Here is a 243,812-nt window from a genome sequence, read left to right as displayed (position 1 = left end):
CGGTGGTGGCTTTGGGAAGGGCAGTGGTGGGTTGGGGGGAGGGCGGCGGCGATGGGGCTGGGGTGGCTGGGGTAGTTTTAGGTTTTTAATTTTTTAATTTTCTTTTTTTTTTAATTTTTTTATTTTTTGGCCAATAATAAAGCGACACGTGGCTTTATGGGCCCACTTAACGGATTTCTAAACGGAATCAATTAAGTGGTTGTAATACCCATTTTTTGGAAATTTGTGTGGTGTTAAAATAATTTTTTTTATGGAGGTGTTAAAAACCATTTTCGGGTTTTTGTGAGGTGTTAAAATCTAAAAAATCTTTAAATATTAATTAATAATATTGAAACAATTATAAATTTAAGACAACATAATATTTTAGTGGCGTACGAACTTTATATTAGAAAATATAAAATAAATCTCACTAGAATTGGGAGTAAGAATAATATAGAGTGTTTTTGTGATTTTTGAAATTATACCAAAATATGTCAAAATGGATCTCTATAGGTAGAAAAAAAAAATTATAACCGTTAATGATTTTTTTTTAAATTATAAATCGGCCAAAATAGCTATGTTAAATTAATTACTGTTTTAAAACGGTAATATTCGCTGATTGGGTGAAGAAGCTGACAGGGACGCGTGTCAGCTCCCCATTCGCTGGACTGACGCGCCCCTGTCAGCAGTTGCAATTATATTTTTTTTTGCTTTTCTCCCGTCAGAACGCAGCGTTTTGAGGAAAGCTCTTCACTCAGCTTCCCAAAACGCGTCGTTTTGATGGTGTGAGAAGCAAAAAAAAAGGCGCCACATTGGAGAGTTGCTGGGCCCCACGAAGTTACTGTTCATCCTCAAATTTGCTCATAGGATGAGCAAAATCAAAAGTGCTCATGAGCATTTTCATTATGCTCATTGATGGGGAACCATTTCTACCAAATTTGCTCACCATTTTTGCTCATGAGCAAAAAAATGCTCACTGATGTGAGTGCTCTTAGCCACCCTCCCCCTTCCCCATTGCCAGCGGTTGGTGTCGAAAGTTTCGCCCGGCGCCGGCGACCCCACCCCCCTCCCTTTCCCCCACCCACGACGCCCACCCCTCTCCTTTTTCCCCACCTAAGACGCCCACCCTCCTCCCCTTTCCCCCCTTTTTTTTTGCCACGGCCACCACCCCAAAGCCACTGAAAACGGCCCCCTCACCTTTCCCCTTACTTAAATTGCCCCCCCTCCCATTCCCCCTCCCTTAATTGACCACCCCTAATTCTAACCCTAACCCTAACTTTTAATTAGTTGATTAAGGGAGGGGGAATGAGAGGGGGGATAATTCAAGTAAGGGGAAGTTGAGGGGGTTGTTTCTGACGGCTTTGGGGTGGTGGCCGTGGCAAAAAAAAGGGGGGAAAGGGGATGAGGGTGGGTGTCTTGGGTGGGGGAAAGGGAGGCGGGTAGGCGTTGTGGGTGGGGGAAAGTGAAGGGGGTGGGGTCATCGGCGCCAGTCGAAGCTTCCGGCACCGGCCGCCGGCAGGGGGAGGGTGGCTAACGAGGAGGGGGTGGGATTTAACGGACACCCTAACGATTTTCGTTAAAAGGTAGTACTTTTAAAACAAAACTTAAAACTAAGGGTTTGTTTAACATCGTTGTGGTTTTCTATTTTTTGGTTTTCAAACTCATATGATATATGTCATATAATAAAACAAAAATTAGACAAACCCATTAAAATCATGATAATATTGAAAACTGACAACAGAAAAGTGAAAACACCTTTTTTTTGTTTCCTGTTTTTGGTTTTTTGTTTTAAAAAAAAAACAGAAAACTGAAAACAAAAAATAATGTCAAACAAGCCCTAAGGTAGTGTTTTTTTTAAAAAAAAAAATTAAGATAAAGGTAGTTGTTTGCAAAAAAAAAAAGAAAAAAGGTAGTTGTTTTAAAAAAAAGTGTAAGAAAATGGTAGTTGTTCGCAAATTTTCCAAACAAATATGATGAAAAAGTTATAAAAAAAGTGTTTCACATATTGTATTGTTGTAGACTCTTTTATCTGTTTTTACTTAACAAATTTACACCCTATTGATTGCACAATAATGTATATTATTCCGCATGCAAGCCAAATTATGTATGGGATAGTAAATTATATATACTTCCTCCGTTTTTCTTTTATTGCACCATAAGTAATTTTACACTATTCACTTAATTTTCTTTGACCGTCTTTTGTGATTTATCTATTAGAAAAAACATAGTCATTTGACATCTAGTTAGATTCGTCTTGAAATTTACTTTTCAAATATCAATTTTTTATAATTTTTACAAAAGTATAATTAATGATATTTATAGCCAAAGTAATGCATTGGCAAGCGTAAAACCCCTTATGGTGCAATAAAAAAGTAACAGAGGAAGTATATAATATATATATATATATATATATATATATATATATATATATATATATATATATATATATATATATATATATATATATATTTTTGAAACCAAGTTAGAATTATATTGATAAGTTATCCATCAATACATAAGGAGTAATTTCCGGGGGGCAAAAATTTTCCCACACTTGTTCAACCCCGAAAGGAACTAGCTTAGCAATATGATGCGCAACAAAATTGCCACCTCTTCTAACATGAGACCAACTACAAGAATTAAAAGCACAACAAAATCATAAAATTTCTCCCAACACAGTGTCTAACTCAGTCAAATAAAACGCTCCTCTGTCAAGACGATATATATATAAGAGTAAAATAAAATACTTGGATTTGTCATTTTTAAAAAGTATATTCCCTTTGTTTTATTATTTTTCCTACTTTGCAATGCATGAAGTTTTAGGATTATAATATAATAATGTGAATGTATGAATTATTTATTATGGTACTTTGAGACCATAAAAATGAAAGTATATGAGAGAGTAGTAGGGACCATGAGAGAAAAAGGGATAAATTAATGTCAGTGGGGTTTAAAGTAAGAGTCACAAATAATAAATAAAATAATAGAAAAAGAAATAAATAAGGAAATAATGCAAATAAAAAAATGGACGAATTCGAAAGTACGACAAATAAAAAAAATCGAGGGAATATTTTTTTTTTACATGCATGCAACAATTTTGTTAATTCATACTCCATATGTAGTATTGTTTAATGATAGATAATTGATGAGCTATGGCTTATGGGCATCTACTTTACTTGAACAAAACCAACCAAAGGATTACAAACTCGAAACTCAAGAAGTTGCACCGAATGCGTTTGGTTCGCAGAGTAGTATGAGTTTGGAATCAGGAATGAGGTTAAGGTGTGTGGTATAGGGTTAGGGTTGGAACTTGATACTTAATATCATGTGTTTGGTAAAACAATGGAATGCATATTTTTCCTTTTATTTGATACCTAAAGTATGAGAATGAGTCAAATTCACCTTCCGCCTAGGTTTCTAAACCCCATATCTTGAGGGTTTGAGGTAGAGGTTTGAAACCCTTAAAATTACTCCCTCCGTTTTTAAATACTTGCTCCACTTTCTATTTGCGGCCATTTTTAAATACTTACTCCATTTTGTTATTTAGAAAACTTTTACAATATTTAATTAATTTCTCTCACCTAGTGGACCCAACAAATATTCTCTCTCCTTTAATTCTCTCCACTACTTTTGCCTTTTACATTTTTTTATTCTTCAACCAACCCCACTACCTCCATATTTTATTACTTTTAACAATTTCTCATAAAACTCCGCGCATAGAGAAATGGAGCAAGTATTTAAAAATGGAGGAAATATAAAACAAATATAAGGTATGAGTTCAAACCATTCTAAATTTATACCTCATACTTAAGGGGGTGTTTGGTTCAAACAATTTAGGCATGAGGTATGGGTTTGTTTTAAACTCATACTTTAGGTTTGTTTTATCATTTTAGGGGTTTCAAACCTATACCTCAAACCCCAAAATTGGTCTCCGATAATTTTCTTCGGAATATTATCACGACAACTGAAGGTGATTTCAAGCGGAGTTATCTTCGATCGTGTTCCCTAAGATGTGGAAGATGGTCACAAAGCGGAAGAAGATCGTTTCAAGCAAAGCAGTCTTCGATAGTGTTCCCTAGCTTGCGGAAGATTATCACAGCAGAAATTGGAGGCAGTTACAAGCGTAGCAGTCTTCAGGCGGGATGATGTTCTCTAGCTTGTAGAAGGTTGTCACAACAACAATGCAACAACATAAATCGGTTACCTTCAAAGACGTGTGCTCGACAATGCAAGATACGCGTTTCTTAACTCTTTTATCTGTTTAACTAACGCTAGTTTGCAAGTATCGGCGTTACAAGAATGATTTAGGATCGCAGAACGTTCTGAATCATTCTCCGTCCCTATCGATACTTTGACTTTCGTTTTTGAAACATGCGCTTCTCCAAACTAAGTCAAAGTGGGGGCTTCTGTAGACACCCAAATGTGTCTCCCCAAAACCAAACCCAGTGATGAATACCTTTTGCGTCGAATGATAATCGAACGAAGTGAAAGTGTGAAAGGTCAGATGTTGCGGTTAGTTTTTATTAAAAATTCTTTATTTCTGTTTTCGAAAACAACTCTATTTTATGAAAATAGCTAATCCAGTTTAGTTTGGTCCACGACAAGGGTCCAATAATAGTGTAGTTGGATGGGGCTTGCAAAGAGCTTTCCAACGATATATTATAAGCCCAATTCTGATGAATAATGAGGAAGTTATGGCTAAAATACTAAACTGGACCCGATTTGATCTTTACATGCGGCCCAATGATCTAGGGGAGGGCCCAATGTTAATTATTATTCCTAAAGTTATTAGAATTAATTATAGTTTTCTAGAATTCTCTAGAAGGTTCTCTTTAATCCTAATAAGATTAGAATTAATAATTATATTTTGATAAGTTTTATTTGGAATAAAATATTATTTTATGAAAATACGATTTCAGTTTTCATACGGACTTTACAAGTCAATTTTAATTGATAAGCGGACTCCGTGTTTGAAAGCGCGTAGGAATCCAGGCTGTCGCCAAACGACAGGCCTGTCGCTACGCGACAAGCCATGTCGCCACGCGACAGAGCTTATCGCCAAGTGACAAAGTCGGTTTTGCGGCGGCAACGTGGAGTTTTATTCCTTATCACAAATTCTACCTATTTCCGGACTGTTTTCTTATAAATAGGGTCCTGAACCTCCGTTTTTATTCATTCACGATCTACAATCATCAACAACCAATTCCGCATACACGAGATCTAGAAACACCTAGCCAAGTTCGAAGTTGCCTTCGCCCTAGACGTAAAAGGTTATAATTTATGAGAGTTTGGTCCCAAATCTCTATTTCAATTATTTTATTTAATTGTTTGATTTTATATTTTCCTTGAAGTTACTAACGCGTGTATTTTGTTATTAGAGTGAGGCACGAGACATCAAAGTATGTAATCTTATTGCTCTATTTATGTAGAAAGCATGTTTATTATTTATTAATTCCTAGCATCATGTTAGGATTTATTTATTGCTTTCTAGTATCATGTTTAGGGTGCTTCCTATTCTTTCTAATGTCATGTTAGTATCATGTTAGGTTTAAATCTTTGATCTTTATTGTTTAGTGACATGCTAGGATTTGTTATTAATCTTGTTAGTATCATGCCTAGGATCTTGCTATTAATATTATGCTTTAACATGATTATTTTTATGATTGTTAATTATAATTATTATGATAATTATTATGTTGCTTGATATATTATATTATTGTTATTGGTTGATCACGCCTTTTATGCATGTTTAAAGGGAATTTGTACTTGTAATCACGCTTAATAAGATAATTAATAATCTTGTTTAGGGTTAATATGATTATAATTCAAGTGATCGTCAATAATAGATTTGCTTGTGCATTAAATTCAACCAACATAGATAAACAGGTTTAGGGTTAACCTATTGATTGCATGTTAGTCAGAAAGTGCACATGAATACAAGAAGAATAAAGTAGAGGCTTATTTAGGGCAGGTTCAATCTCATTTAGGTTGGATTTGTACCCTCATCCCCGAACCCTATTTGGTTCAAGACCTTTTGGAGTTGACGATCTCATGGATCGTTAAGGGGTGTAATCTTCACCTTGTGAACGGTTTACAAGTTCCTACAACTTGTTGGCAACTCTTTTGCTCTAGCTTCCTTCCCTTTGGACGCCACCATACTTAAGTGTATGATCACAGTGGGGTTCAAGTTTGGGGTAATGCTTGAAATATTCCCTACAGTTATCCTACTAATCACTGGTCTTTCTTGGTTTTCGGCCATTGTACATATATTTTTGTGTGAGGTCCTTAGGCGATAGAAGTGATCACTACCCCCTCCTTCTAACGCCAAATTGTTTTTGTCTGGATCCAACAACCCGAGAACCCGAGCTTGAGATCCTGATACTCCTATCGGCAAGCTGAGAACCTACACAATGAGCAAAGATTAGCTAACCCCGGGGTGATTCGGGGATAGCCACTCCGATGATAAAGTCAGAAAGTGTTTAAGAAAGAGAAGAGAAGTAAGAGAGAGAAAGTAGAGAGAGAGAGAGTAATCAGTGTCGCCTCCATTATGAGGTAGAACCCGATTATTTATAGCTTGGTTAAGTGACAGGTGGCTGCATGGCATGCAAACCGATTTACGCCAGGTGTCAAGTTGCAGATGACACGTGTTGGTTGCTGACAAGCCGATATGTCTACTTTTTGTGTAAATGCCGATATGTCTAATAGTTCATGAGAACCCGAACCTGCTTAAAATACCGGCCTTTCTTACATTATCGACTCCTATTCAGTATCTCCCCATACAACTACTATAAGAATTATTGCCATTATTGCCTTTGTTGGCTATTATTATTACTACTGATATGATCTAGTTGTTGTATACTTGTATGTCGTTGGATTTTTATTATTGGATATTTGTTTCTTAGCTTGATACTCAAGTATGGGTGTGACATTTAACATTGATTTCCCATTTTTATGAGAAACAAAACTAGCCAAATAGTTTTTATTTTTATTTTTATTTTTATTTTTTAATTTTTTTTAATTTTTTTATTTTTAAAAATAAAAATTATTTAATTAGTTAATCGAGGAATACTTATGGTTGATCTTAAGAAACTATGGGTATGATGTAAAAACATCCTTTTCTTATCATTCAACAAATAACACAAATCAATATGTTAGGTTTTTGGGGAACATATAATATATATACATAAAGATTGCCAAATAGAATTGATTGGTTGGGAGCTTTATTTGGGATATAAAATACCTGAATTTCACCAGATTTGATCTTTTGAAAGGAGCCTTGATCAATAATTGGGTATTTACCAAAAGCAACTTTTAAATAGAAGGGACCTTCTTGGGGCCTAGTGAGCCCATATTTGGTGACATCGCCATATATAAGTTTACTGATTAACACCAAGAAATTGTCCACCCATTTTAATGGCAAATGCTTTAGAAGAACCAGTCCCATGCTCACCATTCCTTTGGACAGTATGTGAACCTGCATACAATTTTAATTTGAAAGAGCCTTATTAGTACTAATACAACTACCTGTCGATGATCAACTACGTTCATTGCTAAAATACGTAATTTTTTTATACAACTTACTATATTTCTAGACTGTGGCGAATCTTGACCGAACATATATATTAGAGTGGCGGGATTTAAATCTTTCATCTCTCGCTTAATATTAATTTCATTAGCTAATTCATTACAACTATTCAATAAAAAAAACTAATTCATTACATGGTTTACTGGGGACTGGACCCCAGATTGTCCTGACCCAATGGAAGCTCCCCTTCTATATCTAAAATAGCTTAGTGCGTGCAGCGTTTTCATTTAAATCGACTTTTCAGATCCGAAATGGGCTTATTTGTTTCATAAAGTAAAATATCTATCATCATACAATTTATTAATTAAGCTAGGCAAGAACAAGGGGTATCCATAATAAGAATGTAATAACATTTGATCTATTATGCAATTAATTATTTACAAGGCTACAATTCGAGGTATACTTAGGATGAAAAAATAAAATTGGGACCATTTACTGATATATATGAAGCTCCTAAATGTGATTAAGTAGCCTCAATTGTGAATATATACCTAGAGTTCCTATAATTAAGTACTATACATGGAGAAGTATAATAGAAACTCTCATTTCTTACAATTAATATAATGATGGAAATTAATTAATGAAAAGATTAATGAAAAGCAAATTATTCCCTTCAAAACAATTAAAAAAATAATATGAAAACCTAATTATTCCCCAAATTTAGGAAAACAAACCTACCCTAAGGTCCATGCATAGACTTTTATATATTGGGTTAACAAAAATAACGTAACATATTGTACTACTACGTAATTTATCAATTTATGGAAGAGATATTATTTTGTGTGAGCTAAAAAAGTGGATCACTTCCACTACTTCAATATGATTAATCAATAATATTTTGATCTTTGCTTATAATCAATTACAGAACTTTATAATTGCTTGACTACTTCATTATTCAATGTAGCTAGAAATGATTAATCAACCAATAATAGCTATATTAGACTATTCCGCAACACTTTTTAACAGATTTTTCACTTAATCATTCAATTTTAACGTGAAGATTCACATGATCATACTTTCTATTCTTCATTTTTATAGCTTTTCACATTCAAATTGTCTTAGTAAGCCTTAAAATGTGTGTGCATAATGCATTGGACATACTTGGTTATTCATACTTTATAGGATGATGGAAATAGAATTGATTATTGGACATACTTGGTTATTCATAATTTATCGGATGATGGAAATAGAATTTGATTAAAAAGTGCGCGTATTTGACAAATTTGGTTCATATTGTTGCATACAATATTTATATTTTCCAAAAAAATGCAATTTTATGGAATAAATGTTACCCCTCTGTCAATTTTTTATTCTTCACATTTTAAATTTTGATAATGAATGACAAAATGTAAAGGATAAAAAGTGACGTAAAGACTACCGGTTGAAGTTAAATATGATCAAAGTTATTGTATATTATGGAGTAAATCTCTAAATAAGTAAATTTATATAGGACGGAGTAATCGTAATCATACTATGTCTAATTTTGATGACAAAAAGCAATTAATATTGTAATATTTAAAAAATATGTATATTAGGTTTCAATAAATTTTCATAGAGTATACATTTTTGTCCCTCATATTCTCACATTAAAATTTTATCCAAACATATTTTCTCTACAAGAAGTGTGAAATTAATACTAAACCGCGCTGCAAAACAAGGTACCATTGTACCAACTTGCATATTTTTCACTTTTTATTGGTCAACTTGTGTGATGAGATTTTTATTTTTATCATTGAATGTGTAATACATTAAATAATACTCCGTACTCCAAATTGAATCAGTTAGAGTGTACAGTTAACCCTTGTATTTCTGGACAATATGGATCACATGTTTCACCACTTGGCACCACCAAGTACCTCCCTACAAACTCCTCCTCTTCTACACCGTCATTATTGGCGACTTTCTTGGCCACGACACTCCATTTCTTCGTACCCTCATCCAACGTGGCACTCACCACGCGTCTTCTGTACAAAGGCTTGATCCCAAAATGATCGACGTAGTTGTCTAAATAGATTAAGAAATCTTTTTTGGGTATGTGGTGGGCATTTTCATGTGAGGGAGCTCACAATATTCCTTTGGTAAATGAAGGTAAAGGCGATCATACGCCTTTTCTTCCAAAGAGAAGCACAACAATCTTCTCTTTCGAGTAAGATGTATGGGATTGAGTGGTGGTTAGACAGGCCGCGGTGGCTAGCCCTGATGGCCCGGCTCCAACTACGATCACAGTTGATTCCGCCATCGCATTTGACTGTCGTTATTCTTGCTTGACGTAAAACGCTTTCATTTTTAAAATTTTATTTATTTATTTATGTTCACTCGTTGAATGTGGACTTTTATCAGTTTTATGTATGAAGTGTGTACCCATTATATAGTGTTCTTATTGAAGGAATTGTGTCTTCGATAAGTGCAATTACTAGATATATCAAGGATCACTATTATGGAGATAATAAGTTCATTCTATTGGGGCGTCATCCTCTGTTGCTAGACTATGAGAGATGATCTTTGGGCTAGTCAAATGGTCCAAAACCCTTTAGAATGGATCCTATATTGGTCACACACAAGGGTATTGGGTTAAGCAAGTAAGAGGCCCATTAATGGGCCTCATGAGCAATTAACTAATCATGAATTGGATTGGGCTAGCATAGTTAGATTGGAATTAGGTTTTGGGCTTTTGACATGGGCTCTTATTTAGAGATGAGATCTATAAATAAGATCCATGCCTAGGGTTTGCTGTAAGCAGCCATAATTCACACATAGTGAATTTTGACATCAAGGCAACCAATCCCAAAACCCTAATCCTCTCTCTAACTCACGGATATCTCTCTCCTCCCCTCGTCCGTACGTCCGGCCACCCTAGGTGGCGCGTGTGGTGTTCGTGGTGGTTCATGGTGGTTCGTTGCTCGCTCTTCTCCATAGAAGGTCAATTGAAGGTTTCAATTGCAACTAACTAGCATTAGTGGAGGTCTTAACTTGTGCCCGTGGACCAAGTAGAGGAATCACGCTTGAGGTTCTTTATCTCCCCTTGTTCTTGCTCGATCGCACGTGGAATCACGCTTCAAAGGTACAATTATGTGTTCTTTATGTGTTATGCAAAGATCCTTGGTTTAGGTGCTTTATGAATATGATTCATGTTATTTCCGCTGCGTAGTACTTATAAACCCTACAGTGGTATCAGTTAGCCTATTGCATTTACGCATATTGCCAATAATTCTTTGATAATCCACAATTTTAATTCAATTAGGAGGGAGAATAATTAATTATGGCTCAATCTTTATATTAAATGGAGATTTAATTTTTGGAATATGATTAAATATGATTTAATTGCTCAATTTTCTTTCTATGCCCTAGTCGAATTATTTAAACCCTAAAGCCCTAATTAATTTTTCGAAATTTTGGTGTTATGAACCCTAATTTTTCGAATTTAATTGTGTTATTTTCATATTATTTGATTTTATTTTTCATACTTAAAAAGTTTTGGTTTGATTAATTAATCATATAAAAATGTTTTATGTGATTTAAGAATTGAATTTTATGAAAACCCCAATTTAATTGAAATAAGGATTTTGATTAATTTTGAATTAAGCATGAAATGTTTATGTTTAATTTAATTAAGTCACCAAAATTAATTTTGCAAAAGTTGTATAATTAATTTAACTCAAAAAAAAATAAAGGTTGAGTGGGAACAACCACGGCTAGGTGGCAGAACCACCTGCTGGTGGGCCACGGTGGCTGCTCCGGTGGTCAGGTGGGCAGAGGGTAGCGGGGATGGCCGAGCTAAGGGAGGTGCAGCACGAAATTGCTGCTGAGGCTGGTGGCGTGGCTGGGCATTCTGCCTGGTTGTGCGACTGGCCGCGGCTGCGGCTGGGCTTCGGCCTGGCTGCGGCTGAAGCTGCGGGTGGCTGGGCGGATTGCTTAGTCACGGCGAGGCAGCTCAGGTACTTTAGGGCAGCTCGGATTTGCCACGGGTGGTGGCTGGACAGTGCAAGCGTTGCACGTCTAGCTGCTGTCCCGGTGGCTGCGTGGATGGGCTTAATGTCTGGCTGCGCTAGCTGGGTCTCCACGGTGGCTGGGCACTTTGCTTGGCTGCTGCGGCAGGGCTGCAGTGGTCGGACTTTGGTTTGGCTGCTGCAGTCACGGTTTTTCCAGCAGTTTTCAAAAAAAAAAAATTGTTTTTATTAAATTATTTTGTTTTAAAGATAATTTCAAAATAAAATATGATTTTATTTTGGATAAAATCAAATTTCAAAAGTTGGTTTTTGATAATTATCCTTAATTAAGGTTGTTAATTTTGGATAGGATTTGTTAGAATAATTTGAGCATATTCCAAAAAGATAAAGATTGATTTAAATAATGTGATTATCCCATAATTATTTTTGGATATAATTGATTTAAAATTTTGTTATTGGCTAGTAATTAGGATAGAATTTCCTAACTTTGTTAGGATAATCTTTGAGGATAAATATGATTTATTTTATAAGATTAAAATAAGATTTGATTCTATCTCATGACTAATTTAGAATATATGATATTTTATTGATGATCATGAATAATATATGATATTATCTAATAGCTTTAATTAAAATATGAGATATTGAGATGCCATGTTTCCTTAATTGTGAACATTCGATGTTGTAGTTTAGGAAAGCATGATGAGTGATTTATTATGTGGCAATTTTATAATATATGATGTTGTTTATTGCTATATAATGACTAGTATGGCCCAGTAGATTGCTAAATACGATCTGCGCATCATGATGTATTTTTGTAATCTTAGTACGGTCTACGTACCGATAAAGTATTTTGTAATTTTATTTTATTTTATTTAAGTAGTAGATAGAATAGAGTAGAATTACAGGTTGCAGTTAATCCAAGAAGCCCATGAAGTGAAGGCCCAAAGGAGCAAGGTGGATGCGATCCATGATGATTCAAGTGGGAGCATTTACTTCATTAGTTTTCTTAGGATTAGGGGCCATGCTATGTCTTATTTATGCATTCAGTATTTTATGCATGTTAGATTTTATTGATGTTTTGTGATGATGCGCTAGAGTTCACTATTTAATCACAACATAATAAATCTAGGTCCCGGTAATATTGAGGCAGCTTTTCCAATTAAAAACCCGGTGAAACCTTTGACATTTATGATGGGTCATGCCAAAGTTGGGCATCATATTTTTCATTGGGGAGTGGGGGTAGGACAAATTCTACACTTTTAATTGGTTATACTCAACAAGGTTACCTAAAGATAAAGTTTAGAACCTTGAAGCTAAGGGTAATAATTAAACATGTGATGGTTAATTATTCAACCAAGAGTTACAAGAGTTGTAATCAGTAAAGAGTTTACTCACCTTGAAAATGTAGTGGTTGATGGCAGGGCCAAAGTCCGGTCAATTATTGCACGAATAAAGGATCTTGGAATCATTTAATTCAATTGGGATCAATTAACATTGAATAAATGATTTAAAGTTACCAATTTAATTCGCTATTGGTACTTTAAATTTAATAAACATAATTGAATTTTGCGTTTACTTATAAGTAACATGTCGTTCTAATTTTATTGTTATATATAATCTCCTCGATTGAAAATAAAGTTGAAAAACGTTCTCAAAAGTTTAAAAGATAATCCATAAACCTATATTCCAATTTTGCTAAGATTGTTCTAAAAAACAAGTTTTAGAAATTCATGTCACATGTCTAAGGTTGGTTTTATTCAAAATGTTTGAGTAAAATGCCAACACATCTTCATTTTGAAAAATGTTTCAAGGGATATAATGAGATGAAGAGGTACAAACCCTCTAAAAGACAAGTATAAAAGACCAATAAAATCTCTTATCTTCAATATGATTGAATATAAGAAAGTGATTGGAAATCTCTATGATTAAAAATTGATCAAATGACAGTATTCTTCATCTACCTTATATAGAGTTTAATACATGATTAAACTCAAATATAAATAATGATAGAATAGACTTAGCAGAATCATGAAAAATGCTTAAAGTAGTTGAGCAAAGCATCATTTTGAACCTAAGAGAAGTGTTCTAAGTGGCTCAAATGGAAAAGGTTTAAGAAAGTATGAGGATTGCAATAAGAAGTTATAGGCTAAGAATTGCAAACAGGTTGCTACTTCTCAAACCTAGAACTACTTACATGCTAAAAGTTGTTATGAACAACAAATGTTTCAAATTAAATGGATCAATTCCAATTGATTAGAAACTACCTCATAACAGTTGGAAGGTAAAAGAATGGAAGTGTTCCAATTTAAGAAGTATACTATAGAAATTGATTTAGCATATTGCTACTTCTTGGACATATGATGTCTTGTTTAGATAACTCATTGCACAATGTGATTGAACTAAAGGAAGAAGTTATGGATAAAGGAGAAATAAATCTACAAGTTTAGAAGCAAATGTTGCTACTTCACAAGTAGAATCTACAAGTTTGGAAGCAAAAGTTGCAACTTTACAAGTAGAACCTACATTTCACCTTACCTTGTTAATGGCTAGAATTAAATAAATGTTATTCATTCTTGCCATTGTCAAAACACCATTCAATGTTAGTAATGACTAAGCATCGAAGATTCAAAAACGTGGAATAAATGTTATTCTATGCTTCATTGAGTCATAATGTGTTTTGAATTGCAAAATAGGTTTAAAATTCTATATGATAGAAATAATTAAACCATTTCTATATATATATAAATTGTCTCTAAAATGTCAATTAATTCGAATGAAAATTGCATGCGGAAGATCCAAAGGGATGGACTTTCAATATCATTGGATTATGAATCCATTGATATATGTAATTATCATTCTAATTTGAAATTATGACTAAGTCACCATTTAGAGAAATGATGATGTGAACTCGAGGTCGAATACATATTGATGTAAGAAAACCAAAGGTTCAAAGGCTAGAGACAGACAATGAAACTTCATTTGTGATACGATCACTATTTATGCTTAGTTAAAGCATGGAAGTGAAAATTTTGAAAAGTTCAAAATGTTCAATATGAAGTTTAGTATCAACTTGACAAGATAATGATTACACTACAATATGATTATAATTGTGAAAATTTAAGTCGAGACATGTATTGGCAACACATTCAAAGTATTGCGATATGATCGTAATAATGAGAATTTAAGCCAAGACATTGATAAACATCCAAGAGTTGTGAAATCGTTTCACAACAAACTCCGAAAGAAAACCTTGTGAAGTGTTTATGAAGGGAGCTATCAACCTATATGAGATATATTTTGATAATGGATTTAAATTACCTATCCTCCAACCATTGTTCAAGGGATATACTTTTAAGATAAGCTACAAAACTAAACAAAAATTACATAGTTCAAATCAGAATGTAGCAAAGGCTTCATATGTGATATGGATAAGAAAAGTTCTTATATAGTCTTTCTACAAAGTAAGGAATAAAAGTTGTATTAAAACGTTTAATGCACACTTGATTCCTATATACTGCAAGGGGTACTACTACACAAACCATACTTAGCACAAAATGTTTAATGCACAAAACGTTTAATGCACACTCGATTCCTATATACTGCAAGGGGTACTACTACACAAACCATACTTAGCACAAAATGTTTGTTGCTCAAGTAGGTGCCCTTATGGAAATTGTTCCAAAAGGTCAAGTGGGAGTAGTGTAAATCTCAAAAGAGTTTGAGAAAAGCAACAAACAAACGTGGTTCAAACCATGATTGGTTCACCCTATGCTAAATATGCCTCCTCAAAAGGCAAGTGGGAGTATAAGAATCTCGAAAAGTTCGAGAACCTTGAAAGAGTTCAAGAAAAGTAATTTCGAAAATCTCGAAGAAATTTGAGAAGTTATCGAATAAAAGCAACAATATGAGCATGATTCACCTCATGTTACAAATGACAACGCGTGGTCTCATTATGTGTAATCACAACAAGAAAAGGGCCGTTTTGCGACGGAAATAATTCGTCGCAAACTGGCAAAATTCCGTCGCAAAGTGACTTTGCGACGGATTTCCGTCACAGGCATGGCGTCGCTCGAACTTTCGTAGCAAACAGTCCTTTTGTGACGGAATATCCGTCGCAAAACGAATTGCGACGGATTTTGCGACGGAAAGGTAGTTGTAGCTGAAAACAACATTTGCGACGAAAATTCCGTAGCAAGAGGAATCATTTTGCGACGGAATATTCCGTCACAAATTTTGCGACGGAATGTATTTCCGTCGCAAAATGGATTCTTTTGCGACGGAATAGTCCGTCACAAATTTTGCGACGGAAAATAATCCGTCGCAAAATACTCCATTTTGCGACGGAATTACATTCCGTCGCATAGTTATTGTAATTTTAATTTTTTTTTTTTTGTATTTTGTTTTTTTTTCCTGGAACCTGTATTCCTGCAATCCTGTTTAATTTTTTTGTATTTTGTTTTGTTTTCCTGGAACCTGTATTCATGCAATCCTGTTTAATAAAATACGTGCATTTAAAATAATTTCAGTCAAAAAGTCCACGCCCTAACATAATTCAAATATATACAACACGTAGCCGTAACTACCAAGTACGGTACATGATATAATTTTTTAAACTACAATGTCATCCATATACAAAAATCGAAAAATGACACCTAACTAAACACAAGCTGGCTGTCCTTGGCCTGCACCACCACCACCACCACCACCCGGGTCGTTCCTGGGGTCTCGAATCTGAGGCTGAATCGTAGAACAAGTGAAAGGAGTGGTCAATCCTGTAAATCTACTGGCTAACTCCTCTAAGAACTCCTTGTTCTTCCTCTCGATTTCAGCCATCCGTTCTGCCACTCGAGCCTCCACTCGAGCATCGAGCTGTTCCGCCACACGGCTATCGATCTGGCTCTCAATTGCTTCCACCCTCTCATTCAACTCCTTGTGGAAGTTTTCCTGCATTTGAGTTATGACCGACGGTACGTATTGGCTGGAAGAACCCGATCCTCGTCCCCTAGATGTGCCGTAGTACAAGTCAGCACCAACACCAAGACCTCTAACACGACCCTTCTTATTACGACCACCAGCCGCCTCAAAGAAAATTTCATTTTCAGACAGTTGGGAACCCTGGGTTCTTGATTCCTCCTGTCTGTGTTGGTACGCCTCCTGTAACAAACAAAGGATATACAATGCAGAAATAAAAATAAAGAATGAGAACCAATAGTTTGAGGCTTGATATAGTTCATAAGTGGCAATATAGGTTCACTAGGTCCTAAAACTAGGAAAATTGGGTGAAAATGGGGCGTTTTTGGTTCTAACTTGTCTATTTCTCACATTTGTTATCTAATGAACCTATTTTTGACCTTAATACACCTAACTAACATAGTTACTTGAGTTTGAGGCTTGAAATTGTTTATAAGTGGCAATATAGGTTCACTAGGTCCTAAAACTAGAAAAAATGGGCGAAAATGGGGCGTTTTTGGTTCTAACTTGCCTATTTCTCACATTTGTTATCAAATGAGCTTATTTTTGACCATAATACACCTAAATAACATAGTTACTTGAGTTCGAGGCTTGAAATAGTTCATAAGTGGCAATATAGGTTCACTAGGTCCTAAAACTAGGAAAATTGGGTGAAAATGGGGCGTTTTTGGTTCTAACTTGCCTATTTCTCACATTTGTTATCTAATGAACCTATTTTTGACCTTAATACATCTAACCTACATGAGGTTTTAGATGACATATATCCAGGGGTCCTTACCACTCCAACCTAACCCATCCTTGGACATCTTATCTCACTAGTGAATGTATGCCTAGTTTTCAATTCTATAGAAAATCCGACAGCATATCCCTACAGTTCTCCAAGTACACGATGTAGGTAATTAAACACACCAACATATGTACCCAGAAAACATTGTAGAGAAATGAGACGCCAAGATATTCCATAGAATCAAAAACATTGCATACATTCACCACCTAAAGTGAGATTAAACGTCAAAGGACAGTCCCAACCGGGGACTATTCAAGACATACTCCTAATGTGTATGTCTGGAACGGGTATCTAGGAATAAGAAGATGCAAATGCTTTCAAATCTTAGTGAACATATATAATTAACATACATACCATAATTGTTTAATTTAAACAAGTTTAAAGCAAGTGATGAAACACATATAATTAACACACAATTACCCACATTCAAATAAACATACATACACTAACATGTATTTTTAAATTAACATATATTTTAAACTAATCTAACATATATTTTAAACTAATCTAACATATATTTTAAACTAAACTAACATACATTATAAACTAACTAACATATATTTTAAACTAAAATAACATACATTATAAACTAATCTAACATATATTTTAAACTAAACTAACATACATTAAACTAATTCTAACATTGCAATATATCTTAAAAATTAAACTAATTCTAACATTGCAATATAAATTAAACTACACTACACTAAACACAAGTAATTAAATAATAAAATTTAGTTACAAATTAAATTAAAAAACATAATTAGAAAAAGTTAGGGTTTACATTAAAATTAAATTGAAAACAAAAACAAAGGGGGATAGTGGAATACTCACCGGGATTTGAGGGTGTTGTGGCGGAAATCCGGCTGCCGGAAGGAGGGTGGTGTGGTGGCTGCACACCGCCGGCGAACGGAGGGGCGTGAGTGGGCTTGAACGGAGGGGGTGGCGTGGGTGGGCGTGAGTGCGCGTGAGTGGGAGTGAACGGAGGGGGTGGGCGTTAGTAGGTGTGAGTGGCCGGATTCCGGTCGTTCCGGTGGCGACAGCGGCGGTGAAGTGGCCGGATTTTCTTTCTCTCTCTACGCTTTCCTCTATCTCTCTCTACGCTTTCCTCTTTCTGTTCTTCGTTTTCTTTTTCTCTCTCCTTCAGCGAAACTTCAGTTTTTTTTAAAAAAATTTAAAAACTTTTTGCGACGGAATTTCCGTCGCAGCATCCGTCGCAAAATGTTTTTTTTTTATTTTTTTTTTAATATTGTTTTGCGACGATTATTTCCGTCGCAAACAAACTTTTGCGAGGGAATAAATTCCGTCGCAAACTTTGCGACGGAATTGCCGTCGCAAAAGTTTGTTTCCGTCGCAAAGTTGCGACGGAATTTATTCCCTCGCAAATTAACCCTTTTTGCGACGGAATTGTAGTCCGTTGCAAGGTTTCCGTCGCAAAATGACCTATTTCTTGTAGTGAATGGGATTAATAACCATGTGTCGAAGGTAGTACATTCCAAGTGCACATCCTCTATTGTCGTTTCTCATTGAAAACTAAACAAAGTTGTTGTATGAGTTTCAATTGTTGCATCAAACCCACAATGATGACTAGCATATGTAAAACTTAGCCAAAGAAATATGATTTCATATTGACTAAGAGTTCTAAAATATTTATTTTGGAACATTATGATTATGCAAGTAATAAAGATTATTTGACAAGTTATGACTCCAAGTGGTTTAAAACCATAAAATCTGAAATAGATTCTAGGTCTGTAAGCAAGCGTGTGACACTTGAATAATTTGCCTAAATTGGGTGAAACCCAATATAAGCAAAGCAGACAAGAAAGAAAAATGTTTTCTAACTAAAGCAAAGGCTTGTTAAAGGATTCAACTAATTCATAGTATGACTATGATTACGATGAAACCTTTACATGTTGTAAAGATCTATTAAAGATATTTAGTGATTTCTACCTTATAAGATTTGGTAGATGGATTTCAAAACACTTTCTTGAAATTGTTCATGAAATAAGATTTGTATATGATACAATCAAAAGTTTGGAGATCCAATAATCCTAGGGATGCATAAGAAGATCCATAATGGATTGAAGTTAGCATCAGGGAGTTAATGTTCTTAATTTTGTGAGATTAATCAAATCGTTTGATGTTTTTATAAAATGAAGAAAAGGTCTTGTATGTACAAGATGTTTAGTGGGAGCTATGAAGTCTTCTTGGTCTAGTATAAAGAGAAATTATTCATTGCTTGAAGGGTCAAGTGATGGCTAATGCATTTTGTATGAAAACCTTGAAGAAGAAGATGAGTACATTTGGGATTCAAGATCTATATAGATAGGTCTCGAAGGATGTTTGAGTTTTATTAAGAAGCTTATATTGATAAGATTCTTATTAGGTTCAACGTTATATTGAAAAGAGTTTCAATCCCATGTAACATGGCACATTGCTTAATGATTCAATACTTTGAGAAAAGGTTGATAAAATTAAGATTTTGAGTGATGATCCTTATGCAATTTGCAAAGGATGCGTCATGCATGTCATGGACTATACTCGTCTATTTGATTCACGTGTTCTTAAAACAAGTGATGATAGATTTCAATCGAAATCCAATGTAACGTTGGAATACAAATTAGAAATTCCTAAGTTCATTCCTTGCGAAAGGGCGAAGGAAAATTATTAGTGTATGGAGAAGAAAATGATTATAAGATTTAGAAATTGCAAAATTCATGTTTATGAGAATGTCTCATGAACTCTACTTACTGAACCCCTTCCATGACCAAGGTATGAGAGTCATACTAAGGTTTTTGGATTGAAGCAAGTTATGTAATTTTATTTGTGTATGTTTTGAGAAAGCATATTACAAAAGTAAACACATTAGCTTGCAGAATTATGTTTATCAATTGAAACAAAGTTTCAATATTATTTAATCGTGGTTTCAAGATTAAATAAAATGTCCAAAATAATTATGAATTGATGGGCTCACTAGGTTGATGACCTTTTGAATGAAACCCCACAGGTGAACAAAATTCATACATTATTTAAGTTCCTAGTTCGGAATCATTAAAGTGGACATAAATGATTTCAATTTGGACTAGCATGTTAAGATTGATTGGATAGCGCAGTTTCATGGGCTATAGGAGCGTAGTGATGCTCGGTCAATCACATGGATATGCATGAATGATGCATGATCGAACTATAGACCTACTTTGAAGTTCAAGTATAGAGCTTCCGGATATATTAGTGGATTCCTTTGACATGAGTGGAACACTGATCTTATTCAATGGATGTTATAACCGTGGTACATTCAAACGTCTGCCCGTAACTGGAGATTATAAAGGGTGTTTCCCGGTTATTTCAGAAGTTGAGTGGGAGCTTTGGTTGCCATAAGATTGGATTGAGTCTACCTATTTAATTAGGAATGTGTCTTGGCCCTTGAAGAGGGAGAATTCAGAAAATGCATGGACGTGCGTGCTCAAATGGATTACTTTGTAACCATTTGTTTTGCAATTCTAACTCAGATTTCAAGAAAAGATTTGTAGATTAATATGATTGTAGGGAATATTTCAAGCATCATGATAACCCCAAACTTGAACCCCACTGTGATCATACACTAAAGTACGGTGGCGTTCCAAAGGGAAAGAAAAAGAGCAAAAAGAGTCGCCAACAAGTTTTAGGAACTTGTAAACCCAAAAGACAATCCAAAAGGACCATCAACTCCATAAGGTCTTGAACCAAACAGGGTCCGGGGATGAGGGTACGAATCCAATCTACAAAAGAAAGGACCCACCCTATAAAATAGGCCTCTACTTTGTTCTGCTCGTATTCATGCGCGCTTTTCGAATAACATACAAACATTATATTAATCCTACCCTGTTTAATCTATGTTGGTTGAAATTAATGCACAAATAAACTATTATTGGCGATCACTTGAATTAAAATCACATTAGCCTAAACCAAATTATTAATTATCTTATTAAGTGTGATTTCAAGTACAAATTCCCTTTAACAATCATAAAAGGTGTGATCAAGCAATAACAATAAAATATAAATCAAGCAACATAATAATAAATCAACAAATAATAATAACGATGATAATAACATGATAAGGCATGATAAAGCTCAAATATAATAGCAAGATCCTAGGCATGATACTAACAAGATTAATAACAAACCCTAGCATGTTACTAAACAATAAAGATCAAAGCTTTAAACCTAACATGGTACTAACATGATAACATAATATTAGAAATAATAAGAGGCAACCTAAACATGATACTAGAAAGCATTAAATAACATCCTAACATGATACTAGGAATTAATCAATAATAAACATGCTTTCTACATTGAAAGAGAGTAATAAGATTACATACTTTGAAGCCTCGTACCTCTTTCTAATAACAAAATACACAAGTTAGTAAACTTCAATGAAAATAAAAAAAATAATAATTAAAGAATTAAAGAATTAAATTAAAACCAAATTAAATAAAGTTTAGACTAGTTTTGGACCAAACCCTCAAAAAATATCAAACCTTGCACGTCTAGGGCGAAGGCAACTTCGAACTTGGCTAAGAGACTCTAAGTCTTGTGAATGCGGAATATTGTATTTGTAAAAAGGTAGTTTAGAGAAAAAGAAAGAATTAAGGAAGAGTTGAATGAGAAAATAGAGAGAATTGATTGGGAGAATAGATGAGAGTTGAATGAAGTTTGAAGATGAATGATGATGGTAGATGATTTTTGAAAACAGGGATTCGGACGCTATTTATAATGAAAATAATCCGGAAAAACATAGAATTTGATAAGGAATAAAACTCCACGCTGTCGCCAGGAATTAGCTCTGTCGCGCGGCGACAGACTTGTCGTTTGGCGACAGCCTGTATTAGCGCGTTTTTCTTCACGCGGAATCCGATCTTTAATCAACTTGATCTACGGAATCCGTACAGAAGATAAAATATATTTTTAAGATAATAAAACCATATTTTATTCCAAATAAAAATCTTTTAAAAATAATTAATTATTAAATCTAACAATATTAGAATTAAAAGGAACTTTCTAGAAACTTCTAGAAAACTATAATTAATCCTAATAATTTTAGGAATAATAATTAATATTGGGCCCAGTTTAGTATTTTGGCCATAACTTCCTCATTATTCATTGGAATTGGGCTTATAATATATCGTTGGAAAGGTCTTTTAAAGCCCCATCCAACTACACCATTATTGGACCCTTATCATGGACCAAAATAAACTGAATTGGACGTTTTCATAAAATAGAGTGGGTTTTCGAAAACAGAAAGAAAGATTTTAATAAAAACTAACCGCAACACTTGACTTTTCACACTTTTACCTCATTCGATTATGGTTCGACGTGACAGGTATTCATCACTGGGTTTGGTTTTGGGAAGACACAAATGGGTGTCTACAGAAGCCCCCACTTTGACTGAGTTTGAAGAAACTTATGTTTCGAAAAACGAAAGTCAAAGTAGCGATAGGGACGGAGAATGATTCAAAACGTTCTGCGATTCCAAATCATTCTTATAACGCCGATACCTGCAAAACAATCATTAGTAAAACAGATAAAAGAGTTAAGAAACGCGTATCTTGCACCGTCGCGCACACGTCTCTGGAGTAACCGTTTTGTTGCATTTCATTTTGACGACCTTCTACAAGCTAGAGAACGCCATCTTGCTGTTGTTGATGTTCACTCGTCTCTGAACAATGGAGTCTTTTTTGAGGATTGTTCACTCGTCTCTGAACAATGGAGCTTGATGATATGTCCACGCGTCTCTGAACAAAAGAGCTTTGATGATATGTCCACGCGTCTCTGAACAAAAGAGCTTTGATAGAATGCCCACGCGTCTCTGAACAAAAGAGCTTTGTAATATGTCCACGCGTCTCTGAACAAAAGAGCTTTGTGATATGTCCACGCGTCTCTGAACAAAAGAGCTTTGTAATATGTCCACGCGTCTCTGAACAAAAGAGCTTTGATGATATGTCCACGCGTCTCTAAACAAAAGAGCTTTGATGATATGTCCACGCGTCTCTGAACAATAGAACTTTGATGATATGTCCACGCGTCTCTGAACAATAGAGCTTTGATAGAATGCTTGTTGCGATCGTTCGGTTGGCTGCGAACAGGAGCTTTGCTGAATGGTTGTATCCTGTAAAAATCAAAAGAATTGCCAAAAGACTTTGCTGGTGTTTTTTCTTAGGGTTGACCTAAGGCTTGATGTGTTTCTTAGGGCTGACCTAAGGTGAATGATTGACTTGAGGTTAACTCAATGTGACTGACAGACTTGAGGTTGACCCAAGGTGAATTGACACGACATGACTCAATGTACATGACTCGTGTGGTGTGCGACTCGAAAATGCAAAAAAGAAAAAATTTTCCGTCATTTTTGTGGAGGGTACCGACTTTCTCCCGAAAAAGAAAGACGCGAAAAAGAATCGAAGTGTTTGATGGTGCATGTTGAATGAGCTTAATCAAGTATATGCATTTGATACTATCCCTCAAGGTATAAGGATTAATTCATCCTAAACTATTTTAGTTGACTCAATTATGAAAGTATTTAGGTAACTTAGGCGCGGAGGCTAAGCATTTCATACTTTGATACAATGATGATTATAAGTGATGAGTGATGTGTGATTTTGATAAAGCTGCTTCAACGTTATGTTAAGAATTCATGACAAAGGGTTCCTAATTGGAAGTCTATTTGGTCATGTATCTGTGATGTGTGTGAAAGTGACACTAAAGTTAGGCTACAAAGGCTAAGTGTATGGAAAAGTATTATTTGATAAGAGTCAAATAATGATGACTCTTAGGCTAGGTAGGCTAATGATGTAAGGATCAAGCCCCCAAGTCTAGTTCTAAGTGAATAGGGATGAGCATTGGAGATCCCTTGATATGATCATGGTGTAAGTGTGTGAATGTGAAAATGAATTCATTTTTATTATGGCCGCACCTCAATGTGAGGTTGCCTACGTATCCGTTAGGAATCAGGCCAACGTAGCTCTAGCCGAACCTCGCACAAGTGTGTGTATACCTCAAAAAGGTCTTTTAAGGGTTGTAACGTGGTTAGGCTAAAGTTTAGAGAAGAAGGGGATAAAGGCTCAAGACCCTAGATAAGCCCCCAAGGTGTGCAACCTTGCTTTTGAATCTTTGTATTTTTATGCTTGAGGTTTTCTCTCTTTTATTTTTTTTATTTTTTGCTCTTTTCTTTTTTTTTGCTTTTGCATTTTTATTTTTATAAGTGTGGGCAATCCGATCATGCGGTCTATCACTCACTTGGCATTCATGTTTCTCAGGCACGGTACCGAGCACTCGATAAGAGACGCAATCTGAGACACATTCTTATCAAAGATATTTTCATATCAAAGATATTGGAACACTTGCCCTTTTGTACACTTTTATTTATTATTATTTTTTTTGTATCATTTTTTTTATTTTGAGATCACTCAAGCTTTCATATTTGGAACTTGCATAAGTTACACACCATCCCATCCCAAGGTTAGGTAAATGTAGGTTGAAAAAAGAAAGGTCTATCGTTAGACGAGGCTCAAAGTGGTTTATCAAGAAAAGGATTATATATTAAAGGGTGAAGATGTTATGACATGGCTACAAGGGGTGCCTCAAATCATTGGTATACCTTGTGCTTAATTCGACTTTGATTTTTTTATTTTTTTATTTTTTATTTATTTATTTTTTTTATTTTTTATTTTTGAATTATGCAATGCAATGATCATATGCAAGGGAAGAAATGCTCATTTTATTAAAGGGGAACAAAAATAAAAAACCTATGTAATAAATCTAAGGAAGACAAAAGGTGCCTATGCTAGACTTATGGGGGAAAGGTTTGAAAAAAGAAGAAGAAAGCATGAAATCTTAGTGAGAAGCTTGCCTTGTCTTTTATCTCATCATTACTTTTTTTTCTTATTGTCAATCACAAGACTCAAACTCGATTCAACATGCATAGATGGGAAAAGATCATGAAAGAATGAAGGAAATAATATGTATGGAGAAAGTATGTAGAGTGTAGGAAGAAGATGTAGATAAAGAAATATGGAAGAATTAGGAAAAGAATGGACCCCCCAATTCAAATGACGGAAAAACGACTCATGCATGAACCTAAGACATGGTCATGGTGACATGTACAAAGTGTGTGCTAAGACTAATGAGTTTAGGTGACATGTTAAGACTTGTGTCATGACCATGTGGCTAGACTATGTGACTAGACTTAAGCAAAGACTAAATTAAGACTTCACGTATGTGCATTAAACTGGACAGGCTGTGGTATTTTAGTCATAACTTTTAATCTGTGACTCTGATTGGGACGAAACCAACGCCTAATTAAATATAAAACTCGGGGCTACAGATACATAGGTTATAAGACTCGTGGTTCTTCCTAGAACTCCGGCTATGACCAAAATAAGTTGACGCATGTGCAGTATACGGGAATAAAAAACCGGGTTGACTTAAAGGAACTATGACTCGACTTTAGGCTTTTTTTTTTATTAGTTCAAATTAATTAATTAATTAATTAAACAAAGTCTTTGACTCTTAGTGTATGACCATTGGACTTTAAGTTCCTAAACTCAATTAAAGACTTAACATGGTTTGAACCATTAACAAACTGATTAATCCGATTAGTAGACTGTTAATTAGACTCGTCGTGATGACTCGATCAAAAGAACTGGACTGTCGCTAAAACAACAGGACTGTCGCTACAGTTTAGAGCCTGTCGCCAGACGACAAAATTGTCGCCAGGCGACAGACACTAGACTGCAGCGCCACATTCCAAATTCCTGCGCCATTGCTGGAACATTAATCTGGACTGTTTCCAGTAATTGTACTCTAAATGGACATGCCTAAAGTCGTACTAAGTCGAATTGATTAAATTATTAGCCTTTAATTATTTCAAAATTAATTAATTAGACAAAGTCCTTTTAGTCATTAGTCAATTTATTTAGTCTTAATCACAAGTCAAACAAACGGTTAACACATATATAATATATACAAGCAAGGGTGCACAAGTAGTTCACATAGTCACAAGATGAGTTTGCAACCTAACCATGGCTCTAGTTCTCTAAAGTTCGAGGATATGGGTTAAGTCAAAAAGGTCCATGGTTAAGAATCCATATGCATTGCACACAAGCCTACCAGGAGGGTTGGAGCGAATGGACAGGATTCCGCGAGTGCGAGATGAAATCGGACTCGACTCCATGGTTTGGTGGATTCACAAACATTACACGTACCCAAATCTGAACTTTGCACATGATCGTGGGATATTCCATTGGGCAGGTGAAGCAGGAACCCCCAGAGGGTTATTTCCATATGTAGAACACATATGGGGTTCAGAAAAGTGAGAAAATGACTCAATCAATAAGCAAAATCGAGCCAACAACACTAGAAATGGTCAAAGCAAGAAGGCAGACCCCTGGCTCGGTATTGGAAGAACTTGGCGCCAGACTACAGGGACTGTCGCCGCAAAAAAGCTTCTGTCGCCAGGCGACAGAAACTTTTTACGGGCGACAAGCCCTGTTTTCTAGACGCTAGTTCCTACATGCCTTGGCAAGTTTCTGTGTTCTTCGAATTTTCCAGATTTCGCATTATCTTTTCGATTCTAGTCATGAAAGATATTTCTCAAATTTCCTACGTGTAAAATTCCTATGGATTGACTCATGGGGTGCTCCCATGAGGACCTTTTAATGCATATGACAATAATGTTAATCAAATCACGCACATGAGATACTTAGAATTTTTCGAGTCTCATCCGCTCATTCTAAATAATTGCCAAAATTAAGTAAATTTCAGGAATATAAATAGAAATCCTCCCCAGCGGAGTCGCCAAAAACTGTAGGGAATATTTCAAGCATCATGATAACCCCAAACTTGAACCCCACTGTGATCATACACTAAAGTACGGTGGCGTTCCAAAGGGAAAGAAAAAGAGCAAAAAGAGTCGCCAACAAGTTTTAGGAACTTGTAAACCCAAAAGACAATCCAAAAGGACCATCAACTCCATAAGGTCTTGAACCAAACAGGGTCCGGGGATGAGGGTACGAATCCAATCTACAAAAGAAAGGACCCACCCTATAAAATAGGCCTCTACTTTGTTCTGCTCGTATTCATGCGCGCTTTTCGAATAACATACAAACATTATATTAATCCTACCCTGTTTAATCTATGTTGGTTGAAATTAATGCACAAATAAACTATTATTGGCGATCACTTGAATTAAAATCACATTAGCCTAAACCAAATTATTAATTATCTTATTAAGTGTGATTTCAAGTACAAATTCCCTTTAACAATCATAAAAGGTGTGATCAAGCAATAACAATAAAATATAAATCAAGCAACATAATAATAAATCAACAAATAATAATAACGATGATAATAACATGATAAGGCATGATAAAGCTCAAATATAATAGCAAGATCCTAGGCATGATACTAACAAGATTTATAACAAACCCTAGCATGTTACTAAACAATAAAGATCAAAGCTTTAAACCTAACATGGTACTAACATGATAACATAATATTAGAAATAATAAGAGGCAACCTAAACATGATACTAGAAAGCATTAAATAACATCCTAACATGATACTAGGAATTAATCAATAATAAACATGCTTTCTACATTGAAAGAGAGTAATAAGATTACATACTTTGAAGCCTCGTACCTCTTTCTAATAACAAAATACACAAGTTAGTAAACTTCAATGAAAATAAAAAAAATAATAATTAAAGAATTAAAGAATTAAATTAAAACCAAATTAAATAAAGTTTAGACTAGTTTTGGACCAAACCCTCAAAAAATATCAAACCTTGCACGTCTAGGGCGAAGGCAACTTCGAACTTGGCTAAGAGACTCTAAGTCTTGTGAATGCGGAATATTGTATTTGTAAAAAGGTAGTTTAGAGAAAAAGAAAGAATTAAGGAAGAGTTGAATGAGAAAATAGAGAGAATTGATTGGGAGAATAGATGAGAGTTGAATGAAGTTTGAAGATGAATGATGATGGTAGATGATTTTTGAAAACAGGGATTCGGACGCTATTTATAATGAAAATAATCCGGAAAAACATAGAATTTGATAAGGAATAAAACTCCACGCTGTCGCCAGGAATTAGCTCTGTCGCGCGGCGACAGACTTGTCGTTTGGCGACAGCCTGTATTAGCGCGTTTTTCTTCACGCGGAATCCGATCTTTAATCAACTTGATCTACGGAATCCGTACAGAAGATAAAATATATTTTTAAGATAATAAAACCATATTTTATTCCAAATAAAAATCTTTTAAAAATAATTAATTATTAAATCTAACAATATTAGAATTAAAAGGAACTTTCTAGAAACTTCTAGAAAACTATAATTAATCCTAATAATTTTAGGAATAATAATTAATATTGGGCCCAGTTTAGTATTTTGGCCATAACTTCCTCATTATTCATTGGAATTGGGCTTATAATATATCGTTGGAAAGGTCTTTTAAAGCCCCATCCAACTACACCATTATTGGACCCTTATCATGGACCAAAATAAACTGAATTGGACGTTTTCATAAAATAGAGTGGGTTTTCGAAAACAGAAAGAAAGATTTTAATAAAAACTAACCGCAACACTTGACTTTTCACACTTTTACCTCATTCGATTATGGTTCGACGTGACAGGTATTCATCACTGGGTTTGGTTTTGGGGAGACACAAATGGGTGTCTACAATGATCATGACATAAGATGCAATCATATTATCAAATCGACACACATTGACTTAAGGAATTTGAATATTGCGCACTTGTCTCAGACAAGTGGGAGATTGAAGGAATTGTGTCTTCGATAAGTGCAATTACTAGATATATCAAGGATCACTATTATGGAGATAATAAGTTCATTCTATTGGGGCGTCATCCTCTGTTGCTAGACTATGAGAGATGATCTTTGGGCTAGTCAAATGGTCCAAAGCCCTTTAGAATGGATCCTATATTGGTCACACACAAGGGTATTGGGTTAAGCAAGTAAGAGGCCCATTAATGGGCCTCATGAGCAATTAACTAATCATGAATTGGATTGGGCTAGCATAGTTAGATTGGAATTAGGTTTTGGGCTTTTAACATGGGCTCTTATTTAGAGATGAGATCTATAAATAAGATCCATGCCTAGGGTTTGCTGTAAGCAGCCATAATTCACACACAGTGAATTTTGACATCAAGGCAACCAATCCCAAAACCCTAATCCTCTCTCTAACTCACGGCTATCTCTCTCCTCCCCTCGTCCGTACGTCCGACCACCCTAGGTGGTGCGTGTGGTGTTCGTGGTGGTTCATGGTGGTTCGTTGCTCGCTCTTCTCCATAGAAGGTCAATTGAAGGTTTCAATTGCAACTAACTAGAATTAGTGGAGGTCTTAACTTGTGCCCGTGGACCAAGTAGAGGAATCACGCTTGAGGTTCTTTATCTCCCCTTGTTCTTGCTCGATCGCACGTGGAATCACGCTTCAAAAGTACAATTATGTGTTCTTTATGTGTTATGCAAAGATCCTTGGTTTAGGTGCTTTATGAATATGATTCATATTATTTCCGCTGCGTAGTACTTATAAACCCTACACTTATATGAACATAGGAAAGCAGGAGTAGGTTTGTTTAATGGTATTATTGCTTTTTTTTTTTTTTTGAGGGAATTTAATAATAGTAGTAATAATAATAATAATAATAATAATAATAATAATAATAATAATAAAGGAATAATTGACTTGACGTATACTCGAATATCATGAATCTTGATTCTTGATTTTTGAACAAATTAATGAGGCTGCGGCCAAGCCCTGTGTGATGAATAATAGTAAAATTCAGCTACCATCTAGTCCTTCCACTCCCAATTATTTGCCCCAATTAAGTCAGCTACCATCTGCCATCTAATTCTCTTTATATATGGCTGGTCGTACCGTACGACAGGGGTTACTTGTTAGTATTATAGGAGTTTCTCATTCAACTATATAAGGGTTACTCGTTTAGGGGTTGCTCAGTAGTGTTATAGGGGTTACTTAATAATATTATATGAGTTACTTATTTAGTATAATAAGGGTTACTTGTTGGTCATGGGTTACTTACTTGGTCAAGGGTTACTTGCTGTTGCAGGGGTTACAAGGTCAGGGGTTACTCGGCCAGGGTTACTTGGTCGGTCATTGTTTGTTAGGGGTTACTTGTTGTGGTGGCAGCCAGCCACAGTGCGGCTGGTTGCACATAAAAGTGGTTGTATGAACACTGTATTCCCTCCGTTTTTTTTATTTGCAACACTTTGCAATGCGTGGAGTTTTTAGGAGTATAATATAATAATGTGAGTGGAAAAATTATTTATTATGGTAAAAGTAATGTAAGGACCATGAAAATGAAAGTATGTGAGAAAAAATAGTGGGGACCATGAGAGTGAAAAATGATAAATTAATGTGAGTTGAGTTTAATTTAAGAGAGAAAAATAATAAAATATAGTATAAAGTTACTTTATATAGAAATAATGCAAATAAAAAAACGAACGAAAAAGGAAAGTGTTGTAAAAATAAAAAAAAAATTAAAAAAATAAAAAGGAGGGAGTACCATTTTTTGTTTTATTTTTTTTAATAACTTGAAAATTGTACATTTTTATTTTACTATTTTTTTAATAATTTAAACTCCAATTCATTCTTTTTTTTTTTTTTTTTTGCTATTTTTTAAATAATTATAATTAGAATTTTAATTTGAACTTTATGTAATAATCATCTATATGATATACTTATTATTATATTTTACTTTGAACTTTTTAAAAAAAAAAAAGAGTAGACGAACGAAAAAGGAAAGTGTTGTTAAAAAAAAAACGGAGGGAGTACCATTTTTTTTTAATAACTTGAAAATTGTACATTTTTATTTTACTATTTTTTTAATAATTTAAACTCCAATTCATTCTTTTTTTTTTTTGCTATTTTTTAAATAATTATAATTAGAATTTTAATTTGAACTTTATGTAATAATCATCTATATGATATACTTATTATTATATTTTACTTTGAACTTTAAAACAAAAAAGAGTAGATCTTTAAAAAAAAAAACAAACAAATACAATTTACTCCATCCGTTTCATATTAATTACAACACTCTCCTTTTACATCTGTTTTATATTAATTGCAACACTTCTATTTTTGGAAAAGGACCCCCTATTATTTTATAGTTTCTCTCTCCCACTAACCCCACTTTTACAAATATTTTATTATTTTTCTTTTCTACCAACCCCACTTACACTACTTTTTTTTATTATTTCTCTCTCCTACTAACAATACTTTATATTATAAAAAATACTTTTTTAGGCCGCACCCTATAAAATGTCTTAAATTTTGTAAACCCCCCTAGTGTTGCAATTAATATGAAACGGAGGGAGTATATTTTATTCAAACAAAATTAATAGATCATATAGATGATTTGGATTTTTTTTATTAATTATAATTAGAGTTACAAAATTATTATTATTTATACAACTTATTTTATTTTACATTTAGAAGATTATTCCTAATTATTGCTATTTATATGAAATCCAATCTATATTTGTTTACAAACTTTTATATGTGGCTGGCCGTACCGTGCGGCAGGGGTTACTTGTTACTATTATAACAGTTACTCATTCAACTTTATAAGGGTTACTCGTTTAGGGGTTACTCAATAGAGTTATAGGGGTTACTAGTAATATTATAGAGGTTACTTGTTCAGTATAATATGAGTTAATTGTTGGTCAGGAGTTACTTACGGGATTACTTTTTGGTTAGGGGTTACTTGTTGTTGCGGCAGGGGTTATTTAGTCAGGATTACTTGATCAGTCAAGAGTTACTTTTTTGTTAGGGGTTACTTGTTGTGGTGGCAGCCAACCGCACCGTGCGGTTGGTTGCACACAAAAGTGGTTGATATTTGTTTGATGTTAAAATAGTATTGTTTATTTATTATCAACATGTCTGTATATTAATTAGACTTTATTTGAACCATACGATATTTGATGATCTACTTTTTTACAGCTATATAATCTACTTATTTTTATATGTTAATATGTATTATTTATTTATATATGCTAACACATTATTTATGTAATTGCATTATTTTTATATTATTTGTTTACTTATATATGATTTATTTATATATCTATCTATATAATTATTTATATGTTGATATTGTTCACTATATATTATTGTCATGTATGTTATACTGTCATTATTTATATGGGTGCCAATCAATTATTCATCCAAAGAGCATCATATTTTATTTTAATTGTAATAAAATCCCTCGACATTAATTGCAAAATCTCTAAACTTTTTTGTTATTATATTAGTCACATATATGTACATGTAGGCAACAAAGTCCCTAAAGTTTGATCCAATCAGCATTAGATTTGACATTAGTTTGCACACTAAACCAAGGAAGTCCCCAAACTTTTCTGATTGTACTTTCCTCCACTAGATTGGTGAGTAAGTGGTCGTTGACAGACCATTTTGCATCAGTTGGAAGTCCAGGGACTAAATCAACACATTCATCAAAGTACAAGGACTGTATTTGCAATTAGTCTACTATGGACCCTGGTGCAGCAAAAATAGCTGGACCAGGCCCATAATACCCTATAACAAACAACCTGCTACCCACAAATATAATCCGACACTCCCTCCCAAACTGCCATATTAAGAGTTTTTTTTAATTTTTTTAAAAATAAAAGTATCCCAATGAAAATTGAACATATTGTTGCCCCAATCTCTACTTTTGCTCTCATATATTTTGTTTTCACCATTAAAATTTGATGTCTTTGTTTTTTACCTCTAAATTCTTTTGAAACTCTGATTTTCGAATTTTCTCTCTCCTCCTTATTATTGTTCTCTTCAGAAAATTATTTTTGTTTACTTCATTGACAATTTTTTCATCCCTTTTTCCTAATCTAAATTATACGTACGAAGCCTTACAATTTTCAACAAAAGGGGAAGTCTTTATTCTCACTCCTCTTTAATATAACATTTTCTTGTATTTTGTTAAAAATATTAGAGATTTTTTTATTTGTATGATGATTGAAAGAGCTTGTTGATTTTTTTATATATTTTTTGGAATTGTAAGACAAATTTAGATGAATATTGCAATAAAATGAACAGATCTGATGTTTGTCGCTCCACACCCATTATCTTCTTATTGTAATTAAAATGTTCACGAAAATTGAGCATATATTCATGAGAAAAAAGGATACATATTCATTTTAGGAAAAATGGAAACTAATAATCTCACCTTTGAGTTTTCTGCTCATAACAATCCCACCTTTTCGAAATTCCAAAACAATTCCACCTCTGATCATCATCCGCTCAAAATGAGCTTTTTACCAGTTTGGCAAATTAGTAACCTGTTCAAGAAGGTGACTTGACACGTGTCACCTTCTTATTGGTTTTTGTTTTTTTTTTAATAATTTTTTAAATTAAAAAAAAATAATAATAATAATCCTTGCCCACTTCCGTTGCTGGACCGACATCTCCCCCTACCGGACTGACCCACCTCCTCATGCCGGAGCTAATCCCTCCCTTATCGGAGCCAACTCCATTAATCAGCAAGCAACAACATCAACGACATTAGCACACAAGCAACAACATCAACGACACCTTCAGCCCGACCTCCGTCCACGAACCCGCAACATTTTTGCCGATCTCCTCCGACTATTAGTTAGATTGATAAGTTAGATTGTATTTGATTACTCCCTAAGTTCGAATTTGTATGGGATGATATCTGGGCATGACCGATATCTTGTGAAAACACACGACCAGGTTCTAATAATTATAAGAAGATGCTGATATGTTGCAGAAAGAAGACATGTCGACCTGCCGAAATTCAACATGTGGCAACAGAAGCTCAACACTTGGCACAAAAGGCTCTGCATGGATGAGAGCCACCTGTCGAGGTAAACTATTATAAATAGTAGGTAAGACCTCATTAATGAGGGCATTAATTACTCTCTCACTCTCTCACTCTCTCTTTCTCTACTTTCTCTCTCTTACTTATCTTCTTTTCTCAAACACTTTCTGACTTTATCATCGGAGTGGTTATCCCCGGATCACCCCGGGGTTAGCTAACTTCTTCTCATTGTGTAGGTTCTCAGCTTGCCGATAGGAGTATCAGAATCTCAAGTCCGAGTTCTTGGAGAAGTTAGGATCAGACAGAAACAATTTGGCGCTAGAAGGAGGGGGCAGTTGATCACTTCTGTCGCCTAAGAACCTCACACAAAATATATATACAGCAACAATAATCATGGCCGAAAACAATGGAATACCAGTAGGACAACCCCAGGTGGAGATAGTAGATGAAACCCATACCCTAGAGGGTAATCAGTTCCATATGCCGATAACCCCCCCTGCAGGAGGAGGAGAGGCAGAGGATCCTATGGCGGCATTCACTCCAGACGAGTTGGAAACAGCCGCAAGAGTGATGAGTGCAATGAGTAGGAAGAGGAAGGAGGCCGAGGCAGCACGGGCTGAAAGAGAAGCTGCTCAAGCAGATAGAGGAACATTGCACCGTAACTAGGAAGAACAGTATAATCAGTTTGAGAACTCGTCGAGAAGACCCCGACATGAGTCGTCAGTAAGGACGCATACAACATCACGGCAGGATGAGCAATCCTCGAGTCATGTTGCGAGTACCAGAACTCAGCAGCAAAGAAGCTCGCGAGTAGAGGGTCAAGCAGTACGCACGGTAGTGAAGCTAAGGGCATCCCCATTTGCCCAGCACATCTTAGATCAGCCAATGGAGAAGGTGAAAATGCCGACTTGTAGGTATGATGGAAGGGGGGATCCAGCAAGATTCATAACGTCTTATGAGGGACACATGATGCTGTACACTAACTCGGACGCAGTTTGGTGTAAAGTCTTTCCGACAACTCTGATTGGGGCTGCAGCCGATTGGTTTAACAACCTTGAAGTTGGATCAGTAGATAGCTTTGAAAGACTGACTGAGATGTTTGTAGGTCAGTATGTCAGTAACAGCGTAAGGCAGAGAACCTCTGGAGAATTAATGGCTGTGGAGCAGAAACCGGATGAATCATTGAGGGATTACATCAGGAGATTTAACAATGAAGCAAACACCATTCCGAAATTGCAACAGGAAATAGCTGTGATGGCTTTGATGAATGGGTTGGTTGATTCGGATTTTAAAAGATATCTTACAAGGAAGAGCCCGCCGACATTGGCAGCGGCGTTCGGTAAAGCTCATGATTACATAAAGAGCGAAGAGCTGATGAAGACGAGTAGCAGGCATGTGGTTGCCGGAAAGGGGCAAAGTCAGTATGGGGGGACCTCATCTGGAGGAAGCAGGCCGAGAGCTCCTGCCCCAGGAAGGGGAGGAGGAAGTCGGCAAGATACCAGACCGGCAAGGCTGCCGATGAGATACAGCACTTACACCCCCTTGAATACACCAAGGGCAGTAATCTACTCAGTAAACCAGAACAGAGAAGATTGGTCAAGACCGATTCCCATGAAGGCAAGGCCAAGGGATGTAAAGAAATATTGTATGTTCCATAGGGATGTGGGACATTATACGGAGGAGTGTACACAGTTGAAGGACAACATTGAAGAGTTGATCAGGAAAGGGCACCTAACACAATACCGGTTGAATGCTGGCAGAAACCAGCAACCGGCACAAGCAGTTGAGAGGCAACAGATAGAAGCAAGGCCCGAAAGGACACAAGGAAGGATAGTCCGACAAGGGGATGCAGGAATACCGCCGTTATCTACAGGAAGGGTAGATGTGATAACGGGGGGACCGATTCATGGAGGAACGATTAGTGGGGCAAGGAAGCATTTGGCGGAGCACCGTCATTTGGTTTGTGCTTTGGATGTGGATAACCGTCCTCGGCCGGCATCAATACCCCAAGTTGTGTTCACAGAAGAGGATGCACGAGGTGTGGTGTTCCCGCACGATGATCCATTAGTTCTGATAACCAAGATCAATGGGGCAGACATCAAAAGAGTGCTGGTGGATGGAGGCAGTTCAGCGAATGTGTTGTTTATGCAGGCATTTAGTGAAATGAATATAGGAAGGCAATACCTGAAGCCGGTATCGTACCCTGTGATTGGGTTTAATGGGTCAACAGCGAGGCCAGAAGGGAGTATTGTGTTGCCGTTAAGGATGGGTGATGGGCCACAGGCTAGAGATGTGATGGCAGAGTTTCTGGTGGTGGATGTCAAATCGGCCTACAACGCAATTATCGGCAGACCGATAATCCATGACATGCAGGCTGTTGTGTCAACTTACCACTTGGCAATAGCCTATGTGTCAAACCTGGGTGCTGTGGAGAAGGTGTATGGAGGGCAAGTTATGTCAAAAGCTTGTTATGTGACAGCTCTGAAAAATCCGGTTGGTAATGCCACGGTGCCGAGCAACCCAAAAAGAGAAAGTGAGCCAACAGCTCAGGATTTAACCATGAAAAACTTTGATGCAAGACCTGAGGAAACACCAAGGCCTTTACCGGGGGGAGAAACCGCCCAAGTTGAACTGCAACCAGGTGACCCGAGTAGGACAGTGAAGGTTGGGGCTGATATGGATGTGGACACTAGGTGTAATCTGATAAGCTTGCTGCGTGAAAATGTCGACGTCTTTGCGTTCTCGGCCAGTGAGATGCCGGGAATACATCCTGAAGTAATGGAGCATAAGTTGAACGTTGATAGAAAGTTCAGGCCGATAAGGCAGAAGAAGCGCAATTTCTCAACTGAGAAGATAGAAGCAATCCAGGCTGAGGTGAATAAGCTCTTAGCGGCAGGGTTCATTGAGCCTTGTACATACCCAGAGTGGTTGGCAAATGTGGTAATGGTGAGAAAGCCGACAGGGAAGTGGCGAATGTGTGTGGATTTCACAGATCTGAATAAGGCTTGCCCTAAGGATTGCTACCCACTACCCCGGATAGACAGATTAGTAGACTCAACCTCTGGTCATGCCATGCTTAGTTTTCTGGATGCATTTTCAGGATATCATCAAGTCAGCATGCATAAGGCTGACAGGAATAAAACGGCTTTTATAACAGATGGTGGTGTATATTGTTATAAGGCAATGCCGTTTGGGTTGAAAAATGCAGGGGCAACCTACCAGAAGTTGGTAGACAAGATTTTTGAGAAGCAGAAGGGACGGAATGTTGAGGTGTATGTGGATGATACAATAGTAAAGAGTAAGAACAAAGAAGACCATATAGCAGATCTGAGGGAAACATTCGAGACTTTGAGAAGATATCAAATGAAGCTGAATCCGGAAAAGTGCGTTTTTGGGGTGAGATCAGGGAAGTTTCTAGGCTTCATGGTCAGTGAACGGGGAATAGATGCGAATCCAGATAAGGTGAATGCGGTTCTTCAAATGAAACAACCAAAAACCATTCGTGATATACAGAGGTTAACAGGCAGGATGGCAGGGTTAACCAGATTTATCAGCAAATCGGCTGATAAGGCACTTCCGTTTTTTATGGTACTAAGAAAGAATAAGGCATTTAAGTGGGGAAAAGAACAAAGTGATGCCTTAGAAGTAGTGAGGAATCATCTTAGATCTCTTCCCACAATTGCCAGGCCTGAGAAGGGAGAAGTGTTGCAGTTATACATCTCGGCGTCGCCAAAAACAGTGGCAGCCGTTTTGTTAGTGGAAAGGAGGAAACAACAACAGCCGATTTACTTTGTCAGTCATGTTTTGAATGCGGCAGAGCGCAGATATCCAGTGATAGAAAAAATGGCGTTGGCAGTAATAGTGGCAGCCCGGAAGTTAAGGCCTTATTTTGATGCGCATTCGATAGAAGTTCTCACCAATCATCCCTTAGAGAAATCATTGCGCAAAATGGATACATCAGGTAGATTACTGGCATGGGCAGTTGAGTTGTCGGAGTATGAAATAAGTTACAAGCCTAGAACATCAATTAAGGCTCAAGCATTATCAGATTTTATTGTTGAAACCACATACACAGATGAAGAAGAGGAGTTGGGAACATGGCAGGTATCAGTTGATGGATCAGCCACAGCAACAGGGGCAGGGGCTGGAATTGTGTTAACGGCTCCAGATGGAAAAATGTTTGAATATGCCATGAAATTTAAGTTCAAGGCAACAAATAATGAGGCCGAATATGAAGCTGCGATAGCCGGAATGCAGTTGTCAATAGCAGCAAAAGCAAAACGGCTAGTTTTGACAACTGATTCCCAACTGGTATCAAGTCAATTTAGTGGGGAGTATGAGACTCGAGAGTCGGCAATGGTGAAGTATTTGGAGAAGGTGAAGCAGTTAGCGGCTCAATTGCAGTACTTTGAGATCAAATTGGTTCCGAGATTGAAAAATGCTCAAGCAGATGCACTGACAAGATTGGCAAGTTCAAGCTTCAATGACTTGGAAAGAACAGTTATGGTTGAGATTTTAAAGCAGAGAAGCATAGATGAGATGTCGGCGGATGTCTGTTGTGTTGAAGTGGGGGATCAATGGTATGATAAAATACTGGCATACATCGCTCATGGTGTAGGGCCAACAGATAAAGGGGAGCTGAAAAGGTTACGGAAGGATAGTGCGTGGTTCGTTATGTACCAGGGCCAATTATACAAAAGGGGTTTTTCACTGCCGTTGCAAAGGTGCATAACGGATTTTGAATCAGCAAGGTTGATAGAAGAATTACACGAGGGAAGCTGTGGTAACCACCTAGGAGTAAGAGCCTTGTCCAGGGAGGCAATGAGAAGGGGATACTACTGGCCGACAATGAACGCAGATGCAGTGGCTTATGTTAAAAAATGTGAGAAGTGTCAAAAGTTTGCCCCAGTTATCAACTTACCCCCAAATGATCTAACTCCGATATTGAACCCAATCCCTTTTGCCCAATGGGGGATGGATATAGTAGGCCCGTTCCCATCGGCCACAGGTGGAAGAAAATATCTGATAGTGGGAATTGATTACTTTACCAAGTGGATAGAGGCAGAACCAGTAACGAAGATAACGGCATCGGAGGTGAAAAAGTTTATATGGAAAAATATCTTCACGAGGTTTGGGTTGCCGAGGGCAATGGTTTTTGATCATGGAACCCAATTTGACTGTAAGCCAGTCAAAGATCTCTTAATGATGTATAAGGTGAAGTTTGCTTATGCAGCAGTATGCCATCCACAGTCTAACGGCCAGGCAGAAGCAGCAAATAAGCAAATCATAACAGCAATAAAGAAGAAGATCGAAGATGCAAAGGGTTTATGGGCAGATTTGATACCAGAGATATTGTGGGCAAACAGGACAACAATAAGGGAAGCCACAGGTGAATCACCTTATAACCTGGTTTTTGGGACAGAAGCAGTCATACCAGCAGAAGTCGGATTGCCGACATTTAGGGTTCAGCATTACTGTGAAGACCAAAATGATCTACTCTTACGACAACAATTAGATTTCCTGCCAGAGCTAAGAGAGAAAGCAGCAGTTAAGTCAGCTGCGTTTAAAGAAAGAATGTCCAGAGCATACAACAGAAGGGTATCTCATCGGCCGTTAAAGGTGGGAGATCTGGTACTACGAAGAACAGCGGCAACTGGTAAGGGCAACGAAGATGGGAAGCTGACTGCAAGTTGGGAGGGTCCTTATCGAATAAGAGATATCGTCATCCAAGGTTCGTTTTACCTAGAAACTCCGGATGGGACACCTCTAAAAAATGTATGGAACTCAGCTGTATTGAAGAAATACTACGTGTAATAAGCAATTTTTATTTGAAGCTGATATCAAGAACGATATCGGTGATGAATGAAGAAATATTCAGACAATGTGCATTGAAATAGGCATCCTCCATTTAACAGAACATCGTTAAATGGGACGGACAGCTCAAAACCGCTTCCATGAAGTTAACGGCTATACAACCTGATCAGTTGTATACATTAACTCATGAGGTTGCTGGTTCAAAGTATAATACCGGCCAAATCAATTCGGGTATACGCCGATATGAGGCGTAGCTCAGAATGTGATCGCCGAGAGGGTACCTAACTGGCTGAAACAACAAAGCAGTAGGTGACCGATGTTATAATCTGAACCACCAACAACCGGTTATGACTCAGTATACATAGATCTAGAACGAGCTATGTACACTGAGGGGAGCAGGGAGTGGTATGGTATTTATAGGTATCCATAGTACGTTGGTAATTTTAATACGTAATGATATCTGTCATACTTTGGTAAATTTTAATGCAAGTTTGGTAAAGATCTTATGTCTTCCAAAGCCGAGGTCTTGAAATCAGATATCTTCAAAAGCAGATGTTTTTTAAGAAGTTTCTAATGGGAAGTTGTCGGACTTCAGATAAACTATCAGGTAAACTTTTATTTCTTGCAAGTTCTTTTATATATGCTGAAATAGCAAGGCAATATAGTTATCATAACATTGTAAGTACGAGCAGATTATAAAATGATAAGCAGAGAACAACACAGTTATGATAAAAAGTGTAGAAATTTGTAGATAGTTGGCAGACAACGAAAACAAAAATAAGTTTACACAGCAGATAAAATTGACAATCGACAGGCATCACCACAAAAAAGGGGTATATGTCGATAAGACAGCATTGTCAAAAAACATGTTCATACATACAAAAGACAATAAAAGAGTTACAGCTGGTAAGGCCCAATGATACAAGACCCACAAGAGGATGTCGGTGATGACTGCCCGCCCCTTCAGGATTGTGCATTCTCAGGCACTGGGGAATCCAAAATGCTGGGGTTGCTGGGGCCGTCATCAGCAGTTGGCGCCAGGTTATACAAGTCCTCGTCAGAAAATTGCTGCGCCTCAAAGCCGGAAGGGATCTTGTAGGCTTCCTCGCCGAAAGCCTTTTCAACTTTTGCCCAATCGTCCTTTTTCCAACCGGCGGCGTGAGCAATACATCTCTGAGCAGCAGTCCAACCTCCATCAAAACGATCTTGGAGTTTGGAGCAGAACTCGTCGGAGGCTATGTAACGGCCAACCGCTCTCCGGCGGATACCAGGTTTGTCGGCTTCCATTTTTTGAACCTTTTCTTCAAGGCTCTTAATTTTAACTCTGGCATCCTGAAGATCTTTTTCGATTGAGGGAAGCCGCTCAATGGCCTTATTTTTCTCAGTGATCTGAGTCTTTAAACTCTGCACCTCTAGCTCGAGATTGGCGACCCTCCCCGCCTTGATCTTCAGCTCTGACATCTCTTTGTCGTCCTTCTCTTTTATTTTCTTCAAGTCATCCAAAGCTTTTTCAGCATTTTTGATGACTTCCTGCATGGCACTTTCGCTGGCGGAGGCTTGATGATGTTTCTCCTGATAGAAACGATACATCTCAACCAGCTCTGTGCCAGACATGACGGCCTACAAAAATAGATATATCGTAAAAATAGGGAAACCGAGAACGCAACATAAAAATAATATATATATATATATATATATATATATATATATATATATATATATATATATATATATATATATATATATATATATACCTTCATCATGTTATGCATATGAGCAGCAGCAAGGGGGCCGATTGGACCAGCAGGTCTGTCCATCGGCAGCGTCAGGTTGCTCAAGAGCCGATAACCGAGATTCCCACCTTGCATTGGGTCATCGGTTATCATAGATTCATTCCGGCCGACATCCATAACAGGTTGCCAACGGTCACCGGAATGGCCAGGAGGGACGGCGAACCCCTTCAAAACTTCATCTGGGAACCTTCCAGAGACACGTTCAATCCATTAATTGGACCGATAAGTCAGGGCTGGGATGCTGGAATCTGACCCAACCGTTGTAGGAGCAATTATGGTGGTTGCCTGAGGTTGACGAGGGGATTCAGCAGAAGTGAGATCTTCGATCTCAACACCCTGAATAATCTTCTTCACAACAGCCTCAGGGCTTTTAGCTTTGTTGGCAGTCGGGGTCTTTTCGGAAGCCGATTGATCTTTTTTCTTCTCGGCGCGCCCTTCAGGTTGCCTAGGGCTGGAGATCACAATTCCACCTCGCCGATTGGCTAAAGGTGTTAACTTTCTTTTCTTGGCGTTATCATCAGCCATGATCTCAGCTCTTCTTTTAGCACTGATAGCCGGAGCACGGCCGCAAATGGAAGCAAGGGTATCGTAGGGGCTAGAAGCTTTGGGGCAGCGCCTGATAACCCTTTTCCCGTCAGAAGATAGGCCGAGTTGTTTGTTGTCCAACTTGTCAATACCTGGGAACAAGGAATGTAAGTTCAATCAGTTAGATGTAGATAATCTTAAAAAAAAAAAAAAAAAAAAAAAAAAAAAAAAACACAACAAAGAGGAAAGAAAAAGAAGGAAGAGAAATTCGATAAGCAGTACCATAATCGTCAGTCCAACACAGACCGACACGAGATAACGGCGCGTTGCCCAGAATGTAACTTACATTCGGCACCCACACCGTAGGAACAATACGGACCTTGCCGTCACCTTCATCAAACTCAGAGACGTCAAAATGATTAACGGCTCTCTCTTCATGTTTCCCAAGATCCCTCTCAGGGATTGAGTCAAAACGGGGATGAGGTCGGAAAAAGGTTCTTCTTAGAGGATAATCCTCAGGAACCGACATGAAGAAGAACCTCACTTGCCATCCCTTACAACTTGTCAGTTTTGGGTGGACGGTGTATTTGCGAGGTTGAGTATACAAAGACCACCACCCATCCGACTGACCGTCTCTTTTCAAAGTAATCAGTCGCCTAAAAGTGTTAAGGGTTAGGGGATAGTTTCGATATAACATGACCCAGATGGTAGCAATAACGGCCCGGATAGTAGGAGGAGTAACCTGAACTAAACAGACGTTCCAGGCTTTTAAGATTTTTGCCACAAAGGGGTGTAGAGGAAAACGGAGGCCGAAGTCTAAATGCTTCATGTAAACGGCCACAGAACCTGCTGGGCAATCTAACACCGAGGCTCCAGATGGGGGAACCGACAGCTCATACTCGTCAGGTAAGTTGAAGAATTTCTTAGCACGGTGGCAGTAATCTTTCTCAATTGCCGTTTTCCTAAAGTCATCGCTTATCTTTGCCTTGGCCACTTTTCCATCTTTGGCAAGGGTAATAGGTTGACGGAATTCAGCTCCGTCGGTCTCGGAATTATAGCCCTCATCCACACTCTCTTCCTGAATAACTTCAGCCGTCAAGTCAACAATGTCGTCCCTACTCTCATTATTGACACTGTCTTCTTGAGTCTCGTCATCTCTTAAAACCGAGTTGACGGCTGAATCGTGCACTGGAGATGACGGACCTTCCATAGGGTTTGCAGGGATATCGTCCGTAGGTTCTTCTTCGGAAGAACTTACAACCTGACCTTGCCCAGGTCTTTTGCTGGATTCAGCTGCCTTAGCGGCCTCAGCTGCCTTAGCTGCTTTGGCGGCCTCAGCGGCTTCACGGGCAGCAGCTCGAGGCTGATAACTGGTACTCTTTACCCTTGGCATGGTGTTTATACCTATATTGCCAACGTTAGTGCCGTATTGATTAAAATAGCGTCTCCCAGTAAAGTTGCGTAAGTGATAACGGACAGTAACAGGCTCAACGTCAAGAATTTCAGTATCGGCAGGGATATCAGGGTTAGTAGGGTGAAAGGCACTTTCACGATGAGCAATAGTCCTATGTATCATAAAGGCGCGTTTCTCTTCTTCAGAAGATAACGTCTCAAATGGATAATCAATATTGTCAGAAAGGGATGATGAATTACCCTGGTTACTACCGGTTTCTTTGCCTAAAGATTGCCTAATTAAACGACGCCTAGCAGTACTAAGGTTAGGGAAATTCTCTTCAATACTATCTTCCGACATTTAATTTAAAAATGAGAAAATAAAACAAAACATGCAAAATCAAGGGGTTAAGGAACGGCAATACCTTCGACAAAAGTCGCTGATACGATGGACTTAAAGTGAGAAGTGACGAAGAAGGAAAGAAAACTGAAGAGTCAGTTGAAATGAAAGGCGGTTCAGAAATCCAACGGCCCTGAATCAACAATCAATTTCAAAAAGCAACGGCAGGATTTGTGACACGTGTGTTAATTTTCCCGCTTCAAAAAAAAAAACGGTTACACTTCAATTTTATAACAAGTAGACCTTGTCTGCTATCGGCACACAAGGTCACTTGGGGAGGAAAACGGAGTTTTTCGCTCCCAAGTATTTTACAGCAAGTAGACCTTGTCTGCTATCGGCACACAAGGTCACTTGGGGAGGAAAACGGAGTTTTTCGCTCCCAAGTATTTTACAGCAAGTAGACCTTGTCTGCTATCGGCACACAAGGTCACTTGGGGAGGAAAATGGAGTTTTTCGCTCCCAAGTATTTTATAACAAGTAGACCTTGTCTGCTATCGGCACACAAGGTCACTTGGGGAGGAAAACGGAGTTTTTCGCTCCCAAGTATTTTACAGCAAGTAGACCTTGTCTGCTATCGGCACACAAGGTCACTTGGGGAGGAAAACGGAGTTTTTCGCTCCCAAGTATTTTACGGCAAGTAGACCTTGTCTGCTATCGGCACACAAGGTCACTTGGGGAGGAAAACGGAGTTTTTCGCTCCCAAGTATTTTATAGCGAGTAGACCTTGTCTGCTATCGGCACACAAGGTCACTTGGGGAGGAAGACGGAGTTTATACAAATAATGCAATACACGGCGTTACGGCACAAAAATTGTCCTCTTACGTAGGTAATAATAAATAGTACTGAATATAGCAGGCAAATATAAAACTTCTCAGCAAAAGAATATAGGGCTTAAAAATATATATATATACAAGCTAATTTGTCTGGATACAAGTCAAGCAAGTAAAATGAATTGTGACAACGCCAAGATCGCAAGATCAGTAATAAAACTTTGTTAGTAAGCAGTACTTGACAGAGTACAAGAAACGTTGCTACAATAAAATTTATAGCATAAGGAAAAGTCTGGAGAATGAGATGTGGAACCCAAAGTTTGTTTCGTTAGGATCAGCTTGTTACTCACATAAACTGAGCACGATGATGAATGATCATACGTCCTCACTTGGGGGGCTAATTGTATGGGATGATATATGGGCATGACCGATATCTTGTGAAAACACACGACCAGGTTCTAATAATTATAAGAAGATGCTGATATGTTGCAGAAAGAAGACATGTCGGCCTGCCGAAATTCAACACGTGGCAACAGAAGCTCAACACTTGGCACAAAAGGCTCTGCATGGATGAGAGCCACCTGTCGAGGTAAACTATTATAAATAGTAGGTAAGACCTCATTAATGAGGGCATTAATTACTCTCTCACTCTCTCTTTCTCTACTTTCTCTCTCTTACTTATCTTCTTTTCTCAAACACTTTCTGACTTTATCATCGGAGTGGTTATCCCCGGATCACCCCGGGGTTAGCTAACTTCTTCTCATTGTGTAGGTTCTCAGCTTGCCGATAGGAGTATCAGAATCTCAAGTCCGAGTTCTTGGAGAAGTTAGGATCAGACAGAAACAGAATTTAATTGTTCAAGTTTTTGGAATGTTATTGTGATTGGGTTAATCTTACAATTTAGATCATCCTTACAATTTAGATCATCCCAATACCACCTCTTCATTTAGATCATCCTTACGACATCCAATTTCTCCAATTCGCCATATTAAGAATAAGGTTTCTAGGATGAAGGCGGTTGAGGGGTGGTGGTTGCGGTTCAGCGGTTGGGCCTGCTGGAGGGAAGGGCAGGGGTGAGCCGGTGAAGGTGGTTGCAGCTCGGCCGCTGTAGGGAAGGGCAGGGTGGTTGGTGTTAGGGGGTTTGTGGGTGGATGCGGGTGGTCGGGTTTCAGGGTTAACTGTGGTTGGGTGATCGAGGTTAGGAGAGAGAAAGAATGTGGTGATGCTTATGGAAGGGTGGTGGTGTTTATGGTGGGTGGCTATGGTAGAGTTAGGAGAGAGAATGAAGGTGGTGGGTGGAGTTAAGGTGGTGATGTAGTGGTGCTTATGGAAGGGTGGTGGTGTGCTAAGGTGGAGATGAGAGATGGAAAAAAAAATAAAAATAAAAATGTAAAAAATAAAAAATAAAAAAAAATTTAACTTGTTAAACAGGTTATAAGTTAAAAGGCTTATTTTGAGCAGATGAGGGTCAAAGGTGGGATTGTTTTGGGATTTCGAAGAGGTAAGATTATTTTGAGCAGAAAAGCTAAAGGTGGGATTATTAGTTTTCATTTTTCCTTCATTTTAACAAGCTTTATGTTCATTTTCAAATAATTTGTATTCACGTGGCTCAATATTTATTTTTTGAAAATAACATTATATTGTTATTTTATTAGTTGTTGATTTAAAGACAGAAGATTTACACTTCATATATTCAATGTAGTAATAAAAAACCTTATGTTCATTTAAATATATTTTATGTTCATTTCAAAATAATTTATTTTCATATTAGTTTCAAGTTATATTTCTCAAATTAGGTGCAGAATTTACTTTCAAATTTGACCTTGTTACTTATTCTACTTGAGTTCATCATGTGGCTCATAATTGATTTCAATCAATGCTTGCTACTCCCTTCGTTTTTATTTAAGTGTCCCGTGGGGTCGGGCACATAATTTTGGGTATTAGAATAAAATAATATTAAGTGAGTATGGTAAAGAATAAAAAATTTAGAAAAAGTAGGAGAGAGAAATGTAATGAGAACCACTAGGTATAATGTGAGAGGAAAAAGTATTGTAAAATAATAGTGGGGTCAAAAGGATGTGAGAGAAATAATATAAAATGTGAGTGGAGTTTCTAAATATGGAATGTGACACTAATTAAAAAACGGCCGCATTTAGTAACTGGGGCACTTAAAAAAATAGAGGGAGTATTTCTTATCATATGAGATCTTCAAGGATCCTTAAAAATTAAAACAAACTTATAAAAGTTATTTTTTAACTTTCATTTTCTTTTATGCATATAAATCAATATTCATATGGTCTATTCGTCTTAGACATTATGTATAATTTATACTATCGATATTCATATTCATTGTATTTGTGTTCATCTGCAATATACTTTTCTGATTTTTTGGATAGCAAAATAAAATAAAATTTTATTTGGGTAGCAAAAGTGAAAAGGTGGTGTTTTTTGTGTAGAAAAACTCAAATTTTCCTTCAGATTTCTAACTTAAATGTTCATAAAAAACATATGACATGTTCAGATAGCTAGCTTAATAGATTAAAATATGTTACATAAATTAGAAATATAATAAATATTCAAAAGCAAGTATCAAATGTTCAAATTTCTTCTAATTATCACATTTGTTTATAATGAAGAATTTATGTTGTGTTAATTAGTTTTAAACTACCTTATGCTCACTTATAAGGAGTATTATGTTCATTTAAAAATAATTTAATGTTTTGTAAACACGAATTTAAGTTCAAAACCACTGCATATAAATTCCTACATTTATAAATTCTTGCTAGCAAAATTGACACTATAATGCAAGTTTAAATTTGGAAAGAACATGAATAAGACTGATTGACAAATAATAATAATAATAATAATAATAATAATAATAATAATTAAAGTTTATTTCATAGTTTATATACCTCAAATTATATATACGAAAAGGGGTATAGATCGTTATTTAAACATTGAAGTATATGAACATGTAGTGCTATAATTTGAATATTAAAAATAAATTTCTGAACATGTATTCAATTAGGTTCAATTATTAATTGTTCGCATACATTATAATTATGTTCATTATTAATGTATTGTATGTTCAATCTTTTTTTGTTGTTCTTCAGATGTATTTGACCACACACACACACACACACACACACACACACACACACACACACACACACACACACACACACACACACACACACACACACACACACACACACACACACACACACACACACACACACACACACACACACACACACACACACACACACACATATATATATAATAGAATTGTTGATGAGGCAAATGACAAGCTAACAAGAATTTAAAATTCATCATAACATCCATAAAGTAAAATAATATAAACAATGCTATAGAATAATGAATAATGGACATTCTATACATGAATAAGGATCATTTTATACATGATTAATGAATGAACTTAATCGTTTAAACCACTCTTTACACTTTCACCTTCCTTATACTATAATCAAATTTAAAGGTACAATGATGTACATATCATATGTTCTTGCATCACTTCTAGCTTGTTTCCTCAATAAGTCAAGACTTTTTGTCATCTGCTAAAACAACTGCATCTGTACTCACTTAAATATAATAAATTAAAATGAATGTTATGAATGTTCATAATTATAGCAATACATGTTCATAATAAATGTTCAGAATGTTCAGAATATTCATTATAAATATATAAAATGATTAGATATTATGTACAAAAAATAAAGATGATATAAAACGTTAAAATATGTTCATTTTTTATGGAATAAATGTTCGTTTTTAGTGTATTAAATGTTCATTATTAGAGTAATGCGTGTTTTTTTTTTTTTTTTTTTTTTTTTTTTTTTTTTTTTTTTTTTTTTTTACAAAAATGAAATTGGATTCAAAGTACACATTTATCAAACAAATAATGAGCATAGAGTTCAGAAATAATTATGAATTCTACAATTATAATCAATTAGAAATTAAAAATAACATTCAAAAAATCATATTCATAATATTCAACACTCAGATTGATACAAATTAAAGTAATGAACTCAATCAAATTCATAAAATCAATGAAATCAATATAAAAACAATCAATGAATCGAATAGAAACAATCAATGAATCACAAATCATACTAAGTAATGAACACAATCAAATTAATACAAAAAAATTAGAAAATAGATCAATTGATCATAATTGAAATTAAAATTCGAACACTCAATTACAAATTTAAATTTAAATCGATTACAAAACTATTTCATCCACAAATTAATATCAAATTCAAAAAATAAATGAATATTAATGACAAAAAATTCATAGAAACTAATCTGGAGTAATATCTTTGGGAATTTCAATGATTTCCATCACAATGCTGGTGATGGCAAATGCAGAAAAATAAGGAAAAAATTAATGAAAAAAAATCAAAGAATAGAGCAGAATGTGATGTAGAAAGGAGAGAAAATAGTGATTGCATTGATGTAGTATGTAAGAAAAATTAAAGAAACAAAAATTATCTACGAATATCTCATTATCTTTCTTAAAATTGTATTGATTTGTGTTTGAATTTCAGAATGTACCACTTTAAATCAAGTGATAGGAAGATAATATCAATGACAATCATTTAAAGGATTCTTCTTGTAAAATCATGTCATATCCTTATAAGGGATTCGGACAATTTAGTATAATCTACAACCTAAGATTGGCCCAAACTAAGTGCTCAAAATGTTGTTCGCAATATGAACACTTTATACATATGGACGATAGTACGACACACATCGTGGGCATCACATAAGCATGACCATCAAAACATCAAATGTGGACTTTTAGAAGTTACTAATTTACTATTGACCATATTGCAAAATTGCAAGCATCTAATTCCCAATTTTGTAACTTTGACTTACAATAATTCCACTAGTATTTTGACTATATTACTCCGTATTACATCTATACTAATCTTTGGTTCTCACAAAGAGGATGCGATAGTACTTTTTTTTTTCTTTTTTGTAGTAACAAATGCACATCGAAATTTTTGGACCATTTTTCATAAGGCATGTGTATGGAAGGTTCTCAAAGTCCGCGTACTCTGTAACTCTTTATGAAGTGTTCATTCTATTCCTTTTTGTTCTTCTCATTTTCTTTGTAAGTTCTCGTTTTAATTTTTTTTAATTGTTTGTAACAAGATTTTAAGGAGTTAAGGGACCAATCGGCCCATTGCTTTGTGCATAGCTCCATCCTTTAAACCCTTATTACCGAATGTACCACGATACCCATAAAATCATGGTATAATGATATCAACAACACATATATACTTTGTCTCATGGACCCCATATTACAAAAGAAGTACCTTTTGTTAGGGAAAAAAAGACGATCTAGCATAGATATTTTGATTGAATGCCGCATATTTTTAATCAAATCATGCATCACTTTTGAATGCTATGGCTCGTTCAATAAACATAGGGAAGAATTCGATTCCATAAAAAGTTTACAGAGAATAATACATGCATATGATGTTAAGAAGATTATATGAATGATAATTACAAATTTACCGTGGAAGTAGAGATTGCTCTAAATCTCTAATACAGTTACCGCACCGGAAAGGATTTGGGGCGTGTTCGACACTAGCTTTTGAGCAGCTTTGAATGGTTTGACTTATTCAAACCACTCTATTTTTTTAGAATTTTACAGCTAACAGCTAGTTTACCAAACACTCATACTAAATTATTTATTTTCACAACTAACAGTTAGTTGACAGTTAACATCTACACATACAGCTAACAGCCACCATCACAGCTAACAACTACCTCTACAGCTACATTTTGCCGAACATGCCCTTAAGAAAAATCAAGAATCAATAAAAACTACTCCACTCTAACACTCTTTATTGATTAATTATCGGGTTTTGAAAACAAACTAGTTTTATGACCAGTGCAACCTATAGTTAAAGCAAATTAAAAGAAGGGAGTGAACATATTATGGGTAAGCATGGGACGGGTACTCGTACCGTTAGTATTAACGGTTCAGGTACCCGATAACCAAAATCCCTAAAAGTGATATCCATAACCCGAACCGATAAGTTCGGATACCCGGATTTTCGGATCGGTTATCGGGTACCCAATAAGATATCCAATAATGATAATTAAACTTAAGTATGTAGTTATTATGATATAATTTACCACTAATTAATTACAATATCATATGATTTTGACCAAATTATTAATAATATTACTAATCATTGATATTATAAAGTAATTATGGAGTAAAGTAAGAGTTTAGATTTTAAAATAATATATTTAAGTAGGGAAAAAAAACAAAATAATGCTTATCGGATCGGATCGGGTAACCGTTAATTTTAAAATGATACCCAATAACCATACCCAATAACAAATTATAGGGACGGGTACCCAAACCGTTATGGTTATCGGATTGGGTACCCTAATTTTCGGAACGGTTACGGATCGGTTTTTCGGGTATTTTTGCTCAACCCTTCAACATATGGTTAAAGTGAGAAAGAGAATGGAAAGGTGATGAAATAGGAAAAAGTGACTTAACAAAACAACAATCGACAATTAATGGAGAGTGATGGATAACTAAAGTGGTTAGGACTCCACTCCCAATTTCAAATGATCAAAGTTTAAGTAAAATAATTTCAGAGAAAATAAGTTATAATATGTTTTGATAAGGGTTAATAAGGGCTAATTTAGCTCAATGTACAATTAAAAAACTTCATTTCTAATTAAATTAAAAATAATTTATACAATATTACAAGTGTAAGATACGTTCTAAATTTGCTTCCTGTATCAAAAATTGGTGATATAGCATAGATATGCAACTATAATGCATAAGTGCAAATTAGGGCCTGTTCACATTTACTTAATTTCAGTTCAGTTCAGCTCCAATCAGTTCAGTTCAGTTCAGTTCCAATCAGTTCAGTTCAGTTCAGTTCAGCTCTTAATTTCCCTCTCACATAAAATATTCATTTCAGCTCAATTCAGTTCAGTTCAGTTCAGTTCAGTTCCAATCAGTTCAGTTCAGTTCAGTTCAGTTCAGTTCAGCTCATTTCAGTAAATATGAACAGACCCTTAGTTCACAAGTTTAAATGATTACTAGCTTCCCCGTATGTCATTGAAAATTAGCACGAAACTTGCAGATCCCAACTGCAAGTTCAATTAGATAACTTTGCGTGCGTGCAGATTTTACAAAAGGCGGAGATAGGTAAGGCCATCATAGGGGAGAGTGTGATCATGCAATCAACTTCTGCCATAACAAGCTAAGAGATGCTAGTTGGATGATCAAAGTTGCACATATCTATAAAGAGCGAATTCATGGAGTAGTCATTCAAGACACAAGATTTTTGAATCAGCTTCTTTAGAGCTTAGTAGGATTTTAGAGGAGGATACTAAGGGTGTAGTCTTACCTCCTTTTGTTTGTTTGTGTTTTATGTTGTATTTTTTTTTTTTCTCTTTTAAATTTTTTCATCATTAGAAAAATATATATATATTCACCTTGAATCATAGATATTCGAATCACCGAACACTATTATATAGACTAAAAACTTATGTAGGTTATAGTTTTAAACTTGTAATCAAAGTTACAAGTCCGATTGACATAAATTTGACCCATTCAACCATGACGAAGGTGTTGTTTAAATTTTAGAGATATTTGTATTTGATTTTTTTTAGGGACAATTGTATTTCATTTAAAATAAATATTTCATAACAAAATTTAAAATTGCATAAACTTGTTTGGTAATCGAGAGATATTTTCATAACATGAGAATTTTGACTCAGAAAATGAACTTAATATTTTTCCTTGTACTATGTTTTGGGCGTAAAAATTTCAATTGATTTACATAAATTCCAAATTCTTCAAAAACTGATCAGGGGTGGACCTACATGTGTGCCTGCTGGGTAACGTGACTCAGCAGGAAAAAAAAAAAGTTTATTAAAAAAAAAAAAAAAAACCATGAAAAGCGAAGAGCGACAACGGAGCAAAAACAAACGAAACGGAAAGTCTCAAGCGACACAACCCTAACTCCCTCTCTGTCTCTCTCACATCATTTCGATCGGCGACCACCAGGCATCGCACCACTACCGCAGTAAGCACCAGCCACCATCTACGACGACAACCAGGCACCAGCGCACCTTTTTGCTGTAGTCTGTAGATCTGTGACCACCAGTCCTCACTCTCCTGCCTGCCGCCACCGACCGCAGTGACCGACTGAGTGAGTCACCACCGATTGAAGCAGAGCAACTGACCTAGGTATTATTGTATTAAAATTTAAATTATGTACTATTTAATTTGTTATTTAGTTTTAATTTTAATTATGTATAATTTCAGTCATTTCATTGATTAAATTGAACTGAATTGTTGATTTGTTGTTCATTATTGTGTTATTACTTAATTAATTATAATTTTAGTCTTTTATACTTTCATAATCTTGACAGTACTTTGACAAGGTTGTTCAATATGTTCATTGTGGTGTTGAAATGTTGAATTGAATTGAACTTTATTTGGTAAAATTGGTACTTTGTAGTCTTGATTAGTTGGTTTTTGAACTTATTGTTTCATACTTTGATGTAATGGGTAGAGCTATCAAGTTTTGTGCTTTGTTGGAATCTGGTGATTTGGTTTATGCCCACCAACTGTTTGATAAAATGCCCCAACCAGATGCTTCTATATACAACACCTTAATCAGGGGTTATTTACTTGTTTGCAATGCTATTTGGATAGATTTTGCTTGATTTTGTACTTACGAATGTTGCAGGACTCTGTTTTGCCTAACAATTTCACGTTTCCTTCTCTTGTTAGAGCTTGTCGCATTGATAATTGGATTTTAGAAGGCAAGCAAATACATGCCCATGTTGTCAAATTTGGGTTTTTAAATGATGGGTTTTTTCATAACAATTTGCTTTACATGTATGTGAGTTTTGGGTTTTTAGAGAAAGCTCGTCGGGTTTTTGATAAGATGCCACGAAGCTCCGAAATGATGGATTCAAAATTTTTTTGGTACTTTTACAGGTCATCAAATTCAGGGTGACTCACTAGCTCCGAAATCCTGGATCCGCCACTGAAACTGATGCACAAAAAATACCCCCGCCCTCTTCAACTGCAATTTCTCCGGCAGCGGCGCAAGGCTTAACCACTTCAATTCACAAAGGTAATCAGAAGCTATTACATGTTTTAACTAATCTTAGTTCTGTGTTGTAATTCATTATTCAATTTCAGAACTTGAATTATAATTATTTTTTTGATTTGGGAAGATTAATTTGAGTGCTTCGTTGTTTAAGTTACGCTTTTATTCATGACACTGTTGAATGGGAAGTTTACTGTAACAAAGCTAAATTAAAAATTGAAATTTGCTGCAATTTTATAAGTTAATGTTCTTAAGTAATATTCAGTGACTTGCAATTTAACTGGAAATCGATTAAGTTGAATAAAATCAGTAGTATTATTATCAATTTGTGTTAACAGTACATGGGTTAAGTTTAATTTACATTACAGCCATTGATATGATTGTAAACTTTTGAATTGCTAACTTCTTTATTGTGTAGATTGAAGTATGTGTGGCTAACTTTTCAAGTTTTGTGACTAAATAATTGACTGTGTTTATCTTTGTCTGGGGTTTTGCTATATTTGTTATCGGTGTTGGGAAAAAAAAAAAAAAAAAAAATTAATTGGGCAATGAACTAACACTGTGATATTGATGAATAGTAAGGGTATGAATACTATATATTGTTTTCCTGTTATAAAATACTTCGTATTAGTATAGATGTTGATATGATGGTATCTATGTGATGTGATTTCTTTCTTGTTTTACTAAGGAGTTTATGTGAGTGTTATGTTTTTCACTCGTGAAGCACCCGATTCACCCTTGGATGGATCGGATGTAAATGAAGGAGAACTAGGGTGATTGATGGTGGATGGATAGTTGGGTTAACCACCATCCAATCTATCGCGGACCTTAGTTAGAATACTAGCCAAAGGGCATTTTCCTCTTTACTTGCTAGTTTCCCTCAAATTGAGATATTGGGGTTCGAATTGAAAGGAAAGGATTTGTGGTTATATTCAATTTTTTTTTTTTTTTTTTCTCTAAATCACTTACTAGGTAAATAATAGTCCTCTCATCTTCTTTCATTGCTTAACTCTTTTGAATTAAAATTTAATGAATTTCAGATTTGGGGATATTATTTTTGTTACGTTCAACTATGGCAAATGAGGAGGCCAATGATGCAGTGAAGAATCAGCAAATTGTTGATGCTAGAGCTCGAAACATTAGTCATAATGTCCGTTGTACTGAATGTGGAAGTCAGTCCATTGAAGATTCACAAGCTGACATTGCCATTCTTCTTCGAAGGGTATTTCCTATTTTCTCATTTTTGCTTCAATATAGATGCACACTTGCTTTTTTACAGTCTCTAATGCACTATGACCAAGAGTATCTTTGGTTATGCACTTGTGCATTAATAATAATCATAAAAACTAAAAAAGGGCCTTTTTTTTATGATACCATGATTATGAACAAAAGTATGTCATTTCCATGTTTAATATGATTCATTCTGGCTTGTAGTTTTTTGCTGAACTAATAGTGTATGAGCTATGAGCTGTGTTACCCTCTACACACATGATTTGGAAAAGAATGGTCAATTTGTTAAGGTTGCTTTGTTTTGAGATGGGTTGACAATAGTACAATTCTGACTGCATTGCTTTAGAACCCTCTGTATGTTAAAATCCTTCACCCCCTTAATACCTTGTGGTGCCTGAATTGAACTATGAATATGTCCCCCACCCTCCACCCCTTTCAAGAAAAGAGCGAGCTTGCAGTCAAATTGTCCTGCGTTTTTGTCCTCATGCGAGGTTGATAAGGTATTCTAAGATGAGGGTTGTGTTTACTGTTTATTGTGCGCTCTTTTGCTCAAGTATTATTATACATCTAAGTATTTGATTACTAGCTGTGTTCTGATGACTTAGTGGCCACATCCTTATGACTTGTATACCCTTTTATGCTTAGGTAAGTAAGTATTTATGATTGACAAGATTAAGGATTAGAAATAGGTTCAAAATCTACATTTGCATGCTTTATATGTATCACAAAAATATTATCAAAGGTGATGATTGGTGTTGGATACAGCCAATTTTCCTTGCATATTACTGATGCTTTGATTTGGTACAGTTGATTCGTGATGAAATTCGATCTGGAAAGTCTGACAAAGAGATCTATAAGAAGCTGGAGGATGAGTATGGAGAGACTGTGCTTTATGCCCCAAAGTTTGATATGCAAACTGCAGCTCTGTGGCTTACTCCAGTTAGTTTCGAATTCTATGATATGCAATTTTTTTTTATTCTTTATATGATTGTATTATTATAAGCATAAGGAAATGATTGTATCATTGTTAACATAAGGAATTGGACAAAGCTTGTTATTGCAGGCGTGGCTGCTGGAGGTTGGGCATACAAGAAGCACAGACAAAGGACAAATGTTCACATCATGGCTTTAAATCTTGTTAGAGGGGTTGCATTGACACCACAAGAGAAAGAAACAATGCTTGAAATTCTTACACCACCTCGTTCACAACGAGCAACACCCTCTTTCTGGTTGAGTAAACTTCGAGGCGGATAAAGGTGCATGCACAAGAGGAACGTCTTTGGGCTTTGCGAGGAAGGCAGATTTTTTGTTCGGATTGAGGAGCTAATGTGCTCATTGTTGGAACCTTGGAAGCTTGCATGGTGTATTTGATTTGCCTTGTGAAGATTTTGTGATGATATGATCATGTTTTGTACAAATACGTCTGACCTCTTTTCAAAGAGTTTGCAATTTGATCTTTTATTGACTATCATATCATGCATAAGATGTTAATCTGTGCGATTTAGTGTTGTCATTGTTATGATAGCTTATTTGGTTCAGAATCTCTATTATGGGGATTTTTATACACCTATTACTGCTGTTGTTTCTTTCTCTGATGTTACATTTCACTCATTGCCCCCCCCCCCCCCCCCCCCCCCTCCTTTTTTTTTTTCTTTCACTGTTCTTTTTTCAGGCTGTTTGCTTGTTGCTCAAAGCTTCAATTGAAAGTCCTCATTTCAAGCCTTTATAAATAAGATGATATTGTCTTCTAATTAATTGCTTTTGTAGTTGTGCATCTGGCTAGGGTGTCACAACCGATCTGTATACTTGCATGTAGTTTTTATTAATTTATTATACTAATATACTGATGTTATTTCTGTTTTAAAATATGGCACTTAGCTGGACTGTGTTTGCTATTATATTGTATTCACATTCCACCGTGATGCCTCAGGTGTTGTAATTTTTATATTATTATATATGGCAGTCTTTGGTAGGTTTAATTATTCTTTATAGACCAATCACAGATCCTCAGTCGGATCAATAATCTTAATTCCTTAATTCCTTATTTTACTGATTTAAATTAGATGTGACATGTATTAGCAAATAATAACGTAGCCTACATACTACATAGGTGCCTTGCATGTTATTCATTTACTTTGAATGCTGCTGACAGTTTCTCCACTCCCTATCCTCCTGGTCAACTATATATTGCTGTGAGAGGTACAATTCATATATTCAGGAAGCACATTGGTGGTTAGCATTTTTTCTGAATGTTTCTGGAAAAAATACAGTTGCAGGTCAGCTTTGGCTTTGGATGTTTGTGCCAGATACATTTTTCAGCACTCCTGCAATTGGTAAGACTTAAAATTGATGCATGTGACAGTAGACTTTAAAGATATTTCTTTTCTTCTGATTGCTCTACATTTGCTTATTGCCTTATCAGCTCAGTTGATAAGACAAGCTTGTGATTTATAAGATTTAGTCAGAAGCTTGGCTGCAGGTTACGAAAGAAGTGTCAGTAGCACACCAATATTGATAGATACTAGGAAAAATTATGCATTTTACAGTAGATACAGATCAGATGAGTACTTTCCCAGATCATATTGATTCGGAAATTCAGCCAGTTGTTGAGCCTGTTGAGTCTGATCCTTCAGAGTCTCTTGTAAAGAACAAAAAGACTGAAGCAGGTAAAAAGGATAAACAGAAAAAGAAGCTTAATTCTGATGTTGAGGCCGCCACAGGGAACCCTGGACCGCTGGATTGTTCAATTGTCATGAAGACCGGACAAATGGTACGTTTTAGCCATCAATCTCATTTTTTTTTTTTTTTTTTTTTTTAATTAAATACTTTTTACAACCCATTTCCTAGTCCACATATGAATTCACTGTGGAGAGTAGACTGATTAACTCTTTGAATATAGCTGTAAGAATCTGTATTATTTGATTAACTGAACTTTCTTAAAGAGTACACTGTATCTTTTTTTATTTTCTTTTTTTATTTTAAATTGCTGTTGATTATAGATTTTATATGTGAAGACAAGAATATGCTGAAAGCAAGAAATCATACACTGAAATTTATGTTTGCTCATTCTGCTGATTGTTCATTCATTCATCATAATCTGATTACATCGCCAGTCTTTTTATAAATAGGCGGGCTAAGACCACTAACAAAGAGACAGCACACCCTAGGGAAACTTCCTAGGAAATTTACAAAATAACAGCTACAAAATGACAGCTAGCAAAATAGAAACAGGACAAAACATACTAAAACAGCAGAAATAAGAAATGAGCAAACATGGTCATATGTGACAACCATCCTTCAACAGTATGCTTCTAAACATATATGACATACTTGTATCTTCTTACTGACATTATATGCAACTTGGTTACAACAGTGAATGTGTTTTATGCAGCGTTGGAACATCATTTTTACCTTGCATAACATTTGGACAAATAGCTGAAGTACTGGACGAAGGGGAATTATGTAATGCCAAAATCTTTCTCCTCTAGTTTAGTTAATTTTGATTTTTATCCTATTCCCAATTTCCCACTAAGGTGGTGGTGAGAACCGCTACTCGTTTCAGATTATATCATCACTACTATAGGCTGCAATGTTTAATGTCAGGCCATAGTATCCTACCTAGCCAAAAATTGTCTATATTGTCATGAGACATAATCCTATCTAGCCACCTGAGCAGTTGAGCTCATTGAAAACAGATTCAATCCTAATGTTTGTGTTAAATTACTACATATCATATCTTGCAATGTTATCAAACTGTAGTATTATTTTTTTGCACTCTGCTAAACTCTGTTGTGATGTATGATCTAGTCGCTTGTGATTGAGCTCATTGAAAACAGACATAACAAACTCCTTCTACGGCTGTAACTAATGAAAAGTCAGAATTTCCATTGATGTATATTCAAGCTGCAAAAGTGTCTGTTAGACATCCTTGTACAGGAGTGAAGTTATTGAGACTTTTTCTCTCTTCTTTCATCTTTCATGACTCTCAAACCTCTGTTACTAAATTCTCTAAAAACACAGAACAGAAGCACAATTGTTTCATTCAGGCATTGATCTCTTATGAAGTGCTTCTATTAAGTTATTTTTTACATGGTTGGTTATTGCAGCATCTCCGTGGGGAAGTTTCATTTACCTGTTGATGATGCCTGCTCTTTGCTCTCTATGGATCATGGGCTCCTAATACAGGAATAAGCTAAAGGAAGAAATATGATTTGGTTGAAGCTCCTTTGACTGACAAGGTCTCGCACATATTTTGCTTGAGCTGCTCCCTTTGTCAGGATTACCGAGAGTTAAAATTAGAGGACTTGATCCTTCTCTAGGCATTTTCTGTTCTACTCCTTGATCAAATTCGTTCATTTACAATGTAATTGTTCATATTTGAATGAGATGATTATTTTTTTTTTTTTTTTTTTTTTTTTTTTTTGTGCTGTATGTTGTAGGCTGGAAAGGTATCCTGGCTCAACAAAAGGGAAAACAAGCTGAAGATCAGCCAACAGAGACTCCTCCAGCAAATCAGGAAATGATCAATTAATATATATATATATATATATATATATATATATATATATATATATATATATATATATATATATATATATATATATATATATATATATAATCTTGCTTATTATTTCGACGTTATGTATAAATTTTTTAAGGTCTCAAATGAGGCCCTGCTGTCTATGCATACAATGCAAGCTACCTAAAACAGTGGTACTGTAATGTTCATCCTATTCTATATGAAGGCTGAAAGGTGAACTGAAGTAATTATGTGTTAACTCCAACTGCAGCAAATTATCATTTCCCATACTCCAAATATATAGTCCAAACTCTGAAGGTCTCAATATACATCAATGTATATGTAACTCGGAAAAGTTTCCACATACTTCAGCAACCTATTCCCTCAATTTCAAAATAAGTATTTTATTTTGACCGTCACATTTACTAATGCGGAACTTTAAACAATAACATCTTTAGCTATCAACAATGTAAGTAAAAATTATACAAAAAATTGATTTTCTTTAACACTAAGGCGATTCTAGTAAGTATCCATACGAGTCGTATTGATCTTATATAAGCATTTTATATAATAAAAAACAGAACATAATCTACATCATAACTTTATACGAAATAATATTTTTTTAAAGGTAAGAAGGAAATTCACTGAAGGAGCAAACAAGGGAAATTACGAGAAAATACAAGTTTATTTGTAACACCCTAGAAATCCCTTTCCTTTAAAATACCTGTTTTGCTCTTTTTAAAACACATAAAGGAAAATCTAAGACATTACCGCCACCATGAAAACTGTTAAGGCAATTATCAAAGACACACAGCGGAAAACTATCTTAAAACCATTCAAAACAAGTCAATTTAAAAGTCAACCAAACGAAAGTAAAGTCAAACGAAAACAACCTACGACTTGGAACCATTGTAGGCCGTTATTAAAACCAAATAAGACTTAAAAACCTTTGTGTTAGTCTCACAAGCATATTAATAATATAATCAATAAAACAATAAATCACATCATACTTTTATGGAAACTAAACATGATTCGCTATTCAATTATGCCCATCATGAATTGAATATGCTTTATCACCTGAAAAAGCTCCTCTCTACTTGTCCCTACTACTCGCCATTAGAAATGGGTCGTCGTAGGGCCAAAGTAAAGATATGGCCAAACAAACATACAAACACACAATCAGCAATGCTGAGTACATAAGCGATTAAGCGTAAATAAAACACACTAACATGCTTTCACCCTATCATCACACAACTTACCTTGTTATACCTGCTTACAAGCATACAACATACTCAATGACCAATTAATACATAACTAATTTATTTATTTAGTTTGATTACGCACTGAACGAGTTTCCCCCTAACCTACCCTAATAAAGGGGTACTAACACGGGAACTAACCGTGCCACTATAAAATAATCACTCTTAAGTGGCGGAATTCCTGCGCATAATAATAAAAAGGAAAATACAGCGTCCTGTACTCCCTATAAAAGTTATGGTCAAATATAAAGTCGCATAACTTCCCCCATATGTACACACTCAAGGTATATACGTTCCAAGAGTTTTTGTGCGTAATCTCTTTCACTTTACGTTATTAACATATTATTAGACTTGGTGATGACTCTCAAACCATAACACAATCAATTACAATTATTCAAATAATTAAACATTCCAATTTAATTCTTGAATAATTAGTGACCACATAATATTTAATGTTGAACCCTTTTTAATATACCTCGGTGTCAAAGACACCTTAAACGCATAATGCGCCAAAATTCCTATCCCTCGATGTTAGAAACACCTTAAGTGCACTAAGGCATAAAAAATATAATTTATTCCTCGTGTAGAAAGACACTTAAATACCTCCTTTTTCATGCTTATATCATCAATAAAATTTATATGAACCATAATAAAATTCCTTTTTAATATCCCAAACCAAATTAAACATTTAGTTTAATTAAACATGCTCCTTATCATGCCAATAATAAAAATGTGGTTCATATACAACATCCCAAATTAATTATTTCCAATCACCAATTGATATGTCTATTTTATATAGTGATTTACCCCGTCCCTTCGTCATAATTAGTAGTGTTTTTGGCTCTTTAGGACCACTTTTATTACTAATTTGTGTTTTTGGCTCTTTAGGACCACTTTTATTACTAATTTGTGTTTTCTAGTGTTTTCGTAGTTTTGGTTGAGTTTTGTAGGAAATTGCACATTTGGAGCATTTTTCCGGGATTATTTGGAGCAACTACGAGCATTGGAAGAGCACGACCATCTTTAGTAGCCCAAGGCTGGTTAGAGTCATCAAACCGATGATTAAGGGCTCGACTTTGAAGAAGCCCAGGCTATGGACCGAGTATTCAAGCCCCTTAGAGGAAATTTGTATTAGGTTAAGTATCACGACCCAATCATTAGTCCATTTGAAGCCCAATGCATTAGCCCGTCCAGATAGGGCCTCGCTCGAAGGCATGCCCGACCTGGCGGGGTAGAAGAGGAAGAAGGGCATGCTTCGCCTTGTCTCGTGCCCGACCTGGCGCGAGAGACGCACACTTGATGAAAAAGGCGGGCCCAGCCGGGCGAGCTGACGCCCGACCAAGCGCGTGTCTTGGAGGATTATTTCCGACGATTTTACTTAGTTTCTAATTAGGATTTTAGGAGCTTTGTATAAATACGTTTTGAGTTGTTTTGACACAATTATCTCTTCTCTTAGCTTTTCTCTCTCTAATTAGTTTCTAGCTTAAAGTTCTCTCTTGTTTCTCTCTCTACAACGTTGTTCTTTAATTCAATTTAATTTCCGTTAACTTTTGTAACGATTTCTTCTCTATTATTTTCAGTATTTTAATTTCTTTAATTCATCATGTCTTGTCTATTTGCTTTGATTAGTTTAGATTTAATTATGTGTGAGTAGTTTTCTTTTTAGGGTTTGCAGGGATCCATAAATAATATGAAGGGGTAATTTATTATTGTTGATTGTCGATGCTTGATTAATTTCCTATTGATTGATTTAATGCTATGCAATTAGATTTGGCTAGATTTAATTGTATGAGTTTTGCAATATTGATTCGAGATTCGAGAGATGAGAATTGATGTTTAGGCTTAGTTTTAATAGGCAGATTAATTTATAAATGGTTAAGTCAAGATTCGAGAGATACGATTTAATACCGGTAGATTAATTCTGTGATTGTACTACGTAACGAAAGCTCTTTATGATCCGGCTAATTGATACATTGATGATTGATTATTATGTTTTACCCTAGAATATTTTTTATTGGTGAACCTATACCCTAGGTCTTTAATTATTAATTGATTTCTCCTTACTTTAATCTCCTTAGTTTAATTCTTTTTACAACAATAATTTGGTTACTTAATAATTTTGATTATTTTAATTAATTAGGAATAAATTGACTTGTTTCCATGTGGTTCGACCCTACTTCCCTATCTACTTTAGTTAGAGGACTTAAGAAATTCTTTTGATTAGGAGATACAACTTTATCCTATCACCAATCCATCACAAATAATTCATGCTTCATAATTAAATCACCAACATCAACCAAATAGCAAATTCCAATCAAAACCTATCACGATACTATTTGGAATTAATTTTTCAAAGCCTAGCATGTTCCTACATCATCAAATAATTACCAAGTACGCGAACGTACCTCAATTCATCTTTCCAACTAGCCAAAATTCTAGAAATTACTCAACTTAAAGTCTCCTACAATACCAAATACATAAACTCAATTAATCCCTTGATTACATAAATTTCCAGCAACTTTAATTTTAAACATCTTAAAACCTCTCTAACAAGCTGAAATTTTGGTTTAAAACCTTTAAAACTCTTTCTTTAAGTGGGTAATTAAAACCACAAAGTAAAAACATAATTATAGTGCTTATATAAAAATTCCAGCACACTTTTTAAGGTCTAAACCCCTCAAATAAAATCTGAAAATTATATTAAAACCAAATAAAACCTTCTCTATTTATGGGTAATCAACCCCTTTTTATTAAAACACAAAAGTAGCACTTTATAATAAAATTCCAGCAATTTATTCTTAATGAAAACTCATTAAAACTCCATAAAGATACAATTTTTAGGTTTTATTAACACTTCCAATCAATGGGTATATAAAACCCCCAAATCAATTGCAAGTTAGAACCCTAAAAATCAACACTTTAATAATTAAAACCCTAACTTTTAATACTTTATAAAATAAAAATAAAATACTTTATAATCTAAAATTTACAATCTTTAATCATCAAAACATAAATACAAACATACTAGTAATAATTTAAAACCAAAATCAATACCCAATATATGTATAACTATGTAAATAATTAATTAAACAGGGAAGAAAGAGGAGATGGTGGCTCACGGTGTTGGGCGTGACTCGCCGGCAAGGGTGACGTGGAGGTGGGGTCGTCGGCCGGTGGTGGCTGGGCGTGAAGTGGCAGCGAGGGCGGCGTGAAGTGGCCGCCCAAAAATCTTATTTTCAAACCTCTTTGTGTGGGAAAATTTTGGGTTTAGGGTGATATTAGAGTAGAGAATAGGGTTTAAGTTTGGGCTCAATAAATAAGTGGGCTTAAGTTATGTAATATTTTACCCACTAGGGTTCAAATAAAGGGTTGGACTTATTTAAATGAAATGTGTTATTCTAATAAGAGTATGTAGGACTAGTTTACCTACGATATTTTAAATGAGTCCAAATAATTAATAAGCGTTTGGCCCAAAATATAATTTAACGCTTTAAAATATTTATTAAAATACTTGAACCCTTAAAAATATATTTTATAAATACTTAAATACTTTATAAAATACATAAAAATACGGAGTATTACATTATTACTTGATAAACAAATGATAAAATTATAAATAAATCAATAATTTTTTTTATTAAATTTGGACCCACAATTGTTAGTCAAATGATAAAACTATAATTAAATCAATAATTTTTTTTTTTATTAAATTTGTACCCACAATTGTTGATATAATAAAAATGTCATGTTGACTAGACATTTTTGTTTTCAAGTTTAACACTTGATAAACGAATTTTGTTTGCTCAAATCAAGATGATAAACTGACTCTCCTAGACAACTAAAACTCAAGTTTAACACTTGATAAACGAATTTTGTTTGCTCAAATCAAGGTAATAAACTGACTTCCCTAAATAACTAAAACTCAGGGATCTAAGGTAGAAAGCGATACCACTTCTCTATTCTCCACGACTCCACCACCTCAACCGACTTTTTTAATAGGGGATGTACGATACTTATGCAATAATACTCCACAGTCACTATTTATGGGGGTATAAAGACGAGACGGTGGTGACAAACTAACCATAATTGTATGCTTATTAAATCGCGAGGGAAAACCATCAACTACCCCCAAACAATAGTGACATTAATTTTAGACCCTTGTTTTTGACTGGTGAGGGTGGTGAGCTAATTTCATGACAACATTTAATAGGATTTTCAATCATTTTTTTCCCTTAAATAAATGTCGTGTTTATCTCAATTTCCCATGTTTCTTCTTTCCTTCTTCTCGAATCAACTCTTCTTTTTGCTTCTCTCATTCTTGTCTTTATTCAAGTAAGCCATTTTTCTCCATTTTCTTGTCTTTTATGGGTGTTTTTCAATCATGCAGATAACGTGTTCGATGAATTGCATGCCTTTTTATTTTCTGATTTAGTTGCTGTTTTCTGATTAGGGAATTGATCATTACCAAGTTTTAAAATTTGGGTTTTTTTTTTTCTTTTTATTTTTTTTGTGTGATTTGTATGTCAGCAGAATTCAGAATATATAGGATGTGATTGTGTAGGTTTCTATATATTTAATGAGGTTGAAATTGGTTGTTTTTCATTCTAGTCTTTTCTTGGGCATTTGGGTTGTAACCTGCTTTTTTTTTTTTTTTTTTTGAGGCAGGGTTGTAACCTGCTTGATTATGTCAAAAATTTGACTTGCAGGAAATTGGTAATTTTTTATATATATATATGCCTTCGACTGTGGTTTTCCTGGGATAGTTACACAAATGATCACAATTTGAAGTAAATGATGAATGAGATAAAACTGTATGTTTGTAGTGAATTGTGCCACTTCCATAACATGGATTGCAAGCTTGTTACAGTAAATCTTTTAAAAAAGTATTCCAATTTATCTTGGCTCTGTGGCAATGTTGTGACATTTGATGTGGTTCGTGCGTTTGCATTTTAGTTCGTATGCTAAGGATGATTACACTCTTCTTGTAGACATGATTCTGTCATCTAGCTGTGTAGAGTTTACTACATCTCTAAATCTCTAATGTACTCCCTTCTCTAATAATATATACTTGTAATAATTTAAAGGGGGAAAAGGAGGTTAAAATAAATACAATCTTACAAAGAGATTGTCAAAATTGGATTACTTAGACAAATGTTTTCTTCAATTAATTATTTTTTCATGTCTATGTGTATAGCATTGAGTTCAAGTTCTATCATGGAGGTGGTTAAAGCCGTTGCAACTCAGTGCTCGTCAGCTAGTAACAATGTCGCTATAAGAGCTGATAGAAAAAGTTACAGCTACAAGCAACTCATCTTGTCTGCAGAAAGGATATCTAGTATTCTGTGTACTAGTGGCTTTCAAAGTGTAAGCTGGATATACTTTCATACTATAATAAATATGAAAAAAATCTTTGTGAAACTGAAACTAATTGAATTACAGATAGTCCCATTTTGTTAGGTTTATGTATGTAAATGATCAGGATTTAATGAATGTGTGTTTGTGCTTGTCTCTACACCAGATTTGCTACTCATCCCTTGTTTTTCATGATGATTTTCACTTAAACAGAGTTCTGAAGCAAAGCAGCTTGATCATGCTTCTGTTTCCGTTGATGGCCTTAAAGCCAGTAAATCTCTTGATGGGACTCGAGTTGGAATTGTTGCAAAACCTTCAGCTGAGTTTGTTGCTAGTGTACTGGGGACATGGTTGAGTGGAGGAGTTGCTGTTCCACTTGCACTTAGCTACCCGGAGGCTGAGCTCCTGCATGTCATGAATGACTCGGTTAGCCTCTTAACATTTACCTTTAGATATGGGAAGATAGCAACATTTGTGTCCATCAATTCAATAAAATGCGCAGTAGATAACTAGAAATTAATTATACATGTTGGACTTCTGGGGCTGGCTCTTAGAATTTGTTATATATGCTGAAATGTCATCATACCTTATTTGTATGGGATCCATTGTTGTACACGTCCTTTATGGCTTAGCCTTTAATTTTCAAAGAAAAGGTACAGACCAAATGCTGTCTTTTTTGTTGATTTCTGAAACTAGTTTATCATACTACCATATACTCACTATCAATCCGCTCTCTGCACTCTGACTACAATAAAGACCTTTTAAGTATTCCATCTCTGCTAAAGTCGAGCATGTATTCTCTTTATCCTGACCTCAAATATACTTCCCTGTTGTCAATATGTTATTGGTGTATAGGTTCCCTTTGCAGTGAATATACTTTTCAAATGCATATTACTCTACCATGAAAGGCTTTTGAGCTTCAATTTTTTTTGAGATTTTTTGTTATGGAAGATACTACTACTTCATTCTTTCGTAGAATTACTACAACTTCATCCTGTCAAGTTTCATTGTGAAGGCTGAAGTAATCATAGATGTTTTGTCATATAGTCTATGTAAACAGTGAATATGTGTATGAATATTGGCTTACCTTCTTTCGTTTGCTTGTTTGTACTGGACTTCTGGCCTTAGCAAAAGCTCTCCCGAATTTATATTAAGCTATCAACTGAAATTGTCTAAACTTATTCTAAATTTTCTGAAATTTCCTGGTTTTTGCTTTAGCCTTTTCACTTTCTGAAGTCGCTGAAATTAAAATGAAATATATCAGAACTATTACAGTTGAAGTTTTATCAATATTATTGTTGTTATCACCACCATCGTCATAATATCACCACTTCTAACAAATACTTAAAATCAAATTAAACATTGACAGCGAAAATGAACAACTAACGGTAATGAAATAAAATCTATACCAACGAGAAGTTTCTTAAATTGAGAAAAATGAGATGATGTATACACATATTTTTCAAATTAAATGTGCATAATTTGTTTTTCATGGTGAAAATTTTAATTTTGATTTTTGGAAAAATATTAAATATACACATTTTGATCAAGTATATGCACATCATATTTGAGTTACAATAACAGTTGCACATTTTGTTTACAAAATATGCACATCAAATCTTTCTCATTTGACTTTAAATTATTTAGGGTATTGGATCTTCTAAAGTAACTGAACTTATGCTATACCAAACGTAGCTGATATGATGCAGAATGCAAGCTATGTCCATTTATGACTTAAGTTGGCCCTAGAGTTTGTCTTCATACAAATGTTTGAAGATGGGTATAGGTTTTTAGCGTGTCAATCTGATGCTGGAACATGTTGCTAACTGATTTCTTCAATTCTTGTGTTGATAATTTGATACCATTCCATGCAATTTCTACATCACTGTTTTTGTTAATGGATCAGGATGTCTCCATAGTGCTGAGTACTGAAGATCACCAGGAGCTTATGCAAACCGTTGCTTCTAAAAGTGCTGCTCATTTCTCTCTTATCCCTTCAGTTCCGAGTTCAACATCAAAAACTACTCCCAATGGTCATCCTGAAAATGAACAGTCGGATGCAAACACAAATTTGAAGGGATTTGAAATCCTGACTAAGATAGAAGGTGGTCTGCTTTTTGTCTGGTTTATGACTGGGTATTTCAACACCTAGGATATGATAGTTAACTTTGTATTTGCTTTCTCATTTGCAGAGGAAGATGCAGCATTAGTCATATACACAAGTGGAACGACTGGTAAGCCTAAAGGGGTTGTTCACACACACAGGAGCGTGTTGGCACAGGTACTCATCAAATGCTCTAAATTCTCATTAATGGGCTTGAGGTGATGCAGATCTTGAACGACATGCTTAGGACTTATTTTATACGTAGTACTTTTTAGTGATGCATAGTGAGATTATTTTGTCAATATTTACTATGAACTGTCGTCCAATATATTGTTTGGTTAAGTTTTTCAAAATGTACTTTTCTGTTTATCGTTCCCTTCAATTTTCAGGTCCAAATGTTGACAGAAGCTTGGGGATACTCTTCTTCAGATCATTTTTTGCATTGTCTACCATTGCACCATATCCATCAAATTTGCCTTTTATAAGGCTTGCTTCTTTTTTTTTTTTTTTCCCCAGAATCTTGGTTTGTATAGATATCCTTAACTGTTGCCTCACATGTCCACGGTCTTTTCAATGCTCTATTGGCTCCTATTTATGCAGGTGCCACAGTAAGTAGCATTACATCCATATCTAGATTTTGTAAGACATCTTCTATTTGTCAGGGGCCATGTCCTGTGCTACAGATACTCAGGCCTGGCATGACCTTTTGTCATCTCTCACGTTTAATTTTTGACAATTGAAGGTTGAGTTCATGCCAAAATTTAGTGTCAGTGGAATCTGGCAGAGATGGCGTGAATCATATCCAGTGGATGAGACAAAAGTTGATGGTGCTGTGACTGTCTTCACTGGAGTAGGTCTTTTTCTCTAGTCTTTAGTTTTGTTCAATCTAATGAAAATCGTCTCAGGATTATAAATCTAATGGTTTTACATATTAGGAAGACTTAAACCACTTGATGGTCTGGTTTTTTCAATAGCTATAACTGCTGTAAAAACCATCTGGTGATGGTACATTGATCTCCCATGAAAATGCTCTCCCACTTCCTAGTGTGAGGCTAGGGCTACCGTAGATTTGATTCTGTTGTGTGCATGTCAGCAGAGTGATTGTTTTATGTAAGGAGGTTCTAATATTATTAATTGTAATTATGTAGGTTCCAACAATGTATTCTAGATTGATACAAGGTTATGAAGCAATGGACCCTGATGTACAGGCTGTATCAGCCTCGGCTGCAAGCAAGTTGCGGCTCTTGGTAATTGGATCAACCTCTCATTCTGAAAGCTGTATGGATTAGGATTAATGATTTTAACCTTTGTGTTGAGATGAAATGTTGTCAGATTACACTGATTAGATCTGATTTTCTCGACTGTTCTCCGCTACTTATGTGCACGGGATAGTTTGTCAGAAGTAATAACGTTCATTTATCTTCCAGATGAGTGGATCTTCTGCCCTCCCATATCCTGTTATGCAGCAATGGGAAACAATTACAGGGCATCGCCTTTTGGAACGCTATGGCATGACCGAGGTTAGTTTCGCACCATATGTATCACTTCCCAGCTAGGGAAAGGGCATGTAGTGAATAGTATCTTTGATTGCAATTATTGTGGTTTGGCGTGTAGTTTGTCATGGCACTTTCTAATCCCTTGCGAGGCTTGAGAAAAGGAGGCACTGTTGGCAAACCACTTCCTGGCGTAGAGGTGAGTACTTTCTGGAGTCTAATTCTTTGATGGTGTGTTAGAACTTAGAAGCCATAGAACCATGCATTCCCCATCATTGGTGTTCAGGTTCCGATGTTGTTGCTGTGTTAGAATCATGCTGTCAATAAAACTGTTGTGTTTGTGCTATGACATATGTCCTTACCTATTTGGGTTAAAAACATTATGTATTATGTATTAAGTATTAAGAATCTCTCCAGTAGATGTCAGGATCTCTGCTCTACTAAACATCTCTAACTTCTTAAGCAATTAATTAAATGACAGGTCAAGATTCTTGAAGAAGAAGGCAGTGGAAATGAAACAGGTGTTGGTGAGCTTTGTGTCAGAAGTCCGTCATTGTTTAGGGAATACTGGAAATTGCCTGAGGCAAGTATTAGCTGTAAAATGACTATACTGATCTAATTTGCTGCACAATTTTTAAGTTCTTGCATATTTTTCAATCGTTATAAAATTTGCAATGTATCTGATAAAATAGTTATTGAATGCAAGAAAGGAGATCTATTAATGGTGCCTCTGGATCCTAGGATTTTTTTTGTTTATGCATAACATTTTAAGAAAGGTTAAACTATAAATAAAGATGATATCATTGTTTTTCTGCTCCCTTCTTTGTTCTTTCAATCTAATTTGTTGAACTTCTAGACCTTGCTGCACTACACTTATCCCTTCAGCTCCTCTGCGTTAATTTTTTTTTCCAGCTCTACTTCAGTGTTCGTCCTCTAGTAGCTGAAAATGACAGTAGAGTTTAACTTAAGGTTTGAGGGTGTTTTTATTGTTCTTTGGATTGCCCGAGCATATGCATTGACCAAGGGTTGTCATTGAAGCTCAAATGTACTCTCCATCCCAAAATAAAATTCCTGTATACTATTTAAATGCTTTACAAGAAGTTCTTTTTAGTCAAAGTCATGGTTTAAATGTTATTTTTCTTTTTCACTCTCCTTATCAGATGAACTCCTTTTTTTTTTTTTTCCTCCTCTTTATTATTGCTAACACATAAATTAAAAATAAAAAATCTCTATTTATCCACTTTTTATGATTTTATTATATTATAGAACTATTCTAAAATTTGAACCCATGTAATCAACTAACTTGATTTTGGTACAGAGTTAGATATACTGCTACTCAATGTGAGAGTGAGGAAGACATTATTTTTTGGAATGTTTCAAATCGCTTTGATTTTAAATTGTATATTTCTTAGATATTACAAAGTATATGGCATGGATTTGAGGCCTAAAGACTCTTTTTGGATTGGCTATTCATTTTTAGTCTATTTTTCATCACTTCATCTAGGTAACAAAACAATCGTTTACTACTGATGGGTTCTTCAAGACGGGTGATGCTGTCACTACAGATGAGGATGGCTACTTTAAAATTCTGGGAAGTAAGTCACTTGAACTTAATATCCAACAAAGACGTATGTTAATCCATTATAGTCTACTATTTTGTGCATTCTAAGGTTTTTTTTTATATATATATATAAAAAAAAAAAATTCAAATGCTCCCTTGACAAAAGTGACTATTGACTATGGGAGTGATCCCTTAGTCTTCTTGCAAATTATTATTGTGTGCTAGGAATTTTATATTTTCCTAATATAATTTCAATAGGGTAAAAATTCCGAGTTAGTTGATGTTCTATGTAGCTGATTGATAATTTTATTAAGTTCCTGAAGATTATAAATACCCAACTTTTGTGGTTCTGTCATGCAAGTGTATGAACAATTAGCCATCAAGATGGAAGCATCTTACTGCTTGATATTATCTAGTATCACTGGCGATGCTACTCTCCTTTTTAACACTTCATGAGTTGATATATCAGGTCAATCCCTTGGTGGCACCATACAAAATTATCTGATTACTCTCTTGGTTTTCTGCTTTTCTTGCATAAAAATTTGGAATCTTTGAAATAGGTTGAAGAACCAAATTTTCATCATCCAATGATGATTTTAAGCATGTTGTTTGATACTCTGTATATGTTGTGAGACTTGTGACCATTGTTTACAATGTTTGACACTTTCTTAGCTTTAGAGAGTCATATATTGTGCTGTGGACATCACTGATTAACTGCTAGTTTCTTTGATGGCCTTTGGACGGAAGAACATATTTTGCTGCATTTTACTTGAAAAACTGTCCTACTACTGAATCACATGCCAAATTGCAACATCGAGAACTGTTCATACTACTGAGTACTGAATCATGCACACAGAAATTTATATTCATTTTTACCATTATCATGTTGAATAATAATTATAAGCTGCTATCTTTTGTTAAAATTAGGAACAAGTGCTGACATCATGAAAGTTGGTGGCTACAAGTTATCCGCATTAGAAATCGAAGCAGTTCTTTTAGAGGTGAGTTTCATGTATACCTTTACAGCAGGGAAGAGAACGATATGATGTCAGATATATAAATCTATCTGCTGTTGAGGTGTTATAACCTTTTGGGTCATTTTTGTATATCCAGGTTAATGGGGCCTCACACTTGTTCTTCTTGTGAGACCCTGAAACTAAATTGAATAAGAAAGTTGGTGATTCAGTTTCATAAAAAAATTATATGTTATCCCTTAATTGGCTCTTTTTTTTCAGCATCCTGCAGTTTCAGAGTGCTGTGTATTAGGCTTGGCAGACCAAACCTATGGAGAAGCTGTATGTGCGATAATTGTGCCACCGGCTGAGATCAAGAAGAAACAACAGGAAGATTTGAAGCCCGCTTTAACTCTAGAAGAACTCTGCTCATGGGCAAAAGAGAGGCTTGCTCCTTATAAGGTATCGACTGTTCTTCCATATAGATTCCTATTGTTAATTTGCTACTGATATAGTCTGATTGCGTATTCATAGTTTATACTACACTTTTGATAGAAACCATATTTTCTGACACGATTGCGTTTGTGATTGTCACTTAAATTTGAAGCTACCAACAAAGCTATATCTTTGGGAAAGCCTTCCTCGTAATGCTATGGGAAAGGTAAATGACAAAGCCCAAAGCCTTTTGTTTCACCCTTCCCTCATGCTCTTCTATCTAGCTAACTTTTGTACAAGCGCAAAACATAGTATATAATTTGCGACTCGATTTCAGGTGAACAAGAAAGAATTAAAGAAAACACTATCTGCTGAAGGGCAATAATTTCACTTGTCTGTGCAATGAGCCAATGATAGCTAGCAGTTCTGGAAGCAGTCTCAGTAGGTTCCAGTTAAAGAGAAGCTCGCAAGTTATAGCTAAAATTATGTGATATTGAAGAAAATTATTTTCTCCAGACCATTGTGTGACGACCAGAGGCCGTCGACTGTGGCATCACACACCGGCAGGGAGTCCTATTTTTTATTGTTACAGGTGTATGGTATAAGAATTGATATCCGAAGGACATAAGAGTTATTCTTTTTCCCACTTACAGAAAATTTTGTATCAGCTTAATAATCTATTGAAGTAGGAAATTAATTTTACAAGTATCATTCATCTCGTTGCTTAGCATTTATGTTTTCACTTATCATGTTATACCTACAATCAGCCACAGGCCTAAAGTACATTTCTGCCAAATGAAAAATTACAGCACATGTAAAAATTGCAATATAGGATTATTATTTGAGAACAGCAATTCAACACGTGTCGAAAGCAATTATCCATGGAAACTACACTCTAATGGTGGAAGGTGGAACCACCCAAGAGAATGTCAAAAGTATAAGGAAAATCATTACCACGCATACTGGAAAGTGGAAACCCCATGCGAAAGCAATTTTTGAAGCTCCTTTCAATTTGGATTTTACATCACACCGTCCAATGTATCGGATTCACTATGTAGTACTCCGTATATGATTTCACTTATTCACTTGAATAAATTTTTTAACTTATTAACAATTTTCTTCTTCTCTGTTTCTATGACTACATCATTCCATTCATGTTTTGAAATCTATAATGCTCTCATAGAGTGATTACGACATTGTACAAACTCTCACAGTATTATATGATTGTACAAACTTTCATAGTAGAATTATGATAGGTAATACAGGCATAAGTGGAATTACTAACATGTGTTTTCGTCGGTAGAGAACGAGTGATAATGAAAAAAAAAAAAAAGAATAGCCCATCACAGAACCATCCAAACATTCCTAACATACACGCACATTATGGAGTACAGACTTCAGAGTACAGAGTATATGGTATCATGACCGAGATCACTTCCCCTGTAATTAAGTGGTCCTCAAGAGAGACGAGGTGATTTTCTGCATCAGCCTTCTGGAGAGGAAAGGAGAATACAGACATCAAACCCTAAAAATTCATGTAGTCCAGTATAATGACAGTAAATTCTGTCAAGAGAGATCATAATTCAACAATTTGTAGAGAGCAAAGAAGAAATGATTTAAGTTAACCAGTAATAATAAAACGGGTTTCTAGTAGTGTACATACGAGCCATTTCCCCCACAACTGATTCAGTTCCATTGAATCCACATCGACCAAAATGATCACAGATGAGGGTCATAAAGATAAACAACATTATTTTGCTAAAAGCACTACATAGTACAGTGCAAAGGGTAGAACTTAGAAGCAACAAACATCAGTTGAGCTTCTTCACAGCAATAGTACTACAATTTGCAAATTCACAAGGCTTTGAGAATTTCCTCAGCACTTGAGACAGAGAATTGCCCAGCCGATTCAATATTTGCAACCTTCACTTTCAGATCGTCGACAAGGAGAGCATACCTCTGAGAACGGATCCCGAGTCCATGTGCTGAAAGGTCGAGGTCAAGGCCAAGGGCATGAGTGTAAGTTGCACTACCATCAGCAAGAAACTTCACATGCTTGTTGTCCGGGTATTGCTTGGACCATTCTTTCATCACAAAGTGATCATTCACTAACAGCAGAAATAGAAACACATCACAGTCAGAATCCGAAATACGAACTAAATCCAAATAGTGTTTATAACAAGAGGATAGTTACATTACCACTGATACAGATGATTTCAGAGACACCCTTGGACTTCAATTCCTCAGCCTTTTCAATGAATCCAGGCACATGCTTCTGACTACAATGAAGAGATTTACAGAAAATTAGCCAACTTCTCCACTTAAAATCAACACATCAGAATACAACGATTAGAATCAAGAGAATCAAATTTTATTTAACAGCAGTGAAGCTTTAACAACAACAACAAGAATAATCCACTTGACTACTATGGAGTACTAGATTATAAATCAATCAAAATGAACTGTTTAGCGGCGAATAAGCCCCAGTCAAGCAAAATGAAATTGTCTCATAGTAAGTTTATTATTATGATTAATTCGACAAGGAAAAAAAGGATGAGCTTCCTCTAAACTAAGTCACCCCAATCACCTTAAATTAATGTGAGACTATCTCATTCTAGACTTCGTCGATCAAAATAGCTAATCCATATCTAATTTACATTAATATCTTATTTACATAAATAAGTCAGCCCAATCACCTTAAATTAAGGTGAGACCGTCTCATTCTAGACTCGGCAAGCAAAATAGCTACTCCATATATTATTTACATACTAAAATTAGCTACGAAGTATGTTATACAAATCAGCCACGAAATATTAACCGCATAAGCAGGAAGTATAAAATTCATACTAAGAGGAAGTTTAGCTCGGACATCTTGAGTCTTAACACTTATGTTTAAGAAGATATACAAAAACGTGGTAAAGACTAAAGATTTACTGCAAACAATTCTTTTATTTATTGTTCATTCATTTTTATGCAGATCTTTTGATATTACAAGCAGCTTATCAGTTATGTTACTCAATTTAACCTCATATAGTCAAGTCAAATCCTTAACACTCCGCATTCGGCCAAAATAGAGTAATTTTTTTTAACAAAATAGCCAATTTGGACACATACGCATCAGATTAACATCAACTTTGAAAACAAACAAAATCCAAATCAGCTTCCAATTCCAATAAAATAAACCCAAACTCGCTGATCCACATGTTTTTTTTTTTTTTTATTCATTAATCAAAATAAAAGTTTTTACATCTACACATTCACACTATATCATTTACTATTGTATTCATCCAGATCCAAAAATGCTCTTCATTTTTAACAAAATTAAGAAGAAAAAAAAAAATCAAAACCCACAATAAAAAAAACAGCAAAAAAAAAAACGATCAAATATCATAAATCATAAAAAAAGTAAAAACAGAACCGAAAGCGCCGAGAACAGCAAAAATAAAACGGTCAAATGAAAAAACAGAAAAGTCAAAGGAGAGAGAAGGAAATAAACCTGCAAGTAGGAGTAAAAGCGCCGGGAACAGCGAAAATAACGACGGTTTTACCGGCGGCGAGAGAGTGGACGGAAACTTCCTGCCTTTGATTGGTTTCGTCGAGGTAAAACAGCTTTCCGTCGGGAATACTGTCACCAACTGCAATGGGTGCCATTTTTTTTTGTGAATTTCGATGAATTTTTTTAGAGAGGTTGAGGTTTGTTTGGGGTTAAATGTAAATTATGGGGTTTTTATATATATTTATATTTATGTTTGATTATATTTATTGCAACTTCTAACCTTTTTTTTTTTTAGCTACTCCTTAATAAATGGGATAGTTAGCTATTTTTAAATGTTGTATCACGTCCGATTTTGTATTAGGTGGCATTGTGGTAATGTTGCTTCTGTACTTGGTGAGACGGTGTGACCAAATAGTCTATAATTAGGATCCTTTATCTCTCGAGCGTTACAATACTTTCTTCGTTTCAAATTAATTGTCGTTATTTTTTACTTTATCATTATCTAGATAATTAAATGTGTTTGAAAGAAATTATAAAAGTCGACATTTAGGATATTTACATTGAGTTGGATTTATTAGGGGTTAGGTCAAGATTTCAAATAGGTATATGTGACATAAGATCAATGACTATTTTTGGTGTTAGAGAGCCGTAAGGGCGGAGGTGAGAATCGATCTCAGAATCTCCTGATATCGGGAAAGAAGCTTTAACCACTTGAGTCATCCCTCACTCTCATAAGATCAATGACTATGAGTCTATGATAACTAATGGGAAGAGATTTACATGAGAATGATAAAATCAAATAAAATAAGGGATATGTGCGAGGGTTTTGGAAATTTAGGGAAGAATCACTTTATATAAGGAAACAAACCGCTTGATTGACAGAATGTTATCAATGCTCTCTATTGATTGTAAATAGCAACCTCAATTCAACAACTATTTACTGTATTTTATTTTAATTTAGTCCAACAACTTAAGCATTTGTGAGTTTGTTAACATCATATAGAGTTTACCAACACTATTTAGAAGTTTAGCAAAACTAGGATGAGCTTTCCCTTATCATATGAATCCAAAAAAAAAGGTTGAACCTGTCGATGATGTAACACACCCAAATCTCCCTCTACGTAAATACTATATTTATACATATACAAATACCGTAGAGATAGACTTGGGCATATTACCGCCACGTGAAAATTTAAGGCTTAATTAATTACTCAAATGGCAGCGGAAAATAACAAACTTTTATTAATAATAATAAATAACCATAATAACTGTTTCAATTACTTCAATAAAAACTTGTCTAGTCATAAAATAAAATTTAACTCCTAACTATGTGATCCCATCCCGACTCTAGCAAGCGCACGAACAACTCCACACCTGAAATCAAGATTGCTTACCAGTAATGGTAAACAGGGCGAACCAAAACAAAAAGGAAAACAGATTAGCAAAAACGCTAAATACGTATAAGTGCAAGGCATGTAAATATTTTTATTAGGCAAACATGCTTTCGAAATAACCAGTCACATTTAACTTGCCACAAGTCACTTTCAAAATTAGACTATCGAACATTAAATCTTCCAAGGGTAGTAATGTTCATCAATAAAAGCTTTCCAAACCAATAGGTTTCCAATTTATAAACTTTTCAATTTTAAAATATAATTCCAAACCAATTTTCCTCACCTAAGTGTGCACACCCCCCAAGCAAGTTAAACTATACTCGAGGGAAGACCAGATCATACAAATTAAAGCTCATGATCTTACTTAACCAGTCTCGGGTAGAGGGAGAATTAAAATATCAAATACTCAGGCTCATAATGAGCTGCAAATTTTTAAATTAACTCAATCAAGTGATTTATAAATATATAAAACAACTTTTATTAAATCAATCAACACTTTTCCAGATCAAATCTTTAGATCGTAAAATTATATATTTTAACTCATCACCATTAAATATTCATATGCAACATTTATTCAAACAACATTAAAACAAACATTTACCCAAAACATGCATTCAAAATTATATCAAGGACCTAGCCACCTATACGTACCTTGATCACGAGAACAATAAGGTACGACTATTAAACTTGACCACAATCGAGGGACTCCTCCTACACAATTAAAATAACCTTAATTAATATAAGGTTAACAAAACTAGCACAAAACTATAATAGTACTCTATTTGTGCATGAACTACCATTAACTTATAAAACCAAACCTTTTATGATAAATTATTAGTATTATCATAATAATAATAGTATTAGTCTAACATACTAGCTAGTAGGAGTCTAGTATGTAATATGGATATAACTCATACTTTACTTTTGGAGAAAATTATGTACAATAATATAGTTAATAGTAGTAGTGATAAAGTATACATAGCATTATTATGCATAGTATAAAACAATGCATGCAAAGATGTTGGGATTGTAGTAATGATAAAAGATCAGGGGTGCTGCGTAGCACGGCCTTACGGGTAGTGATGATGCTGGTGTCTAGTTGACGAGAGTCGGCAAAGGTTATACGGAGGAGGGTAGTAGGCGGCAAAGATATGAGTAGCAGCTAGGAAAAAGGTGGTCGGTTTGCGGTGTTTGTTTAAGCAAGCAAGCAAGAAAGAAAGAGAGGAAGGAGGAGGGCGTGAGTTAGAGAGTTCTCAAGAGGGTTTTCTGATTTTTGGTGTGAGGAATTTGTGAAGGGTCTATTTATAGTGTTTAAGGCGGTAGTAAGATAGAGTTAAAGGAGGAATGAGATTAGCATAGGAACGTGATAAATTTAAGTTTGTTAAATGAATATGAGTGAAATTTAGTCTAGGTTAATTTATGTGGAAATTAAATGAAAAGATAAGGAGTGAAATAGGATAAGTGTTGATTTGGTAGAAGTAAGGATCAAGATTATCAAGAATTAGCTACTTAAGAAAAGAAACTAATATCACCCAAACTTTAGGCCACATAATTGTACGTAGCATTTTTTTTTTTTAAAATATATGAATATATTAAGAAAGTAATTAATTTGATAGTTAAATCAGTTTATCATTAAAATACAACTATAGAATATTCTAGATAATATCAAAATCGAAATTAGTTGTGAATCATAAGATAATAACTAAGCTAAGGTTGTTAAATATTATTAATTCGGAAATAATATTGTTAAGTTTAAAAGGGCGTACAACGTAAATAAAATATGAACCGACTAAGATACTAAATTAATTTAGAAATATGAAAATAGTTAATTGTTCGAATAATTTGGCGTCAAAATAATTTTGGCTCCAAATTAAATTATATAAGAAATTACTAAAGTTTTTTTTTTTTTAATAAAAATTCGGGGTATTACAGATGACACGTGATATATTCTTGATTAGCAAGCGCAATTGTATGTCTTGATTATCATATGAAACAAAACTAAGATGAGTAACCTACTTGCATTTTTCAAACTTATTTAATAAATGGAATTGTCGGTCATTCGAAAGGATATAAAGGCCGTGTTTGGTAATTAGTAGTTGGCTGATTGGTAAGAGTTGGTTGCATTAGCTGTTTGGACTAGCTGGTTGCATTAGCTGTTTTGCCTAGTTGATTTATAAGAGCTTTTTATGTAGAGTTGTTTGGTAAAATTAGCTTATTATTTGTAATTGTTTGTTAGTTGAACATATGAAATGACAATTTAGGATATTGATTAATTTTTTTTACTTGACCAGGGAAAGAAATTGGGAGGGCAAGAATGTGAATTAGAGTAACTTTTAGGATAAAATTGTCTTTTGACATCCATTACTCAATAAGCTAATCTAAAAAGCTCTATTTTTTAGCTTTATAAATTAGCTTATTTGTCTCAATAAGCTCATTTAAAAAGCTCTTTTACCAAACAACCAAATTAGATGATTTATGTAGTCAAACCTCTAACTTTGTCAAATAAGCTCATTTTTGGTCAAAAATCTAATAACCAAACATGGCCAAAGGTTGAAATGGTGCAATTGTGTAGATAAGAAAATTATACAAGTACAAAAGGTCAAGTGAAGCAAAGAGAAGGTTAGAAATTGTTATATATACACCTGGGTGTATGGTTCACCCAAGAATATTATTTGTTCATTTTAATAATTATTACTCATTTTTTCATCAAATGAGAAAACAAATATTTTTAGATGTACCATACACCCGGATATATATAATAATATATACCATAGGTAATGTAATATAGGCTAGGTTAGTGAAATGTCAGAAGTAGTACTGTAGTAGAAATTGGGCCTTGCTTTCCGGTTTATGAGGGAATGAAACATGGCGAATAATCACATCCAACATTCCAACTCTCATAAAGGGGTTTCTGATTGTTGGGCCTTTTTCTTCCGGTTTTCGTGGAATATCCCACGTTCACAGCCCTTAACTATATGTCCTGTTCTGGGAAGAAACTTACCCCCATCATTCATTCGTTCAATTTTGTCTACTCTTTGTCTGTTTATATACTTCGCTCTATTTTATTATGGAAGGAAAGAAAGGCTATATATAAAGGTAGATGTTTAAAATTGACAAGGAGCTCAAATTCATAAGGTATGTGTTTGTATTTCGTATTTCTTTTTGCGATCTCGTAAGATCATCACATTTGATGTTTTACATAGTTAGGGCTTATTCTTTTCAGCTTATTTTTAGTTTAGTTCAATTCAGTTCCTAATTTCCTTCTGTCATAAAATATTCAGTTTAATTCAGCTCCAATCAGTTCAGTTCAGTTCAGTAAATCAGAACAGACCCTTATAAAAAAAAATAAGATAGTGAATAACAATGATTAGATGTTGTATATATCAAGTTTTAAGGGTAAGGCATTAAATACATTTTAAAATATAAATATTTACATTGGGAGTAAGTAAATACGGATTATTTTTTAAACGGGAACAGTTGCTAAGTAATCAACTATTTGTATTACATGGGAAAAATGTGTAAAACAACACAAACGTAACCTTCTTTCAGAAACGAAGGGAGTAGATATTTCGAGGAATAAAAGAATCAAAATTATACGAATTATAAACTTATTTCACTATAATTTACGTGTGTTAGAAATAAATTAAATTTAACGAATAAATGATCATTTACAAGAATAATACTTTAAAAGTGTGAAAGTATCTAAAACATTTTTTATACTAGTAATTTTATGTTACTCATACATCAGTACTACGAGCCAGTTGTATTAGTGTAGAGTCTGTTGACAAAAAAAATGCAAATGGCATCAGTACGATCGGAAAGTGAAGTGGAAAGAGACAAATACCTCAATTACATATACATACAGGATACAGCATTAAATTCCAATACAAGCAAAAAAAAAAACCACCAAAAAAACCTATAAAAATCATTTCTAAGAACAAAATACTTTGTCATAGGTCAAGCACAACAATCAGCTATATTCTAAATCATATTTTACTTATACTAAAGTACAGAAATCCACCATTGATTTTATGTAATCTTACCAAATATACATCAAGCTCTTAATTAATTTAATTTTAATACACCAAAGGCTTCTTTACTGTCTTCTTTCTGATGCTGACTTGTGCTCTTAAGCATAGCCAACTTTTCTTCATCATCAACCTTCTTTTGTCGCTCTTCAACGGGTCCGTAAGCCCAGCTACAAAACACAAAATACAGTATATTCAAGAAGCAAATTGTTGCTATAAGCCAGTAAAAGTAGTCGTAGTGACCCTTGTTGATGTTGCTCGAAACCCAACTGTCCTTTCCTCCATGCTTTGTAATATCGTTTACCAAATTCAATATTACACTACCTAACAAGCTTGCGATTGCCATCCCAACCCCAAACAGACATGTTGCTATGCTAGACATGCTCTTGGGCATTTCCGAGTAGTAGAACTCTGTTTGTCCGATACCATTGAAGGCCTCAGCTAAGCCGCTGAAGCAATGTTGCACTACTAGCCAAAAGGCGGACATGTGGAGCACTCCTTCAGGATTGTTGGCAAATCCTTGACTGATTGCACGTCGTCGTCTTATGTTTTCCACTGTTCCAGCAACAAACATGGACATGAACGCACAAAATAGCCCAATTCCCATCCTCATTTTCACACCAAGGCGAGCTGGCTTGCCACGGATCTTTGATGCTACTGGAAGGATTACACGATCATATAGAGGAATCCACAGTACTATAACAATGATCAAGAATGTACTGAATGAAGCAGCTGGTACTTCAAAATTAGGGCCTAGGTGTCGATCCATGGTTTTCGCCTGGAGCAGACCAAATGAGCCCAGGTTTGTATGTAAGGACATTATGACCCCAGTTGACCAAATCGGAAGGACTCTGATGAGAGACTTTAGCTCTTCAACTTCTTCCACTGTGCACAGTTTCCATGAGTTTTTGGCTAATCCGTCAGGGCCAATGTCTTGGCTGGGATCTTGAATGATACAAGCTTTGTTCAAGCACCTAATATCAAAAGATTAAAACAGGTAAGATTTAGGTAAAGAAATATAGACCACTCAACATAATATCCTAAAACTATGTAGAATACTATAATTTGGAAAGGTCTAAAACTCGACAAGATAAGAGAGCAAATTGAATATACAAACTTTAAACTAGTAGTAGACTTTTTGCAATTTGAAACAGACCTTAATCTATCACTTGGAACAGCTGTTGTGGAATCCTTCCTCTGATAATACTGCACGCTTGACCCTTGGGGTGGTAGCGTCATTTTTCTGTTTCTGAAAGAAGCAACAGCTGCTTGTACAAGACCGGTTAAAAGACTCTTTTTAACCTTACTGACCACATAGTAAGGAGAAGCGAGGAAGAAGGAAAGGCCCGATAAGAACATGAGAATTGCAGGCAGTCCAAAACCAATCCTCCAACCAAATTTATCTTGAATGTACACGATCACAGTCAAAGCAATCACAACTGAGAGGCATGCACAAGCATAGTACCAACTAAAGAAGGTCTCTAAAACTCTTTTATTCTTGGGATCGTCTCTTCGGTCCACTTGATCGGCACCAAATGCCTGAGAACAAGGCCTCACACCACCAGCACCTATTGACATTAAAAGAAAGGCAAACACTAAGAGGGCATACTGTCCTGCTGTAGGCGATTGGCAATCGTTGGCTAACGGATTGCATGGTGGAGGCTTAGCATGTGGTATTACTGTTGTCAACCATATAAGAATCATCCCCTGCATTAAGGAAATTTTACACACTTAGAATTCCTCAAACAATTTACGTAGCAAGTAGAATTTTCAGCTTTAGTCTCAAATGGATTAGCATAACCGACATCATTTACGGTCATTTGAACATATTTGCATGTATTCAATATTTCTAATACGGAGTACATTTTCATCTCTAATTAATCTCTCGTATCATTTACAGTTACTTTAGTCTGTAGTTCATATCATGTGAATGCAGTTATGCAGTCATGTTTTATTTGTGCAAGTAACTAAAAACCAAAAGTAGAAATTTCCTAATTATTGTTGGGTCCATGGCTCATAATCTCATATTCCCTGTGGTCCAAAATGTTAGTACAATAGTACTATTGATCAAATTTCACACAGCAATATTTGCTAATGCGTAGTTTTTAATTTTTCTATGACACACAAAAAAGTTAGTTTTAAAAAAATCCAAATAATATTTTGAATTTGTGAACACGACATCGATTGAAATAATTATAAAATGACCAATATTGTCTTTAGACCATGAAATAACATACTCCATTGTTCCAAAAAAAAATCATTTCTCCTACAACTCTAGTCCCATTTCAAAGATCAATTTTCATTTGGGTGGTGTCCATCATCTACTAGACACCCAAACTCCTCTAACTTCACCCTATTATCTCTATCTCAATTCCCCTAAAAGCATTAACTTATTTCCACTGATATTTTTTTAAAAAAATTTAATTTCAATAAGCAATACCCCATCACAATTCCTAAACCTTAAAACTGAGCCCACTACAATGTTTGATCACAAAATTCACAAGTAATCTCTTCGTTCATTCTTATCAGTTACGTTTGCTATCATGCACGGACAAAATAAAATGCCTAAAACAAGTTAAACAATCGATCAAATTAGCAAAACAAAATACGCGCATTCAAGTAATCGAGTCACCCTACAATAAAACCCAAAAAAACAATCCAAAAATGTCATAAACTCATAATATAAAATTTTGGCATCATGCATTTGGATGAGATAGCCAAGATCAAATGATTAATCATACAACCAAGCATGCACTAGCACAACCATAATTATGTTAAGAGAAGGGCAACCAAGCCAGGTCATCATGAAATGTGGTCCCAACCAAAAAACCACATCTCCTCATTTTCTTCCTGTTAAATTCTCGACTTGTGAGCCGGTGCAATTATGATACTAAATGGAATCCTACTTAAAGAATATTTCATCATCTTCTTATTAAGCTCTCTTTCCCGAGGTTTCTTCACTAAATACAACAACATTATATCATAATTTAACATAATTTGCACTTTCATTTCTAATTGAGTTCTTCCCATTAATTAATTTCCAGTGCTATTATTCACATTGTTAGCCTGGCATTGCCTTTTATTGTTTACATTACGCGATAATCTTTTTACTAGTTTTTTTTTTTGGATATTGCTATACAGAAGAAGTATATTTCATTAATATTTTTCTCTTTTAGCTTCTTATACATGGCCTTTAAGATTACATATGACATTTACCCTTTTTTAAAAATATTTTTACTTTCAGTTAAGATTATTATTGTACACTTTTTAATGACGAGTGAGCGGTATTGTTTAAAATACGGTATAAAATTCATTTTTATAAATATTCTTATTTTAAATACTCAAAAAGATACAAAGAGACCGTTTCTTCTGATTTTCTCAATTCCTAGGATTCTAATATTACTTTAAATAGAAAGAAGAAAAAGAATGAAGGGAGTGTTTAACTTTTGTGGTCGAAGCTTGTTCATTAGCTAGACTACAATTTTATTCAAATGCCCTTTGCAATACGTCATCCATTTTCAATAAATACTCCATATATCATTTTAAACTTTCACACTATTTATACATTCTCTCTATTACTCCCTAGAATATATGTTAGGCCTTACTTTGTACACTATTTACATGCCCAATTCCGACCACATTTTCAACTCACTTATTTACTTTCAATCACACTTTTTAAATGCCGTATTTAATTAGGACCTATTCTCTTCAACTTATTTTCAATTTAGTTCAGTTTCTAATTTCCTTCTCTCATAAAACATTCAGCTCAGTTCAGTCGAGGAGAACAGGCACTTATAGGATATTTAGGGGAAACCTAAAACTCGACATGTTGCAATAATTGTAATACTAAATTACATAATTGTAATACTAAATTACACTTATTGACATGAAATATACTCTAACTTCATTCATTTGATATGGACTTTTTTATTTACTTATATAGACAAGAACTTAATCATCAAAATTAACCAAAATACATGTCATTGAATATCTTCACCTACAAAGTTCACATCATTGAGTGTTTTTAGTTACCAATTTCATGTCAATTCATTTATACATGCAAGTTCTTTCAAATTCAATGAGCTTAATTTTGCCTGATTTAAAGAAAGAAAAATCGAATAATAAAGAAAAAAAAATTAAAAGAAAAGAAAATTGAACCCCAATAATAACATTCTTAGCTTTTAATATTTGGAGTTTTGCTAATTAATTGATTAGACCATCAAACAAAATAATTTTATGTAATATCCCACAAAGATAATGAAAGAAATTGAGGGGACAACTAGGTGGAAAAAGGTTCAAAAGGATGCAAAAAGATGTTAATTATTTAGGACAAAAACCACGGACCCCCTTAGGCGTACATACCATGTGAACATTAGCCATCAAATTTTTATTTTCATTTTATAAAAAATAAAATTTTAAAAAACAAAGTCAAATAATTGTGACTTATAGTAGTGTGGACCTTGCTGACTACAAAATGCATTAAACAAAACAATATCATGTGCTTTGACAACTATCAACGTTAATTACTTACTTCTTTAATTTTTCTCTTTTAACTCCCTTAATCCTTTCTTCATTTCTAGCAAATGTACAAGAGAAGGCCCCTCTAACGAACAACGTAAGCATTATTGACAATAATGACATTCCGTGCTCATTATTAGTTGCCTGACTGTTGGACAATTAGTCGGACTCTACAATTAAAAGAAAGGAGTAGGAGTAGGAGTAGAATGAATTACCAAGAGACTGATGATGGAACCAATACCAATGGTAAGAAAACGCCCAAGATAAGAATCGGCAACAAATGCACCAATTAGAGGAAAGAAATTTGTAGCAGCTGACCAAAAAAACAGCAAATTCTGGCCTTTTGCTAAACTCATCTTGTAATCCTTCATCAAATATAGTATCATATTTGGTGTCAACCCATAACTTGCTACCTTCTCAAATGACTCATTTGCTGCCATAATTAACCCAACATTATGTTAATTGATTAGTTAACTTTTCTTAATTGTTTTTGCTAATTAAAAGTAACCCAGTAAAATTAAAGAAAAACCCAGAAAATTGAGCTAATTTAATTGAGTTTACCTATGATAAATGGCATAGTAATGAAACCACCCTTTTTCCTTTTAGAAGGATCTTGTTCTTCATCTTCTTCATTTTGGTGATGACCATTAATCTTCCTTTCTTCATCACTTGATGACTCCATTTTTGGGAGGAGAGAGAAATTCTAGAGAGAGAAACTTGGAAGAGAAGAGTTGGAAAGTTGCTGGGTAGACCAACTGCTCTGCTCAAGTATTTAAATATGTTGGATTTTTATTTTTTTTGGAATGGGGGTATATTTATTTTTATTTTTTCAATTTTTGATTTTTGATATTAAATTAATTTGTTTTTTGAAAAATAAAAAAATAAATACCCATCATATATTAGAGTGGTGGGGGGAAGTCTGTTCTGGCAGATTTCACACTGACAAAAGGGGTGGCAGTGGAGAAGAAATTGGAAAATAAAAAAAGTAAGTTGATCAAAACATATGTTGCGTGTCCAATCTTATAAGTAATCACTCTGTCTATAATCATACATGCATGTTTGTACAGTATATATGCCCCTCTTGTTAAAGATTAAAGATGACATTGGATCGAGACCATTGCAATCCATATATAAACATGATTGATCGAGGTCAAATTAGTCATATATGGTTCTTGTTTGTGTTAATCCATGTCATGAATAGTGAGTCACTTGTTTATACTACGTACAAGCATCATGATAATTTAGATACGGCAAAAAAAAAAGGGTAATCTGTGGCACGAATGATCCAATACCTTAGATCACCATGTTAAAGGTTATATATAATATGACATAACACGTGACTAATAGGTCAGACATAGTTAATCACAAGACAAGCAAGTTTTAAACAAGGCACGACACGAAACGTTATAGAGCCATTTTGAGACTCTACCGGTCCACTCAAGGTGAGCGGGCTAATCTGAATGACAGATTATCTCATAGGATATGAAACCCGGCCAAGTTGAGGTTCATATTTGTCTCTGATAAAAAAAAAATTAAAAATTAAAATTAAAATTAAAATTAAAAATTGTCTATATACATGCATCATTCTTTTTCAATAAAAAGAAATTAAAAAATTAGAGTTTAGACTATATATACGTAATACATGAATCTAATATTGCATATACTATGATTTTAATTTTTATTAAATATAGGGTTTTGTGGTTTATTGGCAGATCTTCCCATGTGTTACGGTCTAAAGTTAGAATATATAATCATACTCATATTCGCTTTAGTAATAGAGTATAAAGTAAGAAACTAATTATTGACTTATTATAAAAATAAGTAGTTTCATATGCCAAAGAGTAGTGGCTTTGTAATGATTTTGAATGTTAGTTTATTGAGACCTTTACAGAACTATGCTACCATAAAAGCCCTAAGATTGTTCTATTTTAGTTATTTGATTATTCATTCAATTAATTAAGGTGGCTTAGTTGATATATTATAAAGTAAGACGAACTCATAAATTATTGGAAGATTGAGATTAATTAGTAGCTCTAAGCTACGGAGTAGCTTTTTGTTGAAAAAGACAGCTTATGATTTTTCTAAAGGGTGAGGACTGAGGACTCATTTCATACTTTGAAAACAAAAGGTCTTTATTTAGTTTGAACTTTGAAGCTAGTATTTACATTGATACGGTGATATCCAATTGAATGTTACAACTCTTACAAGTCCATCAATTTGCACTATTTGGGACCAAATAAAGATTATTAAATAACCAAATACTGGTATAAATTAAATTCTTGATTAAGACGAACTTTCATTAAATTTTGTAAAATGAGTTAAAGTTACCTTAAAAGTATTTAAAGTTACCCTTATATACTTCAAAAATTATCATTTTCCTAACATAAACTTTACCCTTAAAACACTTATAATCTGCTTTATTACATACTAATTTTGTGCCCCATGCGATGCTTGGATTGTTTATTCAATTTTAAGATAAATTTTTAATCTATATATCAAATTTTAAAATATAACATTGATACAACATTATTTAGGAATTGATGTGCTTTTGTGATGATTTGCTATGTAGTAGGCATGTAATGACATAATGTTGGTGCCTTAGTGAAAATGTTCGATTTAATTCATTAAAAAAAAATAACAAAAAAAAAATTAAATAAAATAAATGTTCAAAGCCTGTTGGATTGACCCGAAACCCAAAACTTTGGGCAAGGGTTAAACATTTCTTGACTCGTAATCTTAAGTGACCCGATCCGAGATGACTCATGACCCGACCCTAATTGACAGGTCTACATAGTAATAAAATTCTATTAGATTGTGAAGTATATTATTTTAACCGATTAGTAAATATTATAAATGGATGTTTTACGCTTTGAACTACTTACTTCGCTCCAAAAAATATTATGATATAAAAAATAATTTATAAGATAGTTTTTGAGAATTATAATCTAATAATTTTTTTGAATAAAATTATAATTCAATTAGTACATCTGAAATATTGGTATTTTATCGAAAATTAAACTCTAAACTAACAATTTTATCCTAAAATTTTATCCAAATAGAATTCTAAACTAACTTTTTTAATCTTATGAAGTCTATTTAAATCTATCCAACGTGGCGCAACACTTGGCGAAAAGTTGGAATGCCAAGTGTCGTAATGTCGTAACCTGGCTAAAAGTTTAGCTTTATATATTAGCTATATGATATGATATGATATGATATCCATTAGAAATTATATACATTAAAATATTAGATTAATCATATTAGCTTCATAACATATATCCATTAGAAATTACACATTAAAAAATTATCAAACTCATTACTCTTCCTTAAATAAAGAAATTAAAGTTACCATAAAAACTATTAATGTTACCCTCAAATTAACCGTCTTACAATAAAATTAATTGTAAATCTGCCTTACTATAGGTAGACTTTTTATATTGATGCATGTTTTCATCGGAAGTTGTTTGATTATATTCATCAAGCTCGATTATTAACTAAAAGCTTGATCAGCCAATTAGACGAATTAGCAACACTAGTATTAACCCTAAACTTGAAAATTTAAAACGGAGCAATTAATTACCAATTTGGTTAATTGGCCGATCTAGAGTTTGAAGGCCTAGTATAGGGTGCAACATTCCTTCTAGTACTCTCTAACAGTGCATGACATGGTGTGCATTTACACTGAAACATTTACCTACTGCTCGAATTTCTATATGACAATAAATACCAAGAAGAATCCCGTAATTTCATGCTTCATGCAAAGCAATTGCAAGTAACATCAAATCGACAAATCCTTTGCTACAAGCAAACAATTTTGGCTCAACCTTATGTGTGAACATCACCCATAAAATCATCCTTTTTCTAAGCCACAAACATTAAATTACTGATATAATTATTTAAGCCTTTTCTATATGACTTTATATAACAATAGTACGTAGTATGGCCATATTATTTATATCTAACATTTTGACCAACAAAATATAGAAACGAAAAGCATATTGTATAAAATAAATGGACAAGTGCAATGTCGACAAATGAATGTCTTTTTCATATTTTTGGCCTTAATGTCTACCTTCTCTTTTAACACTTTCATTTTCTTCTTCCTTTCTTTCTCATTTGATAAGACTGGTCACCAATTGTATACAAAAGCTATAACTGCATGATTAACAATTAGTAAGTTTGTGACTAGTCTAATTCAGTTAAATAATGTATATGCACCTTATTAGAGTGGGTTTAAGCTGATTATGTAATTTTGTTGATGAAACATAGCTTATTGCCCGATGTATAGTCATACAATCGAGCATGGACTCGCCTATTAAAACATCCAACACTACACGGTTATAATATGTCTAAACACTACACAATGATTTTTGTTAAATACATGTTCATTGTTTCTCAAAGATATATATGCAACTGATTAAGGGTCTGTTCACTTCAGCTTAATTTCAGTTCAGTTCAGTTCACTTCAGCTCCAATCAGTTCAGTTCAGCTCTTAATTCTTCTCTCATAAAATATTCATTTCAGCTCAGTTCAGCTCCAATCAGTTCAGTTCAGTTCAGTAAATGTGAACAAGCCCTAACTGAACATTATAGTTTTCACTAACTCTAATTAATTGGCTTAAAAGTTATAACAAATTTATTATAATGCTCTTAAAATGATAAAAATCAATATTACATTAAAAAGTACTCGTATCATATTAATTCATGTTAAATAAAACTAATCCCACGTTAATAATTTTTAATTTGCCACTAAATAGTGGACAAGCGGACCAAACATATATGGAATGTGACACTTAGCTTGCAACCTCTAGCTGATCACCTAAAGAAGGTAGTTCCTCACTTCCTACACGCAAATTCTCTCGTGGTTTATCCATCCAGTATGATAACCAATATAAATCATCGTTGTAAACTTGTAAAGCTGAAATATTTAAGTGTAAAGTTACGTCAAATAATCAAAACCAATATTTCAAACTTTATAGTTTTCAATGTGTTTAAAAATTAAAATATTCTTATAAAATGAGATTATATCAAATGAGATAGGTTTTTCTTAAATTTGTTTGATTAAAAAAATGATAATTACATTGTCAACACACAAATTTTAAGCATTAATATCAATAAAATAACAAAATTGGATTATTCATTCAGAACTTGTTTTCTTCTTCAGATTGTTGCCGTTGTATGATTTTAATAAATACTACTTTCATTAAATGTTATGTGCAACTTTGAAATATTTTATATCTCACAAATAATATCCCAAAATTGCACATAACATTTAACGAATGCAGTATAATATTTGTTTTGAATTTTTATTCACCCATTCAAATTTGATGAGTAGTATTTATTATCCAACCTATTCAGATTTGATGACTCTTCGCCCCCATTCTTCATTCCCTTGTGAAATTAGGGTACGCAGAAATGTCTTATAAATTATGGACAATGATTGTGTATAAGTTGGTTTTAAGTTGTCCCATTTTTATTTGCTTTATTTTGGTGAATGCACAACGAAATCAAATGATTGACAAAATGAGATACTAATAAGGCAACCTGATAACTTACACGAACACACTTATTCAGGTTGGTAGCGAATCGAAGAGGTAGAGATTGAAAAATATGAATTATAAGATAAATAAAGGCAAGATAATATTAACAAAGTGTGACACACCATATTTAGGAAAAATCCTTAATAGAGACCCGAAAAAAAAATTCCACAACGACAAGCACGTACTCAAAATAATCATGTACAAGATACCCTAAAATATTTGTGGATTATATACAAGGAGGTCGGGTTTCTCCACAAAAAAAAAAAAAAAAAAAAAAAAAAAAAAAAAAATCAAGGAGGTCGGGTAGAAAGGTAAAAAAGACTTGTGTATAGGTATGTATACCTTGATTGGATTCCCATGACGTATGGGCGGATGTTAAAAGAAATGACTTAAATATTTGGGCGTTTAACTTAATTTCAGTTCAGTTTATTCCTAATTTACTTCTCATAAACAATTCAGTTTAATTTAGCTCAATTCAGTAAATCAAAATAGGCCCTTCATAACACCCTTCATCATTCGTGTATCCATAATATTCTTATATTTTAATTGCTTCTCATGTCAAGAATCTATAGAGCATTCAAGACTTTCAAGTATATAATTCTAGAAAAATCATGAACTAGATTTTCCCGAAAGCTTCTAGAACATGCATAAATACTCCACCAAAATAATGGGTTTATAAATTTGGGCAACACTCCAACACCCCCACATTTTGTATTCTCTTTTGACCGACCGTCTTTTGTAACTTGTGAGTATTGTAAGGAAAAACTTAAGGGCATGTTCCGATTTACTGAAAACAATTGAAGTGAATTAAACTGAGTTGATTGAGATTGAACTGAACTGAGTTGAAATGAATTATTTATGAGAGAAGGAAATTAGAAACTGAAATGATTGGAGATGAACTAAAATGAACTGTAACTGAATTGAAATTAAGTTGAACAAAACAGACCCTTAATTTATTTTATTAAAATTCTAATTTAAAATCGATAATAATAATTGAATCATACTTAGTATAGTGACAAATATAATGAATAAATGAAACAGATCAACTAAAAGAACTGTGAAAATATTATTGTTTCACATCTCAATTATTGGAGTATAGACAGACCAAAAGTAATACGAGTAAATTATTGCATTCAAAGAAGATAAGGAGTGAATTCGTACGTAAAAAGTGGGCTAAAACCCAAGTGAGAAGAACAAACACATGCGGTAAGGTCATACGCTAGCCAAGTCCACAATAGCAGTGTTACGTGCTTTTCGTCAAACATTTGACTACAATCTTGCCTCGTTTTACTACAAACTCTACTATACTCTTAGACGATCATCATTCATGGTATAAATATTTATGCCATACCTCTCTCTCTACCACTTTCTCACTCCTACACATCATTTATACTACAATACAGTATACTTTCTCTAAAAATCATTCCATCTATAATATAAAAAAAGTTTACCACCACATTTTTCTCTATCCTATATGTATTAATAAAGCAATTAATTTAATTATAATTATATCATTTTATTATTGAAAATAACTAATTAATATTTGAAAGTTAATTTAAAATAAGCAATTCAGGTAATAAAAAGCGAATTCGAAAAAATTATAAAACTACTCCCTCCGTCCCCAATTACTCGCAACGGTTTGACTTTTTGCACTATTCACACATCTCCCTTTGACCATCTTTTTTAACTATTATATGAAAGTCAATGTAATCATGTAAGATATTGTTGGATCTATTCTAATATATAGTTTCTTAATATAAAATTTTTATAACTTATATAAATATATAATAAAAGTTATCAATGGTCAAACATGAACATCGACAAGCGTATCCAGTCAAAATGTTGCAAGTAAATTGGGATAGAGGGAGTATATCAATATAAGTGTTTTATATGTAGGTCTTGAAAAATTATGAACAATAGTAATTTTTTCATAATTTTTTACTTTATATTTTTTTCTTAAAATGCAATTGAAAATAAATAAATAAAAGATACATGATAACCAGGTCACATGGCGTGACCTGGTTGGTTCATGTTTCACCGGAACAAAAGCAAATGTTTATCATGGGATGGTATATACCATCATATGGTATAGTTTTATACCACCAATATTTTAAAAATTTACAGATTTTTGATGAGTTTTTACGCTGTGGTATAAAATTATAGTACGAGTGTTGATGCTCTTACAACATTTTTCTACAAAGGTTACACTTCTAATTATACTTTTTCTTTACAAAATTCGTTATACTTTATTCGTTTAGAAAAAATACTATACAAAAGTACAAAATTTATTACGAGTTAAGAAACCTATAAAGATGATACTTGTATATGTAATGCAAATATACAATGAAAGTAGGAAATTACATCAATAGTGTGATTTTAGTTTTGATGTCAATTAAACTAATACGTACTACGCTTGTCAAAAAAAAAAAAAAAAAAAAAAACTAATACATACTACGTAGTACTATTTACTATGATTTATTTTAGATAATTAACTTACTTTAAACAACATAAAATCAAACAAAATAATTTAGATAATATAATACAAAGTAATATAGTACTCCCTCAGTACGTCTTTTTATTATAGTCTAATTTCTAACATTTATTACTCACATAATAAAGAGAAATATGACTCTAATAAAAGGACGACGGAGGCAGTACATTTAAATATATATTCATACATCGTACGTTGTCACAGACTAGCTTAAGTTGTTAAACTGAAACATTTAGAATCGTTCAATTCAGGGCCGGCTCCGATAATTCGAAGGCCCTGTTATAATTAAAAAAATTAGGCCTCTAATAATTTTTAAAGAACCATTTTTAAATAAAGGTAAAAAGTATTATTATTTTTATTAATATACTTCAAAAAAAAAAAAAAAAAAAAGGCAAAGACCATAGCTCCAAGTCTATGAACTCTAATGAAAGAATTCTTGGCCAAAGAACTTGTGGATTGAACTGAATTACAATTGTAATTTATTTATTTTTGTGCAAAGATTCTAATTGACTAATTGTTTGTGGGTATGAAAGTACTTAATACTGGTATAATATGAAAATAAATTGGCAGTTAATGTGAATCGAAATCGGATATTTTAATTGAGGATAAATTGTTGCTTAAAGTTTGCCTAAAAAATAGTGGTAGTTGGGTACAATTAAGGGAATTAGACATTTAAAAGAGATAAAAAAAAAAAAAAATGAGTGTTTAATTTTAATTGGAAATTTAAAAACTAAAATAAAAGACTTAAATTTGGAGAAGAAATAATCTGAAGAGTTTGGATATGATTTTGGAAATGGTAACCTTATTTTACGGGAATATGATAAAGATGAGATATTTACCCTTTTTTTTTAATTTTTTTTTTTTAACTTGAACCAACGAAAATTTGGACCCTCAATTTTAGGGGTCCTGTTTTCTGTATCATAAAAAAAACATGCTCTAAGACGGGCCTGTTTCAATTCTTACAATTGGTGAGAAACATCTCTTTACTTTTTTTCTTCAATAAAGAAAGAAGCCTCTAACCCTTATTTAAACTTTTTAGAATTCCATTCCATGAGAACTAAGCATTTTAAGATACTCTGTAAATCATTTCCTTGATAAAGCGATATGACTTTATACCAAACCTGTTTACTAACGACCTAATAAGAATAATAAAACAAAAATAAAGAAATTTCAAAAACTTAATCAAAATATAAGGCCACTTTCTAGATTAGATTTTGACAGCAAAAGAAAAAGCAAATTAATCACACAATAAACAAAAAAAAGACAGAATTGATTGTAGACAAAAGCTGGTAAATTAGATGGATGTTTTTCAAAATATTCAACTGCCTAATCTTTATTGAAATTCACTGCAAAATTGTTAACCTTACAAATTGTCTGCTTTCAAATTCTCCAGGCTTAATAAGCCGGCAGTATGTTAACGTTGGGCCCTAAGTCCTTTTGTGGGTTTGTACATACGTGGGTGTGGATTTTTGTGTTTCTATGTGCCAATTGATGCCCACTTTCGTGAGGAGGATATTAACGTAGACATGTAATGATTTTTCAAAACGTCGTATCGATTGATATTATTAATATTTTGATTTACCCTTACCTCTTTTCTAATTTCTCTGTCTTATTGATTAACACATATTGATTTTTTAACTTTATGTTATATGATGGAAGAAAATGTGTTAACTAAAAAGAAATTAAGAAAATATAAGTTAAAATACCCTTTTAATTATCTACCATTAAATAACTACGAAGTATTTTATCCGTTTTTTTTATAGTTGTATTGTTTGGAGGCTCGGAGCATTACGTTTATCAATATACAACTTATTACATTTCCTTAAAAAAAGAAAAAAAAAAAAGAATTATACAACTTATTACATCAACCGTGTCAAAAATTAACTTTTATCAATAATAGTAAAAAGTTTAATCATATTTTTAGTATATAAATTGAGACGAATCTACTCCGTAACAATATTTCATGACACTAATTTTTTTTTTCTTACGTATAAATTTCAACATATGGTCAATGATAATGTGCCAAATAGTATTAAAATCAAGATGGCGAAATTATAGAAAGTTAATTTCTACAAATTTTAGTTAATTAACATTAAATTTGAAAATCAAGATGGCGAAATTATAGAAAGTTAATTTCTACAAATTTTAGTTAATTAACATTAAATTTGACCATGTTAAGTGTTTTAGTCGGACCATCTAACCCGACACCTACGAATCTACTTTTTTTTTTTTTTTTTTTTTTTTTTTTTTTTTTTTTTTTTTTTTTGAGAGGAGGGTAGTAAACTAGTTAGACTACCGCTTATCCTTGAAGTTCAACAAATTAGCGGTGCTAAGATAAGATTAAAAACAAATGTTAAATCAGAAAGTGATAAGGTAAGATCAATTTATTGGATTTGATGAAATAAACAAATTGAGAAGTATCTCTATAACCTATTGTATATGTAATTACATGATAATAATAAGTTTGATTGATTAGCAAATACTCCGAAGTTTTGTATGTTGTTCAACTTTCGAATAAAATAATGCAATCAAAATATCTCACTATTCATTGGAAAAGGAACACTTTTTTTTTTTTAGAAAAAAAATAAAAATTTATTGTACTTGGTAGATTGTTAAGTAGAATAACAAAGGAGATATCACAATCCTTGAAACACCCCCTTTAGTCATTAATATTCAAGTGCTCCAAAACATTCTTTATCTTATAATCCTTGAGTATCTTTGTAGACCCCTAATCATATCCTCCAAGCTGGCTCCAAAAGTTTTGCTTGGTGAAGATATAAACCCAATTGAAACGCGTTGAGTTTATATTGCTACTATTTACTAATTACAATGAAAGATGTATGTTAAAGGAATGTACAAAAATAGTTGAACATCTATTATTTTTATTACTCTTTAGTTTACTATAAAGTTCTTGTATGAGTTTTAGGCAAGATAGTCTTATTTTTGGTACTTTAATTGGTAGTAGATTTCTAGCATAAACATTTACTTCAAGTAGTAGTGTGTGTGGTTGTCACATACTCACAATAGCTAATATTAGCCTTTCATACCATATGTACTAGATCATCATTTCCCTACATAATCTCGTGTCAAGTGTAAGATACAAAAATCAGCAAAATATATAGTAATATAAAAATTCCAGACCTTTAGACTTTAGTCCATAATAGGTAAAGGTCTTTCCCACACAAACTCAACCAATTCTCACTGATTTTACAAAGCAAAAGAAAACAATAAATTATCCCTATTGTTTCTGGAACACAAATCTCTTAATAATATGGGGAGTATATTGGGGTAATCTTACCCTCGTTATCCTAATGAAAGCAATTGAAATGTGCCCTCCTAAGCGAGTTTGGGACTTAGAAGTCTCGAGTTGATCAGCCTAAATTCGTAATTAGTGATATATTATGAAGTTGTTTTGGAATAATGATCGACTTCCCTCCTAAGAAGGATATTTTCGTCATTTCATTAGACACTGGGCTAGAAATTGGACAAGGTCCAAACACAACTAATGATTAGGGCAATGGTTTCTAAGGATTCATTATATGAGCGAGATAGTATATACAACCCTTTAAATCTGTAATGAAGGGGGCTACCCTTCATCCAATTATTTCTAAATATAGCTAATATTACTTGTATACTCAAAGATTTATAAATAGAATTGAATAAATTAAATACAATACATGGGCAAAATCACTACTAAAAAGGGAAAATTGGAAGAGAAGCAGCATATGAATGATCCTCCAACTCCCTCCCTTTGCGGTAACATTACAAATGGTATAGCTCATGACTTTAGAACATCCCACATGCTTTGCATATGCTTCATAGCTGTTTATCACTTAACTTTGGTTGCAAATACTTTTTATGCTATTACAATCATCGATTAATTTTATCACTTTTCAGTCTTTTCCAAAGAGAGTTTGACATTACAAGAGCTTAGCCAGTGGAGCCCTTCCAATTCTTTTCCAACTACCAAGAAACATATACTAATAACTTGATTAGTACATGCAAAGATTGATCTTTTCTCATTTATTGCACTCCGACTCTTTATTTCACCTTAATTATGTGTGTCAGATACTTAATATGATCAGTGTGACACTTGTACACTTTATATTTGACTAAAACATGCAAAATGTTCATAAAATTACCATCATGTCTATATTAATTGTTGAACGCGTGCTTGGCACTTACATCAGAATCTGAGTATACGATAATCTATGTCCCTACACTTTTAGATACTCTGTATTTTTCATCATCATCATATCACCAACTAAGAAAGTGACATTCCACAAATAGTACCTTTAACCATCTTATCCAAAGACTCATCCAATTAAGTGACATTGTGGGTTTATGCTATGTACATATATTACTAGTATAATATACAATTTGCATGTTTGCTTCCTTTTCCTTCAAAAAAGTAAGAAAGAAAAAGAATTGAGTTGAAAAAAAGGGAATCAACAAAGATATGGGACCAAAATAACACTTTTTTGGTTGTCAGGGAATATACAAGATCTGCTGCATAATAAATCGTCAAATAAAATGAAATTTAACAAAATACAATGAACTCTTCGCTTGCTACATGCAATAATCTAAGATTATTGGATATTTGGATTGAAGATTAAGAGTTCAATAGTACAACTTCTACTTTCTAACGGACAAATAGATCGAAGGTGTTGATTCGATCTCACGACTCACCTCCTATAACATCGTGGTTGGATGTAATTGTGTCATAGATTTCGTTTCATATCTATGCCCTAATTCTTCTTATAACTATGAAGGTTATGCAGTCATTTTTAAATGTTTGTTAGTTATCTCCATATTTCTCAAATTAATCATTAAAATTATACTCTGTAAAACTGTAAGTAGTAGTGCTATGTCCTTTTTCTTTTACTTATAGCACAATCTTGAGATATGTACTTTTAATTTAAGAGGTCAGTAGAAAAGAGAGAGAGAGAGAGAGAGAGAGAGAGAGAGAGAGAGAGAGAGAGAGAGAGAGAGAAAACTTGATCAAAATAACATCAACAGAGGATATAGGTTCAATCAACTTATTTAGATTTTTTCTTCAAAAGAGCATGTTATGAGGCTGTGTTGAAGTAAAAGAAAATGAAGTATGAAACTAAAGTAGAAAGCTGCACGTACAATGATTCAAGTCATACATGGAATATTTCACTTAAAGTGGTTTTTTTTTATTTTTTAATTTAAAGCTTATTTATTCAATCATATTATTTAAAAAACAAAAATTAAAGTAAAATTCGGATGAGAAGAACATTACTCAATTCTAATTTTAACTTTTAAGTGAGTTTAGACATTCACCCCATTATAAATAGCACCTTAGTTGTAATGGGCCAAACATAAGCCTTTTGTAAGAAGTTCTTGAAATATTTGCATTGGGCCTTTTTTTAAAAAATTGAACTTGTTTTAAGAGAATATTATTATTTTAAGGTGTAAAGAACAAGATCTAATAGTAATTTACCCTTTGTCTCAAAATACTAGCCTAGTTTTCAATTTTGGATGTTTCAAACTAGTTGTTATCACTCTTCTATAAATCTGTACCATTTGCTCATGAAGCAAATAATTTTATAAGAGGATGTATCAATTAAAAAGAGGTATCATTAAATCTTGTAACGTGTTGTCCAATAAAAAAAAAAAGATAAGTGATGGCTCAATCCTAATACAAAAGGCACAAATTTTATTGAAGTACAATCAATTTAAAGGAACAAATTGATCACCATTACATGCTATTGCATGCATCATAAGACCATTTATTATCATGATATATAGCATACTAGTACAGCACCCAAGAATCCGTTGAGACGACAGATCATACAGATAGAAGTTTGGCAACAGCAAACATGTTTGTAGAGCCATATAAGATACCGTATGTTACTGCCAGAGAGAAACACTAGTCTTCATCAACCATCTGCCTTGCACCATTCCCCTAAGGTCGGAGTTGCTACCCCAATGTTTTTCATGTCGAAGATGTTGGCTGGTTGAAGGGTACAAGCAATTAGTCACAAGCCATAGTTAACAGAACATAATGATCCTTAGCTACAATCCACGATCCACCAAGGCTCTATTGCAAAAGATAACTAAACCAAAATCTGTCATCAGTATGGTTTCAGCACATAACACCAACCCCCCCCCCCCCCCCCCCCCTCCCCCAACAAAGGAAAATATCTAAAGCACTCATGAAAGCTATATCATTTCAGATCAAGGGTCTTACAGGAAGAACTTCACTGCTATTGGTGGGGTAAGGTAGCATAAAAGTACAACCAAACTGCTACCCTACATGGTTGTGAACGACAACTCTTGCCCTCGTTCTAGTTCTATAGAACCATATCACTAACAGATTTATACAATTGGACCCAAAAGAGAATAAAGAACTTCGCATAGAAAAAACAAGCAAACAACATACATGAATCACGATATCAACCTACATATTCTCTGATTAAAACAATGATTAGTGACTTAGTATTTGGTTTTATTTATTATTCTCACCATCGTGAACTTCAGGAGTTTTAGCAGCTGTGGCATCGACAATGACAGAGACAGAAGGGTAATCCAACGCTACTGCATCAAAGACTGTCTGTCTAATGCAATTAGGAGTTTGAATTCCTGTACAGATATACGGTCAAAAGCTTCAAAACTGTTTACTCAGAGAATTTGTTGAAAATCTAAATCAAAACATTATGTTCAATTTTCACTTACCAACAAATACCAAGCTATCAATTCCAGAAGTTAGCAGAAATGAATGAAGGTTCGTAGCAAAAAAACCACTCATTCGTGTCTTAACCAACTTATAATCCCCTTTGTGTATCTCAAGTCCTTCAACAAGCTCAGCACCTTCATGTCCTTTTACAGTGGGTCCCCCCTTATCACTATACAAGTGCCTTCTGAAGAGTTCAACATCTCTCCCCAATGCGTCATGCTCCCGAACAATCTGTAAGCCAACAATTTTCTAGTCAGGTGTTACAAATTACATCCTAGAAAATTGTTGCCTTGCAGATTGTACTTGTTCAACTCAATCTTTTACAATCTGCAAGCCAACAATTTTTTTTTTTAATTTTTTTGGAACCAATTACATCCTAAGTACTTGTTCAACTCAATCTTTTAGAAAAATTAGAAAAATTAAAAAAAAATAAATAAAAAAATGCTTTAAACAAGGTTGGCAATAGTGTAATCCTTTCTCATAAAGTGTAAGAATCAAAACAATTCATTGTTTTAACACTCGACATGCTTAAACTTATTGTGCCCGTCCTTAAAGTAAGACATATTGAGTGGGCAACTGATCAATAGAAACTAATTTCTCTTAAACAGCTCCAAGTTTTATCATAGTTCCTTTCCAGAGTTCCTTGAAACAAGTCATATCAAGGCATCATCATTCATTGATCCTCAGTCATCCACTCATTGCAATTCATCGCAAACACCAACTTTCAGCCAAACCCATATGGCCTATGGCCATAAGCTAACTAGCTGTTTGATTCACCGACATGTTACAAAGAGTAGTGCAGAAATTTACGACGCAAACAAGGTATAGCTTCTGACATGCTGATCTCTAACCCCTAGCCCTGAATGTCCTGTTCTGTCAGACTAGCATCAAAAGGGAAATACTACATTGTAGTGCTTCATCTGATGCATAATTTTATACGGAGTAAGAAACAAAAATTAATGAACTATGCCCAAAATTTACTTATCATCCGATCATCATTCTTCCACTTGGAATTATATTCATAGCAGTAGGCATCACTAGCTTAGAAATATACACAGCTTTAATTTCCTAAAGTTTGACTAACCATCAATTACAGCTTACAAACCAACTTTAAAAATCACAAGACTACATGAGATAACTATTCTCAAGTAAGTTTTCTTTAATTTACTCTTTAATCAGGCTATCCCGACTTTTCATTTCACCTCAAATACTCGAGTTTCTGATGCGGGAATGACATTTAGACACTATATTTTGGAACAAAATCAAGCAAATTTTGCATAAGATGGCCAAGTCTGAGTAACACAACCACTTTATTCCTACCTTCTCAAACAATTCCAAATCAACCACCATATCCCCAGACCCCAGCAAATAAAAAAAAATAAAATAAAAATCACATTATTCATGTATCCCTTTCTCTGACAATTTCATATCAACAACAATTGGTAAATCTCAGCAAATATCCAAAAAATTAGAAATTTCATAAAAGCAGAAGATTAATTGATACCCAAACTACAAGCATGCCACGTTCTCTAGCAACTTCAACAGCTTTTATCACATTCGGAACGATTGCAGCAGCACCATCAACCAGCAACGGCGCACCAGGCAATACGAAATCATTCTGTTCATAATAATTCAATCTCAAAATTCAATAACCATTTTTAAATTTGAGAGAAAACCCAGGTTGAATTCTAACAAAGAAGAAAAGGGTCGAGAAAAAAAATTGAAAATTGGTGGGAAAACTTACTTGCATATCGATGACAAGAAGAGCTGTTTTCTTCCATTTTTCAGCCATTTTTTGTTGCAATATCCTGCTGCGTTTTGTCTCTCAGACGAATTTACAAATAGATGGTGTGCAAGAGTTAGTCACCAAAGTGTTCACGACAGAGAGTACAAAAAAAAATTTTAGTGCATTTTTTTTTTTTATTTTATTTTTTTTATTATCGTGACCATGATTGCTAGCTGCCTCGTAGTAAAGTAGAAGTCATTTTTATTACTATTGGGAGGACATATAAAATTAATGAATTATTAATCGGATTGTTCGGATTAGGTTTAGGTCATGTTCAAGAATTGTTCGGATTAGTTTTGATTTTGAGTCAAATCATTTACAAATATAAGTATGGAGTATATTTATTATGATAAATTAATCCTTATAGGAGTATTGGTTGTCCGATCAATTTGGAGCATTCGAATTGACTAGCATCAAAATCGGGTTAAGTGATTTAAATAGGAGGCTTGGATGGAAGCATGGAAGTCACTTATTAGATGATATTGCAGCACGAAATAGGCCTAAACATCTTACATAAGTACAATACAGCAAATGTGGAGGTTTATACTTTTTTATATTGGAACAAGTATATTGTTCATGACTAATCATATTTGTAACAAAAATATGTTAAGTGCATTATTACCATATTATGTGCTGCTTTTGTCCCTTAAAAATTGCTCTTTATATTAAAAATAGACGTCCTTAAACAATTGCATCATACCATATATGTCCATATGCAAGAAATTCTTCATTTCATAAATTCAAATACAAAGGGGCCAGACCGTTATGAGCTTCATTGAAGATCCTTCTTGTTGATACTTGATACATGGCCTTCTTCAATGAAGCTTCATTGAAGATCCTTCTTGTTGATACTTGATACATGGCCTTCTTCAATGAATTATTAACAACACTAATCATCATTTGACAAAGTATAATGAAAATAACTGGTACAAACATCAACTTTTACAATGATAATAACTTGGGCACCAACAAGCAAGTTTATTTTATTTTAATTTGCACACGCCTTTTTTTTGGGGTTGTCTTCTCTCAAGGCTCACCCACCAGCAACTCAGCAAGCATGTATATAGACTATAGAGCCAGATAGAATGGTGTGTATCAGAGTGCAACATCACGTAATATTTATAAACTTCTTCAAGCTCCAAACTTACGCCATCGAATCATCAATTTGCCTTGCACCATTCGCTTATGGTTGGAGTGGCTACCCCAATATTTTTCATGTCAGAAATGTTGGCTGGTTCAAGAGTAAAATTTCTTGTCAGTCATAAGCTATTATATTTAACAGTATTCAAAAGAAATCATTATATGATTACACACTCTAATTGCCTAGCAAATTGAGGAGATACCGACTTACCGAGTATCAAAAATCAATCACAACAGAGATTTATTAATAAATATTTGCTAAATGCAAATTTTTTAAGTCACCCCAGATTCCATACAAAGTAACTCGTACCAATAAAGGTACCAAAATGTCACTCCTCATCTAAGATGCTCATAGTTCTGTTTAGTCTTACCCTATACTAATACCTTACATATAATACTAAGGTTCTCATAGCTAATATTCGAGCAATTGAACTCTCAGGAATTCAGGATGACAGAACAGGTAGGACTCATATATCTTGTTTTATTTTTTATTTATTTATTTTTTTTTTCTCCTGTCCTGAAGCTAACCAGAGCAGAAATTTTTCGCAGAGCTCCTCTTTTCATGTTCCCCTGAATCATATGTCCATTATGCTAGCAGACTAGCAGTAATAGACCATAGATAAAAGGAAACGAAACATACATGAAACACAATATCAAGCCGCTTATAAACTGAACTACATAATTACAACAAAGTTGGGATAAGATCCATCATAATGGTTGATTGCAGGCATTGAGGAATTATTTCATTTTCTTACCAGCATGAATCTCAGGAGTTTTGGCAGCTGTGGCATCAACAATGACGGAGACATAAGGGTAGTCCAATGCTACTGCATCATAGACTGTTTGCCGGATGCAATTAGGAGTTTGAATTCCTGAACACAGAGATAGATGGTCATAATCTTTGATATTATATCTTGTACAAAGAGATATTACTGTTGAAAATCGAAATCAAAACATCAGGCTTATTATTCATTTACCAACAATGACCAAGCTATCAATTTCAGAAGCTAGCAGGACTGAATGAAGGTGAGTATTAAAGAATGCACTCATTCGCGTCTTAACCAACTTATAATCTCCTTCGAGTATCTCAAATCCTTCAACGAGCTCAGCACCTTCACTTCCCTTTATAGCAGAACCCCCCTTCTCACTTCTGTACAAGTGCCTTTTGAAGAATTCGACATCCCTCCCTAATGCATCATGCTCCCGTTGAGCCTGTAAACCAGCAGTTTTCAACTCACAAATCACATTTTTCCTAGTAGGACTTGTTTCCACTAAATATCTTGATAAAAGATTGAGAGTATTGCAATGCTAAGTAACCCTACATCACAAAGCGTCAAGGATCAAAATCATTTCTTGTTTTCACATACAAATAAATTATTTTTGTTTTGTGTGTTTGAGTCTTGTTTTCCCTGTAAACGCGGACACTCCTATCTCTCAGCATAGCCAACCACAGCATGTATCCAATAATCCAACATATGATACTCGGACAAAGTACTTGGTTTACAGACTTTACACATATCTTACACAAAATTACTTGTTCATTCACTAAAATGAGTAACATCAATGTTAGTTTGTGTTGCTTAATCAAATCAATACATGTACAGTTTGTACACTAACTCAATTAGATTCCTTTTACTCAAAAAAATAAAACTTTGGAAGATTCATAAAAAGCATACCTATTCATATATGCAAATGTAACAATGTGTTTTCTCTTACCCTTGTCCTAATTCTTTTATTAACCATTCCTCGTGTCCATATTGTACTTATATTCGTGTAATCGTGTTTGTATTCGTTTCCATAGAACCTATTAGTCAACATATACATGTTATGAGTGTAATTTGAGTTTGTTTTTGTTAGCTAGTAAAAATTGAATTGTTGTCAAAGATTTATAGCAAATTAAATCAAACTAAAATCAACTATAGATTACAAAATTACAATAAATCAATAGATTCTAAGGTATGAAAACTTGTCGTATGACTTTTATTTAATAAATTATTAATCTCAGTCTGCTATCCGATCTAATTTCAAAATTCGATTCGATCGGGTTAGTTCTGTAAGATCCAACTAGCCCCTTGAATTTATTATCATAGAATAACAAAAATACAGAATATTAAGAAGGAAAAGAATACCCAAACTACAAGAATGCCACGCTCTCTTGCAACTTCAACAGCTTTTTTGACATTTGGAAGAATTGCTGGAGCTCCATCAATCAAAAACGGAGCCCCGGGTATTGCGAAATCTTTCTGCATTTAATACAATTAAACGATATTTATAATTCAATATTAATCGTATAAAATCAATACCCATTTTCAAATTTGGATTCTAAAAGGACAAAAATAATTGAAAATTGTTGGAAGGACGAACTCACTTGCATCCCTATGACAATGAGAGCTGTTTTCTTCCAATTTTCAGCCATTTTAATTTGTTGCTCAAAAACTTGATGGCTTGATGTCTCCCACACACAAACGGATATACAAGTACTAGTAATTAATTAGTGAGTGAGTAGTGACCAACTTGTAGTTAGCCAAGTGTCTTCGTACCTACTCACTATAAATTCTTCTTTTATTAGAGTTTTGATTTTTAGATAGAGCATAAATGACGATGACAATGATGATGTACCCGGGATTTGATCTCAAGTTTTGACGAGTTGATAAAAGGGTATTTTAATTATTAAATAATACGGTTACTTTTTCACTAGTTTGTGAGTATCAATAAGGGTTTTATTTCTTTTCAAAATTTTAATTGCATCAATTTTATTAACAAAATTATTGTTACATTATCTTCAAATTTCATTGATATTGTATGAACTCTATTACACTCATTTAAATTTTAAATTTATTTTCAATCTATTAAACTCTACTTCTTTTTCTTTTTTGTTTATTCACCTTTAATCTACCAAACTCTAATTTTTAAGGCACTATTTCCTCCAATCCAAAATGTTCTTCTCAGATAAACATTTGAGAGAGGAAAAGGAAATTTAAAATTTAGAGTTTTAGGGTTGAAAATGAGAGGAGGGGGGGGGTTGGGGGGGGGGGGGGGGGGAGGGTTACAATAAGTAAACTTAAGTTGCGTTTAGCAATCTCTAATAAAGGCTAAAGTTGTGCATTGACACATATGCTAGTTAAAGTGATGCATAAAATTTAGTGTTGGTGATTAATTTACGCTAGAGTTGAACAGAAATTCAAGGTAAATTTGAAACAGAATTAGAACCGAAATCTATTAAGAGTCACAAGTTCTGAAACTGGAACTTGGGCAAGAGGTTCTAAATTTGAGTAGTGTTGGCACAAGTTCCAGTCAGGTTTTCAATTTTTTAAAACCCAGTATCCAAAATCAAAACCAAAACCTAATAAAAGAATCACTTAAATCCATATCAATACATCATACCCAATTCAAGCCCATTACAAAGAAATAAAAATAAAAGAGTACAAACTATATATTAAATTGGGTGGACTACTACTTTTGATTTGTTATGTTTGCCTGTTCTAAGTGTGTGACTTTGTAACTAGGGTTGTTCACTGATCGATCCAAGATCAGGTTGGACTGAAGAGTGAATTTTTTTTTTGGTAAGGAGAACGGCCCTACCGGGTTGGAACCTCTCACAGGTCCTTTCGACCCGGATTAGCAGGCTAGGTACTTTGGAAATGGGGGGAAGGGTAAGGGAATCCCCATCCCAAAGTGTTTCTAGTGGGGATTAAACCCCCAACCTCAAGGTTGGAAGAAGGTTGGAAGGTAAAACCCTTTTCATTAGACCAAGCTTAGCTTGGTGTTCGAAGACTGGAATTAGTTAGACCCTATTATGCATTTATGCTCATCCCTAATTTATATACCATGAACGTGAGTTACTGAGTTTTAGAGGTCGATTCTGCATAAGGTCCTTTTCTTTTCTTTTCTTTTCCAAAATTTGCATGGAGCAACTCTTTTTCCTTTTTCTTTCTTCTTTCTTTTGGCAGTGAGATTATTTCTTAAAGTTTCCCATCCTACTCATAGTATATGTCAAATAAAAAAACGTCATCATTTTTACATTAAGGGTACGACACAATATAAAACATCTTGAAACTTATGAAAATAAATTTGTTTTCTTTCAAAAAGTAAGATCGAGGGGCACAAAATTCATAATGGATTCATTGTCAAGACCAGTGGCCACTACTAAAGGAAGGTGACGTAATCATTTGCCATGATTGAGAAGCTCTATAATATAGACAATAGCGGATTTTGAGCCAAAAAGTTTGGGAGGCCAAGGTTTGATCTTTCAATCTTTTACTCAAAAATAACAATATTAAACCACTATGTCATAACTTTTTAAGTGTAATTATTAGACATTATATTACTTAAAACCAATAGCTTAGAAAAATTAAGGGGGACCGGACCCCGACCCATCTCAACAAAGGTCCTATAGAGTTTATGAAATCGTAAGGACCATAACAAGAGAGGCCATGACGGGAGATCCCAGTCCCATCCTGTCGCAAATTAATTTGCAACGGGAAATCAGACTGGCCTCCCATCGTGATGAGTGAAATATCGTTTATTGCAATGGTAAGAGGAGGTATAATACCTTTCATACCCTAGTCTTGTTACTAGTACGTATTTTACATCATATGGTACACCCATGCACTTTTTAAAATGTTAATGCATATTATTGCATAACATCAAGAGCAATCAACCTTTTAATATTTAAGTAGAGTGAGTGCTCATGATGATATACCACTCCACTAATTAAATGCTATACATAATTTATAGCATATAGTTTTTATATATTATATAAAGTATATAATATTATAACTAATGAGCATTATTTTATGATTGGTTAAAATCCTCCACCAAGTGATTGTGCCCAATAATCAGCTCCATTGTCACTCCCAACAAGCTGGGTGCAAGATATGGGTACCAAGCATAATCCTCTACTTTTCAAGTCCTTTGATGCATCTTTGTTGTCCTAATAACATATGATTTAAAAAAATCATTAATAACAATAATACGTTGAGGAAATTTGCAAAAATGAAAAACGAAAATAGAAAAGGAAAGGAAGTACATATAATCAAGGCAAGAATAACAAAAATAATCTACCACTTAATTAATCACTTATGTTACATACAAGTAGGTACACGGTACACCTGCATGTTATTTTGTTCATTCGAACCATTTAAATGAACAAAAATATTATTTTTAGGCGTACTTAACTCTAGATATATACTCAAATGCATAGTAGAGAATCTTGTACTACTTTTTACGTTTTTATTTAAAGTGTAATATTGTATTGTGGATAGAAGAATGCAATGACCTCAACTATGACTTCTACACTTTATAAAGCACTTTCATGTATGAATACGCTGGGATTAGGAACAATAATGAGTATGTAGAAAGATAACTAGAATGTTGGAAAGTGAAATAAGTCAATTGTTTATAAAAATCAAAGGTGAAATGATGGTGTTGAAGAACCAAACTAATTGAGTGCTCAAGTTTGTTGATAACTTCAATAATGATGATGACAACGAAGACGATAATGATAACAACAATGATTATGTATTTGTTAATGAATGGATCATCATTTAAACTTAAGTTTAGCAGTAAGTTTATAAAAGGGAGTAATAATAATAATATTTACATGAATTAACATATAGTTTTAGAAGTACCTGATCTTGGTTTGCAGCTCCTCTTCTTTTTAGGCAGGAATCATTCAAAAGCTACAAAATAAAGAGTGAATGAAGAAAAATAAGATTTTTTATTAACAAGTTTCAAGTTTCAACCCACCCTTTTTTTGATTCCAAACTTAGGCCAAAGATGTCTCTATTTAATCACATTTTGTAATTCAAAAGGGAACCCTAAAAAGCTGAGGACATTATTCTTTAAGTACATGCCTTTTTTTTTGTTAATAGAATAGTTCCTTCAAGATGCTTTCAAAGAAAAGAAAAATTATTTACCTTGCTTTAATAAACGTTTATATTATGTACAGGATGTTATACAAATGTCAGATGCGTGATTCACAATAATTTATTGTAAGACAGGGGTGACATTCCTATTTTAAGGAGTGGCTCCTTACTTATAAGAATAAGTTTTAAGGTCTCACAATAAGTTATCGAGTCTATTGACTCACATGAGGGTTTTTAAAATCTACATCATGCAAATACAATGGATTAAATAAAACTTACTTGCCCAGGATGATCTGGAAATAGACAATTTCTTTCTCCATGAACCTGTTCAGAAATATAAGGTTAAAAAAACGGGCCATATGTGCTTTAATACATTATATTGGAGAAAATAAAGCTAATCTTTTAGCTTATGCTGATAATTAACATTATTTTAGTACGGAGTATTTAAATATTTGGTTATTATAATTTAAACAAACTTGTCCAAAGTCTTATGAAAGGAATAGTTGATGTCAACAAGAGTTTGAATTTAATATTTAAGAGAATCAATCCAAAGTAATAAAGAACATAATCTCAATATAGTTAACAAATACGGTTTAATATGAATCAAATGATACTCTATTGTTAGAACCATGTAATAACCACCCTAATCGAATTATTATAAAGAAACATATTTGCCACTAATTATCATTATTCTTGTTCCATTTTACTTCATATACTGTTTACTGCAACATATAATGTCACAATGTAGGTCGATAAACATAATTTTACTTTATTAATTAAAAATACGAGTTATGCATTCGTTCGTATTATTTACCATATAAGTCTAATCATGTATGTCTTTAGGAATACAACTATATTATACAAGCTTTGAATATATCCATTTATACATTATTTTGAAGACTTTGAATTAGAAAATTTTTAGGTCGAAAAATTAAATAAACTTACAGAATGTTGGTTCTTAGTGGACGCATTATTATTTCCCAAGTAAGGAGAACTAAGGGCCTGCATAAATCAATCATATAAAACAAGGTCAGTTACCAGTAATATGAAAATGAATTATAAAAATTTGATGATTTTGGAAAAAAGAAAAAGAATGTTTAGAAAGCAAGAATATAGCCCAAATGTGGGTCTTATTAAAGTACTGCTTACAACTGCATGCTTCACTGATATTTTAGTTCCTTAAAGGCTGAGTTACATTCATGCACACACATTTTTTTTTTTTTAATAAAAATATAAATAATTTATCTGTTTTTTAATTATTGCAACAAATAGAGTTTTATGTACTCCGTATTATTTATACCTTTAATTACGTCATTAATTATAAATTAAAATCATAAATTATCACATGATTATGTGTAAATAGTGTAAAAACTCAATTATAGCGATTTTTATAAAACGGAAGAAGTTAATTTAAATAAATAAATAAAATAAAATAAAAAGGAAAGGAATTAAACATCACCTCAATTTGACCTTGAAGGAATCTGATATACCCAATTGCTTCTAACAACACTGAAGCTGTGTCAGTCTGCAAAAAGAGATTAAACCCACACACCACAAATACCCCATTTCTCTTTTTCAGTACTTCCTCTTTTTTTTGTGAACACAATAACAGTAACTAAAAGTTCAAAAGAAATTTTAGATGATCATAATATAATCGATCATATGTTTGAACTGAAGTCAGTGATTACTAGTGGATAATAATATAAGTTTTAATTTTATAAAATTGAGTAATGTTTGTACATATAGTGTTACCTAATTTGCTAATCCTCCACGAATTATGATCCAAATTGTACGCGTGGATTAGTATAGTGTAGGAACATTTTTGAACAATTTTCACAAGGTTAGATAAAAAATTGTGTTTCCATACTCGTTCCATGTAACAGAGCGTACTGTATATTAGGTAACACTATATATATTGACTCAGTAAGTCTAAGATTATTAGCAAGTGAAACAAAACAAGTGTATCAAAATTATTGAGATTGTATGTTTAATATTTACAATCAAAAGTTATATATGCTTATTAGTTTATTTATTTTGAAAATAAAATAATAGAAAAAATGGTGTTTATATATAAATTATACATCTTGTGAAAATTACTGTAATAAAATAGGAGTGAGGTGGTCTTACCTTTCCAAAGGGAGAAACAAGCTGGTGAAGGGCTGTTATTCTATCTCCTAGCTTCTCTTTCCTCACCTACATATATATTGCAACCATATATATATGGAAGATAAATAATATGAAGCTATTGAATTTTTCTTAAATAAATATTACAGTGGTATTTTTGAGTGATGAAAAGTTAATAAAATAAATCTAAGGTAGAGATCAACACAACACACATCCATGAGAAGTTTGAATGGAAAATTTTAAATTATTGCACTAAAAAAAAGGGGGGAAGGAAACTCCTATTATAGTTTAAGAAGTTAAATTCTAAAGAAGAATCCTCCAAACAACATTAATCAAGCACATACTATAAGTAAAAACTAGCTAGGGTGTATGTACTCGTGCTTATACACAGGATATAAAAATAGCTTCATCATTCCAAATTAAATTTATTAGTTGTCACATATGCCTCTAAGTCAAGTCATACTGTGAACATGATAATTAACTCGGAAATTAAAGAAAGGAGTCTTAATGTCAAACTTTTGAAGAATTTGATGGGAGAGTACGGTGATGAAAGAAAATAAGAAGTGATGATCTACCTTGAGAGGTGGGGTGGAAGAGGATTGGACCCTAGGCTTCTTAGGTGGTACACCTCCAGTAGTAGCTGTGCTATTACACTGCCAACAACAAAATTCAAACATAACATCATAATTTAGTTTACTCAACAAAATTACACAAATAATAATTCTACCAGTAATAATTAAACAGCATAAAACTAATTAATAACAGTACATACCTCAGAATTAGTAGTATGATTATCTGCATGTTGATGACTTTCAGCTTGTTGTAATGACCTTTTATTATTATTAGTAGAAAAGTCCAACATATTACTACTATTACTATTGTTGTTGTTGTTATTGTTGTTACTACTACTTAAGCTGGTAATACAGGATTTAGGTGATAATGAAGCTGGCATGATCTGATGATGACTCCAACCTGCTGCTGCCTGGGCGGCCACGGCCGCGGCCGCCCTATTACTAACTCCTACTGATAGCTCTTGCTCTTCATGAAATTGATTTGCATACAACTGCAAGTTGTTGTTGTTGCTGTTATTGTTACTTTGACTACTAACTTCTTCCTTCACATCAACTTGTACTCCTCCATTATTAACTACCCTTGTTGCTTCAAACTCACTTTGACTAAACCTTTCCTCTTGTTCATTAGACAATCCTCCCCTACAACCAAAAAAAAAAAAAAAAAAAAAAAAAAAAGTTATTTTGATATTTTGCTAGTAAATAATATAGAATAATGAAATTCAATATACCGCTAGTAAATTTACTTATTCTTATATAGATTTCAGTTTTGAGAGAAGACTGTCTTAACTTTTATATACCTTTCATTATCAGCGGAGAAAAAAAAAAACATGCCCATACTAAAAAAGCTCACTTACAAAAGGAGTTGGCTCCAAGAATGAGGAAAGTCATGGGCATGAGGCTCATTCGAGGCGATAAAAGGAAGCAATGAAGAAGACGACGAAGAAGAAGTTCCAGCACCATGAAGAAATTGAAGAGGTAAAAGAGTGTTACTATTATTAGAAGGTTGATGATGATGTTGTGTTTGGGAGATGAGCAAATTGTCTTCATGTTGATGATCACTTGCTGAAGATGATGACCTTAAGTTACTATGCATGCTCCACCAATTACTAGGGTTTCCTGCCATCATAATTTATTCTTCCCACCTAACTTTCTCCAAAAACAAAATCACTAACTTCTTCAAATCTTCTTATATCCCTCAAAAAAACAAACCAATAATAATATAAACATAAAAATAAATGAAAAATATTTAATTTCTTTGTTTGGAAGTATTCCTTAATTGTAATCTCTCTTCCTAATTAATCTACTAATTACTTTAGGATATAGGCTCTTGCATAATTAGCTTAGATATAGCTTTCCTTGTTTATGCACAAAACCTTTGCTTTTATTTCAAATGTGATTGAATTGAAGAAACCCAAGTCATATAATCTTCTTTGAAAGAATTATTATTATTGTGTTTTTTTTTTGTTTTTTTTTTTTGGTGAAGGGAGTTGTTATTATTTGTTTTTGTGGGGCTAAGTAGAGGAAGCTTTTGTATTTTTTTGCTTTCTCTATCTTTTTCCATATATGTCTAACCTCTCCTTTTAATTTGTTTATTATCTAAGTCTTTTTATTCTTACTTTTACTTTATGGAAAAAAAAAGAAAGTGGGGGCAGGAAAAGGTGGTGGTCTTAGCTTTAAGACAAAAAACTAGTGGTGCTTTGGGACTACTCTTTCTCTTAATTATTTAATCCTTGGTTTGTGATTAATTAGTCAATAAAATTTTATTTAAATTTATTTTTTAATTATTTGGAGATTTACTAAGACCTGTTCTTTTGAGCTTTTGAGCAGAGAAGATTGAAGCAGAGCAAAGTAGAGCCGAGCCGAGCAGAGAAGAGCATATCAGATTTCATTATTAATATTATTATTATTATTATTACTATTATTACTACTACTACTACTATTACTACTACTGCTGCTGCTAATACTATAATAATAGTAATTATTACTACTACTACTACTACTACTACTGCTGCTGCTACTAATACTATAATAATAATAGTAATAATTATTATTATTATTACTACTACTACTACTACTACTACTACTGCTACTGCTACTACTACTGCTACTAATACTATAATAATAATAGTAATTATTATTATTATTATTATTATTATTATTATTACTACTACTACTACTACTACTACTACAATTATTCATATTATCGCATTATTATTATTATAATCATTAAATATTATTATTAAATATTAATTATTATTATAATAATAATTATTATTAAATATTATTTAATTATTATTATTATTATTATTATTAAAAAATAATAATTAGTATTATCTTTGAATATTAGTTATTAACTTTAAATATTAATTTTTATTATAAAAAATCAATTATTATTATTATTATTAATAAGTAATTATTATTACTATTATTATCATTATTATTATTACTATTATTATTATTACTATTATTATTATTAAATATTCATTATTATTATTAATATAATAATTATTAAATATTAATTATTTATTATTATTATTAAATATTATTTATTTATTTATTATTATTAAATATTAATTTTTAATAATATTATTATTAATTATTTATTATTATTATTAAATATTAATTATTTATTATTGTTATTAAATATTAATTATTATTATAATAATAATTCAATATTAATTATTATTATTATTAAATATTAATTATTATTATAATAATAATTCAATATTAAGTATTATTTTTAAGTAGAGAAGAGCAGATTTCAGCAGAGCAGAGCAGCTCTAAAGAACGGGGCCTAAGGCGTACATGGAAGAAACAAGCTCATCATGTGTAAGGTGGAAAACTATAAGAATAAAGATTTCGTATTTCTGACACACAAGCTAGATATTTACAGTCATTATTTACATGAGTAACTAAGAATTTTACTTATATAGAAATATTCATCATAATATATACCTAATGTTGATAATACCAATTTGGTATGAGGTTGGAAGAACAAAGAACGTAATAATATTAAACTCCCGTTGATTATTCTCACTTAATTTAGATAACGATATATACTATAATTAAGGTTACATATTAGATTGAGGTTAAATAGGTCTCTTTTTCTATACCCTCAATAATTCAGTGAAAACGATCAAAAGTAGAGAATCCAAGTAAACTACAACAACTTTGATGTCAAATTTTTGTATGCGGCTGGCCGCATGGTGCGGCAGGGGTTACTTGTATGGTGTTACTATAGGTGTTACTTGTTTCTGGGATTACTTGTATGGGTGTTACAAGTTTAGTCAGGGATTATTTATAGGTGTTACCTATATTCAGGGGTTACTTGTATGGGTGTTACTAGTTTTGGTCAGGAGTTACTTGTAGGTATTACTTGTATTATGGGGTTACTTGTATTGGTGTTACTAGTTTTGGTCAGGGGTTACTTGTAGGGTGTTATTGGTTTGATACGAGATTTTGGTCTGGGGTTACTCAACCCATTCAAGTGTTCCATACAAGTAACCCCAGAATACAAGTAACTTTCTACAAGTAACACCTACAAGTAACTCCAGAAACAAGTAACCCAGAATACAATTTTTTTTTTCAAGAGTTACTTGTACGATGTTACTGGTTTTAGTCATGGGTTACTTGTAGGGTGTTACTAATTTTGGTCGGGGTTACTTGTAGGGTGTTACTGGTTTGGTATAGGGCATACGTACAAGCAACCCTTGAACAAGTAACCTTGAATAAGTAACTCATACAAGTAACCCATGCATACAAGTAACCCTTAAATAAGCTAGTAACTCATATAAGTGACCCTTGAATAATTAATCATACAAGTAACTCTTGAATTAACTCATACAAGTAACCCCGGAATAAGTAATCCATACAAGTAACCCCTTAAAAAAAAACAAGTAACCCCTAAAAAATACAAGTAATCAGTAACTCATGAAAAAAATAAAACAAGTAACCCCTAAATGATACAAGTAACCCCTGAATAAGTAATCCATACAAGTAACTCTTGAAAAAAAAAATATAAGTAACCCCTAAATAAGTAATCATACAAGTAACTCCTGAAAAAAAAAATACAAGTAACACCTGAAAAATACAAGTAACCCTGACAATACCAATAACTCCCATTATTTTTGCTGACTTGGCAGTAGGCCACACCATGTGGCCTGCTGCACCAAAAAGGCACTGTTAATCTTTTGATAATAGTATTTTTAATTTGGGAAATTATTCATACAGTTGTTGAGAAAGTTATGTGGTGCTACATATATGTATATGTGAAAGACAAAGTCATAGAGTACATTTGTAGTACTCCATTACTCGTAGAGCTTTATCAGCCAATCACAAATTAAAATCGAAAAAGTAAATTTAAGAACTACTACACTTCTAGTTCCCTACTTGGTATTCATGAACTGTTTAGGGACATGGGAAAGGGGGGAAATAAAGGATTAAAGGGATATATTCTACTTTTTTTTTTGGATACGGTATTTTATACGAGTAGTTAAGAAAAAGGTCTCATTCTATTTACAATCTTTCTATTAGTTTCATGAAAAATAAAATTAAATAAGATATATTTGTTTAATTTACAACTCAAATAAGTTTTAATGACGTCATATAAGTTCAAATTTTATAGGATCAGGCATGTTCGAGTAAGCAAAAATGAAGTAAATCAAATGCATACCCTAAATAATCTGTATTGTTTATTTTATTGTGAGAAAAGGTTTTTGAAATGAATTCAATTCATACGATAATGCAAGAAGAAAATTTTCTATTGCAAAGGAGTAGAATTTTCTGTGTTTGAACCAAATTTACATTTGCCAATCTAGGGAAGTTACAATCTCAATAGGGTTGTGACAAAATTTTATTTGACTGTTTGAAACCACCTAGACGACTATGGCCTTGTTTGGTTGGATGTAGGAAGTAGAAATTCCCATGAAATCTCAATTCCTATGAAATTGTAATTCCTAGGAATTTCCAAAAGTTGTTTGGTTGGATGTAGGAATTTCTACTTCCCATAGGAAGTTCCACTTACCTAGGGGGGACTAGGTAAGTTAATTCCTCCATTTTGTGGGAAGTAGAACTTCCTAGGAAGTTTCAATTCCTACATTATTGGCAACTAAATAAGTATGCATATATTCATTTCCCAGGAAATTAAAAATCCCATGAATTTGTTTGTCAACCAAACAAGTCCTATGGTGATTTGAATCACAATTCACAAATAACACATACATATGTAAAGAATGCTCTTTCATGTCGTTCTTTTGGTAAAAGTTTTGAAATCTTCAAATATAATCCCATAAATACTTCGTAATAATTTTTTAAAATAGTTATTTTGCTATATATGTTAGGGGTGTCCGATCGGTTTTCGGTTTGGATTTAGTCCAAATCCAATCCAATCCGAAATATAATTCGGTTTTCAATTTTTCAATCCGATCCGATCCGAATTTCTCTCTTGATCCAATCCGATCCAATCCGAATTAAAATTCGGTTATTTGGATCCGATCCGAAAATCCGAATTATAATACATTATTTTTTAGCGTCTAATACGATCATAAAAATAAAGCTTTAATATAAATAAAAGTCTTCAAAATCATGATTAAAATAAATCAAGCCATTAATTAATTAATACAAAGTCTCCCTAATTTACACAAGCTTCAAAAAACATTATTTGTCCTAAACTTCAAAAAACATATTTACACAAGCTTAATTTTACAATTCGGTTTTCGGTTCGGATTGGATCCAATTAGGGTCAATCCGATCCAATCCGAAAATCCGAATTTTCAAAAAATCTCAATCCGATCCGATCCGATTCGATTTAAAGTTTGGATCCGATCCGAATTGATAATTCGGTTTGGATTGGATTGGATTTCGGTTTTTATCCGAATTATGGACACCCCTAATATATGTGATTCTAAATTGAAACTCACACCCCTGCAGTTTCATAGTCTAATTTTTGCGAATCAAACACTTGAAAGTGAGGGAAGAAATTAAGAGATTTTCACCTCCAATCAACCACTCGTAGTTGGGAGGATTTGACTTTGTAATTACAAGATTACAAGGTAATAAATCCCTAACCACTAATTAGCTTAGTATCAATCAACTTTGGTTTAATTTAAAGAATAGATGTAAGATTCATACTATGTATGAGATTTATGCCGCCATGCTTTCTAAAATATACATATATTTGACTTTGAAGAAAAGCCTACATAGTTTAAGGGTCACCTTGAACATCATTATTCATATTAATTTGCTAAAAGAAAAGTAATCACTAACTATAGAACAATACTTTGGAATTAATAATTTGATTTGATTTTGAAACACGAAGTAATAGTGAAGCCATTTACTCGATCTCCTGGGATTTATGACACGTACATGTACTTTCGTCACTCTATAAAATATGTTTACGAAAAAAAGTGCAAATTGGTTGAAAGTGAATTGTTTGATATGTGACAAAGTTTATGTTAGTGGATTATACAATTATTTATCAATCAAGTGCGAAGTAACAATATTAAATTTTTTGGAAATATAGTTATTACTTAAACATAAATAAACTCAATACCCTAAAAATCAAGAATTTCGACTTTGTTAACAAAGAATCTAGTAAATGATGAGACAGGTAGTGTGTTCTCGGGATATAAGGATTCTCTCAATTTCTATTACGATAAATTTTACATTTATGAAGGAATGTTTTGTAGAAGCATAATTAATTAGTCTAAGTGTCTAACATTAATAAAATCAAGCACAAAAATATCACGACTATCAAACTTTGTTAATAAAGAGTATAGTGAATGAAGACTGTCACTAATTTCTAGGGATATAAGCTACGTAGTACTTCAATCCATTATGGCATCTAATAAATTAGCACGATATGTATTTTGTGTCAATAAATTTATCTTATTGTCTCCTTTCATGCATTCTCAACCGTTGATCTAATAAATAAACAACTTATTTACCGTATAAAGAAAATATATAGAGAGGATCCCAACTCGACATGACATCAATCGAGCATCACTATCACCTACAACATCAAACAATATTGATTCATTAAATTATTTATCAAACACTAACTATTGGTTCATCAAAAGGTACTAGCTTTGCTACATAGTACATATATGCCCTCCGAATCATCCTCCCTAGCTTTGTCGATATTCTATTCAACCATATATAAACTCATGAAAGTTAGAGACTTGTGCACGAAGAAGGAATAGTCACCGAATAAATTTGGGACACTAGCTTAAGCTACCAACGGAATATGTACCAAAACTTAACCGTCGGCGTTTTAGCGATTTTTATTGACATATATGAAGTACGAAGTACTAGATAGACTAAGACGTTTTGATCTCTCTTAGATGCTTGTATGCTTGTACACAAGTTACATGACAAACTATGTATGAGACTTTTTTTTTTTAAAAAAAAAAAAAAAAAAAAAAAAAAAAAAAAAAAAAAAAAAAAAAAAAAATCTTTGTAGCACCTAGTAGGTAAGAACTAAATAACTAATCATTAGATTGTGGCTGAAGGAGATATATATGGAATTATGGATAGATTAATTTATTAAATACATCATAAAGAGATTACGACCATATATATACAACTCAGATCTGAAATTGAACTCAACTCGATTTTTATAAATCATATTAAACACAACCTTCACCCTAAAAGGTAAACGAGCTGAAATAATCCAAACTAACTTGACCTACCCAAACCTAAACTTGTTCTAAAGGTTACGTGTACTAAACATGACTCAAACTAAGGTTTGACTCGAGACATGAGAAGTATTTTAGCTCGACATTAACCTGATCTAAATAACCAATTGACGGCTCGTCCCTCAATTTCAATGTTGGAAGATTATTTCTTTCCTAAAAGACCAACACTTTGTTGGTACTTCAATTCTACAAGATATTAGTTTAAGGGAAAATGTGAAAGAAACAACCTTATTTATGCATGTTTTAAATGTTATATAAACGAAAAGGTTTCAAAAAGTTAGGGAGAAGGTTTTTTTTTTTTTTTTTTTTTTTTTTTTTTTTTTTTTTTTTTATCTATACTTTATTATTATATATTAAAAAGCGTTCCTAAAAAGATTGATATTCCACGTAGAACTACACTAATATTGCGTCATGTCGCTATTCATCTACGTCATGTCACCACTAGCATTGTAGCAATGATTCAATGAGAAAAAACCATCCCACAAGTCTCAAACATGTAACCTCGTGGATATGAGATAACATTCTTCCCATTTTAGCCAATAGTAATTTATCATGTCATTTATACACACATAACATAATATATGTTTACGTAAGCATATAAAAAGGATAAAAAAAAAATAATAATTATATAGCCTAGAAAAACTTAATAAAGAGGAATAGCTTTAACAAAATTAAGACAATGTTAAGTTTTTTTTTTTTTTTTTTTTTTTTTTTTTTTTTTTTACCAACATTATGTCACTATTTTTTTGTTATAATGTAATATAACGTTTGGGTTACACACTATAATTAAAAAGGGAAAATCAAATAGGAAGGTGAGTAAGTGATGCATAAGCTAGTTTTTTTTTTTTTTGTTGGAAGTTGTTCACATTTTTTAATTACTAGGTGTAGATCCGTGTTTATTAATTGATTCAAACTGTTATGCATTTGGTTTTATTTAAATTGTATATGTTCTATGACTCTTTAATTAATGAAATAATTTTATATTCAAAAGATGGGACAACGATTAATCATCATGGAATAATCTTTAAATTAAGAAATTGTTAACATGATTATCTCATTATCCAATCATATTTCCAACTAGACTAGAAGTAGAGAGTGGTCCTCGTGGATTTGTGGTAACATATTTTTTCCACAAATTTAATTAAATAAAAGGGCTTTAAAAAAAAAAGTTTTTGAGCAAATGATGCTTGACTGCTTGTAGTATCCATGAAAAGAAGGAATTGAGAATAAAAATAAAAGAAAGTCACAATCCAAAACTCAAGGAAAAAGGGTAAATAATGGGACACACAAATAGCAAGACGAAACGCAAAAAACGCTTTAAGTTTCAAAAACAAAGTTGCATACTTGCATAGGGATCATTAACGAAAAAAAAAAAAACACCAGCAAATCATATCCACAAAATCTATTTTTAAGAAAGCCTAAAAAGATTTGAAATAACAATCATAAAGCATTGATCAATCTGATGAATGATTGCTTCCACTTGCTCTTTTTCGATTGTGTGTTTCTTTTTTTAAATTGACTTACACATACTCCCTCCGCTTCGGATTACTTGCAACAAAGTACAAGTTTGCGGAGGCCGAGGCAAAAGATTGAAGTGTGTTTAATTAGAGGTGGGTATAGTATTAGGAGAGATAAAATGGAGGGAAAGGGAAGTGGTCCCTTACTTAACAAGTGGGAGGGAATCTTTTTGGAGGGGTTTTTTCCCCCTTTTTGCTGACTTTTCAGCAAGTTTCCCACTTGTTTTGGGAAATTTGCTTTTCCCTCCAACATTTTTGACGAAAATTTTAAATTTGCCCCAAATTCAAATTTTGGCATTAAAATCAAACAAAATGACCTCTTTATAAAGAGGACACCTCTCCAAACACACCCATTTTTTCAGCATTGTTCTAATGGGATAATTTGGGAGGGGGGGGGGGAATGTTGATAATTTGTTTCCAGAAAACCATCATAAATTTGTTTCACAAAATACAGGCAGCCCTATTAAATTACAAAGTCCCTAACATTAGTAGTTAAAAATCCTAATTCTAAGTGCTGAGATAGTAATAGCAGCATCCATATTTACTGAATTAGGCTCCATTGAAGACCGCCAAAAAAAGCCACAGCCGCCACTTCATCACCTTCCCTAGCTCTGAAAAAAAAAATCAAAGGGACTCATGGAATTCTTTGAATCTGATTTTTATGGGATGCATCAGATGTATGAAGATGAACAGCAGCAATGGGACTACTACAGCATGGGACTACATGATTCAATCCAACAAGAATCAGAAATGGATAATGAGCAGCATACAGGTGGAGAAGATGCTGATGGGTATGATGCAGATGCTGATGACACACAGATAGAGACAGAAGGCAATCAAACAGAAGAAACAGAAGGCAGGAGAGCAAACAGAGAGCTAACAGTGTATGAAAAGAGACAACTAGTTGATGAAATACTAGTGAACATGGAGGGGGACTCATTGCCATTTGGATTTTTGTCCAAGATGGCCAAAAAACACAATGTTCACAGGTCAACAACAACTAGATGGTTCCAGGTAATTAAAAAGCATTTAGGGGAGGGGACTGTTATTGATGTTAGGACTAAAAAATTAGGGAAATCAGGTCCTAAACCCACTGAATATTCAGATGAGTGGTTAGTCTCTGTCCCTCTATATAAGAGGACTACTGAAAGGAGCTATGCTGCTGCCCTTCATGTGTCTTCTTCAGTCATACATAGATTAAAAAAAAAGGGGAGACTTAGAACACACACATCTACTAATCACCCAGCACTCACAGAAAATCACAAGATAGCTAGACTAAAGTGGGTTTTAGGCAATGTTAACCCTGTTCCAGCAATTGGGGACCCAACATTCAGAGAAATGAGACAGTCAATTCATATTGATGAAAAGTGGTTCTACTTGAACCCTGAAACAAGAACTTTTTACCTGCTACCAAATGAAGACAACCCATACAGAGCACAACAATCTAAGAGGTTTAAATTGAAGGCTATGTTCATGGGTATGGTTGACAGCCACTATATGATGAGAACAACACTCTATTGCATGATGGGAAGTATGGGTTGTTTCCATTTGTCAAGTATGAAGTAGCAAAGAAGACAAGCAAAAACAGAGCAAAGGGAACCTTGGAAACTAAGGCTGTCCAGGCTGTGAACAAGGATGCAATTAGAGAAATGCTACTCAACCATGTAATTCCAGCTCTACATGAAACATGGCCCCCTCAATTACCCAAGGATATAGTGATTCAGTGGGATAATGCTAGGCCACACCAAGTCCCTAAGGATTCAGAATTCACAGAGGCATGCCAAGCATATGGGTTCAACATACAGTTTGTCTACCAACCAGCACAAAGTCCAGACTTAAATGTGTTAGATTTAGGTCTTTTCAGGGTCATACAGTCCATTCAATATCAGTCATTCCCCAAAACCCTTGATGAATTACTAGAAAGGGTAAAGGAAGCTTGGGAGGAATTTGATCCAACACTTAACAAGTACACATGGATTACCCTTCAATCTGTCATGCTGGAAATACTAGAAAGGAATGGCAACAACAACTTTTCTCCCCCACATATGAAGAAGAGACATTTGGACAGCATAGGAGAACTACCAGAGTTACTACAAGTTGACAGAGACCTTTTGCTCAGAGTAGTTCAATATCTTGACACACTAGAAGTAGCAACAACAAGCAACCATCATCATGACAACATGGAGGTAGATGCAGACTAAGCAAGCAACACACAGTATAGAAGCTTTTGGGACTCATTGACTGCCACACTTAACCAAGCAAAGCATAATTTTTTGTTTTTTGTCTATGTTCAAGTATTGGTTATGTGTATTTTGACAAATACTTTGTCCTCATTTCTAGGCAGTCATGTGTTAGTGCTAAAATACATAGTCTCCTAACTTTTGTAAGCTGAATATGTTTATGAATGAATGAACAAGGCAGTATATTTCCATCAGCATGGGTTTGTGTTCACTCAAAGCAATCTTGACAGTGGGTTCCTCCACGGCAATATCACAAGGATTCACAAGGAGCATCCACACTAATCAATAGCTATCAGTTGAGTCCCTTCATCATTTGGAAACAGTACAGAGTGTCACATAACAAATTGTGGGACTCAATGCATCAAAGATGATCAGGAGCAAAGAGACTCAGAATCAACAAGTAGGAGGGACTTCTGATGGCAACATGCACAACATGTGGGACTAAGGGAGCATGGTAAGACAGTCATGAGCACACCTTGACAACACACTAAACACCAACAACACCAAATAGATACAAATCTAACACAACTCCATGACAGATCCAGAAATCAACACCAACAACACCAAACATATCCAACAATCAATACCAACAACACCAAACAGATCCAACAATCAACACCAACAACAACAAACAGATCCAACAATCAAAAAATAAAGTTAAAAAATTGACAACATACATATGAAACAGGTGCTTCACTATACAACAACAACAACCAGATCCAACAAGCAACAACAACCACATCCAACAATCACCAGCAACCAGATCCAACAGTTAAAAAACTGAATTTAGGGCAAAAAATGAAAAATGAAAGGGTTCAAGAGTTTACGCTGCCCCATTAATTACGGGGGTTGTAGTAGTCGGGGTAGTAGATCTGATGGTAAGCAATGTACACATCCTCTGGGTCAAGACCCGGAGGGAGCCCAGATCTGATGCGCTTCGCCCCAGAACTAGGACCAGCAACACTCTCAGCCGTCGGTGAGTGGGACTCAGGTGGGCGAAGGACTTCCTCCGCAGTCAGCTCTCTGGGTTGGGACTCCCCAGTCTCAGATCCAGTGTCTGGAACTAGATTAGCAGCCTCAAGATCAGATTTTGCAGCCAGATCTCCCACCGCAGCAGGAGCAGCAACCAGATCTACCACCGCAGCAGGGGTTTCAGGTGGATCTGCAGATACGGAAGGGGGACTTTCGTTTTTGGGACGCTTAGGCTTCTCAACCGTCTCCTCCTCGTCACTGGAGATGTACTCATACAACTTAGCACCCCTGATCCTTCGACGGACTCTTATTGAAGCTCGTCTAACTGGCTTCATGTGACCAGTTCCTCGTCGAGGAATAAACCTCGTCGCAGAAGGTGGAGGAGAGGACAGTCTAGTGGAAGCGGAAAGGGACTCAGACCAGTGTAGATCGGGGTTTTTATCATCAGAGGAAGCCATTGTTTGAAGGAGAGAGAAGGAGAAAAACCAGTGCGAGAAGAGAGAGAAACGGAGCAATTGGGAGAGAAGGAGAGACAGAAATGAGAATGTGAAAAGTGAGAGTTGGGTGGGTATGAATTCTGGGAAAATTCAACCCAGAATTCAATGCCTTCAACCATATTGAAGAGCAATTGAATGCAAGAGCAATGAATGAAGGTAGTTGGGGGAAGGGGGATTTAAATAAAATTGGGTAAATTTGGTGGGAGTGGTTAAAATTAATCTAATACAGTTAACAGAAGCAAAATTAGATTAAGAGTAGTAATAAGGTGTTTATAAAATAAAGTAAGGGTAAAATGGTAAAATTGCAGTTAAAAACTAACTAAAAAAGGAAAGAAAAAAACTTGTTGCGAGTAATGTGAAGCACCCATTAATGGAAACTGTTGCAAGTAATCCGAAGCGGAGGGAGTATTTTTAATTAGCGAACAGCCGGTGTCAATCAGGTTATTCTAATACTTCGTATAAGCTTAGTACTCACATATTTTGGGCTCGACAAGTCAATTTCAGTTCATGTCAAAATTTGGTCACGTAAGTTCAAAATTAATTTTGAAGTACAATACTTTTAAAAAGTGGACTCATCACGAAATAAGTGTTCAAAGATGTTCCCTTACTAGTTAAGGAAAATTCAAAGAGGACTACTGATAATCCTTCTTGGACTGTCCTTAAATTATTAAGCTGCTATGTAACTGTTCTTCATGTGAGTGTACAAGAGTTTGTCATTTTTCATGTTCTATCATATATTGTACAACTAAGCTTAAATCTTAAAAAGAAATAGCCTAACTCATCCCTTCGAATGAAGTACAAATTCATTCAATCAGTAAGAAAGCATAACAATCAGAGCTAAAATCCACTGGAACTCTGCTCAAACCGTTTTTTGATCATATAATGAGCAGAGGTTCACTAAGCAAAATTTCGCATCCAGCAGATGGTGCATCAAGTGTGAACAATCAACCAAACACGTTACAAGGATGGCTAATACTTCGTATAATAAATTTTACTAAGTCCCGAAATTGGAGGAGAATGAATGGAAATACACCAAATAAATCATTAAAATATAGATATAATAATAAGTGGCAAAAACTATTGTAACTTTGGATGCCCTAGATTGAGACATGTGCTTTTCATGATAGAAACAAGACAACTTAATATCATCCAAATCATCTATGGTTGGATTACCAAGGAAAAACAATCCCAGCTAATTGACCCAGAGTATAATCATGTACAACGTAACAATTAAGTAAAGGCAATCAATATTAATTCCTTAACCTAATCGCAATCGCAATCAGACATAACCAAGTCAAAAAATCGTACATAAAAATCAACAGCAGTCAATAAAAATAATCATATTCACCTTTACATAATTATATTAGCCTGTAAACCAGCAGCTTGTGAAGAAATTGAAAGACAATACACTAACTTCAATTTTGGCTTAAGCTTCCCTGCCCCCACATTGAAGACCTTTTGCATTATTGGACGACAAAGGACATATTTTTGCCTCTTAAAATCAGACAAAAATATCTGTAAATGTTACTCCATATTATACAAGGGTGGAAATTCAATCAAGGTACCAAGAATAAGATGTGAAATGTTGCCAAAGAATGAGAGAGTATATAATTTGAGTGTATCCACAGAAAAACTTGCCTTCCTGTGTACGGTATCGGTTTCTGGAACACAATTTTTGTAATGCCCCGTATTTTGAATTTGAATTCCTTTCAATGAGCACCTCATTTTTTAGCAGAGTTCTCATCCACAGAGCCACCTAGTCGTTGCATGGCTGCAACTGGCTGGCTGCATCGCATACATCTGAAAGATGGAGAAGCAGCACACCGTGTTCTAAGGCAGTAATAACAGTATCTGCAAGAAAAATTAGTGCACAAAGATCAGATAGTGTGGCTAAATAAGCGCATTGGGATAAAAGAGCCAGTTCTTAGAGCAGTTCTGAATGTAATATAACAGGAGAGCTTTTGTTCTATTTGATCCCCTCAAAAACAAAAATTCTAGTCCCACCTCTAGATGGAGAGGTAGAAGTTATTGCCGTTAAATTTAAAATGGAAAATTTAGATGGGTTGAAAAGACAGAGATGGTGAATTGAATGGGAGTAGATGGGTGAAGGTTTAAATAAGCAGCCTGCTCAACATAAGTCCATGAATATATTCATGAGTTTGATCTTTGGTGAGCCACTGGTGGCTGCGCTGGGTTCTGATTCGGTGGGTTTGATTGTCTGCTATTGAACTTATAGGATGAGCGGGAAAGAAGAGAAGTACAACTTGTTCTCAGAAATATGCATACTTAATGCCCAGAAAATAATAAGATATGCAGTTACGAGCAAAATAAGAAGCATATAGAGAGGGAAAAAAAATGGATGTTAAGGAATAGTTAATTCATCCCCAAGATTGGACCCTTTTTTAACATACTGAGATAATCCAGCCATCCATCCTAAGGAAGGGAAAGGGTTAGGGTAATCCTTTAACCCTTAGGCTCTGTCTGATCAATGCAGTAAGGTTAAATAATCAAATAAATATGGTATATGCCAAGTCAGCACAATTAATGACAGTCCCAGCTTGGATGCATAGGTGTTTGATATGTTCAAAGATTGAATTGTTATTACCATAATTTTCATTAGGTAGGATTATCTCTGTCGGATTAGAATTAATCAATTTTTTCCAAGAAAGAAAGATGGAAAAGAAGATAAATACAAAAGAAATTAGTTAAATCTCCTTTTAGCCCTTTCTTTTTGACTAGTTGCCTACGTTGATCCCCCACCTTCCAAAAAGAAGGTAATAAAATAGTTTTCTTATGCCTGGTCACACTGCATCTTCCCTAAGTATCTTCTACTTCTCTGGCCAAGGAAAGAAACGTAGCAACTCAAATCAAGAATTTACTTGCCAGAAGATGAATTCTTCAATAACAACCTCTAATTGTCACTAAAGGCGTTCAAATCACCGCATACCACCTTCAATCGTCAGTATAGAGATTAAACACACGGCAAACCACTGAAATTATTCCGCAATCCTTTGTACTACGTACATTTCCAATTTTTCCATTTTGCTCGAAATTTATATACACCCGAGTGCAAAGTGCACCCAAAGTATTTTCTGCTCATTTAATATTCTTTGCTCATTTGTAAATCTTAAAATGAGCAAAAATATCATATGAGCAAAAAACTACTCTTGAGTGCACCTACCTCTATGTGTATCCGGTGTATATAAAAGGTGTTGCTTGTTTTTATATTAATTTTCTTATTTGCTATAAAACAGGCACAATGTGGAAATGAGTGAGGATGATCTTTAATCTTCAGTCATTTTTCTGCAGTGAAATGCTACACTTTACAAAAGCAATTAAGAGCTGTTGGGTTGGGGATATTAAAGAAAGGAATTTTTATTTAAAAAAAAACCTTTTATTCCCCTAAGTATCTAACTAAATATATGGTAGCTGTTTTCACAATTCCCTTTCCCCTTTTTCATTTTCAAGCTCCCCTTAAACCCCTCATACTTGATTACCCACCCCAACATGAGACTTCAGAGTACCCCCATTTTCCTCTGTGGTTTTCCTCTACCCCTTAGCCGAAATATCCATCTCCAACAGCCAAATCCATCCATACCAAATTCGCCACCGCCACAAACATTGTCTACACCACCACGACTTCAATCTAACCCAAACATTCAACTGCGAGAAAGTTGGCAAAAAAAAATTTGTAGACGTGGGAGAGAGAAAGTAAGAAACAAAGTTCTTTGCTAGATTTGACTCATTAGTTTCCAACTGATCAACTCTCGCTCCGAGATCTAAGAATCCAATATGCAATCTCCTGACTCCAACACTTGAATATCCTGGTCTGAAAATCCCATTATCTCAACACCAGTCTATTCCAATTTCATACATACATTGAAATTCAAGGAGATGATGAGTTAAGGTGGACGGGAGGGGAGAGGAAGCTTGTGGTTAAAATTGGAAGGGAAAAAAGGTCAAAGAATATGGATGAAGGTGGATTGCATAGATGATACCTAGTCGCCTACAGTTAATGCTGGAAAGAGCACAAGTGTGTTTGGGTTATGTTATTTCGTATTCCATGATGTATCAAACTCTTTATTCAATTTCCCTTTCTCAATTATTTCCCTGTATTTTCCATTCATATTCCTTTCCTTTTCTCAAATGTACACCAAACTGCCCCACGAATTCTATTATATATCAGAAATGGAGACAGAGCAATTGGAAAGGATTTATAAGAAATGAACACCTACTAAGACTCCAACTTCTTTTCTTTCACCACGGGCACCTTAACAGTTAATCATTAATCTCCCCATCCACCTGCACAACAACACTCTGCGGCAGCCAACTGCCAAACAATAATCAATGCAATCTAAATGCTGGAAGGACCTCCCATCCCAGCATCACTAACATACTATAACCTAACTCTCCTGTCTTTCATCCCAGTAAAGCATGCTAGTGAATCCTCCCAAGTCCCAACTTACCAAGACAACTTGTCACCTTCCCTTAAATATAATACAGCTCCCCAGTCCTGACTCCTGAGTCCTGACAACCCTACTTAATAAAGAATAAAAAGATAGTTTGCTGGTTAAAAGTTTCGCCACGAACTAAGGGAATGAGGGTTTGATTTTTAACAAGCCATTGAGCCTCTCTTCAATACCATTCCTACTTACTCCCTCCGTTTCATAATTAGAAGCCTATTTCTAACATTTATTTACTCACATAATAAAGAGAAATAGGCTTCTAATTATGAAATGGAGGGAGTAACAATTAGTTTAACACAAGCAGCTATTTGCAGAAAAAAGAAACTTATCTATTGCCTATCATGATTAAAAAATAAAATCACATTTTGACCTCCCATTAACACAAGTGAATGTATAGGGTGTATACATATTACATATAGCATTTGCCATAAATAACCTCCAAACTCATCTGATTGGAAGAAACCAAATTTGAATTGATCACTAAGACTAAGAACAGTTGTTAATTAATACAAATTATTTAAAAACAGATACTTGGATGGAAAAGGGGGACAGCGAGTGAAAAATAGATATGATGGATGGAATTCAGAGATAGGCAAAATAATATTAAATTATAGGCTTTAACAATATAGAGTGCCATTTTATTCAAGAACCTCTTGGGAGTCAGAAACTTCCTGTCTTTGAACATTATCAATTAATCCAAAGTCATTTATAATACTTTTTTTTTCTTCAAATAGACTTTGTTTCAGAGAAATATTGATTGCCTCCCATACTCTGATCCTCCTTTTCAAATTCAACCCATTTCCTGCTGCCACCATAAACTTTCATTCATTTCCTTCTCTAGCAACACAAACAGCTAGGAAACCCAAATTTTCTTCTTTGTCAACCATCATACAATTCACTTCTGTTACTTATGAATAATTCAATATAACTGCACCCCAAATTCATTTGACTAAGCAAAAAAATGTGGGCGAGAGAACTTTCTGAGCCCTTCGCCGAGGACAACAGATGAACAACTATCACTCCGGATCACCAGGTCTACAACAAGAATGAATCAATGCTAGGCCCAACTAGTTATGAGATCTTCTCTTGAAGGATCACAAAGGGTATTATAGATGCATTGTGCATTGCAACGTGTCACATAAGCATTAGGATGATTGACCCCACGGACTTAACACTTTCGAAAGCAACATCCTCATTTGTATTTAGTCATTCATCAATACAATTCCATATGAGTTCTTGATCTGGTACTTAAGCATAGTGAACCAAACAACCAGAAAAGTGAAGAGAGAACAAAAGGGAAAAGCTGTGAGCAGTCACGCACCTGTGTCTACAAGGTAAAGCAAGAAATGGAATGCTTGGGCTACCTTGGCAAATGGGGCAGGCAATTTCATCAGTAGCAGAATCTGAAGATTTGTCCTTGGAGAACGGACGAAATAAATTTTTCAATGATGCAGAGTTCAGAAGAGGAAGAAGTAACAATAGCATTTCCTGCATGAATAAAGATAATATCATATAAAAGGTGAGAGATTTGTAAGCATATTTTTGAAGAAAAAAAAAAAAAAAAAAAGGCCATATTATGTGTTTAGCAAAAAAAAAAAGACATAATACAAAGTTACAATAGACTTTGAAGAAAAGCATGAAGGACAAAGAAATCCAATAATGCAATGTTAAGACTCCTTTGTTCTTTCCAACTTTCACACACTATCTAGCCTAACTAGTTTGAGTAGTATCTACTGCAATTATACCTTGCTAGGATTCAACAGTCAACACTTACTGAAACATATAACGATTATGTCCCTAAAGCATGGGAAAGACCAAACCCCCGCAGGAAATATTGGCGCTGAATTTGCCAACACATTCTGAAACAGTGTGATTATGCAGTTAAAGTACAGAAAAGAACATTTCCAGATAAGATGAGCGGAGACGAGGTCATCCCTACAAACACCTCCGGACCCCCCCCCCCCCCCACACACACACACACACACAATGCAACAAAAAGGATTCGACAATTAAATATTCTAAATTATTATACATTTTGGATAATTATCCAGCATTAGTTATAAGAAAATCAACTTTTTTTTTTTTTTTTTTTTAGAGAAACCAAGGGTTTTAACGTAAATTCAAGGAATAAGATAAATAAAAATAGATAAGCTCTTTTAACTATTCCTAATTTAGACGTATCTTCTTCATTGCATGACTCTCTTGCATCCCATTTCCTGATCAATTTTCTCTCATATCCTTTCCATGGAGTTCATCTCAAAAATACAATTAAAGATTACAAGTTTCTGTACCTAGTGAATCAGCACCTCAATTTTCAGATCCAGTTTTTTTTCAATTAAAATAAAATAGATTTAAAAAAAAAATAAGAAGAAGAAGAAAGTTCTACAAAAAAAATACCGAGAACTCATTCCACACTAACTGCCGATTCATGTACTCAAAGCTGACAGAGCGATTCATGTTGGGGCTTCCATACACAAGCCTAGCTCTGAGAGATCTCTCAATCAAACTCCTATATCTGCATCACGCATATAAAACAGCAATCATTAATAAACCAATAGTGTTCCCCATTATAAATCCAGCATACTACAAATTCTAAAGCAAAAACAGAGCAAAAGGTATCATTACACTTCCATAGTTCAATCTTCACATCCACTACTTCTATGTTAGATCACAGAAATCAACAGCGTCAATTTTTTAGGAGTAAACTGGTCAAATTATCATTCAAAATTTCGTCTTAATCAACATATATATGAGAGCAAACAAATGCAGGTGAACTTAAAACTTACTTTCCAGTTAAGAGAAATATAAGCAGGTTGCCAAATGATGCAGCCTTATAGATTCCTTCTACATGCTGCAACAAAAGCCATGCCCGTTGCCCCAATGTCCTCTGGAAGAATTAAACAAGAAACAATAAATAATCCATGAAGCACGTTATCTCAGACAGAAATTAACATGATTCACAGTAAAACAAATGAATATGTAGCAGAAAAGAACGAATACTTGCTCAGAGTCTCCCCATCTACGGAAAGCAGAAAAAGACTGCAAGCGTGTCCAGATGTACTGACCCCCTACTGTAGCAATACAGTACCATAACTTTTGAGCAGGCGTAAGCCCAGGACCTTCCAAGCCTGTTCTCACTGCAGGTAGCACATCTATTAGAGAGGATAAGAAAGGAATTTGGTAGCCTTTGGAGAATGTCAATAACGCTATGTCCAACTGGAGAGGAAGAAAAGCAGGATAAATAAAAATTTCTACTAGTGAATGATGACTTGGCCTTTATGCAAGTGTCCAAATTACACAATGCTCATGGAGGCTACAACAACAACAACAACAACAAAGCCTTAGTCTCAGAATGATTTGAGGTCGGCTAACATGAACCGTCATAAGGAACCGTTTGATATAGAATAAAGGACACAACAAGATAATCAGTTAAAAAGTTTGAAAATAGGGTGTGTAAAGTGAGAAAAAGAAAGAGCATCCAAGTAAAATTTAAGAGTTCCAAAAGAGAAACAAGAAATTCAAGAAAGTTTTAAACGAGTGGTAAAAACGTGCGAGTTGAAAACATAATGGTTTGAGAAAACTTTAGCAAAACATGGAGGCTACAATAGCTGATAATTTCCTTACAAGAATTTTGGTTTCGTAAACACACAGACTAGTATGAAATTCCTTAAGGTTTCACATAGATTTTTGAACTCCCAAATTCCTAAGAGATTCCACAGCTTCAGATTTCCACCTTGCAAAGTAATAAGAAGAGGGAAAAAAAAAAAAAAAAAAAAAAAAAAAGATTAAAAATTCATAATTTTCCAATTTAGACATGCCGCGGAGCAAGGTAATAAGTGTTTAGTGCTTTTCTTGTTCCTAAGTGATGTGATCTCAAAGAGGGGCAAACCAAAGGTGCATATCTGTCATTTTTACACCAATATATCATTTTTTTTCTATTAAGAGATCCTTCCTCCAATGAGGTGCTCTAAGCCACACAAAAAAACTGCAAGAGGATTTCTATCACCTCATTGAGCCATGAGCTATTTATATACATTTCTATACTATATACTTAAAAGGTGTAGTCTTTCACATGACACTTGGCCCTATGCATTGAGCCATTGACATGGTTACAAGTCATAAAATCATAATTTGTCACTAGTTGATACGAAGTATGTATTTTCTTTATGCCTTTCAAAATAAATATGAGTGGAAGAGAGCTTAACAGATGTAATAAAGTGCAACATTTTGTCAAAAAAAAAAAAGTGCAATGTAATTATAAAGGGAAAAGAACAAGGCACACTCTATTGCTACTCCAATAACAAAATTAATTCCATAATTTCTTTTCATATGCTTACTATCCATAATCACATCTGTGATTATGAAGCTATATATCCTACTCCTTCCGTCCCCAAAATTTCGATCCTTTTGGCCTAATTTTAGTCCCAAAATGATCGACCCATTTGCATTAAAATACCCACCAATTTACAACAATATAAAATTTTGTTTTTTCATGTATTTTTAATACTTTATCTCTCTACTTTTTTACAAATCCCATGTAAATTTATCTTTCCAATATGTTTTCATTTCTTTTAATTTAAATTTCTTAATAACCGCGAAATCAACCCAAAAGGGTCGAAGTTTTGGGGACGGAGGGAGTACTAGCCTACTGCAACTAGTTACACCATTTGCCCCCATAACCCATGACACCACTCACTATAATTACCTATAATGAGCTCCAATTTATGTTTTGATTCTTTAAATGAGCCTTTTTTTTGGAAAAATAGAAATAAATAATCCCACCTTTGCGTGGTCAGATAATAACAATCCCACCTTTTGATTATTACAAGGCAAAGCCACCTTGGTATGTCATCTTCTTTTAACGAAACTCGGTGACCAATTTTTGTAGATCATATGCCATGTGTCACATTTTAATAGGTTCATTTAGTTTTGCTTAATGATAAATACAAAAGAAAAATACAAATATACAAAAAAGAAAAAAAAAACAACCACCAACCTCCCACCGTGAAACCCTACCCCATACCCCGGCCATCACCAAAAACTGGCCAACTGCCCTCCTTAACCTCCGAAAGAGGCCGGCCGGCACCCACCCACCAGGGAAACGGTGGAGTTTCGCAGCTGGGGTTGAGTTTTTATGGTGTTTAAGGGGGGTTTCGGGCTGATCAAGATGGGGATTTTCGGTTAGAGTGGTTAGGTGGGGTTTTCGGAGCTGGGATAGAGGTTTCGAGGATATTCGGCGGTTAGAGGTGGTTTTGGCGGCTAGGTAGCGTTTTGAGGGTGGATACTGTGGTGGTTTCGGGGGTGGAATTTGGCTAAGGGGGTGATTTCGAGGGTGGCTTTTGGTCGGAGAAGTGGTTTTTGGTATTGGGGCCTTGGGGGTTCCAGCGGGTCGATTTCAGGCATTTAGAGTGGCGGCCGACCGATTTTTGCTTGGGCGAGGGTAAAGGTTAGGGTTTTACAGTGGTTGGGGTGGCCAATGGGTGGTGGGTTCTTTTCTTTTTTTCTTTTTAATTTTTAATTTTTTTTTACCTCTAGTGGTTTTTGTTTTTAACTTTTTTTATTTTGACCAATTATTGAGCGACACGTGGCTTTAAAAAAAAATTAAAAATTTTAACCTGTTTAAGAGGTAAAAAGGTCTGTTAAAAGAATATGACATACAAAGGTGGGATTGCCTTGTAAAAAGGTGGGATTGTTATTGTCAGACCACACAAAGGTGGGATTATTTATTTCCATTATTCCTTTTTTTTCAATTCTATGAAGTTCTACAAATCAAACGAAGGCACACCAACTGCTTCCACCACCACTCCATCAGCAGGAAGCAACGACAAAAACTACGAGTACCTTCTTAAAAATTCTACAACAGCATCTGCATTTTGTCCTTTTTTTATTGATAACTAGTTATTGATACTGAACATATTAAATTACACCAAGTGGACAAGGTGACCTCACAACTTAACAGAGAAACGAGCAAAAAGTATCCCAATTCCGTTGCATATGCCATTTATCCAAGCCGTTAAAAGCTGATCCTATGCACGCCCCAAATTCATTCGATAAGGAACTACTATGGTACTACCCAGAGGCTGAAAACAAAGTTATCAACGACCAGCAACAAGATATAAATACCTCAGTCTCCATTGAGTTCAAAGAGGATCAATAATCATCCAATCAACTACTATATACTCATTACCACTTCATACGGTATCACAGCACCATAATTATCAATAAGGGAACACCCGTCCTCAAATATTTGACTATATGCTGATATGCAAAGTTGCAAACTTGATTAGTAAGTAGCTATCTGTAAGCTCATCCACTGAGGACCTAAGCATTTTTGCTGTCTTAGATCATTAACTTTCTCTTCCTGATCCCATTATTCAAATTAAACAAATAAATATATGCCTACATAGCAAAGCTAAGCCTGACGTAAATAAATGCTTAAACCCAGAAGCATAAGCATATTTTGAGCTAAACCTAAAGAATAAGCCCTGTCCTTGAATCTTCAAGTCACAAACTAAGATTTTGGTAATTATACTTGAACTGCAAGCAATTGGCTGAGGAAAATAAGAACACTTGCAAGTGGAAGTGATCTTGGACCTAAACTTCTCTGTGCATTCCTCCAAAACTTTCTTCAAATTTAGCCCTTAGGTATACTTCTCAGACATTGCTACAAGCCTGCAAGGGCACATTTTTCCAATGTGCATTCCCCCACACACACACATGCTATTTTTCCCAGAATACAGGTATCACAAGTCAGTACTCTAATGAAGCCAAACAATGATGACCTTCAGTTTTTACACTAGACATGTGTAATTCAATTCTCATTAAACAATATAGCAGCCATCTTCCATGTAACAAGACAATCACCAACTTAATATAAAAGATCGAGGAATGTGTAGAGAACAAAATATTTCCTCTGTTCTTATTAATTGCAACAATAGTAATTAACTGGCTTGCACAAATTTTAAGAAAAAGTGAGAGGGAGACAAAAAAAAAAGCCCCATGTGATTAGATAGAAGAGAGCAAAATAAAAGTAAACAAGTGGGTTGGGCAAGGGTAAACTTGTAACTAATGGTGTGAATATCCTAACACAGAACTGTTGCAATGATTGTGAAACATTCAAACATCCCAATTTAGTATTTATTTAAGAACGGAGGAAGTACTTAATTAACAAAAAACAAAATTAAATCCTGATTTGAGTCAATAACGTGGACCTATGGAATACATTAAGGAGATCCCTTGGCATTATCCTTATTCTGCCTAAGCAAGTAAGCATACAGAAAGGGAGTGGGGGGATAATGCAGCAATGAACCAAAGATTTTTCATGAGAGTCAAGCAGTCAACAGACTGAAAACTATTGCAGTAGAGTTCAAGATAGATGCACAGAATCCCAACTGCAATGCAACAGCTATCAATACTTAGCAATGTGAGCATACCCATGAATGAAAAAACAGCTGAAGATTGTGAAGGGACAAAAACATGTTGCAAAAAAGTTACTTGCAAAGTTGCAATCATCACTCTCTCTAATTGTTGCTTCATGATCCAGACATGTGATAATTTTTTTCCCAACAGCCCTTGCCACTAAATATTGAATAGGGGCATTATTAATGAAAAATGTATAAAGTTACACTAGTTATCACTCTAAAGTCTAATCAGTATCATACTTTAGATACTTCTGATTTGGTTACAGGCACTCTAAGGATGACATTGACAATTAATGCCATCCACTTAGAGGGAGGAAAATTTCTGTTGACATGGCAAGGAATGTCATAAGCCTTTTGAGCATTATCACCGCTATTTACTAATGGAATTTTTGGTTAGCAGAATACAAGGAAGGGAAAGGATGTTGAGGACCTCAAGCCCTTCTGTTTAGTTCCTCAATTTACATTCCCTTTCTCCACTTTTCCAGATTCAGATTTCCCCATGTACTTTCTCAGTGATTCTTCCAATCCCCCACCCCCCAGATTTGGAACCCCAACACCGAGTAATCAAATAGCAAAGAAAAATTGAGAAGGAAAAGTTGAATTTATTTGTCATTTTATTTAACAGAAAAGCAAACTTCTTAGGCAATTTATAAAGCAAAAATCAAATCACAATAACAACAATACCTTTTCCTCTCACTTCCATAACACGTTCATCCCTATATCTCAGGTTCATGAGCGCATTTCCTGGAGTCGGCTTGTCTACCCATATTGAGAAGCGCCAGATTAGAAACTCAAGGAATGCATCAAGCTCTGGTTCATATTGAAATAGAATCCCTGGCTAATTCCAACAAGTGAAAAGAATAGACAAATACACAAACCCAAACAAGAAGCCTTAAGTTAATCATGCAACTATATATGATATTAATAAATCTACCCTATAGTAAGGTAATCAAAGAAATAGATGCTAAGTAGATACCTTCATCAAAGAGAATACTTTCACCAACTGCTCTTTCAACATGGCAGACATTTCAACATCCAGTCTTGCAGCATCAAATTGATTTACTCGGGATATTGTAATTGGAATCATCTGTCACAAAGTTCAAAGTTCAAACCATAGTTATTACAAATATCATCAATCCATCATAACAGCAGATTTTGGCACAGGAAAATTGTCAATGGAAATGATAATAGAAAAGGCAAACCTACACTGTAGTAACCTTAATATTAATAAATCACAGAAGCACCTATATCCTATAGAGTCATTAACATATGTAGGTTAAATGGCTTAAAATCATGTACTTTTCTATTACTATGGACCAAAGTGACAATAATCAAAATCTAATATCAACAGCAAACCAATATAGATCCCGTAAATACAAAGTTTACACTCAAGAGTAAATAGCCATCCCTAAGTCTCTAACTTGTCAAAGACAAAACAGGATTGTTACCGAAGAAATGATGACAATGTTAACGAAAAGCAGCCTCTCCATCCCAAATTCATCTTTCCACTTTCCATTAATGGTATCCCAAATTCATTATCTCTCTCCGCCAAATCCAACTCTAATCACTGTAATTTGATATTTTATCCAACAAATTTAATTCTCGTTATCCACTAAAATAAAGTTAAAATAAGTATTTAACAACTGTTCTTAATCTTTGTGCTATTTGAGGAAGTAACTTAAGTGATACAAATCAAGGCCTCTAAAAAAAGCAAGGGTATATCTTATGTGAGACACTACTGTATAATATACTCCATCAATTTCATAGTATATACTCCATATAAGGCACCTACGCTCGCCGCGTTCAAACTTGGAAAGCTCATACCACTCAAAACAAATCGAAACTCCAAACGACATGCCTAACTAACCTTTTACTTCTACTTAGCAAGATAAGTGGGGGCAGCACAAGAATTGAACATGCATAACCATATCTCAAAATTAATTCAATGAAAAACGATAATACTGCTCAAAAAGTAATAAAACTGTAGAGATTCCATGATTACATAATACTAAACCAAATTAACAACAAATTACATCTAGAAACCCCTAATTTCAGCAATTACAACATACAAAAATCAAATTACCAGATTATAGAAATAAATTAAAGCTCAAAATTCGTCAAATTAAGAAATTGAAATTTTAATTTACCTGGTGAGCGAGAGGAAAGGAATTCCATTTAGGGAGAAGTGTTTTGTAAGTAGTGATCCAAGCATCTGGGGATGGAATTTGCGGAATTGAAGAAGAAGATGAAGATGAAGCTAGGGTTTGTCTGTCCATGAATTAGTTTGAATGTGGCATCAATTGGGGGAAAATGCGGTAGTTATTGGAGGATTTATGAAGATGATGTGAGAATTATGACGGTTTTTTTGCGGTTCGATTGAACAAGAGAACAAATGATTAAAATGAAGGCCAACGCGGCTGACTTCAAGTCAATTGGGTAGGTTGGTTGACTTGATGACCTCACCGCACAAAAACTTACGTAGTATTTTTTTGATCTATTCTGCTTTACCCTAGGGCTCTGTTCTCTTCATCTTAATAAAATAATACTTGTATTAAGTAAAAATAATCTCATTTCACTAAAAATAAGTTCAATTTAGTAAAAATAATTACAGTTCAGCAAAAATAAGTTCAGTTCAGTAAAATTCAGTTTTTTTAAAGAATAATTATAATAGAAAATCAGTAAAAATAATTTCAGTTCAGCAAAAATAATTTAAATTCAGTAAAAATAATTTAATTTCAGCAAATATAATTTTGTTTCAGTAAAAATAATTTCAGTTCAGCAAAAATAAGGTGAAGAGAACGGGGTCTAGCTCTGCCAAGAAGCTCAAAAAAACAGGGCCTAAGTTTTTTTTTTATGAGAAGTACCAAGCCATATTAACCCCTTAAATCCGCACTTTTAAAAGGTTTAATCCACAAATTAAATCAAAAATTATGTGATTCTGTGAAAGTTGAGATGTGATCATCCTTTTCCTTACCTAAAAAAAAAGTTACAATTATATACTCATTCGGTTTTTATTTGTTTGCTCCTCAATCTAAACGTGTTTTGTCGAGATATAAAGCATAGTCTAGATTCTAGAAGAGGCAAATGGTTAATTGAACCAGTTTCTGTATGATTAATTTTTTTGGTTTGTCTTGCTTTTGGTCCCTATAAAATAAAGTTTTGACAAAGTTAATATTCATGGAATAAGGAAAGTCTAATAATATACTACTAGTCTACCACCCTATTTCTTAAACTCTCTTTAATTGTTAATAATTTGTGTAATTGCTTGTAGAAATGGAGGGGATAGAGTTGAAGATACAATTCCTAAAGTTTGCTATTTGATTTTTTTTTTTTTTTTAATTCAATAAACTTGAAATCATTTCTTGTTTGCTTTATAAATAATGATAATGAGAAAATTACATATAAAAACTTGTAAACAAAAGTTCCATCTTAGAAAATGACTCTTTACAATTGAGCTCCTTTGGCAAGAATGGCAACTATAAACTAATAAACATATACTTAATTAATAATACACAACGTAGCGATTATTATGAAATAGGGTCATACATACCCGCATACAATTGTGTTACATCCACAATGAACAAGTGAACAACATAAGATACTAAAATCACATATCATCCCATAATTTACAAGGGAGTATTCGGGTAATATACCTAAAAAGTCTAAAACAAAAAGAATTATCGACCAATCTTCAGGATTACACAAACCAACTCAATTCCAATCGACACATAATAAAAGATAAAACCGCAAACTCAATTAGCACCTCGCCTTCCCAACCCATCTCGAAAACCACACACTAAACCCCAACTCGACCCAAACAAGCATTAAGATACACCTCAAGACCCACCTCAACTTCTCTCCCCAAACTCTCCTCCCCAAACCTTTTCAACCCTTTACTCAAAACCTTAGCCAAATACTCATCAATTTCAACACCCGACCCACTACACCCCCATCCACATTTCTTCATAACCCCATAAACCCTAACCATTGATTCCCTCCTCTTAGCCCCAATCAACGCCTTCACCAACCTACTCAACCCCCTCTTATCCTCCCAATCAATCCCCCCTTTTCCACCGTCGATCTCCATCTCCAACCCCTCAATCAAACGGTCAATATCTTCCTCCATTCCACCCTTCTTATCCAAAGCTAACACCAAATCAGCGTAAAGGGGTAAATCAGTCTTGTACCATGGTTCTGATCGGACGGTGGAGAATACGGTTAAAGCGAGGTCGCAGTGACCTTGTCGTAGAAGCTCGCGTAGAGTAGCAATTAAGTCGGCTTTGATTAAACGTACGAGTGTCTTGTTAAGGGTTTCGTGGACTGTTGTTCCGGTTGTTCTTTGGGCCCGTTTTAGGGCTTGGACTGCTTGGATTGCTTCCGTGCTTAGCACTCGGCCTTTTACTAGTGGCCCACGGTTGTCTCTTGGCCCACAATAGATGCTGGGCCTGGGATTGGGCTTGGAGAGAGAAAGTTGGGTGGTGAAAGGTGTTAGTTGTGACGGAAGTAGGGTGGTTGCCATTACTGAGGTTTTTTGGGGTTGAGTTTTGTTTCTGGGTTTTTTATGGAGAAATACGAAATAATTGATTTGATAAGGGGAAATTTAAAAAAAATGAAGTGACAAAAATGGGTCTAGGAATGTAATGAAGGATAAATGGAAAAAAGCGTCGACAGCAGGATTCGAACCTGCGCAGGCAAAGCCCAACAGATTTCGAGTCTGTCTCCTTAACCACTCGGACATATCGACTTACATATTGGAAACGTGCCTACTTTGATATTCTATGTTTATCATTTCAGTTTTTTAGTTAAGAATTCATCTTCAGATTCTTTACTAGTAGGTACTCCGTAATAAATGGACATTATATATATCAGATATTTGTGTTTCACTAATCTTAACAGTCTTGGTTGAGTTGTTAAAATAGTTCCGTCATCAATCAATCATCAATCAATTAACCTATACTAAAAGCAAACCTAAAGTGACACTTGTCACGATATCATTACAAAATTTCCCGCCTTTTTTACTTTCCTTTTTTTTTTTTTTTTTTTTTTGTGTGTTTGTTGTTGAAATTTAATGACTTCCATTTTATAACATACAAATAATTCTTATTTCCATTTTGATAGCACATTTAATCCAATCATACTCAATTAATTTTTTTAACATATATTCTTTCTATATACGAGATATCTATTAATTACAAATATTGAAATATACTATAGATTAAAAATAAGGTATTGAAATACATCATTATCTAAGATTATTATAATATTATCAATTTTTTTCCTATTTGACAGTCTAATTTATTTAAATTAAAAATAGAAAAATAATTTTGGTAGCATACTTTGAATAAATCTTAAAATTATATCTAATGTTTACAAGAACAACTAAACAAAATCATAAAATCATTCTATTATATTATACTCCCTCCATTTTTTATAAGCTAGAATTATCGAGACACAACTTTGACCATCTATATTTTTAATTAAATATTATTAAAATTATGGAAATAAAAAATTATAAAAGCAAACATTATGACAATAATCCAACAACATAGGATGTGTTTGGTAACTAGCTTATCTGACCTACATTAGCTTATTGACTATTAAATAGGTCAATTCAAGGTGTTTGGTACGTAGCTTGTTTAAAGAGCTTATTCCACTAAATAAGCTCTTTTTCAAAAAGCTCCTTTTGGGAGCTTTTTCAATTAGCCTATTCAATTCTTATATTGAAATGACACTTATATCCCCATTTAATTAAAATTTCTAATATGAACTACCTACCCTACAATTGGTTTATTGGTCATTTCACATAATCAATTAGCTTTAAACAATCAGCTATTTACCAAACACTTTTCTACAATCTAATTACTTTGATCTATGCATTTATGCAATGTAAAACCCCTACTACTCACTAAAAATATATATTTTAAAAAAGTTAATTACATAATACTAATTATCATAAAGTAATATAAAATCAACTAAATTTTTATATTATGCCGGTCAAAGTGTGTCAACAAATTATAAGGACAAATGTACATGAGTTCATATATGGGTCAAAGTGCGTGAACAAATATAAGCTAATATTTTCATTTTCTTATGTAAAACCTTATAGCTTCTAAATTTCTATTACTATATTATTTATTTTTTTAATAAAATTCAATTCAATAACCTTTATGAATTTGGTATTAATTGGTATAAATTAAAATTCAAGTTATTTTGTTACAATTTTTTTTTTGGATAAATTATTGTTGAATAATTAACACCATCATTTATAATTTTTGTTGTAAAGTTTAATTATGACCGTGCATGGCACGGGAGTTAACCTAGTTTTACCTAAAGGATTGAACTTGAGGTTTTGTCAAAAAAAAAAAGAAAAAAAAAAAAGGATTGAACATGAGATCTCTCACTAGGTAATGTCTGAGTCATGCTCGGTTATTTTTTTTTTACAAGAGAGTCATGCTCGGTTATTAAAATTAGTAGGGAGTACTAATTAAAATATAGAAATCTCTATATAAGTGTAAATCATTAGTAGTCAACCCTCATATAAATAAATAATGAAGTTTGTAAATTATTAATTAAATGTAGTGTGTAAGAAAATGTGCATAATAATAAATAATTTGATAAAAAATAATAAAGCAGATTTTATGAGGGAAAATTCTCTTTTTCAAATATTCTTCTTTAGTATAGAGTAACAGATTATATAATTAAATTAAAAACACTAACCATTGTTCCAACTTTATATTTATACAAACTTATGAAACTTATATGTTTATATTCAATATTGGGCCCTAAGTTTTGGGATCCCTGCTCCATCGATCATCCTACACCACCTAAGAATCGGCACTGATTGCAGTCACAACATGTTCTTTACACATATGTTTTTAACAAGGAATACAAATAAAGTAAATGTAAATGGATAAATTAGTTAGGGGTTGTTTGGTTTACACGGGATAATCAGAATGGAATTAACAAAGGGAAAGAAAAAGGAATGAAATAAAAATACCTTAAATTTTCTATGTTGTTTGTTTTAAAAACAAAGGGAAACAATCTCACTACCACCTGAAAAACCTTCACTTTCCACCTTCTCCGGCCACCACCCAGCCACCAAACCACTCGCCGCACCTCCCTCACCATTCGCCTCCTTTCACTGACCCTCCCCTCGCACTCTCCGCCTCCCGCACAGCTCTCCCTTCCCCCAAAAAACCTCCCTCACGGCCCTGAGCCTTGAAAAACCCTAGAAATCATTCTCACTCGTCGTAAAACCCGTCGGCTGCCCTTCCCCACCCTCGAAACCCTAGCTATTTTTCTGGTTTTTTATGGCGAGTGAGAATGATTTCTAGGGTTTTTCGAGGCTCAGGGTTGTGAGGGAGGTTTTTCGGGGGAGGGGAGAGCTGCCGAGGGGGGGGGGGGGGAATGCCGGCAAAGGGTGCGGGCAGCAGCGACGGTGTGATGGCTATATTTTCCAACGGTTTGGGTAGGTAAGAGGGTGGTGGTGTGGTGGTGACTAAGGAATGAGAATGGAAATACCTAAGGGGGTGAGGAATCAATGGGAATGACATTATTATAAAGTCACTATGAAATTTTTATATATTGATTAATATGAATAGAAAAGGTCATTATGTTAAAAGTAGGGTCACTATTTTCAACATAACGTATACTTCATGTTCACAATAATATTAAAGGTCACACAAGTTTTAATGCCATCCCTACTCACGCATAGTAAAAAAAATGCCCATGAGAAAAAATTCAAGGTATAAATCCATATCCGTTTTTTTCAACGGGACTCGAATTCGATTCGAATATGTCGAGTCCAAAATTTGAAGACTCATGTTCGTGAAAAAGGATTTGGATTCACGGATACGAGCTGGGTCCAGATCCACTACCATCCTTACTCACACATGGTTAAAAAAAAAAAAAACCCACGAGGGGAAATACAAGGTAAAAACCCAAAAATATGCATCTCACTCATGGGCAAAGAATAAATGTCCATGAGGAAAATTAGAAATGTCCATAGCCATGACACTTTTCAAACGCTACAGACCTACAATAGTTATTGGAGTTCATTAATTAAATCTAAAAACTACTATTTTGACCAACTTAACATATTTAAAAATAAAAATTACAAATGTTCATAATTCATTTACCATTTTGATGTATTTTATACACTTTGAAAAATCACAAAATCACATTTTTCTACTTAATTTGATAATTATTAATATTTTTATTATTATTGTTAGTTATCATCCTATTATTATTTTATATAATATTAATAGTAATTTTTAATTTTTTGAAGGAAAATTGGCTTAAAATAATACTCCCTACCAACTATTAATGGTGTGTGCAAAATAATACGAGCTCAACTATTTGTTATTAGCGGTACCGGCCACCTTTGTACTATATGTGCAAAATAGTACGCCGGTCACCGAAAAAATATTCCGTCTATATTTATATTATTTTATTAATTTTATGTTTTCTTTTCAAAATACATATATTTTGTTAAAAATTTCTTTATGATCCAAACTAATAATGCCCTACCCCTTTGTCAGGCTTTTTCCTCAAATTCACCAACCAAAATAATGTGGGAAATTTTTTGGATTTTTTAAACCAATTATATCAAAATAATAATGCATTTAAATACCCAATTTACTATTGTGTGGTAGTGAAATTATACAAGTATTTTGAACAAAAAATTTAAATACTTCGTACATATTAACAATTCAAAAAAAAAATATGCCTAACAAAAGGGTGGGGTATTATTTAAAACAATAATAATAATAATAATAATAATAATAATAATAATAATAATAATAATAGACATAGATAATACTTTTTCGGTGACTGGCGTACTATATTGCACACATAGTACCAAAGGTGGTACCGCTAATAGCAAATAGTAAAGTTTGTATTATTTTGCACACATCATAGATAGTTGGTGTTTTGGGTGTTTTTGTCCCTCGGGAGAGTTACAGCTCGAAGACTGGTCCGGTGCGGCCTGTACTTGCAAGACAAATGGAGACACCAGTTGGTAGGTGCTCCGCCTCCGACGATCAAGTTAGTAACTTAGGAAAGAAAAAGGTGCGGAAATTTAGGTGGGGATTTGCTCGGGTTCCAAGCTCAGTTGTCTCTATCAAAGGGACAGTTTGTAATAAATGGTAGAACGTGCCCTCCAAAAGAGGGGAATCTCCCTATTTATAGGGTCCTTGGGAATTGTGCCCCTGATTAGGTCTCAGAACCCTAATCAGTGGTGGGCTGCGCCGTTTTACGGCTTTCTCGGGATTTGGGCCTGAAGGCCGTCATCCTCCAAATATCTGGGATGACGTGTCAAGCAGGGATAGGTCCACTTTGGACCACCCTGGGGGCTGACACGTGTCACCCTCTGGTTGGTCCGCATGGCGAGGTAAAATACCCTAAACAGTTGGTATTATTTTAAGCTAATTTTCCTTTTTTGAATCATAACAATAATAGTAACTAGACAGAGTGTGGTGTATATTTTTTTATACCATAAGTGTGTAAGGAGTTGTTAAAATAAAATGTCCATGAGAAAAAGTTGAAAATAGGATTGAGAAAGTAGATAGAGAGATAATGACATTTTATTTTTTTGACCATGAATGAGAATAGTCTTAGAGGACTCAAAGGTCCACTAGACCCAAAAAAATATCGTTTACTATCCTAGTTGTAGACAAAGCACCAACAAATTCCACATAACTGGATTTTATAGATGTCCCCTAATCATTTCTCCTACAATACGTAGTTATAACTCAAATCCAATAATTTAAATCGGATCAATTTTGATAGAGTATAAAATATAATCTTAGGTGTTAACCATCAATTTAAGCTTTTGATTGAGTTGGTCCACTAATATGGTATTAGAGCCAACATGACATAAAGGTCACAGATTCGAATCTCATCCACCCCGATCTATAAGTGGAATATTAAACGCCGGATAATAGAGTATTTTGCCAAATTGGACCATCCCTACAAACACCATCAATACTTGTATAGTTGTATATATAGTTACATTATATATCCAGGTACGGAGTACTTGATCTTTTAAGAGAGGAGTCTCTGGCACAAACTTTATGTTGGAGTCAAGAAGAAGTCACCGATAATGTTCCCCAATCCCCCAACGAATGATACCACACCGTCAGATCTCTATAAACATCAAATCTGGATGGTTAGATTTTAATAGCACGCCCAATCAGCTTTTGTTTTGCAACATTATTATTACTATAGATACGGGCGTGGGTTGCTTGGGATTTAACCTGTCCAAATAGTTTTAACATGGTAAAACTATTAATTATTTACTGCATGCAAAACACAGTAAAAAAAAAAAGTCAAAATTATTACTAATAATATACTCTATTGATCATATTAAAGTAGTGTAGAATTAACTTTGGTTTAATTATTAATTTGTTGTTTGCTTTTTAAATGAAATGAAATCATCATGATGATTGTTTGGACTTTTGGCTTACATTGTGTTTGGCCACTTTGAGTTTCTGACTTTTTTGCAGCTGTTTCTGCCATTAAGTTAGGGGAAAAAGGAGAAATAATAAATATGATTATAAACTTCAATTATAGACTGGATATTTTATGTTTGGTGATTAATTATTATGGTGTGTTTTTTCTTTTTAAGTTGAAGTTGGTTATCTTGGTATACTATATATCAGAAATTGACAAATCCCTTATTTGTTGTAAGTATAATTGTCAAAGAAACTACGATTAAAGGTGTGGGGAATTTTAGAAAAAAATGCTAGGTATATTTTGGAATGATTTTACCATAGTTATGGTGAATGCATGTTTTTCAATAATCAAAGAAGTTAAAAAAAATAAATAAATAAATAAAAAAAAAAACCATGTAATTTTACCTCTATTTATATCACAACAATACTGTAACACACATTTTTGTATGTAGCAGTCAATAATAAAAATGAATTAGTTTAGAGTAGTAAAAATCTTTGTCAATGTCTATTGTAATGATGATTTTCTGATCAATGTGTTTTTATTCATAATGAATTTACAAAATCATTGATGAATGGTAATTTAATGAAAATTTATGAAGAATAACACTAGCTAGCTAGCTAGCTAGCTTAGTTTGAGGATGGGGGTGTGTTATCAATTTACCATCATGCATATAATGATGATATTATGATGATATTCATTGCAAAATTCAATTAAAAGATCTAAGCCCAAATTCTCAATATTATTGATGGTTGCGTTTGACAATTAGATGATATCTTATTATTTGGATAGCTAATACATTCTAAGTATAATTATTAGTTTATTGGGTAAAAAATATTTGGTAAAATTAGTTCTACATTCATGGTTATGTTAAACACCTATTATATAATATTGTTGCATGTAATTTCAAGTGTCTTTTAAACCTATTTTGCATCGATCAACATCAATCATCAATCAATAACTATATACTAAAAGACACACTAACAATGACATATGTCATCTCCTGGTGTGTTTTTTTTTTTTTTTTTTTTTTTTGAAAAATATTAAATATAGTATAAAATCATATAAAGATAATTACTTTAAATAAAAAGGATTTGATATACCTTTCCACACAAACATTTATGATTAGGGATGTCAGTGGGGCAAGTCAAATAGAAGACCCGCCTCATCCCCCGTCCCCGTGGGGCGGGGATGGGTCTTGGTTTGGTGGGTGGTGGGGCAGGGATGAAGATAAAAATCATACCCGCCACGGGTGATGGGGCGGGGGTGGATTTTATATTGTACTCGCCCCATCCCCGCCCCACTCCACTTGCCCCACTTCGTACCCACCTCATCCCCACCTCACACTCACATCTATATATTTTTAAAAACAAAAATATACACCTTTATACTGTTTTCTATATAAAAAAAAGTAAAATAAAATAGTAGATATAATAATTTGTAATACACTAATATTATAACTAAAAAAGTGTGTAATATTAACATTTTTTTTTATTTATTTATTATTATTATTTTTTTGATAATCTATATTAATTGTGTTGGATTGTATATTGGGAGGTGGGGATTAGGAGGGTCGGGCCTGTTCTCTTCAAATTTTTTTCAGTTCACCTCCAATAAGTTCAGTTCAGTTCAGTTAAGTTAAGTTCAATTCAGTTCTTATCTTAATTTCCTTCTCTCATAAAATATTCATTTCAGTTCAGTTCAGTTTAGCTCCAATAAGTTCAGTTCAGCTCAGTTCAGTCAATCAGAACAGACCCTTAGGTGGAGATTAAGTGGGGATGAATATTCAAGTGGGGGGTGGGGCGGGGATTGTTTTGGAATTGTACCCCCCGGGCGGGGATGGGGATGAATTTTAGACCCATCACGGCGATGGGGATGGATGGGGATGAGGATGAAAATTTTAGGTGGGGGTGGAGATGGGGATGGGAAGACCAACATCCGCCCCGCCCTGCTCCATTGGCATCCCTATTTATGACTATAGTAGAAAATATATTAACATAATTTGCAATATATTTTAATTCACAATTTTTTTATATGCGACCTAGTATATCATGCGACAGAGGTTACTTAAGTTACTCGATCAGGGGTTACTCACCCCGCCCTCGTGGCTCTCTAAACACCATAAACCAACGTGGAGCAATTTTTAAAAATAAGAATAAGGATTTAGGTTTTGATCAAAACAATCAACCATCACTAATCATCTCCAAATGTATTGATCTCGATCAACAACTACTTTGACACATACTCAACAATCAAAGAAAGTCGATTCTTTGAATCCATGGAACAAAAACGTCTTATAATTACCAAAATTAGCTCAAATAATGTCACAGAATTTTAAGATGCTTATTGTTCGAATAGAATTATAGTGAACTTAAGTACAAAAATACAGTTCAAGAGTTAAAAATAATAGGAAATCAACTATTGTGATGTTATGATACGTAACCTTCTAGTGGAATCTTTGTTTTTCTCTTCATTACATAATTCAAACACCAAAATCAATGTAATTTATATGATTTAAAATGTAGTTGAAGCAACTGTTATTTTCCCACTGAAATCTCACACTCTTCTCTTACAAAATAACCCAGAATCTCTGAATCAAAATTTCACATTTATTATTGTTAAATCAGATTCAAGATTTCACAGTGAAAGACAGCAAAACGACAGTGTTTCTCGAATCAACACAAACATGAATCCACAAAACACAAATACATTGCAAATTAAAAAAATTAAAGCAGAAAAACTGCCATTTTTTCCGCTGACTGTTCCTAATTTCTAGAAATTTGGATCTATATTGTCTTAACAAAAATTAAAAAACGTTTGATTAAAATAAGATTAGATTAGTTGGGATAAATTAGGCCGGTTAAATTAAGAAAAGTGTAGACAATATAAGTTTATATAAATTCGGACAAAACATGCTATTTATTCTAAGATGATTGTAGACAAAATAAGTTTTTCTTTGTTCCCCGGACAATTTAACACCCAAATAATATAGCAATTCCACACAAATTAAGTTATTTTTCTATACTTATAATTTAAGTTAGAATAAGCCCATTTTAATTTTGAGTAATTCCGTAGAGTATTTGGTTGATTTGTACATAAAAGGCTCGTGGGAGTAGAAGGAAAGCGTAAGGGATACCACTTGAAAGGATTAGAGAATACCATAGTAATATTACTAGTATAGGCGTAACACCTCTAGAGAGCCCCTGAGACTAAAAGTCATCTCACAACCTTAAATACAATTTTTATCACTAGATCAAATATTGTTACTTCTTTGTGACAATAACGAGACATGACTTAGGCCCTATTCTTTTGAGCTTTTGGGCAGAGTAGATGTCAGTATAGCAGAGCTAAGCAAATTTTACTCACCGGAGAAAAGCAAAGCAAAATAGCACTAAAGAATAGGGCCTTAATACTTAGGGTCTTTTCTGATTTACTGAATTGAGCTGAACTGAACTGATTGGAGCTGAACTGAACTGAACTGATTGGAGCTGAACTGAATTAAGCTGAAGAGAATAGGCCCTTAGAGACATACGTCGTTGTTGACACCGAAATTTTGTTAATTATTAGGTGTCAAATATGTATATAAGGAGATAATATCAAAAAATATAAGATATTTATCTTCAGAATCTCATAGATTATTATGTTTTACTCTATGACATTATATATATAGAGAGTCATTTCTAGAGTTTAATGAGGATCACATGGAATGAGTCACAAAGACCCTATCTCCTCCCGGTCGTCGTTTCTAGGTTTAAAGAGGCTCACATGGAATAAGTCACAAGACCCCATCTCCTCCCTGCTACCAAACATTGTAGGTTCATAGTATGGAATAAGCCGACAAGGCTTGTACTATAAACAAATATCAAAACCCTAGCCCTTTGGAGAGAGAAATCAAGAGATCTATGAGAGTTGTATTCCCACAAATTATCAATAAAATTATTGTCCCTGTATATTTTCTTGCCTCTTTATTTGTATATTATAGGTTTGAATTTTTATGGTTTAGAGTCGTATATGACTATCTAATTCTAATGCATAACGACTAAAAGATTATTAAGTAGATGTAATATTCTCTGTAAGATCACCATTACTTAAAAAATGATCATAGCCAATGTTTGGTATATTTTCTGGATGGTCTGCAAAGGTCTTTCCTATAAAGTCGTTTGCAAGCGTGTGATTTAGCTGTCGAATTGTGACGTTAGTTTGGATTGTAGGAAAAAGTTTATAAAAAAGAGCAAAATCTCAAAGTATCTTACTTGGTACTATAAGTATAACATGTGTATTAATTGTATAAACTTGTTTTTAGTATAGTATAAAAATTAAGATTTAAGAGTAAAGAAAGATACTAGTGTATTGATGTAGTACTACTAATTCAGAGCTTCATCTTTGTTATGTCACTCTCTCACACGATCGAGATGTTACTTTCTGTGTGTGTGTTTTTGTTAGCACTGCGCAGTTAATACGAGCCATGCACCTTATTTTATGATAGGAACTTGTTGGTACCACCCTTTAATTTGCTTGCTTTGAATCTCTTTTGGCTTTTCTATGTTTATAGCACGAGGTCGAGTACGTTGTTGTTGTTGTTTTAGTTTAGTAATTAACTAATTACTAGTAGTTGTTAGTTGTAAGCTTAGAGTTGATCGAGTTTGTATCGTGTTTAAATAAGAACGTACTTTTGGCTTTTAATTATCTTTTGTTTTGTGTATGAATAAACAATAGTACATGCTTTGGGGTAGTGATTGAATTAGTGATAGACTGATAAGTCATTGATTTAATCTTATATGAATGGAATGTTTAAGTTGCCAATATGACTTGTAATTTAAATATAAGTGTTAAAAAGTCTCACGTACGTAGAAAGAGGACACGTGAACAAAAGATATAAATCATGAATTTGTGGACATAATTTGTTACGAGCAGTAGGATAACTTCAATAAAACCCAAAAAGACATTTTTTTGGTGAACATTTCTTCAAGTAAACGATAAGGATATAAATTTCATCACACATATTTTCAAGGTGCACATAATTTATATTTACGTTAGTACATAAGACATGTGAAGTCATTCAACATTAAATAATGGGATCTCCACTATTGCAAGGGTCAAACAAATGAAGTAAGCTTTGTACAACAAAAAATCAGCTAAATTTTTGGGGCCTTTGTACCTCATTACTTCATTAGCACCATTAAAATCATTAAAAATAATGCTAAAATAATAAACATAGTCTTGAATTAAGCAATATTAATATGGTAACCAACATTCTTCAGTAAGTTAAAAAAATAGAAAAACAAGAGTAGTTTAAGATTAGGAGAATACTTAGATGAGAAAATGAAGAACCAAATACGGATAAAAAGGTGTTTATGCCGGAAATTCTGCAGTAAGTTGTCGGTGTTAATTGTCTGCTAAATACTCTTTAAAAGGTTAGACAAAGAATAATAAATATAAAAGGGACTGGTCCAACTGATAAATAAACTATGCAAAAGAATATGCTAAACCTTTTCTATTTTCTATTAATTTTTATTTTTATTATAATTATTACTTTATTTTTTTATAATGATGATTGAACAACATCTGCTGTTCAGGCTCTCCCTTTTTTTCTTTACAATTTTAAATTATTTTATCTTTTTTCTTTCTGCTAATAACTTTTTCAAGTTGTTTCCTTTTTTTGCAAAGAAAGAATTTACACTTTTTATTTTGAGCTGATTTTCTATTAGACGGTCTAAACAAGCGTTTTTGTCTTTTAATCAAACTATTCCGTAACTTTTATATCCTAAAAAATACATGTAATTAAGTTTTTTTTTTATTATTATTATTATATTATTATTATTTAATTTTGCTCATTTAATAAACCTACACATACACTTAGGTCATGTTCACTTTACCTTAAAAAAATAATATTAAGTAAAAATAAAAATAAGTTCAGTTCAGTAAAATTAATTTCAGTTTAGTAAAAATAATTTCAGTTCAGTAAAAATAAGTTTAGTTCAGTAAAATTCAGTATTCTTACAGAAAAATTATAATAGAAAATCAGTAAAAAAAAAAAAAAATCCAGTTCAGCAAAAATAATTTCAGTTCAGCAAAAATAATTTTATTTAAGTAAAAATAATTTCAGTTCAGCAAAAATAAGGTGAAGTGAACAGCGCCTTAGCTCTTAATATACTCAAAAACAAATAAGAATTTTATATTAAGTTGTTCATTCCTCGTTCTTAACTTTTTTATGAATTATTTTCTTAGTGATTTAATCTTGAAATAAAGTGTTACAATGGCTCTGTTCTTTTGAGTTGTTTTGCTTAATATTAATAAATAATAAAAATAATAATATAATTAATAATTAGTAAATAAAATTAATTATTAATCAGTAAAATTAATAATTATTACTTAATAATATTAATTTTGTTTGAGGAATGATCAATAATTAATAATAATTAATATAAAAATTATATGACAATTTTCAAAAAATTAAAAACAATTATAAAAACCGTAAATAAAAAATTATAATTATAGTGCTAAAAAAAACTAGAATATTTTAATGATAATAAAAACAATAAAATATGACAATTTTCATTAAGCTAAACGATAATAAATAAGCTAAATAACAATAACAATAATAATAATAATAACTGGCTAACTCTTTTTCAAAAACAAAAAAAAAAAAAAAAAAAAAAAAAAAAAACTGGCTAACTGCTCTGCTGTGCTAAAAGCTTAAAATATGTTTTGCTCAAAAGAACAAGTCCACAATACTCTGTAACTTTTAGTCTTTGTGTTTTAACTCCATAAGCAGAATGTGTATGTTTTGACTATGAACGATTGTCAAAATGTATACTTAAAATAATCTCTCTGTCTCATTTTACTTATCATTATCATATTAAGTTATTAACCCAAAAATTCTAGCAAAAATTAGTAAAGACAAACAAGTAAATAAGACCGAGGAAATATTTGATCTAGCAAAATAAACCCATAAAACATTCACCAATTTTTATATATGGCTTGCCACATCGTGTGCGTAGCTATTATGGTCTTATGGAGGTTACTTTGTTAGTGTTATAGGGGAATTCAGTTAATGTTACAGGGGTTAATTTATCAGTATTATAAATGTTTTTGGTCAGTTTATAAGGGTTCTTAGAACAATTTATAAAGGTTATTCAGGGTCTGTTCTGATTTACTGAACTGAACTGAACTAATTGGAGATGAACTGAACTGAATTGAGAGAAGGAAATTAGAAACTGAACTGAACTGAAATAAAATAAAATAAAGTTAAAAAGAACAAACCCTCAATCAATGTTATAGAGATTATTTATTTATTCTTTTATAAGCGGTCACAGAATATGACCCTCAATCAGTGTAATTTTTTTTTTTTACCAGAATTTGGCTTTTCTTCTGAAATACAAAAATATTCATCATCATTAAAATAAAAAAGAAACTTTGGAGGAGGAGGGGGCAAAGAGCTACAGAAAGGGCCAAGGAAGGTTCTTTTCTGCATCAAATCCATTTCTTTAATAAGTGCATATCTTTGTTCTCTCTCCTCTCCTTCTACCTCTTCATCTACATTTTCCACTTAATTCAAGGTTATATCTCAATTACTTACTGTATTTTTCTCTGTAATATTTCAAGTGGGGTGTTTAAACTTTAATGTCTAGGCAATTTAAGCATGATTACATAGGATTTTCAGAGGTTTCTTCAATGGAAAACTCTGTTCATTCACCCAAATTTTCTCTGAAAACTGAGTTAAGTCTTGGATTACCAGGTTCTGAGTCACCTGAAAGGAAACCTGGGGTTACTATTTTTGGTAAGGATTTTGAAGGAAAAACCCAAAATGGGTCAATTAAATCTTCTTCTGGGGCTAAAAGGGGTTTTTCTGATGCAATTGATGGTTGTGAGAAATGGGTTTTTACTATTAATGGGAATTCTGAGTCTAATTTGAGTAAAGATGGAGGGCAAAATGGTAATAATTTTACTTCTGTGGAGAACAACAATGTCCCTTCTTCTCCTAAACCTGTTCAGGATAAGCAGCCTCAACTTTCTGCTGCTAATGAACATAATTCTGCTCCTGCTTCCAAGTAAGTTTTATTTTATTTATTTGGATAGAGATTAACTTGAATTCTCCCTAAATTTACTGCTATAATTATAATATATGGTTTTATTTGTGTACTTTGTTTAATTAAATACAAGTATAACTTATGTTTGCATGTTTGTCTGGAACTTATATTGCATTGTTTGTTTTCTGTTTTGATGAGTTGTTGACAGGAATTTGTTTGATTGCTCTTCTTAAATTAGTTGTTTTTTCTTTAGATCAATTTGTATACATCTTTTGGTATGCTTGCACAAGTAGAAGGATCTGTGCTGCTTTTGAAGCTGTTCTAAATCTGTGTCTTAAACTAAGTCTTTGTTACATTGTCTTTGATATTGGTTTGGATATTTAGACACTTTGATTTAGGATAAACACTCATACACACCCACAACTCGAACTCGAATCTAGGCGAAAACCGCTGTACTTTAAGGTAAATGGAAGTGTCCTAATAATGAAGGGTAGAAGTGTATATGAGAGGGGTGTTATAATTATCTGAAAGGGATGATAGAACTTTTCATTATGTAATTCAGTTTCGAAATTGTGAAATTTGGATGTCTCTTGTATGATTTAGCTATTCTGTTTAATATAGTTCAGTTGTGATCCTCTTACTTTTGTAAGATTCCTTTTGTGTATATGGAGTATTGACTCATTGTTTGCAACAGGACACAGGTTGTGGGATGGCCACCAATCCGATCTTTCCGAAAGAATACCCTGGCATCTACCTCGGCGAAGAACAATGGACAGACAGAGGAGAAATCAGGAGCTGCATGCCTCTATGTCAAGGTTAGCATGGATGGTGCTCCGTATTTGAGGAAGGTGGACCTCCAAACCTATAGAAACTATATGGATCTCTCTTCTGCTTTAGAGAAGATGTTCAGCTGCTTTATAACTGGTATATTTTATTTCTCTGTCTTCAGTTTGGCTCTTTTGCTGTTTCAGTGGTCTAGATGGTGATATCATTTCATCAGAGTACATAACATTGTCAGTTTCCACTATAAATTAACAGTTGTGGGTTCGTGATCTTTCTCAGTGTTTATATCTCGTGAGGAAATGAATGAATTTCCTACTGCTCTAAATGCTGATATAACATCTATGTGCATGCGAGTTTCCTGATTAGGACATCTATAAGTGAAATGAAGTAGGATGTTGTTGTGAAACTGAGTAGCCACAGTTATCATTAAAATCTTGATTAAACATAGGATTTATGTTGTTTTCCTCGAGTGTCGAAGCATTTATGTTATAAAGAGCTAAATCAATCGGTATAATGAGTTTCCAAGGCATGCATGATCTTGACATAGTCTCAAACGGTTGAAATTGACTGATTTAATATTAATGATTATGGTGCAGGTCAGTATGGTTCCAATGGGCATGTAAAACAGGATGGATTGGCCGAGAGGCAATCAACAGATCTTCAAAATGCTGAATATGTGCTGACATACGAAGACAAAGATGGTGATTGGATGTTAGTTGGTGATGTGCCCTGGAGGTAAGTGCTGTTTGTCCTTCATCTCTTTTTTTTCATAGTAGACTTTGCACTGAAAGAAATGCCTTTTGGTGAGGCTTGGTGGTCGCTAGATTTTCTGGTTGTCAATTACATCAACATCATCCTACTGCACAATTTCCTGCTTCGCAATAGGATTAAACCATAATTATTGTGGCAACCTGGTCCAATGGGGTTTGTTACTGTTCTAGTTGTGTTTCAAATTTAAAATTAACTCATGTAACTCTGTGATAACCATTTTATGTTGAATTCCTTAAAAGTGGTTAGGACCTGTCATGTGTAATGGGATCAAATTGTCATTCTGATCTGGTCGATTGGGTTGTATGTTTGGTACTTTGGTATCATCCCCTAGCCCCTTCCCTGTCTAGCAGCTTTGGTATCATATACCTTCCAAAGTTAAGGGAATAATTGAAAGATATGGCAAGTATATGATTTCAAGCTTGTGGTTTCAAACTAACCTTTCTCAATTTATCATCCAAAGAAATATTGCTTATCTGCTTCATTCAAAGGACATTTATGCTGTTATGCTGATAGCTCTGGACTCTTCTGATCAATTGTTTCTGTGTAACAGGATGTTCACTGAGAACTGCAGGAAGCTTCGGATCATGAAAGGGTCAGAAGCTATTGGACTAGGTTTGTTGTAATAGAACTTTGATAATTTTATGGCTCATTAATGTCAGCTTAATAATTATGTGGATGCCCAAATGTTGCTCAAAGATATTCATTCATTTCCTTTGACAATCTCTTTCGTTGAAAATATTGATGACTCAAATCTTCTTGGCAGCTCCAAATGCAACTGAGAAGTGCAAAACTGAAGCCTGAGAACAGAGTCGGGCAGCATCGGAGCAAGTAAGGAGGCATCTAGTGGAACACCAGGAGCCTTCAAGAGGTTTTGAAATTTAGGGAGTGTTTATGAGTTTATTAGATTTAATGGTTGTGAAAAAAAAGAAGTTATTATGTACTAGATAAATATTACATTATTGTAGACATTTCAAGCTTTTATATTAACCTCCAGAGTTTGGGTGTGCATAGATAGATCCCTTTTATTATGAAACATTTTGATTCAAGAGGCATGAAATTTGGATTTATAAAGTTCAAAAAATCAATAGATGAAAGGGCAAAATCAAAATTAGTCTAATTTTCAATATAATATAATCCCAACGAAAAACTTTAATTCTATGAAAAATCTGGACATCCTAGCTACAAATTCAGCCTGCATCAAAGTCTTTTAGTAAATGATTTGTTAGCATAAGAATAGTTTCTTTAAAATGTAAAAGGTTTAAATTATTATATGCAATTTTTTTCCCCCTTTTTGGCTAAGCTCATTTTCAAGGTTACTATATTTGGATTATATTCGCCAAATTTTCGTTTCAATTAAATGAGTTGCTTAATGCACTACATACTCCAGGGTCCAAATATACACATGTTAATCATGTAATAAATCAAAACTCGACAAGTCATGCATTTGGCTCGACAAAATCTTAGTTTAGGAGATACAGTGTTCAAGTACTGAAGTACACGTTAGGGACTCAAAAACAAGGAGACGAAATCATTCTATGCAGTACCTTGTAAAAAATACAGTCTGAAAACAAGAAAGTGGCTATTTGCACATGATCTTCATATCCAACTCATCTTCCCAAGTTCAAATAATTCCAGCTCAAAGAAACACTTGAAAAGGGGGATAGTATCATATAATGACGATACACGAAAGTATGATGCTCTCCATTTGTTATATTGCAAAATACTTATGATATACCCACTAAAATCTTGCAGAATCATCAAAAGCTCATAATTGATATAGGAGAAAAATATTACACTTAAAATAAATAAGTTGATATTTAGAGGATACAGTATCTAGCAAATCTTGCCTAACCAAAGAAGTCAAAAGCAAAAGAAAAAAAAATACTTTATATATAACATCATAGCCAAAGAAATCAATTACATACTAACTCAATAATTTTGTTGGTTAGAGGGTGGAAAATTATAAGTTATGATTACAAAACTTGAACAAGGTAATGGAACAGTGGTAGGTGAAAGAAGAAATATATCATTGCTGTAAAATTACCTAACTGAGCTGAAAGTGTGCATATAGAAGCCAAAAAATCTGAACAAATATTTTCTCTGCATATATTTCTGACAAACCTAAGATTCAGGCTCGGAAATCTGAACATATACCATTTGAGTGTACCCATTAAATACAGGTCTTTCGAGTCTACCTAGACCTAGCCTTTGGAAGAGGTTATAACGACCATCTTCAACAATAGGCGGAACAGAGCGAGCAGGATCATATCTTGTTTGGTGGGTTAGAGATGGACCTGCCACTGGTGGAACCTCCCAATAGATATCTAAGATTGATTCCACAAATCTACTATTCTGGAAGTGCTCAGAGTAGGAGATTAACTTGTTGCTATGATTAAAGTCATCTCGCATATAGCCTCTTACACCCCACCATGATTCACTAGGCCCACAGAGTTCATCGATATCCAGTGCTTTCCCCCAGAATGGTTTCCTTTTTGCTCTTACTCTAGCTTCATCGCTTTCTTTGAAGCAACTGTGGCCTCCTCCTGGAACAAATTTAAACAAATTAGCTTGATTATTAACAACATTAACAACTATTGTTTTTTCATATTATTTTGATCAAGATATTCGAGAAACCACCAACTTTGAAAACAAGAGATAGAAAGTCTATCGACGAAAAAAATATGATACCAATTTAAAGGTAACATCAGCACTTGGAATTGTGTTTAACTTGGTGTCGGAAGAAAAGAGAGCCACCCGGCCGCGCGCGCGGGGGGTGGGGGTCAAGAAAACATTGAAAAAGCCCCTAAATTGTTTCAAAAAACAAGGTGGGGTGGCAAGGTGGTACACAGTGCATTGTTCAATGAAAACTTAGAAAACAGAAGCTAAGATGGATGATAACTAGGTTGGAAGCACAGGGAACTGTACCTCTGATATAACTTTGATCACAAATGAAAACATTGAAAAAGCCCCTAAATTGTTTCAAAAAACAAGGTGGGGTGGCAAGGTGGTACACAGTGCATTGTTCAATGAAAACTTAGAAAACAGAAGCTAAGATGGATGATAACTAGGTTGGAAGCACAAGGAACTGTACCTCTGATATAACTTTGATCACAAATTTGTCTCAAGGAATAATGATCTCCAGTTCCTGTGTCATAGTTATCTTCAAAGACAATATGTCTGAAACCAGCCTTTAGTGCCTGTTTCAATCTATCCAAGCAGAATTTTGAGGAAAGGAGGTAGTCTTAATAAGTGACTTGATCATTAACATATATAGCAAAGGGAAACAAAACTTAGAAACAAACACGGCAAGGTGTTTACAAGGATAAAGCGATCAACAATTTCTGGTCAGGCAATGATACCTTTTTAGTTCACTCTGATGGTCATCGAAGAAGATAAGAACTCGACTGAGATCTGTAACCCCATGTTTCTTCATTACACTTTTCCAGTCAACATTTCCAAAATCTACAAAGTCCTTTCCTGCAAAGTATGTGCAATTTTGATCAACATAAGCAGGACCCTTCTTCAGATACTTCTCAGGATGACGGGGAGTGACTGATATTATCCTAGTGTATGGCATAGCTTGTCGCAGCACCCATGTGGAATGCCCTTTAAAAGCGCCACTCTCTATCATGAGATCTGGCTTCAACCACCTTGCAATAAACCACAGTCCAAAGCTATGGTCAAATCCCATGCCAAACATGTTGTTTTTGATTGGCCGAGTTTCATATATAGGTATAAATTCTTCCAATCCACTGATGAGATCCTTGGAAGTCCATTCCACTGTTTTTCCATGTTTCGATCTGCCTTTTGCCAACAAGAACAATTAAAATGGTGCAGACAGTAAGAACTAGATCATGTTTGGGTCTGAGTACAGATACTTGAACATGGAAAAAAGGTCAACAAACAATCACTGAAAAATGTGATAAAGGCACATAGCACAAAGGCAAGATATTAAACAGCCATAATCCCTCATCATAGATGCAAGTAATGTGCTTTATGTGACACGCATATAAATTAAACAAGCAGAATAAATAGGCCATTCCATGTACAAATATGCATTCATGCAGACAAGGCCAGAATTTATAAGCCTAATTTTTTATTGTGCTTCTGGCATACGGAACAAGATGTTAACTAATATAAATCAGGCGGACTGCAGATAATTCATAAATGCCATTTGAATTTCTTGACACTTTAAGAGAGCTCAAGGTGTGAAAATTCATGGCATAGCTTAAGATGGAAGCTGTGCATTTCTCTGTTATAGTCTGCTCACCCCCTAAAAAAAAACTTCATTTTGTTATAATCTCTAGATTGCAGTATTTGTTTGTGATTGTAAAGTTTATCCCTCTAATCTCAATTGACATATCTCCATTATTTAAGACCTTCTGAGCATGTTAATTCAGATTTTAGATTGGTGATAGTTTTGATTCTTCAATTGTGATTTTTGAGTGATACATTTGCTGGCCATATTCCCATGGCTTGGTCAGATGCTCGGTGGACTAGGTTGGACAGAGGAGAGGAGAGGTGAGGAGGAGAAGAGAGACAAGGAACTAAAATGAGAGATAGAGAATGCCGAGATGAACATGGAGAAGAAAATGGGGAAAAAAAAATCTTTAGTTCTAGGATTTGATCTCAGTCAGCAATATAGCTTCGCCATAGCACCCGCGGGACTGTCAAACTGCAAGGATAACGACTACTCTGTACCTTAAAAGTTTCAAGTGATATCCGAGCCACTATCAATAGAGGATGATGACATTAATAGCACTAAAGGGGGCCCACTAATAGAATCCCTCAGCTTTTTCTCAGAAACATAAGCAATCACAATCGCACCTTAATTTCTACCTCACTGTTTTTTAAAATTAGGAACTGATAAGGAAATTTATTCAAGGCTTTGGATTGAAGATTTCTTGCTTTCCCACATCAAATACTGGCATTTGAATAAGTTTTCAAGTAATTTTATTTGTATCTTATGTAACATGTGGGAATTCAATGATTAGGGTTTGACAATTCAGGGTAAAATTTTAACGTATCTATACAATATTGCATCTTTCTATAGGTAAATGCTGTGATTACCCCATCAAGAAACTACACAATAACCGACAGTTAGGTTGAAATGATGACCCCTAATTCTAAAATTCCAATTTAGCAATACCTCACCTTTTACACAATTGTAAAAACTTTAGAAAGAAAGTACTTGATTTGGGAAAGCCAAAAATTTTCAATCGACTACATTAGATGACCTCCTCTATTCAAACTACAGAAGCAATCAAAGCTTTTAAGATGGAGAAGTGAGCCTTTTTAAATTAAAAATATACACCAAAAGCAAACATACAGGAGATGGAGAAGTGAGGCTATTGTGAACAGTTATCATAAGTTACAACCAACTCCATGTCATTTTTAAACGCAACAAAGCACACGGGCAGCATGTAAGAGCCTACACCAAATCTCTGTTATCCGTGAACCCAACTAATCAAGCAATTTATGTGCCCATACCAAATAATCATTACTAGATTGTCCACAAGATTGATGAAACCAACAACTGAACATAAGGAATTGTACATAATTGCAACTGGCATCTCTTTTAAAAACAAGGAGATGCATATAGAAAATGGTGGTTAGTCCAGTTTATTAATGACATGGTACATTAAGTGTCCAATGAGTTTTTCATCACGAGTCTATCAAAGAGAAATACTACTATCAATTATCTAAGTGTGAATATGCAGTAGACAATCCATTGGTAATTCTAGTAGCTCAACTACTCGCGATCATTGGCAAGGATTTCTCCTTATGTTCAAGCGTGTACTTAAAACTACCCAATCGATAAACCCAAATTTCCTAAAAGATCTAATTTCCACTGAAGCTAAACATCCACAAAAAGCTACAATTCAATCCAACTCTTTGTATAGGAGCTGTAAACATGAGCAACACCCAATTCTAGCTTCCTAAATCCTAAAGCTCTCTCAATCAAACAGAAAGTAACTTTTATATATATATGAAGTAGCAAACAATGCTTTCAATATTCCGAAATCAATAGTTTTTTTTTTTCAGATCCAACCTTCCAAATGTATAACAGATATTAACATAGAGTAGCATCTATAACATCTAATCTAACTAATGATTTCCAAATTCCCCAAGACTTATACTAGTATAAATACAATAATCTAACCCCATTTTCATTCAATTTACGCAAATCATAAACATTCAAAATCCCCCAAAATAAGCAATACCCAGATTCAAATAAAAAATACCCAGATAAATTTCATCAAAAATATACATTCAGCAATCAAATCCAGATCCAATTTCATTCAATTAATCACCAAACAAAAACCCAAAAAAATTGAAAGTAGAGATTGAAGAACTTACACCAGGGAACACCAAGAGATCCAAAATCAGAATCAAGCCCATCAAATCCAAAGAAAGCGAAACGAGAATGAGGTTGAAAGAAGCCACTACTTGAAGAAGAAACACAAACAAGAGAACGAGTATAGAAAACGACGGAAGAAGTGAATAAAACGACGATGAAAGTGAAAGCAAGGCAAGGCCAAAGAAGACCATAACGAGAAACAAAGTTGATGAAACGAGTTGAAAATGCGACGGTTTTCTTTGTCTTTGATTCATCGTCGGATTCTTCGTTCTCATTATCGTCGCCTGAAACTGCTGTTCTTCGAGAAGAATGCATTCTCTCTTGAACTCCTTCTCTCTCCATTTTTTGGGGATTTTCTCTCTCTAAAATGTGTTAAGTGTAAGAAAGAGTGAGAGTTTGAATTTGAGTGTGAGTGAGTAAGAACACCTGGGGTTGGTAGTTGGGTTTGATTTTGATAGAAGTTGAGGACTTAGGTGAGATTTTTTTTAATTTTTTTTTATGGATTGTGAATTTTTGATTTGATTTTGATTATGATTTTTTTTTTTTTCTTTTTCTTTTAGATAATGGATCTATCTTCCATCGACAGGAGATTCGAGTAAAGGGTCGAAAGAGAAGCGTCCTCATTGTGTTCTAAGTATGCTTGGTAATAAATACTTCTGGTTTTTTAAATGCATGTCAACTACGAGTATAATAATTTCTTGATTGAGTAAAGTTATGAGAAATTTTCTTTAAAAAAAAAAAAAATTATGAGAAATTGATAGTACGAAGTTTTACATGAAATCCAACATAATCCTATGTGAAAGTGAAAACTAAGGGCCGGTTCTGATTTACTGAACTGAGTTGAATTAAATTGAACTGAATTGATTGGAGCTGAACTGAACTAAATTGAATTGTTTATGTGAGAAGGAAATTAGGAACTGAATTGAACTGAAGTGAACTGAAATTAAGCTGAAGAGAACATGCCCTAAGTACTCCTATAGCATACTGAGTACAAGAGTTTCATATTTAAAGGTGATTGAAGTTTTCTTGCTTTGATTGATAAAAATCAGTAGAAAAGATTTCATGCAACGAAGGAGGTACTACTTAAGCATTAAGATGATAAATAAACATTGTTTAGTAGGTTACAACCGAAAAAAGGATAATACAATAGAGGTTACCAATAATACAATCATCTTAAAAGGATAAATATAAGGATTGGATTAAACTCATGGTCTAGGTCTAGGTCTAGGATATAAGCCGGGTGTAGAGATATTGCTATTGCAAATTTCAATTTATCTTTCAAGGCTGTTTTAATCAACAAGATGGTTTATATGCTTGATGGCAACGGCGGAGCCACCTTGTGTCTTGGTAGGAGTGGTAGGACAACAAAAAAATAAACTTAAACTTTTGTCTAAATATAATGCAAAGTGCATTATTATGTTCAAGCTTAATCGTAGGGTAGTGGTTGGAACATTAGCTTTTCTTTCAAAGGTCCACGGGTTCTAATCTTTTGCCCATTATTCATTTTTTTTTTCTCTCTTTTATTATTCTTCTTAATGTCCTTTTATTTTTATTTTTTTGCCCATTTTTTTTTGTTTTTCTAAGTTATGCCCCCAAAGTTCTTCAGTTTCTAAGCTGTGCCCATGCTTTTTCAAACGTCTAAGCTGTGCCCTCAACCTCACTAATTTTTAAAAACAATAACCCTTGACGTTAACAATAATCTTTTTTTATTATTTTATTTTCTGATTTTAATTTTTTTTTAAAGTGTTAAACCAATTAGAACGAGACATGTGTCAAATTAATAATGCCACGACACCATTGTTGATAAAATAACTTAACTTTCGTGTAACAGATATAACTATCAAAGGGTGATGTTGATAAAATATCGTGAGGTGGAAGGCACAACTTATAACTTTGAAAAAACATGGGTATAGCTTAAAAACTGAAGAAATTGGGGGCATGGCTTAGAAAATCCTTTTTTTTTTTTTTCTTCTTAATGTCCTATTTATCTATTATCCCAAATAACACAAAAACTTACCATTTATCACATTGGGCAAGAATACTTTTCTACTTAAGATATTGAAATTGATAATGTACTAATACGCTTTCAAAACTTGAAGACTCGTCAAGTTTTATTGTAACACCCCGTCTAAAACATAAGGCATGACGTTAGCGGAAATAACGTCGAGACGGAAATGTCACTCTAAAGGTTACCAAAATAAAGAAAATGATTAAAATATCTGAGATAAATAAAGTAAAGTGAAAGAAATCCCAAATGAACAATAAATACTTCCAACGAGGGAAAACAATCCTCAAATCTAATAATCCCAAAAGAGTAGGTCCAAAGATAACTAAAGCAAGTCTATAAAACTGCTAGGAAATAAAGTAAACACTCTGCTCTCAGCCCAGACTCAACAGGAACTACTCTTCACCTGCAAATAACATTAAGGTTCCACAATCAGTGGGGAGTAACTAGAAGTTCTCCCAATACTTGTAGAAATACAAAGCTAAGTACAGAAAAGCTTAGACACTAGCGCAAAACTTAACAACATGCGGGAACATCAACTCAAATAATAATTACCAGTTAAACTCGAGGAAAAAAAAATAAAAATAAAACATGGAATCATGATTATAATACAGATCAAGCATGTAAATATAACAACGTAAGAAAAATATTACCACAAGAATTCAGAATTAATATAGCAACTCAAAACAAATAGTAACTCACATAGACGATAATTAACACTTGTAAAGGTCCCTTCCCAAAACAATAGTATCTTTAAAATAAATAAATTTTAACCCTTTTGAAAATAAGATTTATAGTGAGGCAAGCATATAAAATATGAACGCCGGTGAAATCCGCAGCCCACCATCAAAGGTTTGTCAGGGCGAACCTACAGACGATTCCGCAGCCGTCTGCGTCTGAGAATGGCCAAACTCCCAGTTTTCCAACTCGAATTCCGCAGCCCGAGTAGTTCCGGACGACAACAATTAACCTAGAAAATACATCTCGAATTCTGCAGCCCAAGATGTTGGCATGTTCCAACCATTGAATTCCGCAGCCCAATGGTTGTCTTACACTCACAAAAATATATAAAATTTATAAACATACTTCTTCAAAATCATTTAAACACATTTAAGGATCATCAACCCCAATTTAAAGTACTGCAGGTCTTTACTCCTAAGACCAAAATTAAACAAAAAGCCCTTCCAAAGAGTTTAACTTCAGAATTCTTCAAAATATATAAAATAACTCATATATCATACTAAGGTGTCACTCTTATTGTCTGGATTTGGGTACGAAGCTAATTATAACAAAATATCACAATACACTCCGTACACAACCCTTGGCGAAGCGGTGCTAAAAACAGTGTGATTCTACTTTAAAGCACAACGACGTCGAAAACTTATTTGACACTTTAAAACCATTTTTTTTTAAAACTCCCTAGACACTCACAATATAAATTAACATTTGCTACTTGTTGATAGTATCACAGTACCAATTCATGAAAATAGATAAAGATTACCCCAACTTATCAATAATAAATAAAACTAATTTAAATTAAATTACTCAAGGTACTATACAGTTTAAACACCTCACTCAACTAACTAAGCATGAACATTTCTTTAAACAACTTAGAATAGAACTAATAATATACGCCTAACACCAAACATGAACCATCATTATTTATGCTCGATCAAAATTCACCCATGATTATACTATTGGCTAATGACGAAACCAACATTCTTAACATAAGTACTACGCATAAAAATAATCATGATAATACACTTAGACTTGCAGTAGCAACAATAATATGACATGAGCAATAAATCTTGGACTAAATTAATGTAAGTATACAACAAACTAATTTACTTGCTTTTGGAGTATTAATAAGTCAACAAGGCCATGAAATTTATCTTATAAAAGTAAGTGTCTAGTAACCACGCATAAACAAAAATGGCAGCACACATTAACATCAAAGTTCATCCATTATTCATGCTCACCGAAACAAAACGAGAACAAGCCACAGGTTTCAACCGAAATTTCATTTGTAATTGAATATGATCAAACAACAATATATACATATAATCATGATAATAAAGAAGAAAATACGTGATCTACAACTGCTATAACTCACGCGAATCACTTCATCAAAACAGACTACAAGTTTAATCAAAACCGCAACCGAAAATTCAAACAAACTAATCCTAATCGCATCTAATCTTATCTTAACCCAACCATGATTTCTAGAGTAATGGAATAATGCTAGTTACCTCGATAAACTTCCGATAAAACCCACGAAACTAGTAGAACCCAAAAAGAACTAGTCCTCTTGATGACCTTGAATACCTATATAAAACAAGATTGAAATAAGAAGATGTATGTATAACAAATCATATAAGAGGGGGACGAAAAAGGGAAGGGTATAACCCATTAAACTTACTTATTTTCACAGCCAAATTAAGAGGGAAAATGAGATGATCCTTGCAACAATAAAACCCAGCAGCAATTTCACAAGAATTGAGGAAGAAGGAGATGTAACATGGAGGTGAAAGAAGGAAGAGTGCAAATACTTTTGAGAATTGATTCCCACGGTCAATGGGAAAGGAAATTGATGATTATTTTCTTAATGAGGGCAACAAATATAATGGGTTTGGGAGTTATAAGAGGCAAGAGAATATAAAGTGAAGGCAAGAATTAAGGGGAGCATTAACTTGGCAATTAAAGAGTCAAATGAAAGAATCCAATATCCAACTTTCAAAAACCAATTCAAATACTTGTATACTACTCCAATCCCACGCCAAAATCAGCCCAACACCTCCCAAGTTATAGCCCAAACATCGAAAATTGGTTCAGTCCATAAAAGTAACCTCGGTATAATTCGCCTCAACCGGCTCAACTAAAAACCGTAAATAAATAATTAACAAGTAATATTTCAAATTAGTTTTACACTCTTATCAATCATAAATTAAAAGTGTTATGATTTGAATAGAAAACAACATTATACACATAATAATTCAAAATTATTAGTTCAAAAATATGGGGTGTTACATTTATTGTAATATTTCTTTTTACATGTATGAGTACACTTGAATTATTAGTTATAAATCTTTTTAATTGGTATTTTGAATCATGCCATTTGATACGAAAAATCTATCTAGTGATTCCGAACCTATTATATAAAAGATCTAAAAAAAAAAAAAATTAATGGGGTCATTGCTTAAAGCTTTGAATAGGGGTAACATATATTTGATACATTTTGGAATAATAAAGGTTTGACAAATATGATTGCTAAGTAATTTTGAATCTTGACATTAAGAACCTTCTTTCAAGATTGCTATGCGGCACGTAAATGTCTCTTAATTTTATTTTTTAAAAGATTTTAAAGCCTTGATAAAAGGGTTTCAGATGATACGGTGTCCTACCATTGTAAAAATCCTGGCTCCGCCACTGCTTGATGACCTAACAAAGAATGCATTTCATAAATATAACAGTAGGAGATTAGTAATTTAACTACACCTTCTTATAATTATTTTCAACCTCCTAGCTCGTATGTACTCTTTCTAAATGAGAGCCCTTCTCTCTAGCATACTAGAGCCAATTTTCTTAGCCATGAACGCAAACACCAACAACCTTCCTGGCTTTCTCCCTAATCCATAACGACCATAAGAGGGTTTCTATGCCAAGGGACTCCACAACAAATTAGGTTATAAGAGAAATTATTGTAAAATTATTCTGACTAAGTGTATAAGAATTAATGTGGGAAAAAAAGAAAAGAATTTTTTTAACTTAGAGATGAAATGTGTCATTCTTGATTTTCAGCCAATTCACTTTTTCGTATATGGTTATTGATTGATTCTTGTTTAACAAATAGGCTTAGTTTTGATATATTGGTTATGCTTGATTGAGGTTTACTTAATTTCCAATATTATAAAAAATGAATAGGCTTAATTCCCTTTTTAGTATTGAGATGATGTGACATAGAGGGAAGAATTAGAGATTTGAAGTCCTCTCATTCATCCTACTCGAAAAATAATACATTGATCCTACTTCTAAAAAATATCACAGATTTTCAAAGATTTAATATAACGCATGTAATTTTCTTCTTAGCTTGTACGAAGTGTATATTTCGTATACTCGCAGTTGTTAAATACTCTGTAATATCCTAGGCCTCTGGAAAAAAAAAGGTGTAATATATTAGGCGTGTGTAATGTTGTTCAATGAGATTGACGTTATTTGATTGCACTTTAATTATGGGGAAAATACATATTCTTGGAAAAGCCATTAATGTATCCCAACTTGAGAAAGAAAGAAAAAAAAACTTGTTGGACATGTCAGTAAATTTAAGAGTAGTTTAATTTCAGAAGTTTTCAATAGTCTCATTCTGGTACATTTTGGAACATATTCTTAAACAAAAGTTATTAGCCACCAATGTACCAAGAAGTATAGGATTCGAATATTGCCAAGAGTGCATAGAGGTGGGAATTCCCGTAAAGTGAAAATTTCATCGTACATCCAGGTGTACCATGAGCATGGTATAACCGGTCAAAATACATGAGTTATAAAAATGCGGAAAGAACATTGTATACAAATACAAAGTACACGAGCAAAAAAAAAAAATCAAAACGATTCTTCTCTTGATTTAAAAGATTGTTTTGTTATTTTTATTCCTAATTCATTATTTACATTCCATATTACTTTTGATAAACAAAATTTCATTTTTTTTTGTTAAGAGAAAGAAATTGGGTTTATAGAGAGAGAAACTATGGTAAAATTTTGAATTTCAAAGTGATTTAATGTTATTTCGGAGTTGATTTTATCGTTTTGATGAATCATTTAATTGAAAGATCGATGTAATTGACAAATTCGTTGTTGAGAGAAAAGGTATTTTCAAATATATTTTTGTTTTCAATTTTTATGTTTTGGTGTTATTTTCTAAGGTTGAAGATGATGTTCTTCCTATTTTGATGAATGTTTTTTTATCATTTTTTTAATTGCAATGAAATATGTTTTAAGTGTGATCACTATGTTCTTTGAGTCTAAACTATATGTTCTTTACAATACAAACAATGTTCTTTAAGGTAATATATATTAATCATGTTCTTTGGTTATAATAATACAAATTATGTTCTTTGGGTATATAATAATACAAATTATATATGTTCTTTTTACTTATATAATATGTTCTTATATTTTGAATTTTGAATTTTTGAAATTTAAGAAAGAAATTTTGAATTATATCTGTGTAAAATTAATTTTAGATAGAGAAATTTTTGATATCTGAATATTGTCTGATTCAAATGTAATATTTTGAAATGATTTGACATTAAATTATTGGTAAAACTCAATTCATAATTATGTTTTACCTTTTTGATAATAAGTATCTCATAATATATCGTGTTCTTTATATTTCAGTGATATGTTCTTTTATAAATTCATGATGTACTTTAAAATTATTTGCTATGTTCTTTCCGCTTTAATTTGGGTGTACCATGCGCTTGATACACCCGGGTGTACAAACCACCAATTGCCCTTAAAGTGTCTAGCTATTTTAATTCAAGTGTCTAGCTAAACTTAGACCACAAAAATCATGATCCTTTTTGTTCCTTACCACAAAAGTACAAAACATGTACATGAAATGCTACGTAATATATGTCCAAGACTTTAGATTAATTAACTAACAAAGAGATTCAAACGTCATTTATAACTTACTCATTATGGATATGAAATAATTCCTCCGATCCACATATTATTAATGGCATGATTGGCATCATTTAGACTTTCATGTTCATCAATGTTAAATTTTGACCATTAATCTTTTATATGTTTTTAGGTATTAAAAAAAAAAAAAAAAAAAAAAAGGCAAAGAGGAATGTGATTGAGAATAGTGAAAAAATTTATATTAAAGTTCAAATAGTGCAGTGTGATTATAAAAATCAAAGGAAGTGCTATGTAAGTTTTAACTATATACTTGTTATGAAATAAATATAAGATCTTAAGTATCTAATTAGTTTTTGGCTCTGATGGTGTCCTAGTCATTATTATATAAGACTAAAAATAATGTTGTTAGTAGTTGAAATTTAAAATAAGGGTGGCGCGGTGGAGGTGGGTCTGGATGCGACCGGAGGTGGTGGTGGGGGACCCTGGGCTACGCGGAGGTACGGTGCCGGAGAGGTGGCTGGGCTACCGGGAAGGGGTTGTGGGTTTTTACTTTTTGGTTAATTAAATTTTTTTTTTAAAATTTTAAAATTTTTAATTTAATTTTTCTTTTTTAATTTTTATTTTTTAACCAATCACATCCTGACATGTATCACGTGACTTGTTGTAATAAGTTTTGTGACCGGTTGGGATCTTTGGAAGCAAATTCATATAAAATTTCGGATTATTAAAAAATAATCGAAAGTTGGGATTATTTTGGGCGAAATAAGCAGAGGTGGGATTATTCCCGTCAATTTTTCCTATTATATAAGACTAAAAATAATGTTGTTAGTAGTTAAATTTTAAATGATTTGAAGATACAATAATAGCTGAACAGTATAATAATGACAAAATTAGATAACTGCATGAATCAGGCTCTCCCCAGTGTGTAGTGAGATATAATATATTGTCTACTAACCTTGGGCTAGACAATTTATTAGTCATGGGGATTAAGGATTCTCTACCATGCCCTTAAAGGGATTGGTCTAAAGCTCCAACTTTAAGGTTGTAAGGCATACTCATTTTTTTAATTCTATGTCAAACTAAACTTATTATTACGTGTAAGGTACGTTATATAGCGTTTGATTCCTCAAAATCCGTATTATATTCTACATTAGTACATGATAATATGGTATACATTTTATGTTGTAAAAATTATTATAGGAAGATTTTTTTTTTTTTTTTAAAGAATATATATGATGGGACCATAAATTAAATGAAAGTATTTGACTAATTGTCTATGGCTTAGCCCTCAAAATTGCCCTCCAAGATTAAAAGACAACTTTTAATCTATGCCTCTACCACTAATCACTCCACACATGTCTATTAAAATTTCCACATACACACCCATAAAATCGTAAAGTTGTTAGTTACTCCATCAAACTAGCAAAAATTAACTCTTCTTCTTCATCTTCTCTTTTTCTTAAATCTAACTAACAAATACTACCCACATTTTCCTCTCACCCACTTTTAGTAAACTAAGATAAAAAGAGCACGTACTAAATTAAAAAATTGATCAAAAAAAAAATAAAATTATACAACATTAGTTACAACCATGGATTATTCTCTAAGAAAATCATCCTTCAATAGCTCCTCCCATGGTTCTTCTTCCTCCTTCAAAAATCGCTCCAATGGTAGTGATGACGACGAGTCATCACCTACACTCACAATAGAACACCCTCTTCCTTCACCACACCCCCACCACACCAACGACGTTGGTGGTTCGTCGCAAGATGAATTCATCGTTAAAATTGATCATCAAGATGATACCACGGCTATCAACAACACGACTAGCACTAGCCATGGTACCCTTTGGAGAGGGTCCTCCGAGGAATTCTCGTTCCCTAAGCCTATCGACGACATTATTAAAGACGAAGAAGATGGACGGACTAGTACAGGGTCCGGAGGGTCAATACAAAGTGGTCATCATGATCCAACTAAAGGTGACATGTCACTAGACATGGACATGGACATGGAAGAGTTACGACAACATAATAATAATAACGATCAAACCAAAATTCGACGTCAAGTGTTACAAGGTGGTAGAGGTCTTCCTCCGTTACACCCGGATTATTCTAGTTGGAGTCGAAATCCTAGTGAAATTCAAAGTCCCGATATTAGTAGCAACTTACAATATAAGAGTACCCCGAACAATAATCCTAGCAACAATGATAATGGATCAAAGGAAACTCGTGTTTCGTTCCACGAATCTTTAACCTCGGATTTGGCTAGACGTCCTTCAGCAATGTATAGTAACGTGCACGATGACTCTACATCGTGTAATTCGTCGAATTCAAGGGATGATGAGAATCATTTCGATGATAATAACAACCATAAAAATCATAATCATAGTTCAGAAATTCGACGGTCTCCATCTAATAAAACAAATGCATCATATCGAAGAATGTCGTTAAGTAAGACAAGGTCTAGGCTAATGGATCCTCCGGCGTCCCCAACAGAACGTTCGGGTGTGATACCAAAGTCGGGTACAGTCAATATGAAGTCGGGTTTCCTAGGAAAGACGGCACCAATGTATGATGACGACGATGATGATCCTTTCTTAGACGAAGATGTACCGGAAGAGTTTAAGAGTGTTAAAATTGGTACCATGGTTGTGATTGAATGGGTAAGTCTTATTGCAATAACTGGTGGTTTAATTTGTAGCCTTGTTATTCCGATTTTAAGGAAAAAAACTATTTGGAATATGAAATTATGGAAGTGGTTAGTGTTAATCCTTGTTCTAATTTGTGGAAGATTGGTTTCGAATTGGGGGATTAGGCTTATAATGTTCCTCACTGAGAGAAATTGTTTGCTACGAAAACGAGTTTTATATTTTGTTTTCGGGTTAAGGAAGGCCGTACAAAATGTTATTTGGTTAGGACTTGCACTTATAGCATGGTACATTTTGTTCGATAAGAGGGCTCTACTCGAGTCTAGGAGTGCAAAACTTAAGATTGTTACAAAACTCTTGATTATAGCCGAAGTTGGAGCTATTTTATGGTTGTTAAAGACCTTACTAGTTAAGGTGTTAGCATCAAATTTCCATGTGAAAGCGTTTTTTGATAGGATTCAAGATTCGTTATTTAATCAATTTGTAATTGAGACGCTTTCAGCTCCCCCAGTGTACGATGATCAAGGTCAAGACGAGGAAGAAATTCAAAATGTGGGGATAAGCATGCCTTTTAACGTGCAAGGTACCGCCTTTGCACGTAGTAAGAGTGGTACAAGTAACACTAGTACCTTGCAACGTGCACCTAACGGTGCGAGGATTCATCAAGGGGTAAATGCAACAACACCCGTACCAACACCAACACCAACACCGACACCTAGTAAGAGTTCTATAGGGTATAGTTCAAGGTTATCGGAACCAAATCATAATCCGAATAAGAAGCAAGATGAGGGAATAACAATTGATCACTTGCATAAGCTTAATCAAAACAATGTTTCAGCATGGAATATGAAGAGATTGATTAAGATTATACGACATGGAGCTTTAACTACATTGGATGAACAAATTGTGGGTGTAACAGCCCAAGATGACGAGTCCACGACTCGTATTAGGAGTGAGGTTGAAGCCAAGGCTTCTGCTAAGAAGATTTTTCGCAATGTTGCTAAACCTTTTTCTAGGTCAGTCGTTACTCACTCTTTCTTCTTTAATATGTTTGTTTATTTATTTAATTTCGTTCTTTTTTGTGCTACTCACTCGTTTTATTCATAGTAACTGATAGAGCGTTAAAGAATGGAGGGATTATTATCTATCATTAATTTTGATTGAAAAATAAACAACGTTGTCATTACACTATAATGTTTCCATTTTAACCATGTTCATCATGTGTATATTCACTTATTTTATGGAGTAGTATTCTTGTGACATAAATTGATCATATGTCTAATCTACTTGTTTTCTTTGGTGAGTATGAATTTATATAACACAGTAATCGAATCAATTTTTAAAATTCAAAGGAATTGTAAGTGTTTATGTGTGTGTAAGTTGTTGTTGGGTATGATCCACATTTTATTAATAAATTTTTATATGCTTAAATACTTTTAATTTTCATACATTATATATTTGCTTAGCATAAAAAATTTTATGAGAATGTTAGGTACATATATTTGGACGACCTTATGCGTTTTATGCGAGAAGATGAAGCCGAGAGGACATTGAGTCTCTTTGAAGGGGGTATCGAAGACGAGAGAATTAGCAAGAAATCAATGAAGAATTGGGTGGTAATAAGTTACTACTCCATATTAAAACTCATATATATAATTTTAATAGACCATAGAAATTCTTTTGGAAGAGTTACCACTAAATGTTTTAGCACTAAATTATGTCATGTTAACAAAAGATCATAATGTAGTAAATGAAAACACAAAAAATAAAATTTAATTAAGTGAAGATTAAATCCCAAAATTAATGTAAAATTTTACATTCCATGTAATAGCTCAGGGCATTGCTCGAGCCTTAATACTGATGAAGTTTATATCTTATGCGTTGTTGTCCAGGTTAACGCTTTTCGGGAAAGAAGAGCGCTTTCATTGACACTTGGTGACACAAAATCAGCTGTTAACAAGCTACATAAGATGGTGAATGTTATAGTTAGCATCATTATCGTCATCTTCGGGTTTATATTCCTAAACATCATTTCCTCACAATCTCTCTTATTCTTAAGCTCTCAAGTTGTTGTCGTTGCATTTGTTTTCGGAAACACTTGTAAAAACATATTTGAATCCATCGTTTTCTTATTTGTGATACACCCATTCGACGTTGGTGATCGTTGTGAGATTGATGGAGTTCAGGTACGCCAACTAAAAGAGTTGCAAAAGTCTTTAAATTCCCTGTCTCTTGTTACTTGCATCATTTTGACTTTTTACACTGTTACATATTATGACCGTCTTTTTATGCTAAGATATTGTTATATTTATTTACTAATATAGATACTTAATACTCTTTCCATCCCCGAAAGAATGACCCATTTAGCTTAATTTTAGTCCCAAAAAGAATGACCCATTTGTTTTTCCCAACATCTATTAAAATCACAAAATTACAATATTTTTGTCATGTAGTTCCTTCTCCCTATTTTACCCTTGTATTTTTTCAGATCTTTGTGCCATCTCCTCTCTAAATTTCTAAACTTTTTCTCTCTCTCCTGCCACCATTAATTTTTCTGTCCCCCTCTTTCTCTCTCTCTTCATTTTTTCTCTCTAGGTATTAATTGCAAATTATTGCTGACTTGTGTTTTCCCATACACTTGTACTTGCAAATTAAGTTTCTTAATACCCGCGAAATCAAACCAAATGGGTCGTTCTTTCGGGGACGGAGGGAGTAATAGTGAAGGTCAAAGTTATGCGAATTGCAAACATGTCTAGTCAAAATGATGCAAGTAATCTCGAAAATGGGAGTACATGATACATATTCTAACTTTAACTATTTTCTTCTTTCCTAATACAGATGGTTGTGGAAGAGATAAACATATTAACCACAGTTTTCTTAAGATTTGACAATCAAAAGATAGTTTTCCCAAACTATATTCTCTTAACAAAGCCAATCCATAACTATTATCGTAGCCCTGATATGGGAGATGGAATTGAATTGTGCTTCCACATTGCAACTCCTGCAGAAAAAATTGCCGTAATAAGGCAAAGAATAACAAGGTTTGAGATCTAACCTTTAATTACATATAATCGCGCCTATAACAACTTGTACATAACATCATTCAATCGACATAATAAATTCCTGTAACACATAACTTTAGAATTAATGTTAAGGTTCTAATAAGTATATATGATCACCTTATATTCATAATGTGTACATATTAGCCTTAGAACATATAGAACTAACAAACCACTACATCTGTTTCATATTATTTGCAACGATTAGACATATTCTATTCACATTTTATGTCAAATAGTTGTAAATAATATGAAACGGAGGTAGTACATAAAATTCTTACTTGTTATGAGTATCTTATACTTCATATTATGCAGCTATATCGAGAATAAGAAGGAGCATTGGTATCCAGGACCAATGGTCATATTGAAGGATACGGAGGGTCTAAACATGCTACGAATAGCAGTTTGGCTACAACATCGAATGAACCATCAAGACATGGGTGAAAGATGGGTAAGACGAGCACTTTTGATCGAGGAATGTGTTAAGATTTTTAGAGAGATGGATATCGAGTATCGAGTATACCCTATGAATGTTAATGTTACATCCATTCCAACTCTCAATTATGCTCAAGTATCTCCACCTAATTGGAATGCTCCTCCTTCTGATAGTGGGAAACAGGTTGTTCTTCCCTAGTAGAGTTGTAGTGCAATTAATACATAATTAGTTGTTTAATTTGTCTTGTAAAACAAAAGGTGATTGATTGCGTATAGGATTACAATGATTTTGGATTTTTGTATTACAATTTAATTTTCACTTTATCATATTTTTTGTCATTGTACAAATTTTTATTCATATTTTATATATATTTTTTTTTCAGATATTATCATCACTTCATTATGTGGTAATATTTCTATATAAATTGTCCAAATGTTAGTAAAAGTTGGATTTGGACCTACTTAAGAAATGATTTTATTATGCAATTTATTTTATTCATTTAACACTAATTAAAAAAATTGGGTGAATTTGTTTCTCCATGAGCATATCTATCCAACGGACAAAGTTCCAAAAATTGAAACGTCCAATTACTTCTATGCATTTTTTTTTTAAAAACTTATATGAAATGTCCAAAAGGCTTATATCTAATAAATTTCAAATGTAGAGATTTTAAAAACTGACCTCCGTTTTTTTTAGCTGACACATATTCCTTTCTAGGAATTTTATTTTTAGTTGACACGTTGCCTTAGAGGGTAAGTTTTATATCTTGCATTTACTAATGTACCTCACTTGTTTTATCATTCTCTCTCATTCTCCCTCCTCTCCTTAATGATAAAACTTTTGTATACAGCCGGTTTACACTAATATTAGTGTGCATCGAGCAGAATAAGGGTAATTTTTAGCTAATTTTAAGGTAACTTTTTGCCTTTTTTTGGATAACTTTAAAAATAATACAATTTTTTTTTTTTTTAATAGACAACAAGAAAAGTTTTATAAAGGTAATTTAATTACATTCAACCACTAATAATTGATTTTTAGTCATTTAAAATGTGATTCTTTACTAATAAAGAATAGATAATTTTTATTTGTATTGGGTTACTTTATTGGGGTAACTTTTATTCATTTTAGGGGTAACTTTTGATCACTTTAGGCTATCTTTATAATGGATGTACAATAATTATTATACACTCGATTGTTTTAAAAGTTTGTGCTCCTTAATATATGTGCCTAAATTAATGTGTCAACTAAATGGAAACAGAAGAAGTATTAAATATCCAATAACTTATAAATGTCTTCCCATTAGTCAATACTTTCTTTTTCATTTATCCTCTTACTTATTAGAAAAATATTGTGTAGAATGGACTCACATGAGTTCAATCATACAAACAGAAAAAAAAAATTGTCAAAAATTAGATAATAGTGATCAGATATTAGATAATAGATATCATATATTAGATTATAAGTGTCAAAAATTAGATAATAATGGTCAGATGTTAGATTTCTTTTGTTTGATAACAGGTTATATTGATCAGGTATTAGATTTCTTTTGTTTGATAATAGGTTATATTGGTCAGGTATTAGATTTCTTTTGTTTGATAATATGTTAGTATGGTTAGATATTAGATTTATTTTATTTGATAATATATTATATTGATCAGGTATTAGATTCTTTTTGTTTGATAATAGGCAATATTGAAATTCAATGAATTCCAAAATTAAACAAGTATGAAGCTAGAATATCACAAATTCGAAAGGAACCACAAAACCAAGAACTGCAATTCAATCAAACAACACATAATCAAACACAATTCTTCACATAAATCATTGAAAGAAGATAATTCCTTGAATATTAATGAGGCCTATCAATAGGCAATATATACACTGTAATCAACGTATTCTAAGGCTATAAAGAAGGACCTAACTTCCTATAATCAAGGGAAGATAATATACCAACATATACAATTAACTAATATACATAACAGAATATATTGATGCTTATCAATATATTCTAACAATCATGAAATGGGCAAGAAACAATATACCAATTCCTTAGCTCGTTTAGCTCTGCGACGAATAGAGCAAAAGAGAAAGACAATAATAGCCCCAGTAACACTGGTAGAGACTTGAAGAGGGGTAAGATCGTCATTTGTAGCAAAAATTGACAGATACTCCGCGAAAGCTCGATGGGTCCTTCTTCCACGACGGCGAAGAGCGGCCATGGTTGAGAACTGGGGCGAAGATTGGAGGAGAGAGAGGATTAAAGTGGGTTTGTGGAGGAATATGTGCATTATAAACCGGCGTGAGTCCGTTCTACACAAAACCTTCTCTTAATAATTTTAGTTAAGTAATGATTTTTTCCCCTTTTAGAAAACCAATTGGATCTAGTTAAGAAATAAGGTTTGTAGCTTAGATGTTGGCTAACTTGCAACTTGAAAGTAGGGTAGTTTGAAATTTCATATGGCAAGCCAAGCTATACGCGTTTAATAGTACATCAAAGGTTTTACAAGACATATACGAGTATTATTCATCACTTCATTACGTGGTAATATTTCTATATAAATTGTCCAAATGTTGGTAAAATAGTACATACCATATGGATTAATAATAAATATTTGCATTACTTGCGTGTTTTTTAGGTGAGCCAAATTAGAAAACTAAGGGTCCGTTTGGCATCGCTGTGGTTTTCTGTTTTTTGGTTTTTTGTTTTTTAAAAGTACATTATATATGTCACATAATGGATCAAAAAATATTTAGACTTATTAAAATCATGATAATTTTGAAAACTGACAACAAAAAAGTGGAAACATCTTTTTCTTGTTTCCTGTTTTTGGTTTTTAGTTTTAAAAAAAACAGGAAACTGAAAACCAAAAATGATGCCAAACAAGCCCTAAATGTTAAGTTTAGAGTTGATTTGGAAACTCAAATCTTCTCTAATAGCTAACATAGCAAGCTAGAGTACATGAACATGAACATGACATGTCCGTTCTCATTTACTTACATAAATTACTCATCTATTATAAGACTTTTAAGGTTTAAGTGATGATAAATTGATAAATTAAAGCTAGTGGTGGAGTGATGTATAGACTCATAGTTACAAAGATATTAAGAGTTTAGTTGAATAGCTCTATAAGTTTATATAACACTTAACACTAAAAAAATTATATTTCTTCCTTGATCTTCATCATCAGAAATTCAGAACCAGTATTTTACTATTTTTTATATGCAAGTGTGCATGCATGTACGTTGGGATGATTCTATAAGTTAATATAACACTAAAAAATTTCAAGTAAGAAAAAATATTTATAATTAATTTTAAGGTAAAAAAATAAATTAAAAATCAACCAATAAAAATTTAGTATAATGATAGTCATTTTAAGGATGACTACGATAGAATTTTGATGTGCGTTGTTTGTCATTAATAGCTAGCCATCAAATTTTAAATACTCTTACCGTCAAAAATGAGCAAACCTTGGCCTAGCGAAAGTAACAAAACCTTCACCAGAGACAAAACTCTAGAGGGAACTAAATTCTTGTCATACATTTCTAGAGTTTTGAAGTGACTAAAAATTGTTAACAAAGTTAAATTTCATAATTGCAGTAAATACATTTTTTTTTTTTTTTGTCACATGTAAAATCCTATCCTTAAGGAATAAGCAAAACCATGCAACCTTCCTAAAAATCATCCTACTTTACTTTTAAAAAAAAAAAAAACAGACACGTCCCTTGTAATTTGGGATAACATTTACTTGAAAAAAAAACACACATAATAAATACGAAAATTCCCTAAATACCCTGATATCCCTATCAATTTTTTTAGTGTTTACAGAGCCACAAAAGCGATGGTGAGAATCGATTCCATATCAATGATCGTGAGTCAAATTTTGATCATCGATCATTACATAAACAAAGTCTGAACAACCTAATTAATTTAACCTGCAATATTACCTATGTTATATCCCAGTTTGAAGCACTTAAGCAAGTCTTTCGTGGATAATCTGGTACAATTTTGATACGTGGAAAACCATTGTTGATAGTTGGGATCACAGTAGCGGCCTAGTAAGGCGGATAGACGATATTGAGCGTATTGCAAACAATTTGGGTGAATGTAAAATTCACATGAACTGCAACAATAGACTCTTGTATTCGACTCTCCACTGCGTTTGCACACAGCGCATTTTTTGAAATGTGGCCTAGTTTTGAGCTCGAGCTCGTGGTTCGGGTGCAAGTAAGATAGAAACCTTGTAGGATGAGTAGCACATATCAAGTGAAACTTCTTGTTGCAATGTTTGCAATAGTATCTATGATTTATGTAACAATCATCTTTGCAGTGATCGCAAGTTGTTCCTTTGGAACTTATAACAAGAGTTAACGGATGTTCATGCGCAAATGTTCGGATGTTGATAGATGTACACATGTTACCAAACATATTGATCGAATCTGCGCATGCCTTGTGCATGTTGAAGTTGCAAATCTTGCAACAATACCTGAAGCCTGCTTGGTCTTTGCTTTGACATGCGTTACACCTGTGAATAGTAAGCATCATAAGTTCTCAAAGCGCTTAATTTAATTTATACAAAGAATATGTAAATATGCAGATCGGACAATCATTTTGTGACTAAAGATTTTGTTGTTGTTGTTGTTGTTGTATATGCAAATATGCGGACTATATTGTGTTTATTTGTTGCTTCGTGTGATGATATATTGACAACACATAGTGATACAATGAATGCATTATATACGCTTACCAAGTACTTTAATTTAAACAATATTGTACTTGTTATGATTATGTTAAAAAGTAGATCTTCAATGTTATTTTGTATACTTTCTCTCTTCTTTTTAAGTTACAAGTTTATATTTTGATTATTTTCACAACTTGTAATGATTTGTACCTCTTATATATTATAAATAACTAAAAATTATATTATGAAAATAAAAAGTTAAAACAAAATTAAGTGTTAAATTAATTACAAAATCGATATAATAAATTGCTCATTTTTTTTTTGTTATTTAAGACGTAATAAACACCCAATAAGAAATAACTCTATGATTCATCATGCATGCATACACCCACAAAGTTAAAAAGCAATTAGCATAATACACCCCCCCCACCAAAAAAAAAAAAAAAAAAAAAATACTCACGTGAAAATGGCATTATTATGTTCGAATATGAGTTGATGTTGTGGATGAAGTGGGTGCAAAATTTGAGTTTGGTGTGAAGATGACCCTCTTTGATGCTCAATTTGCCTTTCTCGATTTATGTGATTTTTATGCTTTTGTCACCATCTTTAAGGTCTGATCTTTTTATCATGTAACACACGCCCTTGATGGAGGCCGCCATAATAATGGACATTGTAATTGGATCAGCCATAATTTTGTTGTAAAAATTAAGTATAATAAGTAGTTTTTTTTTTTTTTTTTTTTTTTTTTTTTTTTTTTTTTTTTTTTTTTTTCTCTCTTTTGAAGGGAAATTAGCAAGATACTTTAATATTTGTAGTTAAAAATGTGTTGTGTGTACAACATTCAGCTTCTGTGTCTATTTATATAGAAATGCACATTGTTAGGCCAGTGGAAATACTAGGGTTTTAAAACACCTATTATCGGGATAAAATAGTAATTTTGTCATCGAAAAAACAATGCATGTAGGAGGAAAGAAAAGGTAAGACCGTAAGAATAGTACAGTTGGCAGTGGTTAGATTTAATGACATTGAATGAATAAAGAGAGAGAGAATAGTAAGCGTGTAAGACAAATAAATTATTGAGAGAAATATAATTGGAAAAAAAATTTAAAGACTACTCCTTCTGTCTCCAATTGTTTGCCCCAAACCATAAATCCACTTTATTAAGGTTTTGGGTAAAAAATGGTGCACATGGATTGACACAAATATCAATGAGGAGAGAGATAGAGAGAGTGTAAGTGGGAAAACATGTCAAAAGTAGTTAGGACAATCTTTTGAAGACACCTTAAAAAGGAAAGTGGAGCAAATAATTAGGGACAAAGGGAGTACTTGATTAGTCTCATCTCATAGACTCATACTTTAAAAAAGACAGTAGGTAAACCCCACGACTTTATTTCTCAGTTTTTGTTCAGTTGACTTTCAATAACGCGGGAAGTAAGAATTCATAGAATTTTGCAAATGTGGCAATTCTTCTGTATTTTTTTGACAAATATGGATGAAAATGGAGAAATTGAAAATTCATGTTTAGGAATTAGAAGTTTAATAAAATACTACTTATCCTATAATATAAATCATGATTTATAGTCAAAATCATTATTTTTTATTTTTTTTTAAAAAACAAATCAATTCATTAATAAAAAGTCATCCAGCATATACAAATGAAATCTAAATTAACAAAAACATAAAATTGAATCAAACTAAGGTTTCCTTCATCAAAGCTACGATCGTTGAAAAGATCTTGCATTGTGGTACATCTTTCGCACACATCGCTGAATATACAGCCTTTTCAGAGAGACGGTTTAACGATTTGTTGTAGCCGTAAGGATGATTTTCATCTGATTCGCTTGAACGCATTCGAAACCTTGACAACCGTTGCGATCCCGAACAAATCTTTAACAAGGTTCTGACAATAGGGCAAAAGATGATTACTTTTTTGATAAACCCTAACACACAAACAAACCCTAAACGCAAACAAACAACTAAACCAACAAAAACTAACGACTCCACCATAGGAAAACGGGCAAATATCTACACTAGTGTACATTTATTGAAACCTAAAATGCAAAAACTAAAGAAAATTAAGGGAAAAGGGTCAGAAATAGTCTAATTTTAAAAGAAATTAGATTGTTTCCGGCCTAAACGGCCAAGATTTTGGAGAAACCCTAGAAGAAGAGATAGAGGAGAGGCAAGAGAGATTTGTTTCTTTTTAAGTTTATCTATGTTTTGATATGCCAAAATCATTATATTTTTGACCATATATGGATCAAATAGTAATTGAATCAAATTTTCGAGAAAAAAGAGAGTTTAATCATTTTTAGTAGTCCCCTTAATTCTTATATATGAGTCATAATATGAATATGACCCATATTTTACTTTTGAGATATATGATTCGTACATACGTTAGAATTTTTAATTTTCTACCATTAATTTTGGATTTCTATTTAACCTTAGGCCATGGCTAGTACAAATTCTTAGTTACTCTTGGTTATCCTTAAAATTAGGTGCACTCGTAGTGATTTATTACTTATTCTTAATTGCTTTAAATGAGCAAAACTGATATGGAGTAAAGTAAAAACTAAAAAGTACTCCGTAGAAGAAAATGAGTAAAATAGAAGTTTTGACTTGGTCATTATTCCGAATTCACAACCGGTCAAATTAAATACCTCACTGGCACCATAAATACTCCGTACAACCGAACAAGAGTAACCGAGTAAATATGCTGACAAATAACAAGTCAATGTCAAGTGGAAGTAGCAACTAGCAACATGGTACAATCCGTACAACATTGTGAAAGACAGTTACCCATCCAATTTAATACTATACTCCGTACATGACATCAGTGAAGTACAGTATGAGTATAGTTAAACTACTTGTTTAATTGATTAGCCCTAAATCTTAAAACTATACTCCATATATGACATTAGCGAATCACATTAAAATTATTTTAAATGGAGTTTTAGAAATTTAAGATTCAACTTAAGACTCATTTTATTACTCTATATGTTGTATTTTGCCTATATACGTATAGCAGCACACCATATTGATGAATGATAATTAATTATCAACGTTTTTTTTTTCCTTAAAAATATTGTCATTAACAATACTCCTCTGATTTAAATTAATGAAAAAAAAAAATGTAGTCTTGGAAATTGTTTGTTGTTTTTTTAATTTGAAGTACGGAGTATAAATTAAAGTATCCTGTTACTCTTTCCGTCCTTAAAACTTCGACCCTTTTGGCTAGATTTCGCGGTTATTAAGAAACTTAAATAAAAAGAAATAAAAACATATTGAAAAAATAAATTTACATGGGGTTTGTAAGAGATAAAGTATTAAAAATGCATGAAAAAACAAAATTTTATATGGGGAAACTAATTTTGCACAAATATTGTTGTAAATTGGTGAGTATTTTAATACAAATGGGTCGATTATTTTGGGACTAAAATTAGGCCAAAAGGGTCGAAGTTTTGGGAATGGAAGGAGTATTTGCTATCTACTACGGAGTATTGTATTTAATCTAGAGTATTGCTAATATGCAGCCCTAAGAGCTGCATAAAAGCATTAAATATACTCTTAAAAATTGTAGAAAATTAGGAATTATGACAAAAACACGCGTAAATCAATGTAATTTGTGTGTTTTGTCATGATTTCTTAAATACAAACAATTTTCTAGAGTGTATTTAATGCTTATATGTAGCCCTAAGGGTTATGTATACTCCCTCCGTGGTTTAGTAAGTGTTAAGACTTTGACCGACACATAGTTTTAGGCAATTTAATTGACTTAAATAAAATAAGAGTTAAGTATGGGTATTTGGAGTATTAAAATATTGTAAAAGAAAGATAATGGTGTTAATAGTTTATTGAAAAGTAATAGTGGGTTTAGGGGGGACCATGAGAGTAGAAAGATATAACATTAAAATGTAGATTTTTGCCATAAAAGGAAATGTAACACTTATTTAAACACGGCCGCATTTGGTAAGTGTAACTGTGTAATACTTATTAAAACACGGAGAGAGTAGCATTTTCCTTTAATCTAAAGTATTCTATTATTTGTTATTATTTTCATCAACAAATGTAAATTATAAAAAAATGTAAATTGTACGATTACGATATTATGTATATCACAATATTCATCTAAATAATTTCATTATTATTTATAATTATGTATCTAGTGTTTAATATTTTTTTTCCAGCTACGTAAGATATGTAACTTAGGCCCTGTTCACTTCACCTTAAAAAAATAATATTAAGTAAAAATAATTTCAGTCAGTTTAGTAAAATTAATGTGAAGTGAACGTGTAACACCCCGATCCCCAACAAATTAGGGAGGGGCCTATTGTCACGAAATGCGCATTAAGGGCTAATAACTGTCCTCACAGACCAACACAAGTCCTTCCGGCGCATTTTGTCCTCATTCATGCGCACCTCGAGAAAACTTCCCAGGAGGTCACCCATCCCAAAACACTATTGAGTATCTTAGCATATTGGCTCCCTAAAAAGAAGATGCACCTTGTTGGTATGAATAGTATATTAAACTCCTTTAAAGCAATCATGAAGGATATTACATAACGGGGCCTTAAGACACCATTGCAAACTTTCCTATCAAAATATCATATATAGAAAGGAAAAAAAAATACATATATTTAAGAAATCTTAAATAAGTTTGAGGAACGAATGAAGATCTAAATTTAGTTAAATCTTAAAGAGTCTTAACATAATTTTAAAATATTAAAAATTGTTAAATTCTAATATGGCATGGGAAAAAAGTCTTAAAATAAGACCAAGCTAATCTTGCAGGCAAAGGGATAAGTGTTATATTTGTAATATAATTAATTTGCATCACTAAGTTTGATGTATTGTCCGGTAATTTTTATACTCCTGTATTATTTAATAAGAGTCCACTTTCCAAGATCAAATAGAAATTTCATCCCAAAACCATAATGGTAGTAGGAGGAGTAGCCCCTTATATTTATAAAGTGTTCAATTTTCTTTTATTTTTTTAATGTGAGGCACTTACATGTATTATTTGAGAAGTTTATATTTCAACAAGACGTTTGTCTATAAAGATTTAACTAAGGTGGGGATATAAGATTTGTAACTTGAATTGGATATAATTCTACAAGTGTATAACGTTATGAATCTGTATTTCTTCCTCTTCATCAGAACCATTTTTTTTAGTGCATTGTATGTTGTTCTGCATTGGTAGCCATCAAATCTCAGAGACTCGAGCAAGTATCTTCGAAAACGAGTAAACCCTAGTAAATTGAAAGTTGTTTTTTTTTTGTCTTTTTTTTTTTTTGGTACGGCTTGCACAGCAAAACCCTCCCAAGAAACAAAACTCTAGAGGGAGCTAAAAATTCTACTCATACAAATCTAGAATTTCATGCATGGTAACTAATTAAAAATCGTACGCTACGTAACCAAGTTTAATTTCTTAATTGCAATAAAAACACAACTTTTTTTGTTGTTACATGTAAAATTCTATTCTTAAGGAATGGACAAAACCATGTAACTTCCCTAAAAAACTATCCTACATTCCTACTTGAAAATTGAAATAATATCCTACACCCATTGTAATTTGGGCTCAAATTTACTTGATAATAACACACGTACCAAACATTAAAATACCCTAGATATACTATTATTGGTGTTGATCATCACCAATAATTAACCCACAAAACTTCCTAAATTATATGCCAAGCTTAAGTACTTAATGATGTCTTTCTTGGATAATCTGTTACAAATTTGATACGTCGAAATCCATTGATTATAGTTGGGATCACAGTAGGGGCCTTGTAACGCAGATAGACGATACTGAGCTTGTTGCAAACATTCAGGATGAACATAAAAATCACAAGAAACGCAACAATAGACTCTTGTATTCGAGTCTCCACTGTGTTGGCATTCAACACATGTTTTGAAATGCGGCTTTGTCTTGAGCTCGAGCTCGTGGTTCAGGTGCAAGAAAGATAGAAACCTTGTAGGATGAGTAGCACATATCAAGTGAAATTTGTTGTTGCAACGATTGCAATAGTATCTAAGATTTACGTAACAATCACCTTTACAGTGATCGCATGCAAGTAGTTCCGGCGGTTCCTGTAACAAGAGTTAACGGATGTTCTTTGTGTGCACATGTTTGGAGGTTGTTAGCCTTGTTTGCAAACATGTTACCAAACATATTGATTGAATCTGCCATGCCTTGTGAATGTTAAAGTTGCAAATCCTGCAACAATATCTGTAGCCTACTTGGTCTTTATTTAGACATGCATTACACCTGTAAATAATAAGCATCGTATAATTTCGTAAGTTATCAGAGATATTAATGTACTCCGTATCACTATTAGTGCAAAAATTGCATAATATATTATTGTGTTTATCTGTTGCTTCGTGACTATGCTTACAACAGTACAATGATTCATTATTAGGACATATTCTGATTGACTGAACTGAGCTGAACTGAACTGAACTGAATTGAATTTATTAGAGCTGAACTGAACTGAATATTTTATGAAAGAAAGAAATTAAGAACTGAAGTGAACTGAAAATAAGCTGAAAAGAACAAGCTCTTAATAACGTTTACCAATTATCATATACGATTGATTGGTGGTGGACTGGTGGGTCTGTGGGTGAGAGGATGGTTGGTATTAATGTAGAAGTTGGGTAGTTTCAACAATAGTCAAGGTTGATCAACAATGGTCAAACAATGTTTTAACCACGGTCAAAATTAGGTTATATGAAGTACTTAACATGCTTTTTAACCAATAATGCAATACATATAATGCAGTACTAATGCTATGTTGTGTACTTTCTCTTTTCTCTTTTAGTTAACATTTTTTTAAAAAAGTTTGCTAGTGATTAATATTTTTAATTATAAAAAAGTTTAAATTATAAAATGAAGTTGATATTATTAAAAAAAAATATACATCACAATTGTTCTAATATCAAATCTCATGTACGTAATTATGTTTTTATCATAAATAAATAGATAATGTACTAACGTAAAAAAGTTAGATTTGCACCATACCGCTTAATAGATTTCGTCATAAATCTATTAAGCAGTGGAAAAATAGTTAAAAAGTATTTTTTTTTAAAAAAATAAAGTGGTAATTTGCAAAATCCATGTCTAGAATTGATCAAATTTTTATTGTTATTTATAAAACTTTTTTTTTTTTTAAAATGTTCTATTAAATGAGACTTAACACCCAATAGGCATATATATACCCATAAAATTAAATTTAAAGCACTTAGCGAAAAAAAAAAAAAAAAAAACCTTACTTGAACATGCCATGATATTCGAATATGAGTTGATGTGGATGAAGTGGGTGCGAAATCAGAAATTGGTGTGAAGACGAGCCTCTAAGATGCTCAATTTGCCTCTCTCGATTTCTATCATTTTCTATGACTTTGTCACCATCTTTAAGGTCTGATCTATCTAACATGTATTTAGCACCCTTGAAGGCAGCAATAGACATTGTCAATGGATCAGGCATATTTTTGGTTACAATTTAGACAGTAGATAGGGTTTTTTTTTTTTTTTTTTTTTTTTTTTTTTAAGGAAAAATCAATTACTTTAATAATACTAGTAGTTAGAAATGTATTTTGTGTTCTGCATATGTGTGTATGTATATATGTAAATGCACCTTGCTTGGCAAGAGAGAAACTACTATATATATACTAGCTAGGGTTTCCAAACACTTGCTACCATGGGTATAATAATAATTTTATCGTCAAAAAAATAATGCATGTGGGCAGTGGGAGGAACATAAAAAGGTAAGAGCGTAAGACTGGACAGTAGTCAGTTAGTCACCTTTAATGACAAAGGAGAGAGAGAGATAGTAGTACGAAGTAAGATAAAATAATTACTGAGAGAAATAAATATGACAGGAAAAGAAAACCACTTGGCTAGTTGACTAGTCTCATACTTTAAGAACGACATAAAATAAACCACATATTTTGTTTGTTTCTTAGTGCTTATTTAATTGACCTTTTATCGCGTGAGAAGTGAAATATATCAACTTTTAATGACATAAATTAAACCTAATGACTTGTCCTCAAAAAAAAAAAAAAAAAAAAAAAAAAAACCTAATGACTACTCCATTTACTTCTCAATGCGTGTTTGGTTAACATTCAATTCAATGATGCAAGAAGTGGAAATTCATAGAAATTCACAAATGTGATACTTTTTGGCCGGCAATAAATAATGAAAATGGAAATCTTGAAAATTCATAAGAATAAGAACTTTCAATCACACAATGAAACATATGAATTAAAAATTACTTTATCAATGTTTGTTTATAAAATTGTGTGAGAAAAGTGCTTCCCATAATTACAAATTACCATGGGAATTTGCTTCCCAATCGAACAAACCGAATAAGCACTCAAACAATTGACAATTGGTTTATTTTAAGATTAAACCTTTTTTTGAGCTGATTGAATTGTACTCCATAATTTATTTTTTTTTTTTTTTTTTATCAAGCGTGTTGAATTATAACGTAAATGCATCTTTTTCATAAGCATAATTATTAGTATTAATAATTTATGAGGTGAAAATGAAACTAATATTAAAAGAATTAACAAGATTTCTTTCTAGAATTACATTATTTACATAATTAAATTAGTATATAATAAATAATTACTAAGCATTATTATTAAGATGAAATAGTTTTCTCTCCCTTACTATATATAGTACGTATGCTTTCTTACACTAATCCCAAAAGGCCAAAATAAACTACTTCATTTACGTATTGATATTTGATAAGGTCCATAAAGGACAATCTTGAATCTGAGCTGTGATTGGCCCATGGTTCTCATTGTGATTGAATGGCAAAGATAACTTGTGAGACATTTTAAAAATAATCTTTATACGTTGAGGCGATTTTAATAATATTTCATAATTGATAAAATGAGAAGAAAAAGGAGCAAAATAGAGGTGTTGACTTGGTCATTATTCCATTTTCACACCCGGTCAAATTATATATATCCCTCACTGGATCATACTTAAATAGTTGATTTAGGGCATGTTCTCATTGACTGAACTCAACTGAACTGAACTGAACTGAACTGAACTGAACTGAACTGAACTCAGCTGAACTGAACTGAACTGAACTGAACTGAACTAAACTGAACTGAACTCAGCTGAACTGAACTGAACTGAACTGAAATGAATATTTTATAAGAGAAGGAAATTAGGAGCTGAACTGAACTGAACTGAACTGAACTCAGCTGAACTGAACTGAACTGAACTGAACTTCAACGTAAGAGAACAGACCCTTAGTCGTTATTTCGTTTCAACATCCAATAAAATTATATCCCTCGCTGGATCATACTTAGATAGTTGATTAAAGCCCTGTTCACTTCACCTTAAAAAAATAATATTAAGTAAAAATAATTTCAGTTTAGTAAAAATAATTTCAGTTCAGTAAAAATAAGTTCAGTTCAGTAAAATTCAGTTTTCTTAAAGAAGAATTATAATAGAAAATCAGTAAAAATAATTTCAGTTCAGCAAAAATAATTTAACTTCAGCAAATATAATTTTGTTTCAATAAAAATAATTTCAGTTCAGCAAAAATAAGGTGAAGTAAACGGGGCTAAATCATTATTCCGTTTCCACACCCGGTCAAATTATATCCCTTACCGGATCATACTTAAATACTCCGTACGAATGTACAAGAGTAACGAGTAATTATGCTGCTGCTTATGTTATGTTGACAAGTCTAAAGCTAGTGGACTTAGCAACTAGCAGGGCCGGTCCGGAGGGGTAGGCCTCGAGTGCGAGCGCCTAGGGCCCATGCCAGAAAGGGGCCCAAAAAAAATCAGTTTGTATAGTTGTAGAATTTTACTCTGTAGTTTTTACTCATTAGAAAAAAGCTACTTTGTAGAAAGATAATTACTGCATTTAATTAGCATTAACATTAAATTACTTAGATGTCAATTAGGTGGAGATAACAATGCAATATAATCTCTTCACTTCTTCTTCTAATCTTCCGGATTCTATGAGTATCTACTCCAAAATATTAATCTTTTCAATTACACCGTTCGTTTCATATTTATTTAATTGCTGAAACATTATGCAAAGTTATTACTCTAGTATTGTGTATGGAGACATACTATTCAAATAATGTAAGTTATTTTCATTGTTTTATATTTAATGCTATTGCGTATAAAAAAAATTTGTTTATGTAATTTAGGGGTCCTTTTCTCACATTATGCCTAGGGCCCATAAATTTCTAAGAACGGGGCTGGCAACTAGGCAACTAGCTAGCAACATGCATGGTACAAGCCGTACAGCAAATACAACGAAAGACAGTGGCACTGGTGGGGTTAATAAAATAGGGTAAATTTATAAAGACAAAAGTAAATTAGGGTAAAATTAAAAGGGGCGTGTTTGCAGTGTCATGTTAAAAAAAACATGGGTGTTATTCGATAACTACCGGACGCGGTTTAGCAATTCACCAATTTAATAATGAAGTAATTAAGATGAACCACTTACCATATTAGTCCTTATAAGAGTTTAGTTTGGTGTATTTATGTTAAGTTTGTATATTTGTTAAGTTTATCTTGTTAGGAGTTTTAGACAAGTTAGTTTTCCTATTGTATGTGTATATATGTGATTATTATCAATGCAAAGGCTAAGCCGTTTTCTCCATATTTCCTTGAGTTTAAAATGGTATCACAGGCTCTCTAATTTCTAGAGATTTTTTTACGATCTTGGTTTGTTCATCATCAATTTTAATTTTTTCCGCATGTGATTGAGTGAGATTAGGGCTTCAATTTTACTCGTTTTCTTTTCCAATTAATTCTCAAATTGATTGGTTAATTTAGGGTTTATTAAACCCTAATTTTCATTGTGGTTTGGTTGTGTGCGTTGCTGTGTGGTAGTGTGCTAGTTGTGGTGCTGCGTTGTTGTGCGTGGTGTTAGTGTGGTGGTGAGCTGCCGAGTGTGGTGCGCCAGGTGTGTTGGTGTGGTACGCTTAGTGTGCATGCTGTGAGTTATGTGTGTGCAATGTTTTGTGGTGCTCGTGGTGTGAGGTGTGTGTGTGCGTGCTTGTGCTGTGGGGTGTGCGTGCTTGTGCTTGTGTGTGCGTCCTGTTGCCTCGGTTTGTTGGTGTGTGCGTGTTGTTGCCTCGGCTTATTGGTGTTGCGTGCTTTGTGTTGTGGAGTTGTGCGGTAATTGTGTGCCGTATTTCTTTGTTTGTGTGCTCGTGATTTGGTGTGATGGCTGGCGACGATAACACTCCTCCTCCTCCTCCTCCAAAGTACGAGCCGTTCACTGATTATCACCTTCATCTGAGTGAAAGGTCTCAGTTGGTGATTTGTCCTGTCTTGTTTACCGTCGACAACTATGAAGAGTGGTCGAGGTCAATCCGCAATAATCTTCGATCCAAGAGCAAGCTAGGGTTTGTGGATGGTTCCATTGTCATGCCTGATGTCAAACATCCAGATTATCGTCAGTGGGGTATTGTTAATTCTACTGTTGTTGCTTGGATTTATAATACTCTTGATGCTAGTATTCGTTCTACTATTATTATTCCTGATGATGCTAAAACATTGTGGGATGATTTATGTGATCGTTATTCTCTTGGTAACGGTCCTCATATTTTTGAACTTAAACATGATATTGCTGATTGTAAGCAAAGAGGTCATTCTGTTGCAATTTATTATGGTGAATTGAATAAATGGCAGAATTTGTGGTCTAGTTATGTCAAATTGCCTGCTTGTACTTGTTTCACTATGAAAAAATATGCTAGGTTGCATGAGAATGAATTGTTGCATCAGTTTTGTGTTGGTTTGGATCCTAAGAAGTTTAGTTCTGTTGTGTCTACTTTGTTGATGAGTGATCCTTTGCCTACTATGAATGCTGCTTATACTAAGGTTATTGCTGATGAGCGTAAGCAATCTGTATTTGAGGCACATGAGACCTCTTTTTCTGCGACTGTTGGTTTTAATGCAACAGGTACGGCTTCCGATCGGATTTCCGAACGGAAGGAGTGTACTTATTGTAAGAAGTTTGGTCATGATAAGGACCATTGTTTTGAGCTTCATGGCTTTCCGGGTGGGGGTCGTGGAGGTTGTGGTGGTCGGTCGTCTGGTAAAGGCAAGGGTGAGTTTGCTAGTGCTGCTGGTAGTTCTCGTGGCAATAATGAGCCGGTTTCTGATTCTGATCGTGGAAGTGTTCCGACGATTTCTGATGTTCAATGGAAGGAACTCATGTCTACTGTAAAGGGTGCCAAGTCTGGTTCTTCGTCAGATGGCAATAAACTTGGTACGTATAATTCCATTGATTGGCTCATTGACACTGGAGCTTCCAATCACATGTCTGGTAATATTGATCTTTTTACCGATTTACATGATATTTCCTCGTCTGTTGGTTTGCCCAATGGGAAGAGCACGACGGCTACAAAGGAAGGAAGTATTATTTTCTCTGATAATTTAACTCTTGATAATGTTTTATATGTTCCTGCTCTTAAATGCAACTTGTTATTTGTGTCTTAATTGTTAGAAAAACAATGCTATTTTATTATGTTCACTGACAAGCTATGCATTATTCAGGACCGCAGTTTGAGGAACCTGATTGGAGCGGGGGTCCAATGTGATGGGGTCTATATTTTTCGTCCGGTTTGTGCTCGAAATCTGCAGGCGAACAAAGTGGTTATTTCAGATGCAAGTTTGTTGTGGCATAGACGTCTCGGGCATCCGTCAATGCAAGTTGTGAGCTCTCTTCTTGGAGTTTCTAGTAGTCGTAGTACTCATAGTAGTAATTCTGTTTGTTCCTTTGATTGTGACATTTGTTTTATGGGGAAGCAACCTCGAAACTCTTTTCCGTTAAGTATGAATAAATCATCTGATATTTTTGATTTAGTTCACTGTGACATTTGGGGTCCGAATAAGATTATTTCTAGTTGTAATGCTCGTTATTTCCTAACCATTTTTGATGATTTTTCTCGTGCTATTTGGGTGTTTTTGATGGTTGGTAAATATCAGGCTTCTCAGTTGGTTCATGAGTTTTGTGCTATGGCTAAGACTCAATTTGGCAAGAAAGTGAAGGTGGTTCGAAGTGATAATGGCCAAGAATTTCTGAGTTTGGGGTCATTCTTTGCACAGAAGGGCATTCTGCATCAAACATCATGTGTTGACACGGCTCAACAGAATGGTAGAGTTGAGCGTAAACACCGTCACATTTTAAATGTGGCCCGTGCTCTTCGATTTCAGGAAAAGTTGCCAAAGTATTTTTGGGGTGAGTGTGTTATGACTGCGGTGCATCTCATTAATCGCACTCCTACTCCGGTTTTGAAAGGTAAAACCCCTTATGAGCTTTTATTTGGTTAGTTACCTTCATATGATAGTTTGCGGGTTTTTGGTTGTCTTGCTTATGCTGCGAATCGTCCTTGGGTTAAGGACAAGTTTGATTCTTGGAGTAAAAAGTGCATCTTTTTTGGTTATCCTCATGGCAAGAAAGGGTGGCGCCTTTATGATTTAGATACTAACGATTTTTTTGTTAGTCGTGATGTACGATTTTTCGAGGATAAATTTTCGTACCTTGAATCTCTTCCTAATGAGCGACGAATGTTGTGGGAACGGTATTTTGCAAACCCACCGGTGTAGGATGACGATGAGGGGGATAATTTTTTACATGGTGATTTAGGGGCCGAAACAGCCCACTCCGCAGCCCAGCAGCGGGAGTTGCCGCCCAACCGCAACCAAGCTGCGAAGTAGCCTGGTGTCGCTGCTCGTCCCCCCCATTGCCCACTGGCAGGGCGCAAGGAAACCCAGGCCAGCAGGCTATCCAGCACGATGGAATTCCATCGGGCGTTGGCAGCGAGGCTGGGCACACATGCCAACATACTGCTAAGCCTGATGGAACTCCATCAGGCGTTGGCAGCAGCATCGTAGTTGCGTGCCACAGCCAGCCAGGGATGGGCAGTCCCCGCCCCAGCCTGGCCTGGTTGGGCAGTCCACGCCAGCCACCGGTGCCGGTCAGACCTTACCCTAGTCCGCGGTGGTCCGGCAGCCGATGGTGGCTTTCGATGGTGGTTCGCCATCTGTTGATTTTTTGGGTAGTGAAGAGCGACCATCTTGTATTATTGAGCGGGAATTAAACGACGAAATATTTTTATTTCGCCGGATTCTTTGAGGGGGTGTTTGTCGGAAAATTTGGGTCGTGGTCACCATGAAAAACAACCTCCTTCTTGGCATCGGAATTGTGTTACTCATACTATCATCACTGAAAATATAGACCCCACTACATCAATTGTCGACCCTCCTCAATCACATTCCTCAAGTAAACCTTTCCCTATAGCTGTTCATGTTGAATATAATCGTTTTTCTATGAGACACAGGTGTTTTTTGGCGACGATAACCAAGGGAAAGGAACCATCTTCATTCAAAGAGGCGGTTAAAGACGTCGGTTGGCGTAAGGCTATGCAAGATGAGATTGATGCTCTAGAACGTAATGACACATGGACCGTTGAGGATCTTCCTCCCATCAAAAGAGCAATTAGTAGTGGTTGGGTGTACAAAATCAAGTACACTAACAAATCAAAGGTGGAACGTCTAAAGGCTCATTTGGTTGTTCATGGAAACCGATAGGTTGAAGGTGTTGAGTATAATGAGACGTTTGCTCCTGTTGTAAAAATGGGCACGGTACGTATTTTATAAGCTGTTGTTGTGTCTTTGAATTGGGAGTTACATCAGATGGATGTTCATAATGCATTTCTTCATGGTGATTTGGATGAAGAAATATATATGTAGTTTCCTCCAAGGTACGGTACTCCGACACCTGGCAAAGTTTGCAGGTTGCGGAAGTCTTTATATGTCTTGAAACAAGCCCCGAGACAGTGGTTCTCAAAGTTGTCTAGTGCTCTGCGAGGTTTTGGGTTTAAAAACTCATATGCTGATTACTCTCTATTTAGCTACGTACAGGGCAATGTTTCTTTGCATGTTCTTGTCTATGTCAATGACTTGATTATTGCAGGCTCCTCTCGTGATGCCATTGTTCGTTTTAAGGCCTATTTATGCAAATGCTTCTATATGAAGGATTTGGGTCTGCTTAAGTATTTCTTAGGCATTGAGGTTGCTCGAAGTCTTAAGAACATCTTTCTTTCTCAACGAAAGTATGCTCTAGATATTTTGACTGAGGCAGGGATGTTGGGTTGTAAACCCATTGACTCTCCGATGGAGCAAAATCATCGTCTTGCACATGCTTCCGGAGAGCCGTTTGCTCAACCGGAATAGTATCATCGTTTGGTTGGACGGTTGGTATATTTGTCGGTCACTCGACCAGATTTGAGTTATTCAGTGCATGTTTTGGCACAGTTTTTTAGTGTTCCACAGGTTTCTCATTGGGATGCGTCCATTCGTGTCTTGCGCTACCTTAAGGGTAGTCCGGGATAAGGTATTTTGTTGCGACCTACGAAGGATTTACGCTTGACAGCGTTTTTTGATAGTGATTGGGCGGCGTGCCCGTTGACTCGACGTTCCTTGTCAGGTTATTTTGTGTTCTTAAGTCCTTCCCCTATTTCTTGGAAGACTAAGAAACAACCTACCATATCCACATCCTCGGCTGAACCCGAATATCGGTCTATGGCTTTCACCACTCGTGAGTTGAAATGGTTGAAGCAATTATTGTTTGTTCTTGGTGTTCAACATTCAAAGCCAATGTAGTTGTTTTGTGATAGTCAATCGGCTCTTCATATTGCTAAGAATCCGGTATTTCCTGAACGTACGAAGCATATTAAGGTAGACTGTCATTTTGCTCGTGATGAGTTGATAAACGGTAACATTTCTACCTCCTATGTTTCGACAGGTCATCAATTGGCAGATATTCTCACCAAGTCTCTTGGACGTCAGCAGTTTGGTTTTCTGTTACGCAAGTTGGCATTCGCGATTTGCATGCTCCAACTTGAGGGGGAGTATTAGAGTTTGGTTTGTTGTATTTATGTTAAGTTTGTACATTTGTTAAGTTTATCTTGTTAGGAGTTTTAGGAAAGTTAGGTTTCCTATTGTATAAGGTATATATATGTGATTATTATCAATGCAAAGGCTAAGCCGTTTTCTCCATATTTCCTTGAGATTAGCTGTACATACGTGAATAAAACTCATACAAGAGGTTTGATAAATTGGTTCATGATGAGATAATTAGTAAATAGTAATAATAATCAACAGCAAGTTAAATAATATATATAGAATAGGTTCAAGTGTTCAACCCCTTTGACAAGAAACTTTAATTGGATGATGGAAGTATTGTTACGGTACTTGTATTATTCCTTTATTTATTATCACTTGTTTAATTTTTTTGAACGGTATTTACTTATGGAGTACGGAGTAATTTATTTTGACTTATTTATTTATTTATTTATTTATACTTTAAACATAAATAATCATATTGAGTTTTGTTAGATTTAATTAATTAATTTGTATCTACAGAAATTCCAAATATTAAATATTTATATTCCTTCTATATCAAAATAAGTGCATCATTTTGACTGTAATGCATGTTAATACACAATTTTGATCATATTACCTTATAAAAATTTGATATTTATGAAAATATACATTATATTGAGGCTAGTCCAACAAAATTTTAGATAATAAGTTAATAACATTTGTTTTTTTACATACGGAGTATTAGTTAAAAAACAAGTCTAAGCTAACGTAAAAGTCCAAGTCATACACATACTTATTCTGATTTGGAATAACTATACACTTTTTCATCTTATTCATAATTTATACTTATAGTATATTATTATTATTATTATTATTATTATTATTATTATTATTATTATTATTATTATTATTATTATTATTATTATTATTATTATTATTATTATTATTATTATTATCTATACTTCTATATTAAAAAACGTTCATAAAACAAAATATGTTTCACGTATCACCTTTTTTAAGTTCGACATGTCAGCAATATGTTCCACATGTCATTATAAACATGACATGTCACCTTCACATGTATTAGGCTTGCATCTAAAAAATGCTTATAACAAGACTTGAACTTAAAACTAATAAGTGTTAAGTTAAGAGTCTTGCCATCTTAGCCATTTATTAATCGTGTTTTTTTATCCAACAAAATTATAGTTAACTTAGATAAGTTAATTTGTGTCTTATTATACTGTTTGTTTCCATTATGTAATGATTGAGTTTGAAAACTAAAAAATGTTTATAGCAAGACTTAAACTCGAAACCAACAAGTCTTACTATCTAAACAGTCGAATTTGATTAACAAATTAAACAAGTACAAACTAGCAAACTGAGGCATCGTCCGGGCCACACACTAGTTATATTATTTATTTATTATTATCTATACTTTTATATTAAAAGCGTTCCTAAAATCGTTTATGTGCCACGTCATTCCCATCTCATAGCATTGTGCCACATCATCATTTAATGACACGTCATTACCAATTAACAAATCATTCCAACTATTATTAAAAAGCTTTTGATGGGTTTCGAACACTAGATCTCAAGGAAACAAGATCTACTTCCTTACCATCTTAGCCAATTACAATTGATGTCATATATGCATATAAATATAACTATAAATGACATGCATCAATTAAAAAGGAAATATGAGATAAACAGTTTGAAAAAAAAAAAAGAGGAATAAAATCTACATTTCACAAACAATAGAGTGTTAAAAATTATCTTTCTATACTTTTTATCAATTAGTAACATAATTTTTAACATTTATGCATTACATACATAATCGATGATAATATATTTCATTTGTCAAAAAAGAAGATAATATATTTCATAAAAAAATAATTTAATCAAAGTGGTAACTCGGTACAACGCCCGGGCCGCACAGTAGTTATCTATAATATTATTAAAACCCACGGGATTAACATATCAATAACATGTGTCATACTTTGTCATCATAACATTTATGACATAGCACCACATAGATGATGACATGACAACACATTAGTATTTGGATTAGATTTGAACCAACACATCCCTTAAAATACCCAACTTTTCATTACCACTATTCCGCAATTAATGTCACTTTATTACTTAAGTAACATTCATATATAAATTGTAACTTTTCATTAAGCATTATATGTTGAATGAGCTACCGCCACATTACATGTAATTCTTTACTTAATTGTAAAACAAATAATACTGCAACTCTCTTTCTATCCCCAACTAATTTTACCATTTTTATTTTATTATTTAAACTTAAGGAATTGGTTCCAAAATATTATTTAAACTCAAGGTAATTTTTTCATTTTATATTTAAACATAACCCGGGGCATCGATCGGGCCCCAAACTAATCTATATCTATATCTATCTATATCTATATTTATATATCTATATCTATATCTATACTTTATTATATATTAAAAAGCGTTCCTAAAAATGTCAATGTGCCACGTGTATCTCATTCTTGCACCAGCATAATGCCACATCATCATTCAATATGCCACGTGTACTTCTAGCATATTTTTGTTTCATGTCATGGTTAATAAAAAATGCATACAATAAGGTTTGAACACAAGACCTCATTGAATGAAGACCAACTTATTACAATCCAAGCTATAAGCTAATGTTGTATTATCTATGCACAAAAATTTATAAATACATATTAGAAATAAAAGAAAAAATTATTCAAAACTATTCATATTGTTATTGTAATATTATAATTTTCGACAATAAAAAAAATTCTTTCAAGCTCTTTAATAATAATAATGATAAAAATACTCAAAGTAACACCCGGAGCAACGCCCGGGTCGAACACTAGTTATTATTATTATATTAAAAGGCGTTCCTAATCAAGGATACATGCCACATGTCACCCCCCTTCCACCAAGAAGATACGCCACGTGTCACCCCTCTCTTCCACCATGAAGATGCCATGGGTCAATTAAAAAATGTTTGTCTATGTCAAGAATTGAACTCGGGTGTATTAGAAAATAGATAAGAAGTCATACCATCTTTGCAATCTAATACATTTGTTTAACTTTTCTTCTTAAATATTAATACTAGTCTATATCTATACTTATATATTATAAAGCGTTCCTAAAATCGTTTATGTGCACGTCATATCCCTTTCATAACATTGTGCCACATCATCACTTAATGACACGTTATAGCTTTTGAGGGGTTTCGAACACTAGACTTCAAGGAAACAAGATCTACTTCCTTACCATCTTAGCCAATAACAATTGATGTCATCTATACATATAAATCCCTAAAGCTATAAAAGCACCAAGTTCATTTTTTTATACCCTCCTTATGAACAGTGTGTTGTCCATTTTGCCCTTATATTTGAACTTGAAATCCTTATGAATAGTGTGCTTCCCGATTTACCCTCAATTTATACCCTCCTTATGAACAGTGTGTTGTCCATTTTGCCCTTATATTTGAACTTGAAATCCTTATGAATAGTGTGCTTCCCGATTTACCCTCACAAATATGTCATGTGCTGCTACAGTTCACTGCCCAAATTGCCCCTGATTTTGTATCAAGCTTTTCTTTTATCAATAGTGTGATTCCTGAAATGCCCTTAAACATTTGTGCATGTGAGGGCTTATGTGGGCCCTCAGACTCAGAATATGCCACGTTAAATTTTTTTTTTTCCCAGACACGTGTGAAGTCAGCTTTCTTCTTCTTCTGCTTGACAATGGAGCTTATTTAGAGTTCAATGCTGCTTTTTTAGGCCGTAATTGCTGAGATGAGTTGGTGGTTAGTCTTCATTCTGGGCGCAACTGCGAATTGATGCATGCTGAGATATTGGTGAAGTGATTTGGAGCTTAGTCCTGGGTTAATTTGGAGTCGTATTTGCTGAATACAATTGTGATCTTATTGTGAGCGCTATTCTAGGACTTGTAGATCTATGGAGTCCATGTTCATGTCGCTTATTGGTACTTGCGCAGCTTCTTGGTCATTCATTTTGAATTTCATTTACTGTTAAGTTTGTTCAGGTTCCTTATTAGCTGTTGCTTGTGGATTTAATTACAGTTAATTAGCGAAGCATATGTGCATGTGTTTTATTAGTACCTAGACAATGCTTTATTAGGTGTTACTCTCCATATGCGAATTAGTAAAGTACCAGCTGATTAAATGGTTTTAAATTGTTTAGCAATGTTATTAGTTTTAAAAGGGGTGATCTTGTTAAGTTTTGCCTTTTTTTAGTAATAATAAGGTGATGTGGCTATTTAATTAATTACTTTAAGTTGATGTGTCTATTCAATTAATTACTTTGTATAAGTGGTTTTGAAACTTTTATTTGGGTTGTTTAACAGAACGTTCTTTGGACCGATGGATTTTGGATGGCCAGTTTGCTTATGTTTTGATGCTGAAACACTGCATTACACACCGGTCTATCTTAGTTTATAATGGGTAAGAGCAGTACTCTTATTAAGAAAAGTGTCTGCATTTTCAGAAGTGGGTCTGGCTGCTTGTTTAATGATAATGATGTTTGTAAGGATGTCATTAGATGTGGCGCATGCTTACTTTATTGTAAGATTTAGTTGGTGTACCCAATTGCCTGCTGTGTTTTACTTTAGCTTTGTTTTACTTGTTTTGCCTTCTACTGCTTTGCAGCCTAATAAATAGAGGGGGTTTTATTTGGGTTTGCATATGCAACATATACAAACCAAAGGCCATGGAGATTACATTAGAGGTAATGCAAAATGTAGATGTAGGTTTCTCTGGTATTAGTCAAGAATATCACAACATACAACTTCTTACTATGAAAACAGAACATTTAGTAACTTGCTTTGGAACACTGATCTTAAATTATGTACGCTGAAGAATAGTTACTTTGACTTGGTATGGTATCCTAGCTTTGTGATTAATTGATCATTAACTATTCACAAAAAAAAAAACAATTACTGGACTTGCAGATACTGACTTATATATCTATTTCTTCTCTAATGATCATATTGAGATACTGATTGCTTTGTTTGAGTTGGTATGCTATCCTAGCTTTGTGATTTACTGATTATGAACTATGTACAAAAAAATGAACTACTGGACTTGCAAATACTGACTCACAGATCTATTTCTTCTCTAACGATCATTTTGGGATATTTATTGGCTAATTAACTTTGCTGTTCTTTACTAATAATGAGTCTGTGGGCTCCAAATTTGCTACCATAGGTTTATTGAAGGCATTTTTTTGTTGTTGGTAGTATTTGTGTTTTGATGGGTTAACATGGGTTCACTAAGCAACACTGAAAATTTCAGATTTGGGTACATTGTTTGTGTTTAGGTTTAAGTAGCTTGTTGTGGGTTCTTACAGCATAGCATTGTCAAAGTAATGGAGTATTTGCTTGTTGGGTAAAGTGCTGATTTAGTTTTTCTGTTGGGTTTTGGCCTTCTCTTGTGCAGAGTTATGAGCTTACAATGGCTGCAGGTGAAGTTCCTGATGTAAGTGTTTCTGAAACCTGGTTATGGTTATTTGGTTTGGCTCATGTGTTAGTTTAGTTGTTTTTAATACTATTCCTGAATTTCCCATGTTCATTGCATAGTGTTTGCCCTGGTTAATTATGCTAGCTAAATATCTTGTATGGATTTTGTTGTTGTAGTAGCTGTTTGCTATATTTGTCATATTTATTTAAAAAAATTTGTTTGTTACATGCCTCAATTAGCTAGGTAGATTCACTATATGTTATGCCAGTATTATTTGCTGTTCTTTTTTGCTGGACTATGTTGCATGTTTTTAGTTGCTTGTAAGGTTAATATATATAAGATAGCTGGCTTGGTTATAAAATTGAGATACCTGCTACTACATCAGTATAATATCATCTCCTTGGATGCCTTTATGAATCACTTACTTGCTTATGTGATTATGGTTTGGGTTTAGAATTATTCCTTCCTTGTGAAATATGTTACCCTTATCCTACACGTAGCTAAGGTTATTAGATTTCTAAGATCAAATTGGTTCCATACATATCTTTCTCATGCCATGGATGTGCACACAGGTGGGTGGGCATGAAACTCGGAAAGTTTCTATTTCTTTTTCCCGCCTCCTGCACCAGGTTGTTGAGTACCTAAAACTTCCTCAGCCAGCTTGCTATTTGGCGGATGTGGGAAATAATGCTGTGAAGGTTGTCATGGAAACTGATCCAGGCTTGGGTCCTTCTGTGTATGAGGGTGGTCCAGCTGCAACAGTTAGGGAATCTCGTGAACAGGCTGCTGAAAACGCTGTTCGTTCCCTTCGTATGGAATTCAGCATTCAGGTTGATGACCTAACTGCTAAGAAAATCAACAGGCTTGAGCGCGCCGAGTTTCTATATCAGATGAAACGTATTGAGCTAGAAGCAATGGAAAGAGGAGCAGGGCAGGTTCCAGTGAAGTGGCCAGCTGTGCCTGATCACAAGCGTCGCAAGAAATATGTCTGCATTGATTACATGGATGTTTTGCACACATTATCTTTGGAAACCAAAGTGCGTATTTCGGAAGTTGACACCTTTAATGTTGGCCCTGGGAAATTTATATCATGGGTGACAATTTACGGATCTTCAGTTGCTACTGGAATGGAGTGTTTTTTTAGTGTTGTGCGTGCTGACTCGAAAGCAACCAAACAAGATGCAGCTAGGAAAGCTGTTGATTTCATACGCACTGCATACAATCTTGACATAGTTGATCTGAACTATAGGAATGAGATTTATGCTGGCATCAAGTGTTCTTTGGCTAGAGAGAGCTACTTAGCAGCTAAGGAGTGTGTGTTGGGGATTCAGGGTGCTCTTCAATTAGCTCCTTTTTTAGTCGAGGAAGGTTGTGTTACACCTAGGTCTGCTATCCATAGGATCCCAACACCTACTCTTCCTCCACCTCCACCTCACAAGCCAAAAGCAAGGCCATCTTTCAGTGCTCGCTATAGTGGCCTGCCCTTATCGGCCCCAGCTGAGTTGGACAGTTTTTTCAAGCGTAGGAAATTTGATTAGTGTGCAACTGCATTTCACATAGAGCCCTAGCTTTGCACTTTCATTTTTTTTTTCTTTTTGCTTTGTTTGTTTAAGTTTTTAGAGTTATGGTGTAATACCATTTTGCTGTACTTGTGTTCCAAGTTAGTTGAAGCTGCTCTATGTGTATATGTAATTGGCAAGAAACGCTATACTGCTATTCCTAAGTACGATGTATTTCATCTTTTTGTGCTTGATTAATGAAATACACTTCTCTTGCCATGCTTCAGATTACTAGAATGCATATTTTTCTGATAACCAGAATGTTTTTATTTAACACTTTTCTGCCATTGTCTTTGCGGTTTACTGAATTGTTATACACAGCCACTGGTTCTTGCCAAAATAAGTGCCTAATTTTACCATTATGCATTTTTTCCCAATCACAGGTTTAATTAGGTGCATCGCTGTCATTAGATTCAGTTTGTCCCAGCCAACCTGTATATTCAGCTGTTGGTGTTAGACTGAGCTAATATTACTATCATGAGTAAATTCGCTATCTCTTTCTGTTTTCTATATACCTACACCAGCTTATTAATTGAACAATGTCGCCTAGAATCAAGCCTCTTTTTGTTAAATTTGAAGGCTGTTACATTGTATTCCAGATCGATGCTTAGCTGCTAAGAAAGGTCCTCCAAAAACTAGGATTAGCAAATGTTTACAGGGATTACAGGCTTTGTCTCAGGCACCTGTTTCAATAAGGTGCTTATTTGTTCTTGTGATTGCAGATGTACATTGCCTATTTATACATTTTTTTTTGTTTACCTTCTTCTTTTCGTTTGTTTCATTCGCTTATTCACTTTCGTTGCACAGAGAGCCTAATGAGCCAGAATCGGCTAGAAATGAAAAACAGGATCCTGTAAACATTCAGTCAAGACTTATGAATACAGGGAATGCCGGCAATCAACCGTGTACCAAATCAGTAGGCAGAATTAATGGTGAGCATGATTATATGTATTTTGTATAAGCATTATGGCTTAAACAGTATAAAGATATAAAGCTAATACTTTTACTACACTCTAAATAGATGTTCCTAACTACTGTTTGCAAGCTTGACTGCTGCAAAACTTTAGTGATGCATTTAAATAACATAGTATTTTGGTTATAGGCCCAAATTTCTTGCCTATCAATGTAGTTGAAGTGAACAATACACAGGTTGATGGCCAAGATATTGGAAGGCCACTTTCAGACCAGTGCATGCTGTATCAGAAGACTACGAACCACCCAAGAACTAGCAAGCGCAAACGAGCAATTGCTTCTATGTCTGAACCACCTGCTCCTATAAGGTGTTTCCACTTTCCTTTGTGACCACAACACTTATTTATTTCTATTAAATAGTTAAGAGCAATAGCTCGCTTACATTTTTAGCTGCTGCACATATAGGGAAATAGGTGAAACGAGTGAGCAAGGCAGAATAAGAAACCAAAACTTGAAGAAAGCACAAGCTAAGAAAACCAGTAAGTGTGCATGGTATAAATCAGAAAAACATATCATCTTGATTGAATTATAACCAGATCACTTTTGCATCAAGATCTAAAACTAAAAATATTCATATGTATATAAACTAGCAACATTTGAAAAAGCTTTCAGCATAACAATCAGAAAATAAAATTCAGACCACACAATTTCCTAGCAACATTAGTATCATTACAACCAAATTTCATAATCAAGCCATTAACATGAGCATCCTCATTAGATTCTTCTTTTGTATATTATCCCCACCATAGGTGACGAATTACTATATCACTCTCCATTTTCTCGCCTTCAACAATATCATTTTTCACATCTTCCTTAGCTATTCCAGCACCTTCACCATTAACAGTAATCACAGCATCTTCATCATGTTCTGTGTTCAGCATTTTGGTCTTCCCTGCTTGCACCACAGGCACAAACTCACTAGCATCACTTGCAACATTCTTTCTAACTCTTTTCCTTCACCAAAACTCCTGATTTCCAAAATCTCATTTGACAGATCATCTAATTTCCTCTTTAGCTTGGTAATCCTCTTCCCTACATCAGAATGAATATACATTGCATTAGCTAATTTTCCCTGTAAATTAGCTTCCCTTAGCTCTAGCACTTGAAGTCTAGCTTGAATTTCGCGCTTTTGCACTGCTGAAAATTTATCCCCATTTCCTCCCATATTTAATTTTTACTTTTAAAAAAAATGAAACCTGTAAAATAATCAAAAGGTTTAGGCTAATTTACAATATTACTCTTACCATCTCCTTAAAAACTACAAATCACAATGGCCTTTTCCCTTTTATAATGAGTTGGCCTCCTGTCGTCTAAAATTGTAACTATCTTGTTAAATAGGGGAAAAAAAGGCTAGGCAATATTTAACATACAGTTACTCAACAACAATGAAACCTATATTAGATGCTAAAAGCTAAGAACATCGGAATCTTTTTTTTGTAGCATGTGATTATTTCACATTTTTTTTTAATTTTTAAAAGCTAAGTATTGAGAATGGGAGAAAGTGCTTATTTCACAGGTTTGTTTTAAAAGTAAGGTGCCAAGTATTTATTGTAAGAGAAAGAAAGTAATAAACACTTCAGTTTTCATTGTCCATAAGACAAAAGGTTGGCACATAAATACTATGTATAAGCAGTGACCACTAATTAATGCTAGCTTACCAACAAAACTGTATAGAAACATAAAACTGAAACTTGGCTTAGTGAAATTTTTTTTACTTATAATAAACTTATCAATCAAATTATGAATAAGCATTTGTGTCTAATGATATACTGCCTGCTGAGTTAGTTCTTAATGGCTGAACTCTTAAAGATTGATTTTGAAATTCTCATGTCACAGAAGTAGCTACTGGTCCTTCTCAAAAGCGGGTGACGAAACAACCTACTGCTAAAAAAACAAGTAAGCTTTGTTGACCATATTTGCTTAAACTCTTGTTTTGCATTGTAACATACTAATAAATTGCTGCGGCGTTCACTGGATGGATAGCAGAACCCCCTGCTGCTATGGTTGGCCTAAAATTACCCGATGCTTCTTTGAAGCTCAAACCACCTCAGTATTGTAAGCACTGTAATGCAAAAAAATTCTAACACGAATCACTTCATTTCTGTTGTGGAAATGGATCTATTGCATTAGTCACTAATGATTATCCTCGTGCATTATATAGACTTTTAACAACTGATGACGATGATGCACTGCACTTTAGACAATATATCCGTTTATATAATAACTTATTTGCATTTAGCTCTTTGGGTGGCAAATATGATTCAGATACACAAAAAGGAATTTATGTCTTTAAATTGCATGGTCAAATTTATCATAACTTACCTGATTTAATCCCTGGTGATGAAGGCCCTAAATGTTTGCAACTTTATTTTTATGATGACCAATTTGAAGCAGCTGCTAGGGCAGACTGCTTTAAACAAATCAGACAACATATTATCAACATACTTATGGAGGTGACGGAGCATAATCCTACGCTCGGTTTTTCAGATCTTTGAGAGAAATTGATATCCAGGAAGACACACAAATTCTCATTAACAAAAACACTGTTGTAGATCAGCGAGTTTATAATGCTCCTACAACAGATGAAGTAGCTGTAATCTGACCTGATAATACATCGTCAAGCGAGTCCAAGAGCCCATACATTGTTGTAAGAGGAAGATCAAACGATTCTCATCGTATATACCATAATTACGGATGCTATGATGATTCTCATCCTTATGGTGATTGTGGTTGGAGTCAAGGTATGACAAAAAACAACTGTGCATCTCAGGAGCAAATAAACTCTGCTATGTCTTCTGCAATACATACAGAGGAAGATGTGCTTGAACAAGAAGCAAGCCGTAAGCTTCAAAACTCAGTAACAAATTTGCTTCTTTTAATCATAACTTTTTGCCCTTCACTATATGCCTTGCCTGACATACATTGCAACCACACTGATTTCAGGCTTAGCAGATGCAAGCGGTAGTTCAGCTAGGCATATTTTGCCTCGTGAATATTATGCTTACAAGCTGCAGTCCCGTCCAAATAACATGCTGCTCTGGGCAGGCCGGTGTCTTCAGCAATATATAGTCGATATGTATGTGAAAATCGAAAATACTCGACTAGACTTTTTTCGACACAATCGGCAGGCAATCAGAGCTGATTTGTACCAAGGGATCTTAGACTCAATTGAGAATGGTGAAACTAATCCCATAAATGTAAGGCGGTGAGTTATATTACCACCGACTTTTATTGCCGGTCCACGTGACATGAAGCGCCGTTACTTAAACGCAATGGCTTTAGTGCAGCGCTTTGGTAAGCCTGATTTGTTTGTCACAATGACCTGCAATGCAAACTGGCCAGAGATCAAAGCAGAATTGGCTCCTGGGGAAGCAGCTCAAAACCGACCAAATCTTGTTGCTCGTATTTTCCGGTCTAAACTGGTCTGTTTGAAAAAGAAAATAATGAAGAAACATATCTTTGAAAAAGTTGCAGCTATGATATATGTGGTTGAATTTCAAAAAAGGGGTCTTCCTCATGCACACTTCCTTATTATCTTAAAACCAAGTTGCAAAATAAAAAACCCATCAGATTTCGATCGCTTTGTCTCTGCAGAATCCCCCCCCCCCCCCACAGCTCTCCAGCACTCCGGAAAATTGTAGTCCGGCATATGATGCATGGGCCATGTGGAGAAATTAATCCTGATTGTGCATGTATGACTACAAAGCACAATAATCCTTTGTCTTGTAAATATGGCTATCGAAATTTTTTTTTGCAAGAAACAACCAACCACGATGATGGATATCCCATGTACAAAAGAAGGAATACGGGAGAAAGTGTCCAAATTCGGGGTGCAAGCCTTGATAACCGTTGGGTCATTCCATACAATCCATACCTTTCTATGTTATTTGATTGCCATTTGAATGTAGAAGTATGCTCATCTATTAAGGCTGTGAAGTATCTATACAAGTATGTCTACAAAGGCCATGACAGAGTTTTTTTCAATGTTGTTGGCAGAGAAAATAATTCTGAAGATGAAATAGAAAGGTTTCAGTCTGGTCGATGGGTGTTGCCATGTGAGGCAGCTTGGAGAATTTTTTTTTCCTTTGTTCTTTTTGAGATGCACCCTCCTGTGCAACAATTGGCCGTGCACTTGGAAAACATGCAAACAGTTCAGTTACGGGATCATGAACAACTAGATTCTGCTATTCTGAATGATCGTAGATCCAAAACTCAATTGACAGAATTTTTCAAGGCAAATGCAACCTCTCCTCAAGGTACAGGATACCTTTACAGTGAATTTATGAAGCACAACAGATGGGATGCTAGTACGAAAGCATGGTTTCAGAGGCAAAATAAGAAACTTGTGGTTGGTCGGCTGGCAAGTGTTACACCAGCAGAAGGAGAACGATTCTTCCTGTGACTACTATTGATAAATGTACGCAGTCCTAAATCATTTACTGATATTCGAACTGTTAATGGATTACTTTGTGCCACTTTTCAAGAAGCAGCTATTAAAAGAGGTCTATGTGAGGAAGACAATGTAATTCATGCATGTTTGGCTGAAGCAGCAGAAATTCACTTGCTAGCAGCCTTACGCCGCTTATTTGCAGCTGTTTGTGTATTTTGCACCCCCAGTGACCCCAATAGACTTTGGCAGCGATTCTACAATGATCTATCTGATGATTACAGACATGCCAATCCTCAGAATGAAGTCTGTGTTAGGTTGCAAACTATACAGTCAATCGAACGCCATTTAGAGTCTATGGGAAAATCATTAGCTCATTTCCAACTTGACCACTTACATGAAGAGGTGCCAGAAGAGCTCACCAGAACTAAAGACATCATTGATGCTTTAGATGCACCTGTTCCTCAAGAGTGTATTGACTGTAGAGGCAAACTTAACTCAGCTCAACAAATTGCATTTAACAGAATTATTTCTCAAGTTGAATCAGGAAAGCCTGGCTGTTTCTTCATTGACGGTCCTGGAGGAACTGGTAAAACATTTTTATACAATGCCTTATACGCAGAAGTGCGCATGGCAGGGAAGATTGTTCTCCCAACAGCAACATCAGGCATTGCTGCAGCAAACATACCTTCTGGGAGGACAGCGCACTAGAGGTTTAAAATTCCTCTAGATTCAGAAACATCTCTTGATTGTGACGTTCCTAAACAAGGCAGCTTAGCTGCTTTAATCAAAGAAACAGCTCTGATTATTTGGGATGAAGCTTCAATGGAGAAAAAAGAAAACATTGAATCAGTTGAGCTTTTGCTACGTGATCTTTGTGACTCAGAACAGCGATTTGGTGGGAAGGTTGTAGTGTTTGGGGGAGATTTTAGGCACGTTCTGCCGGTTGTTCATCGCAAAACTCAAAGAGAAGCTATTGCAGCAAGCCTGGTAAACTGACATATCTGGCCTTGGCTAGAAAAGTTACACCTTACTGAAAACATCAGAGCAAGAGAGGATCTCCCATATGCATCATTTTTACTGAGTTCGGGCAATGGCCAGCTACAGTCTACTGGAAATTCTTATGTTCAGGTTCCTCCTCACATTGTGAGCTATTATCATGAAGGCGATGATCCTATCAATCACCTAGCTGCTACTGGATTCCCAGAGTTAGAGCATGCAACTTTTACACCAGATATCTTCGCAAAGAGGGCCTTTCTCACACCATTAAATGATGCAGTTGACTCCATCAACACATTTCTCATTAATAAATTCCCAGGAAACCCTGTTGTCTACAAGAGCTTTGACAGCATGCTAGATGATAACTGTGCAATTTCCCAACCGAGTTCCTAAACCAGCTTGCGCCTGGTGGTATGACTCCACATGAACTTGTTCTAAAAATAAACAGTCCTGTAATAGTGCTCAGAAATATTGATCCAGCAAATGGCTTGTGCAATGGAACACGTCTTATATGCAAGTCTTTCAGAAGGAATGTGATTGTTTGTTCTATAGCTACTGGTCATCGCCAAGGAGAACTTGTATTCATTCATCGTGTTAATCTCTGACCTCCATCATCAACAAAATATCCTATTCAGTTTGAGCGAATACAACTCCCTCTTAAGCTCAGCTTTGCAATGACAATAAACAAATCTCAAGGCCAAACATTAAGCCAAGTGATAGTTTACCTCCCACAGCCATGCCTTTCCCATGGAAAGCTATATGTTTCACTATCAAGGGCAAAGAAATCAGATAAAGTGACTGTAATCACACCACAGCCTGCTGAGCACCACACATCACCGGTACTGAAAAACGTTGTAGCGTACGATGTTTTGCAATTATCTGGCATAACATGATCTATCAATTTAAAGGTATAACTCCCTATCTACTAAAACTACCAGTTAATTTTCAGTTAATTATTCTCCATATCTTAACTAATATAATCTTAAACATGTTATAAATGTAGGTGAATGCGCTTTATATATCTTTGTAACTAAACGGACAAGGTTAATTGTTCTAAATCTTTGTAACGCCTTTTCGGTTAAGCACACATTTAGATTTTGTTGAAAGTGCAACTATTTATTGCTAATTAATATCTCGCAAAACTCAAAGAGAAGCTGTTGCAGCAAGCCTGGTAAACTGACATATCTGGCCTTGGCTAGAAAAGTTACACCTTACTGAAACATCAGAGCAAGAGAGGATCTCCCATATGCATCATTTTTACTGAGTTCGGGCAATGGCCAGCTACAGTCTATTGGAAATTCTTATGTTCAGGTTCCTCCTCACATTGTGAGCTATTATCATGAAGGCAATGATCCTATCAATCACCTAGCTGCTACTGGATTCCCAGAGTTAGAGCATGCAACTTTTACACCAGATATCTTCGCAAGGAGGGCCATTCTCACACCATTAAATGATGCAGTTGACTCCATCAACACATTTCTCATTAATAAATTCCCAGGAAACCCTGTTGTCTACAAGAGCTTTGACATTATGCTAGATGATAACTGTGCAATTTCCCAACCGAGTTCCTAAACCAGCTTGCGCCTGGTGGTATGACTCCACATGAACTTGTTCTAAAAATAAACAGTCCTGTAATAGTGCTCAGAAATATTGATCCAGCAAATGGCTTGTGCAATGGAACACGTCTTATATGCAAGTCTTTCAGAAGGAATGTGATTGTTTGTTCTATAGCTACTGGTCATCGCCAAGGAGAACTTGTATTCATTCATCGTGTTAATCTCTGACCTCCATCATCAACAAAATATCCTATTCAGTTTGAGCGAATACAACTCCCTCTTAAGCTCAGCTTTGCAATGACAATAAACAAATCTCAAGGCCAAACATTAAGCCAAGTGATAGTTTACCTCCCACAGCCATGCTTTTCCCATGGAAAGCTATATGTTTCACTATCAAGGGCAAAGAAATCAGATAAAGTGACTGTAATCACACCACAGCCTGCTGAGCACCACACATCACCGGTACTGAAAAACGTTGTAGCGTACGATGTTTTGCAATTATCTGGCATAACATGATCTATCAATTTAAAGGTATAACTCCCTATCTACTAAAACTACCAGTTAATTTTCAGTTAATTATTCTCCATATCTTAACTAATATAATCTTAAACATGTTATAAATGTAGGTGAATGCACTTTATATATCTTTGTAACTAAACGGACAAGGTTAATTGTTCTAAATCTTTGTAACGCCTTTTCGGTTAAGCACACATTTAGATTTTGTTGAAAGTGCAACTATTTATTGCTAATTACTATCTCGCAAAACTCAAAGAGAAGTTGTTGCAGCAAGCCTGGTAAACTGACATATCTGGCCTTGGCTAGAAAAGTTACACCTTACTGAAAACATCAGAGCAAGAGAGGATCTCCCATATGCATCATTTTTACTGAGTTCGGGCAATGGCCAGCTACAGTCTACTGGAAATGCTTATGTTCAGGTTCCTCCTCACATTGTGAGCTATTATCATAAAGGCGATGATCCTATCAATCACCTAGCTGCTACTGTATTCCCAGAGTTAGAGCATGCAACTTTTACACCAGATATCTTCGCAAAGAGGGCCATTCTCACACCATTAAATGATGCAGTTGACTCCATCAACACATTTCTCATTAATAAATTCCCAGGAAACCCTGTTGTCTACAAGAGCTTTGACAGCATGCTAGATGATAATTGTGCAATTTACCCAACCGAGTTCCTAAACCAGCTTGCGCCTGGTGGTATGACTCCTCATGAACTTGTTCTAAAAATAAACAGGCCTGTAATAGTGCTCAGAAAGATTGATCCAGCAAATGGCTTGTGCAATGGAACACATCTTATATGCAAGTCTTTCAGAAGGAATGTGATTGTTTGTTCTATAGCTACTGGTCATCGCCAAGGAGAACTTGTATTCATTCATCGTGTTAATCTCTTACCTCCATCATCAACAAAATATCCTATTCAGTTTGAGCGAATACAACTCCCTCTTAAGCTCAGCTTTGCAATGACAATAAACAAATCTCAAGGCCAAACATTAAGCCAAGTGATAGTTTACCTCCCACAGCCATGCTTTTCCCATGGAAAGCTATATGGTTCACTATCAAGGGCAAAGAAATCAGATAAAGTGACTGTAATCACACCACAGCCTGCTGAGCACCACACATCACCGGTACTGAAAAACGTTGTAGCGTACGATGTTTTGCAATTATCTAGCATAACATGATCTATCAATTTAAAGGTATAACTCCCTATCTACTAAATCTACCAGTTAATTTTCAGTTAATTATTCTCCATATCTTAACTAATATAATCTTAAACATGTTATAAATGCAGGTGAATGCGCTTTATATATCTTTGTAACTAAACGGACAAGGTTAATTGTTCTAAATCTTTGTAACGCCTTTTCGGTTAAGCACACATTTAGATTTTGTTGAAAGTACAACTATTTATTGCTAATTACTATGGTTATATTATGTACTATATTACTTATGTAACTTTTGCATGTAATTTTTTTATGCACTATTCAATTTACTTATGCCATCCTAGGTAACTTGAAATTGGTAACACAAAAATAGCAAAATCCTAGGTTTTCCAACCATATAGCCCAAAAATTTGTTTCTGATTTTATAAAAGGCAAATCTTATCTTTACTTTTTGGATTACACCTTTACTTTTACAGTTGTATTGCAGCAAAACCTCATTCACTACAACAGAAGCGGGTTTTAGCGGTCGGGAAAACGTATGGCGGGATTTTATTTTTATTCCGCTAAAAGGTCAAATAAATGCCGGTAGAAGCCTTATTTTATATGGGCCCATAGCAATGATCTTTTTGATATACCAATGAATTTCCTTACGTACCTTTACAAATAAATTATTATTTTTTTTTAATTTTCTTCTCAGATATAACTACTAGTATATAGAAAAGGCCAACATTTTCAAAATACTTGAATATATTTAATAGTTATATCATCCAAAATAACACTTAAATTACATTTTTTTTATACTATTGATCGTCAATTCAAGTACACAATAATTATAAACACAATTACACATGATGTTAATCTACACCTCTAGCTCTAATTGTGCTCTTAGTAACTTCCCAAAAGAGATAAAGTCTCAAAATAATGCCATTAAACCATCACAACTATAGTGAAATCCAACCCAAGCCACTTGATTAAAATTACCTGAAAAGCAAAGATAGATAATATTTTATTAATAAAAATATAATGGGCAAAAGAATACAAGGGAATTGTGAATCTTGTTTAAGATTGCAGCATAATGTTTTTGCAATGTAATGACATTTTAGACTACTACCCCTAATTGATGTACTCTACATAAAAACTTATAGTAACAGCAACTAACATCATGACTTTCAGAAGATCTGCAAAAATCTGTAAATGAACAAGTGCAGGATGGTTATGTGCTTTTGCTGTGATTTTTTTTACCGAAAGCATAAATACTTCTTCCTATTTATCTTTTATAATTCCTTAAAAAAAATTAACAAGAATTTTTATCAATTGCTAAGGATAACTGATGTTATTTTAATAATAAGAAATGGTTAATAAGGAATAAAACTTTACTAAGCAAGTCTTTGTATCTAACCAAGGAAGACAAACTATAGTTAGCTGAAACACTTGAAACACATAAAGTGGAAAATCGAATCTAATTTAGAAAGCTCACCAGATTCTTCTTTATCAATCAACTCATTTTCCTGAACAGAGCAAACACCTATCTCATGCAATGATCTGAAAAATTTCAAGAAAAATCACAAATAACCTAAGTACTCATTTTATTAGCAAAACTCATTTTATTAGAAGATATTTCACAATTCCATAATAAATTTGTGCCGCAATCACAAATTTAACTATCACACAATGAAGAATATATATGGCTACATTTAATAGAGAATTATTCATTAGTATGCTACAATCGAACAGGGTAAAAACTAAATTAGAAAAGGGAAACTGAAAAAAGCTGACCATATAAATTGTTAATACGAAGCATAAAATATAGATAATTATATCTAACATATACCTGATCACATAGTATTCTCATCGAGAATTCTTCTACCTAGCAACAATGCTTTTAACATTTTAAGCTCTTCTTTCATTTGAGCTTGAGATTCAGCATTGTTCTTCTGTGACTGTTCAAACTTTTCTTGCACCCTCTTGAGTTCGCACTCCAAAAACTGAATTTTTTCTTCACATATGTCATGATCATCCTCAAGTTGTTCCCTTTCTTGATTAGATGAAATGTAAGCCAAAGTTTTTGGACATCTACTGAGACCACGAACTTGGCCTTTTTTTTCAGGGCCTACAACTACATTCATCACTTGTGAGTATATGTCACCCTCCCATGCAACCTTGCCATTTGTTTCCTCAACACCACTTGGGAGCTCATTTAACTTTTCATTTATCATTTCCTGTTGAACATTAAAGATGTAAATACTCACAAGTAACTAATTACTGTAATTTACACAATTATAAATGCAGTTTTAGGAGTCAAAATTGGAAATTATTGTAGCTTGATACTACCCTCATAATTCCAGATTTAAAATATTTAAAATAGTGCATGCTTACCACAGCTTGTTTTGATTTTTCATCCATTGGTGTTGGTACAATCTTACGTTCCTTATGAGTATCCAAGAATACCATAGCTCTGGATGGTATAACCCCATCAATAGTCTTGCCAAAACAAATTTGAAATTTATAATTAATTTGATATGCTCAACACAAAATGACAATCATATAAACAAGCATCACGCAAATACCGATGCCCAAACAATGGTCTTTCCAAAAGTCCAATTCAAAAAGTCAAGAATCTGTAAAATGTGTTATATGTCTTAACTGAACATTATATCCTAGTAATGATGTAAGAATTACAAAGATATACCTTTCCCTCGGCATAGCACACAAAGCTTTTTGATCCACCAGTATGTGCCATAACTTGCAGCTCACGACTCTTTCGATTTTTCTCAGAACGTTTCTATGTATACATGAATTTAGAAAATCACATAATGGACAGGCAATATATACAACTTATGAACTAGACAGAACTTGTAGAACAAATTTTTTATTTTTTACCTTTCCTTTAGGAGAATTCCAATATGTTACCAACCAAATCCATTGGTCTTCGGGCACAAAATCAGGCTTAGCTTTTAGAATATTTGTAATGTTTCCTAGATGTGGTTCATAGTGATCAAGTTTGAGTTCTCCTTTGAAATTTCTCTACTTCTTTCCCATTGATTGTTTCACATACTTTTCAGCTAAAGGGTGAGGTATGATGAACTTCGACTTTTAATTGAAAGAAAATCCAGGTAAATTAATATAATCAAAATATGCTCATAAAATTAGGGCATTAACATATCGTACGCTTTGCAAAACATCAAAGTAATCAAATAATATTTACTAAGACCACCATTACCTTCACAATATTCAGCGCTTCAGTTCTTTTTTTTTTTTTTTTTTCTGGAACTAGTCTCCAATCATCATATGCCAAGGGACATAATTGAGGATTTCTTGCTACGGTGCCAATAAAGTGAGCAAGATCAGAACGTTCATGGAGAACTATTCTTTTTTCCTTAGGTTGATTCCAAATATGTGTCATTAAAGTAGGGCCTCTGCGTTTCTGAGTATGGGTTCTAGATTATGTAAACAAAGAAAATAGTTGGATTCAATTAATCTGCAGAGTCATTATTTTTAAATGAAAACAAATTAAACATTACTAAAACAAAACTTACCTTCATCATTTTCACTTTCTATAGTCTCATTTCCCATTTGATCTTCCATTCTTATTGAAGGACCACTATTTGTCGATGGAGTGCTCATGTTTTCATCATAAGCTGCTTGAGTTTCTGCATCTTCATGAGATTGAAGAGTTATAGTTCGAGGCTTCTTTCGTCTTCCCATTGAAATCTGTAAGATACTCATAACATTGAACTTATATAGAAGTTAACATGGTATTAAAAGCTAAATAAAAATACTTATTCATAAATATCAATTTTAAATAATGCAAAACATTGAAAAGCATACATCACATGAAGAACATCAACAAGTACACATTGCAGCAACTAAATTATGTCATCATACAATACAAAAATGACAAATTTAACACATGGGGGGGGGGGGGGGGGGGGGGGGATCATCCATTTAAATCTCCATCTTCTTCTTCGTTGTCTTCCATATGATCATCTACATAAGTCCCTTCAAAAGATGGAAGATCATCAATTTCAGTAGATATATCTTCATGTAACGCCATCATTCGAGATTCATTTCCCACAAAAACAGCATTATTGTCTTGGAAACCGTCATCTCCTACATTATAGATATCCTTAGGTTTTATAGGTATTGGAACACACCACTGAAATTCCCTGGGATCTTTAATATATATGACTTGTTGAACTTGGGACGGGAACACAAATGGTTTATCATTTAATCTATAACTAGTATGTATTAGATGCTGAAAGTTAACCAGTGTACAACCCAATTTATCTTGCTTTACTCCTTTCCCTTGAACAAAATCCACCCAATCACACCTAAACAATACAACCTTGAAATCTCCATAATAATCTAGCTCAATAATATTGGTAACACGACCATAATAAACAACATCTCCTAGTAAAGGTCTTGTGTCACTAGAACTTGCATAGCTATGTGTCTTTGCAACAACCATAACTCCACTATTTTGAGTATTCATGTCCTTCTCATACTCTTTGGTTCTAAATCAATATCCGTTATTCACATCAAAAGCATGAAATTTCCTTGCAATTGGATTGGGACCTCATGTAAGTGATTGGATAAGACTTGTGATTTGCCCTTCTGCAGCATTTTCTGAGTTGTTAACCTGTTTAGAATTCAATAAGAAAAATAATTAATAAATTTAATATATAGAAATTAATATATCAATATCTTACTATATATATCAAAATTTAAAATGCATACATAAGCTAGTAACCAGTCACTAAATTCTTCACTATGCATTCGCTCTTTTTCAAGTTGAGATGTCCGTCTCCTTCGAGTTATTCTATTAATGTGAGCAATGTGATACCTGCATAGTCTAAATATGATTATATATCTAAATATTTAATAGTCAAATTATTAGTTTGCTATTTAACTTACTTCTTTAAAGAATCAAGATTTGAATCTTTACTATTGAAAAGTACATAGCGATGTAATTGTTTCCAGATCTTTTCCTCTAGTTTGAATCCTTGAACACTCCCATACGGCTTTCCTTCAACATGAAATATGCTCGACCATATTTCATCATCAACTAGAGGTTCTCCATCAGCATTGTTACGCTTATGATCTGTTTCCTCGACTCCTTTCAAGTACCTTGAACAAAAGATAAGACATTCATCGGCAAGATATGCTTCCGCAATTGAACCCTCAGGCCGAGCTTTGTTTCGTACATATGACTTCAATGTTTTCAAGTACCTAAGAAAAAAATAACAATTAATAATATGTATTGCACAATTATGTATACTAGAAACAAGAAGGTTTTTAAAAATAATAACAACAATTACCTTTCAATTGGGTACATCCATCGATAATGAACCGGCCCAGCAACTTTGGCTTCATGGACAAGATGCATGACCAAATGCACCATGATAGTGAAAAATGAAGGTGGGAAATATCTTCTCTAAGGAGCAAAGAATTTTTGCCACTTTTAACTCAAGCATGTCCAGCTCACTAACAATAAGAGACTTCCCACATAATACCCCAAATATACTACACAATTCAATCAAAACAGAAGCTACTTTGTCATCGATATTTCCTCTCAAAGCAACTGGAAGAAGACATTGCATAAGTACATGGCAGTCATGACTTTTGAGTCCACTTAATGTGTGGTTCTTCTGAATACAACGGGCTATGTTAGATGCATACCCATCAGGAAATTTTACCTTCTTTAATACATTAAGAAAGTGCTTCTTTCCTTCTTTGTTCAAATGAAAACAAGCTGGGGGCAAAAACCACTTTCCAGACCCACGTTTTTGAGGCCATAATTTCTTCCTTATTTTTAGATGTTTTAAGTCACGCCTAGCCTTTAAATTATCTTAAGACTTTTTTTCAGTATTCAACAATGTGTAGACAATATTGTCACATACATTTTCTCTACATGCATAACATCAACATTATGACGCACTAGATTAAACTCCCAATAAGGTAGTTTTTAAAAAAATGCTAATTTTTTTCCATGTCTTATCAGGAACACCGTCAGGTGGGTCACTCATTTTTCCTAAAGTGAAATTGATGTTTTTAAGTTGCTCTAAGATTTGTGACCCCGAAGGTGGCCTAGACTTTGTTGCATCATCTAAGAATCGATGATGATCCATGAAGCAAAATTTTCCACCATATTTCAAGCGATGAGCTTTAAAATTCATGTTACAAGAAGGACATCCATATTTTCCATAAATGTTCCAGCCAGACAAATTTCCAAGTGCAGGAAAATCATTTATTGTCCACATTAGTGCTGCGCGTAGCTGAAAAACTTCGCTGCTTGAGGCATCATATGTAGCAACCCCATTTTCCCATAAATCAACCAATTCTTCTATAAGGGGCTGTAAATAAACGTCTATGTCATTTCCTGGAGCTCTTAGACCAGGAATAAGTAATGACTATGAAGTTTTCCCTTCTCATGCATAGCCATGGTGGTAAGTTGTATGGTATAAGAATAACAGGCCAAATATTGTACCTACTATCCATTTTACCAAAGGGATTGAAACCATCAGTTGTAAGCCCTAATCTCACATTACGAGGTTCATCACCAAATTCAGGGAATTGTGCATCAAAATTCTTCCAAGATTCAGAATCAGCAGGATGTTTTAAAACACCTTCTTCAATTTTGCGTTCTGTTTTATGCCATGTCATATCATTTGATAATTTAGATGACATAAATAACCTTTGTAGCCTTGGCTTTAAAAGAAAATATCGCAGAACTTTCATGGGAATAGGCTTCTTTTTTTTCCTTACTGAGATTGATGTATCATCATCAACATTCCTTTCAACTTCCTTCCATCTTGAAGCATGGCATATATGACATTCATTAGCATCTGCATATTCCTTCCAAAATAACATACAATCATTAGGGCATGCATCAATTTTCTCATATGTGAGACCCAAACCCTCGATTATCTTTTGCGACTCTTGTAATGAATTTGGTAAACTCTCGCCTTTTGGGAGAGCGCCTTTAACTAATTTAAGAAGCACATCAAAGGATTTGTTAGACCAACCGAATCGACACTTGATGTTGTATAGGTGTAACCAAAAAGACAGTCGATTGTAACTTTCACAGCCCGGATAAAGTTTTTTATCAACATCCATTAGAAACTTGTTAAACTTCTCCACATCAGGATGAGGATTACTGCTATTTGCAGTAACATTTGTTTCATTATTCTCAAAATCCATTGATGGTGATTCATTGGATATATGAAAAATATCACATAACATTTCCATCATATCTTCACCTCCATCATTATCAACACAAGGCTCTTGAATTTCACCTATATTTCTTTCTGGAATTGATGTAGACATTGATTCTCCATGACAATACCAAACATCATAACTTCTCATCATTCGATTTACTACAAGGTGATCAAACATCTCATCCCTAGTCCTATGAAAATGATTCACGCACTTTGTGCATGGACATGGTACTTTCCCATCTTTGTCATTTCTAAATGCAAAGTCTAAAAATTCAATGACTCCCTTGAAATATTCTTCTCTTTTATCACTAACAATCCATTTCCGGTTCCTACGATCCATTAGTTTGACAACATAATGAATTATCAATGCAACTAGATTAACAAAGTACATTGGAATTCATTCAAACACCAAATATGTTTATCAAGAATAAATAAAATCTAGACACATTATCCCAACAGAATCATCAAAAGGAAATCATGACATCTACCTCACAGTGTTAAACGAAAGAAGATAAAGAATAATTCCTCCTCTACTCTATAAGAAACTACATTCGATGTGGAAAAAGCAAGAACATCTCATCTCTAGGTAACGTATTTTGAAAGTAGTTAAAAAATACACTATAGTAATGACTATATTTGTACATTGAATAAGAATAAAAAAACACAAATTTGTGATAAGTTTATATAAAAAAATTATACATAGCTAGTACTAGTAATCAATTAGAATGGCAGTTGCTAGAAGATTAATTAACTACCATTACTTGTTTAATATTAGAAGATAATCATATAATTCAATGAATGATAACAAAGAAGCCACTCAGGAGAAATAAAATTATTTACCGACTCTAATTTTTTTTTTTTTTATCATTATCATTATCATTAGTTTTAGCAAAAAGTAATAATAAAAAAATAGTCCAATAGTTCAAAATAAGCATGGCGACATTTAACCAAACAAGGTACTAGTTTAATCAAATTTGAAACACAAAATTAAATAGCAATTGTAAAAATTCGTCTAGACAACCACAAATATATACGTGTAGGTGAAACCCCGCCATCTAATTAAAATTGGTACTAAAAAATTAAAAAAACAAAATAAAAAGTGATAAATTGTGATAAATACATACTTTTCACAGTAGCTACTACAAATTTGAGAATTTCGTAGCTTCCTTCCCAGATCTTTCAAGGAGTTCTTCAATTAAAATCCTACAATTTCAATTAAAAGCTTCAAAATTATAAAAATTAACAGCTAATAACAACATAATACTAGAGAAATCCAAATGAGAAGCTACACCTTTGGAGAAGATGGTCTGACAACAAGCCGAAGATTCAATTAAGCAATTGCAGCCACCGTATACGCCTCCACTAAGATGGGTGTACGATCACCGCCTTAAAATTGCAGAATAAAACCCGATCTAATTTTATAGTAGTGAAAATTTCAAGATTCTGTAGTATATAATCTTTAGTTTTGAGTGTGAAAATGGTAGATGAGCGAGAAAATGTTTAGTGAGAGTGTTAGATGTGTGAGAAAATGTCAAGGGTTTTTGAGTGAAGTGACAGAAGAGGAGAGTGTTTTATTTTTTTATTTTTTGGGTTCCTGAAATTAGAGCGCGAATGAAAATTTTATTTGCCTAAATTACCGCGCCCGATGGGCTATTACACCGCCAAAGATAATTTGGGCCTTTACTGGCAATTATAAAAAATGCCACTATAAATGCCACCTAATGTAGTCTTATAGTAGCATTTCCAATAAATGCCGCTAAACAAACAAATTGTTGTAGTGATTCATTCTATTATCCACAAAACAAATGTCCTGATTTACTTTTCCTGTACACATTTTATTAACTGCTGGTCAATACTATGTTACACCTTAATCTACTAAAAAATTTAGAATTCCTACACAGCAGGTGTAGACACCCATTTGTGTCTCCCCAAAACCAAACCCAGTGATGAATGCCTTTCACGTTGAACCATTATCGAATTAGGTGAAAGTGGTTGAAAGTCAAGTGTTGCGATTTAATTTTGATTAAAATTCTCTTCTCTCTGTTTTTGAAAATGACTTTTTGTATTTGAAAATAGCCAAATCAGTTTAGTTTGGTCCATAATTAAGGTCCAATAATAGTGTTGATGGATGGGGCTCGAAAAGACCTTTCCAACGACATGTCATAAGCCCAATTCCGATGAATATTGAGGAAGTTATGGGCAAAATACTAAACTGGGCCTGGTTAATTATTTAAATACGGCCCAATGATCTAGAGGAGGGCCCAATGTTAATTATTATTCCTAAAATTATTAGGATTAATTATAGTTTTCTGGAAGTTTCTAGAAGATTCTTTTTAATTCTAATATTATTAGATTTAATAATTAATTATTTTAAAATAGACTTTTATTTGGAGTAAAATATCGTTTTATTATCTTAAAAATACATATTTTATCTTCTGTACGGATTCCGTAGATCAAGTTGATTAAAGATCGGATTCCGCGTGAAGAAAACGCGCCAATACAGGTTGTCGCCAAACGACAAGTCTGTCGCCACGCGACAGACTCTGTCGCCGCGCGACAGAACCTGTCGCCTCGCGACAGATATTGTCGTGTCGCGACAGAGTCGGTTCCTGGCGACAGCGTGTAGTTTTATTCCTTATCAAATTCTATGATTTTCCGGACTGTTTTCTTATAAATAGGGTCCGAATTCCTGTTTTCAGTATCATCAATTCTCATCAACAATCAACTTTTATCATCAACTTTCATCATCTCTCATCAATTCTCAATATTAATTCTCTCTCTAAGTAATATAGCTTATTTTTTCTCTCTATTTCTAAACTAGCTTTTTACATACAATATTCCGCATTCACAAGACTTAGATTCTCCTAGCCAAGTTCGAAGTTGCCTTCGCCCTAGATGTGCAAGGTTTGATATTTATGAGGGTTTGGTCCAAAACTAGTCTAAACTTTATTTAATTTGATTTCAATTTAATTCTTTAATTCTTTAATTATTGTTTATTATTTTCATTGAAGTTTACTAACTTGTGTATTTTGTTATTAGAAAGAGGTACGAGGCTTCAAAGTATGTAATCTTATTACTCTCTTTCAATGTAGAAAGCATGTTTATTATTGTTTAATGCTTTCTAGTATCATGTTAGGATGTTATTTTATGCGTTCTAGTATCATGTTTAGTGCCTTTATTCTTTCTAATATCATGTTAGTACCATGTTAGGTTAAAGCTTTGATCTTTATTGTTTAGTGACATGCTAGGAGTTGTTATTAATCTTGTTAGTATCATGCCTAGGATCTTGCTATCATTATTAAGCTTTATTATTAACATGATGATTATTATTGTTATTATGATTAATATTGTTTATTATTATGTTGCTTGATATATTTTATTGTTATTGCTTGATCACACCTTTTATGATTGTTAAAGGGAATTTGTACTTGAAATCACGCTTAATAAGATAATTATTAATTTGGTTTAGGCTAATGTGATTTTAATTCAAGTGATCGCCAATAATAGTATTATTTGTGCATTAATATTCAACCAACATAGATTAAACAGGGTAGGTTCAATATAATGTTTGTATGTTATTCGAAAAGCGCACATGAATACGAGCAGAACAAAGTAGAGGCCTATTTTATAGGGCGGGTCCTTTCTTTTGTAGATTGGATTCGTACCATCATCCCCGGACCCTGTTTGGTTCAAGACCTTATGGAGTAGTTGATGGTCCTTTTGGATTGTCTTTTGGGTTTACAAGTTCCTAAAACTTGTTGGCGACTCTTTTTGCTCTTTGTCTTTCCCTTTGGAACGCCACCGTACTTTAGTGTATGATCACAGTGGGGTTCAAGTTTGGGGTTATCATAATGCTTGAAATATTCCCTACAGCAGGTTCCCTGCCATTTTCTTACTTTATACACTTCATTATCTGCTGGACAATAAAACGCTTCAAAGCATAGTAGAATACATTGGACATTACAAGGAACCTCATGTTAAATCTAAAAGACTCTTCTGCTATTAAAGATGCTAACATTTCACAGTGAACATTTACTTCACACTTTACTCTCTGTCACTTTGATTCTCTGTTGCTGTGTGCTAGCAATAACTGCTTGCAAGTCCACCTTAACAAGGTACGTCCATATATGCTTTTGCTCTTCAATTTAACTCCAGCTTTTTCATTTTTTTAAAAAATATTTTCAGCTTAACAATGGCATGCTGGTTTCTATAGTCAAATGGCAATAGTAGACCACATACACTAGCTCCTGCTTACTTGCTAGAACCATTATCATACCATCTTAGCTAAATACCATGTTTTAAATTATATGACACGTAAATATAATTAGCATAGCAATCTGACTTTATTTTCAGGTTGATCAAATACTGAATTTGAACAATGTGCATTGCATAGCTTTCTAAATTCGAATGTCACATTTTACAGACCATTCACCATACATTATATTAAAATGCTGATTTGTACCGTTTACACTAACTCTTGATAGTACCTTGTATTCTCTAATATAAATGTTATCCTTATAAAAGAAGCTCATTCTGGTACACTTAGCTGTAGAGCTTTGTTTTACTAAGGCTACAGATTTATTTTATACTAAATTTGGTTGCTAAGATGCTAATAATTCATGGACTTTACATGAACTGCTTAATTTGTGCTCAATATCAGCTACCCATATTAAGTCTGACTTATTTGAATTACAGCACAATGCCTTGTAATAGTCACGGTTATCTTTTTTTTTCAATTTCACATGTTAAGCATGCGTTTTTGTTCAACCTTATACAGAATAGCTTAGTTTTTCATACAAAGTGGAAAAGAATTCACAAAACAGATTAGTTTAACATATATAGTGAAAAAGAAAGAACTAATGCTTACCAAACATAAAGACAATAGATAGATTCACACAACACCAAATACATAGCTACTACTACTTAGAGAATACAACTTATAACAATAATAACTACTACTTAAAAAATCCAAAGACAAAGTACAAATTGATAACATAGAAATAGATAACTGCTACTACTTTGAAAATCCAACTTATAGTTGGTAATACATAACAACATCAATAATAAAGTGCTATTACTTAAGAACTAACTATAATAAGCTTAGAAGCCTAGAACAAGTGTGGATATAAATTGATTGTTCCCTTAGAAAGAAACACCATAGGAAGCATCACTCTCTGGTGAATATGAAGGGCTTGAATGGTGGTGGATATCATCACAAGTATAATTAAATTTAAACTTGCTGGTCCCCTCTTTTGGAGTTTCTTTCTTTGGACTTGGCTGCTTATCTTCCGGCTCAAAGCAAAGCACCTGCACCACTGCTTCTAAATTCTCCACCTTTTGCTCAAGAGTAGCAACCTTTTCCTCCAAAGACCCCGAGTTTGGTTGGTTGGGAAGGCCAGCTTGCTTAGTGCTTTCCATCTTAGCCTTGCCTTTGCTGGCCATTGTTATCTACTTAGTTTTGAAAACACTAAGATTAAATACTGGTAAAGAAAATGAAAGAAAAGCTTGTGATTTTATGAAGACTTACCTTCCTTTTATATATGACTAGGTCACACTTTATTACCTGGAAGTTAAAACTATGCCCTGCTGCAGTTATTTATTCATACCTAGATTTTCCCATGTGCCTTAGCATTGAATACTAATGACACAAACTTATAAAATAGAACAAATATCATCCCATGTTGTTTGTACTTTTCTTTTACTCAATTATAACACATTATATAGCTGTTGTGCAGCATCTTAAGATGGTCATTATCGCTAACCAACAATACATGAAGTGTGACACAAAAGAAAAAAAAACTCATTAGAATTATAATACATGTAACAACTCTTTTTACATTGATGCCCCACAAATGAAACCCGACTACACATCCTTGGACAAGCTTTCACCAATAACAAAAGCATACAAAGTGCGAGTCACTGTTAAAGAAAAGTCTCCAATTCGATCTCCTCCTAACAAAAAAAAGGTTCCAAAAACTGGTTTTTGAAGATGAAGAGGTATATGCCAACATTTACACTTCTTCTGTTCACATTTGTAGTTCAATGCTACTTAACATGAATTTATTTGTCTTGCATTACAGGGACACAACATGAAAGCTACTTTGTTTGGAGATGAATGTGACCACTTCCAAAAAGTCTTTGAATACAAAAAAAAGTATGAAATTGCTAATGCTCCAGTCAGAACAGTGAACCCTAAATTCAGTTCATTCCCAAGAGAATGTGAGCTGATCTTTGGAGGCATGACTAGGATCCAAGCTGTTGATCGAACCGAGGGGCCTGTTTTGCCAGAATACATTCCTATTGCTGATGTTCCTAAGACAAGTGGTCAAGAAGACCGGTTTGGTAAGCTGCTTATATTTTCTAAATTACATGTTCCTGCCTCAAAACATATCATCTTTAAGCATAATGAGCTCAATGGTTGTTGTTTGCTAGATTTTCTAGGTGTGGTAGTCCACATGGAAGATGTGCGCCAAGTGACATACAAGTCAGGTAAGGTTGCTGATGTGCGCGATATCAACATTGTTGATGAAAGGTAACAAATCTATTACCACACTAACAACACCTCTAACAATATACCTGCAACAATATACTAATCTACTATTCCTTGCATTTGCATCACTAGTACTAGACCCATGATCATCTCAGCATGGGGTCAGCTTGCAACTTCAGACTGTGAACTCCTCAAAGATTGGGCATCCAATCCCTTGGTTGTAAGCTTAACTTCTCTGAAGCCTGCAACTTACAGAGGTTATACACATTTACACTATCTATTAATTTATATGTTCTGCCAAATCAAGTTGCTGATGCTATCTTCACAGGATTTTCTCTTCAATCAAGCATGTCTACAACAATTGACCCATCCCCTGTTGGTGAAAAAGTTGAGGCTTTAAGAACTTGGTAAATAAACAAACTAAGTACTCATGATCATTCCTCAAATTACATTGCATCATAGAAACTTATTTTAAGCTCCCTTTATTAAACTAACTTCTTTCTACCCTTTTGTTATGTCAATAGGGCCCATACACATCCAGATGTCATTGCTAACTACATGGCAAGGCAACTTGAATTCATGATTGTTGGTGCTGAACCAGTTCCTACGACACTTGATCAAATCATCAGTAAAACTGTGAGCCTCCTGTCAGCTACTCCCTATCCCATTCCCACCAATACTTACATTGTTATCTCACACCTATTCATCTAGGTTGACAACGCTGTCCAAGAAGAAGTGTACACAATCACAGTCACAATTCTAGATGCACAATTAAGAAACATCATTGCTTATATTGGCTGTGATGGTTGTGGTAAACGATGTGGCGTTGCTGCAAATGTGCCATTTTTCTGCCCACATTGCCCTAACAAAAAATGCACTTTCACTGAAAGGTACACTTTCTTTTTCAGCATCCTTATATTGTGCAACCAGGACCCTTCCCAATTAAAATACACTGACATCGGTACATTGCAGAGTCAATTTCACCTTTGATGCTGCAGACAACACCGGAACTTTTCGTCGGACTGCCTTTGGTCCTGTATGTGAACAAATCCTCTAACTGCCTACATCAGAAATCTTTGAGAGGAAAATCAAGGTTCCTATTTAATCATACAAATACCTTATTCAGTACCATCTCCTATTTATATCTATTTTTGAAATGACACTTTCTTCTATTTCTCTCAGGATGATTGGAGTGACTTTGATCACCTTGCTGCAGCTCTGAAAACCACACCAATGCACATCATACTTCACCCAGCATAGTCATTAAACAGGGCAGGGGTGCTTAGGTGGGTAGTACACTCAGTTTCCCGCCCCTAAATACCCGATCTACTAATCTAAGGGCTCGTATCAGAACACATCGTTCCCGATAATTATTGGTTATCATTTTGAGTAGTGTTCTTGTTTGAGACCTTATTGACTGTTGTTAGTATGTTAGCTCTTTTCTGACCACTTACCAAACATTACTCCTTTTGCTTAGCACTTGAACCTTGCTTTAGTTGCTATAGCTGTATGGACAGCTTACTGTTTTTGCCTTGCATGCACTTTCACTTAGGCTTACAAACAATGTCTATTTTGCATGCTTAACTAATACATGAATTAAGAAATTCCTTATATTATATACTCTAATGTTTCACAATCAATGCATGCACTCTGCCAATTAGAAGCATCTGTTAACAATTATATTGTTTATCCCTTATTACTTGAGATTACACTCACTCATGTAATTAATTCTTTGCATAACTACACCTATACAGACATTCTAGATCATGAAATAATTTAAGAAAATTACCAAAAAAAAAAAGGAAATACTTGTAATGTGTGAATCAGCTGTTCAAATTAAAAACATATCAACATTTCAATTGTTTTTGTGATTTATTTCCTTACTAATGGTCAATCGTCATGCTTTTTCCCTTCAAAATTCACACAATATCACATTATTTTACATCACTGATTTTGGTTTCCTTTCTTAAAAATTTATTTTAGTGAATTTGTAACAATTGTTTTAATGAAATTTAATGTGTAAAAAACCCCAAATTCATCGTTTTAAATACAAGTATAAGCTGATTTGCTGTGTAGCAAGTGAAGAAATTAGATTTCAATATACAATGCTTTTCTCTATTCTACTTGAGTCCATTAAGATACAACCACCCATCAGAACCAGAAACATATTCAAAATGCTACAAAATGTGACTATTGAAGAAATATCTAACTAGAAAATTTCATTAACAACTTTATCTACTCAGAGTTAGAAACCTCAGGGAGATATTTGCCATTGTTGTACATTCAATGTTTTCCATTTTAGCTAACACTACAGTTGATAATTTGCTGCTAATTTAAATGTATTCTTGGATCCAAATTATGATCTCTGCCATCTGCAATCTAGACTCCTCAAAGTCTTCTCCTTTTCTCTCTAATCTGTAAAATGATTATCTTCTAATATAGTTGTATCTGAACATAGTATGTTAAGCCCTCAATCTGGATTTGGTCAATCAAAACTACTATTGGTAATTTGACTAAATAATGAAGCAATTTACTCTTTCCTTGAAATCCAGTTCAAAAAATACCTTTAAAATTGAAAAGCATAGTGAACTTTGCAATACAAACTCAATGCCAGAATTATGCGAATAAATAAAATCGAGGGACATTTGATTAACCAATAATTTTGTTCATTGGTTTACAGTAACTAAACTAGCACCCAGCACCACAACTCATGTGAGAGATAAACATAAAAACTTAGCAGTTTACATTACACACTACATCAGCAATTAAACTCATACTGAGCATTATAGTGCAAACAGACTTCCCTCAAAAATATGTAGATAATTCTACACAAACACACTTGTCCAGAAGCACACAAAACAAGCTACTAACTACCTAAGAATTGAAGTACACAAGGCTGAGAAACAAATAGTATGTCTATGATCTCTCGGAAACAATAATCGGACTTTGAGAACAGTGGTATTGCGGGTAATGATATTGTTAAGTAGATGTGTTGTACTAATTTAATTTAGTTTGTGTGTGTGTAAATGCTATGTGTATTTAAAATGGGTATAAATTTGCTTAAGTTAGATTATGGTACCGGCAGTAAAATGCAAAAAACTTTGTGTTATTTTAAATAAATCGGTTAAATATCTTCTTTAGTAATTGATTTTTTAGCTTTAAAAAACTTTTAAGTTTTTAAATTTTTGAAAAGTAACGAATATGGATGTATTGTATGTTGTCATAAATTTGTGGAGTACGGTATTATAGTAATCTAAAATATTGATTTTTGGTTTTTAAAAATTTATTTATCAGAACAAATTTTAAATCGAAAATATGACTAACACACGTGTGTGATATTGTGTATATAAGGAATGTTACGAACGACAAATTTCTATGTTTAGAATTTTAAATGGACGTACACTTATAGAATATAAGATATAATCATCTAAAGAAATTGAAAAGTTGTAATTTGTAAGTCATAAGTTCTTTTATTCTTTCCAGATTTTGTCATGATTGTTGGACTTCCTCTTCGTTGGTCAGTTGAAGTACTTCTTTTGCGTGGTGTATAAAGGTAGGCTGATTACACTACTAATGGTGTTGTCTAGGAACAGAAATTTCTATAAGTTCATGTTCCTTTCCAAGACCACAGCCTATAAAAGCCTTAAGCATAATCGATATTGCTTATATATGTGGTGTTATTGTGGGACAAGTAATCTGAAGATACTTGTCTTTTATAACACCCACGTGATACAGAATATTTACTTGTAATGCATAGCCTTAATAAGTATGTACATAGCAAAAGATTTAATAAGTGAAGTTGTTATCCAACTTAATTGTCATAAACTTTCTTTTTCTTTTTCAAAGGTCATCAGAGTCATCATCTTCAAACACAAGTGCTCTGCGTTTGCTTTCTTTCTCTTGCTTAACATCCTGCTCTGTCTCAGAAGCAACAGTCTCTGTGTCAAAGGCCACACCCTTTCCTTTAAGTGTTGCACGATAAGCTGGATCTTTTTCCTTTTGATATTGTGCAAATAAGGAAATTTACAAAAAGCGACTTTCTATTTTTGTATATGTCAGTGCTAGAATCTAGGAAGTCATAAAGTGTTTCCTCTTTCAAGATTTATGTCATGATTGTTTCACTTGCTTTTGATTGGTCAATGTGTGTACTTATATTGCGTGGTATATAGTGTTTCCTTTGTTGCTTTTCTGTCTTTCATCTCCAATTGTAATCATTTTTTTTTTGTCTTAAAAGTTTAAATTTTTTCTTGCTTGCATTTTAATTGGTAACCCATAACAATGGCAAGTACGGACAGTACCGCCACCTCTGGTAAAGCCTTTTCGCCACCAATCTGGAGGCCGAATGAAACGAAATCAAAAGAAGAAAACGTTGCAAGTTTTCGTTTGTATGTTATAGAAATGAAGAAAAAGATGAATAGTCACCTGGAATTTCTGGAACAGGGGCTTTCAAAGGTTGAGAGAAAAAAAGAAAAAGGAGAAACAAGCAATAAAAGGAAATGGGAAGTGGTAAGGGATGGTTGTGGAGAATGGCCAATTATCATTGTCGAATCTGACAATGATGAAGCTGAAACAAAACCTAAGGAAGGAGTTGGTGTAGAAGAGAAAATGGAGGAAAGTGAAGAAGAAGATGAGAATGACGAAGATGAAGAGACCGAGGAAGACGAAGAGACTGATGAGAACCCAGAAAGCAATGTGAATTCTGATTCAGAAACTGGGAGTGAGAAAGAAGTTATTGTCAATTCAAATGAATTATCTGAATCAAGCGGCGAGAGCTATTATGATGATGATACTGGTTCGGATTCTGGATTTGGGAACGACCATGGAGCAAATCAAGAAACAAGCGAAGATTCTTCCATGTTTCGTATGAAAATTTCTGACTAATTGCATTATGTCTGCTGTTGAAGGCTTTTTTGGGGCTAAATTGTAGTAGTGGTAGGATTAACAAAAGCTTTGTTGGAGGTTTTTTGGCTTGTTAGGTTATGATGGGACAGTATGTAGGCACATCTAGCTGATCTTAGGTTTGTTTGTGGGATTTTCGGAGTGTTAGATCTCCTTAACTAATTAGTTGATGCTAGCATTATAACTAATGTAATTAGCAAAGCAGAATAGTAGGTTGTAATTAGTATAAAATAAGATTTTGGTTTATATATGAAGAATATATGAAATCGATTATATATTTTTTGTTTTGTGTGGTTGTTTATTCGTTATGTTATGCTGCTTATAGTTATGCCTTGTATAAATTAAAAGATTCATCAAATTTTGGAAATTTGAAGAAGATAAGTTTTGCATGGATTTGTTGTCTAAATCATTTGATGATGATGTAGTTGATTCTAAACTTGAGGAGAAAATAAGTGAGATAGCTTCACTTTTAGATGATTCATTTTGCAAAAGTGGGTTTTTATTGTAATATTTTCTTTGAATGCACTTATTAATTAAGGTAGAATTATTCATAACATTACAATCGCAATGTAGAGATTTGTTGATTTCAAAATATATATGCAAATATATAAAAACAGGAATTAATTTGATAGATGAATTTTAAGTACATGAAAATAAATAAACATTCAAAGTACTAAACCATACTAATATATCATATTAGCTTGATTTTATAAGTATAAAGTCACTGATTACAATAAGAGGAACATAAGGGCTAAGTTCCTTTGATGTTCTAAATACATAGTGCTTGAGAAATTTTAGTCAAGCAATCAGACAACAAAAGATTAATCTAGGAAGTAGTGTTACGTAGGAACAAGTATTCTAGGAGACCTGTTCCTACATAAAACCATAATGCTTGATTGATTTTGTAGCTAAGTGTAACCAATCAAACAACAAAAGTTAGGCTAATTACATATTGGTGTTGTTTAGGAACATGTATTTTTGTGAAACCTGTTCCTTTCTAAGACCACAGCCTTTAAAAGCCTTAAGCATAATCGATATTGTGCTTATATATGTGGTGTTATTCTGAGACAAGTAATGTGAAGATACTTGTCTTTTATAATAGCCACATGATGCAAGATATTTACTTGTAATGCAAATTTCTAATTAGTATGTACATAGCAAAAGGTTTAGTAGATGAAGCTGTTATCCAACTGATCTGTCATGAGTCTTATTTCTGTTTCTTCATTCAAAAGTCATCTGAATCATCATCACGAAACACAAGTGTTCGACGCTTGCTATCTTTCTCTTCCTTAATAGGCTTGGTTATTCCAACAGAAGCAATTGCTGTGTCATAATCAGTTCCTTTTCCTTTTAGTGCTACTTGAATAGCTTGATCTTTCTCTTTTTTCTTGATGAGATTTGCATTCTTGATTGCTGAAGGTGTTGCATGGTCAATAACATCCTTTGCTGGTGTAGTGGGATTAAAGTTGTTGTCGGAATCAAGCCTCTTTCTTTTCTGTCCAATATCTTCTGTGGTAGATTGAGTTGCTTTTTCTACTGCAGTTATTGCTTCTGCAGCTAAGCAAGCATCTTCCTCTTCTTGGCTGAAGATCTCTCATTCATATGCAGCAACTGTTTCTTTCTTGATGGTCTTGCTGATAGTTTCTTTGTTTTTGGCTGCATATTCAGTGTTCTGTTCAAAGTCAGCATCTTCGGCATCAACTGTTGCAGCTACATTCTTAGCCCCAGACCCTGTAGCAACATTTGTGGAGCTGTTTCCTGCAACATTAGGTGTGATTATGTCTTCCATTTCTACACCCTTTAGACCCCATTGCAGAACGTTGTTCTGTTCTAAAGCAGTTGTAGGACCAATCTTTATCAAAAAGTAGGTATAGATATGATGAAACTTTGATGTGTCATCCTGAGATATAGATATGTTCTTAGTTAATACTGGTAATAACTTTTAAAACAAATCAAGGAGCACTCAGGATTGTTAATTGGAAATATGGATTGTGAATCACTTACTGTTGCCTTCATGTGATAGATCTGTTCAGCTGATAGTCCAAAGAGTGGGATGCAGTTTTCAGTAAATGTTGTAAGCTGCAATGCTCTAGTACCATCTGAGAAAGTTAATGTAATAGTCGCCCTGCACAATTCGAGAAATTAGTGATAGCTTTCAGTAACTATTATGCTTTACTATTTGTATCAGCTAATGTAAAGAGTGAATGCCATTTACCGGTGAGTAGCAAATATTTCTTTTTTGTCACAGGCTATACAAGTATAGACTGTTCCAAGTGGGAATTGTGTTCGCTTTCCACAGTAAGAACAACCTATATACGCTTTAAGCCTGTCATATTGAATATCAGATGCTACAACTCTAAGCCAATACACTTTTTGTATTCAATGGTATCTTTCACTGGTGTTGTAGTTTCATATTCATCATCAGCATTGAGTCTTTTCCTTTTTGATCCAGAATCTCCTGTGGTTGACTGAGCTGCTTTCTGTGCTGCAGCCATTGATTCTGCCAATAAGCAAGCATCTTCCTCTTCTTGGCTGAAGATTGATAAGTCATAGGCATGAACTGTTTCTTTTTTTATGGTCTTGCTTAGGAGCTGGCTATCTTTGGCTGCATATGCATTGCCCTCTTTAGCTTTACCATGTTCTGTATCAGCAATTGCTTCTGCATTTTTTCCATCAGATTTTGCAGAACATGTACAGAACTGCTTCCTGCAACATTAGCTGTGATGGTGTCTTCCATCTCTACACCTTTTATACCCCATTGCAGCACTTTTTTTTGTTCCAGAGCAGTTGTCGGGCCAATCTTAAGTAGAAAGTATGTGTTCCGCAGCTTATTGGCTATCTGACCAAACTTTGTGGTGTCATCCTAAAGTATAGATAGATCGATAGTTAGTTTTCGAAGCAAGAATTTTGAAGGAATCAAGGGACTATGATTTGGCTATAAGACACAGGTCAATGTTTGCTATTTTCAGGCTGATTCAAAGCCAACCCACAAGCCTTCACCTAACATATAACCCCCAATATTGCATTTCTCATTAGGATCTAGGCACAAACAAGCAAGCAGACCCACTCACATTAAAATGGACAGAAAATAAAAAGAAAGAAAACATCATTTAGTTCACAATAGATGACTCAACATCATTTAGTAATAGGAAGGAGAAATTGATGCTTGAATGGAAAATGACAACAACTACACAACTTGCAAAACGATATGGAGACAACAACCTACATGGTTGTAAGGCGCCGCTATCAGTTTGACAATGAATATCAAACTGACGACTCTACATATGTAACTATGTACTGATTAGTATATAAACACCAGTGTCAACATTTTGGATATATGGTGAACTCTTTCAGTCTCTTTAGCACATTCAATGTTTTTCGCTTGTTTCTTGTAATTAAAGACTCAATACATTTTAAATCGAATCAACAATGGAAGCAAAGCAAGAGTAGAGGCAGAGGATTGTCTCTTAATATCTAACACCAAGTTACAGAAGTATAGAACTGAACGTTTCAGCAGTTCGCGTCTTCTGTTAAACCCAACTTCATTGCTCTGCTGTGCTGGGAACAACTAAGACCAAAAATAAGTTCATATCTTATCCTAACTTAATAGTCTAAATACTATGCCATTCCCCTTATTCATCACTTCTCTTCCACATTGAATACTTTGGTTTTATGCTAAAATACATTGTGGCTTTATGACTCGAAAATGAATTAATATATCTCATTCAGCTACTATCAAACCAATGAGAAGCATTAATAAATTTAGACAAAATGCATTCAATCTCACACACAATATCCACCATCAGAGGCAGTAAACATTTTGTAAACACATCATCATCAATAATTCGAATACTTAATTTAAAAGAAAAATCATACATCAATTCATCAAACTTTAATACATAATTTTAATCCAAAATATATAAATTGTCTTTACATAACTAAAAAACCCCTAGATTCATATCTACTAAACCGAACCAAAAAGAAAAAAAAAACTTGAATACTTAGTTAGAATCAAAACCATAGGCTTCGTTGTCACTTTCAGTCATCTCAGAAGAATGATAATGGTAAGGATAACCATTATCCGCCTCCGAGGAATCGTCCTCCTCCTCAGCCTCTTCTTCCTCATCTTCTTGCTCCTCTTCTTGGTTGACTTGCGGTTGTTGCTGCCCTTGCTGCACTCCACCAGCACCCTCAACCCCAATAGCAGGTTCCTCTTGTTTTGCTTCAGCATAGGCAGCCACCGTTGAATCAATTACATGCTTCACTATGCCCTCATCCTCACTGATATCCATATCAGCCTCCCCTCCTTCGGCCCCAGCACCAAAAGCCAACTTACCACCACTGCATCGACCCCTAAATTTATATGGCTCACCTTGGAAACCTACATATCTTCTCATTCTCACTGGCTCTTCATCAGAATCGCTTTCAACTTTCATTGGTGTATCATAGTTGCTTCCAAGTTTAACCTCCTTACCCTTGATCTTCCTACGAGCAACCTCAACGCACTTAGCTAATTGTGCATCATAGTCTTTCATTGCCTCCATCAATTCTTCCAACTTCTTTGTAGCTTCCGTTCGAACATCCGCGGTTGCGACAAATTGGCCGCGTAAATTCTCTTTGCGCTTCTCTAAAAAATTTCGGTACCAATCATTAAAAATAGTATCATCATCCTCATTTCTAGCCATGGTGGTGATTTGAATTTCAATTGAGAATACGGAAGAAGAAGATGAAAGATAAAGGAAAACTTTTCAACTTTCAAAGAAAAGTACAACAAATTTGGGGAAATGTGTGATGATCAGTTTCTTCCTTTTATTAAAGAGCAAACCGTCACTTATTAAAATCATGTCTTTTCATTTGTCTATCGTACCATGCAGAAGAAAAAGAAGAGTTGCACTGTTTCATACAACGCACGTAGCATGCGGAAACACTTCAGTTTTTTTGGTTACACATGAAACCTAACTACCGATACTAAAGTCACGTAATAATTTTACCGAAAAATTATCAATAGTCAATTTCATTTTAAAACTGAGAGCAACTAATAACAAAACAAAGTATATTTTATTAATTTTGAAATCGTACCATCATATTTGAATCGATTTGTTATTTTAAATTATTAAAATACCAAAGAGGTAAAGCACCTAAAATTTTTAAATTCTATACATAGCTTATTTCAATTCTTATTTTTCATAACATTAAACTTATTTCAATTGTTATTTCATAACACATTAGACTAATAATAGCACTCTTATTCACACTATCAAAGCTTATTATTGCACCAACACAAATACATTAAAAATCAGCACTCAATTGTAATGTAACATCAAATACTATAGGATTTCCATGGTCACAACTAATAATCGCCCCTTCATCAATTTGTATTTCATAATAGTGAATCGCAACAGCAACTCCATTTTTGATAAAACATTGAATAAGCTTTTCATCACGTCTCTTAATTTTCAACTGAGCATCAAACCGAGTATCATAAAGTTGCACAACAACATCCATTGATTTTGGAAACGAACCAAACTGTGCTTTAGCGAATTCCAACGGAACATTCTGCATCAATTCAAACATTAATTAACACCATAACCAAAAAAATTAATCCATAATAAACAATCACTATATAAACTTAGTTTAAAAAAACCATACAATAATTCCTTCTGAATGATATGCTTTAGAAAACACAAATTTAAAGTACAGCCCTTCCCAATCAGCTGCCATATCATTCAACCAAGCATGTGTTTCGGCTACTGTTTCCCGAGACCCTTGCACAAAAGGCTTGCGTCCACGCCTACCACCTCTACTCACCATCCCACATCAATTATTCACTTTTTCATGCACAAAACCACAATTGCTTTACCAATATATATACACAAATGAACACCATCAACACAAAGTTCAAACTCAAGTCAAATTACAATTAATATCATTAAAAATTGCACATTACTCACCCATAACTCCTTCACTAATTAATCTTTTTCAATACATAAACAAACTTTAACATCTACCATAAATAAAAATATAGCTAAGTCAACAATAACTATCCAAACTAATTCAATACTTAGCATTCTTATCTCTAATCAACAACACATTAAAATACTTATTTATAGACCTTAATTTCATCCGTTTCTCATCTCCTTCCTTAATACTCCCACCATAAACATTAAATTATAGACTTATATATTAGGTTATATGAGGCTATGAGTTATTGATAAACACTTGTACGTGCAAACAATTCATTTTTAGGCCTACATATAAATAATGCCAAAATAGATGCATTTTTTTCACACATACAAAAAACTCTTATACTAGAGCATGTTATAATTTTTCCCAAACCTTTTAAGTAATCAATTTATTTAACTACGTAAGACTGAAATCCTTTTAAGTAACAAAAATAATATTTCTTTTTACAAAAATTTGTAATTTACGTTGCTTCATTTATAAATTAACCATCAAAATTAAATGAATCTTTAATAAGTTTATTGAATTCATAATATACTATAGATTAGCTATGCTTTTAGAATAACATATACGTGCACTTTTTACGTCAATGCTATTATAACACATCATATATGATGTATGATGTATATAATCCACTTAATTTATTATATCCGAAAAAAATTAACGCATAAAATCAAAGTTATAATATTACTTATACTTATATTAGCTTTTTTTTCTAACAATAATTACTTTCTTACATTACAATCCACAACTACACACTTTGCATTTTATCTAAAAATCATAACATACATAAATATCAAATTTGTAAAACCCCCAACATTGCCCCATTTCTAAACATGACAAACAAACACGATTTACAAACTAAAAGCACGCATAGCGCGCTCTAGGCCCCTAGTATAACTATAAATGGCATGCATCAATTAAAAAGGAAATACGAGACAAGCAATTTGAAAAAAAAAAGAGGAATAAAATCAACATTTCACATATGATAGAGTGTTAAAAATTATCTTTATATACTCTTTATCAATTAGTAACATAATTTTTAACATTTATGCATTACATACATAATCGATGATAATATATTTCATTTTGTCAAAAAAGATGATTATATATTTCATAAAGAAACAATTTAATCAAAGTGGTAACCCGGTGCAACGCCCGAGCCGCACACTAGTTATATATTAAAAAGCGTTCCTAAAAACGTTTATGTGCCATATAGCACCTTCGTCATGTCATCTTTCAACTATAAGCATATTCTAATGAAAAATGTCTATCATGAGATTTGAACTCGCAACCACAAAAATATACATTCGAAGTATTACCATCTCATCTATTAATTAATGATGCTTTTATAATCAACTCATAAATATATACGGAGTGTAAGGATTAGAGATCTGAACATTTAATAACTGCAATTCTGTAAAAAAAAAAAAATTGGTTCTATTATTTTCTAATAATGCTCATCGAGGTTATGCATACAAGAAAAATTAACTATTGTTATAAATTAATTTTAGTTTTTTTTTAATTATTTTGATAATAATTATGTATTTATTTTCATTAATCATTAATAACTTAATACTAAAACAGACACCGGGAGTGACATGTGTCACATCCTGGTGTTGTTTTTTCCCTCCAAAACTACCCTTTCCTTTTTACTTTTTTCTTTTTTTTTGTTAACATTTGATTCTATAATAATATCACTCCAAATATTTTATGTTATTTTTATGACAATTTTTTTTGTTAATATTTGATTTTGTTTCTATAAAATACCATTCCAAATCTTTTATATTGTCTTTATGACAAATGTATCCCTTTATTTTACTTGGTGTTCATAATTTTTTAATACACAATCCTTTTTAGTTGTCTTACAAATGGAGTATTATTAAATTTTGCAAAAAAGTAATAATAAATTAATTCATAAAAAAATTAAAGAAATTACTTTTAAAAATACTTATTTTTTTCCTATTTCTCAAGCTAATATTTTATTTCTATTTCAATTTCAATATGACTATAAATTCAAATTAATTATAATTTTATTTCTGAGATTTTACTACTACGTATATATATTATTACAAATTAAGGACTTATAGAGTATAATATAACTATAAAATAAATGTTGTGTTTGACAATTATATCATATGTCTAATTGTAGGAAAAGGTAAAATATCAATTAATTGTAGTCTAATTATAGGAAAAGGTAAAATATCATATGTTATTTGATTAATTTTTGATATTTATTAAAAATTTATTTATAAATAAGTATTTACTAATATAGCCACTAGCTAGACTAGATCAAGCCAAGCCTCGCCTGAAAAAATACTCGGGTTTAGGCAGCCCAAAAAATCCATTTTTGTTTAATTTTTTGCTTGCTTATTAATATAGATAGATTATGACATTATAATTTCTATATTTGATGTGTATGTTTTATCAAATTTTATTTGTTGGATATTCTTACAAAAACTAGATTTACTGTGCATGACACGGGCCTTAAGCTAGTTATATTATAAATTATATACAAAGGACATGTTTGTATAATTAGTCAATAGTTGTTCCATAAATAATCTATTCAAATGTATAATGAAAAACTATTATAAATAAATTAATAATAAAGAATGAACCTATCTATTTAATGACAAGTGTTTAAAGAAACTACCTGGGGCATCGCCCGAGCCACAACACTAGTTAAAGATTATAATTCGAAATAATGCATTGAAAAAAACGCACTTACAAAAATGTGTCAACTAAAAAATATATTGGAAATATATGATAATCTCAATTTTCAAAGACACTTATTTTTAATTTTAGCAAAATTTTCCACCTTTTAAATACAACTTTATGGAAATTGATTTTGGCACACCCCTATTTAAGAAGAGCATAGAAAACTGTGCTCTCACATACGGATGTGCCAAAATCAATTAGGGGTGTGCCAAAATTATTTTCCCAAATTTTTGTGAATTAAAAAATATTAGCAAGAGACTACCTTTAAAAATATTTTATCTGCGAGAGCGAGAACGAACAACTCGCCAGATTTCGATCGTTGATTTGATGTTTCAAGTGTTGATTGATTTCACGTGCGTGGCATGTTATTTCCTTTTTGACTCTTTATTGGCAAAAAACGACTATAATTGCCACAGTTGCGTGCATGGAATAGACATCTATTGTGCTTCGTTTTTTGAGACCCGAAAATTACTTGATTAAGGTTTAAGGGGTCACTTTTTTAGGCCTTTATCTTTTGGTAAAATTTGTGGCCAAAATTGGCAAAAAAAAAAAGGGCCCTTAATTTGCTCGGTTCATGTGCTTATGTTTACTTATCGCAAAAATCGCTTTATTAAGGGCTTGTTTGGCATTGTTTTTGGTTTTCAGTTTTTTGTTTTTTTGAAAACAAAAAACCAAAAACAAGAAACAAGAAAAAGGTGTTTCCACTTTTTAGTTGTCAGTTTTCAAATTTATCATGGTTTTAATAAGTTTGACTAATTTTTAATTTATTGTATGACATATATCATATAATTTTGAAAAATAAAAAACCAAAAAACAGAAAACCACAGTGATGTCAAACGAACCCTAAGGTTTTGGGATCATTTTGACCCATGGGTCAAATTTGAGGTTGAAATTAGAAAAATTAATTCAATGGCTGGAATTAGACGAGTATGTGGTAGCTTCTCACAAATTTAAAAAAATGTTCTAACGGTTTTTTTTTTTAAATTAAAATGTATTTTCTCACAAAAGAACTTGTATTTAAAAGGTAATTTCTAGCAAATTTTCCTTAGTTTTATTTTTTGCAAAATGAACATAGGCGATGAGAGAAGTGGAGAACTATGCTAGTCACACCTTTTCAAATCTTTTTATTTTTAAATTTTCGCACAATAAACATGAATATCATGAGTTAATTTAATAACTATGTCCAATCTTAAATTATTGGCTAAATTGCCCTCAATAGCATCAATTATAGGTTCGATGCAAAGAATAACACAATCTTAATTGGGTGCGCTTTAAATCACAAACTATAAAGTTTGGTGTAAAAAATGTCATAAAAGACATTGGAGATCGAAAATTTTGCCGAAAAAGCATATTTTTATTATTCAAATATATTTAACCAATTTTCACCTTTTTTTTTTAATTTTCTCTTACTATACTAAGGAAATGACTTTATTATTATTATTATTATTATTATTATTATTATTATTATTATTATTATTATTATTATTATTATTATTATTATTATTATTCACCCATTATCCCAATTAGTAAAATTAATACTTCATACTACTCCTTGAAGAACACCTAAGGTATACAAGTTAGAACGATGACCAATCCTAAAATCCAAGGCGATTAATCGGTACCAGTTATTCTTTAAATTGTACTTTGGTAAATTTTGAAATTCAATTTCTATCTCTGTGCTAAATACAAGCAATTGATTAAAAGTTTTTTTTTTCATAATTTCATGAAATTAGGATACTAATTGGTGTATTGTTATGATGATTTGTTGAAATTGATGTGTTGTTTGGATGAATTTTTGATTTGTATTATTAGATTTC

At 33.8% G+C, this 243,812-nt stretch overlaps 17 protein-coding genes, 2 long non-coding RNA genes, 1 other non-coding gene and 1 pseudogene across 32 annotated transcripts; 8 read left to right on the top strand and 13 right to left on the bottom strand.

Moving 5' to 3' along the window:
• Positions 1-6,297: 6,297 nt before the first annotated feature.
• Positions 6,298-9,803, bottom strand: LOC145588973 (putative indole-3-pyruvate monooxygenase YUCCA10). The gene is made up of 3 exons (XM_081645555.1): positions 9,669-9,803; positions 7,220-7,453; positions 6,298-6,363 (listed from the first exon to the last, which is right to left on the bottom strand). Exons 1-3 carry the CDS (start codon positions 9,801-9,803, stop codon positions 6,298-6,300), a joined length of 435 nt encoding a protein of 144 aa, XP_081501681.1.
• A 43,003-nt stretch (positions 9,804-52,806) lies between these two features.
• Positions 52,807-56,785, top strand: LOC145589692 (cytochrome c-type biogenesis CcmH-like mitochondrial protein). The gene is made up of 5 exons (XM_081646373.1): positions 52,807-53,095; positions 53,855-53,993; positions 55,010-55,191; positions 56,007-56,138; positions 56,250-56,785. The coding sequence occupies exons 3-5, from the start codon at positions 55,042-55,044 to the stop codon at positions 56,451-56,453; spliced, it is 486 nt and encodes a 161-aa protein (XP_081502499.1). The 5' UTR covers positions 52,807-53,095; positions 53,855-53,993; positions 55,010-55,041; the 3' UTR covers positions 56,454-56,785.
• A 27-nt stretch (positions 56,786-56,812) lies between these two features.
• Positions 56,813-59,616, top strand: LOC145589693 (uncharacterized). 3 transcript variants are annotated; one of them, XR_014101789.1, is made up of 3 exons: positions 56,813-57,969; positions 58,591-58,661; positions 59,306-59,616. It is a non-coding gene; the product is annotated as an uncharacterized LOC145589693 (long non-coding RNA). The 3 variants fall into 3 exon arrangements; XR_014101787.1 differs by lacking the exon at positions 58,591-58,661; XR_014101788.1 differs by having other exon boundaries at positions 58,591-59,616.
• Positions 59,617-65,111: 5,495 nt separating this feature from the next.
• Positions 65,112-73,590, top strand: LOC145589691 (putative CoA ligase CCL8). 2 transcript variants are annotated; one of them, XM_081646372.1, is made up of 18 exons: positions 65,220-65,309; positions 65,643-65,690; positions 66,172-66,341; positions 66,543-66,755; positions 68,236-68,434; positions 68,522-68,610; positions 68,823-68,894; positions 68,991-69,041; positions 69,176-69,283; positions 69,582-69,680; positions 69,861-69,953; positions 70,048-70,125; positions 70,408-70,509; positions 71,431-71,521; positions 72,415-72,488; positions 72,723-72,902; positions 73,048-73,101; positions 73,213-73,590. In XM_081646372.1, exons 3-18 carry the CDS (start codon positions 66,192-66,194, stop codon positions 73,258-73,260), a joined length of 1,701 nt encoding a protein of 566 aa, XP_081502498.1. In that variant the 5' UTR covers positions 65,220-65,309; positions 65,643-65,690; positions 66,172-66,191; the 3' UTR covers positions 73,261-73,590. The 2 variants fall into 2 exon arrangements, with proteins under 2 accessions (XP_081502497.1, XP_081502498.1); XM_081646371.1 differs by lacking the exon at positions 65,643-65,690 and having other exon boundaries at positions 65,112-65,309.
• Positions 73,591-74,487: 897 nt separating this feature from the next.
• On the bottom strand, positions 74,488-76,627 carry LOC145589690 (peroxiredoxin-2-like). Its single transcript, XM_081646370.1, has 3 exons — positions 76,372-76,627; positions 75,075-75,154; positions 74,488-74,983 (listed from the first exon to the last, which is right to left on the bottom strand). The coding sequence occupies exons 1-3, from the start codon at positions 76,524-76,526 to the stop codon at positions 74,730-74,732; spliced, it is 489 nt and encodes a 162-aa protein (XP_081502496.1). The 5' UTR covers positions 76,527-76,627; the 3' UTR covers positions 74,488-74,729.
• Positions 76,628-81,587: 4,960 nt separating this feature from the next.
• Positions 81,588-87,096, bottom strand: LOC145589688 (protein NRT1/ PTR FAMILY 1.2-like). Its single transcript, XM_081646369.1, has 4 exons — positions 86,873-87,096; positions 86,527-86,744; positions 82,950-83,500; positions 81,588-82,767 (listed from the first exon to the last, which is right to left on the bottom strand). The coding sequence occupies exons 1-4, from the start codon at positions 86,991-86,993 to the stop codon at positions 81,831-81,833; spliced, it is 1,827 nt and encodes a 608-aa protein (XP_081502495.1). The 5' UTR covers positions 86,994-87,096; the 3' UTR covers positions 81,588-81,830.
• Positions 87,097-99,925: 12,829 nt separating this feature from the next.
• On the bottom strand, positions 99,926-102,926 carry LOC145587962 (putative inactive nicotinamidase At3g16190). Its single transcript, XM_081644608.1, has 5 exons — positions 102,789-102,926; positions 102,549-102,662; positions 101,044-101,275; positions 100,834-100,950; positions 99,926-100,321 (listed from the first exon to the last, which is right to left on the bottom strand). The coding sequence occupies exons 1-5, from the start codon at positions 102,834-102,836 to the stop codon at positions 100,248-100,250; spliced, it is 585 nt and encodes a 194-aa protein (XP_081500734.1). The 5' UTR covers positions 102,837-102,926; the 3' UTR covers positions 99,926-100,247.
• Positions 102,927-103,544: 618 nt separating this feature from the next.
• Positions 103,545-106,531, bottom strand: LOC145587961 (putative inactive nicotinamidase At3g16190). Of its 2 annotated transcripts, XR_014101505.1 has the most exons (6): positions 106,339-106,531; positions 106,100-106,213; positions 104,948-105,182; positions 104,726-104,842; positions 103,695-104,061; positions 103,545-103,640 (listed from the first exon to the last, which is right to left on the bottom strand). XR_014101505.1 is itself a non-coding variant. In XM_081644606.1 (5 exons), exons 1-5 carry the CDS (start codon positions 106,384-106,386, stop codon positions 103,991-103,993), a joined length of 585 nt encoding a protein of 194 aa, XP_081500732.1. In that variant the 5' UTR covers positions 106,387-106,531; the 3' UTR covers positions 103,545-103,990. The 2 variants fall into 2 exon arrangements, 1 of the variants encoding a protein (XP_081500732.1); XM_081644606.1 differs by having other exon boundaries at positions 103,545-104,061.
• Positions 106,532-108,491: 1,960 nt separating this feature from the next.
• LOC145587960 (uncharacterized) lies at positions 108,492-113,995 on the bottom strand. Of its 2 annotated transcripts, XM_081644604.1 has the most exons (9): positions 113,388-113,995; positions 112,734-113,172; positions 112,537-112,614; positions 111,965-112,030; positions 111,297-111,362; positions 110,783-110,839; positions 110,117-110,161; positions 109,601-109,651; positions 108,492-108,903 (listed from the first exon to the last, which is right to left on the bottom strand). In XM_081644604.1, the coding sequence occupies exons 1-9, from the start codon at positions 113,657-113,659 to the stop codon at positions 108,775-108,777; spliced, it is 1,203 nt and encodes a 400-aa protein (XP_081500730.1). In that variant the 5' UTR covers positions 113,660-113,995; the 3' UTR covers positions 108,492-108,774. The 2 variants fall into 2 exon arrangements, with proteins under 2 accessions (XP_081500730.1, XP_081500731.1); XM_081644605.1 differs by lacking the exon at positions 111,297-111,362.
• An 8,149-nt stretch (positions 113,996-122,144) lies between these two features.
• On the bottom strand, positions 122,145-139,714 carry LOC145589687 (peroxisome biogenesis protein 2-like). Of its 2 annotated transcripts, XR_014101786.1 has the most exons (9): positions 139,488-139,714; positions 138,317-138,427; positions 138,025-138,178; positions 132,920-133,056; positions 132,706-132,806; positions 132,317-132,434; positions 131,241-131,407; positions 126,802-127,304; positions 122,145-122,355 (listed from the first exon to the last, which is right to left on the bottom strand). XR_014101786.1 is itself a non-coding variant. In XM_081646368.1 (8 exons), exons 1-8 carry the CDS (start codon positions 139,614-139,616, stop codon positions 127,175-127,177), a joined length of 1,047 nt encoding a protein of 348 aa, XP_081502494.1. In that variant the 5' UTR covers positions 139,617-139,714; the 3' UTR covers positions 126,731-127,174. The 2 variants fall into 2 exon arrangements, 1 of the variants encoding a protein (XP_081502494.1); XM_081646368.1 differs by lacking the exon at positions 122,145-122,355 and having other exon boundaries at positions 126,731-127,304.
• Positions 122,381-123,945, top strand: LOC145588972 (uncharacterized). Its single transcript, XM_081645554.1, has 2 exons — positions 122,381-123,226; positions 123,277-123,945. The coding sequence occupies exons 1-2, from the start codon at positions 122,381-122,383 to the stop codon at positions 123,943-123,945; spliced, it is 1,515 nt and encodes a 504-aa protein (XP_081501680.1).
• Positions 139,715-140,769: 1,055 nt separating the features above from the next.
• On the bottom strand, positions 140,770-141,950 carry LOC145587958 (protein THYLAKOID ASSEMBLY 8, chloroplastic pseudogene; annotated as a pseudogene).
• Positions 141,951-142,002: 52 nt separating this feature from the next.
• On the bottom strand, positions 142,003-142,084 carry TRNAS-CGA (transfer RNA serine (anticodon CGA)). Its single transcript has one exon. It is a non-coding gene; the product is annotated as a tRNA-Ser (tRNA).
• A 13,076-nt stretch (positions 142,085-155,160) lies between these two features.
• On the top strand, positions 155,161-158,384 carry LOC145589686 (auxin-responsive protein IAA27-like). The gene is made up of 5 exons (XM_081646367.1): positions 155,161-155,843; positions 156,517-156,746; positions 157,202-157,340; positions 157,927-157,988; positions 158,140-158,384. The coding sequence occupies exons 1-5, from the start codon at positions 155,416-155,418 to the stop codon at positions 158,175-158,177; spliced, it is 897 nt and encodes a 298-aa protein (XP_081502493.1). The 5' UTR covers positions 155,161-155,415; the 3' UTR covers positions 158,178-158,384.
• An 858-nt stretch (positions 158,385-159,242) lies between these two features.
• Positions 159,243-164,337, bottom strand: LOC145589685 (uncharacterized). The gene is made up of 4 exons (XM_081646366.1): positions 163,737-164,337; positions 160,736-161,180; positions 160,468-160,583; positions 159,243-159,919 (listed from the first exon to the last, which is right to left on the bottom strand). The coding sequence occupies exons 1-4, from the start codon at positions 164,077-164,079 to the stop codon at positions 159,498-159,500; spliced, it is 1,326 nt and encodes a 441-aa protein (XP_081502492.1). The 5' UTR covers positions 164,080-164,337; the 3' UTR covers positions 159,243-159,497.
• Positions 164,338-166,027: 1,690 nt separating this feature from the next.
• On the bottom strand, positions 166,028-168,393 carry LOC145587957 (uncharacterized). Its single transcript, XR_014101504.1, has 3 exons — positions 168,162-168,393; positions 167,992-168,067; positions 166,028-166,148 (listed from the first exon to the last, which is right to left on the bottom strand). It is a non-coding gene; the product is annotated as an uncharacterized LOC145587957 (long non-coding RNA).
• Positions 168,394-172,970: 4,577 nt separating this feature from the next.
• Positions 172,971-178,024, top strand: LOC145588970 (mechanosensitive ion channel protein 6-like). Its single transcript, XM_081645553.1, has 5 exons — positions 172,971-175,042; positions 175,519-175,642; positions 175,919-176,212; positions 176,865-177,067; positions 177,401-178,024. Exons 1-5 carry the CDS (start codon positions 172,971-172,973, stop codon positions 177,717-177,719), a joined length of 3,012 nt encoding a protein of 1,003 aa, XP_081501679.1. The 3' UTR covers positions 177,720-178,024.
• Positions 178,025-209,364: 31,340 nt separating this feature from the next.
• LOC145588969 (uncharacterized) lies at positions 209,365-211,190 on the top strand. Its single transcript, XM_081645552.1, has 3 exons — positions 209,365-209,494; positions 209,851-210,421; positions 210,518-211,190. The coding sequence occupies exons 1-3, from the start codon at positions 209,365-209,367 to the stop codon at positions 211,188-211,190; spliced, it is 1,374 nt and encodes a 457-aa protein (XP_081501678.1).
• Positions 211,191-215,484: 4,294 nt separating this feature from the next.
• LOC145589684 (uncharacterized) lies at positions 215,485-223,510 on the bottom strand. Of its 3 annotated transcripts, XM_081646365.1 has the most exons (10): positions 223,219-223,510; positions 223,052-223,130; positions 218,247-218,421; positions 217,931-218,147; positions 217,591-217,800; positions 217,400-217,492; positions 217,087-217,191; positions 216,542-216,929; positions 216,188-216,252; positions 215,485-215,691 (listed from the first exon to the last, which is right to left on the bottom strand). In XM_081646365.1, the coding sequence occupies exons 6-8, from the start codon at positions 217,448-217,450 to the stop codon at positions 216,546-216,548; spliced, it is 540 nt and encodes a 179-aa protein (XP_081502491.1). In that variant the 5' UTR covers positions 217,451-217,492; positions 217,591-217,800; positions 217,931-218,147; positions 218,247-218,421; positions 223,052-223,130; positions 223,219-223,510; the 3' UTR covers positions 215,485-215,691; positions 216,188-216,252; positions 216,542-216,545. The 3 variants fall into 3 exon arrangements, with proteins under 3 accessions (XP_081502491.1, XP_081502489.1, XP_081502490.1); XM_081646363.1 differs by having other exon boundaries at positions 217,591-218,147; XM_081646364.1 differs by having other exon boundaries at positions 217,591-218,421.
• Positions 218,647-222,899, bottom strand: LOC145589682 (uncharacterized). 5 transcript variants are annotated; one of them, XM_081646361.1, is made up of 4 exons: positions 220,029-222,899; positions 219,625-219,939; positions 219,448-219,562; positions 218,647-219,349 (listed from the first exon to the last, which is right to left on the bottom strand). In XM_081646361.1, the coding sequence occupies exons 1-4, from the start codon at positions 220,109-220,111 to the stop codon at positions 219,287-219,289; spliced, it is 576 nt and encodes a 191-aa protein (XP_081502487.1). In that variant the 5' UTR covers positions 220,112-222,899; the 3' UTR covers positions 218,647-219,286. The 5 variants fall into 3 exon arrangements, 2 of the variants coding, with proteins under 2 accessions (XP_081502487.1, XP_081502488.1); XR_014101784.1 differs by having other exon boundaries at positions 219,448-219,553; XR_014101782.1 differs by having other exon boundaries at positions 219,448-219,939.
• Positions 223,511-227,779: 4,269 nt separating the features above from the next.
• On the top strand, positions 227,780-229,677 carry LOC145588968 (replication protein A 70 kDa DNA-binding subunit B-like). The gene is made up of 9 exons (XM_081645551.1): positions 227,780-227,893; positions 228,008-228,269; positions 228,360-228,459; positions 228,550-228,674; positions 228,746-228,824; positions 228,942-229,053; positions 229,129-229,307; positions 229,390-229,453; positions 229,600-229,677. Exons 1-9 carry the CDS (start codon positions 227,780-227,782, stop codon positions 229,675-229,677), a joined length of 1,113 nt encoding a protein of 370 aa, XP_081501677.1.
• Positions 229,678-243,812: the final 14,135 nt, after the last annotated feature.

The sequence above is a fragment of the Chenopodium album genome, chromosome 17, assembly GCF_948465745.1.
Source record: "Chenopodium album chromosome 17, dcCheAlbu1.1, whole genome shotgun sequence".
Taxonomy (NCBI): Eukaryota; Viridiplantae; Streptophyta; class Magnoliopsida; order Caryophyllales; family Amaranthaceae; genus Chenopodium; species Chenopodium album.
The sequence above is the reverse complement of the archived record's forward strand: the minus strand, read 5'-3'. Positions and strand labels throughout refer to the sequence as shown.

Bases quoted from the DNA above. Each gene is read 5' to 3' on its own strand.
- LOC145589690 (XM_081646370.1), bottom strand. From the start codon at position 76,526: ATGGCACCCATTGCAGTTGGTGACAGTATTCCCGACGGAAAGCTGTTT. The intron at 75,155-76,371 runs GTTTATTTCCTT...TCTTCATTGTAG, and splicing joins GCTTTTACTCCTACTTGCAG to TCAGAAGCATGTGCCTGGAT. The intron at 74,984-75,074 runs GTAATGTAACTA...TTCTGCTGTTAG, and splicing joins TGAAATCATCTGTATCAGTG to TGAATGATCACTTTGTGATG.
- LOC145588973 (XM_081645555.1), bottom strand. From the start codon at position 9,803: ATGGCGGAATCAACTGTGATCGTAGTTGGAGCCGGGCCATCAGGGCTA. The intron at 7,454-9,668 runs GTATGATCGCCT...AATTGTATGCAG, and splicing joins TTCTCTTTGGAAGAAAAGGC to GTTCACATACTGTCCAAAGG. The intron at 6,364-7,219 runs GTATTTTATATC...GCTTGCCGATAG, and splicing joins TCAAATCTGGTGAAATTCAG to GAGTATCAGGATCTCAAGCT.
- LOC145588970 (XM_081645553.1), top strand. From the start codon at position 172,971: ATGGATTATTCTCTAAGAAAATCATCCTTCAATAGCTCCTCCCATGGT. The intron at 175,043-175,518 runs GTCAGTCGTTAC...TGAGAATGTTAG, and splicing joins GTTGCTAAACCTTTTTCTAG to GTACATATATTTGGACGACC. The intron at 175,643-175,918 runs GTAATAAGTTAC...GTTGTTGTCCAG, and splicing joins AATCAATGAAGAATTGGGTG to GTTAACGCTTTTCGGGAAAG.
- LOC145587962 (XM_081644608.1), bottom strand. From the start codon at position 102,836: ATGGCTGAAAAATGGAAGAAAACAGCTCTTCTTGTCATCGATATGCAA. The intron at 102,663-102,788 runs GTAAGTTTTCCC...TATTATGAACAG, and splicing joins TTCTTGTCATCGATATGCAA to AATGATTTCGTATTGCCTGG. The intron at 100,951-101,043 runs GTAAGTGAAAAT...ATATCTGTACAG, and splicing joins TGATAGCTTGGTATTTGTTG to GAATTCAAACTCCTAATTGC.
- LOC145589682 (XM_081646361.1), bottom strand. From the start codon at position 220,111: ATGGTGCATTTGGTCATGCATCTTGTCCATGAAGCCAAAGTTGCTGGG. The intron at 219,940-220,028 runs GTAATTGTTGTT...TTTTTTTCTTAG, and splicing joins TGGATGTACCCAATTGAAAG to GTACTTGAAAACATTGAAGT. The intron at 219,350-219,447 runs GTATGCATTTTA...AATTCTAAACAG, and splicing joins GTGACTGGTTACTAGCTTAT to GTTAACAACTCAGAAAATGC.
- LOC145588972 (XM_081645554.1), top strand. From the start codon at position 122,381: ATGGAATTCTTTGAATCTGATTTTTATGGGATGCATCAGATGTATGAA. The intron at 123,227-123,276 runs GTTGACAGCCAC...CATGATGGGAAG, and splicing joins AGGCTATGTTCATGGGTATG to TATGGGTTGTTTCCATTTGT.
- LOC145587960 (XM_081644604.1), bottom strand. From the start codon at position 113,659: ATGATGGCAGGAAACCCTAGTAATTGGTGGAGCATGCATAGTAACTTA. The intron at 112,615-112,733 runs GTATGTACTGTT...TGTTGTTGGCAG, and splicing joins ATCATACTACTAATTCTGAG to TGTAATAGCACAGCTACTAC. The intron at 111,363-111,964 runs GTAAGACCACCT...CTCTTTTTGCAG, and splicing joins TTGTTTCTCCCTTTGGAAAG to ACTGACACAGCTTCAGTGTT.
- LOC145589686 (XM_081646367.1), top strand. From the start codon at position 155,416: ATGTCTAGGCAATTTAAGCATGATTACATAGGATTTTCAGAGGTTTCT. The intron at 157,341-157,926 runs GTAAGTGCTGTT...TCTGTGTAACAG, and splicing joins GTTGGTGATGTGCCCTGGAG to GATGTTCACTGAGAACTGCA. The intron at 157,989-158,139 runs GTTTGTTGTAAT...TCTTCTTGGCAG, and splicing joins GTCAGAAGCTATTGGACTAG to CTCCAAATGCAACTGAGAAG.
- LOC145587961 (XM_081644606.1), bottom strand. From the start codon at position 106,386: ATGGCTGAAAATTGGAAGAAAACAGCTCTCATTGTCATAGGGATGCAA. The intron at 105,183-106,099 runs GTATTCTTTTCC...GCTGGTTTACAG, and splicing joins GTGGCATTCTTGTAGTTTGG to GCTCAACGGGAGCATGATGC. The intron at 104,062-104,725 runs GTAAGAAAATGA...CTCTTGAACCAG, and splicing joins AACTCCTGAGATTCATGCTG to CCAACATTTCTGACATGAAA.
- LOC145588968 (XM_081645551.1), top strand. From the start codon at position 227,780: ATGAAACCCGACTACACATCCTTGGACAAGCTTTCACCAATAACAAAA. The intron at 228,675-228,745 runs GTTATACACATT...CTATCTTCACAG, and splicing joins GAAGCCTGCAACTTACAGAG to GATTTTCTCTTCAATCAAGC. The intron at 229,454-229,599 runs GTATGTGAACAA...TATTTCTCTCAG, and splicing joins GTCGGACTGCCTTTGGTCCT to GATGATTGGAGTGACTTTGA.
- LOC145589688 (XM_081646369.1), bottom strand. From the start codon at position 86,993: ATGGAGTCATCAAGTGATGAAGAAAGGAAGATTAATGGTCATCACCAA. The intron at 83,501-86,526 runs GTAATTCATTCT...TCCTTAATGCAG, and splicing joins GTTCCATCATCAGTCTCTTG to GGGATGATTCTTATATGGTT. The intron at 82,768-82,949 runs GTCTGTTTCAAA...TTTTGATATTAG, and splicing joins GTTCCAAGTGATAGATTAAG to GTGCTTGAACAAAGCTTGTA.
- LOC145589692 (XM_081646373.1), top strand. From the start codon at position 55,042: ATGGCAAATGAGGAGGCCAATGATGCAGTGAAGAATCAGCAAATTGTT. The intron at 55,192-56,006 runs GTATTTCCTATT...GATTTGGTACAG, and splicing joins TTGCCATTCTTCTTCGAAGG to TTGATTCGTGATGAAATTCG. The intron at 56,139-56,249 runs GTTAGTTTCGAA...AATTGGACAAAG, and splicing joins CAGCTCTGTGGCTTACTCCA to CTTGTTATTGCAGGCGTGGC.
- LOC145589684 (XM_081646364.1), bottom strand. From the start codon at position 217,450: ATGGCACATACTGGTGGATCAAAAAGCTTTGTGTGCTATGCCGAGGGA. The intron at 217,192-217,399 runs GTATATCTTTGT...TGTTTTGGCAAG, and splicing joins TGTGCTATGCCGAGGGAAAG to ACTATTGATGGGGTTATACC. The intron at 216,930-217,086 runs GTAAGCATGCAC...AATGTTCAACAG, and splicing joins AAAAATCAAAACAAGCTGTG to GAAATGATAAATGAAAAGTT.
- LOC145589685 (XM_081646366.1), bottom strand. From the start codon at position 164,079: ATGGAGAGAGAAGGAGTTCAAGAGAGAATGCATTCTTCTCGAAGAACA. The intron at 160,584-160,735 runs GTATCATTGCCT...CTGCTTGGATAG, and splicing joins CATCAGAGTGAACTAAAAAG to ATTGAAACAGGCACTAAAGG. The intron at 159,920-160,467 runs GTACAGTTCCTT...AATTTGTTCCAG, and splicing joins TGATCAAAGTTATATCAGAG to GAGGAGGCCACAGTTGCTTC.
- LOC145589691 (XM_081646371.1), top strand. From the start codon at position 65,171: ATGACAACATTTAATAGGATTTTCAATCATTTTTTTCCCTTAAATAAA. The intron at 69,954-70,047 runs GTTAGTTTCGCA...TTTGGCGTGTAG, and splicing joins AACGCTATGGCATGACCGAG to TTTGTCATGGCACTTTCTAA. The intron at 70,510-71,430 runs GCAAGTATTAGC...CACTTCATCTAG, and splicing joins AATACTGGAAATTGCCTGAG to GTAACAAAACAATCGTTTAC.
- LOC145589687 (XM_081646368.1), bottom strand. From the start codon at position 139,616: ATGGACAGACAAACCCTAGCTTCATCTTCATCTTCTTCTTCAATTCCG. The intron at 138,428-139,487 runs GTAAATTAAAAT...ACTTTGTGACAG, and splicing joins CCTTTCCTCTCGCTCACCAG to ATGATTCCAATTACAATATC. The intron at 132,435-132,705 runs GTAAGTTTTAAG...TGCGTGATGCAG, and splicing joins ATATTTCTCTTAACTGGAAA to ATATAGGAGTTTGATTGAGA.
- LOC145588969 (XM_081645552.1), top strand. From the start codon at position 209,365: ATGGCTTTAGTGCAGCGCTTTGGTAAGCCTGATTTGTTTGTCACAATG. The intron at 209,495-209,850 runs GTATTTTCCGGT...TTTTTTTGCAAG, and splicing joins CCGACCAAATCTTGTTGCTC to AAACAACCAACCACGATGAT. The intron at 210,422-210,517 runs GCAAAATAAGAA...AAATGTACGCAG, and splicing joins ACGAAAGCATGGTTTCAGAG to TCCTAAATCATTTACTGATA.